Source organism: Opisthocomus hoazin, chromosome 7 (assembly GCF_030867145.1).
Source record: "Opisthocomus hoazin isolate bOpiHoa1 chromosome 7, bOpiHoa1.hap1, whole genome shotgun sequence".
Lineage (NCBI taxonomy): Eukaryota > Metazoa > Chordata > Aves > Opisthocomiformes > Opisthocomidae > Opisthocomus > Opisthocomus hoazin.
In genome coordinates, this window is record NC_134420.1 from 56,735,548 (window position 1) to 56,960,204 (window position 224,657).

General features: G+C 45.0%; 2 protein-coding genes across 3 annotated transcripts; one reads left to right on the forward strand and one right to left on the reverse strand.

Annotated features, from left to right (window-relative positions):
- The first annotated feature begins 35,871 nt into the window (after positions 1 to 35,871).
- CHGA (chromogranin A) lies at positions 35,872 to 50,036 on the forward strand. Its single transcript, XM_075427302.1, has 8 exons — positions 35,872 to 36,053; positions 36,699 to 36,745; positions 40,774 to 40,867; positions 41,289 to 41,357; positions 43,485 to 43,583; positions 45,164 to 45,661; positions 46,109 to 46,572; positions 49,549 to 50,036. The coding sequence occupies exons 1-8, from the start codon at positions 36,008 to 36,010 to the stop codon at positions 49,630 to 49,632; spliced, it is 1,401 nt and encodes a 466-aa protein (XP_075283417.1). The 5' UTR covers positions 35,872 to 36,007; the 3' UTR covers positions 49,633 to 50,036.
- Positions 50,037 to 56,197: 6,161 nt separating this feature from the next.
- ITPK1 (inositol-tetrakisphosphate 1-kinase) lies at positions 56,198 to 210,261 on the reverse strand. Of its 2 annotated transcripts, XM_075426234.1 has the most exons (11): positions 210,246 to 210,261; positions 209,893 to 210,093; positions 171,708 to 171,732; positions 129,218 to 129,343; positions 116,466 to 116,583; positions 74,746 to 74,844; positions 73,054 to 73,094; positions 68,146 to 68,311; positions 66,063 to 66,130; positions 64,410 to 64,572; positions 56,198 to 58,792 (listed from the first exon to the last, which is right to left on the reverse strand). In XM_075426234.1, exons 2-11 carry the CDS (start codon positions 209,985 to 209,987, stop codon positions 58,470 to 58,472), a joined length of 1,224 nt encoding a protein of 407 aa, XP_075282349.1. In that variant the 5' UTR covers positions 209,988 to 210,093; positions 210,246 to 210,261; the 3' UTR covers positions 56,198 to 58,469. The 2 variants fall into 2 exon arrangements, with proteins under 2 accessions (XP_075282349.1, XP_075282348.1); XM_075426233.1 differs by lacking the exons at positions 171,708 to 171,732; positions 209,893 to 210,093; positions 210,246 to 210,261 and adding an exon at positions 137,135 to 137,275.
- Positions 210,262 to 224,657: the final 14,396 nt, after the last annotated feature.

Genomic DNA, 224,657 nt, shown 5'->3' on the forward strand with positions numbered 1-224,657 from the left:
GCACCTGCCCCTCGTGTGTCTGTGACAGCTCTGCCAGTGGGATATCCACCGCTACCGCAGAGACACAGGTACTGGTAAAAGCAGCTTTGTGCCAGCCACTCGTATTTTCATCTAAATAAATGAAATAGAAAGGAGTTGTTCAGTTGATACCAACCACTCATCGCCTTTGAAAGCTGATCTTCTGGCATCGATTGCAGTGACAGGTAAAGAGAGGGACACGTCTGCGAGAGGAGGTTTGCACAGACTTCGCCGTGATGCTGAGCTCAAGCAGTGGCTGTGACTGAACAGCAACCACATACATGTTGCCAAACGCCTTCATCCTCTAGCCATGATCTGCTGCAAAATGTGCCGCCCATGTGCTCGTACTGACTGGGTGACTCACGGCCTCCCCCGTCCTGGCTCACCAGGCAGCCCTGTGAACACGGGAAAACAGGGAGTCACACTCCCACCCCGGCTCTGCCTGCTGCAGGGCTCTGAGCACCCACAGCTCCTCACAGCCACTGGTTTCGGCACCTCAGTGTGTATGGCACTCTGGGTTCAGACCCTTGTAATGGAGAAAAAATAGAGAGGGTAGCACTTGGGTTACTTGTGGAAGCAAACAGGGTGAGTGGCAGGGATGTTAGCAGTCACACGCTGTTGTGGAGCAGTGCGAAGGTGCAGAGCAGCAGGGAACTGCCAGTCTGAATGTGTTACATGGCTCAAGCCATGCATGTGGAGAAAGCATCTTGGACCTTACAAATCTAGGAGAGCAAGAGGAGAGCTGTGACTCAGAGAGCCACCGCAGTCTCTCCTGGCCATGTGATAATCACGCTGTACTTCCATGAGTTGGTGGGTGAAGAAGCTGGCGGCAGCAAATCGCTGTTGGATGCAGTTCGTGGTGCTGAAGCCACTGGCAGAATGTATGTGGAGGCATTCACACGAGCCCCCACAGCAGGTGGTGAAGCAGCCCTGCCCCAGGATGGAGCTGCAGCAGGGTGTCCAGCACTCAGGTCTTGCAGGAAGAGGCCAGCATTCTTCGGGGACCTTCTGGTTTTTCCAGGATGTTAGGGAGCACTGTAGGGCTGATGTGGGAACATGGAAATTCAAAGGGACACTTTTTCACAAACCTAAAGGCTTGACAAAAAGGTGGAGCAGTTGGTGGTGAGCCATGGTTGTAATGGCTAAAGTCACACAGTCACCTGTCCACACGATAGCTCATAGCTGTGGCCTGTGACCAGCAGTTTACCACCTTACTGCTGTATCAGCTCCGCAAAAGGCTTGGCCTCTGAGACCGAGGCATCAAACAGCTGCGATCAGGCTGGAAGCTCCTCCGCCCCAAAGCCAGCAGACAGAATGACTGAAGAAACAAGCCCCGAACTCAGAGCAGGGGCCTGTCCCCTCCCTGTGCATCCCTGTGCATTCACCATCATCTCTTCACAAGCCAGATCAAGAGGACAGCAGGTTGAGGGAGATTCTCCTCCCCATCCATTCTACCCTAGTGAGGCCCCATCTGGAGTATTGTGTCCAGTTCTGGGCTCCCCAGTTCAAGAAAGATGAGGAGCTACTGGAGAGAGTCCAGCGGAGGGCTAAGAAGATGATTAGGGGACCGGAGCATCTCTCATATGAGGAAAGGCTGAGGGAGCTGGGCTTGTTCAGCCTGAAGAAGAGAAGGCTGAGAGGGGACCTAATAAATGCTTATAAATATCTCAAGGGTGGGTGTCAGGAGAATGGGGCCAGACTCTTTTCAGTGGTGCGCAGCGACAGGACAAGGGGCAACGGGCACAAACTGAAGCAGAGGAAGTTCTGCCTGAACACGAGGAAGAACTTCTCCACTCTGAGGGTAACGGAGCACTGGAACAGGCTGCCCAGGGAGTTTGTGGAGTCTCCTTCTCTGGAGATGTTCATGACCCGCCTGGACGGGTTCCTGTGCAGCCTGCTGTAGGTGACCCTGCTTCGGCAGGACGGTTGGACTAGATGACCCACAGAGGTGCCTTCCAACCTCGAACATTCTGTGATTCTGTGATTCTGTGGCAGTCTGCCCAGCCACGGGTGGAACAGGTTGTGTAGATGCGCACAGCCGAAGAGCCCCGGGGCTGCCTGCCACTCACTGCTCCCTACCAGTCTCCTGCCTCCCACTCTGCCCACAAGGCAGATGCAGCTGTGGAGCCACTTGGCAGGCTCCCACATGGCTGCATCACCCGTCATCCAGCAGCAGCAATCTGCCTGCTTTCGACATGGCCGGTTGAACTTGCTGCCTTGTGGCCTCCTAGAATGAAAGGGTGCAGCACATCACCACTGGCAGAGGTGAGAAGTGCTCTGCTCCCTTCCCTGTTTGCCATGCCCCGGTGTCAGAGTATTACCATGCTGTTCCATCCCTTACCCCACGTATTCCAACAAATATCTGCTTCTGGCAGACCTTAGGAAGCTGTTGCACAGCAGGGGGGAGGGGTGTTTGTGGAGAAGGTAGCAGGGTGTTGGCGAAGGGTACAGGCATCAGGCTGCCCTCTCAGGGGACCGTAAAACTAATGCATTGCTTTATATGGCTGGGGATCGGCTTTTGACCTTAAGGAGTAGGAACTGGAATGCTAAAGCAAAGAAGAAAACTCACCACCATAACCATGAGCTCATTAGTAGCTTACTGGTAGTAGCTCGGCCACATTCGGGGCAGAGGGCAGTGACCTTAGCATGGCTTTGAAGGGACCTGAGTGATTGGCAGCTCATCCGAAACACTCAAATTCCTGACATTAACCAGCACTCCAGGTCTGTAGTGCATCAGGTCCCATGCTCGCCCAACGAAGTCACCTCACCAAATTAACACAGCTGCGGAGATGAATAAAAATGTGGACCTTGACATGCTTGCAGGCTTGGTCAGGCCTTGGAAATGGCACTCTGGCTAATGTGCCAGCAGCAACCCCCAGAAGGTCAGAGATCTGGATGCGAGCAGTTATGACTGTAGCTTAGCCATTTCCTGGGCATTTTAAACAACTGTTCCCTTCTTAGCTGCTGGAACTCACAGGAAAAACACCCCAATGCAATTCCTCTTCTGCAGCAGCATCTCCAAGATAAGAGCGGAGACACTCGTTGCCCATGTTCTTGGGGAAAACAGGAAAAGACAATTTGCAGAGCCACGCTGGGTGCTGCGCCCATGCAGCCTCTCAGCACAGGTCGCAGTCCTGTTTTCCCTGACAATCTCCTGCCACAAAAGAAATATGCTAACTTGCAACCTGTGCCTCATTGTTTTAACTTGGATATAGGTTAAATAAGTAAATACAAAAATACTCAACCAGTTAATCACAAAAGGGGAAAATACTCGCTTCTCCTCCCTCCTAAAAGCTATTTCCTCTACCCTTCATTCATTTACTTGTTATTATATTAAGGATCAGTTAGATATATTAAGAATCAGTTAGATAAACCCTGAAGTGGATTTCTCAATAATCTCTGTTTGTGTGGTACAGAGAGCAGCTGGAGTTGGAGACCAGGAGGGAAAAAGCTGGTTTCACCTCCCTATCAACGTGAGATGTTCATCATTAAAGAGCAGAAATTAAGATCTGGCCTGACAGAGCTGGCAGAAGGGTCACACCTTGGCAGGGATGTCACCCAGCCTGTAGGACTGGCCTGTAACTGATAATCTCCTGATAGTATTACAGTATTACATTATGACTGTCAACTTTAATTAAGCACACTCCCATTTGCTGTGTCCTTCTAAACATTGCTCCAGGGCCACGGCTAATTCAGCATGCAGCCAAGTTTCATCAGAAGGCGTTTTTGCCTTGTTGATATCAGGTTTTTATCAGCCACCGGTGGGGTTAGCTCAGCATTTTTGTGCCTGCGGTGAGAAGGCCCTTTGCAACGCAGCAGGGGACTGTGGTGGGAGTGCGTCATCCACCTTCTGCCTTCCCCCAAACTTTCAGCCGTTGCCGGCGCTGGTCCTGGGGCTCCCAGCTCTCGTGGGGACTCAGAGGCAGAGCCCCCTCCCCACCTCCACCCCATGCAAAGGGGTGCTGGGCATCCTTCAGCAGCTGAGCTGTGGGGACATGGCCACCGCAAAGCCCCTTCACATTAAACCTTCAACAAAGTCTTCAGCATTTGGCGTCTTTCAGCCCCTGCTTCAGTTTATTGTGCAAATGTGAATTAAGCATTAAGAGACCTCTGTTCTCGCAAGGACACTGAGCACTGATACAGCCCCGTGTTTTATTCATTATAAAGAAATGAATCCCATTACATTAAAAATTCAAATATTAAACTGTATTATATGTACATGTAGGGGATATATGTCTGTGTATTTATTCATAGGTTCTGTAGGGTCCTAGATATAGGTACAAATATAGCAAAATTAAATTACTCACCCAGTCTCATACAGTAAATTGGTAGCTGAGTCAGGAGAAGCACTCAGGAGATGTTATTATTCTCTGTTGGTTACACGGGGAAGCTAAAAGGCTCCATCCAAGGGTCAGTTTATATTTGCAATTTATAACTGCTTTCCTGAGGTGAGGTTTTTCTGGCACTTTGAGAAGTCCCTCGTCAGCTGCTGAGAGAAAGCTGTAATGGCTTCTTTTTTATTCTTTCACACAGTTCTTTTTTAAAGTCATCGAATGATTTGTCCTGCTCTTCTTAGCATATGAGCTTATGTGACCTTTCTGAAGCTAGGCTTGGTCCTGCTTGAATGGGTGTCTGGCCCCTGCTAGCACAAAGAGCATGGCTGGAAAGACAGACGGCGGCTGGCAGGAGAGCGGGGTGCAGGGTCTGGCCCCCCTCACTTCTTGCTGCAAGGAGCAGGAGCCAATTCGTGCTCTTACAGACCCTCTCCCCTGGTGTGAGGTGCAGCCAGGGACACCTTGCCTCTCCAGCCCTGTGAGAGCCGAGATGCGCCGGGCTGCCCAGAGAAACCCCAGGTGTGCTCTGTGCACATCTAACCCATGCTCTTGGGAGGGCTGAACAAGGTAGTGTCTGCTCTTCTAAAGCATCAAGGAATCAGGCAGACAACACTGCTTACTTAAAAATTTACCTTCCCACATCCTGAAGATAGGCTCCTGCCCTTCCCCATCCTGAGTGTGACTTTTTATTTGTGCCACAGACTCCTCCATCTCTGGCTCCATCCAAAGTTATGCTAGGAAATTTACCCTCAGTATTGGCCTGACAGAGCTGCTTTCTAGAGCAACATTCTCTGACTGGAAGATTGCTATTGGTGCTATATTATCCCTTAGCTAACTGTTCCTAAAGAGCAATCCTGGCAGTGATCTTATCTCACCCGGACACTCAAGCGTATATTTGTGGAAAATACCCGGAGTCTAGATGCAGGCCATCACTGTCCACAGCACTTAGTTATGGAGAAATGGTTATAAGGGCAGTAAACAATAAGTCCTTTACAGGGCTAAAGGCTTCAGAAGTTTCACACATCTGTGAAAGGGAATGGCAGGGAGAACATGGACTTTATAGGAAAATATGAGCTGGACTAGCAGTGTAGTCTTCTCTTAGTCGAGATCAGCCCCGGTGAGCTTTTGAAGGACCAAGTACAGCATATATCTAAAGGCCATTCAGATGGTGCATTGACAACAACTCCTTGTCCTTTGCACTGTTCTTGTCATTCTGACTGTTGAAACTGGACATGCTTTTTTTGGGGAGAACACCTAGCTAAAAAATGTATATCCAAATACACTGAAGCTAGTAAGAAAAGGGAAGGCACGTAAAGGACCCTCCAGTGCAATACTGAATTTGGCAATTTAATAGGCTGTCCTTGGGGCAGCATAGATGGGATGGTATGGGTTTTGTCCTCCAAAGGCATCTCTAAGAAAGTATGGTGTAATTGCAGCCCAGGCGTCTGAGGATCCCCTTGTTTAGCCCACTTTTTTTTTAATGCCACTCGCATTTAGCCAATAGAGTGGCTAACAACTGGTGTATCTGAATGTAGAAATAAGGTCAATGGAGGCCCAGTTTGGATGGAAACTCTTTTCTGTTTCTCCAGCCATGAGATGAGAACTGAAGTATAAGCTCTTTGTTTCACGCGGAGCTTGTGCAAACTGCTCAGTTGTGTGAAAGTTCGAAGGCCTAAGTACTGTTGCATGACACCTTTGACGTGTGAGAACATGTTACATTTCAGAAAGCACCCAGGAGACAAATGGGCATTTCAAATTTTAAAGAAATTAGAAAGGGCACTTTCAGAATAATAAATTTAAAATATGACCTAAATCTCTCATGGATGCGTCACGTGCAGCAAGAGCTCATTCTGTGTTGCTCAAGAAAGAGGGTTTCCTGCAGTGCAGGGATCAGCACATTGAGATAATCTTGAAGATTAAGCAGTGATTGGTTTTTTAGTCCTGCATTTGTAGTCGTGACATTGTGGCTCGGGTGAAGTATCCAGGCAACGAGCAGTATAATACCTGGCTAAACAAATATTTCATGCACACAGATCTAATGAAGCTGGTGCTAGGGAAAATGAGCATCAAAAAGTTAATTAGGATATGGTTTTTGAAATGCGCTCTTCCTTATTGCTGCTGGTGTATCACCTGCAACGCCCAGAATGGTTCAGAGAAGGCTGTAGCCAGATATAGTTACAGAACATCTGCTGCAGAACAAAGTGTGAGTGTCCTCTGTAGAGCAGTTGCACCACGCTGAAAGGAGATTTGATGCAATAGCAACAGCCCTGGCTATACCCTCACATGCAGCACATCTTGCATAAGAGTGTGGAGGTCAGTGCAGTGTATCACAGGATCTGAGGGCAGCTCTGATCATCTAAACTTCTCAGGGTCAAATAAATTTAATCGTGGGTAGCCCTATTTTAACCCCTTGTCTGAAAGGCACATGGAGGAACACAATTTGTCTCGCAGAGCACAGTTTTGGTGTTGGCACACCTCCAACCATGACACCCACACCTGCATGGGAGCCAGGAGGCACAAGCGTTCCCAGGCACTAGCTTGTTTAAAACATTAGCAGACCTTCCCCTCTGTTTGCTTGCCACCCTGGAAGGAGCTTCACAGCAATACACTGCAAAAACACTGTTGTAATAGGCTTTGGTTGTGGTAAATAATGTTTGATCAAACATGGGTTGGGATATGTGCATCAGACTAGTTACTCATCAAGGTGATTGTTGCCCTAGTTTCTCAAAACGATTTTGTGTGTTTGCTTGACCATAAGTGTATGGTAACCATTGAATCTGAAAGGCTCGTTGGGCAAACATGCTCTGATAGAGTCTGTACAAACTGCAAAAGGTGGATTAAATCAAGCGACTTTGCTTTTGGAAACCAACAAATTTCCTACATATTCTATGCACTCCACCAATTAATTTTGCAGATACTCATAAAGTAAAAGATTTAATTAGATAGTCCCTTTAGTTAGCTGATACTTGCTGTATATACAATGAAAAAATAATGAAAGTGGATGTATACTGAAAAGACCCTGCTCCCAGTATCTTACTAGAAACAAAGCTCCTAGGCTGAATTTATTGCTGGTGTAGTTGTGTTTAATTCCATGAGGTTATAACAAGTCTGCACCTGAATCATGGAGCCTGAAAGTTCTTAATGCTTAAACTTTGCAGCAAAGGAAGTGATTGGGATGCAAGTTTCAGAAGCTGTTTCTACAATTGTTTGGATGATTTTGTATGAACAAAGGCTTTTGGTACAGTTTTCACATATATGCATCAGAAAGGTTGCTAACATGCTTGCCCAGTTCCCTGCTTTCCCCCCAAGAGTTTCATCCAGCTTTGTGATCAGAGGCATGGGGTCTGGATAAAAGAGACCTTCCTGCAGTAAAGACTCGATGTGGGTTTCCTAATGAGGAGCATTTTTAGTTTTAGCTGGAGTGTTTCGAAGCAGGGAGAGGTCTTTAGCTATGAATGCTAAGTAGGGTTAGAAACCCCAGTCAAATCTGAATTTCGTGACTCTCTACCAAATGGTTTCAAAATCCTAGCATGAAGCGTGGAGACAGAGCATGCCCAGAGCTGAGCCCTGCCCCTCCACACCTGCTCCTCGTCCCAGGGAACTGCTGCTGAGCCTCTGCCCAGGAGCCACAGCAGCTCCCACAGGGAGCTGATGTGGATGTGCTCAGGAGCCAGGCTGTGGGACCCGGGGAGAGTGCGTCTGTTGTACTCACATGCTTAAACTGGTCTCGTTACTCCCACAGAAGTAACGCGCCTTGCTGTCACAGTAGGCAAGCTGAAAGGCAAAGGAGTATTAAAAGCTGCACGGGAAGGTGAAAGCCTCCATCACAATCCGAAACAAGGTTACCAGAGGGTTATGTGAACCAGCACACTGCAGTGTCAGATGGGGTAATATGATCAGATATAAAATCAAGTTTCCTTTTTGCCTGTCACGAAGCGACCTTGAGGCATCTCAGCTGCAGGACCTGGAGAAATGACTTACCTGATCAGTTCTTCTTCCCAGAGTGATTTTTCCTGGACATTTGTGCACCTATACTCTTACTTCCCACAGAGTGGTGAAGGGCAGCAGACCCCTCTATCTCCTCTCCTTGTTTTTAAATCCAGCTCCTGCTGCCTTCCCAATTCAAATGTCATACATGGAGCCTTTGTCCCTCTGCAGGATTGTCTCTCAATTAATACACCCACCCCATTCCCCCATGAGCAAATTCCTTCAAACTTATGTTTGAAGGAATTTTTTCAAACCTGCCTGCTAAACCAAACATCTTTGTAACTGGCAATGTTTTCCAAGCCCTAAGACGTATTCACTGTACTTATATCCACTCCACAACCCAGTTTCCAGGTTGCTATTGATGCTCCAGAGGGCCCATACCTGACAAACAAGTACTATAGATGACACGCTTGGCATGAAGGCAGCTCAAGCCACCTCTTCTTGTCTCCTTCCCCTCCAATCTACACACATGCACGCACACTTGCACATTATCCAGTTCTCAGGGTTCCTCAAGGCACTTTTGGACCCAAATTGTCTCATATTTTTTATCTTCCTCAATTCACCCATATATACACGTACTCATGTATTTGCTTTTCTCCCCCTTTAATTTCACCATACAGTACAATAAAACAAGTAAAGCGTAAAATCAACTTCCCTGCATTAAATAAACTCTGCGGTGTTTTTTCTGCAAAGAAATCATCGCCAAACCGTCTGGTGTCATACCATGCATGAGAGACAGCTCAGATGTAGGCATTAGACCTGAATGAGGCCTGGAGGTGGCTTCTATTTGACTCTTAAGTACTTGAGGAATTGCAGCTCCTGATTTAGGCGTCTGAGACTGGCACCTTTCTCAAATTGGTGAAATCCAAAACCAGCACACTCAGGAGCCAGGTTCAGAGGATCCACCCATCCTCTGTGTCACAGCTTGACGCAGCCACATTCACGTTCACAAGCTAAGAAGCGTCAAGCTCACTTCTTCCATCCCTGCCCCAAAGAGTAGACTAAGAGTACATTCTCCCCTGCACTCACTTACTCAGGCTCCAATTGTATAAGTGACTGCTCAGGGAAAGGTGAGGCTGGAGTGTCCCTGGCCTCTTGTGTCCAGGAGACTCTCAAGAGGGTAGGAGTCATGGCTTTGAAATTTATCAAACTATGGGAAGAATTAAAACACAGCTTTCCTTTTTTTTTTGGAGGGGGAAGTGTTCTAAATACTGTTCTGGTAGGAAAGAGGCACTGCACTACAACTAGCTTGCAGGCTCCTGTTTTTAATTGTGATTCTTGCTCAGTCCTTTCCACAAGTAGGTACCTTCCTGGAGGAGATGATACAGGATCTGAGATCCAGGCAGGTAGAGGGTCCTCCTTGTCATGAGTCAGGTACCCAAGCGGACTCAGGAATGAGTCTTGAGAAAGCTTTATGTCCCTGCCTTAGACACCTAACCCCTACCCCATGCATTACAACAGGAGCCTACCTTTATCTTCTGGGCTTCATTCTAGGGCCAGTGTATAACACAAAAGTATATAACCAGTGTATATGGCCAGTGCATAACCAGGCTATGCACCTCGCCTAAATCGTGTCTACATAGCGATCTGAGCCTATGAACAGGGAGATGAGGTGCATTAGCCGGCATAGGCCCTCAGATTTTTTGGCTTTTCCTGAACCATGTGTGTTAATAAAATAATAAGATTTCTGTCACATGGCATTAACATCACACTTTTCTTAAGTCCTGAGAGGAGATCTGAGGAAGCCATAGAAAAGGGTTAATGGCACCACAGTCTGCAAAGAAAAAGAAGGTTGTGTTTTGGAGAGGTAATGATCCAGCAGAGGCTGAAACATCCATTGTCATTTTCTGTTTAAAACTTCCTAAAAAGGTTGATTATAACCAGATGTTGAACACAATTGAAACATATAACAATAGGACTGTAGCCATGGATCGGAATAAGGAAAGGAGAGCTTAAAGAATATTTATATTATGTGTGTTCCAGCCTGCAGAACCAGACAAAATTCATCTGCAAGGGATTAAGAACCCATCCAAAGCCATTTCTGAGCTATTAGCAATTGCTTTTGAGTAGCTGGGGAATAAGAGGGACAGGAGAGGAGTAACAGGGGAGCACTTAGTACCTGCCTTTCAGGTAAAGCCTAGGAATTTTAATCAATCTGCCTAACTTTAATTCTTGGAAAAATTGCCGGAACAAATAATGAAACCCTCAATTTATAATCAGCCACAGGTTAGTCCGTTGATAAGAAACACACTGCAGGGATTTGTCAAGAGTAAACTGTGTCAGACTGTTTCTTTTTTTCCTCTTTGGTCTAGTGCTTAAAGGAAACGGACTTAACTCTAAAAAGGGTTTGGACACTTTCCTACAGAATATGTTCAGGTGTGCACCAGGGAAACATGGTCTAGACTTCATTATGAGAAAAGGGCCCAGCTACCTGATAAACAGCAAGAGTAAAAGATGGGCCAAAGCACTGCAAAACCCAGTGAGTGTGTGCTCAGACTGTGTCTGACCAGCGTGTGAAAGAACAGTCTGGATGATGGGGAGCAGAGTTCAGAGTTCAGGTGTAAGATGTCTGACTAAAGCCAAGCTGTTAGAGCTTGCAAGACATTTGGAAGATGGGCTCATAATTCGAAACAATCTTGATGACTAAGAAAAGTGCTCTGAAATCCTGAACATGAAATTGAGCAAGCAGAAGAGCAAAGTACTGCAAGCAGAAAAGGGAAGTCAACGCACAGCTACATAGGGATCCACAAAGAAGGCTGGATGTTGTGCAGCTATTGGAAAAAATAAATAAATAAATGGGTTTAAACTACCTGTGAAAACACTTGGGTTGGAAGTCAGAAGAATATCTGTATCAGAGCATGAAATTCTACAACGGCTTCCTAATAGGTATGAATAGGTCAGGAAATCCTTACTGAGTTCAAGATGGAAATGAGCAATTTCTGGCAGGGATTTATTAGAGGTGGCTGCAAAAGCACAGGCCCAGGTTGGGTGAGCCAGGAGCTTCCTTGCTAATGTCTTTGATTTCACTCCAATCTTCAAAAAGGGCAAGAAAGAGGACCCAGGGATCTACAGGCCGGTCGGCATCACCTCCATCCCGGGAAAGGTGATGGAGCAGCTCATCCTGGAGGTCATCATGAAGCAAGTGGAAAAAAAGAAGGTTGTTATCAGGAGTAGTCAGCATGGATTCACCAAGGGGAAATCATGCCTGACCAATCTGATAGCTTTCTACGATGAGAGGACTGGCTGGGTAGACGAAGGGAGAGCCGTGGATGTTGTCTACCTTGACTTCGGCAAGGCTTTTGACACTGTCTCCCATAACAGCCTCCTAGGGAAGCTGAGGAAGTGTGGGCTGGATGAGTGGTCGGTGAAGTGGATTGAGAACTGGCTGAATGGCAGAACTCAGAGGGTTGTCATCAGCGGCGCTGAGTCTAGTTGGAGGCTGGTAACTAGTGGTGTCCCCCAGGGGTCAGTACTGGGCCCAGTCTTGTTTAACTTCTTCATCAACCACCTGGATGAAGAGTTAGAATGTACCCTCAGCAAGTTTGCTGATGACACCAAACTGGGAGGTGTGGTAGATACACCGGAAGGCTGTGCTGCCATTCAGCGTGACCTGGACAGACTGGAAAGTTGGGCGGAGAGGAACCTCATGAGGTTCAACAAGGGCAAGTGCAGGGTCCTGCACCTGGGGAGGAACAACCTCATGCACCAGTACAGGCTTGGGGCGGACCTGCTGGAGAGCAGCTCTGTGGAGAGGGACCTGGGAGTGCTGGTGGACAACAGGTTGAGCATGAGCCAGCAGTGTGCCCTGGCTGCCAAGAGGGCCAATAGTATCCTGGGGTGCATTAGGAGGAGTGTGGCCAGCAGGTCGAGGGAGGTTCTCCTCCCCCTCTACACTGCCCTAGTGAGGCCCCATCTGGAGTACTGTGTCCAGTTCTGGGCTCCCCCATTCAAGAAAGACGAGGAGCTACTGGAGGGAGTCCAGCGGAGGGCTACGAGGATGATGAGGGGACTGGAGCATCTCTCCTACGAGGAAAGGCTGAGGGAGCTGGGCTTGTTTAGCCTTAAGAAGAGAAGGCTGTGAGGGGACCTAATAAATGCCTACAAATATCTGAAGGGTGGGTGTCAGGAGGATGGGGCCAAGCTCTTTTCAGTGGTGCCCAGTGACAGGACAAGGGGCAATGGGCACAAACTGAAGCATAGGAAGTTCCATCTGAACATGAGGAAGAACTTCTTCCCTCTGAAGGTGACGGAGCACTGGAACAGGTTGCCCAGGGAGGTGTGGAGTCTCCTTCTCTGGAGATATTCAAGACCCGCCTGGACGGGTTCCTCTACAGCCTACTGTAGGTGACCCTGCTTCAGCAAGAGGGTTGGACTAGATGATCCCCAGAGGTCCCTTCCAACCCCTACCATTCTGTGATTCTGTGATTCTGTGATTCTGTGATTCTGTGATTCTGTGATTTGTTTCGCTGTAAGACATAGGGGTAGTTATGCTGCTGTTGTAAGGCTTTGGCTGGAGCTGCTGTCTTCAGTCTTGGGAACACCATTTTGTGGAAGACAGAGGAGATGGGAAAGACCCAGGACACAGCAACGCAAATGAGAAGTTTGAAAAATACATGAGTGTGAGGAGAGGCTTGGTTAATTTAGAACGGAGAAGGCTGGGGAGCAGGCTGGAGAAATGGGATAGCACTACAGCTGCACAGGATAGCTGCAGAGCGGGCAGCAGTTTTCCATATGCCACGCTGGACAACCTCATCTGAAGATAAACAGAAATTAGGAGAAAATTGTAGAATTCAACTTTAAAAATACAAGGATAGCTAAACATTCAGATGAGCTCCTTTGAGTGTAAGGTCCTGCTGAGTGGGAGAGTTCATGTGTCCATTAACCACGCAGCTGTCAAGGGTGGCTGGGGTACCTCCTCTGGCAGGAAGGTCCTGCAGTACCTAATCCACCCTGAAATCATGGACAGGTTCAATGGTCTTTGAGAGATCCCTTCAGCCTGATGCTTCTGTGAGTTAGTCTTGTTTGAAATCAGGGTGAAGTTGTGATACATACCTGAAACCATGATGGTGCCAATAGCAGAGATCTCAGTGGATTTGGAGTGAATCTTTCACCTTTCTCTGATCCTCACAGCTGCATCAGGTGGTATTTTCTCAGAATTTTCTCACAAACCAGAGGAGCATAAGCAGTAAAAATCCAACATGCTCTCAGTCCTTGGCTGCAAGAATTGTTGTATTAGAAATCATTTTCAGAACCACACCAACCATAGTCCTGCCCCGTACCTCAGGGTGTCTTTTTAGTTTGCAGTCCTGAAACAAACTCTTCTGGAAGGGTAATAATTGGCACTGAAATGAGAGGGAAAAGGTGATGGGTGCAAGGAAGAGGACACAGCAGGTGTGCCCATGGTCAGAGCGCCCTGCCACTGCCCCCGATAAATTCCCGCGCAAAGACTAAATCTTGGAGGGAGGATGAGGTACCCAGGATTTAACAGTAAATGACTGTCAAGGGAAAACAATTGTTCTGCTGTTTGCAATACTGAAACCACGGTGGGTGTTAACACCAGATTTCAGAGTGTAATGATCTCTGTTCACTCTCCTAATAAAAAATTTTCTTCACAGAATCACAGAATCACAGAATCACAGAATAATAGGGGTTGGAAGGGACCTCTGTGGGTCATCTAGTCCAACCCCCCTGCCGAAGCAGGGTCACCTACAGTAGGCTGCACAGGACCTTGTCCAGGCGGGTCTTGAATATCTCCAGAGAAGGAGACTCCACAACCTCCCTGGGCAGCCTGTTCCAGTGCTCCGTCACCCTCAGAGGGAAGAAGTTCTTCCTCATGTTCAGACGGAACTTCCTGTGCCTCAGTTTGTGCCCATTGCCCCTTGTCCTGTCACTGGGAACCACTGAAAAGAGCTTGGCCCCATCCTCCTGACACCCACCCTTCAGATATTTGTAGGCATTTATAAGGTCCCCTCGCAGCCTTCTCTTCTTCAGGCTGAACAAGCCCAGTTCCCTCAACCTCTACTCATAGGGGAGATGCTCCAGTCCCCTCACCATCCTCGTAGCCCTCCGCTGGACTCTCTCCAGTAGCTCTTCATCTTTCTTGAACTGGGGAGCCCAGAACTGGACACAGTACTCCAGATGAGGCCTCACCAGGGCAGTGTAGAGGGGAAGGAGAACCTCCCTCGACCTGCTGGCCACACTCTTCTTGATGCACCCCAGGATACCATTGGCTTTCTTGGCAGCCAGGGCACACTGCTGGCTCATGGTTAACCTGTCGTCCACCAGGACACCCAGGTCCCTCTCCGCAGAGCTGCTCTCCAGCAGGTCCACCCCAAGCCTGTACTGGTGCATGAGGTTGTTCCTCCCCAGGTGCAGGACCCTGCACTTGCCCTTGTTGAACCTCATCAGGTTCCTCTCTGCCCAGCTTTCCAGCCTATCCAGGTCACGCTGAATGGCAGCACAGCCTTCTGGTGTATCTACCACACCTCCCAGTTTGGTGTCGTCAGCAAACTTGCTGAGGGTACATTCTAACTCTTCATCCAGGTCGTTGATGAAGAAGTTAAACAAGACTGGGCCCAGTACTGACCCCTGAGGGAGACACCACTTGTCACCAGCCTCCAACTAGACTCAGCGCCGCTGATGACAACCCTCTGAGTTCTGCCATTCAGCCAGTTCTGAATCCACTTCACCGACCACTCATCCAGCCCACACTTCCTCAGCTTCCCTAGGAGGCTGTTATGGGAGACAGTGTCAAAAGCCTTGCCGAAGTCAAGGTAGACAACATCCACGGCTCTCCCTTCGTCTACCCAGCCAGTCATCTCATCGTAGAAAGCTATCAGATTGGTCAGGCATGATTTCCCCTTGGTGAATCCATGCTGACTACTCCTGATAACCCTCTTTTCTTCACTTGCTTCATGATGGCCTCCAGGATGAGCTGCTCCATCACCTTTCCCGGGATGGAGGTGAGGCTGACCGACCTGTAGATCCCTGGGTCCTCCTTCTTGCCCTTTTTGAAGATTGGAGTGACACTGGCCTTTCTCCAGTCCTCGGGCACCTCTCCTGTCCTCCAGGACCTCTCAAAGATGATGGAGAGTGGCTCAGCAATGACATCCGCCAGCTCCCTCAGCACTCGTGGGTGCATTCCATCGGGGCCCATGGATTTGTGGACATCCAGATCACTTAAGCGATCCCTCACACAGTCCTCCTCGACCAAGGGAAAGTCGTCCTCTTTGTAGGCTTCTTCTCTTACCTCCGGGGCCTGGGATTCCTGAGGGCCAGTCTTAGCACTGAAGACTGAAGCAAAGAAGGCATTCATTAGCTCTGCTTTCTCTGCATCCTCCGTCACCAGGACACCCGCCTCATTCAGCAGCGGCCCCACGTTGTCCCTAGCCTTCCTTTTGCTGCTGATGTAGTTGAAGAAGCCCTTCTTGTTGTTTTTGACATCCCTTGCCAGCTTCAATTCCAGGTGAGCCTTGGCCTTCCTTGTCGCATCCCTGCATGCTCTCACCACGTTTCTGTACTCTTCCCAAGTGGCCTGTCCCTCTTTCCACATTCCATGGACCTTTCTCTTCTGCCTGATCTCCGCTAGAAGCTCCTTCAGTTAGCCTGCCCTGTGAAACGGCTCTGACTTGTTCTCCTGGCTTAATGACTGTCCGTAACCTTGCTGCTCCCTCAGCCAGTTGTTCATCACTGCCTGTTTTTCACCCCTCCAGCAGGTTGTTGATTTGACAGTCAGGGGCACTGCTACTGGAGCATTTCTAAAAAGATTATTCTGCTAATTATTCAAAGGTCATTAATTGTAAGGTGAAGCAGGCACTGGGTCTCCACTTTGAGCTCCCTGATACTACAAGAATGTTCCTGTTACACAAAAAGCGTATTTTTTTCTTCCACAGCACTTAATCTTCTTGCAGCCTTTGAAGTAAGGTTTCAGCCCCAGCAGATGTGCTTTGCTTGTAAGAAATGGAAGTTTTCTCCCTTTTAATCAAGGGTATGTTCAATAATCACAGCAAGCTGTAGGCACTTCTGCCTTTTCCCACAATAGGCTGTGTCATGAGAGGGAAAAAGCAAAAGCAGCTGCCCAGATGATCCCAAATGGGCAAGTCAGCAGCATTCACCAGCAGACACTGCCTACCCACTCAAATACAGGAAGCTTTTGCCTGAAAAATCGTGGACTCTGAACATGCCCCCCTGGTTGTGCTCTCACTCAGAGCTCACCACTTTGTGGAGAACAGGGCAAACTCCCTGCAGTGCAGGGCTCTTCTGGAGCCGCTCAGCTTCCCTCACTGGTTTTGTTTTGCCCAGGTGTACAGAGCTGCATGGCGAGCAGCTGCAAGAATATTGTTAGAGTTGATGATAAAAGGCTGAAACAAGACCCCAAAAGATGTGCATGTAGGTATGACAGAAGGTGTAACAACCATGGGTTGCAGACCAGGTCTGCAGGTGATTATTAAGCTGTTTTGGGTAGTCAAACATCATGCCAATGGCAGGGAACTTCAGAGGGACCTCACAGAGCTGGTGAATGGACCAGAAGGTGGCAAATGAGCTTCAGTGGATATAAAGAGGGTAATGCAGCTAGGGGAAAAATAATCTAACCCATGACAAGCACCTGAAATGATCAGTGGGACAGCGCAGCTGAGAGAGGCAGGAGGAGAAGCACAAAGGTTGGGACACTTGTTTAGAGAAAAGAAGGCTACAAGTGAGATTCACAAAACCATGAAGGTGGAGGATAGGGTGAATGCAGAGCTGATATTCACCAAACCCTGTAGCACTAGAAGCTGAGGGTGTCTGGGCAACCAGTGGGAGACTGCATTAAAGCCAGGAAGGTAGTTCTCTGCATAGCAGGCTGTGAACTCTTGAGCTTGCTGCCATGGGAGCTGGCAGAGGTGGACAGGACCAGCAGGGTCAAAAAGGGACTGGGTAAACCCAGGGACAGCAGGATACAGATACTGGCATGGCAAAAAGAGAAGGTAACATTAGGGATGTGCCATCTGCCATCCCTAATCACTCAGCTGAAGATGCTGTGGGAGCATAAAGGCACTGCAGACAACAGCTGCTTTTCCTGAATAAAGTCTGCTACCACTGTGGTTTTGGGGTTGCTTTTAAGTTACCAGGGAGCAAGAGCTCAGCCTCCCTCTGTCACAGCCTCTGCAGTCGAAAGTCCCACAGCAGGGTCAGTGCAACCCGAGCGCCAGGGCTGAGACCCACGAGAGGGGAAAATCACCTCCCTTGTGGCTCACTCTGCCAGGCAGGATGGAGGCAGGGGGCTTGGCCAGAGGAGCCTTTTGCTTGAGTGGTAGGGCGTTTCTTAGAGTTTTCTTATGACAAAACTCCCTCCTTTTAGTGAACTGTTAAATTTTTGGTCTCTAGGCAGAGCAGCCTGGGGAAAGTCCAGCTGAAATAGCTGCAACAGTCAGATGTGAGTGCCCCCCCCCCCCCCCTTCACCACACACAGGTCTTCTGCTTGCCATGATGGGAATTAACAAGTGGAGAATCCTCAGGAAGAGATTTTCAGAGTGACAGAAAGTTCTGGACATCTGTACAGGGGGAGAGAAGTCTGCTCCAAACTCCAGGATTTAGCCCTGTAGCGCTTTTGCTTAACACTGCTATTGGCTAACTTTATCGTCTGCTGAATTTACAAAGAAACTCAAAAGCTAAATCCCTTTGGTTAAAGAGCAGTCCATCTTTTCCTCCTTATTTTGAAACGTAAATGACTTCAAATATGTATTGCTGGATAAACTCAAACACATAATGCTGACTAAAGGAAACCTATGTTTATTTAATAACAGAAGAAGTAGTTGCCTGCAAGAAATTAATTACAGAAGAGACAGGGACTCTTGGTAATAAAGGCAGGAGTACAGCAGATACTGTGGGTTTTCTGATGCTGTGAGCTGTCTTACCAAGGAAATACTGGATTAGACGTGCCAACACGGGCTCCCACGGAGTCTGGGGGCTGTTTGTCCCCAGACTGTTCGTCCCCAGACTGACTCTGGCAGTGCTGGTTGAAAGCACTGACTAGAATTCAGTTTGCAGTGGGGTTATACTGAGAAAAGCTGCATGCCTGGCTGCACCAACTGTGCAAGGCTCAGGTGAAAACCAGCAAGTTTTACTCCAGCAGAAGTTTCAGTTCAAGACTGAAACCACAGTTCCCACAAAAGGCAACTTTAGAAAACTCAGCTAGGGAGATCTCCAGCACCAGGGTGTCAGCCAGCATGCTTCTGAGTCTCCGTCGGCTATGGCAGCCCAGGGGCAAGCCAGCAGTCGGTGCCTGCGGAGGGCTGGCTCTTGCAGCGCACGGGTGCTGCACGGGCTCGAGCAGTGGCAGTGGCTGTAGAAGCATTTGGACTGCTCGCATCGTCAGTGATAAAAACTCTGGAGTGAAGACCGTGTGGTGGGGCTGTGGGAGGGGACTAGAAAACCCCAGGCTTCGTTAACTCCTGCTCATAGAACAATTTGTTCAATCACAATGTGCAGCAGGCAGCGAGTCCCTCTGGAGAGGCACAGAGGAAGGTGTGTGACAGTTGTCCTTATCAGCACATCTCTTGCTGTCTGATCTGAGCCTGACAAGACCCATCACTCTTTAAATCATGCTGTTTGTCACTAATTCTGTTTCCAGCCCCGTAATTGCTAAATATCAGTTCATGCACATATTTATTTGCTCCACAGTTACTACCAGTCCAACAACCATTAGTTGCCCAAACGGCATTTTCCCAGTCTCTGGACCACAGCCTTGAAAATTCATCAGCAAAATTTGCAATTAAAGAATGTAAGTTAAAAAACTATCAACCTCAGTAATAGAAAGAGAAAAGCGAGTTATGGCTCCCTGAGCGCTTGCAGCGTGCTCCGGCTTAGGTGGCTGCGACTCCCTTGTTTGCTAATGGAGACAAGGGCCAGGATTGCAAACATACTGCCTCTGACATGGGAGAAAGGCTGTGCCGTGGTGCCGGTGTTTCGTGGTGAAAACCAGGCCTCCCAGAAGCCAAGCGCCTGGGGAAAGATAGGATCAGCTGCGCTTTACATTTTCCAGACGCTTCAGCTGATGTTATTGTTTGCAACACTCAGAGGATTTGGAAAATAACTAAGCTGTGTTTAAAAAAAGCCTGAAGAACATAGCCAAAGTAAGAAGGTAAGCAGCAGCATGCCAAGGAGTGAAGAGTTTCTATTTCATTCGTGCTTTGGCTGTCTGTCAACAAACAGCTGTGCAGAGGGACATGGCCACAGTTCCCAAGCACACAGAAATCCCTCTGCCCCTTGTGCTCCATGAAAGCGAGAGGCGAGGTTATATCACAGACTGTGCCGTGAAGTTTTAGCCTGGCGGAATTGAAATCCATATTCCCATTTCCTGTGCCAGCTTTTCCCCCTGCAAACATTCCTTTAAAAAAAACCAGGAAAATATATCTCAGAAGAAATCGGTCTTCTCTCTTGTCCCAGTGACGGTGCAGCATAGCTGGTATGCTTCCCTCCAGCCTCTGGTTCATTTGTACCATGCATTTTATTGCATTGCACCTTCATCTATTTTATAAGCAGATTTGGTGTCAAATGCACTACTGCATTTATAAACAAACACATAGTTTGCCTTCCCTCCTCTGGGGCTGCAGTGCTCAGCTTCTCCACTCTCCTCTACCTTTAGATGCCATCAGTCACATTCGCTAACTGCTGTGGCTGCTTTTTGCCCCATGCCACTCCTGTCCCTGCTAAGAGAACAAGCAAATGAAATCCCATGTTGCTATAATCTGGATTTCCTGGTAAGTCTCACCCCCGCTGTGACTGCCACCCCTCACCATGATCACAGCCATGCCTCTGGTCTCCTTTGCTCCTGTGTCTCTGTGCTGCTCCCTCCTGATGCCCTCACGATGCCCCCCGCAAGGTCTGGAGGCACCAGTGGGCTTTTTGTGCCATGTGGGTCAGCACCATAGTCCAGCAGCAGGGACCCAAGGTGCTCCAACTCTCACTCTTGCTTAGGACTTTTCCCAGAGGTTTCTTTTGCTTTGGTGAGCTCCTGAATCCCCTGGTTCATCTGTCCTGATATCGCTGCTGCATTATAGGCACCCTGGCTCAGCGCTGGTGCTTATTCATACCTGCCTGTCCACAGCAGCAGAACCAGAGGTCCCAGGCAACCTCCAGGTCTAGAGCCCTTGAGACTAACCTACCCCTTGTGCCTAAGTTTTCCCTTCCCAGTAGAGAGGAGAGGCATTTTTCAGGGGTGCAGAGTAGAAATTTGGGTTGTACCTTCTCATACTGAGTCTGTCCCAACCAGGGACTTCGGTGTTTTGAACTGACATCTTTCACAAGCACTAATTCACTTCCTCAGCCCCAGGGACTTCTCACCACCAAGAATCCCCACTTTTTCAGCACCTTCACTGCTGCCATTGACATTATTGATCCCTTTTGTAGAGCAGTGGGAAAGGTCAGTCCCTCCCTCTGCACAGCAAACCCCCTCACTTACTTGGAGGGCCTGCTTAGCAAGGCATTATGGAAACTGGCTGCAGACCAACCCGTGGCACTGTTACTCACAACCTGGAAAGAAAGCTGTGACAGGGGAGCAGCTCTGGTTGGTCCCTCAAACAACGGGCTGGAGGTTGGCCATGGCCCCCCAAACCATGAGAAGAGAGGGTTGGAGCCACTGGTGAGGTGCTGGCCACATCATGTCTTCACTAGGAAAAGCTGATGCCGTTTGAGGCACCCAAGAAAGGCATAGACTGGCTGTTAGTGTCTCAGGGTTAATTTGGAAGAGCCTTTCCACTGCCCCACAGGCAAGCTAGGCATGATCCCGGAGCATAGACTGCAGGGGACTTTCTTCTTTCTGCTGTCTGGGTGAAAGGGGATGCTGACAGTCCCTGGAGACCCACCAACCACCCTGGTTTGGAGACTACTGCGGCCTTGTCTTGTGGTAGCCTCTGCCAACAGTCCCCACTGCATTTCATTCAGATTCCTTTCCCCAGACACAGGAGCTGCACATCTAGACAGGAGGGTGCTGAGATCCTGGGACTCCTAGGAGAGGTTTTTATACCAAGAAAGAATCCCGATCTGCAACAGGGATTCCCACCCAATAAGCAAATCACGCTGTGCCCTGGCTGGTGGCACCACAGGAGGCCCTTCCTGCCACTGCAGCCCAGCTTTGAACTCACTGGGGAAACCCAGAGAGACATGCATGAAGCACTGTGCACTTAAACGATACCATGGGGGTAACTGGTGCAGGCAGCAGCTCAAGCCTCATCTCTGCCATGGAGATCCCATGCCAAGCAGAGATAACAGAGAGACCAGCAGCCTTGGCATCACCTTTTTCCTCCCTGCCCTTCAGAGAATCCGGCTGTGATGAGAAGCATCACAGAAGCATCAGACAAGCTCTTCGTCTTTTCAGAGTGGCCGTGCTAACGCGAAGCAGCACTGCCATACTGGTACAGCATCTCGTTGCTCCCCCCTCCAGCCAAACAGGATTTACACTTGGTCTGCAGCATCTGCCTCCAAACTCCCCAGGCCACTGTGTTGCTGGGGGGGACTTGGGCCCCTCAGCACCCCCAGCCCTTGCAGACGGGCTCCCAAAGCTTCAGTTCATCACTTCAGGGTTCACTCTTGCCCCAAGGAGCTGATTAGCAATTCTGCAGCAGTGAAACTGCACTGCCGCATAAGCCAGGTTTAGATGGTGATCCCTTTAAATAGGAATGATGTCTGTCAGAACAGCTTTCTTAAATCCTGAGATAGATGCTGCTACTTGCACTAAATTGTTTTTCTGTGTATTAGCTATTTAGTGGCATTAGCGTAATATGCGCTCCCATTTACAGAGGAAGCCTTTATCTATGTGGTTTCATGAAAAAAGTGGGTTTGATTAATTAAAAAAGGAGGACGGATGGGATTGCTGTGAGGATTTGAATGTAAATGCACTAGCAGATGCTTCCTGATCCTCCCAGCAGAGTACATCATTTTTAATAAACTCAGAACAGATGGCTGACTGCGGTGGCAAAGATGATATGTATCAAAGTGCTCTGCATTCCCCTCCCAGCCAACTCTGTCCTCAAGCTTCAAAATGCAGAGGGGTGAATTCTCACCTGCAGTCCTCTGGCAAAGCTCCCTCCACCTCAGGAGGGCTGTGCTTACTCATTGCAGCTGAGGAGCCCTCCTGGAGGTGTGCAGGGTTTCTGCTTCACGAGTCCAGTGGAAACGCGATAGAGCCTCTTGCTGGAATGCAGAGCCCATAGTTAGATTAACTAGACTGCACAAGAGGCAGCAAGAGACAGAGTACAGCTAGTTAAATGTTTAGGTGTTCCTCTTCTTTCTTCTCCATGGGAGCTGGGTCCTGCTGATTACAAGCAGGAAAAGCTGCTCTCAGTTCAAAAAGGTGTTGGCTTGAGCCAAGCCTGCAGGACTGAAGCCACTTGTCCCTGAAAAAAAATTTTTGTTGTGCCAAAATTGCCACTGAGATGTTTATGTGTTCACCTGATCTCTTGATCAAAAGAGAGGATGAGCCATCCATTTAAAATAGGAAAATTATAGAAAATGACTAATGAAGGCTTTCTTGCGTTTTTCATTCCTAGGTCCCAGAGCCCTCTCCAAAGACATTGCGTATCACTGGGATTTAGTCTAAGGAGTAAATTGAGGCACAGAGCAGTTAAATATGGGTCATGTGGGATAGGAAATAGCAAAGCTGAGCACAGAAGCCAGGTCCCCAAGCTCTTACTGTGAGCTGAAATATTTCCCCAAATTAAGCATGTCCATTACCTGACTCATCACCAGCTTGGTTAGTGCTGGTTCAATCCAAACTATGTGATGAGTCGCCTGGCTCCTTCACACCTATTTGCTGCCCGCTGCCACTGCCGCCTGGTCTGGCTACTGGCAGCAATTGTAGGAGCCACCGGCTGGCAGGTGAACAGTGACAAAGTCTGTTAGTCTGCTGGAAAGGAAAAATGAGCTGTATGATTCACTAGAAAATAGAAGGCAATTTTCTGACAATGGGGAGATGAGTTAAGTAGGTCTTTCCCCGGACTGTTACTTAGAAGAGGGAATATTTGTCTTGAGGGACTGCACAGCTCTAGTGTTGCTAGCAGCTATTTCAAAGGCCATAGAGGGAATTAGGTTAGCAGGCTGACTTCTAGGTATCTTTACCATCTGCAGCTCACACAGTGTAACCAGAGGCAAATGCAGACCTAATTCCATAAATGAGTTAGGTCTCATGAACAGGGCTGGGGATGGGGAACATCTGGGATCTAGTGAGAAAAATTTCCAACGTGAAATCCTTATGAAGAAAAGGGGTGGCACGGGAAGCTGTGCCCTGCTTTCACAGTAAGAAATCTGGCCTCTGTGCAGCCTAGCAGGAAGGCATAGGGGGATGAAATACTAAGCAGAAAACAAAGACCTGTGCTGAGATTGCTATTTAAACATCCCCTTTTCAGCCAAAGCACAACAGAAAAGCACGTGGATATCCAGCAGAAGGGATGGCAGACTGGCAGTGGAGTCCAGGGGAGCCTCCTGGAGAGCGTGATGAGTCTGGAGCTCATGAAATCATTATCTGGGTCCCTGTTTACACTGCAGATCTCCTACAAAGGCTTGGATGAGCCTTACAGGGTCTTTGCACCCATCCTTCTGTAGGTTAGAGAGGATACCTATAGCAAGCAAGCGTGTAAAGCTGAACATCTGAAGTTGCACACTAAAGCAAATGAAACCTCTCTGGTGTTGGTGAGGATGGTGTAGGGAGAATATGTTCAGAGTAAATGCAGGAAGCAGTTAAGCCCTTTGTAATTAAAATCAACGAACTGCACTAGTGGTTTTAAAGAAAAGTGTATGGATGGTAGGGAAGAGGCAAATAAAATGTCAGGTAGGATATTCTGAAGAGGAGGAAAGAAAGCATAGACAATCGGCATTATTGAAAGGAACAGAGAGGTTTGGATGGTCTCGCCCAGCATCTCAGGGTGTGTGGATGACATGCTCCTTGGCCAGCACAATCCCTGGGCATTGCACAAGCTCCCATAGTGCTGAGCATAACCATCAGCCAGTCCTTTGTGTTGCCCACTTCAACAGGCATGTCCTATAAAGCCCTGTGCCCTCGCATTTCTTGTTCAGAAGTGAAATATTATATATTGGAGGTATGAAATTAAGAGAACTGCAATGTGATTGATACTGGGGGGCTAAAAATACTTCCTAAAACTTAGTCTCTGTTGGTAAAATGGACGGTTTGCTGTTGGATGAATGCCTGTCTTGGGAAGTTCTTCATTTTAAGCATCCATTTATCACTGTAGCAGGGACCATTGGCTGCAAGCATTCGGTGACTGCAAAATGAACTTTCCCTCGAGTACAAACTCATCATTCAGCTATAATGATCCAAAGAAAAGTTACAAACTAATCCATACAGGAGAAACAGCAGTGTCATCCTGGGATGTTAATGGGAATAGAAACACCATGCAAGGTCACCCTGGTAATATGGAGGAGCCCCGTATTTTCTTGAAGCACCTAATATGTATCTAAGGGTTTTGAAGCAAAGTCCATCACTCCTGTCAAAGCAAAGGGCCTGTTTCTGAATCATTCCAAAGTCCACGTTACTCCTAGTGAACTCAGGAGTGGGTGTGAGGGTTACAGTTTAACAAAAAACAAGGTTAAATGAGAAGTTAAGCTTCTTGTTATTCACCTGATGATCTTGCCACCATGCTAGTAAACATATTCCAAGGTCACTTCTGGTGGTAAGGGGATACTTCTAACACAGAAGATGCAAATGAAAATATCAATACTTCTCAAAACTGGGGAAGCACCTTCTCTTGGTGGGCACGGCTGAGTGAGGCACAGGATGGGTGTCAGCCTCTGGGCTGGGTGAACAGAGCAGCTGGCAGAGCTGAGCCGAGACTCCTGCTCACTGTTACTCACTGCCACCACTGCCTTGTTTTGTGGTGGTTTTATTTTACCCCTGAGGGTCTGACTTCTCTAATTAGCTTTTTTTGTTACATTGGAGTGATACATAAAGATTTCCTTTTCTCATCTCTGGCTAAACAGAGGATAATAGCTTCATTAGACAATTGAGTGCTCTTCCAATCAAACAGCAATATGTTGTCCCCTGGGAGCTTTCTTTAACTACAGAACACAAGCAGCTGCTCTAATTGCGCTGTGCTTGAGGCCCACTGCAAGAGCAACCAGGGCCCCTGCTTTTTCTGATAGCATCTTCGGAGCAGAGCAGGAGGGAGTTTTGCATTTGGTGTCCCTATTACGCCGTGAATGGCCAGTGCGCCCCTCTGCGTCCTCACCTCTTCCAATTAATGAAGCTGCTCTCAGATTATGAAATGAATTTTGCTTTGCTTAAGTCAATGAATAAACCCCAGAAGGCTGATGATTTGAAGCACTCAGATGTAAAATTTTACAACAAAATTAAATGAAATAAAACTGGAGCGTTTGTGATACCCAGGTGTGTGTGAACAGAGGTGGGAAGGTCAGGGCAGAACACCTGATTCCTCCTTGTGGCTATGGTACAGTGTGTACCTGCTCTTTATAAAGGGTTAACACATCATCAATAGATGTAATAAGCATGTTAAAAACATGAGTAGCCTGTGATCTAATTGGGTATAAACATGCCAGTTGATGGTGGTAGAAATGGTTTTCAGCACAGTTAAAAACAGAGCTGATCAAAATATGGAAAAGTGTTTCTGCAAAATATTTCAATGAATCAAAGTTGTTTTCAGTTCAAAGGGTTTGAAATAAGTGTTCTTATAGTTAAAAAAATTGTTTGACAAAAATATCCATTTCACTTCGGCTTTTGTTTGTTAAAAATATAATCAAAATAGATATGGACACTTTGTCCAGTGAATCTTCAAGGAGGGAGCTGAGATGCTTTCTGAGGCGCTGGTCCTGCAGAGAGCTTCTACACAAAGATTTGGGGCATCTTGCCATTGTTAGGTTTACAGCTGTTTCTCCACATTTCACAAGAAATTTAAAGCAAGTCAGATCTGCATCTACATATATTGTTGTTCCTGTTTTTATGACACCTAAAATACCAGGTTTTAGTCTGTAGCATCACCTGTTGGCTATTTCATAGCTTCAAAGCCAAAGAGGCATACGTTTTTGTCAGGCTGGAGCTACTGAAATGGACAATGAGCACCATCTCCATGTCTGGTAGCAAAGGAAAGAGAAACTGGCCAACACATACATCGACAGCAGTGTTAAGCCAAAATAAATATTTGAAATCATGGAAGCGTTCCCAGGCAGAGGTGATGACTTCTTATGGTTCCTTTCAATGAGGAGGTTCCTGTTAAGGTTTTGCCGGAGAACTTGAGCTGCAGCAGATGCCATTTGTGTATGGACTGGAGTGAAAGTGAGGAATGGTATGTCTGCAACTGTGCTGGGGCTGAGGAAGGATGCTCAGGTCCTTCACACGGGCTTGCCGCTTCCACGTCTGGAAAAGATGGAGAAAGCTGTAGCTGTCATAAAATGTAGCTTAGGTTTATGTTATTTCAGAAGGACCCGTATCACACAAAGAAAACAGTGGGAGGCAGGAAATCTCCTTTCTCGTGAAAACTGCTGAGAGGTTTCCCCCTTCCATGGAAGGACAAAATTGATGGCAGAAGGGCCCTACCTCAAAAGTAAAAGGACACTTGGGAAGAGCATGATCTTCCAGCTCCCAGGTGAACATAGTAGCAGTATTTGTCAGCAACAAAGTTTATTTGTTGACAATGATGCACATAATCCCTTGTGCTAGATCCCACAGAGGCAGCTGTGTGGAGGCGTGGCCCTCTGAGCCTCTGCTCTACTCTCTGTCTACAGGGTTTCTACGCAGGTAGTCCTGAGCCCATGGACAACCTGGGAGTGACCCATGTAAGCAACAAATGTCCTTCTCAGTTGCTGTGTGGCTGAGGGAGCAGTGGGGACTACTCTTCTAGTGGCATTTGCAACCAGCCTGAGACAATGAACCCTTTGACCAGAACTTTTTATACACAGCGGGTCTGCAGATCTTTGACTGACCTCTGCCGTATGTGAACCCTAGTCACACGGAAACCTGCTTCAAACCAGAAACAATTTCATTTCTTCATGAAATACCACTTTAGATGAGCTGTGTTTCTTAGCTGCCTGTTGGCCTTGCATTGTTGGACCTCTAAGACCACAGGGAACATCTGTATGGCTTGGCACCAAGTAAAGCAGGTTGAAATGGAGCAGGCAGTTCCTGAAAGCCAAAGAGCTCACACATCCTTGCAGGGAGGGCCAGTAGTACTTACCTTAAGCAGACAGCTCTTGCAGCAGCTGAGAAGAGCACCGATACGTGGCTCTCCCCATCCTGGCACAAGGCAGAAGTTAAGGCCGCACTGAAACTGCTAAGGATAGAGATGACGTGAAGTATCTGTACTGTCTTGGTTTCATCTGGGATAGAACTAATTTTTTTCCTGGTAGCTGGTGTAGCGCTGTGTTTTGTATTTGGGCTGAAAATAATGTTGATAGCATACTGATGATTTTAGTTGTTGCTAGGCAGTCAAGATCTTTTCTGCTTCTCACGCTGGTCTGGCCATTCCATGCCATTCGACATCATGCTCAGCATAGAAAGCTGGGGGAAGAAGAAGGAAGGGGGTAACTTTCAGAGTGATGGTGTTTGTCTTCCCAAGTAACCGTTACTCATGATGGAGCCCTGCTTTCCTGGAGATGGCTGAACACTTGCCTGCCGAAGGGAAGCAGTGAATGAATTCCTTGTTTTGCTTTGCTTGCCTGTGCAGCTTTGCTTTACCTATTAAACTGTCTTTATCTCAACCCATGAGTTCTCTCATGAGTCTCTTCCCAATCCCACTGGCGGGGCATGAGCGAATGGCTGTCTGGTACTGAGCTGCTGGCTGGGGTTAAACCATGACATAAACCTACTAGGAGTTTGCTCCTGTACCATTCAAATTCAAGCTCCCATTGGCATGACTGCATGAAGGTCAAACCCTGAAGCCATCTTCTCATGAGCCTCCCAGACCACGAAGGGCCAGACCACGCTCCCAAGACCCATATGTGGGCTGTCTAGTGCTTGCATCCTTCTACGGAAGAGTACGGGAAACCTGGAGTAAGGATCTAATCAGATTTCTTGCAGACATTGCCAAGAGGTGGGTCAAGTAGTCTGCTCACGGATGAGGCATGACCAGGCTTAATAAGCAGTGGCTGACATGGCCAGCATTTCCCCTCCAGGTGACCCAAGAGAAGTGACCCTTCTCAGCCACCACGAGATGCAGCTTCAATAATTAGGAGCTTGCTTCTGCTCAGGATTTGTTTGGGCAATCAGGAGACTTTCTGGAGTCTTTCACTCTCCAAGATATTTATATTATTGCAAGTTTAGTTCTACAAAAATCTCCAGATGAACCAAGCAAACCTGATCAGTCTTTGGTGGCTCTAAATTGATATTCAGAGGGAATAAATTGTTAAGTCTGCTATTAGACATACAGAATTCAAACTTCTTTCCAATCTTTATTTTTGGTGATGAATAACATTGACTGATATTTCTTTTTTTTTTTTAAGACTCCCTCTGAACAGCAGTTATTCCCCCTTGTACCTGACATCCTCCCTATTACGTTTACTCCTTGCCTGAGTACACTTAAATCATATTATCACCTCTGGGAAATGCATCCCAAACTCATGGAAAGCGGGCAGGTCAAGGGCTGAAACCAAAACTCACTGGAAAGGGTAAGAGTCTTTTTATTGGCCGGAGTATGTTTAAGTTCAGGCTCTTAATGAACAATTTGTTTAGAAATGCAAACAACAAATTTGCTCCTTACACTTCCAGTTTCTCATTACTTGAATCTATGTCAAGCAAAACAGCTGCAAAGTTCTCCTTGGTACAGAAAGTCACTTACTCAGTGCAGCTTTAAATACAAAGTGAATATAGTACCCATTTATCTTGTCTGCCGGGGGGAAACCGTTCCATTTCTGCTCCCCTGGGGTTACACGTGACAGCAATTGCCTCTTACACGTACAAGGATTTCACTGTGTTTGTGGTTGTCTAGCTGCCTCTGTAAAACAAAAAGCTGTTGAGAGCTAGCAGACATTGTTTCAGTAAAAAGCCTAAAAAAACAGAGAGAGAAGCATGGTCAGGCTTTTCTTCCTTTTTTTTTTATAATCCCCAGCAAGTAGAAAGCATGGTTTGTCCTGAAACATTCCCACAAGCAGTCAGTAGAGGAGTCTGAACTCAGCTGAGTACAAATGGAGGGAAGATCTCTGCAAGGTAAGTGGTAGAGGCCCAAATCCATCCCCACACACAGAACAAACAGAGGTTTTTCAGATGCCCAGTTTTTCTTTGGGCTCATCCTGCAAAGCAGAGGAACCTGTCTGGACCATTTTGTCTGCAGAGCATGTGGATGGGGCAGGCTCAGCAGAGGCTCTGCAACGTTTGAAGGTGCCTTGTGCTGCTGTCCCTTGCTCTGCAGAAGGTAATTGCTGCTGCCCAAGGACAGGCACTGCAGCCCCTGCTCTCCTGGGAAGAAAAAGCATTGGTCAGGAAAGAAATCTGAGCTCCTGTGGAGTGAGGAAAAGCCCAGTAACAGTAATTTAAGATTCTGTGGCTGTTCCTCAAGCTGCTCTGTGTTGATGCTCTCAGGCCATTTAACACCTGAAAAGCTACCTCCTCCTCTTCTCTGCTTAGTATAAAAGGAAGAGGCTTGCTATGCCTGTAAAGAGAACATTCATTAACTGGCATTAACATGCAATTTGGTGTTCAAAAACTGCCTTATCAACAGAACATCTGAGGTTAGAGCCATCTGCACTGCAAAGGCTCCCTGCAGCTCTGCTCGGGCTGTGCGGAGAATAACCTGACCCAAATCAGGATGCGGAGAACAGCCTGACTCAAAGCAGGGTGAATGGATGGAGGGAAGGGACCAACGTGCCAACTGAGATCAATGAAACCACAGTGGGAGTCTTTTTCCTTGCCTCTTCCAGGCTGTCAGATTGCATAATACAGGCTGAGACAGCTCTCTACTACTGACTTACTGCTAGAGCATGCCTAAGACCTCTAGACATCCCCTGTCTTCCACGATATCTTTATATGAGGGAATAAATAGATCTGGAAGGATACTGATTCCTGAGACATCTGTGTGTGGTCATTGCTAAAATGAAAAACAGGTATTTCAGGTATCCCCAGAAAGTTTCTGGGACACTAGTAAGTGAAGACTAAAGAAGTCCTATTGAGAGCAGGATACCCCTGCATCTTTTTGCACTATGCTATATGTAATTATATGCTATAGGTAATTGGGCTGTGGGACTCCCTGACTACCAGCCAGGTTTAGAGGAGCTGTATGAGAACTAGATGATTGGGATTGTTTCTCTTGGAAAGGAGATGAGTAAGGGAGAAATGTAAATATCCAGGAGATACTTACTCGTCTAGGGAAGACAGAAGAATTTTTTTCCAGCTATTAGCATCAGGATATGAAGCAATTTAAAAACAACAGATGAAAGATTTTTGCACTGTTTAAGTGAGCTGTGGCACTTACTGCTATAAGAAGTCCTTGGGCTGAGAAAGTACCAAGTTTGAAGAGAGACTGCTCAGAGCGCCACGCAAACTAGCTACTTCTAATTAGCACTAAAACATTGTTGAGCACTGTTAAATGTCAGGGCTGATGCCCAGTATTGGGGAGGTTTGGAAGCTGAGATTCAGCCTGGCACAAGGGCCGGAAGAGGCCCTGTCCCCACCCCAGCCCCTGCCCCTGCCTCTGGGGGAGGCTCGAGGGTCTCTGGCTGGATCCTGGCTCCCTGCTCCAACCCAGAATAGCAATTGCTGTGTCCTTACGCTCTGTATCTCCAAGTAATGGGTTCCAGTGATGTGTTATTGCCACTGTTCAGAGAAGAATATTCTCGGGGGACAGCAATGCCCTGGTAGTCCTTATGTCTGGCTTTTGTGGCTAGCATTTTTGGGGGTCAGAGGGGTGTAGGAAGCAGATGGCCAAATGACTGTTCCTCACCCCTTTCCTCCCTCCCTCCCTTCTTCTGCAACAGTGGCAGGGAAGCAGACTGTGTTCAGTCTTCTTTTCATCTCTTAAATTGAGCTATTTCCAATGTGAGCCAAAGAGATCAAAGAAAACATCTAGAATGGAAAGTGCTTATGTGTTTCACGACAGTAAACACTGCCATTAGAAAAAATGTCCTTTTAATTGTAATTGGTTTTTTAATTAGGGATTTTGTCACTTCATCTTCATGAATTGGGAAAGTTAACACAAGTGCATCTAACTTAGATCTCAAAAAAAACCCCTACCATGCTCATAGATTTTGATCGATATACATACTTCGGCCATATGGGCATTCCAGGAGACCTGCATACCCCTGTGCCTCACTTGGTGCTCAGTGACCATCTGGCCTGGAGTGGACAAACAGCTTGGGACACTTCAGGAGTGAAGGAGCAGGTGTTCAAATGCAGAAGATGAGGAATAAGATTAATCTGTCCAAAATATACCGGGCAGTCATCTAATGTACTGAGTCTGGGATGATGCTGATGCAGACTGAGGGTCCATGTGTTAGCTATGAGCTGCAGGCAGTGTGGAGGTAGTCTGGTGAGCTTACGGACCCCCAGGAGAGAAGTGCTGGTCCAAAGACCTGAGTCACTCTTGTCATTATTTTTTTTCTTGACTCTCATGGACCCTGTTAGTGTCTGTAGGGCATTTTGTCTCTCACATTGGAGCTAAGTAAACAATAGCAATGGTCTTCTTGTTAACTTGTTTTAGACTATTCTAGAACTTGGAAAATTGTTTTGTGTTACTTAATATGTACATTAGCATGGCACAGACTTTGTTGTCAGAAGTCAAATAAAACCATAGCTGTGGGAATAATTAGTAATTTCCTGAGGATGCTGTTGAGATCACTCTAGCTGGGGCGAATCTCCATGCCCGCATGATTTCTTACTGATTCAGTCGGGCTCACAGGCATCAGCTAGAGGTTTTTGTAAGTGCTAGGTAAACTGACCAAGGCATTGGAGGGGTATGACATTTTCCAGATTGGTGTTTGAATAACATTTAGAAAAATTATATTGAGCTCCAAGCTATTTGTAAGGGTGTGCAGATGGTATGCTGTGATTGCTACAGAGAAGTCTCTCCTCTCAGCAGAGAACATACTCCATCTGCCCCAGTGAGAGCTGTGCTTGCCAGGCAAGGATGGAAATGGATAGGCAGAGCAGTAGCTACTGTCACAATCAGATGCAATGTTGGGCATTTTTATGGGGTACGAGTAAACCTTTGAATGGGAAAATCAATTAATTTCAGGTTGGTGCAAGCACAGTCTAGACTAAGAAAATCAAAGCAAGTCAACATCAATTTGCCTCCGACCTGAAAAAAAGAGAGCGGACTGCCTTTTAACAGTGTAGATGGATATTCACAACAGCAGTCTAAACTTTGAAGCTCATTTCTATTTACAGGCAGACAAGCAAGGCTTGTATGAGGGAACTGAGAGGCGAGTGTGATTGATATGCTGGAAAGAAGAAAAGGTGTGATGTGGGGGTTTTAATAGACCTTGCCACTAATTTGGCAGTGCACTTACATTCAGGTTTTCAGTCAATAAGTTATCAATCAATTTCATATGCAAGAAGATAATAATTGCCTATTTTTTGCTTAGTGGTGTTTTTGGTTAAGGTGTGGGTAATAGCTGTGCCTTGGCTTCAAGACTTTTTGATATGTTTATGAAAATGACACTTTTCCTCTTTCTGTGCCTCAGTTCCCAGATCTGTAAAATCACAGCAGTCTGAAATGCAGTGCCAGTGTTTCCAAGCACAGGAAAAGGGTGAATTCTTAGCCCAGTTTCAGCCAAGAAATTAGAGGACAAAAGCTCTCGAAGTAGCTCAGAGCCATACGCCAGATACTTTGTTTTTAGTTCCTAAATTTTGAAATGAAAAAATATTTTTCTTATGTTGATTGAGAATAGCACTTCAGCCACATGATCTCTTGAGCAAATGACCTTATGCATAGGAATATGTTCAGATACCAATATGGCTTTCAGGCTGGCCCTCTTGTTCGCTCAGCTCAGAGCATGGGTAATGCAGCTGTGCTGGGTGTCTACTTTCCAGCCAGCCAGCCATTGCCATCTTCTCAAATCACCTTTCAGGCTAGGAAGGCAAATATCCTTTTCCCACCACAATAACTCATCTCCCTGTCCGCCTGCACATGTTATGTTAGTGACCACAGGCAGTTAATGGTATATGGCTCTCCACGTTCTCGCCACACTTCAATGCACTAGAAATTGGGCAGCTATAAGGAAAAACGGAATTGCTCTCTACAGACATAAATGGCTTTTTTGTAAGACTGGAACTGGTCAGAGATGTCCATCATCACCACTTTGTCACCCACTAAAGATCTACTCCTGTTCTCCATGTACTAAAACACAAATTACTTCAGAGACTCACAGACCTGTTTTTCCCTTGAAGTCTGCTTCTGGCATTTTCTTTCTCTGAGTGGCAGAATACCTTCCACTTTTTTATTTGATCACTTTTGCACTTTGACATAAATCTTTCCCTGACATGCTTTACCTTGGCAGTTCCTAATATATCTGTGCCTAATGAGACAAATTCCAATAGCAGAAGTACTGATTGCTGGATTAACAGTTTCATATATTTTTTCCTAGAGCAAGAAGTAGAAAAATTCATCATCCATTATATGCTACTACAGTGGGAGAATTCATGCCATACCTGGAAAACATTTAGTTTCTCCTTTGCAATGAACTTAATGGATGCAAGACCACAACTTGAGAAAGAGAGAAAAAAATATAGTCATCGGCACTACATATCCTGTTACATTTCTCATAAAGGGGCCCCAGGGAAGAAATGGGCTTCATGTAAGAAACTAGATTAGAACTAGAGATAATTTATTATTTATTGTCTTAATAAGATCAACATTTACATGTTAGGATAAGTAAATATTGACTAGGTAGACATAGCCTGATAAGCAGATCAATCTGTTTATCTCTTAGGAATACATAGGAATTAACAAGCTTAATATTGTTCAGTATCTGAGACTCAGAGACTAAAATGCTCTGGTGTATTCTGAAGGAGTAAAAGGCCATTGTATACAACACCCCACCACACACCTTCCAATAAATAATTCACCACCACACACACACACGCAAAAAAGCCCCAACACTGCAACCAGAAAGAAAAGATATCTATTATTCCTAGAGGATGCATCTTCCCCATGCAACAAGAACTGTCATGGGTGTTCATTTCATGGTCTTATAGACATTTAACCATCAATCAATTCATCCACAAAGCACTGTTCAGAGGATCAATTTATTTCCAGCTTTTCTCTGCTATTAAATGGAAAATGCAACACACAAGGGGAACTTTGATTTTGTATGAGTGGGCTTTTACAATCCAAATGTCCCTTTTGAAGCATGCATTTAAATCAGATAGATATTAGAGGACATTTGGGAGTATACATTTGGGAGCACATTTCTGTATGCATATGGAAAGAGAAGGTGGAAACTTATAGTGCAGACTGTACTCCCTGATCTCACAGAAAAGTTCTTGTCATCTTAGAACAAATATGTTTTCTGTAGCTCCTTGGGTGCAGGACTCCCCAGTGAGCAGAATAAGGTAGGGTGGGGAAGGACGACAGTGTATTTTTCTGAATTTGGTTTTCTAGTATAAGTGCCTGGTGTTTTTTGATCTCTGAAATTGCTTGAGGGATAGCATGGAATAGCAGAGGTGCAGTTCCTAAAGAAGCATTGTCCTACAGAAGCACTGGAGTCACTTTCAAAAGAGAATCCAGCTGTCTGACCTGGCAGACACTCCATCCAAACAGCGGACAGCCATTTTGTCAAGAGCACGGAAATGCTTGTGACTTAGAGAGTGGTACAGTTTGTTACTTCCTCTCTTTCCCTTGTCAATGGAAACTAGTGACCAGGTAATCTTGGTTACTTCAACTTTGGAGTGCCTAGCAGTGAGGGTGTAGGGTGATGCTATAGGTTGTTCTGAACCACTGAACAAAGGATAGCAACCTAGTAAAATTTTCTCGCAGACTCACAATAGCTGAGCAACAGACCCACAAGCCATTGCTATTTACCCCAAATGATATCTTACTACTTAAAAATCTTTCATAAAATAGCTGGGACTTATCATCTCTTGACCAGTCTTACAGGCACTCCTATCCTCTGTGGAGGTGCTGAACAGGCATCTAAAAACTTCAGCATCTGCTCTAAGGTATTTGCTTAGGTACCTTCTGTGGTCAGTGGAAGACAAGGGCATCCCTAGAGGGCACGTCCACCCACTGGTGGCTACGCTGGCCGGGACACGTGAGGTGGCTCTGGCTGTTGACTGCTGGTACATACAGAGAGAGTACACACACAGAGTTGATTGTAGATAGCTGGTGTTGGGCGAGGTGCTGGAAAAGTGATATCCTGGAAACACACACCCTTCCTGCACCTGCTGAGCGTGAGAAGATGGAGGGACTGGAGCCTGACACCTTGCTGCTGGAATCCTTTTCCCAGGCAGCCGGGAGGGTCGGGGGATCCTGCGTGCGGCCGCTCCTCCAGCCTCCGCGAGCCGTGTAGGCTGATGGGATGTCTGTGTGCGAGGGGAGGGGGGAGACAGGAGGAGGTGGCTTCCTCCTGACGTCATTTCCGAGGGGCTGAGATATATAAATGAGCCGGTTGCTGCAGTGCCTCGTCTGGGATCTTCAGCCAAGGCACCGGCGTAGGCACCGGCACCCCGCCTGGAGCCCCCGCGCCAGGGACAGGCTCACCCTGTGCCCCTGCCTCTCTCCCTCCGTCCCACCAGCACCATGAGCCGCCCAGGACTGCTAGCCGCCCTGCTCCTGGCCGTGCCGGGTGAGTGGGGCTGGGCTGGGGTCCGTGTTCCCCCCCGTTGCCGGCGCCCTCAGCCCGGCGGGCAGGGCTGCCCCCGCCCGGCTCCGCTCCCGCAGCGGCCCCTTCAGCACCGCGGACAGGGACCGCCCCGACCCCTTCAGCACCGCGGACAGCGGCCGCCGCAAGGTCACTGCCCCACGCACTGCCAGGCTGCGGACTCCTTCCCTTCCCTTCCCTTCCCTTCCCTTCCCTTCCCTTCCCTTCCCTTCCCTTCCCTTCCCTTCCCTTCCCTTCCCTTCCCTTCCCTTCCCTTCCCTTCCCTTCCCTTCCCTTCCCTTCCCTTCCCTTCCCTTCCCTTCCCTTCCCTTCCCTTCCCTTCCCTTCCCTTCCCTTCCCTTCCCTTCCCTTCCCTTCCCTTCCCTTCCCTTCCCTTCCCTTCCCTTCCCTTCCCTTCCCTTCCCTTCCCTTCCCTTCCCTTCCCTTCCCCGGGAAAGGCTGAGGGGGGCACAATGCACACATCTAGCTGCTGCACCCAAGGACCACTTCCACCAGAGCGAGATGCCCCTCTTCTTCACTCTCATCTTTATCAGGAAAGGATTTCTCTGCTTGTCTCCCAGTAGAGGTGAATAACAAGCTCCCTTTTTTTGCCCTCCCCTCATTTTATAGCAATCTCCCTTCCTGTGACAAACGACATGAAGAAACGGGACACTAAGGTAAGGATGGGCCTGTGGTGGAAGGGGCGAGTGAAGTTGAGGGATGTGATGTTTAACCTCCACCTATCTGGCTGGCTTTTGGCTGCCCCTGCTGAAAATCCCTGGAGGAAGTGCCAGAGATTTGTATGAGATTCGTACAGAAGGATCCGTCTGCCCCCACTCCCTCCCTACCAGCATTTACCCACTATGAATCCACTTCTGCACACCTGGGCAGGAGAGAATTCCCTCAGGATGTACCAGAGGGACTAAACAAGCTTGTCTGGAGAATGGTGATGCTGGGGATGGAGGTTGGGTATAACCCTCCCCAGTCCTCCTACTTTCAACTTTTCAAAGCTCCCAACAGGAGGTGACTCAGGGGAGAGCAGGGGGAGATGTGATTCAGGAAAGGGGATTGCTGGAACGGTGTGTGTTTGGGGGTGTGTATACATCTGTGTTTGTATGTGTGTGATGTGTTACTTAAATATGCATGTTCCTGAAAAACAGGCAACGGGCTATATCTCAGACTGCTAATCTGTCCTCAGCTCCCGCTGAGCCTGTCTGGATGTCTACAAGTGGTGTGGGTCTTGGCTGCCCTCTCCAGCCTTCTTTCATAAGCTTCTGTGCATACATCTGTCATACCTCTCTGACATTCATAGCTGCACTTTGCAAATGTGTGCGCTCCCAACAGGCTTTTGGCACCTTTGGATACATGTATTTGCCTGCGTAGATCTGTGACAGACCTCTCCTTCCTGATATTCTAACGCCTACAGTCTTTCAGATGAGCTGATCTCTCAGCTGCCCAGATTAAGACTTCTGCAGAAATTAAGGTCCAGAAAGGAAACACCATCCTTTCCCCTCCTACTTTTTGAACATCTTTGTTACCTGAAATTTTCTAGCCACATAATGTTTTCCCCCAGGCAGCAGTAGGGGAGGGCACATTCGTGTCACACAGCCACAGGCTCCATTGCGCAATGTCTCCACTCGTTGTTACCTACAGTGCAAGCGCCATGAGGCACGCCTCCCTCTCTCCTGTCAGATGTGCCAGGGCATGGAGACCTGTTGCTTTGTTAAGACCTTTAGCCTGCTTAGCCCTCGCTGGGGCTGAGCCATGAGCTGTGAGGCACTGGGTGCCTGCTTCGGGCTGTGTGCTGCTGACCGAGAAAAGGGACTCAGGGTGGGCACCTGCCCCTTCAGCTGGACATGTCAGAGTGGGATGCTCATTGGGCATCTGGTGGGACAGTCCATTAATTTCACAATTATCCATGTGAGATCTATTCCTCAATATATTCTACGTGTAAAATATGGCACTTCCCAGCATGCCACATTCAGATTTTGTGGAAGCTGGTGCAAGTCCAGGGAAATACTTGCCCCAAGGAAGGATTGTGTCCCAAGCCTGTCCCCTCCCTGGGTACTGCACTGACACAGGCTCTAGCTGAGAGAAAAATCAGACCACCTTTCTTCCGATTTTTGCTGCAAGTGGAAGGAGCCTTTAGGGCCTTTCCACCTTCACTGCCCTTTGAGACACAGCATTTCAGTGAAGGATGTCATGGTCTCACGGGACAGATCAGGGCAGGGATAACATTACATGGGTACTGCAGTGAGCACCGCAGCTCTGCCTGCACACCATGCTGCTCTCAACGTGCTCTGTGTCACCAGCATTTGTGGGTGGCCTGGGGCTCCGAAATGGGTAGTCAGCATCTGCAGGCTTTTCCTGGGCAGCTCATCAGACTTCCCTTACATGAAGGGCTTTCCATGGGTAGCTGAACACAACCAAAGCATTTACAATATCTCTGTGTTTGCCCACTCTTGTGCTCGAAGGACACTATTTCCCACTAACAAGCACACATTTCAGAAGGGCCTGAGCACAGCCGAGCTCAAAAGTGGTGAAGTCTGTCCTTGTAAGGACATGGTCCTTTGGAGATTTCTCTGCAGGAACAGCATGAGCAGCTCTTAAGGATCTAGTTACATGCTTACAGTTAGAGGATAGCTATGGTAGAATTCCAGTCTGAGTTTCTGCACTGGATTAATTACATTCATTTGGAAAGGATCTCCTTCATTTCCCGATGCAGGCTGTTATTTCATGACCTTGTGAAGTCTCACTCTGCAAGACTTACTCTTACAAAAAGTCAGTGAGAGTGTTGTGGAATGACTGCACTCTTCATTTCATTATGTCACAGTTTCTCCACAGAGCTGGTCGTATTGCTATGGTGACTGACGTGTTTGTGTTCAGACAAAGACCATACATCAGCTTCGAAGTCTTCAAAAAGCTTGTATACAGTGTTTCATTGGACGAGGTTCTTATTTCTCATGCTGAGAAAGACCTCACTTCTGAAGATGCATTGAGTACTGCGGCAATAAGTGGCTCCAGAGGTTAGGAAATGTGGGAGGGAAGTATCAGAATATGGAGTTTGTTCCATTTAACAGTAGACTGAAGTGATTCAAAGTCATCTAGAATCAATATTAATGGCTTGCTTGTGGTGTAGGAGAATGATATCAGGGAAATTTCCCTGCTTTCTTTTTGTTAGATCTGTCCTGTAACATTTTTAATCCAGCAGGCAATCCCCTCAAACTGTGTAAATAGTTAAGAGTTCAGCATTTTAGGGCTGTGATCTGCAAAAGCAGAATTCTATCCTTACACAGGATGAAAATTTGCCCATCCAGCTGGTCAATGAATATATCTGATTGCTTGAATGAGTAACATTGTAGATGACTGGGAACTGATGACTTGTGTTTAATTTCTACTGCAGCCACAGTGCTTTGCTCTCCTGAGAATGCTACCTTGTGAGGGAGGTCAGGACTCTTAGGGCTGCCTACAGAAATCATCAGAAGAAAGAGGTTTAGTGAGTGAATCTTTGGCCCCCAAGGCTTACTTGTATCCTTTTTTTTTTCAATTTAACCTCTTTTTTTTCCTCAGGCATTTGTGAGCCCTGCATACTTTCTGGGCTGCTTCACAAATAATCATCCTTTTGAACTAAACAGCCTGATTCCTGCACTGGACTGTAGTGAATGCTGCTTTCTTTCCTGTGCAACCATTTGGGTCTACCACGACCACACAGCAGGGCTCCTGGTGGTGTCTTTCAGTGTGGCGAGGATGCCTTCACCCCTGCCAGTGGTGCCACCTTGCCTTTGCACCTCTGGCTTTCATCCTCCTACCACACATAAAGCACTGGGTGATCCCAGTGGTGCTGCAGCTGCATGGGTGAAGAGATAGGTCTGCAACCTCAGTACAAGTGACAAACTAGATAAATAATGCTTATCATTTTACACCGAAGAAAAGGGCTACTGGAAAGGGCAGGCCCAGAGTTCATCCTGTTTGGGAAGCTGCCGCAGGCAGTTGCAAATTCTTTGGAGGAAAGTGAGGGAACTTCCTTGCTTTCAGATGACCTGCCTCAGCGTACAGCTCTTCCAGTCTATAACAGATGGCTTGAACACTCAAGCACAAGGTCAAACACTTCTCCAGTGTCTTGTCCTTCTCTAGGGCTTGAGAGCAGTATTTCTTATCTGTATTTGAAAGCACAATTTGCCTTACCTTGCCCTCCATGCTTGGCTGCAGTCTAACTAGGATGCCCTTCTCAGGGCTCGAATAGCTCGCGAGATTTCAAGGTCACCTGTGACAACTAGTTGCTGTCTATGACCTCCCACTGAGGCCTTTTAGGAGAGGCAGGTTGAGACTTCTGTATATATCTATGGGTGTGTGTATGCATATATCTATACATATATCTATGTATATATCCCTGTATCTGTGTATAATGCCCTGATGTACCCAGCCGCTGGGGTGGGCTGGAGTTGTGAGGCCCTCAGATGAAGCATGCGTCACGTTGAAGAAGCACTTACCATTGCTCTGTGTCATTTGCTCACTTCTCAGTTTCAGGAGGTACCTTCTGTTCCTGTGGGAGGTAAAACAGAAGCCGAACATTCAGTTCTGGCTCAACCAGAAAAGTAAGATGATCGGCGCCATCATCTGCTGTGTTTTAGCCTTCATAACAAATAGATTTAGGAAAAAAACACAAAAAAGCTGTGCTTTAATTTTTACTTTTGTCTCTTTCTAGGTGATGAAGTGCATTGTAGAGGTCATCTCTGATACCTTATCAAAGCCAAACCCCCTGCCGATCAGCGAGGAATGCCTAGAAACACTCAGAGGAGGTACAGGCTCAGATTTAATGCTGGGTATCAGCAAGAGCAGATCTGGCAAGGAGGGGTTTGTTCTGCTCTGACACATGCTCTAGCACCTGACAAGTGGTCCCCAACACACTCACCTTCCTCGCGGTCACCCCACCGGGCTGCACCAGGCCCCAGAAACATGGACGGAGCTGCTGCTGGGCACAGACCATGCATCATGATGGCACCATGGCCAGGGGAGTGCTGGGTGACATGAAGCTGCCTGATTTTCATGGGACCTTCCTGTCATCTTAACCACCTGATTAAGAGATGTGGCAGCAAATCAGGCTGGGGAGAGTAAAGAGTAAATAAAGAGGGAGGTGGAATCTGGGGTTCTTTTTCATTTTCTAGGGGTGGGGGGAGGTTGTCTTTGCCCACCTTGTGTACTAAGTCTCCCCTATTGCAGATGAACGGATCATTTCTATCCTTCGCCACCAAAATTTATTGAAGGAACTTCAGGAAATTGCTGCTCAAGGTACAGTGTCACTGTGGTTATTTGGGAAGAGGGGTTTCATCTGTTGTAGCCCCTTTCATAGTGTTTTCATTTGGTTGGTTTAATTTACATTAATTTGACATCATATAAATGTGCCCTAGGAAATCTAGTTCCAGGACCTCCAGTAGGGACTGTGTGAGCGGGGACAGGAATTTTGCTTGTAGTAACTCCAATATGCATCTGATGATTTAAATGACTGTCAGTGTAACTAGGTGGTGATGTAGAATATAGGCATTTTGGGGTCGGAGAACTCTAAAAGGAAATTACTATAATTTAATTCAGTAAATAACCACAAGCCCCCAAAGTAGAATCAAAGACAAGATAACCTTCACTGTGCAGTCTAGCACTAAATCCAAGTGTGGCAGAAGGGAAGCCTCACTGAGCATTGAGCAGGACTTGCACCTCAAAGACCCCAACAAAAGCATCTTTGAGCTAATGGGGATTTTCCTGTTGGCTTCTTTAGGCTGAATGCAAGTTCCTTTGGTTTTGAGAGATGTGGGCTGCTCACCACTTGTCGATGTGGGAGCAGCAGCAGCACAGAGCTGAACAAAGAGGTGTGCAAGGGGGAAAGGAGCTATTTGCTACTTCAAAGCCAGTGCAGGTCACTCTGCCTGGGCGGTCTGCTTGAGGTTGCCACAGGACTCTCCCCAGGCTGCAAGGAGAGGAGCTCCTGGCTTTACCTCCTCCTTCTCGCTGGGGTTACCCAGCTGGCAGCCCTCACTTGCCAGGGCATCCCTGTGGCCTGCTCCTGTGTGGCACGGCTGCCAGGGCCGGCTGGGAGACAGTGCCACCAGACTGCTTTCAGAGCAGGGAAGCCACAGAGGCAACAGGGAGAAGGGAGAGGGAAAACTCAGGAAGTCAAGATTAGAAGAGAGCTCCATGCAGCTCCCAAAGCTGTGGTTTGGTCACTACCCAGCTGCCACTGGTGGAGAGGCCAGCCAGACAGTGATCCCAGATAGGGTCCATGGATGCTCTGATGATCCAGAAGAAAGAAACCTGGGCCTCCTCAGTGCACTGGAATGTTACTGCCTGGGAACACCAGGGTTGTGAGGGGGAGCACTCAGCTATCAGACACAGAGCAAGGAGTGCACGTGAAGGGACTTGTTTCACAGAGGTGCATCTTGTTCCACACTTGCCTTGGCTTGACCCATCACACTGTTTTGTCCTGGGGTAATGCGAGCTCTAATCTACAGATCACAGTGACCGAGGATGGAAGGTCTTGTAGCCCAAGGGAAAAGCAAAGGTGTTTGTCTTGGTCTCCTCTGTGCTGGCTGCAGCTGATCCTGCTCAGGCTGGAGAGCGCAGCTCACTCAGCTCTGCCCAGTGTTGGGCTAGAGAGGGCTGGGCAGGCAGTGTTGGCTCTTGCCTTTGCATTAAGGCATAGAAGCAGGGTGTGAGCTGGGTTAAGACAGGGCTTGCCTGGCTTGCAGATCCCGTTGGGATGGGGTGGCCTGGGGAGTGCTGATTGCCAGGACAGCTGTGTCCTGGCCTCCAGCAAGCACTGCCTTCAGACATCTTCCTTCAGACACCGCTTTCTCCAGGGTGTTGCTGTTGTCGAGCTGGCTCCATAATCCCAGAGGCTAAGGTGTGGAGACCTGGGGCCCCGGACTACCCCCAGAGGGGGAATGAATGCTGCTTCTCCCTCCCAGCGCGCCGGGGATAGGGACAGGGACCCCGCGACAGGCGGAGACCATGGGGCCTCTCAGTGCTCACCTCAACAGAGGTACATGGGCAGCATCTGGCAGGAGGCAATTTTTATCCCTCAATACTCCAATGCTTAAGTCTTTTGTTGGCCTCAATGCGCCGCAGTTCAGTGTCTCTTATTCCCTAGCTCTCCATCAATATTAGTTTTCTTAGCAACCCTGCTCCTCTGTTTGCTTAGAGACTTTTTTCTTTCCTGCAGATGATGTTTTTGATGGTGGCTTTGTTACTGCAGTTGATTCACTTCTCCTCTAGTCTCACTTCACCTCACAGCCCCCCTTTGCCAGATTTGTGCATGGTAGAAAATACGCATAGAACTATAAAGGGCACAGAACTATTTTCCTACCTCTGCTTTCTGAAACACAGGATGGGCTGTTGCCTTTCCCTACTTTTTGTTACTTGACGCAGGTGCCAGTGAAAGAACTCATCAGCAGAAGAAAAACAGTGGCTTCGAAGATGAACTTTCCGAAGTCCTTGAAAGCCAGAACGACAAGAACAAGCAGAGAGGTCAGTGTCAGCTCTCCCCCCCCCCCAGGAAATCCAGGTCAGACCGTAAACAAGGATGTTCTTTCTAGCAGCCTTGATAAGTCCATCTGCTTCTCGTTTAGCCATCTTTGATGCTGCAGCTGACACACACAAGCAACCTGGTGTTTGCTTTGTTCTTATTTACCAGCTTAAACGACATGTCATTTCTGAGCTATAGCTATGGTGATGGTCAAGTTACCAAGCTGATACTGATCTCTTCCATGCACTGCCAACAGCCAGCACTCACTCCTAATGCTTAAAATGAGTCACAGCCAGGGAAACCCTGTCCTGAGAGACTCAGTGATATAGGCAAGCGTGATCTGGGTCTGCTCCTGCCACCCTTTTTTCCAGGCATCAGAGATACTAGGTTATGGGTCTCTGAGGGGAAAATTGAACTTGGGATATACACAGCACACACACCCACAAAAAACACCTGGAAAGACCACGTTCAGCTGGGATTTCCCCTTGTCACTAGGTTTCTATGGCCTGGCTAGAGACAGGCAATGTAGCGGAAAGGAGGGTTCGGCCCCTTCCCTCTTCCACGTCAGGAAGAGACGATGCCAATGTGAGGTGAGATGGTTTCTTGTCCAGCAGCAGCGAAACCCCTACAGAAGGTCTTGAGTGGGCTCTGGGCCGTGTGGCTGAGCCACGGCTATGCAGTCAGCCCAAAGCTTCCCCCGGGGGCTGCTGCTGCAGCCAGCACAGCCAAAAGCCAGTGGAGAGGAGGGGTGGCTCTGGCTGTCCCTCCTACCAGGGCAGACCCGAACCTCCTGCTGCAGCAGTGTGGAGACTGCACGAGGATGAAGCATGGTGTGTCGGGCCATCCAGGCCCGCAGGCAGCCCAGTGACACCAGCACGGTGTCACTGCTTGTCACCAGCCCTGTGTGTCCAGCTCTGCACCCCCTCACCCCTGACTGGGGCTGCACCCGCCTTTCCACACCCATCTGGCTTTTCCCACTGCTCTTTAGCCTGCCTCTCTCCATCTTTTCTTTTGCAAAGTGATTTCTATGGCTGACTGATTGTGTTAAAAGAGGCCAGTCTGTGACATGAGGAAGAGCAAATACCCAGCCCACATTAAGCTCTTGCTGAGTGGTTGTTTTGCAGACGCAGAGCTGGCCCCAGCTTCCTCCAGCTGTGCTGACTCCCTCTTCAACCCAGTGGGAGACATGAGGATGCGATGTCAGCACAGCACCCAGAGCAGGGAGAGCTGTGCAAGTGCCTTATTACACTCCTAAATCCTTTCATTTTATGGGCGATATGGTTTCATGCGGGGCAAGTTTGTCACTGGCATCTCAAGAGATGGTGATGAGGACTGTGCCGCAGCAAAGCACTGCAGCATATGTTTGAGTTCAGCCTTGTGATTCTCTCCAGGAGAGCAGGCACCAGTGAGAGCATCGGCTTGCTTGAACACAAGCATATGTGGAAGTGACTTACGAAAGGATCCATGGGTTGGTTAAGCAGATTGCTGAGCGGGGCTGAAGCTCCCTGAGCAATGCATGGGCTTCGCTGTTTGTGAAATGAGCTCTCAGGAGAGGTGTTGCTTCTTGCTCCTCCCTCTGCAGATGCGGCAGGCGAGCGCCCTGAAGGGGAGCAGCCCGTGGGGTCTCTGGCAGCACAGAAAACCCAGCAAAATGAAGATTCAAGAGAGGAGGGAAAAAACAGCCTAGAGGAGAGGGAGCCCAGGCCACGAGATGCTGACCCTGGAGAGAAGGAGGATCAGAAAGAAGTGGAGAGCAACGAGATTGAGGGTGCAGAGGATGCCCAGAGAACCGAAACTTTGGACAACCACATCAGCAAAGACTTCAGCGAGGACGAGCAGCAGCAGCAAGCGGATGAAGAGGAGCAGCCCAGAGGCCCCAGGGACAGCCTGGAGCTCGAGGATGAGGGAGAGCAGCCATCCAGGCAGGGCCAGGAGGAGAGCAAGGAGGCGGCAGGGGACCGTGTGGAGCGGGAGGATGATGGAGGAGATGATACTGCAGAGGAGGACCCTACAGAAGCAGAGAGGTCATTTGGTTTGGCTGAGGAGGACGAGGAGGCTGAGGAGATGCAGGGAGACGACAGTACGTATCCCAGCCAACTGCACTGATTCCTACCTGGGGTGAGCTGAGAGCACCGAGACAGACAGATAAGAGGCTTTAAAGCCTAAAAGTTCAGGCAGGTGCTTACCGGGTTTACAGAAATACCCGTGCCGACAGCCACCCAGATCCCCCCTCAAAAGCACCTGACTGTGTGGGCCCACGCACAGGCTGCCTCACTGCCTGCTGCTCAGTTTTCGTAGCACCTGGGGACAACTAATTTCTTTTTCTTGAACTTCCTATGTAGTTTTTGACTGCTGCCTCCAAGCCCTGTTACTGACATGGCAATGTGAGAGTGTCTGTTTCCAGAATCCTGGGAAAATGGGCTGAAGTCAGGAAACCCACATTGCATCACCCCTGAAGGCTTGGTTCAAAGGTAGAGTGAAACCAGGTAAACACTTGTGCTCACTGTTGTGTTTAATGCTTTTTCAGATAATGATGATGCTCTGGGATTTGGCAAAGACGAGCGGAGCTCTGAGGAGGACGAGGAGGAAGAGCAGCCCCGGGCACTGAGAGGAGGAAGGCACCGCATGGAGGATGAGGGGATGCAAGGGGAGGAGGACACCTTCCAGCCCAGGGATGCAAAAAGCGAGGAGATGGAGGAGGAGTCCTCCAGGGAGTGGGAAGACTCCAAGAGGTGGAACAAAATGGATGAGCTGGCCAAGCAGCTGACATCTAAGAAGCGCATGGAGGAAAACAATAGTGAGGAAGACCCAGACAGGTCCATGAAAATAGCATTCAGGTCCCGCAAATATGACTTCAGTAGTCCAGAGGAAGATATGAGAAGGTCATGGAAGCGTCACTCAAAGGAGGACAGCAGTGAAGGTGGCTTCCCGCTTGCTCCCATGCCTGAAGAAAAAAAGGATGAGGAAGGCAGCGCTAATAGGAGAACGGAGGTTGGTGTACATAGGCTTAAGAATACATTCCACATGGTTATTGCTTGGGAATCCAAACTATGCTTGGAGATTTGGATGGTACTTTGGCATCATGCAGCCAGCTTTGGTTCTCTGTGACAGTAAGGAGATGTTTGGTGACCTTTTAGTCTTTCAGCCCTAGGTATTACTGAGATTTTCACCTGGCTGTGCCTTTGGTTTTCTTCCTTGTTTTAGTGACTAGTGCAAAAACATTCCCTGCCCCAGAGACCCTTAAAAACGAGACGGAACTTTCATGCTGGTCTGTGCTGGACATGGTAACCAGAGCTGTCTCTGAAGCCTGGGGTTGGGTCTTGTGTCCCAAAGCCCCTCCAAATCCAAGGGAAGGCTTTCCTTGGCTCAGGGATGGAGTGAGTAGTGTCAGACCTCCTACAGAGGCAAACCGGGGTGCAGCTGTGGTGAGAGAGCTGGGGTGTTGGAGAGGAAATGACAGATCCATGAACACATCTGAGCCAGGCTTCCATAATCAGAGACCTCCTTCCCTGATGCTTCGCATGGTACTGTGCCGTAGCTCAGCATCTCCCCCGGCAGCCAGGAGTGGTGGTTTTGCCTTTGTGCTGAGGCCCAGCTCCAGGCACTGATGTTTATCTGGGATGGATCAGGGGGCTGCATGGCAGGGCCGGGCACGGGGTCTGCAGGTGTTTGCCCTGGGACAAGCCACGATTCGGTGCCCAGGAACATACTGGGACAGTGGGTGAGGGAAGCCATTTTGCTGCAGCCCTTTTGCCCCCAAAACACCCTCTCTGCCCTTAGTCGTGCACCAAAACATTGCCTAAAGGTTGCCCATCAGCATCCCCTGCTGAGGGGGCACCTCCAGTTGTGCTGGTGCAAAGCAAAGCCAAGCGTCTCGGCTCCGAGCAGGGGTGCAGCAGGTCCCTGCTGAGGAGGTGGACACCCACCCCATCTGTCCCCTTGCCACCATCTGCTCACGTCCCAGGTCTCTCCCCCAAGGAGGCTGCTCCCCACCCATCCCTGCCAGCGGCTCTGGGGTGCACCTTGTCTGCAAGGTAGTGGGCTCAGCCTCCGAAGGGGAACAGGGAGGGAGGTTGTTGAGGCTGCAAAATGGCTATGTTTACAGTTGAGACAAGACTTTCTGGTGGGGCCTAGATTGAGGCGTCAGACAGCCACTGAGGGAAGGGAAGGAACAGGCTCTGGCTCTGCCAGAGCAGTTGCCACCCTGTCCTCCCTCCTGGCTTTTGGGCCACAGGGCTGCGTGGCTTGGCCGGTGAGACCAGCGTGGGCACAGCCGGGGGCTGCCAGTGCTGTCCCCTGCACTCACTGGGGCTCAGCCCGCAGGGCTGGGCAGGAGCGAGCTGGGGCACGTGGGCACAGTGCGGGGCACTGGCTTGGAGCTGGCCTCTCCTCTCTCCAGGCACTGCGAAAGATCTCAGCACTATTTTGCTGCTTTCTGGGGGCTCCAGCTGCAGCTGAGGCTCCCCTCCAGCAAGGTGAGCTTCAGCTGGCTGCTCCTGGGCTGCTTCAAACCAAACGCACTGAAACAGACGCTCGGGCTCGGTCTGGCTCCCTGGGCGCCGGCGGGCACCCTGGGCTGCCAGCACATTGCTGTAGCCGGAGCCTCCCCAGAGGCCGAGCCAAGGGCCCTGTGGAGAGGCAGGGCGACTTCTTCCCTGTTTAGGAAAACAGCTCAGGGACGAGAAAATTGAAGATTTTTTTTACATACTTAATTTTTTTCACACTGGCCACATGCAGTACAGGCCAGCGGCTCAGCGTTGGCCCATGCTTGGCGGCTGCTGCAGGCAGCAGCACGGCTTTGCTCCCTGCACATGGGAGAGGGGCCGTTGCCTCAGCTCTGCCGGCAGGAAAAGGCAATTTTAGCACCGATGGCCCTAAATTTGCTCCCACAGAGCCTGCCGCTGCGCTGGGTGGGCAACGATCTGCCCCGAGCCCCGGGTGACACAGCTGTGAGGGACAGGCAGGGCCACGTCTGGCAGTGAGACAGGGCTGGCTGTGCATGACCAGAGCTCAGGAAAAGCCACACAGCCTTGAGTTTGGGTACCAGCACTAAATAAAATGGCTTCAGGTGACAGCATAGATACACAAGAGCCACTGTAGAAAGGCCACCAAGCAACGGGCAGCTTGAGCCTTTCAACAGATGGCTTAGTCACTGTTTTCCCACTTCTTCCAGTACTGGAGGCGCATGGGGACACCCAACGCAGCGTGGGGAGAGGGGACACTGCTGTCCCCTCCATGAACGGGGCACATGCTGCACTTGCTGCAGGTGACAGGCACCCTGATTCCAGCGTGGGTCCCCCTCGGGGTCACAAGCCCTGCCAGCAAACCTGCTCTGGTGTGGGCTCCTCTCTCCACGGGTCCACAGGTCCTAGCATGAGCCTGCTCCAGCATGGGGCTCCTCACGGGGTCACAGCTTCCTATGGGGCATCCACCTGCTCCGGTGTGGGGTCAATTCCATGGGCTACAGGTGGATATGTGCTCCACCATGGACCTCCATGGGCTGCAGGAGCACAGCCTGCCTCACCGTGATCTGCTCCATGGGCTGCAGAGGAATCTCTGTTGTGGCAGCTGGAGCACCTCCTCCCCCTCCTTCTTCACTGACCTTGGTGTCTGCAGAGTTGTTTCTCTGATGTATTCTTACTCCTGTCTCCTGCTGCAGTTGCACAGGATTTTTTCTCCCCCCTTCTTAAACATGTTATCCCAGAGGCGCTACCATCATCACTGATGGGCTCCGCCTTGGCCAGCAGTGTCTTGGAGCCAGCTGGCACTGGCTCTATCAGACATGGGGGAAGCTTCTGGCAGCTTCTCATGGAAGCCACCCCTGTAGTCACCAGCTACCAAAACCTTGCCACGCAAACTCCATGCACCACCAACAACAACTAGCCCCAGGCAAGGCTTTCTGTAGCTCTGGGGGTGAGGGCAGCCTGTGGCCATGAGGTTGACACGTGTCTTGGGCTCTCGTTGCAGGACCAGGAGCTGGAGAGCCTGGCCGCCATCGAGGCTGAGCTGGAGCGCGTCGCCCACAAGCTGCACGAGCTGCGGCGAGGCTGAGGGCCCCAGCCCTCCCCACGCAGGCGAAAGCCGCCCTCCTCCTCACCACCGCGTTTCCATTTCCCGATTTAAAAGCAACTAAGCCGGAGCAGAAGCATCGTGCCTAGGAAGCTGACCTCGCTAGCGCCCAGGCCTGCCTCCCTCGCCGTAGTGTTGTGCCCATCGCCGCTTCTTCACCTCACGCTCCCCTGTCCACACGGATGACCACCCGCCCAGCTGGGCGCCGGTGGGCGCGAAGCGCGACCCACAAGTGTATTTTCTGTCTGGGTGGGGGTTTTTTCCCTCTTTTTTTTAAAAGACAAGACAGCTTTCTAGAAAGTTCTCCTTCCACCGGTAGTTTCACTGGATAAAAAACTGCAATAACTTGTTATCTTTTGATTAAAAGCTGAGAACTCTGACTGTAATATATTCTATATAAAAAATTTATCTAAGGAAAAATAAAAATGCAGTGGGTTCCTTCCTTTATTCCGGCAGCTTCAGTCGCAGTTGTCAGCACGCTGCAGGGCTGCACGGTCCTGGCGGAGGGTTGGTGGGGGGAATGGCGGCCTGTCCTCACCTCAGACATGTCGTGGTGGCGTCTCCCTCCCGACTGGACTCCAGCGCTGCTGCCTGCCAAGGCCCGGCACCGAGGACGCCTGCCCGAGGCCCCGAGCCCTGTGGGGCTCTCCCTGCCCGCCCCGGTGCTGGGTGTCCTGGGTGCTTCACTGAGACGCGGTCACATCCACAGTTCATCGATCAACATGGGGTTGACCAGAGGGAAACCAGTTTAGAAATTTAAACACTGGGGCAACACTTGACCGAGTAAAGCTATCTGGACAATGCACAAGTGGGCTAAAGACCAAAAAAAGTACCAGATCGGCTCGTCGTGAGGGAAACTACCGGTCTGTGTTCCCTCAGAGGTGAAGCGCGGTTCTGAGAGGACGTCCCTCCTGTGCAGGAGCCGTGGTGGCCTGCCGGCACAGCACTATCAGAGTAACCTTCCCCATGCTCTGGGCTTCAGGCTGCACGCCAGCCGGAGCACCGTGTGGTGCTAGGACGGGGGAAGCTGGCCTCAAAAGTCTCTGAACACCGACCATAAGGTTTTAGACCTTCTATGTGTATCAGCAGGAGAGGGAAAGAGCTCCCCGCTGCCAGGGCTGTATCCCTCTCCCCAGCCCGAAGCTCAGCTGTCTCCCATCGCCTGCAGAGCAGCCAAGATGCTCAGGGAGCGGCTGCCAGGCTTTGAACTCCACACACTCCTTTATTCTGCAGAAAACATCAGCGCTGCTGGCCCGCGGAGTGAATTGCCATGGGGGCGGGCATGCGGGGTCCCCTTGTGCGGGGGGTGGTGGGTGTCCAGAGCCGGCCTCCTCCGGCCCCCGGCGAGCTTCCCCAGGGGGGCAGGGGGCTGCAGAGCGGGCAGGGTCCCCTCGCCTCCAGCCCCGGCCGCCGCACGGCGCTGGGAGGAGGCGGCGAGGCCAAGGCACAGCCCAGAAGTGGCCCCGGCACAGGGCAGGAGCTGGGGCGAGGCGCAAGTCTGCCAACCCCATCCCGAGGAGATCACACCCTCACCAACCTCAGGGAACCAAAGCTGCTCCATGGAAACAGTACTCAAACGCCAGTGATTAGGGAGTTAACGCAGCTGTAAAAGTCACATTTTACATACTTCATTTAAATTTTAATTTGAATATTGTACTTAGTTCCTCTTTTTTTTTTGCCGCAGCATCTCGGCCAGTAGCATCACCCATACAACCGCTTGCAAACTCAGATCTGCATGTCACAACAAATTCACAGAAACCCTCAGCCACCCACCCCACCCTCGCCAATATGAAAATACCCCCCAAACCAAGAGACCAAACCAACCCCAAGGAACCAAACAACCCACCACAGAAACACAGCCATCTCCCACAGAGTTAGACCCAAGTTTTTCCACGCAGGATGGCGGCAGCAGGCAGAACTTGTCCATTGCTGCTACAAAACCAACACGAGGGAAAACCGCATTACTTGATGGAGCTGCTACAAACGCCGCCTTAACTGGGTAATGCAGTAATCACAAACATTTGGGACCCAAGCACTTTCTTCAAAGGAAAGTCGGAGCTCGAGGCCCGGGCCCGGGGCCTGGCAGGCTGCCTCACCAGCTCGTCGATGCCAGCCCTCAGACCGGCTGCGGCTCCGCGCTGCAGTGTCCCTCACCTCACCCTGATTACAAACCCTGCTAGGGTTGGAGCGATCAAGAATTCCCTACGGGGAAAGAGGAAGGAAGAATCAGTCCACAAGCCTATGCCAGGAATCAATTCTTCAGCACAGCAGTAGCCTGAATCCCAGCGATGTTTAGCTGTGTTATGTGGTAGCACAAAAACAGCCGACATCCCACCAGTGTTGGAAGGGAAACCAAATCAAATCTTGCTGGTACAAGGAGGTCTAAACTAAACGCAAACAACTGCACTGAGGAAGGATGTGAAAACCAAATCCTCATCAAAACGGGCTCCCCACAATGAGCTGCTCACCTCGCTGCCCTATCTGCTCATAAAGAGAAAGCAAAGTAGAATTTGTTATAAGGCATTTATTTTCATTACGTGTTGGAAAGGGACAATTCTGTCTTCAAAAGAATTACACAGATAATGCCACAATACCTACTGCATATTGCTTTACTGTCGAAACCAAAACATCGTCCAAAACAGGTGCCTGCCAAATGAAAAGAAAATGAATATATTACCACTGAAATCAATGCTGCTAGATGAAAGCACCCATCTTCACTGTCAGATCTGATCAGTCATGCAATTGAAGTAAGACACCAAATAGCAAGTGTTTTTGGTTTTTACAGTAAGCCGTGATCTTTTAAGGGTTCATATGACTCTATACAAATTTAAGTACAAAATGGGAATTATGTTTCAGAAATCATAGTAAACCAGGCTGAAGCGCATCACCAGACACACTTGTTAACACTGTACAGCTGGATCTGAACACAGGTATCGATGAGCTTGCAAAACTTAGCACATACACAAAGTGGTCCCCAAGGTTCAGCCATGCTTAGGTGGGGAGCGACGCTGGAGAGTGAGGGACGATATTCAACACTATTCACACCCGGAGGCCCAGTTTTTTCAGCACTGTTGGGATCCCAAGGAATTGTTGTTACTCCATTTTAAAAATGACTGCATTTTAGTGTGTGGTTCTCACAAAGTATACACAAGCTGTATCGAATACTGAATCAGAAATAAATAATAAAAGATACATCTAATACATCTTTTATTTTTAATATTTTTTTACAGCACTGACTTTACAAGAGGATAAACAATTCATTTTTAGGGGCTGCTAACATCTGAAACAAAGAAGTCACTATTTTATACTCAACATATACTCAACCTCTTAATAACTTCATATATGTATATATGACTTTTCACACAAAAAACTGTTAAAATAATTTATATCTAAAAACTACTGTGTAAAGAATGAAGGAGAAACAGAATGTGGATTTCTTTAAAAAGGATGGAGGAGGAAGACCTGATTTTCATGAACTCCATTTGCTATTTCAGCTGTTTCTGGAGTTTCCAGGAGACTTCCAGGCCATCAACAAAAACTTCTGAACACATCGGAAGCTCTCTGCAAACTCATGGCATGCTGGGCAAGGCCACCCACTAATGGGCTCTTGTGGCCCACCGGCATCTGCTGGCGTCCCCCCAGTGGACTCAGGGTGAGAAGGGCGGAGAGAAAGAGAAAATATCTCCCCAGACTGCTGTTAAAAATGGGGGAGTGAAATCCTGGCGCACTGGCAGCACGACGGCCACTGCCAGGATTTTACTCTCAAGCCCTAGCTCTCCTCACCCCCCTTCTGCATCAGATACAGGATGTTTTCTTACAGTGGATTTTTTTCTTCCACAGGAAAACTGCCCCAGCAGCAGGGGTGGACCAGACCCCAACAGCCACCTCCACATGCATAGCGAGAACGATTCCCTTTGCTTGCTACGGATGCTATTGTGCTTGTGTTGCCAGGGAATCGCTCTAACCTCTCCATTTATACCTGGATCCTCTCAAGAGTCAACAATCTTTAATAAATCCTGTGGCCATGTAAACAAGACAGAATCCAAGGAGGATCTGAAACCCATCTGGTCAAAAGCTCAAGGGCTGATGGTCTGGATCCACACATAGTGAACAGGGAAAGGAAAGGCAGTGAAGATGTGGAAAGTACTTTTCTGGAGGTTACATTCCTCTGAAATAGGTATTAAAGCAATATTACAAATAAAATCAGCAACGTGATCTGCAACAGTGTGTCTGTTCACCTATGAAAGCGAGAGATTATATTAAAGTAAATATTTTAATCTACACAAAGCATTTTCACATACTCCTAATTACAAAACATACAGTTGCAACACCATAAAGTAATTGTATACTGAATACAGAAATCAATACTTCTCCTACTCAAAAGGAGAGAGGAAAAGAAAACTAGCAGGGTAACACAAGTGAACTCCTGCAAGCGTGCACATGGGGAGACTGCTACAAACCCAAATTAGACTCTAGTCACTAAAAAACCAAAATCGAAGATTTTCTGCACAGCTGTGGAAGGCAAGGCTGCAAGCTGGTGTGAAAAAGCCTGACTCACTTGTCACTGCTGCCACGCAGAGACTCTGGGAAACCAGTGCTAGTCTAAGAACTGGTAAGCCTGGATTTTTTTGTATTGGATAGAAAGTACAGAAGCACTTTTCCTTTGTTTCCCTCCTTTTTGACAGACAATTCAAACACCTCTGGCCCCACTTTTTCTGTTGCCTTTGGACTGTATCCTGCCCCTGTTACCTACCCACTACTCCTCCCGGTTCTTCCTCGGCTGGATACAGCCCACGGTTAATCTGGAGGATTTATCTTGAGCAATTCTCATTACCTTGTGAAGCCTCAGGGTTGGGTTCTTGATTTGTACTCATCTATAACGAAAACAAATCAAACTGGTGGTTTTCCATCTGAGCAACCTGCTGCGGGCCTCCTCTGCACAAACATTCACATGCTGAGGTTGGGAATCTTTAAGCAGCCTTCTCACTCCAACAGTCTGAACAGTATTAATAAAAACAGCGCATCCTAACTACTGACCAGCCCAGTCAACTGGCTCCTGCAGCAGAGGTTGAACAGCCAGACGTGTGGGTAACCAAAGGCAAATCAGCAACGGCCCCGTGGCAGTTCTGCGTTACGCAAACCACAAGTGTTGGCCCTGATGCCCCAGTCAGGCTGCACTTCTGTAGCTGGTTTTCACGTAATGACGGGGATGTTCTGGGACAAACAGACAGGTCCTTGCAAACCCAAGCATAACGTGGCAAAGTCAGCTAGAGGGGGAGGAGGATGGTGATGGCTTTACATCGCAGGCAGTAATAATACCACTGTAGTTCTCTTCAACAGGGAAAAATCTTTACCTGCTGAAGCAGATGACACACTTACAGTGAAAACCAGAGTCCCATCTCCTCCATCACGCTGACACAAAACCTAGAGAAATTCCAGTCAAGTTGATGGTGTTCTTGTGGATTTCTAACAGTGAAGCAGAACAGAAACAGATCTCTAAGAAGCTAACTGGTGATCATGTAATTTTAATATAATATAATTGCTCCCATCAGCACAGCAAGAAAACACAGCACGACCTTTTCTAACCCACAGTAAAAGAATTAACAGAATTCAAACACACATTATGGAAAATCTCCCTCAGATTGTCTGCAATTTTAAGAGCAAGGGCATTCTGGTATGGTCTAATATTACTAGACTCCTCTACATTTATAACAGAAAAAGACAAGACTACAGAATATTAACCAACGTACTGTGAAGCTTATCTTAAATCAAAACTATCCTGAACTTCTCAAACAAGGCAGCAACTCAGAAAAGCACTTTAGCACAGGCTTAATAACATACGCATGCTCGAATGTTTTGCAATAATGTAATTGTATGTCTGGATACTTGGTAATTTACAGTTTTGGCTTTTAAAAGTTGGTCTCCCAATTTGCCCCTGTGATTTAGCAACATTCTAGTATATGAGCCATAACAATATTTTTTGCAAGAAAATATGGTAGTACAGCAATTGCATGGTAATTTATGTGAAAACTCTATTGTAATGCCACATCACAACAGGTACCTGCATATCTGCACCTGGTAAATTAAAGTGATACCGACACATTTGATAAATAAAAAATAAATTACAGACTATGGGAAAAATGTCACTGATCACACCAATGACCTAAACTTGTTTTTTAGTTACTGCCAAGGTCTGGAGTAATATTTAAATATAGTATTTCTGCAAGCCTTCAGAGAATTACAAAATAAACTTCTAACAATCATTTGTAAACAAGTTTAAAATGCACAATTATATTTCAGTAGTTTATTTTGGAGAAATAAAGCAGTGCAAAATAGGCCAACCAAAATTCAGAAGGCAGCCAGGAAAATAAAATTCTTATTTGATGTTCTAACTAGGAAACAGCATACAGACATTTCCATTGGATCCAACACTCAGATTCATGTAAACATACTTAGTTTGAAAGGTCTCGAGTTACTAACCCAGTTCTAACATCATTGCTTCTTCCCCACCACCCAATAAAAAAAACCAGAAATCCCCCCCCCCCCCCAAAAAAAAATCCCAAGCCATTGTAATAAAGGGAGCAAAAGACAAGTCTACAAACACTCCACCAGCTGGTTACAAGAAAGTACCGTACAAAAATATGCACTGGCAAGTTCCTTCCTGAGGGTATCTTTTGTTACACACGTAACATAAAAACATTTTTTATTTTAAACAAACAAAAACAACCCCAAACTGTAGATGTCAATTTTATTTCAGTCATGGCTTTACGAAAGGTTTGGTCTATCATGAATACTTTTATAAACCCTTACCTATGTACACCTGACCTGCTCACATCATGACCACCCAAGACGTGTGAGCTGCAGACGTGGGATCCAGCCGCCTCAAAGCACCCAAGGGTTGCGAAGCGTGCCCAGCTCAGAACTGATCTGCAATAGTCTACGAAGTTGGCTGCATTTATGTGCACCCTGCCATTTGACAGATACCATGCTCATCAGGTCCTTCCAGTCCCTACAGAAATATCTTGAAGTAAGCCATCGAGAGGTGGAATAATCTCTTCTTTACTCATCCTCAAAAGCCCAATCCTGGCTACAGTAAATTCCCAATAGCATTTTGGGAACAAACACAGTCTCTTCTAAGGCAAAATCATTGTTTACACAGATGAACTGCTACACAACACTCTTCAAAACTTTTTCCCCTCCAGGACTGGTACCATCAGGTAGGGTGGTGACATCTTTTACAGAGTTTAGTCCTCTCTCCACAGTCTACCTGGGCTTTAAGCTCTAGATCCTTTCCTTTTCAGTAGGTATCTAACACATGATACTAAACAAACTGGTATTAAATGTTGCAGTGATGGATGCTTTACAAATACCTGCTATAGAAATACAGAAATTCCCGTATCTGCAAGCTAGGAGCTTAACTAAGGAAATTTTCTTAACACCACCCCTCTTAATGTATTTTAGGGCTTACATGGGGAAGGGAAGGCCACTCTGTCTACCAAAATAGTGTCTCCGTTCTCAGTGCTGACAGACTTGGTTATTTCCAGTTTAGTGTTCAGAATTGGCAAAAGTTTCAGGAATTCTCGACAGCAGAAGATGCTCCCATGCTAGAAGACGCGACAGAGGGTGAATGCTGTAGTTTATTGGTATCTCAACAGATACAATTTGGCTGTGCTATAGTCTACAAATAGTATAAAGCACTATTGCAAATTACCGCACAGCCTCATCTGACAGTTTGCAACAAAATAATGTGGTCTCTAAGCTGGAGCTGTCATCTACTTCTACCTCATACAAAGGTTACGCAATTCTGCTTATATTTAATTTGCACACAAAAAACAAAACGCACAGCAGCATGGATCTGTGGAAGGCAGCAACTGTGTCACCCCTTAGCATCAGCACATCGGTTGCACAGCTCCAAGAAAAACGAGTGGCTCTGTTTACCAGCCTTTCTGCAGAGCTGTCCCAGAGTCCTCACAAGTGCAATGGAGGGAGAATTAAATTCTCTGCTAAGAGATGAGCCGCTTTCATTAACTCTTTCAGGATTTCACCACTAGCAGATGACTGAAAGGATGCTATTTAATCTACTAAATCACTCAACCTAACTATCAGCACCCTGCCTGGATAAAACACGTGTCGCTGTTGCCAAGCATGGTTAGAAGCTGCTTTCGACAATGAGGCCTGGGGGAAGAACTGCAAAGCTGGAACCAGGGTGGCCACCTCGGTTCTGCGCCCTGAACAACCAGTTTGCTCTGCCCCACTCAGAGTGCCACAGCTTCACCTGTCAACATCTTGACTCGTCAATGTTTCAAGAGATTTGGTTTGGTGATACTGAAGTTGTCGTAACTTTCTTTTGCAATGGCCTACCTGGAAAAAGGGAACAGGGAATATTTTAAGCAAAAATCTCTAGCACTGTTACATTCAGACACTGCATTCCAACATTATCATCTTCCTGATACCATGAGGTCCGATTTTAAAATGTTGGTCACCAGTGATTACAAAGAACAACAGAAATGAAAGAGCAACCCTCCCACAACGAAAGGACTAGTGTTAAAACCCACGTGTGTGTAAACTCACTACAGATTTGCAACTGGAATCTGATGAAATGGATCTGCATCACTTTCTTGCCCTCCACCTTCCAGTCCATTTCATCAGTAAATCACGTATAATCAAATGGAAAGGTTTTTTCTTTTGCTTTTTTGTGTTGTGTTTTGTGTTGTTTTTTTTTTTTCCTTTTTTTGCAAATGTATTTTTACAGCCTGATCTGGTTCTGGGACCACAAATTGTATCCCTGTGGCTTTTTCTCAGTCCACGGCGTTGGCAAGTTATTGAGAAGAAGCTTTTGTTGCCAACGTAGCAACGCAGTGCTGCTGGAAGCTGGGGGACACTGCCGAGTTGCAGCCTAGTCTCTGGTGTTGCAGTTTTACTGAGCTGTTGGTCTCGCTTTCCACAAGCCAGGAGGAGTCTTTTCCCATGACGCTGAGACAGCCTGTGCTGGCACAGCATATCCGCTCGTCCATGATCCCGCTGGTCTGCTCTGCCAGGAGCTTGCTGCGGTTTAGCTGGGTCACCTCAGGTGCCTGACCCTGCAGGACAGCAGCTATGTGGTTCAGGAGATCTGTGAAAAATTCGGAAACACCCTCATAACCTGAAAAAAGGAAAAATGAAAGAGAGAAAAAAAGGCAATTAAGTCATTTTCATAAGTTCGTTGAAAGGCTTCTTCTACCAGTTTATTTCTTGGGCTGTCCTTGCCCTCCAAGTGATAATAAAAAGGCTTCTTTTCCATGACATCATTTTGAGTGACTGCACGAGCAGATCAGCATAAAGAGGAACAAAGACCATTGCTACAAAAATACTTTTTTTCAATGAGAAAAACTGTCACCTTTCAGATTTTCGGCTTCTTCTTCCTCCCAAGTGTGTACGTGTATACATAATTTCAGGTATATTCTATCCTTTGTGGCCAAGTCCAGGTTTTTTCCTAAGTTACAAACTCTGTGGTATAACGTTGATCTTTGCCATTCTGTTTTCAGGTTTACTACTGAAACGAGCTCTAATGCAGTTTCCTTGAGGGTCTGGACCCTCTCTAGAATTTGTCGAACAATCCCCTTGGTCAGGGAAACCTCAGAAGACAGCTGGGCTGGCTCTATATCCTACAGAAAAGGCAGCTTTCCACTGTGTAAGAAGGAATGGGATGCTTGTCTAACCTAACCTAACCTGGTACTTCAAACCTGTTCCCCACTATGAGCAATGTCTGAAAAAACACTCGAGGGACAGTAAAGACGTATCAATGACACAGTATTTGGTAGAAATATCAATTTTTTATTTCAGTACTGAAACCAACTTTCTGCATGTTCTGTTAATTGATTCCAGACAATTTACAATGCAGAGCTAACAACAAGCTTCCTGGTTAAAACAGTTGCTTGAATACCAGGAGACAAAGCATTTTTGGTGACACAAAGGGTGGCAGAAGGTGTACAGAGCTTCTGGCTTTATTTTAAACACTCTGGTACAGGTACAGTTTTATCACTGCATTCAATTTAAAATTGAGCCAGACATGCAATGTATTGGTGCAACATCTTGAAATAGATCTTAACTGCTACTGAATTACCTAAAATTGTTATTGATTTGATTTTGTATTTAGACGTAACATATGACATTCAGTGTAATTAATGGGCTAGGCTCATTGTTTTAAAATGTCTATGAAAGTATTCTGAAGGTGACCTGGTATTAACACAGGAGGCCGAAGGAATAAATAGCAGTTTAAAAGTCCCATGTGAATGGCACACATGCACACAGCAGCACATGAGCAGAATCAGAGCCCACAAAGTAAACGCACACTTTAAAACGCTTTTAATGATGTGATCACAGGGCAGAAGAGTTCCTCAGATCCATAAATAATTCAACTTTAATCTCCATTCCCCTGTAAAGACCCAACTTCCTTCAGCAATAAAACCCCAACTTCCTGAAAAATATGAGGCAAGAGGATAATTTCACCTTAAGATAAATGCAGTGACTGGTGTATTTATAACCCATACGTTAACCAATTAACTCTCATTCAGGCTGCTGCATTGCCTTGGATTTTGTTGCACTCAGTAACAATCCTCCTAGGTACTTAGCAGGTCACGCAAAACACTCGTGATGTGAGACAACAGCTCCCAGTTTTCCCTTCTCAAAGGCCCTTAAACAGATTCACCAAGCAAACTGGCTATTTCAAAATGTGAAGTTTCCCAGCGACCCACACAATAATCCATCGGTCGGCAGGCAGCAACTAGGACTCTTACGGCTGGTCATGGGAGCCACAACAAGATCTCCACCTCTTTGACAGAGGTGCTCGTTATGCTTTCTTGCTTATGTAAAAGCCATGGGATTAGCCTTCAAATCTACTCAGAGTGCTTCAAACACCCCGGGAATAAGCCATCTCCATAGTAACAGCTTTAATATTCAGAGAGGAGATCCATAGTACCCTAGAGCGTTTTGTGTCTGCTCAGTGAAAACAAACCAGCCTTGTTTGAGGGCACCTGGCAAACTCACAAAGAAGTTGCTTTAAATATTTAATGGGACTAAGATGGCCAGTTAATCAGTCCTGAAATCAGCAGATGTTACAGTGTAACGAAGCTGTATGTATCAGGCAGGTTTCCTCTTTGTAAGCTCTCTGCACAGTGGGTGGAAAGGCCCAAATAATTCTGCCTGATTGCTCAGAAGAAACTTCACACATTTGTGAAAAAGATATACAAGGAAGGGAGGAAGACAATAAGGGTCTCTCAACTCTTGAGCCAGCGGATGCCTGGGGAAGGCTGCAAACTCTGTGGATATTGCCTTGCTCTGTTCACTGGCTGCTGCTGCAGACCTCTCAAAAAAGGCAACTGTAGGACATCACCGTGCGGTGATGATAAGGAAATCAAAAAGGGCAGATTAAATTACACCTTTGGAAACTATTGGCAATGAAATTGGGGTTCATGTCACACGAGGAATCGGTGGGAGGACAGAAGTTTTGTGTGCTTCAGAGCACAAGCTGCAGGAACCGTGCTCCAGCAGGTACCATCCTAGCACTGTCCACTGAAACCATTTTGCAAATGTCTGTCTACAAGAGGCCTGAATTCTGCTATGTTGAAAACAGTCTCCAGAGTCCTCTGGCTGCACACGGATAGGAAGGAAGTCCACCCAGCAACACATCTAAAGGCAAGTACCTGCTCCCCTGAGCTTTGTGGAGTCAAGAAATGCCTATGAGCATTTTAAAGCTGGCATTAAGAGATGCTACCTGCCTGATTTTTAGGAGACTCGCCCTGATCCGGCACACTCTCTGCTTTTCTGCATCATCCCTTCGATAGAGAGAAATGGATAGCCCATGTCCTGCATCTGTGGCAGCATATTTACACACACAAAGTGCATGTTCACATCTGATGCTCCCAGCTGCCACAGATCTGCACAAAGAACCAGCAGTTCACCTGCACTGGTGACAGGCTGCAGAACGTGCGCAGAAGCTGCTGCTTGGGTGGGGTGAGCTCAGCCACAGCCACAGGACAGCAGGCTATGCAGAGCCTTTTTGCAGTTATCTGAAGTCACACAAACATAAAACCCACATGCTACGTGACTGTGCCTACAGTTAAATATCTCAGCTGGTAACCACAGCTAAATATAGTCCTGGTGGTTTCCCATAGAACAGGAGACACAATAGGCCTTTTAGACATTTATTTTTAAAGTCTTTTCAAACAGTTACTGGTGTTAATGGAGCAGATAACAGATGGCATCCTCCTACAGGTACTCTGCTCTCAATTCTGATGTTAAACTAATCTCAGGATGACATCCATGGAGTGGCAGGTTCAAATGAGCTTCAAGCCTGGTAAACACAAAAGACAGCAGATAGGGAAGCCCAGCCTCTGGGTCATTGGACAAAGCTTTGGTCAGGCCTGGCCCCAAGCTGTAGCTTGAGCTCCATGAAAGAGGCTGTGAACGCTCCTTAAAGGGAACCTCTTCCCCTCCCTTCCCCAAAAGAGTGTTGCAGAGATAAAGTAGCAGGTCCCTGAAGCGTCTAACTTGGCTCCAGTTTGGTTCTACTGCAACCCTTGCAGGACAGGATGGCTTGAGGAAGAGGAGGAAGAGAAAGCCCCTTCCTGTGAATGCACCGAGACAGCAACAGTGAGATCCCACTGCTGATGCAGCCCATCAGTGACTCTTCTGAGCAGGACTGAATTTGAACTTCTCATTAGCAAGGTGCTGACTCCATCAATGGAACCAGCCCTTGAACCTGCTCAGCCTTTAATCATACTGGCCCTCAGAGTGAAATGCAGCTGCCAGAGCCGAATATACTTTTGGGCAACAGAGTATTCTCTGTTGAGACGTAACTTTTCTTTTGTTATATTTTACCCCACTGCTTCTTCTCCAACCTCAGCAGCCCTTGAGAGCAGCTCATCTCTCTCAGTTCTGCTACCTTTTACAAATTTGAAGGCTGTTTTGTCTATCCTCAGCCTTCTCTCTTCCATATCTCTGGTCCCTGCTGCTATCCTCTAGACTTTCTTCAACTCGTCTTCAACCTATCCCATGGTGATGAAGCCAGCAGCTACCTTCACTACCCACACGTTCAGCACCAAAAATTCCTGTGTGAGACACAATGTAGACCTGTGCACAAGAAGATTCCCTGTGCTCTCACGTCTCTTGTAAGGACTAAAACATCCTACTGATCGTCTCTTTGAAGACCAGTTACTGTGCAGATTGAAACACAGGACTTGGGCTGAATATCAAAACCTACTGCCTTAGAGCAGATGTACAGCAGAACACGAGCCTGAAGACAGTTCTGCAGACTTCTGCCACAAGAAGACATTACTCCTCTTTAAACAGTTAAGTTTGCCACTAATTGTTCCCCAGTCTGGACTTCTCAACATTTCAAGAAAAGGTTAATTTCAGTCTGCGCTAAGTACCAAATCCAAAACGATACTTGAAAAAACAAAGAGCCCAAAACACCAAACCAAAATGCAGCATGCAGGATTGTAAAAGAACATCCTGCATCACTGACTTCAAGACCCAATGTTTGAAATATAATCCCATTCATAAACCTGATTTGGCTCCATCCGACACCCAATTTAGGTTGTTTCATTGCTCTTGGCAGAAGACTGTTTTATAGGTGTGCAGATTGTGTCGACAACGTATGGCAGAACCAAGTTGCAAAGTGACCTGAGAATAGCAGGGCTGGAATGTTAAAAGGAAACCAGTCACTGTGGACATAGACAGGCAAGGCGCCACAGGGCAGCAGTGGGATTGAGGACCTAGACTGAAAGATTAAGAAGACTGGTGGCTCAGGGCAAGATCTAGAGATGTAAAGATACCCCAGCCATATTGAGAACTCAAAGTCTTCAATGACAGGTTAAACAAACTGTAACAGCCTGTGCATGTCTCTGGAAACAAACATCACTATTCAGGTAATGAGAGGCGATTCTCAAAGAGAAAATCCTGATGCAAAACAGCATCAAAGGAGATGATGTATTCTCTTCCTGTGTTAGGCTATGGAATTTCGCACAAGTGACAGACCATTATCGCCTCCCTTTACACACACTTAGAACTCTTTTTAACAATCCCAGTGTTAAAGGAGCTTTAGTTGTTTCCAAGACATGTGTTGCACTAAAAAAACCGGACATGCTCTAGTCTATTGTTTTAGTTCAGGATCCACTTATGAGAAACCGCAAGTATATTTAACCCTTTACAGCAACTTCTGTGCACCTACAATTTTAACATATTCTTCAGATTCTTGGTGTTGTTGCTTCTGTGCACAAAATGTCTTTTCATGGGGAATCAATTTGCACAGGAAGAGATTTTTCAAGGGAACAGTTTGCTGCTTCCACCCCCTCAACACTTTTAATGGCACAGAAACTAAAAAAAAAGATATCTTAAAAGGCTCTTCTAAAATAGAACTTCTTCTTCTTCTTTTCATCTTCAGAATTGGGGACAGGCCCAGAAAGACCAGGCCCCAGCACACAGTCCCATGCTTCAGCTCCTGGCATCCCTTTGCAGGGAAGAGCATAACTGCCATGTTACAGCTGGCCACTAAAAGTTGACAGTATCTCCTATGAGCTAATATTCCAGCAGCACATTCAGTATCTAGATTAGGGTTCTGCCCTTCCCAGATTAAACAGTATCTGTTCTCAGAACAATTTGGCTGCCGCTCTCCTGTCCCCCACCTGGGAAGCAATGATGTGAGACAGCAGTAGTAAAACTTCACACTAAGCAGGCACTGCAGGGTTTCCACCAAGCATGAGTGGAAAGGCCTTTCTCACCTGGGAATGCATTTATATCAATGACCGCATGCTGACCAGTCTGATTGTTAATGATGATATCAATTCCAAAGAGGGAAACTCCCAGAGCTTGCCGCAGCGCCTTGGAGATTTCCCGGATGACGTCGTCATTTGGCCGCTCATATACTCCTTCGATTTTATCCAGCTGTAGCAGAAAAAGACACATTACTAAGGGACTCTAAAACAGTCATTTTAGTGGAAAGATTAATTTTCAGAGGTTTCCAGGTGCATATCCACCAAATCTAATTGCAGAGAACCGGTGGCATGAAACAGAAAAAGACACCAAAGAGAAACTGCTTTCATAATTCAGAATCCTACCTATATTGGGAGTTCACCTGCTCTAAAGCACCTAGTTCTTCCTCTTCATACTGGTGTAGATCGTCAAGAGACACAGCAGTATAGGAATGAATGGAGAATCAGACTCACTATTTTATGTACTAGATCTACACCTTAAAAAACCAAATATAGCTGGCACGTTTAAGCCTATGCTGCAAATATTCTGGATATCATTCTGCTACTTCAATGTAGATTAAGGCCTATGTTACAGGATTGGTAAACCACACTCCTGCTCTTAGTTTCCTTTGAGCCATACAACACAACTCAGCTGGTATCTTCAGGGCAGAGGCTAATTCAAATGGGATACTTTTTACACAAGTTTTCATGTATAAGTTATTCTACAAACATTAATCAGTATGAAAAACTCAGGTTATTTATGACTGGGGCATGTAATTTTTTTCACTTTTTAAACAACAGGTTAAGCATCAGAAGTATGCTGTTCTGTCTACAGAAGTATGGAGTACATGTGTATGAGAGATGGCAGGTAAACCACAGAAGCATATACTCTCTCAAAGTCTGAAAGTAAATTTGGCCATAAAGAGATTTACGACTAGCACAATTACAGCTTTAATATTTAGCATGCCCATCAGTGTTGCACACAAATTTAATCACTGCTGACCATGAAACTACTCCCCAGCAGAGCTTGTGAAACAGAAAGGAATCTGGAGACTCAAAGATTGAAAGGACCCAGTCCTGTAAAGCGACTTTCACAGCAGCTGAGTGCCTGAGAACTTTACTTGGTTTTCATACGTGCAAAGCTTATCAAAAAGGACTGGTAAGGCAAGCATGGAACTGTGCAGCGTGCTGGCACTGCTGGACTCGGAAGACACCCAGAAATGGTCCCGTGGTCACAGCTCGGGTGTGCCCGCACCGCAGACAGCTACTGGCCCTCTGTGGCCCTCCCAACACAAAAATTTCTCTGCTTGAATTTTCACTGTTTGTCTTTCCTCACAGAACTGAGTCCTAGAAAGATGATTTATGCTTATTAAGCTCTCTGGACAGGAAAAGGCCAGGTATTTGCATTCAGAACCTCCTTCTTCCCTTTGCTTAGATTACGTCTGGGAAGCTTAGGCCTGGCAAGCAGCACAGCCCTGCTGCATCAGTGCTTCCTCACCGGAGCTCGGTAAGGAAAACCAGAGGGGGACACAGTCATGCTGGCTCGTTGTACCAAACAGACCTCAGCCTGCAACACAGAAGCAGACAACTTGTGAAGGAGAGTCACTAGCTACTAACACTTCGACAAGAAAGGACTAATAGTTTTCCAGCCGCGCCAGAGGAGAAAAGACCAAGTGTACTTACTGCTGTTAAGACAGACGAGGATTCTGGCTTTGAAACATTGTGGCTGTTGAAAAATATTGATTCTCTGTCTGGAATTAAAAGCAGGTTGTAAATAACTTTATAGCAGATTTTAATTTCCACAGGATTAGCGCACGGAACAGCAGGCAGCACTGCAGCCCAGGAACCCAGCCCAGACCCCCATTAGGCCGTCCCCCCGGCAGGGACCCGCGGCCTGGTCACCCGTGGGCTCTGGACCTTCACCAGAGCCAACGCACTGAGTTCAGTAACATCATTAAGTTAATTGCTACTGATTTGCTGTATTCGAAGTGACGGTTGCAACGAAGGGAGAAGTGGCATTCACTGCAGAGTGAAAGCACCAAGATCGCCTGAACCTGGGGAGGGCAAGGGCACCGTCACCGCGGGGGAATGCAGCAAACGTCGTGGCCAGGACCTGCCCTCCCTTTGGAGGCATCCCGGAACACGGGAGACACCCTGAGGTGACAGCAGCCACTGACCTATGGCAATAGAAACCATGGGGAGCATGGTACCAGCACCCCCTGCTCCCTCTGTGCTGCAGGGCTTCTGTGGGGACAAACCCACCGCCACAAGTCTTCCCGCGAGATTCCCTCCACAACAGACCGACGGCATGGTGCAGACAGCCCACATGGGAACACCCAGACCAAAGTCTCAGCATGCAGGCGGCACCAGCAATAGCATATTTCTGCTGTGCTGGTCTCCCTGTGAGGACACTCAAGAGCAGCCACAGGGCCACGCACGATAAAGATGGGGGAGCTGTGAAAAGCACACCCAAATGCACTCCTCAGTCTGACACCGCCATATACTCTTCTTGCCTTCCCTCGTCACATCTGCCCGGCCAGGTGCCTGTAGCACGGCCCCCTTAAACTCTCCCGATGAGGGTAAGCAAGCCAGATGCTTATCACAATCTGCTCACAAAAATTGTTTTTCCATGGGCTTTCAGACAGCTTTCCAGTCTTACACCAATGGATGAGACAGTAGCTTGGGCACTTTTTGGAAATGCCTTAAAACATTCTCTTCACCAAAAGCACAGACCGATTGTCCTAATAGTTTATATGAAGACGGATTCTGGCCTACTTAATTTGATCAGGACATACAGCAGACCTAAATGTAAATGCAGGCACACATACCTACAGACAAGGACTTTTATCACGATTTCACTACACATACACTAACAAAATATATATTTGTGTGCAGTATGCAATGGTGAGCACACATGGACATACTAAGATCAGCAGAAACCACTAAGTTAAGTGACAAGAAACTGGCACTTGTTAATTCACCTCCTGTAGTTTGATACCTGCTCCCCTCCCACCCCCACCTCCTGGATTTGTCCAGCTGCAGGCAGATCATGCTCCCATCCATGCCCTGCTAATTCCTTCTTGCTTCTAAAGGCTCACAGAATGAAGTTCTTGGGAAACCAGCTTTTTTTCCATAAAGGAAATCTTAGTGATCTTTAATGAAAACCGTTCAGGTGCTGCTGTTCCGTGACATACAGGAGGATTACTGTCCTCGCTGACAAATCCACTCCTCCCTCCCCTCAACACAGCTGGTATCTACAAACCAAAGGACTCTTCCCACCAAGCTTGACAACACTGAGCCTCACATGAACAGAGAGGCTCGCTTAGCGGAGAACACAAGCCATCTTTAATTTAAACACACATACATAATCAAGGTAAAAATAGGGAGAGGAAGCTCTGAAACGATGGAATCCAGGAAATTCTCTCCAAGGCACATTTATAAACAAACTCCGGAACAAATGACACATGACCTTACTGTGAAATCAGAGAATTTCTCTCCCTCTGCCCCTTTCCACATGACATAAAACACTAACAGGTAAGATTCAGGTTATCGTTGCGTAAATATTTACTATATGAATGTCATTCATATGTATTCTAGAGCAGATGAGTTATCTCCCTTCCTATTGAAATAATACAGCAGAGGAAACACAGTATGTAAGAACCAGCTGCCCTCACTCTGGCAGCCTTTTCAAAGGTATTTTTCTTTTGAGTTGTTTGCTGCCAAGGCTCTGAGAACTGACATGTCCTTTTAAATCAGTACAACGTACCTGAGATTCCCGCAGAGAAGTTCTTTAAAGATGGTCTTTTCACCACCGTGTAGGATTCCCCGACCACGAAGACTTTATACAGCACAGCATTGTGGTTGATGAAGCTCTGAATAACGCAAGGGGGGCGGATAGCTTTCAGGCCCTCCTGGTTGAAGATGATCGCCATCTGGAAACATGCACACAGAGTTGTGCACAAGTCTTTCAATAATTTCACTTATCCACCCGACTAGCAGTGAGGGGGAACATCTACTGGTGGATATATATTGACCACGTTTGAATTCCTTCTCAGTAGCTAGACCTATTTCATTACATTTCATTTCACTGACACACAACTCTCCAAACACTACTGGCAATGCAGCTTTCGTTTTCAACCAACATTTTCTTCTCAGCTCATTGCAACTTCATTTACTGCTTTTAGTTGGGAAGCTACTGCAGGTACAGCAGAAGGGTAAAACATTTGACCAACACAGATGACAAAGTTTGTACTGAATACAAGCATGTTTCATGGGAACAGCAAAAGGAACTGGTCTACGTACTAACTGTAAGAGTTCTACTTCCTGTGGTTTGGTTCAGTCCCACTGCAACGGCCTAAACACCAGGGTTTCTGAAGTTTTTTCAGACTCTAGTAGTTCTTACTGCTAGCAAATGCCAGTCTAATGATTTTCCTGGCTTGGTTTCACCCTGTTACTCCAAATGGATAGTCCTCTTCAAGTGACTGGAACAAATATGTCAAAAATGAAGTAATTTATAGGGCCTGAATGACAAACAACAGCTGCCTCAAACAGTACAGAAGCGATGCTGGTAGGTGCAGAGAAGTACTTTGATGAGCCAGAACATATTCAGAACATGCTGCGCTGCTCTTTGCATCGATCCATCCATGACTGTGCTTACATGCAGATATAATTATCATAGCTGCGGTGCCCCATTTTGCAGGTTTGTTGATGGAGTATAGATGCTGCCATGGCTCCTACGCAGAAGCGGCAGCAAGCACCATTCTGGCACAGGTGATGAAATTACTTTATACCAGTGTGCCCCTACACAGCAGTGAGGATGAACTTAGGTTTGCTCTCCATCCTCAAAGCCCTGAAAAACCTATGCTCTAGTTATCTGAATATTGACCTCTCTTCATCACTCCAGTGATGCTGGGCGTTGTTCTCCACGGTGGCAGAAGCACATGTTGGGAGTCAGGTGAACACGAGTAAGGACTGTCCAAGGCCAGAGAACCTGACACATGTTTTATCTTCCTTTCCTCTGGGCAAAACTCCCTCCCACAGGCAGGGATGCTTTGGCTAGAGCACCTTCCCCCTCCGAAGAGCCTTGAAGACTACAGCTAACCATCCAAGTCTTCAGCCTGCCACCTACTTCAGCCAGTACAGGACGCACAACACTTGCCAGAAAAGCTCCTAAGCTCTGAAACACAAATTTTTTCTTATGCCTGTTAATATTTTCTCACTGGCCTGCTTGGCCCTAGTGTTTTACTTGGGATGCAAAACAGTCCAAGGAGGCTAAGAGAATTCCTGTGGGTCCCACAGTGACTCCACAGCAGTACACAGAATAAAACCAGGGCTTCCTGCCTCAGCATGGTGCAGACGAATTATACCGCTTGCTCGCTCTTTCCATATGCTTCCTGCCAGTTTTCGTGCTTTTTGAGATTAGCTGTATCTTAGTGAAGTCAGGGTCACTGGAAGGATCTTACAAAGAAACTTTACCACTGTGTGCTCTCTCTCATATATTATATATGATCAGCTGCTCATTTGATGTACACTATACTTTCAGATTGAGTTTTTGCGAACCTCTTAGTTTGTTCCTGTAGTAAAAATAGTAAATATAAGAGGTTTCGTCATTCAAAAACATAGCCGTGGTAAATGATGTAGTGATTACATATTCATAGTTAGAAGTCTGAACACATTTTTGTCCCTATTCCTCCTTATCTGGTAGACTACATTAAATCACATAATTGTCTGCATGCATGTACAATGACTCAGTTAACATTTTCTGAGTTCAAGTCAATGCCTGCATTCAGTACCTACTTGCAGCTGATATTCTTTGTCTGTCTCTATTATACCAGATGCTATCTATCTGACAGCACAGGGTGAATTTGTGAGCGGTAACAACCTGTGCAAGAAACCTACATTAACCAGCAGAATCGTCCATCAAGATGATTCACAGCAACAACAACATCATATCTCATTTGTCTCTCACTGATGTCAAGAAACACTGCTCTCTTCCTCCTCCTGTGTAGACTTGGCATTACAGTATCTACAACATCATACTGGCAAGAACAGTGCTGTTCCTACCGTGTTCTCTTCAAATGTCAGTTAATTAATCCCCCACAAACCACTCCTTCACAAGATGAGCATGAGATGAGGTACTTCTCATCCTATTTTAGAAGTGTGGAAACCCAGAGAGTTTATCTTCTTGGCACTGAACTGACCCAGGCTACTGAAAAACATGTGAAACTTCTCTTCTGCAAAGATCTGTGCCAGCAGCCCCATGGACTAGCACACAACCCATATAACTCCCATGGTGTTGCATTATGCTGGCTCACTGCGATGTCTCATGGTTTTTAGCATGCATGAATACAGCTCCAAGAATTCGCTTGCAGGGTACACTTGCTCTTGGTCATCTAGCACAGACCTGCCGCGTCTGGCAGTAACATGGGAACAATACTTTGTATCATAATTTCCAAATAGCATTTCTCATTATAAATGCAGAGCTCTTTTGAAGGCAAAACAAAACATTTGGCACCAAGAATTTTTACTGACAATGTCCTTAAGGAATTCAGTCTTGAAAAACACAGTGATGCTCTGCCTTGTCATTCCTGTCCACTCGACACTCAGAAAGAGAGTCATTCTGGATACGTTTCTTCAGGTTATGGGTCTCAGTGATGTCTCACGGCAGCTTTACCAGAGGTCAGTTTTGTTCTGACCTGCTGGCAGCCAGGAAGGACAACCTTCAGGCATCATCCCTGTTCAAGTCTAACAAATGGTGCTGGCAAAGTGGGGCTGAAGTGCTGAGCTGGCCAATGTGACTTCTAGCACGGAGGCCAAGCAGAACTGTGGGATACCACAAGAAAACTAACTAACAGCACCTTGGCTTCACTAGCTTGTGTTTTCACAACAAAATGTGGAGTCTGCCAGCCTCGGCTGGCACCAAACCCAAACTCAAGCCTGCACCATCAGCTGTCCATGTTAGCCAGTACTTGAACTTTGTGAATAGTCATCTTATGAAGAAAAGCAGGTTTCTGGTCAGGCTGTGTTCTAGTTCCAGTGTCAGCTCTGCAGTGGGAATGTCTCTACAGAAAATGAAGCGATTTATCAAAAGCCAAAGAAGGAGTCATTAATAAAACAGGCAATGATTTCTTGTTTCTAGACCTATGCTCCATCTTTTAGACAGTTTGCACTGTAAGCAGACTATTTATTCTACGCTTCCCTTGTCATTATTGACCATGAAATAGCAATTACAAGACAGTTTCCTTCTGAACAGAAATACACTTTTGGATCACTCCTGAGAACTCAGCAGCTCCAAAGTGACTACTACTACTAACTATGTAAAGTACCACGCAAAACATCAGGCTTTTTTCCAGGGGTCCTCCTAGGTTCTCTTCACAAGTTCCTGTGATAAAGTGCAGCCTACAATTGTATTTTATTCTAATTTTTGCGCAGAAAATGGAATTCTGGAAGGAGCCTGAGGTATGTCTGCAGTGTATGAAAGAAGAGCAAAGACAGATTCAGCAGGGAAATGAAGCCCAAGCCTGACTGGACAAGCACTGAAAGGTTCATGCATTTCAGGCTGCAGTCACAGAGGAACCTTCTACAGAAAAATTAATAGGGAAGCTGAGTCTTAAATTAATTCACACCCCAGTCCCCAAGTGTTCTCACGAACGATAAGCAAAAATTTCTAGCGGCTCCTCCAGCAAACTAACAGGACTGTCTGTCATGTTTGTAAAATGATCCAAGCTAAGGCCTGCATGAAAAATCTAGATGCACTGTAAAAGCGCTGGTCACTCAAGATTTCAGGTGTAGGCATTCTGCTCATCCAGATTTACATTTTACTTCAAGGCTTTCACCTCTCAGAGATGCTGCAGCAACATACCGCACGTTTCAGGAGCAGCTGGGAAACCTGAACCGACAACCACGTTGTTAACAAAGGAAGCCAGGCGTTAAGAGAGCCAGCAGCAAGTGCTGGATTCTCGAAACTGAGCTGCGGTTAAGCAGGAAGGCAGGAAGCACAAATGGATAAGAATTAAAACAGGACTCAGCTCGCCTAAATTTAGAGGAAGCTAGGCTCATAGGGAATGCACTCCTTCCAGGAATACAGAATCATTTTAACTGCAACTGCCTTACGGGAAGGAGGGAAAGCAGATAGTTCTGCCAGCCCTGTTCTTCCTACAGCTCCAGCCGTGTTATTACAACTGAACGTGCCTAGAAACCATCTCTGTTTGCCATTCCCTTCCCCTCAAGGAGAGGAACCAGCTGGCCTTCACTCCTACTTCTGCTTCTTCTTCAGCACAAAACCATTTCTCACCTGCACTGCATACACGCTGGAAGAGACTAATGGTGGGCTGGAAACCTGACTCAGTGTGACCTCCCACCAAAGGAGAAGCTGAAAGAGATTCCTTGCAGACAGAGCTGACTGGAGACCACAAACTGCTAGAAGCAACTAGAAGATAGAAGCTAGAAACTGCTAGAAAGAACTTCCATACCAAGAGGTTAAAGTCATATTTAACTTCATTTCAGATAAATCTGAAAAAACAATAGTGCAATTACATGCAAGGGAGAGGCGGTAGAAGGGAAGATGTTTGGGCACAGCCCTCATTCTGCCTACTACAGGACTGGGAAGGCACCAGCCCAACCACCATGGAGGGACTGGAAGCAGAGGAGTAACACTGAAAGGTTTTTAACTCACCTCATGAGAGTTGGTTCCATGGGCCACTCTGGTTTTACAAACTGGATAAATAAAAAAGAAAAAAAGATGCACTACTCGAACAGGACACAAACCCCTTATAAATCTGTTCCCACCCACACATGCAGACCAAGGCACTGACTGTACCAGATACCAGTGACACTTCTTGCTTGAACAGTGCCCTCAATCACTGCAAAGCTTGGCTTGCTCCACGCTACTCTCTCAATTCCTCCCTGTAACCAAGGTGCAAGCAGAGGTCACTATCAGGACTGGACAGAGGTGTAAAGCATCAGCTGACAAGTTAGTACCAGTACTGGTATTGCCATCCTGCCTGCTCAGAGCGCATCTTCACAAGTAAGTGATTTTGCCTGAGGCTGGAGCTACTTTACAGGTACCACAAAACACCACTGTCCTGAAAACAAGAGACACAGTGGAAACCAACTCTTCCTACCTCCCTGTTTTTGGGGAAGAGGAGGAAACCAAATGGGCTGAACCAAACTAAGATACAACATATTTTTCGCAGGCAACCATAAAGGGGGATTAAAAAAGTAGAAAGAGCCCAGCAGTTCTTTCTCATTCATATTCCCTATCTGCTCTGTATATCGTGGTTCTCACCTCCATCGTAAAACCAGTAAGAGAAAAGGAACAACATGCTCCTGTTATTATGACACCAGAGAAGAGCTGAAGACCCTGGGATCCACATGATGACTAGAGCTGATTTTATTTATACGTTAAGCAGAGGAGAGCAAAACTTGCAAGTAGTGAGGGGGTGGATAGAATAAAACTTCTTTGGGGATTGTTGGAAGAGTCAAACTGCCAGGCAAAAGGACAGGCAGCTATGAAAGGCAGATAGCCTGCATCAGAGTCCAAAATAAGTTGATAACTTGAAATTTTGGAAAGTGGTGTACGATGTCTCACAGATACAGGAAGGGGGTCAAAGCCATTCAGTGGGCTTTACATTACTGCTTCACAATCTAGCTTCAGGAGACCTGCCACGTTTGGAAGAGCAATGGCAGGGAGGGAAGAACATGCTTTTTCCACATGACTTTACCTCTGAACTTTACAAGTGAGGCAAGCACCAAGGGAACAAACACCGACTAACCAATTCTGCTCACTTTACACTGCAAGGAATCAAATAAAGGAACGAATTAAAGCACAAGCCCCCCAGCGAAACTCGCTACAAAGCACTAACAGTTCATAGCAGCTGTTTGAGGCTGTGGGCCCTTGGAAACTGCTAGCTACAGTCATTTTTACACTTTTTCTTCTACCCTCTAAGATTATATTTGTAGCCTGGACCAGGGGAAGGGAGGGTTGGGTGAAAAACGTGGCAGTCAGCAAGGCAGTGATATTCTCCAGAAAAATAATGAACACAGCTGGCATAAGAAACTTCCTGCGCAAGTTTAGGGCAAGAGGCAAAGTTTGTTAGAACTATTAGCATTTCCCAGGAACGCATCTTTACTGTAGCAAGATGTTCTAAGTAAGGAACATAATAAAAAGCAAAATAAAACCTGACAGGAGGGGTTTTGCTCCACATTCCAAGCAGACTGCTTCAGAGCATTTGTTTCAGGAAGGTTTTAACATCCCTGGCACTTTGGCAATGAAACACACGCTCCTGCAGTGTTGGCTGTGTCTTGGGGGTGCACGTGCAATATTCAGAATCTACTACAAGCACCAAGGAAAAGCTCATGTACATACTGAATGGGAATGCCAGTCCATTCTTCTCTATAAGCTGCAAGGTATCTTCTCCACAGGCACTTGTCAGCTCCATAAAGGGTGGTGAACAGATCCTTTCATCTGCAAGACAAAAAGACAGACCCAAATGGAGGCGAGTGGTTTAGCTTCTCAGTTTCGTCATTACCAGCTGTCTCCATACTAACTACTTCTTGACAGTCAGCTTTACTTTAACTGCTGATATTAAAGCACTGGAAAGACTATCAGCCAGGCCTGAATTTGCTTTTCTGGAAACATTTCAGAAAACGAAAGGCCCAATTTTCAGGTAATCTGAATGGAAAGATAAAGCCCATATTTTCACAGTTAGGCAGCAAAAAAGATCACCTGCTTAGGAATATGTAGCTGCAGAAGACCTAGCCAGTGAGGTGGAAAGCAATTGGGATCTTAGCTCTTAATGTTATGCCTTCAAGCACAATTTCCTAAAGCATTTTACAAAAATCTGTAAATCAGTCAGCAAGTGTGGCTGCAGTGTGGCAGTCTCACAAAGCCATCATTACTGTAGGGCCCCTCAGGTGGCAGATTCCAGTGTAGATTTACTTTAGTCAAGGTGCCAGCCATGTAACACACCCACTGTCCATCGGTGCCTCTCTGCCACACGAAAGCAGTGCTCATTCAGTCTGGCAAAGCCCGTTGGAGCACCACTGAGACACCTTGACAAGACTGCTCAGTGGACTTCGGTTACAGAGAAAAGACCACAGAAACCACGGTAAAATTTAACACAGTCAGTCTGCTCCAGGGTGTTTCTGCCGACATTGTGCTTGTTCACACAGGGTTGCAGGAAGGCTGGAGTCAAACGCCAGCCCTCTTAGTGACTCAGGAGGTTGAACTACTCTAGGATTCACGTCCTGTTCACTGTTGGAGAACTTTGGTTCCCCTAGGAATGCAGCAGTAAAGGGGGAAAGCACTGTAGGACTCAAAGTACTTGAGCACGGATTTCCACTGCTCGAGAAGACTGGCTTGCAATTTCCAGTGCAAAGAGAACCTTGGCTTCAGCCACTGTTCTGGGACAGGTCAGTGGGCCCAAAGGCTTTCAGACAAAAGCTGTGGACACATTGACAAAGTCAAAACAAGAATATCACCCAAGTAAGCAGCTATCCAACCTAACTCCTCAGTGAGCACAGTTTTAAAAGTACTGCCTCCATGGAGTTCTAGCTATGGCCAGGTTAACTTTGGAGTCACAAATGAGTTACAATTTGAGTTAGCTGCACAGTACCGAACTGCAATTCAGAATGGGCCTGCCAAAACTCACTTCTAAGACTTGTTTCAAGAAAAACAGCATGACACCTTCCTCCAAGCAGCAACAGGAGACCAGCATAAATGATGGAAGCAACTGTATCAGGCAAACTCAAGTCACAGATTTGTATCAACCAGCAACTTGTCTTAAAAATAAGCAAAATGTGACTGTTGTTACTATCCACATATATCCCAGAGAGCACAGAGAAGCCAAACAGGTGGAGGCTATGCTGTGCAGATGGTACAGAAACTGAAAAGTCGTGTAAACTAAAACCCCAGCAAAACGAACTATACCGTTTTACATCAGCATGGAACTACACAATGCAACAAGAGCCATGCATTCAGAAACCACTTTAAATTAATGCTTTTTGCTTCATTGTAAGTATACGTTCATGTGTGTTCCCTCACACAGAAGAGAAAATCGAATCACCGAAAATAAGAGAGACACAAAACGCTCTCTATTTTGGTATACATATCTCAGTACACGCTTCAGCATTCCGAGAATATCTGAGAACTCTGGCCATTAGCAATACTGTTGCTACAAAAAGTTTTCTGCGAAAAGAAAAGACTATTTTCATGCATCCTAAAAAGAGCAGAAAGATTGATGCTTTGAGGTCAACCTCTACAAAGTTAAACAAAACATCGCAGACTTCAAAGCTTTCAGTTTGCTGCTATGAAAACAGAAAGTGGCATCCAAAAGTGACAGGTACTGTAATATTTACAAGCTTTTGCCAGAGCGAAAGTTCCTTAGTTGGATGAATTTAAGGAATCAGATTTAGTTTACAGATAGTCGGGAACAACTTTGGCTTGGCAGCCCTCCCACCCACATGCTTAAGGCTCACAAATAACTTTGCCTTCAGAGTGCAGATGCAAGGGGACGGATGGTTCCATCTCACTTCCCTCTGTTTCTCTCCCATGCAAACAGGAATGGGAGACAGGGAGGATACATGCCACTTGCATGGGGAGATAAAAGAAGGGGCAAACAGTAATTTCTTTGTACTTAGAAAACACCACCTGGATCAACAAAAATTAGCAGAGAAGACTCTCAGCATCTCAAAGTGCTCCTGCTGACTTTGCACAGCACTGGCATTTTCTCCACCAAGAAAGTAATTCTAGCCCACCGAAGCCTCTCAACCAGACCATTCACTGCCAGACCCGAGGACAAACTAACCCTTGCTCCACACAAGATTTCAGTATGGTCTACAGCTGCTCTGAGTTTAATTGTACACACTGCAATTCTGAAGGTAGCTGTAGGTTTAAAAAAAAGTCCTCCAGCTGCCAGTGATGATCCTCTCCTTCCCAGGGTGGCAAACACGTGCTGAAGCTTTCTCTCATCACCAAGCTCCTGCTATCAGTGACAGCAGTCTCCGCACACCTGTTCTGCACTGAGGTCCAGGATAGACCTAATTCAGTGGTTGGGCGTCAATCTCAATACTGCTTTACATCAGTGTGGAACACCACCATACAATCCACAAAGTGCAAGCGAACTTCCAGTGGGACACCAAACCCTCCCCTTCCCTCCCCTCCCGCTGAGTTAAACCGCTTTAGCAGGATCTTACTGAGTTGTGGTCAGGCACTGGACCCTTGGCCATTGTTACTGCTTCTTCGCAAATCGATAGTGACCAGTCACCACGGGAAACCATTGCCAAAAAGGACAACAACAAATATACAAACAAATAAACATAACAGTCCGTAGATGAGAATGGGCGACATGAGTCTGGCCCCACTGCTGACCCTTCCTATTGACACTATAACCTAACTCTCCAGCCTAAAACCAAGCAATAGTCTCATTTTCATCAGAGAGTTCTGGTGAGGATGAAGCACTCTGATGTAAAAGCAGTCTGAGAACTACTAAAGTATGAGGCCACAGCTATGGCATGCCTCCCATGGAGCTGCATTAGCCGTGCAATGCCAGCAGAAGTAACTCTGTGTGTGTGTCAGGACACAGACCTGATACAGCCCGGAACCCACACAAGGAGCCAACGCTGTCACTCTTCTACCACCAGCACTCAGCTCCGAGCTGTGCGTTGGGATGCTGCTGACTGGAAGAGACTTGTAAAACAGGAAGTTTGGAAAAGACTCTACCTCATCTTCCATCCTTGGCTATGCACAAGTGCCCTCAGCTCCCAAGAGATTATTCCAAATGCAATTTCTATGCTTTCCTGCCTTGCTTTTGGTACACACACTGAACCACATGAACAGATACCCATAATTACTAACCTTATCTTCATGCAGCCTTTACTGAACCAAAGACATTAGCAGGAAAAATCTCTCCGCAAGTCAAAGGACTGCTGTGATATAAGAGGCTGCACATTTTATAGGGCACACTTAGAGAGTAGTATTTCTTTCTTTTAAGTGCCTGGTGGTCTCTCAGAGACCTGCCTTTGAAATATGGCCAGGATGCCAGGTGGACCATGTCAGGTCCAGCACTGCCAACTTAACAGCAACAAGGAAAGACTCTTCAGATCAGAAGAGGGTTCAGCTGTCACTTCAGACAACTTCCAAAAGCATCAGTAGCATTTTTGTTGTTATAAAAAACACATCATAATTAAATCTAAAAGTCAAAACGCCGTCACTGTGTTCCTCCCCCGTCTTTGTCCTCATTTTTATTGTATGCCTTGGCACAAAATTTGTGGTGTCTGCTTTTTATATTTTCCTTAAATTACTCTCCCTTTTATTCAAGATTATCTGATCTCATAGGGAGCTCCTTCTCGTCTCTTCTTACTTTCTGCATTTTTTTCTCTTCCCCATACCCATTTCTTCTCTATGCTGGTCTTTTTTTCAGCTGTCATTTCCGTTCTTCTACCGCTACCTACACTTTATCCCTCCTTCACCCTTGAACAGAGATCAGGGCTGGGATCGTGCTCACGGACAGCAGGGGAGCTGGCACTAACAGGCTGCGGGTTCAGGCAGCCATCGCCTGCCCCCGTACAGCATCAGGGCAGTCAGCTCTGGCATGTCTCAGGTGAGCCTTGTCAGAACACTGATCCATTCCCATGGAGCAACAACGTTCTTATCAAAGTGGAAAACATGACTGATGAAGTCCAGTTTACAGGATGAGTAACACAGCTAACCAACAAGAGAGAGGTGAAAGAGTACTCAAACCACGGTTTTGGTGCCAAGGAGGGGATTATTCTGGATGAAGTTCAACAACAGGGACAGGAGCAATGGGATGTGAAGAAGGGGAAGATGCAGACTAAATACTGGCTGAGGCAAAAAAGTTTTCTGGCAGTGAGAATTGGCGGAAATCTTCATGCTTGGGATTTGCTTTAGTAAGAGATGTTGCACAGTGCTCCTCTATTCAGTGCCTGTGCGCCACTGGTGGCCTGCAGACAGACTGCCAAACAGTTACAGGATACCCAAACCCCTGAAAAGAAGGCACAAGAAACCCAACACTGAACACACAGTCCTGCACAGCAGGTAGACAAAACAGAGAGAGGACAAACGAGTAATAAACGACTCTGCCCAGCTGAACCAAATCTTATGTGATAATAAATGGAAACCACTGTGACAAGGCTGCAGAAGCCAGTTCCTGAATGGTGTTCAGTGAGGGCAAGTGGTGCTTGCACTGTAAGAGGTACTGACACAGTGGGCAGCTCTGGATCACTGTGGGAAAAAAATAAACCGTGAGAACAGATGAACCATAAAATAGTTCCCCATTCAGATTTCTTTGGTCCTTATGATTTTGGAGAGAGAAGACAACAAATTATAAATTGCAGACCAAATGCTCTGCATTCATGGATCAACAAACTGCATTACTTTGTCTTCAGAAAAGAAGTTTAAAAACAGAGCTCACGGTCAGAGATTTTCTGTGAGGACAGCTCAAACCCTGTGGCTAGGGGAAAAAGCCCTGAGGTGGCCACTGCCTATTAAACTTCACATTCACAGTCAAAATATATCTCCCTGCCTAGTAATTCACCATCCTTCACTACCTAATCTGGGGATTAGAAAGCAGAGCAGAGAGACTGAAGAACAAGTACTTATTCCCAGCACCACCAACCTCTTGCCATGAGACCATGACCAAACCACCAAACACATCCTACCTCCACATTCCCACTGGAAAAGTGGGGAGGAGGCTTTGCCTCCCCTTGGCGAGGAGGGGCTTTATGGAGCTGGTTTAAGGAGGGTTTCAGGAAAAAGACTTCTTGATGCTACTGGGGTCATTACAAGAGCCGAGCAAACTACCTGTTTGAAGCTTCAGTCTGAGCATCAGCAACCAAAATCCTGAGAGCGTTATTGGAAAAACATAAAACTAAAGGTGTATTTACTCAAGAATACCCTATCTTCTGACCAGGCTCAGCACTGTCTCGCTAGCAGCATCATCTTCTCTGTTACACACAGAAGGTCACAGGAGCACCAAATGAGGGGCATGCTGAGAAGAATGGAAAATGAAGCTGGTACAGTGAACTTCTGGAACAGGTGGAGCGAGGACGCAGTTTGTCAAAGGGGCACAAGAGGAGGCCTTGAGTCCCTTGGTGCGCAACAGACTTGGCCCAAAGCACGTGAATGTGTGATCCTCTAATTCTACTTAGCAATTACAAATGGAGCACAGCTTGTGCCTAAGCTGCTCTCTGTGGCTGGAAAGGCTGCCAGGGTTATTTCTGAAGAAACAGGGTGCATGACCTCCATATTGCATAATGCTCTATGCAGAGAAGCGACAAAGCTGGTCCTGAAAAGTGCTGGTCTTGCTGTAAACACTCATTAAGATAAGGAGAAAAACATCCAGGACTGGCTCAGGTCAGTCATCATCCTGCGCTTGTGGAGTAAATGTTCAGCCTTAAGCTATCTCAAAGATTTACAGCAGATCGTCTTAAACTCTGAACTTCCTACTTCGTTGAGAAAAGCCACTTTTTAATAGAACAGTTGGCTCTATGATTTGAAAAAGCTTAAGCCCCTTTAAAAATAAATATATTTTCAGTAACCTGCCTCCACCAGCTCATGCTGCTGCACTCTGCTCTTGGGGGGACAGAGAGGATGCACACCCAGGGCAACGTCTTTTTCTCCTAATACAGTAAGGGGAGGAAATCTGAATTTCCAGCTCACCCCTGCCTCCTAAGTTCATTTTCAACCAAAAAACCCAACCAACCACACAGAGAAGCTGGCTAGTTTTTTTTTTAATATGCAGCTGAACCTTATCTTGAAGGTATCTTCATTTAAATCATTACATGACTGGGTTTTTTTCCCCTTCAGAATCCCTTTAATCACTGTAAACATATCACAGTTTCGGACTGTCACTTCTGCTCAGGTCAAAAGTCAAGGAGTCAGCCAAGCTAGGCCAACCCACAACTTCACAGCAGCCCAGTCTCTATCACCTGGAAGAAACCCTTCCTCACTCCTTCCTTTAGCAGATAATTTTTCAGTTGAAGCTTCATAAATCCCACAACTTTATTTATAAAAACCACAACTCTACAGAGTGTTCAGTCAGGTTTATTCTAGCATTTGTGAGCTGTATGTAAAATACTCTCAAGTTGTTCTCCCTTTCCCTCAGATGTGTGTGCGTGAGGAATATTGGCAGAATAGATTTAGTTCAAATGTATGTCAATCTGTATTCATCATGGAAAAATCAATCCATAACTGAATAGCCATGCGTTTGCATCTTACTTTTAAGTTGGGGGGGGGGGGGACAGACAGGGGGACGACGGGACTGGGGATGAGGGACGGAGGGGGAGGATGGGGGACACAGACTTCCAGTTCTTATGATAAAGCAGCTGTATTTGGGGACCATTTGGCAGCACATTCCAAAGACACAAGAGGGCAGAGCAGACTCAGCTTTGGACGCACGATTTTAACCTTACCCTAGCTTGACATACAAAGAATCAGGCACTAAATATCTATGTTAAATGAAATACCTGCAGAGCAATAGTCTTCAATTCTAATAAAGTACTGATTTTGAAGCCTTTGGGCAGCAAGTGAGGAAATCTCACAATTGAATATAAACAAAATCTATGTGAAAAATTCTCAAGAACTCGCCGTTTCCATGCAATTTAGGAGTACTAATTATAGGTTTTGAACACGATGAATTCAGCTTAGATTGGAGAGAAATGACAGAAGATAAAGAATAAATAAAGGCAAAAGTCAACATAAAGCCAGCTTGACAGGGTTTTTTCCCCCAGTTGAATTCTTCTTCAGAGACAACCATTTCACAAAGCTACGGTCTGTATAGGACCCTCCCTTACCTTTTAGATCTAGACTTTCGTCTTAGGCCCACTTTCCTCAGCGAGCAGGATGCTCCTTTCTGATTCCCAAGAAGGGAATTCACCTCATCTCTTGGGTGCTCTGGTTCAAACAGGAAGGTTTTGCAAGCAAAGCATTCAGCTTACTCATGGTGATGGAGCCTCACAGGCACCTGGCAGCAGAGGAGTACAGCTACAGACATGCCTCCAGCTAAAACAGACCTGTGGTGAAACACGTTCATTTACACATCCTGATAAAGCGAGCTCATGGCAATGTAGCAAGAGGTGAAAGATTATGTCCTTCAGGTGTCAGAGTAAAGGCTGGGAGGTCTTTTCCAAACTATGATTCTATGCGTGTTCATCATCAAAGAGCCTTATTTTTCAATAGGTAAAAGCAGTTATCCACCACTTTGCAAATGCAAGGGATGGGAAGCTTTGCAGTTGAATTTAAAATAACAACTCCAATTATTAAAACACATGACTTCAGGTGTTCGAAAAATGCGGCACTTTGGCAATGTTTATACACTTGCTCTACACAAAACCTAAGCCTATTTCCTGCAGTTCAACAGGATTACCCAGGAGACTGGACTATCTACCAACCCTAATGCATCCTCCTCCACTGCTTTTCAGGTTTCTCAGTAGCATCACATGCAAAGGCTCTTCAGGAGGCACTCTGGCCCATCTGACCATAGAAAAAGGAGGCAAATGGACCAACTTTCCAGGAGAAGGAAATAAATCTTCTGGTGCTTCTTAGACTCTGAATAAAGAAGAATCTTAGGCAAAACTCTCTGATAAGTAATGACGAAGGGTGGAGAAAACCTGCTAGAACAGCTTTTGTTGAAATAGTAACATTTTTTCCTCAGAGCACTGAAGCTGTACCAAAACTTTGGGAATCATTTTACAGGCTGGAGTGTTTCCAGCATTATAGGAAGAATGAAAACCATTTAGCTCATGAAGGAAAAAAATGAAAGGGATTGTTTGCCAAACTCAAAGAATATTCTTTCTGCATTTTCACCCCAATAACGTTCTACTCAGAACCCTGGCATTGAAAGTATTGATATTTGTGAAACCCAAAGGCATTTCCAGAAGAGACAATGCAAAATCTGCTCCGCATGGCTGCTCTGTATTAAAATGCAAATGCCAGGTTCAGTGTGAATACCTGAACTCTGTTTAACGTCAACTCAGCTGTCTTTAAACAGTCATTTGTATCTGCTGTTTCACACACTTACCCATATCTGTTGGATACAGTAATGATACTTAGAATTGCCATTCTGAAGCAGAAGTCTGATTTTAGCACTCTTAGCAACATGGGTTACCCTAGTACACAGAATGATAAATGAGTCTCAGAACTAAGAGCCAGTTTCCAAATACGACTCCTTCCTCTGATATACAAAAGGTATCTAATGGTCCAAGTGCAGCTTATTTCATGTTGCCTCTCCCAAATACTGAGCTAAGAAACTACTTAGATGAGAACAAAACAATTTCCAAGCTAAATTCCCATCTGCAAACTCCACACCTCCAGAACAGGAGCTGGTGGGATGCCGGTTTGGGTCCCCTGGCCTAGACGGTGGGTGAGACTAACAGCTAGTGGTCTGCACTTCCCTGTAAAAACACACACAGCCTGAAAATGGCCAGGGAGCACCAGATTTGGTGCAAATATATTGTTATACACTATGTGTTGGAGCTTGAAGGGAAGGTGTGAGCACCAGGGCCCTCCTGTATTGGAACAGACAATGTAGCACCAAGGTTCCTCATAACCAACTGAGGCACAGGAGAAATTCACAGCAGAGCACCATTTTGCTCCACGCAGCGGGATGCTAATCATACCTGGGAATCTAAGGTGAGCCTTGAAGGCCCAGTGCCGAATGCCTTACTGATTTTATTTGCATGTAACTCCACTGACTTAGGTGAGTTACTTCCTCTTGGTTTAAGAGTCAGTCTCTCCGTATCTTACACAGAGTACGGTGTCTAATAGAAAAGACCACCACCAGTGAGTATATTTATGGCAGGGGGCATGATGGCAGAGATGACGCAGGCAGCTTTTTCTTGTCCGTGACAGAGTTCATTTGCAGACATCCGAGTACCCAGAAGAGTAGACTCCACTGAAGCTCTTTATAGCTCTAATCTAAGAGGGTTGATGGCCCTTAACCAGATCAGTTTAATGAGCTTTTGGAAGCTAAATCCTGGGAGAGACTATACAATGCATATCCAATGCTTTCAGTAAATACCGTTTTCAATCTATATGTGCTGGGTCAGAGGCAAAGCAGCCGTCCACCAGGAGTATGAAATAGTGACAAAACTCCCTCCAAGATAGAGAAGTGACTCAGGGGCATGCTGGAAGGGACTCTGACAGTATCAGTCGATGCCCAGATCAACCCTCCTCAGCACAGCAAGACTCCTGCAGCAGCTGTGCCCCAGCTCGAGCCAGGGAGGAGCAGGACGGACTTTCAGCTTCTCTTCCAGACCATGTTACCGACGAAAATATGAATAACTACCTGCCTTTTACTACTTTACCAACTCACACGTATGTGAACACAAAGTGAAGTGCAAGAAATAACAGGCAGATCTATAAAACAGAGCAAGATCTTGAGATAACACGGAGCAGTAGGAGAGGTGTATCGCTGCCACTGCACCGCTGAGCAGGGCTGACAGCAAGCCCCGTGGCTCAGCATCTCCAGTCAGCTATGTTGTGGGTCCACCTCTGCTGCGAGGTCAAAAGGATTTTCCAGAGACTTGGTGACCGTTGGTTTAATTTGAGTTTCATTACGTAAAGCATGTTCCCAGAACACAACTATTCAACAGCAATGCACTTCTTCCTGCATCAAGGAGGAAACATAAGAACATGGTATTTCAGTAACAACAGTGGAAAGAACTGTTTAGTCTGAAACAAATATATATTTACACAAGGATAGAGAAACCTAAGCACAGACTTAAACAGCAACTCCACAACATATGCAAATCACCATCGGCCCCAAGTTTACATGTACATGGGGAACAAGAAGGTAACACCCTGCCCTAGCACTGTCTTTGAGTAAGTTAGCAAACTTCTCTAACAATGGAGGACTTTTGCCTTCTGCCCTGCTCATTGTTCAGAGCTTGCACTTTGTGCTGTGGAAGAAACAGTGACAAATGAACAGGTTTGTTAAGAAACATTTTGTATTTTCAAAGAAGATCTTGAAGTAGATTTGTAGACAATCCTGAAACACTTAGGAAAAATGTAACTGTGAAACACTGGTTCTGTCCTTGCAGGATTCTGCTCTGCACTTGTTTGTGATGGCTTAACTGGAGTATGGCGCACCAAGGCCGCTGCCCACTACAGGGACTGGTGCGACTTGGTGATTTTTCCGAAGTGGGGTGGATAGGGCCCACTCCAAAATCAATGAGAAGAATTAACTTCTGAGACAAACATGCTACATGTATTTTAAACATCAGAAAGAAAAAGAGCAAAAATCTATCTACGTGGGAAAGCTTTGTCGGTGTATGTTTTTCTGTTATAACTATGTTAGTATAATTATAATAATAATATAATAATAGCAAGGGAATGCACACACACCACTTTGTTTACATTGGATTAGTTTCTTCCGTTAAAAAGTCTTCAGACAGCCCTGTACATTTTTTTTCTAAATAACTGCAAAACACTGGGTAGATATTGCAGGGAACAGCATTCCCACGCCGGATCCCAGACGATCAAAACACTGTGCAAAACCTGTGAGAAGCTGTTGCAAGGCAAGGACCAGAAGTCCTTACTCACTACTACCCCAATCAGTGTTGTTTTAGGGAGTTGACACTATTTCCACACTGCTGATGGTCTGCAAGGAGGAAATCCTGTGCACCAGGATTCTGGCTGGCACAATGAAGCAAAGGCAGTGGCCACTGAATTGGAAGGGGCATGTGTCCAAGCTTGGCATTTCTGTGGATATCATGTGCTAAGATGCCACCCTCTAGCAGTATCCAGAACAAAGTGGTTTCTATTTCTATCTTCTCTTGTGCCGTGGCGCTGCGTCTTTGGCCCCATCTTTGGTGCAATCAATGCCCGAGTCCCTGGTTTGATGCTGGGCATGTCAAGCAGCTGGCAGCAGCCAGAAGCCTCTTATTCCCTGAAAACCTCAATGCTTCAGAGCAGCAAGTCCTAAAGCTTGGGCAGGAGGGAGACGGCAATCAAAAGGCAGCGGAAAGAACGGCAGCTCCACCAGCGCAGAGCCCCTGACCGACATGCCATCACACACGGCAGCACCGGGCACCTTGCAGCAGCAGCCTCCTCAGTGTGGCTGCAAGCTCCCAGAAGCCACATGCTGACATAAAACCGTGACAGAGGGGAAATTCATCTCACCTAACTCCAGCCAACTTGTGTATGCGAGCTGTCTGTGTACCAGCATAGCCAGTGGAAACGGGCACATCTGGATGGTCATTTACCTTATATATTCAACAGTGTAAGATTAACAACTTCTGGACATATCTACCTCTGCCCACTGATTGCAGAGAAACGTAGACTCCTAGTACTGAATACACATGCAACTTCTAGCTAGACAGTGTCAGGTGCAATGAACTGTCCTTCGTTGCCAGACAGCTACCTTCACAGAACTGTTGCTGCAACGTAATCTTCCTGTTTTCCCGAAATGTGCATTCCTGTCTTACAGGAAACAATGCTGACCTGTATAGCCAGAATATACAAAGAAAGACATATCATTTTCTGGCTTCAGATACTACACTGACTCCTAATTCATGAACCAGCTACCATCTCCTGCCAAAGAAGTGCGACAGCAAGGGTGAAGGAGATGTCCACGTGCAGAAATGCCCTGAAGGAAAGCCCAAGAAGGACAGAAAGCTCATGGCCAATTTCCTCAGTTTATATCTAGCAGCACTGGCCCGGACAAATAGTCTCCTGAATCATATTCTCCACTTCGGCAAAGATTAGCTCCCAAATAAACTTACTAGTATAATTTTACTTGTTTAAAAGGGAGTGCAAATATTACCCTAGTCCAGCTGACTCTAAACGTGTCTCTGGTTTCGTCTTGGGCTCCTCAGCACAGGCTTGCTGCTGCTTAATGAATCTTTTGCTTGTAACAATATATTAGCCCTGGATTACACCTCCTGCTCTTGCCTAACTGGACTCACACAGTGAGGGGAATCTTATTTTCTGTGTATCTCTCTGTACCGCATTGGGCTGGAGCAGTTGTACCGACCTCTGCAAGTAGTTCCCATCTGCTGACAGAAGGACCAAATGTACTGAGGTACACTTTTTTTTTCACTGGCTTATCCATTTAAGACTTGATATAACAGCTATCTTTGTGATGCTTAAAAACCAGTTAGTCATGATTTAAGGTGTGTGTGAGATGCTTCCCCTAAAATGTAAACATTTTATAAACTGCTATGCTTTCTACATATAATGGCCACTTCTTCATTTATCTCTTTTTATCCCCTCCCTTTTATGAATGAAGCAAAATATTCACTGTCTAGGTCCTCTCATCCTGTGGATCCTTTAGCTAAAGGACTATCTCCAGGTCTTCTCACACATTGCTGGTTGTCCTTTTAGTCCACCCCAGAGTCCCACCTGCTCTTCTAACTGATGACTCAGCCCTGTTGCCATCTCTAACCTTCCCCTTCCCACCTACACTGCCATCTCGTCAAAAGCTCTCTCAAGAATGAAATCCTTCTGTGACACTTCTAAAACCAGGTCCTTCCTCCTCCCCCTTTGCCAAAATTCAACCACTTTTTTTCTTTCCCTGGGTGGCTGGATCCTTTTTACATCTCTCCTTGTCAATATATCCAACAAATTGAAAGTTATAAAGAAATGTCTCACATTTATTAGTCTTGTCAATTTAGTATCTACGAAAAAGCCAAGTAATACCTCAAGAGGAGGAAGCCTCAAATATCATGAAGGAATTGAAGACAACTGAGCTACAGCATAGCCGCAGGCTGGATGGACACTGAGGGGGTGCAGGGAGCTGCGTAGCAAGCGCTTCGAACTGCTGGTCAACTGTCCACCACTCCCCAGAGATACTGCACCTATGCCAAGAAATACAGGGGACGCAGACTCCTAGGAGGCCAGACTACATCATATCCACCCTGTAGCTACTCAGCACAAAGTGGGCTGGGAGCCCTTTGAGATGGTCATGAAGTAACAAGGGCTTGCCCTTTCATGACAGCGAGTGACAGCACGCACGATGGCGACTGAGAGATGGACCCTCTGGAAGATGCCTGGAGCCACACAGACACATCCATTTAGAAAGCATCATCATACTTTGCGTCTCAGAGTATTTGATCAGAGGAAAGTTCCCCTTCTGTTCAGTGTCAATTCCCAGTTTTCATCAGATCCTTTCCCAAAGGAAAAGGAACATCCTGTGTCTTCAGGAAATGCACTTCTTTGAGAAGTAAATAGCTGCAAAGACTTAAGAGTCTTCACCTTCATTTGCACCTGCTGACTGCCTGCCAGCCCACTTTTTGGTGGGCAACAATGCTGCAAAGGCACGTAGAAAACCTACGCTCTACATACAACACGTCCTGCACAAAAGAATTTAAAAGTTACTAACGGGGTAAGTAAAATCACAGGCTAAAGTCTACTCTTCATTATGTTGTAATCAAAGAAGCATTAGACTACCCAGTCAGAAGAATGCTGGGTTCATACCATACCAGTTGTAGGATATGAACTCTGCTGTGTAGGTGGATTAGAAAGTTATGGAAAGAGCTAAATTCTTGGCTAATTTTCAAGGAGAGAAACATTGCTAAGCTCAACAAGCTAGACAGCTCTCAGCATGATCCATCATGGTTTGTATAAAACATCTTTGATTTAGTAGACATGCTATTTCCTTTTTGTCTGATCTATTTAATGACCTTTTTCCAGGCTTCAGGAATCCGGGTACTCTCTTTTCGACAGAAGGAAAATACTGTAACAAAGTCAGGGCGACAGAACACATTCAGAGAAAAAGCATTTCCAAAAGGAGGAATGTATCCATAGGTCTGGGAAAGCTAAATGCTTCAAGGGCAATTAGTAGGTTTCTGAGACATACAGTCACGTCCTTACTAATCTGCATCCTAGTAGATGAAAAGAAATAGCTTGTATTCGCAATGATTAAAAAAACCACAGAATAAATACTAAGATTAAACTTTTCAACTAGCTAAAATGCAGACGAAAGAAAGCCCACAGAAAATCCAGGTTTCTGTCACTGATGTATATTTCATTTACACAAACTTTTCCAAATACACAAAGTTTCACATGCATCAAGGGTTCTTCCAGCATCCCTGGGCTATCCAATGGGGCTTTCATTTTACTGCCAGGAAAGCTGAAGCAGACCCTCAGTGAACCAACCAAAGCAACGATGGTTTCAGCAGCAGGTGCTGGCTCAGGATGTACCGGCAATTCTCCCAGACTCTCAACCAGCACTCCTCATTTGGAGATCTCTCCCTTTGCACAAACGCAGCGCTCATCACCACTCCATTTTACAGACAAGAGACAAAACCCTAGAAGGACTCCCCAAGAGACAGCCTGTGGACAGGCATGGGAAACCTCATCTTTCATGCCTCCTCCATCTGAACCAAGAACTTACCAGTTCCTGGGTCTGTCCTGAGTCACCAGCCCCTCGCAGTGCAACAGCTGAATGATGCTTATTGAGGCATTTAAATATAGAGAAAGGAAACAAATACTGCAGTGCAAAAGTGCAGTGGAAAAGTTTATAAAATTATGACCATCACATACAGTATAAGCCTTCTAGTTTATTCCAAGAATGTAGAACATGATCCTAAATAATGTTAGGATTTGCAAAGATACATAACACAGACACAGGGCTCAAGCTTTATATGAGTTTTCCTCTTGCATCTGAAAGCTCAAATCCTTGTCCATTTGCTTGGTTTTAACTTTATGTTGTTGCATTGTTGTGATTACTAGAGGTTGTTTTTTTGGCCTTTGTGCGCACGGATGACCTAATGTAATTTTAGCTGTGCCACCAGCACCACATAGGTATCCAGACGTGCTCAGTTCTGTAGAGCCTCTCAAACACAAGGACCTGCATGTCAGCACTCTAAGCACTTCAGAAACAAGCATGACACGTGCTGTACAAACACACCGGTTCTCTGGGGCGGGGAGCTGCTGTTGCTGACTGGAACTTGTATTTGGAAAAGATGAGATTATGCAAACAGAGGACTTCTGAAATCAGCGCTTTGCCCTGACAAGAACATTTTAGCTTTCCTTCCTCTTCCCTGAGGCCAGCACTGGTGCCATTCTTTGGCAGAAACCAAAGCGCTACGTGTTAAGCAGCAGAGTACATACAGATTTTTCTGGGTAATTTCTTCACACTACCAGAGAAAAGAGCAAGAGAGCACATGAGGCCACTGTGGACAGGGTGCTGTAAAACTCAACACCATGCTAAAAAGCAGGAGAGATGTACCTTCTGTCTCACAGGGAACCAACCACTTTCAAAACCTGACTTCAGCAGCTTCTCTCTGAGATGCAATGTGGGAAAGAATGCTGCTGCTTCTCAGTGCTGCTGAATTCAGCTCAGCAAGCAGAAAAGATCCGGGAAGGAATGCTATGTATGCCAAACAAGGACGCATTAGCACCCTACCAGGACACCAACCTGGGGAGTACCAGCATTTGTTTTGTTCCAGAAAGTCTGACTATTAGTCACATTTATACACCGACTGCAGCAGCCAAATGCTGTAGTTAGACATATGAGACTTGTACAGGCAATTCCAGAAACTCATTCATCCCATGCCAAAATACAACGTGCCGCCAGTTACAGAGCAGGATTCTCACTCCAAGAGTAGGGGCGATGTTTTGTTTCCAAAAATGTACTAGGAGTCAGAGGTGACACGGGACCTGAGAAGAGGCAAGAGCGTACCACGGCTCAGCCTGACAACATGCTTGCCTTCGGGAAACCCTTAGCTTTAGCAGAACAAGAGGAGGAAATACCCTGAGCACTCCTCACAACGTCTCCACAGGAAGAGGAGTTGACTGTACTGTTAAACTGAGACAGCGAAGGAGAAAAATAAAATATCTGTGCTCAGAACTAGAGAATCACAGCAGGTGCCAATATTTTCCAATCTTCAGGCATGTAACATCAACACTTCAAGGTTCTCTGTCAAGTGTTTAATAACTGTCTCTAAGTTCCTCAGGAATTGTCTGCACAGCGCACAGCAGAGCACAAAGGCAGGAAACCGTCGGGGGATTTGGTGCTTTACTAAAAGGGAGAGCAGAGAACATGCCAACTTTCTTGTGAAAAAAAGATGATCGCACGTTGGATAATGCTGCAAAGGCCATGGCTGTGATCCTGACAGTGGTTAGGCTGTCACAGCTTTTGAAAGTGCCCAAGAGCCCCAACCAAGACGACGGGGTACCAACAAAGGGCATGCGGCAGCAAGCCTACCTCGTGCATGCAAAAACCTGTCACTATTGCTACTTGATTTTGCAGATCACTTTCATAGCAACACACAGAGGAGGGAAGCATTCTGTGTACTTCGTTCATCTGAGAGCAACAGTTCCTGCTTCCAGGTAGGAACAGGGAGTTAGGAACAGAAAGAAGACAAAGTTTAACAGGACTCATACCCTGCTCCTCCTAAATGAGAGATCAAGGACATGATCTTGGTTCAGAGCACTTAATACAGTCATTACTTGACTTCTGGTGCTGCATCAACTAAACGCACCCTATAGAACTAAACTCTATCATTGCCTTCCGTTAGCCCTGTTCGGGGCACAAGGACACGGGCTTTACGCTCCAGCAGACTCATAGAAAGTAAGTATTAGCTCCAAGACTGACTGATGACGAAACCACAAAACCAGAAAGGCCCCTTCCTTCCCAGTGAGCCCTCAATTCACTTGCATTTTTCTGGTGTGAGGCTGGGGAAGAAGGCAAGCATCCACCCAGAGTTCAGGTGAGGACAGGACACATGTTACATTCACACTTACTTCAACCATAAGCTATCCACGGCCTTTAGTCATAACACATCCGTGGCCAGCAGGTTGAGGGAGGTGATTCTGCCCCTCTGCTCCGGTGAGACCCCACCTGGAGTCCTGCATCCAGCTCTGGAGCCCTCAGCACAGAAAAGACATGGAGCTGTTGGAGCAGGTCCAGAGAAGAGCACAGAAATGATCAGAGGGCTGGAACCCGTCTCCTGTGAGGAAATGCTGAGAGAGTTGGGGCTGTTCAGCCTTGGAGAAGAGAAAGCTCCAGGGAGACCTTACAGCAGCCTTTCAGTACATGAAAATGGCCTACAAGAAAGCTGGAGAAGGATTTTTTACCACGCCATGGAGTGGTAGGACAAGGGGGAACAGCTTTAAACTGAAAGAGGGTAGATTTAGATTAGATAGAAGAAAGAAATTTTTTACTGCAAGGGTGGTGAGGCACTGGAACAGTTGCCCAGGGAAGTTGTGGCTGTCCCCTCCCTGGCAGTGTTCAAGGCCAGGTTGGACAGAGCTTTGAGCAACCTGGTCTAGTGGAAGATGTCCCTGCCCATGGTGGGGGGGTGTTGGAACTAGATGATCTTTAAGTCCCTTCCAACCTAAACCATTCTATGATCTATGACAGTACAGCAATTAGCGTTCGGATGTGCCACTGGAACAACCAGTGGGAAACCAATGCAGCCACCTTGCTGGAGGCGCCAGGGGCTTAATCCCCCTGTGGTGTCAGGACTGAATCTTACTGCAAAGGAAAGCAGCAGTAGGCGGCTTCCTAGATCAATGCAACCTCACGGCCAGAGAAGGCAAATAAAGTGAGATCCTGAGGAGGACGGCACTGCCACAGCTTCTGCTGGCTACAACAAACAGGAAGACATATCTAAGCCAGGGCACGCTCAGGGCACACAGATGGTATCTCAGCATCTTTTGAAACTGTAACTCTTCTACATTATGTGCTTTATTCAGTTTGTACTCTTCCCCCGTGAGGCTGAGCCAGATGCTTATTTGAATTTGCTTTTTAATCTGTGGATGACCCCTGCTCTGTATACCACGAAACAGAAATTATGTTCATTTTGGCATGGATATTGGTCTGTTATTGAAATGAATACCCTGTCCTCTTCCTCTATGCCAGTTTCTTAAGTCTGCCTGAACAAGAGAGTATTTTATAAATATACCCCTGTCAGCTAGCCAACACACTCATGATATTTTCCATAATATTGGTGTAGTTTTATAGCTCTTTCTCTATAAATACTTTGCAAGTCTACCTCAGACAAGAAGAAATTCATTTTCTGTATGAAAGGCAAATAGTAGGACAGATGTTCATGTAGCACAGTGGAAAATGAAGCACTGCAAACATTACTGCCAACTGGGCAATTGTTGTTTATTCACATGCAAGAGGTTGAAAGCTAGGTATGAATGAAGTTACCTCTCCCCTTTCTGTTTATTCTACTAAGCAGGAAATCCCAGAGAAGCCTCAGAGCCCACATTTAAAAATGTATCTTTCTAAGAACCAACTTGAGATTTTTAAAGGATTTTCATTTATTACAGGTCATGATGACTTCCGCACAGCCCTGTACTCATTTCACTTTGGCTTCCCTCAAAAAATACCCAAGGATTTTAATTTTAATTTATTTTTAACCTTTGCATCCCATTTCAAAAGCACTTATATTCTGCAGCATGAGTCTAGTCATTATGTTCTGCCTCACATAAAGCTGCCAAAATCCAGGGTTAAACTTCAGTCAGCCAAATTTCAGACCGCTTCTTTGGGAGAACACAGCCCAGGAGTCATTCAAAACCTCCTTCTCAGCACAAGGCGGGCTCCTCACAGGCAGCATCCCACCTCAGCCAGCAGCTACAACCTGCAGGCACCGGCACCAACATCTTTAAAGTAACTTCACATGCATTTCATTTCAGATTCTCATCCGAGAAGACTAAAAAGATGTCAGCTGGCTTTTTATTTCAATATCCATCTGACTACAGTATGACCAATAGGAGTAAAAAGAGGGGACGGGACATAGACACACCCTGTGAACCAGCTTATGGGTTTCTAGTCTTCGTTATGGTTTAGGCTTATCCTAGACCACCAGAGAAGAGTGGTCTCTCTAAGAGACCAAAAAGATTAATCTAACCAGGAAGGTGTTTTTCGTTCCCCAGGATGAGGCTCATCCTTTGCATTCCAGGTTTGCGGAGCCCTGTGATGTTTCCAAAGGATAGAAACTCAGACACGCATTTGTAGTGATGGGGTACGTGTCCACACTCTCCCGTGGAAACTGTTCCCTAGTATTCACTTTGTTTCTCTGTACCTTTTTTCCTTTAGGTTCCCCACTTCCTTTTCTCCTTCCTCTTTGCCAGGAAGGTCTTCAGCATCCCTTGCTCATTTGTTTTGCTTTTGAGTTTTTTTCCAGCATCAGGACAACACCTGATCGTAACAGAACAAATCAGCAGAGACAAAGGCTAATGGCACATGTCTAGGGAAGAGTATAAAGCCACAGAAAGCTTACACTGTCCACGTGACACCCCACTGCAGCAGCCATTTAGGGACTTCTTCAAGAAAGTAAAGGGTTTATCCGTTCTCAATAGTTTTTTCTGTCGTCAATCTAATTGCTTTTTCAAACTCACACAAATTGGCATTCACAGCTTCCTATGGCATTGAGTTTCCTTGTTTAGCTATGCAGTATAGGATAGTGAAAATAGTTTTTTTTTAAGTTTACCACCTACTACTTTCATATTTACCAGAAGAAACGACAAATTTCTGTTCCCCTGCATCAGCAGCATGCTGCCCCTGATTCACACAGGCCTCCATTGTGCTGCCCTCTCAGCTGCTTCAAGAAGTTCTGAGTTCTGTATTTCAGCTCAATCAAATCCTTTGCCAGTGAAGCTACTGTACTGGGGACAGAAAACATAGGGCCTGGCCGCTGTAGCAAAGCATTTCGGTAACACAGTGCAAGCTTCTGTCAGAAAATTTTTGATTTTGCCTTCAAAGACTTATGTTGAGTCTTTAGTAGAGACTCTTAACAGCACAGGCAACCAGATGATCTTGTATATATTGCACAAGACCTTGGAGAAAAAGTCACAATTCTCAATATTGCTTTGGGGCTTTAGGCTACTTAGGTTGTGTTTCAATGTACCGGGTTATTATGTTGCCCTTCTAAGGCTAGAACAGTCACTTTCTGAAAGAAAACAAGACATTTGGTTGGAAGAAACTGGAGAAATGCAAGAGAATACTACACTCACAGATGCAGGTCAGATTTTGAACATGGTCTCCTACATGAAATCCCTACCTCTCATACTGAAGTGCACTAAACCAACAAGCCTGGTTATTAAGAAGTAGAAACCGCTCTAAAAAGATCACGAAACAATAGTTAGCTCTTTGTTTAAATTTTCTAAGTTCGGAAGGGAGCACGTTTCAGCAGAGTTATAACTCTGGTTGTAAATCCTCTCACCCTTGTGTTCAGAAGAACAGGCGAGATTCCTGCTTCAAAGCAAGCACTGCAGGCCCAACTCACAATTTGGTAGTGCTTGTCAGACTCTGACTTTCATCCACAACTGTGTCTAGATGTGATTTTTCAAAGACTAGCATGAAGGTAGGCAAGGAACAACGTTCAGGTGTGATGCCTGCAGGGAATCCACTCGCTTAACACCCCCCACTGTCCAAATACACCACGTCCACACCCCAAAAAACCCCACTTGCCTCATTTAAAACAAAAACTGCCATACTATATATGTTCTGCTCATCAATTCCAACTAAGACGACAGGCAACAGCATATAGCTGGAATTAAGCTTTAACTTTAGGTTAACTTTAAATCAAGAATCAGATTTTGTAGTTGGATTTTTTTTTTTTTTTTTTTTTTTTTTTGTATTTGCTTTGTAGCAGCAGACGTGTCTGATTTGGGGCTCAGAAAGCTGCTCAGATGCTGGTTTTGAATCCTGGAGAAACTCCATACAACGCTATCGCTCTCCCCCCTCCCAGAGCAGATGTGCTCAGCTGATTACACAGGCATCCCTAGTCCACTGTAGCATGAAAGGAACCAGATCTCCGTGACTCCCTTCCGTAACCCATCTTCTTCCTTTTACTTTGAAAAGGAGCTATAAATTCAGAGGCTTCTGTGCTAATACATGCCTGGCAATGAGAACTACCCCTTTACTGGGAAAAAGATACAGCCTGGAAGTAAAGCACGCTTCTCCTGCATCACACACTGCTCATGGCTAGATGCAACCGTGACCGTGATCATCACACTAAATTATCATTAATTTTAATTACCATTCTATCTCAACTCTGGACATGTTGCTCAACCCTAAAGATATGTTTTGCTTCAAACAACAAAGCAGTATCTCTCTCTTCTGGACTGTTTTTAAAAGCCATGACATTTATTTAACCCTAATGACAGTCAGTATAAAGGAGAAAGCTAAATCATACCACTGAAACTGTAAACACCAAGTTCCCAGTGGTGTTAATCTTTCTCTGATCCCTTCTTCCAAGAGGCTGCTCCATGCAATCTGATCAAACTTGAAAGCCCACAAGTACTTTTGGAGATTAGCTGGTGAAGCAGAAAAGAGGAGAGTGAGTTAAGGTGGACAGCAAGCGTAAGAAAAGTGTTTAATTGTGCAAATTCCTTCACGTTGGATCCCCAGGGTTGTTCTTATTAAACATGTTTTATATTGCTTGAATGACAACCTGTACTAAATTTCTGTAACCCTTCTTCTGTCAACAGTCAACAAAGCCCGGCACTGACACTGGCCTTAATTTACCACTGAGAAAGCAAAAGAAGATGGAGGACGACAGGTAGCCAGAGGTCCCATCGAGTCTGTTGTACCCCTTATGTCTCTCAAAACACTTGATTTTTTAACTTGGGTTTAGGCAAACTGAACAGAGAAGGGCTTGAGAGAAAATAATGTGACACTACAATTTTGGAGACGTTGACAGATGAGGATGGGGAAAAAAAACCCACTGCTTTAGGTTTTGGCTACTTTTAGGGACATTGCGATCTGAAGTCTCTTCTCATTGTTCTTGCTTGCCACAAGTATTCTGCAGTAGTGAGACAACCATCACCGTCTGAATGGCTAAAAACCAAAAGACTAGGCATTAGACTCTGTGCTTAATCCAGTGCTACCAATGAAGTACAGATCTACTGCTGGTATGGAAGGACACCTGCATATGGTGTCGTTAACTCAGATTATAGTCTTATCCCAGATAACCTGAACACAGTAATCTGTGGCTAGGTTCGGAGGTACTTTAATTCAGGCATGGGTTAAATTGGGAACCCACTTTCACTCCAACCGCTTCATAAACTTCCTGGTCAGATGCAAATTAAAACTAACCCTAAAATTTTATTAAACACTGTCAGTCCATCAAGGTTGGTGCTACAATCCTCCTGGTCCTTCTATAAACACACTTCCTCATTGACAAGAGTCACTGAAAAATTTATATTGTGCCCTGGAACTGCACAGTCTCGGGCCACATCCCATGCAGACAGGTGACTGCAGCAATGGGACGCAGTGGATGGGGCACAGGGGATGTTCAGTGGGAAGACCTCACATGAGTACAGCCCTAGTGGTCAAGCGGCCAGCGCTCACAAGAGCCTAGAGAAGCAACCCCGCTGCCACCAGTATACTTGTCTTTATAGAGAGAGCTTGCATTAAGAGAACATAAACTGCGCTCACTCCTCCTTCCCCAGCTTGGTGGGAAAAGTGGCTATTACCAGGAATTCAAGCTCATTGTGGAATGAACTTACAATATTTTAAACTGGCAAATACCAGGCAGGTCAGAAATCCTCCCCAAGTGGGAGCCCTGGCACAACCAAGAGTTAATAAAATGGGAAGGGAGAAACGTGCACACATTTCCAGACGCTCAGAAGACGGTGTCTGTCAAGCTCTGCACCCAGACTTAGCCTGTAGGCAAGGCATCTGTGTTTACATATTGGCACATTTCGTCTGGGTTTTTTTTTTAGGAATAGGCACTCTCCACTGGAATTCATGCTCTAGTCTTGTACACGTGTGCAACCTAGAACTAGGTGGCCTCAGGTTCTCTTACAAATAACCTTGTTTGATGCTTGCATCTACTGAACTAGAGCAGATGTTCTCAAATCATGTTTTTCTTCTCACTAGCGTGAGAAGAGAGCTGCAGTATGAGAAGAGCTGCTTCCAGCACTGGTGACACCTGAAATTGAGGGTAAGCAATCAAAAACTGCTTCATTTGCTCTTAGTATCCTCTTTTAGCATGTTACTTGATATGGACAGAGAAAAAAGATGAATTTTCTTTTTTTTAAATCTTTTTCACTGTTTATTCTCCTGAAAGTCTAACTGCTATGGTCATGTCCTGACAGGAAAATTCTGACGTTTGAATATCTGTTCTCTCACTACTTTGTAATAACTGGCATTAAGGTCTATCAAATAATTTGTTGAGTAATTAGGTTTTAAATAGCTGCACAAAACCCCCAAACTGCTTAAAATTTAATCACTGACTTCTTTTGCAACATTCCTTTCAAAAAACAGTGCAAGGACTAGCAGTTTATTTTCATGATTATTAATACAACCCCACTACACAGCCTCAGTTTCCTATGCCTCTGAATCTGCCTTCTCTCACTCCTGTTCCCTGCCTCCTTTTTAAGGGAAACAGACGAATAGCCTCCTGTAAGGGATCCCTGCTCAATCTTACATTCACAGATTATGTAGTCAGAACGAAAAAGAGAAGGCAGAGAAATAACACAACAACAAAAGGTCAGAAAACTGAAATTCTTCCACAACATCATTTTACATCAAGAGGCAGTGAACTCGCAGATCTGACCCACAAATGTTAGAATCAAACTAGCTGGATGAGAAGTGCTGGAGGTAAACCAGCATGCCCTGCCTGATTCCATTCACCTTCCATTTGCCTTTTGTAAAACAACTACCCCTACTGCACCCAGACCAGGGGTAACTCAAAGCAGAGCTATGCACCACAATTCTCACCATGTGTAGCACAGAAGTGAGATCTGGGACTCACAAAGAAAATGGCATACTTTAAAATAAGCACTGCAATCCTTCTGCTTCTTAAAATCAATCTATGTTCCCTCCCGCTCCAGTGCTCTGGCATAACGAAGGCTCTGCAGGGGTCCCAGGGAGCAGGCAGGCTGGCCTGTCCGAGCACAGAAGGAGCTGGGCACCAGAACCCCACCACCCTTCCTGGGAGACAGGTCTCACTCCTCCAGAGCTGTCTGAGCATTCCTGCCTTGCTGTTCTGCACACTGTAATTTTCTTCATTCTGAAGGTTTATTTTAAGGTCCGAATTAGGTGCTACAGAGTATGGCTGCTAGTAGTAGGTCTAACAAGCAGCAGGTTTGGCTCTTTGCAGAAACAAAATTCACAGCAGTTCCCGGTACAATGAATTTACAGTCTTGTTTTTCAACTTGAAGCAGGGTGTGCAGGAACAAACTCAGAGACACGAAGGCAATCAATTCGTCTGAGGGACTGGTGGATGGGGCACCAATGACATCCATCACTTGACAGAAGAACCTAAGGCAAAACTGGGATTCACGCAAGTAGGGATTGCTCATTTCTGAGAATTAAGCCAAAACATTCGCTTCCTAATTAAATCATTCCTGAGATCCCAGGAAGAGTTTCTGGCATATGCTTGCTACTTATGCTCTTTCAGAGCTCAGCTGCACCACTCACTCCCATCTCACTGACTTCACTTCACTTTGCTTAGTACAAGCTTGCACCTACACTAATCTTTGCATCTGTGCCTTGCTATACTGATACCTGCAAGTTATGTGTGATATCCTAGGAGTTATTGTTCATAACTGCCCACTGTCCAGATAACCCCCCTTCAGCACCAATCTTTTTCTTTTCTTTGTTTCTTTTTAAGGTCAAATGCACTTGGACTTCTCTGTGACCAGAATATTTCAGTCCAGAAAGAGAATTGTGGGGGGTTTTTTGTTTAGTCAAGATACCTGGATTCAGGTATGATTGACTACAGCACAGATCTCACAAGCCTGAAGAACTCTGCCCCACATACCAACAGTTCATCTATGCTTTTTTCCCTCCCAGTTACAAAATACACCTTCTCCCAGTAACTACACAACAACCAGGACTTTCACACTACTCTGTGTTTCAGTTTTACAGTCTCAAGCATTTCTACAAAACGGCTGTGAAATCCAAACTGTAAAAGAATGAAACATTCAACTCCATGCTTATGCTCATAGCACAATGACAGACTATTAAGACATTTAGCTTTAACCTTTTTAAGGCATGCAACTGTAAACGTGCAGTACCAACCCTTCGCATTTCACAGCTTACTGAAGAATTAAGGAGGATTCACCTCAGCCCTCTTCAGATTTGTCTAGATATTGGAGAAATGACAAACTAAGCCATGAAATGATTGAAATTATGCTATTAAAGCAGGATCTAAATAGGTCTAGGAACTCTCATTCTAATATGTGTTCTTCTACTCAATTTTGGTTTGCTCTGAGAAAATCCCTTATGAACTGCATGCCAAGACATTTCTATAATGATCGAGTGAACAAGCATTATTTATGGCAAGATTTATATAACTACCTACACGTGGGAAGCTCAGCACAGTGTATTTTTAGCATCAGATACTGCAGGCTTCAAAATAATGACGAAACTTGAATGTTTAAAGAAACAAGGTCATAGCTCAGAATTCGGCTTTCACTAAACGTTGTTTCACAGTGTTTCCTCTGCATACAGTTACAATTAGAAGCTATTTGGACACCGTGGAAGACTTACTGTTTTCCCCTAACATGATAGGATCATTTGTATTACAGGTGCATCAGAAGGTGAATATTTTGAGCACTGTGCAAAACACACGATAAGAGGTAGTGTCTCCATCAGAGAAGTTTCAAACCAAACAAATAGGACTGACGAAGGACTGAGGTGTGAAATGAAGAAACAAGGGGCTGGAGAGATTAATACCCACCCAGGCACCACTGTCAAGACTTGGCACAGGCTCAAGTCTTTGAAGCCCCAACACAGTGGAGTTCTTCTACAGGTTTGTCTTTAACAACTTCAAATCTCTTTCTGTACCTTCCTGGCTGACACTACACCCTTGCTCTAACGGAGATAATGATGGTGTAGTTCCTAGATTAATACTTTGTGCCCTACAGCCACAAAAACCACACATCAACACCTTAATCTTTAGAAGTTGCAGTACATGATGTATACAGCGGGGAAAAAAATCACAACAAAGCACAAACCAGAAAACACTTTGAAAAGATCAGTTGTTTTTTGAAAGTCAAGAAAGAAGAGAAGAGGAAGCTACTTACATTTAGGTTTCAAGGAAAACAAACTTTCCTATAAGCCTGAACTAACATTCAGTGCATGTGGATCTACCTTTACAAAAAGAAAAATGGATTTTCCTATAACGGCTAACCAAGTATGGAAAGTTATTGGACAAAATAAAATTAAAAACAAAGACCACATGAGAGTGCAAGAAGAAAAATGGATCAAAACCAGCTGCATACACACTAAATTCAGTATGAACTGCATTTGCTTTACCCTTTGGTGCCAGGCAGGCTTTTACTTCAACCGCAACTAAACAAACACTAACGATTTGATGCAATTTACTAACTTTTACTGTTAAAAATATACCTAAAATTTGGTATATTTCAACTTAGGAAAAAAATTTTGTTTCCAGATTGTTTCCTGTCCCTAAAACAGAAGGGGAAAAAACCCAGTGATTGTAGGACTGGATAGAGAACTACGACTTTTTTTTCCTAAAGATAAAACTCTTGTAGTAAATCAGAGACATAGATAGGGAAGATAAGACAAGTACTGCCAGTTTCAGAGAGGTGTGTGCATGTCTAGATGTGCTTCTCCTCCAGTAAATGACTATTATGCTCTGAATCCTAGTCCTGTCTCCATATGAGCTGGTTTTGTTTGTGCCAACATTCAGGCTCCAGTAAAAGGTGAAACAGCCAATGCAGACAGAAATCTGTGTTGTTAGAAGAAGATGGTACTTCTTCTTGTGGGTAAACCTGATTGTGAATCAATTTGGTCTAGAAATCAGAAGGGATTCTCAACTATTTAAGTCTCCAGACTTTTAAGCCACCTGTCAGCTGGAATAAGGTGGGGAGAAGAGGAAAGCCTGACTGCTCTTCCCACTGGTTCACCCTTGGTTTCTGGAATGGGCTGGATGATGAAGTGCCTACAACAGCCAGGCTAGGACTTGATAAGCCTGGCTATGTTGTGTACGTTGATAAGCCTGGATACTGAACTAACACAGAAAGTCTAACTTCCTCCTAGGAATAAAAAAAAAAAAGGAGGATTTGGTGCACGTGACTGGTCTGTCTGTCTTGCTCTCTCTTTTTTCTGCTTTTTGGGGAAATAGGGAGCCTCACAGGCATGTACAGATCACTTGTTCAAGCTGTTAAGCTATTTCCTATCTTTTCCTTCAGCATCTCTGGTGTTTCTGTGATTTCTCCCAGGCTGGGTTTTAACACGATGAAGGGTTCAGCAGCAATTCTGCTTTTGTTTGTTCTTCCAGCCCATACCCCACAAACACACACTCCTGCCTGCTTGTTTCTGCTTTCAAGCCCTGGCGTGCTGCCCCTGACTTGTACTGGTATCAGCATTTGCGGAGCCATGCCAGAAAACACACCGGGGAACCAACCTGGAGTGAAAATAAAATAATGACCGGGGGGGTGGGGGGGCAGGTCTTAAAAGATGGATTAGTTCTCTGATCCAGTTCACTAGATGAACAAGGGCGGGGGGGCAGGACAAATGGAACACATTAAAAACAGCTTAGATGGCTACTGCTGCTGCATACGGTGCATGAAAGCAGTCCCAGGCAGACAAACCTTTACAAACCAACCACGTAAGGTCCTCCACCCAACTGACCTGTCTCGCGACAGCAACATGTGCCTGTATTTGGCACAGACAGCACTATTGTTTCAGCTATTCAGTTACACAATTTTGAAAGCTTATCCAACCACTTCAGCGGTGACACCAGTTACACATCTTCAGCCTGCTTCACAAAGGATTTGTCCTAAATCACAACAATGTCTTTGAAAATACTCACTCCAAGGAGTAAGGCAAGAGGGAAGAGGCAAAGTACTGCGTGATCCTGGCTCAGGACAGGCATGCACTTGCAAAGAGCTGCATCCACGGAGCAGCTCCTGCCTGAGGTGCAATTACCACCTGGAATGGTTACCCTGGCCCAACACCTGCACAGATGTAGTTACCCAGCCCATAAGGGTGCTTTTTTCTGGTACAGTTCATCTCTCCTCCCACGCAGAAAGTTGTGTAAGAGCATTCACATTAGAGCTGTCATTCACTGGAAGGAATGAAAAGCAACACACCTAACGCAGACAAGCCCTTAGACCCTCCTAGATGGGACTCTCCTAAACCTCCAGACCCACACCAGCATGAGTACAGTTTGTGTTTTACTTTTGTATATAACTAGTTTACAGCTATAGTAAGTCCCTAATGTTAAGTTCAAAACAAGTGGGCAAGCCAAACTGCTCATGCTTTCATCACAGGTGTGAAGCAAGATGCTTTTCAGTGAAGCATAAAGCAAAGCTCCTTCACTCTCACCTCATATAGGTGTCCAAAAGAACAAGTCACCTTTCTCCCAGGGACTCTTGGGCCAGCAAACTACGGAGTAAGAGTGGGAGAGGAAGGGGAGGAGAAGAGGAGATACCTTCCTCTCTTCTCCAAATTCTGAAATCTCAAAAATACTGACTCTCTCCACCGCCCCTTTTAGGTTCATTATAAATGATCATTTCTTCAGTGAAAATAAAACAGGTATTTTCTGATCTGTTCTAACATTATTTTCTTTCCAAACACTGGAAAACAAAAGCAATTCCAATCAGCTCTAGCATCTAGGACATTTACTTTCCCACAGCACAGGACCTTGAGGGGAAGCATCACACTTACAGAATTGTCTGTATTTTATAAACAGCTCATAAAATGGGAAGGCACACAAACATTGTGGGGTGGTGTTGGAAGACAAAACTCTCAGAATTCCAAAACCTAGTAAATGTAGAGCTCTGCACTCTCCTAAGCACTTCTGCTATCTATGTAAACACATTTCAAGGTTTAGCAGTTTAACTAACTGGCAGCCTAACAACTGATTAGAAAACTCAGTGTCAAAATTCATAACTGCAACAGAACGTCAGCATAGATTTTACCTCCAAAACTCATACCAGACTCCAGATTGCAAAGGCAGCAAAAATCAACCAAGCAAAAACCCATCTGCAACCTGGTGTACCTGTATGACCACCTAGAACAGACCTATGTAACGCCAAAGAATTTATGGTAGAATTCATTTCCCTGCAGCAAAACACAATGAAAATGCATTTGAACTGGGTACCTTTCTTGGTCGAAGCACCCCTTCCGAACAGCATATGCACTCCTGCCAAAACTATGAAGTTTTTTAAAAACATTTTCTTAAATAGGAACTAAAAAACTGTCCCCCAAGAGTAATAATAGCATCAGGGAATTACACAGTACGAAAAAATGAGTTGGTGTGATACACTTGTCTCCTTCTAGAAAACCAACACTAATTGCCCAGTACTGAAGTAACTGCAGTTTATCTCCGAGCAAATGCTTGTGAGGATTCCCAAAGCAGCAATTAGCATCTGTCCCATTGTGCTCCTCTGCCTAATATCTTATGCAAATTATACGATTTATAGCTTTAGATTTAATGTGTGGTTGCCTAACTCACGCCGCAGGGCAAGAGCAGCCTGCTGATTCAGGAACGCATTGCTCAACTGCCTCACCCTTGTGAAGCACGTAACAAACTCATTCCACAGATGTCTCCACCAGTGAAGAAGTATTTGCTCCTGCTGTGCCACATCCAGATGAACAGGTGCAGCCAGCCCACAGCTCCTCTCTCGACATCCCCAAAAAACAGAGTGAAGCCAGCTTCAGCCCAGAAGTCACATAGCCAGAGTCACATGTGTGACGGTGCCCAGCTAAAACATACTGCTTTTTTAGGGGAGCACAGCCTAACACACTAAGATCTGGCTGCACTGACCCATCGAGACTTTGCACCAGTGGGAGCCCAAGACTACTGGACTGCTTGCTCTTACGCCAGCATAGGCAAGGTATCTACTAACATTTCAACATGACTCCGTTAAGCTCCCTGGCTCAAGCTGTCGGCAGTTCACGCTTTTCATTCCGAAGGGCAATCAACAACAGGAAATACTGGTCTGGAGAGGACCTTACCAGATACCTACCCCCCCCCCCCCCCCCCCGCCCCTTGCATTCAGGCAAGACGAAATGCTAATGCCAATACTGACAGGTGTTTATCTAATTTCTTCCTAAAACCTCCAGTGCAGGAGGTTCATAACTACTCTGTTAGTTTGCCCCAGCACTATAGTAGCCTTGCAACTAAAAATCTTGCCGTATTTCTCCTCCCAGTGTTCAACCAGCACACTCACAGGCTTCCCAAGTGCTGATGACCCCTCAAAAGGTTCTCCTGGTGAAGCAGGGAAGTTTGGCTGGTGGTGTAGAGATCAAGAGCGTAAGCAGGGCTGTCGTCAATGCCCTGAATCTCAACAACAGTGATCAAAAATGCCTGGTTCCTGGCCCTGCGGCTCTATGTGCTGCATTTCTTCAGAAACATCAGGTAAGGGAAGCAGACTATCTGAAAAACTTCAGTATACCTGCAGATTTGGCTGCAGTGTAACTACACTGGCACTACAGAACCTAAAATCTCAGTGCCATATTCTGGCAGAGTTCAGAAACTCCCCAACACATGCCTTCCCTGCAGTGCTGCATGTTGACTAATGGTATGACACAGGAACTAGAACTTCGCACAGGATGGGGCTCACATTCAGTGTCTCGATTACTCACCCGGATGGGTATCTTATTCTATCACACCAGCTTACTTAGTTCCCGGTGTGCTGACAAGCTCTCAGTTTTAAGTGAAGAAATTGCTTCAGTGAAGTTGAACCTTCCCACAGGACCAAGATCTTAGTGGACCTTCAAACACTAATATAACACAAATCAAAAAGGACAAAGCTCTTCCTGAACAGTAACACCTTCCATCACCTTCATAATACGTTTAGCATCTCTTAGTCAAGAGAAGGACCTCATTCAGAGCATTCGTATACCCTTTGTCAGTAAAGACACGTGGTGGCTAGATGTCTGCAAGACTGACACTTTGCATCTCCGCAAGACAGATTTCACTGCTGGCTGCTCGCTGGCACTCAGAGACAGAGCAAACGCCTCCACAGCATCCTCAAGCTGGTTAAGAAGGACCTGGAATGTGAACACTCCCTCATGCAGGAATCCCAATGCCGCATCTAAAGTTAGCACGCCCGGTAACAGCTGAGTGCTCCCTTCCCTCCTTGCCCTGGCAGATGCTAAGGCATCTGAGCTGCAGCAAGGGGGAAAAGCTGCAGCGATTCTCACCATGGAGCAGGCTTGTTAGGGTGGGCAGGAGGGCAAGACCTGCTAAGTACTATCTGTTCAATCATTTTTGTATTTATGTGGGAAATAAATTTCGCAATCAGTCAGTCTTGCTCATGATTTTGACAGGCAGCAAGGGAGGAAATGAAACAAAAAGTGCCAGAAGTTGACTAGTCCCAGTGTGCTAAGTAACATTCTGTTCCAGACAACGCACCAGCGTGATGCGGAGAATGCAAGAGCTAACACACAATCTCCTTCAGCGGTGTTCAGTACCATTAAGTCACTCCCGTGTATTACGAGTGCCTGCCCCACGGTGCCACAGTTCTCTCCCCTCGCACACCCCCCCTTGCCTTGCTCCCTAGGGTTGTCTGTGGGTTTTAACACAGCGGAAAAGAGAGCTATCAAATTAAAACCACTCATAATCACATCATCCAGCTATATTTCTGAAAGAATAACAGCTTTAACATCTCAGGCTGTATCTGAAGTTCTTATTTAACATGCAGAGTGCTCACGATAGTTAATGGAAAATTCCAAGACTTTATTCACAACACAGTAAGAGTGCCAAAATGTTACTACTTGTACCAGGTTTAAACTTTATGTAGCACTAGGAAACGCTTTAAATCATCACTGCGCTTTCTGGCATTCCTGCTTCCCAGGTAATGAGAACTGAACACAGGAATTACTAAACCAAATGAGACCGCAGATCAGCTGATAGTTGTCTCTATTTCTGCTACTTGGCAGTGGATTTCAAATCAGAGGAAATGAAATGCATAATGTCCCCCAACATAGTCCAAGTCCTGCAGTTCATAAATGGAGCTTCTTTCTAATACTCACCAGTCGGTACCATACATCCCAAAGCATGATGGTTTGTAAACCTCTTAAACCTAATGGTGAATGCTTCCTACCCTTTTCAGCCCAGCTATGACCCTTGTTGATATTTTATGGCAACTGCACAGATATTCAGTGGAACTCTACTCTGACATGGCAGAAGAGAAAAAGGAGAGTGTTCCTCCATTTATTCATCTTTTGTTTGCTCAGGTTTTGTTTCATCTCTGCTACCCCCAGGTTGATTTCGCTCTCCCCTTGTGTGGCCGTCTCTTGGCACTGACCACGTCCTTTTTCTCCAGGTTTCCTCTCATTTCTAATGTATATTTTTAAATTCATGAAAGCAGAACTGAAAACAGTCTTCTGGGGAAAGCAAGGGCTTTATTTCCATAACTGCATGCTCAGTATCTTCAATGCTATTTTTGGCCACCATAATCTTTTTGTTTGGTTCTGTTGGCATATTCTCTTTTGACTACTGAGGCAGAGGGGGCAGAAATTTCCAGTGAGCTACCCACTGTGACGCCGAGGTCTTTCCTGAGCAGTGAGTCAATGCAGAGTTTAACAATGCATGAGCTGTCCATATTATTTCTTTATGGGCCCAAGAGACTGCAATGAACTTGGATCTATCATCATGCTGACTCTTCACTGACTTTTGGTAGAACCATCTGATATTGCTGTCTCCCATTGCCTGGAAAAAACTAAACAATTTGCCATCCTCTATGCATCTGCCTTTTCCAGAGTTATTAATAAACGTCCTGGAACACCACCAGTATGGGATATTTGACTTGCCACACTGAAAGCAGTTTGTTTATCTCTGTCTTTGGTCTCTATCTCACACTTTCTGATGTTTAAGTTTCCTTAGCAGCTGCCCTCAAAGGAGAGACTTTTCCTTTTTTTTTTTTTTTTTTTTTTAAACTTATTTCAGTGTGCTGACTTGTGTCCAGCTACCCAATCTTTAGCTGACAGCTTCAAAGAACTCTAATAGGCCACAAGGCTGTAAGGCAACCAAAGCACCATGGCCACACAGTGCCGTCTGAGACACACACATTTTCTACCGTTCAGATTATTTTAACCTGATTTAACAAGCGCTGGTTCACTCTCAGTGTACAGAACTAAACAAGTTGCACATTCCCCTACAAACGTCATGAGTTCTGAAACATGCTCCATGTACAACTTGTCCACCAAACAGGGTGCAACAGGATGCAACGTATGCGTGTAACACTACTACTCTTTCTTCTCAGTGTAGCACTTTTCCGTTTTCATGGAGCTATGCCATATCCCACAGAATCAGTTTTCTTTCCTTTACACAAATGCAGTGTAGTGACCTGAACCGTGACTACTGACATTCCAGAAGAGCTGACTGTCTCCATACAGCCATACCAGCCTATGGATGCATTTCGATATCTCCATTTCTACACCACACACAGCGTTTACACATCAGAAAAACAAAAAACCAGCACTTTCCAACCACTGCTGTAAGAAGAGTACCACAAACAGGAAGAAAAGCAAGATGTTAGCAGCGTATCCAATGACAATGACCAGTCAAATGACCGTGTCTAGGAAGACTATCAAGCAACTGCCCGCCGAGGCTTGGTTCCACACAATCATAAACTACACAAGATGTTCAGATTATCTCAAGTCTCAAGTCCCTCCCATCAAACTTTACGCTTGCAGCCTCTTCCACTCTAACTTCAGAAAGTCATTTGGAGAATTCATGAAACAGAACCTTTATGTTCCATCATGGAACATAAAGGCACTCAAGCTTTCATTATTTTATTTGTTGATAAACTTAAATGTTGTAACAGCTGCACAAAGCCAGCAGATACATGAAACAGGAACCAGCAGTGCTTTTGGACTGGATGTTAGTATCCCTGGAATGGGAAAGCATCCTCTTCATGGATCTCTCAAGTACTGTTATCATCAGCTGACACCATGCTGCTCTGATGAAGCCTTAAGGTCCTACTGGAGCCTTCATCAGGAGAGATTAGAATCTAACCAGGGGTCACACACATTGGCTAGGTCCTTGTCTGAGGAAATGCGAGGGATTCGGCTTTTCTTGTCCATACTAGACTACTGTATCACATCTTATAATAAACTGCTTTTTCAACAGTAAAAGTGACATGAACACATCATACCAGAACTGGAATAATGTTCTACCAGCTGGGTCCTGGCTTCTAATTCAGATGAAAGGTCCTATTTTTCCAAACCTATTTCTTGACATCTGATCTTATGACAATACGAGCAGAAACATCAAAGAAAAAGACACTTGCTGCAACAAGTATTCCCAGTAAAGTTTTACACTGATACTGTGATCAATTTATCTTTTGTTGTCCCTTCTTTACTCTTTCTAGCACTCAGATACTTGGGAAAGCTATTTGCTCTTGTTGGATGCCAGCCAAGGAAACTTCTGCTCAAGAATATCAGAGAAACTTGAAACATATAGAATCACAGAATGGTTTGGGTTGGAAATGACATTTAAAGGTCATCAAGTCCAATGCCCCGCAATGAGCAGGGACATCTTCAACTAGATCAGGTTGCTCAAAGCCACACACACATCTGTGCTGGAATTTAAAACATCCAGTTTATTCAATGAAGACTTCCTCATGACAAGAATCCTCGCTCCTCCTTTCCTAATTCTAGCTAGAGAATAATCCTCAAGAATTAACCCATGTTCTGTTCTTAAAGCCCAAAGTGGAGACGTCTTAGGAAATCCCCATGACAATAGAGTGCAGTCATGGCTTTTATCTCTACCCATAAAAGCAGATGCAGTCATTCTTCAGATCCACCCAAGCCCAAACACAAAATTCATAGAAACTTGTGCTTAAAATTGCTGTAAACTTTTCCATGGTTTCAGCTTTATCAAATGCACAAATGTTTTTAAATGATGGTAAAAGATACAAAGCAGAAGTTTCCAACACTGGTATGCAATAAACGGATAAAAGGTCCAGCCTTGTTTATTTTTAGATTCAGATAATCAAAGGAGACTGAAAGTGAGATGCAGATTCCATGTATCTGGCCAGAAAAGCACACAAGATTTAAAGATTAAACCTAAATGCACCCAAAAGTAACATCTGACAGGCTTATTTTGAAAGTTCAGTGACCATCAAGACTACTGGGATCGAAGACGAAGATTGTTTGTTGGTTCAAGGAGTTCTGGCTGGCACACTGTGAGACAAAACGATAAAAACACTTTCTATTTTATTCTCTGGCTTTGTGTCTGTTGGAATGTAAGGTCAGCTTGAACATTACCAAGCTGATGTATCTTAGCGGGCCAGAAGCAGCACGTCAGCAGACTGCTGCTCCTGGCTGGGAGAATAGGGACTGTGGCTGTCACTTCCACAAGGGCCTCCAGCTCTCACGAGCTGTCCCTTCTATCCACATTGGGACAAAGCTGACAGCTTGAAATCATGAAAATTTGGGAACGGGGAGGCAGGTCAAGAAGGGAAAGGAGAGTCAGTTCGTATTTTCTGCTTACGAAATTATGTAACTTTCAGCATTCTTACCTTAGAAAATCCTTTCGTAAACTACCTTAACAAGAACAAGCAATGGTACAAGTGAGGAGATTTCAGGTTCCCTTTGAGGCTTCCTGCTTTCTTTTCCTGCCACCTCTCTCGGGACAGGATTAGTCCTTTGGAAGCAGCTCTCTACTTTAAATTTCAAAGCCAGGACTTGCTTATCATAACACCAACATGTCTGTGGCCCTCTGTCAATCCCCTCCTAGATGAATGAATGAGCTTTTATGAGAAAGACGTCAGGTGACACCTCCGTGGGTCAAAAGTCCCAGAGTCTTTCCAGTTCGACAGAGCAGGGCTGAAACCTACCAAGTGCTGACAGCCGGCGTACAGAGCACCGCCACGTGCAACACTGCTGTATGCTGATGCTCTTTGGACAAAGTCCTCCCAGCCACAGAGAGTATTAATTCCATTCCAGTTACTTCCCTTGATGCTTGTACTCTAGTTTACAGACAGAAATTAAAATGCAGTGAGTGAACACGCACCACACTTAAGAGTGAGGTAATGAGACATCTGTTTGCATACGTTCATGGTGGAAAGCGAGCATACAACCAACAAGGGAGACTTTTGCATCCAAAAACTGGTGCGGATACTTGCAGTAGCTAACATCAGCCCTCTAACTTAGATGCTTTATTGATATGTCCCTGCATAAACAAGTGAGCCTCAGGTGGGTGATTCAGAGGCCCTAAATTAAAACCAGTTTTTTCCTTTCCTTTTTTAACAGGAGCTTCAAATGCAGATACAGGTGCCTGAAGTTGACCTGTGTGACTATTCTTCTCCCTCCCCTCTGACCAAAACTGCCGTGAAAATTAGGTCACAGAGAGTAGCGGCCACAGTTTCAAAAGGTGAATGCCTAGAGCTATGTATATACAGCTATTTTCAGGCACTTTTAACTGGGTGGCCTGATTTTGAGAAGTTCTGAGTATGCACTGCTCCAGCAATGTACATGCTCCAAAACTTCCAAAAATAAAACCAGATTACCAACTTTGGTGTTGAATTGTAAATACCCAGGTTTCTTACTCAACAACAGATCTACAATTTCTGTTAAAACAACACCTACACAAATTGCTTGGCATCAGAGACTCACTATTTTAGAGTATGTGTATACAGATCTGGAAAAGAGGTTCCTGCCCAGAAAAACCTGGCATCTAAAGGAAAGAGACAGGCAGGTGAGAGTCAAGAGAGGAAAGAGACACACAGGAGTGACATGCTGTGCCCAAGGTCACGCAGCAAGTCAGAACCAGCGCCAAGCAGAAAACCCAAAGCCCCAAATCAAATGCCTTACCCATTACATCATGCTGAGCCTCTCTCCTAGTCACCAAAGATACATGCAGCTGTTCAAGGAGTATTTCTAAGACAGACAGAATCCAATAAAAAGAAATCCAGAGAAAAGAGAAGGGTGCCATGATCTGTTCCACAATACCCCACAAAATCAGAAAGCAGCACACACAACAGCAACAGCATCTCATACAATAGTAAGCAATCAATCACAAATGACTTCGATTACATGCTGGGATACAAATATCACAACTAGAGGGTTTTACACTGCTTAAGAGTGTCCCGAGGGAATAGTTCCTGTAGGTCAAAAAAGACTGTTAGGAGAGAAAGCAATTCAGGAGTTGCAGCTTGGCTCATGCAGGAGTTCTCTCTTGTAGAGGAACCCTGCAAAGACCAGTTTCTGCAGAAATTTTAGATCTGGAGTTAAATTTAAGAATGTAAGAACAACAAGATTTTATAGTCATGGAAAAAAGCCAGGTGGAAGTGGTTAAAGAAAGGAACTCCAAGGTCTCCAATATCTGAGGTTCAAACATTACTGAAGAAACCTGTAAGTCATTTGAGACAGCAAAATTAGTTGTAGATGCGTTTGCTAACTGGGTAGAGCACCGAGTAGCATGTTTACCTCACTTGTGTTTTAAATTCCTTCAGTTTAGATTATTACTTGTAAGATACGTAGAGAATATGAAAAGCTTTTAATTTTCCAACTAAAAATGAAATGTGAAAAGGTTAGTTAGTGCCTAGTCACAGTGATTATCTATTACCATCTCAAGCATAATTTAAAGTCAGATCTTGAATTCCAAGGCCGTATGATCACAGATTTTCAATAAGGTATCAGAGAATTTAGTTATTTTTCATGAGGTTAAAGATTAAAAAAGGCTGACACAGCTCCAACCATACAGTACTCTGCTAAAAATGAAACTTCATTTAAATAATGCTCCTAATCTTTCACCAAACATTACAGAACCTGATCTAGAGCGCTTTTATATCAGAAGCAATTCTTCACAGATAAGTAAACAAAACAATACAGTTGCTGAGGGAACTCAGCTGCCATACTGAAAAAATCTATTTATTGATTTATTTCAAGATAGACCTGCCAGCTATGTAGGACACAAGTTGGGAATGCAAACTTTATTTTTCTAGTCTTTTTAAAGACAACTCAGAAGTGAAGGTTTCAAAATGACTAGCTCTTTTAGAACTTGCACTCAGAATAACAGAGAACAGGAAAAAGAGGAAGTCACAGCCCTGACCAGACTATTGCTTCTAAAAAAGCATCCACTAAACTCAATACTAAAACATCTCTTCAAACTTTTTTTTTTTTTTTTTTAGAACAGAGTCCCATTTCCTTACAAGGGAGATATCACTATCTACACAGAAGAATAAAACCTCTGCAAGTCACCTCAGCAACTTCTACTTGCATGCTAGCACACCAGGTTCAAGGTGACTCCAGGAGCTGGTTGCCCAGAGAGGTCGTGCAGTCCCCATCCATTGAGATACACAAAACCCAACACGACACGGACCTGGGGAACCTCCTCTAGAGGATCCTGCTCTATAGTTGGACTATATGATCTCAAGAAGTCTCTTCCAACCTCAATGATTCTGCAGACCTGTGAACCTCGTATTTCCACAAGGTCTGAGTAGTTACACTGTCAGCCTAGGACATGCAAAGTCCAGGTTGAACTCCACGCTTTCCCCCAGACTGCATGTACACCTCTTGCCTAGTTACTAGTTCTGCTCCACCTCAGTTCTTTTAGTGGGCACAGACTGTAGTAGCAGAGACAAAGGCTGTGCCACAAAGTGTCTTCCCAAGCCATTCTCATGAGGCTGGATCAAACTACTTATCACTCAAGACACTTGACTGAATAGAGAGCAAGCAACAGGACTTCCAGAAAGCCTAACGATGTCCAGATGCTCAGTTTTTGACACTTCAAATAGGCATTCCCTTTTTCAGGAAGCATGGAGAATTCACTGTCAAAAGGACAAGCAACACACTAACTTGGAAATCTGAAAGATAATTACATTTTAAATCAAGGTGTTTATAGAACTTGGGGCCCTACTGCTGCAGAATGTAGTCACCTTATCAACATCTGCCATTTTCAAAGATGCAGGCAACACAGAGGGAGGAGGATTCTGTACTGTAAAAACCAGAGTCAGCAGAACATGTGGTCATCCTCCCTTTAACCCCACTGGTTCAAATCTTTACTTATACAGTTCTTGTAAGGTCTACAGGGATGAAATGAAGTATAAACTGAAGATCATAAATAAAGAATATACCTCATTTATAGATACTTCAAACCAGAATTCAAACATAGGTAATGATCACCTGAATGCAAAACTGGTCTGTAAACGAACACTAAATTTTCTTTTGAAAGACTTTCAAAAGCAGAAGATTTCTCCTTACACACATACTCAACCCTCCAGAGTTTATGGCATTCCTTTGGAAGAGATAATCCCTTGCACTGAACTTAACCCATCAAATCAGTTTTGTATCCTGTGATAAACTGGGCTCTCTAGTTACAGCTAAAGACTAGGATATTATTTTCTTGGCAGTGACATCCATTTTGAAATTCCAGAACAAAAAAGATGTGGCTCTTAAGACCTCATGCTATTCACAGATGTATCTCTTCTTGTTCGAGTTTTGTAAGTGCTCATGGCCTTGGGGTATGACATGACAGCTGCAAAGCAGAAAACACAATTTAGCAGGTGAAAACAAGGAGGAGGAAAAAAACCCACCACACTGTCTGGAGGGATGCAACTTCTTTGGTCTCTTGAAATTCTCACTGTGGATCACTACGTGCGGGAATAGAAAGGCTGATCTACTTACGCCAGAATAAGCAGTTAGCCAATTACTCAGCTCTCCTGAGATTTCCCTGCTAAATAAAAAGTTGGTTCAAGGTCTCTGTCATGATATTTCTGATGATGAGAAAGAAATAAGATGAGATGGTGGGGAAGCATGAGGAGACACAGGGACAGGGGAAGTATGGTTACCTAACACTGCAGTGGCCAGTGAGAACAGGCGAAGCTTTTCCTTACCTCATTCCTCAACTTTATTAACAGCTTCTCTTTAAAGTGTCAGTTTTAACTGAATACAAACCTACTTTTTTCTTTTTCCTCCTTAAGCATTTATTCCTTTTTCTCTTCAGTTTGACCAGAGAAGGCCGAAATATGCACAAGACAAACTACTTGCAAAAACTGGATGCGCTCCCAACCATTGTTCTCATAGAGATAACAATAACAACACCAATAGAAATTTAAAAATAAAAACAACAAAAAACAACCCTACTGAATCTCAGCACTGGTAGAACAAAATCCCAATCATTTCCTCAGAGTACATGTTTTCCTCAGTACCTCTCTCCCTCTCTCTCCCTCACAAACAGCAATAAACACTCCAAACCAAAATCCTTTTAAACTAATTGAACATTTTCTCCTAAAGAGACTACAAACAACAAGGGAGAGTGCTGCGAATCATTAGTCTTATTTTTACACAGACACTGTCAATGGGGCCAGGCGGGTCAGATGCAAACAGTATGTCTATAAATCCACAACTACAAAAACACAAACGGATGAGCTTCTTACCTGCCCATCAAGACAGCGACTAGACAATCACAATGGTAATTCCAGTACTGCCCCATTAGAGCATAGTTCAGCAACTCAACTTCCCCCAAATATAGTCATCTAACATACAAAACCGTTCTTTCAAGAGCTGCTCTAGATTTAAACTCAAAAGCCAAATGTTTCAAGAATATGACAGTAACAGAAGTAGAATGGGAATGAAAGACTGACTTAACCCAACAGTTACAATGGTTAAAACGATACGATATTAGAATTACTCAGGTTGAAAAATGCATGACTTCTAAACATGGGAATACAACTCAAATGATGCCAATTGAAGTCAACAGCCTGTGTCAGGTAACTAGTCAACACCAGAAGCTCATTTATGTTCCTTCTAGCAATTAAATTATGCAATAGGCTTCCAGTGCTTCTCAAAGATCTCAGCACTATTAAATTCCTTTCAGTCCTTTCCAAACCCAGTTTTTCTTCTTCCATAAATCTCCCCCAAATACAGGCCTCAGGATTCTTATGACAAGCTGCTAAGTTTGTACAGTCATTTCAATTTACCAGCACGCGATGTTTTCCAGAAGATTTCTGGGAGCACTCACTGCAGTAAATATGCTCCCCATTAAACCCACATCATATTTTTAACCAGACGCAAACCTCCTTTGTATACACGGAAAAAGAAGAGCACGGGATTCCAGAGGGCAATCCTGTGACACAGGGATGCTTTAGTGTTTGTACTCCCATGGAAAGACAGAACGCAAGAGGCCCCAAACCACTACTTCAGACCTCACATCTAGCCTCCAGAAGCTAGCTGCTTCCTTCTCTCGGGTCACAGTAAAAGCCTTCAGGGAGAGCAGGTATTGGCCTACCTTGCATGTATGCCTCTATTTGCCGAATTAGCTCATAAGACTTGGATCGGTCCAGAAGCGTACGAATAGCCGGGAGGGGGTCCAGGATAATGGTTTCTGGGTGAGCATCAATATACTCCTGCAAAACAAATATGAAGAAAAAAAAAAAAGGCATTAGGTTGGCTGAAGAGTGTGGAAAAGTAATGAGATGGGGAAGAGAACAGACAATGTTAAAAACCTCAGTGTCCAGCTGCTCTTTAAGGGGAGGCAAATGGGCACTGGCAATGCAGGAAGTCACCAGTCTAGACACCGACATTTGAAACAAACACTAACATGACAGCTGCCTGTTTTAGGACAGCAAATTGCTCCTGTGGACTAACCAGTGAAACCTGTGCTGCAACCACATCAGCTCAGCAGGGAGATAGTGGCAAAGTGCCACAGTAACAGCTGTGAGCAGGGCTGAGAAAAGCAATTAAGAGAAGAAAGATGACACACTGCTATCTTGAGGTCAGCCCTGCATTGAATTACTGCACATGAACATCACAGCTGTCTGAACTAAGCTCAGAACTACATCTGGGTTCCTTAATGTTGTTATTATTGCTGTCCTCTAGCTGGGCTTGAAGACAGTGTTAAGAGCTGGATGATAAGGGCTGGAATTTTTTTTGGCAGAGCTGAAGAGATTGCTGCTTCACTGTGTCTTCACTGAATTTTGAAAGCATATGTCATGCTACTTCTCCAAGCTCATACTCTCCCAACTACAAGAATGAAGCAAAGTTAACGTTCTCATGGATCCTCATCTTGGGAACTCAATTCCCCATTCCCTGAGGTCATGACTGCACTACTTGGCCATGAACACAGACATCTGCCAGGTATTGCCCTTGCAAACACAACAGAACTTAATTCTGTTTCTCAGAACAGAAGCTGAGCTCCTTCATGTAGACGACCCTGGTTTGGCAGGGGGGTTGGACTAGATGACCCACAGAGGTCCCTTCCAACCCCGAATATTCTGTGATTCTGTGATTCATCACTGCCCCAATCTGGCCCCATAAAATCAACGGGACAAACAAGCATGCATCTCCTCCTACTTCCTTAGGTTGGTTACTTTGGAGAACAAAACATACTCCAAAAGATACTAAGGAGTATAATGAGGTGGCCTCAGGAGACACACTTTGCTGAATACTGAGCTGGAGAGAACAGAATGGCATCATCTGTTCTCAGCAAGTGATACAGCTCCAGACACTAACTGGGAAGCAGACTTCCTCCCCACACTCCTCCTAGCACTGGCAAACTGTTGCTTTCTGCTGAATAGACAGTCTGAACTAATGGCTTGCTAATAGGAGATTATTCTTTTGAGGCTAAGAGGATCCACACTGGGGTTTAGCAAACCCACTGCATTACCCACAGCACACAAGCAGCTTTCCGTCACAGGGCATGAGTGGCAATACCTGTGTCTGACGTATTTCATAATCCCTGCAGAATACCAAGAGTGAATTCCCCAAAGACAAGCTCAACCTTGCTGAAGCTTGGGAAAAGTAACGGACAGAGCCTTTCGCACAATCAGTTGTCAGGACTGTCAGACCCAGCCGTTGTCTCACCCTTGCAGCGTAGCCTGGATAAAAAGCCTCTTCAGCTCACTGGAGCAGAAGCTGGGTTCATTTCAAGTCATTCATACCCAGAAAATAAAGAGAACTATTTTCACGAGTCTCCTGCCCCCAGTATTTCAGGAGTCTCAAGCACAGCAGTCAGCTTTCAAATATAGAACAGAGAGAGTAACTTACCTAATGTCTCTTAAACACCTACCTGTGTCTATGCATACGTGCCCTTTTATGCAGCACCAGAAGACACTTTGTGAAGCTAGGATGATCCAGTGATTAGGGCATTAGTTAAACTTGCTGGTCATGAAACTGTACTCCAGTATCTTAACATATCTAAAGCATGACATGACAGCTCTGTTAGTCCCTCTGTGCCTCAGCTTAAAAGACAAGGAGCTACCACGGTGTGCATGTTCACCAGCACGTTACGGACAGCCAGTACCCCAGTGGGGCGGTGGGTCAGTACGCACGGTAACCAGACCGAGCAAGCCACAGCTTCGAAACGCGACCTCAGCAGCGACCTGACAGGAAACAACCTGCGGTGTTTCTAATGCGTGCACTAGCTCCTCCTTTCACACTGTGATCTGAAAGGACTGAGACCTGAAGTAAGTGTCTCTAGAGCTAATTTGAGGACAGGCTACAGATCTCTCATTTTAACTGAATCCAGAAATGGCCTCTCCTTTAAAGCCACGGAGCCTGTCAATGTAGAATAAGGTCAATGTACTTGTATAGAGCATCTCTATTTGAACACAGCTAGTGGTTAACTGCTCAAGCTACTCGGGTGCCAGGAGCATCAATATGCACTCAAGTTCTTATAACTCTGCATCTCAGAGTATGGTGTATTGCTTGGATTTCCATCACAAAGCACTAACTCTGCATTCAAAAACAGAACCATCAAGTTGCAGCTGGATCCCCAAAGCAAATCACCCAGCCTTCCCTTGGGCATATACGGCTGCCAACACTTTCCCAGTCTCCCACACCTCACACCAGTACATCATCAGCACGTGCAAAAGAAAGAGTTCCAATATCTATGAGCAGAAAACTATTTAAAATAAATAAATAATTTTAAAATCCAAATTTTCACACCAATTCCCCACAACGTGAAATTACAAGAAGAAAAATCAATTTTGTTAGCTTCACAGGAACAATTACAGTAGCCAACATGAAATCTTTCATAAGCTTTGATTCTTTACTAGGAACTGCTGCACACTCAGGCATTACGTGTTACTGAATATGTAACTGTGAAGATCACTTAACAGACTGGAAAACTCTTGATGTAGCCTAAGTAGCCGCACTCTTCCCATGGCACAGAATGGCTCCACTACCAAAAATACAAATCTGGATGAACATCAAGGGCTTGTGTCTAAGAATTTTGATAGCAGATGAGCTACTATAGATATGAACTTGAAAATGGAGCAGTTGCAGAAGGAAAAGAGAAACACTGAAGGCAAGAGATAGCTTTCAGTACAGCACAACCTTTCAACTTTCAATGTTCAGATCTTCGCTGGTCATTCCAACAAAACAACTCTGCACTCTCCTTTGGTGGATTTACCAAAGACTGATATCCAACAGCAGACTCCAACAACCCAGGCAACAATCTGGAGGATATTTAGGCTTCCCAACAATATTTTGAAAGGGCTCTGCCCTTGGGATGCCGTTCAGCTTGACCCAGACAAAGTGCATGTTTTCCGCTTTCTAATCTTTGACATAATAAAAGCAAACAAGAAGAAACAAGGACTTTTAGCAGATCCTCCTTTGTTTGTATTCCAGGCCTGGCCTTCAGTAATGCTGTGTACCAGCCCTGTTACTGGCAGAAGGACAGCAGTGAAACTTGAAATCAAAGAGAGACCAAGTATTTCATGTTCTCTACTAAACACCTCTGGATATAACCCAGAGATTTAAAAAAAAAAAAAAAAAATTTCTTGAGAAGCCTATGTATAGATGAGAATAGTTATTGGTCATCTTACCCAAAAAGGTAGCTAACTTTTTTTTTTTTTAATATTTTAACAGAAAGTTGATACAGTATCTACTGCAAATATTAGGTCATTAGATGATAAGAGCAACCCACTGACTCATTGACTTGATTTTATTACTAAGTAATAAAACTTCTATAATCTTATGTTTAATATTAAGCAACAGTTCCATATTAAAAAAAAATGTTAGCAACAAAAACAGTAACAGCATTTGAATTTGTGTCTTCCTATGTACAGAAACATGAAGCTGACCGCTTGTAACAACAGACTGACATTTTCCAAGGGGGAAACAAACGTAAAGACAGACCTAAACCTAAGAGAAATTCCTGCAGTGGTTGGGAGGGATGAGGGCAGGGGGAAGTGGGGACAGATCTTCTCTGCCACATTTCTGTTCACTGTACATCTCAGCAAATTTCTGAGTACTCAGCTTCCTTCCTTTGCCTTCAAAACGTCCACCACTGCTTCATCTTGCAAATACCTACCCACAGGAAACTATCCTATTCGTTAGCACTTGAACGACAAACTTTTAGGTAATTTTGCCTGCTTATGAAGCTCTTCCAACAAATGTAAGAGAGAATTATTTTTCAAATGGTAAAAACACAGGTATTGGCCTGTGAATTCAGGTGAAAACAGACCATCTTAACTTTGTGGTCTCATCCTGTCCCCCCAGGAAGAAAAAAAAATTAATAAGAGTCGATAGTTTCCTTTGATTTTTCACCTGCCTTTTCTCAGCAGAGCATGTGAAAAGATACTTGAAACGTGTAAGTATTTTCAGAGTACAAAGCTGAAAACTAGCAACACAATGCGCTAGTATCTTTAAAAACAAAACAAACCAAAAAAGGCAGCATTAAAAATCCACTGGCACAATCTCCATGTGTACACAGTCAAATCACCTTCTCGCAGCTGAGACTGCTGCAGAAAGCAATCAGTGCAGCAGGAACAAAGCACTGCTCCCCTTCCAAGCAAGAGCAACCCCCTAACTCCTTCCCTTCCAAAATATCTCCCTAATTTTCCTTCCTCTCTGTCCCAAACCCTTCTAAGGAAGCTTTTGAATCGAGAATAGAAGAGCCCTTCCTGGACAATTTCAGAGTGGGAAAGTCAACAGTTGGAGGCCGGGGGGGGGAAGAAAACACTTTACATTTTCATCAACCTGATAGCAGAAGCCTAAGCACAAAAATTGCTTCTGATCTATCTTTTTAAGAAGGCTAATGCAAAGAGAACCTGTTCAGAAATAGCTCTGAAACATAAATTAATAATCCTATTGATTTTCCATCACTTGAGCCATTATTTTGAATAGAAGAGACTCGTACAGAGCTGCAATGAAGCAAGCTACTCAAGCCCTGTACAGCTATGACATGCAGCTGCTCGAAGAGTATTTTGCTCTCATCGGAGCATAACAAAGATTCCCCAGTCAACGTCTTACACAGGCCAAAATATACTCACTTTCCAAAGTCATAAACTTCACCTACAAGGCAAGAACTGGGGTAGTTTGGTTCTCTTTCTTACCAAGACGACACGAATCAGAGCATCAGCAAGTGAAAGGGACCCTTAGGGACTACGCCTCTCCCCACCTGACCTCCCTCCATGTTCCTCTGGTCAAGAAGGAGCCACCAAAGACTCTAACAGTTTTTTACTAGACAAAAAATAAACTACATTCAATCAGGCCAGCCTAGTATTATACTGGGCAGGAAGGGAGACTGATCATCATCTCTACAAATAATCATCACCCCCAAAATAAGGAACTAAATGTCCCATGAAGCAAGACTGGAAAAATTTCCAATCCAATCCAAACATGGAAAAATTTCTCTACGTTGCACTTCACGCACTACATTGGGTGCAGAAGTAGCTCTCTTGCAAGGTGGTCACACTTTCTAAGTTGCTCCCTGATTTTAGTTTAAAAAAATCCCAAACAACCACACCACACACTTTATACAAATGGATCCTTACAATTTATTTTTTCTAAGGAATATACTTCTCTTAATTTCTAATAGTTCTCAATATCTTAAACAAAAATAATACAGGTCAGATGGAGACAGGCAGCAATATCATGCTAGTTTCTGCCCTGTATACAAAATTACTTGCGAGTATACCCTTTAAACACACTTCGGCATGTAATTCAACGCTGGCAGAGCTCTCCTCTGCTCTGCTGGTTCCTGGGTGCATGTTTTACTACAATGAAAGCTTCCCGCATGTAAGTGATGTGCTGCACCTCAGTCACACGTGCAGAACCAGAAGCCCATGGCCTTGGTGTGTCAGAGAGAGGAAATCATTCAGAAATCTGCTCACAGGTGTCACTTCCCTCTATCTCATTCACTAGAAAAAGAGCCTCTCCCAGTTTGGAAGGCACTGGGAGAGGAACTTTTTCTAATGAGTGAGTTTTGAAGATACTGAGAGATTATAATTCCATACCCACAGTCAGAAATATGTGTAGTCCAGTCACAAAAACCTAGATTCTAGTTCAATTACATGACTGTGGACAAATCATCCACTGGGCTATGTTAAAGAACACTCTATCTGTAAAGACAGATCCTCAGACATCAGTATGACTGCTGTAGCTTGGTCTGGAAATCAGATGTCATCATAGCTACTACAAATTCATACCACAGCTCTAACAGATTCCCAAGTCCTTACGACAGCCATTGTGAGTTGACCTAAAGGGTCTCTCAAAAGAGAGTTAATACCATTTCCTTTAATTTGCAGCTTGCAAAACAAAAACTTAGGGATGCAAACGGGATGGTCGAAATCACATGAGACTGTAGAAATGCATGTGACTGACCCCACATTCCAGAATTCCCTTTTAATTCTTTAGGCATTACATTGCACTTCTTTGCAGGAAGATGGCATCCTCAAAAAGAATAGATATATTAGATAACACAGTGTTTACTGAACAACCAAAACTAATGACAGGGAGAGAAGAAAGAACACGAAGTTCTCCTCTAATGTTCTTGGCTATTTTATTATTTTCCTTTGCAGTTAAATTTAATATTCCTAAAAATGAACGCCTTGAAGGCACCAGCCAGCTGGGTCCAAGGATTTCCCAAGAAGAATTAAGCAAGTTTCTTAGCACAGGGCTGAAACAGCCTTCCCAGGCCTGGACAAAGCTTGCTGTTTGTGAACACAGCAATGCTAAACTGGAATTAGGCAGAGCGTTCAAACAAGACTAAAATGACCATCACCAGGGCCATGAAATGAAGATGAAAATGTAGAGAAGTCCTCAAGCACGAGTAGAATTCACCACCATCCTCTGCACAGAAGACACTGGTATAAGACAATGCTCTGTATCCACAGGGTGCTTTTCACCCAATTTATTTCTTCCTTATACAGTTCATACTGTTAATAGAACAAGTTCACCTGTATTTACCAATCAAGTCAGGGAACTATTTCTTCTCTATCTGACCTGCTCAGAAACTTATCCTCCTTTCCATCTGTCTCTACTACTTGAGCTCTGGAGAAATACGTACGGAGCATGCATTACTGTAGAGAGAGGTTTTCTAATGATACACCTGATTATTGATTAACAGACCTACTGACAATTGAAGGGTGCTGACTTACAGGCCGCATATGCCCCAGGTGTGTGAACAATACCTTTGCTTTCTCAACACTTGGCACACAATCCAAATTTCCAGTATTATCAAAATAAAAAATGTTTAGACTTCCCATCAGCCTACTGCAAATTACCTTCATAAGAAGGTAATTTGAAGAACCACAGTATCATTTTTGCTCGAATACTGATATTTACAGGAAAATTACAAAGTCCATTATTAAGAAATAAAGACCAATTTGTGAAAGTGAGGTGGTAAGCTAAGGCATAGAAAGATGTAAGAGTTCTACTGCAACAAAACAGCAGCAATGGTAACAGAAGACTGTTTTGGTTTCGGCTGCGGCCGGCAACAAAAGCGCCACGCGGCCGCCCCTCCCCCCGCCGGCGTGCGGAGGAGAATGGAAAGAAAGAGGCAGAAACCGGTGGGTCGGGATAAGGGCAGTTTAACAGAACAGCAAACAGAGGGAAAACAGGAACAACAACGATACAAATAAGGAGAAAACACAACCACGAACCGTACAACAGCCGCTCTCCCGCAACCGGACCGGCGCTGCGCCCGCCCAAGCCGCGAGTGCGTTCCCGCCGCACCGCCCCCCCCCCCCCCCCCGGAACCCAGCGTGACGTCACATGGTATGGAATACCGGGCTCTGTTTGGCCAGGTGGGGTCAGCCCCCACCCCCCAGCTGTGCCCCTTCCTGGAGTCCGGTGAAAATTAACCCTGTCCTGGCCAAACCCAGGACAAGACTGAATTTCAACCCTATTATCTAGTCTCTAGATTACAGTTATTTCTGTTTTACCTTACTGTTACCCAAACCTGTTCTAGCCCAACTTATTTCCCCTTTTGTTCTCCGTTATCCTTAGAATGCAGCAAAGCAAAAACATCTAATGTAACTGAATGCTTTTGTGCTGTGCAGATACTTAATTAATCACTATGCAAATCCTACAGAAAGAATTTGACATGCTGTATTAAATACCTCTGTCAGTACTCTCCATGACTCCCTGGGATCAACGACTGTTCTCACCTCTCCGTATTAGTTAGTGTGTCGCAAGAAGCATATCCCCAGTCCAAATCAATGACCCGAGAGCTCACCCATCACTGTACATGCTGTATCAGACTAAGGCCACCCTGCCAACAAAGAACTCGGGCACATGGGAGGTGATGTTAACATAAATGAACTTGGCAGTATGGGACAGAAGAGCTGGGTCAGGAAACACAGAGAGCAGTAGGATTTGTTTGCCCCAAATCTGAAGGGAAGGTTTCTTACTGGTTTTCTTCAGAGGCTTCTAAAAAGAAAGCTCTGTGATTTCCAAGATTAACAAAGATAGCAAGAGCTGCATCACAGTCCTAAGAAACAACACAGCACAAGGACACTATTACACAGCTTCATTTAACAGAGGATCACCTTGAATATAGTGACACTCTTGATTTATTACTTCTAATGGGATGGAGAGGCATGGCTGAATTGTTGAAATTGCACAAAAGGCTATACCCAAATAGATAAAGCAGGATTTTAGGGCAATGTGAGTTTGGTTGTTTAGCTTTTATTAAGGCTACAATTTAAAACTGTTTGCAACAAGTTGGTCCACAGTTAAGCAGGAGTTAACCAGCCTGAGGGATGTGGGAATGCTTCAGTAAATTCACTGTAGCATATGGACAATCACATCTTGGAAACCAGCAACTGCAGTGAAACAGAAGCACAACGCACTGCCTCCAAACCTTGCTCAAGGGTACGGCCTGACAGGTGAGCCATACAGGAACAACAAGGAGGGACGTGCACTTACAGGTGGCAGCTGCCAATAACCGGTGGGGTGCCAGTGCCACGCACCATGGTATGCAGGGTTTGAAGACAACTATTTCTCAGCTGCACTGAAATAAGGCAGCTCAAGCAAGATTTGGCAGCACTAGCAAATGTTATAATATTGTCCCAGTAAGAATATCCCTGTAAATTGGGGGTCTGCAGCCCTTTCTGATGTGTGTATCTCTAAAAAATTCCACCAGGAGCGTGGACTGCCACACAGAGGAGGTAAGCCTCCTGGGAGTATACCTGGTTTTCTCGTTAGTTTGGCTGATGCCTTCACAGCAGTCAACAGACTCCTTCCCACCTGCCCAGCTCCCCCCTACATCCCAATCTCCTCATGGTTGAGGGCTCAAGAAGTCTGAGAGCCAACAGCCATGGAAATACACACTTCAACCAAATCCACCCTGGATTCAGGCTCACAGCCTGACACGCTGCAGGAGAGTGCTTCTCTAACTGCAGTCAGCTCTTGAGGGCCATGAGGACAGCCCTAAGTACACAGCTTGGACTTTGCCTCTAGGGTGAAGAAACAGCACCAGGTGAGGAACTGGCAGAACTGAAGTACTGGAGAAAGCATAAATAGCATGACCAAAAGGTCTAGGTGGTAAAATCAATGCCATCGTGCAAGACAGTAGGACACAGATTCAGTAAGCCTGACACAAATGTACAATTTCGTCAAGTTTTGCAAAGCTTTTGCGTATGATTTCCTGTTCCTGCCCCTGCCACCATGTACACTTTGAAGAAAGATGTGGAAATTTGAGATATCTGCAGTAGGCAATTCTGTATTGAAACTGAATTCTATCTTGATTTCTGAAAAAAATCCAAGCTGCACTATATAAAACACCGTCTTGCTGATAAAAGCTTAGAATGTGGAAATAACATCCCCACATACGTTTCTAATTTTTATGCTGTATTAACTATTACATGCAAACTAATTACTTGTAATTTCTAAAAGTTTAAATTGGTAATTTAAATTCAAATAGTCTGTGGTTAAAAAAAAGATATTGCTGTATTTGATATTATTGTTTGAAAGAAAGTAAGTTCTGTAAGTCCTGTAAGATCAGTGAGTGATTTAGGAGTGGTAGATACACCAGAAGGCTGTGCTGCCATTCAGCATGACCTGGACAGGCTGGAAAGTTGGACAGAGAGGAACCTGATGAGGTTCAACAAGGGCAAGTGCAGGGTCCTGCACCTGGGGAGGAACAACCCCATGCATCAGTACAGGCTTGGGGCGGACCTGCTGGAGAGCAGCTCTGTGGAGAGGGACCTGGGAGTGCTGGTGGACAACAGGTTAACCATGAGCCAGCAGTGTGCCCTGGCTGCCAAGAAAGCTAATGGGATCCTGGGATGTATTAGGAGGAGTGTGGCCAGCAGGTCAAGGGAGGTTCTCTTTCCCCTCTACCCTGCCCTAGTGAGACCCCATCTGGAGTACTGTGTCCAGTTCTGGGCTCCCCACTTCAAGAAAGATGAAGAGCTACTAGAGAGAGTCCAGCAAAGGGCTACGAGGATGATGAGGGGACTGGAGCATCTCTCATATGAGGAAAGGCTGACTGAGCTGGGCTTGTTCAGCCTGAAGAAGAGAAGGCTGAGAGGGGACCTAATAAATGCTTGCAAATATCTGAAGGGTGGGTGTCAGGAGGATGGGGCCAAACTCTTTTCAGTGGTGCCCAGCGACAGGACCAGGGGCAATGGGCACAAATTGAGGCACAGGAAGTTCCGTCTGAACATGAGGAAGAACTTCTTCCCTCTGAGGGTGACGGAGCACTGGAACAGGCTGCCCAGGGAGGTTGTGGAGTCTCCCTCTCTGGAGATATTCAAGACCCGCCTGGATGCGGTCCTGTGCAGCCTGCTGTAGGTGACCCTGCTTCGGCAGGAGGGTTGGACTAGATGACCCACAGAGGTCCCTTCCAACCCCTACCATTCTGTGATTCTGTGTGATTCTGTGATACATTTAAACTTACATAGCTCTGCAGAATTTAAGAATTTTAGGAGACACTTTGGGTGGGGGGAACTGGGTTTCTGGTTTGTAGTTGCAGTTTGGACTGGGTTTTCATTTTTTTCATAAGTGGATGTTTCTGTTGTTGTTTTTAGGCCACTGCATCTCTGTTCAGGTGATTTTATTCTTTTCCAAGTGCTATCAAAAAAAAGATACAAAGAGCAAGTCCCTGAACCAAAGAATAAATGGATATTTATCCATAAGTATATATGGATAATATATCCATATATACTGCTTCTCTCTCACCATTCTCAGAATCTATCCTGCAAATTCACTGCATAAAAATCATACTTTCCCTGAGATTTTCTAACTTAAATATCTCTAAAGACAAAGCTTCAATATTTAACCCATACAAAAACAATGGATTAAATTATTTGAGCAGTAACAAAGTAAGCTGACTAGCTGTAGTTCTTATTAAAAATACTCTGTATCCATTGAAAAGTTCTTGCTCCAGAACAAAAGAAAGGTGTTTTAGATATTAACTGTACTGCTGCACATCAACTGTTGTTCTACAGCTGCTTGCACAAGTTCCCCACTAGCATGTTCTCCAGGCACAAGAGAGGTGCCACAGTATTACACAGAGCCACCCACTTTGTGCCTTATAAAGCCTGCCCTTCAGGAACGCATGCCGCAACGTAAGAATTGGGAATGAGGCATCTCATGAGTCTTAATCAGCTGCCAGCAACTTAACACATATCCCCTTTTGCCTCTTTGATCATCAGTTTTTCCCATCGATAGGATGGGTATATTGTGAAGGCAAACGAGTAAACATGTGAAACAGGGAAAGATTGCGAGCTGAAAGCCCCTGAAGTCCATCTCTCCTTAGGCATCTTTGGACATCCACAAGTTTCCAGTGCTGTGGGAAGTGGATGCCTGCACTACTTAGTGATGAAGAGTCATCAGCTATTCAGAGAACTGATGCCAGAGGGCGAGACCCACAAGTCAAACCTTTTCGTCTCCTATGTGTGTCTCTGAGTAATACACAGATGGGAGAAAACAGAAAAGCTTTATTACTAGAGCAAAAAGAGTATTGACTCCATTAAGTAAAATACTTCCTGCATTACTTGTTTTAGAACCTTAAGTAGAGCAAAGAGAACATCACTTCCCAAGAAAGCAAAGTTGTCAAAATTACAGAGGTTGTCTCAGCTGTTTTTCCACCAGACATAAGCATATTCCATAAAATTCTGGAAATACCTTTTTTAATTTTCCTTCTCTTTCAAATAGAATAAAAGAATTTACCTTTGATCAAAGACATCCACCAGAAGCAACACCTTTTAAGATAATAAAGGTGTTGCGCTATCCTTTTCATTGGCATTCAGACTACTGATAGGAATTCTTTGGGAAAACAGTTCTCTGCACTACTATGCACTACATATTTCTGACCTTCAATACAAACCTGAGAAAGAAAAATTAATAGAACAGGATTCTCAGCACTAGAGGACAGAATCACACACAGTAACCTTGATGTTACAGAAATTAGCATTCCAGGAACTGGGAAGACTAGACAGAACTGGGCCAAATTAATTTAGTGGCTCCTGTCGTGGAGAGATGCATGTAAAGGACTCCGCAAACACCTGTTCCTCTTTGGGAACAGCACTCATGTTCTTGGAATGACATTAGGATAACATTTGGTGAGAAATCAGTTCTTACTAACCTTACCAATACAACAGAAAACCTACTGAAAGGTGTAAGTCCATTTTAGACTGACAGAACTATTTTTACCGGGCTGTCAACAGCAGGGTAGCAGTATGCCAGGGAGCTCAGGGAACTCTTTCCACAAAACGCTACCAACTGCACAGGAAACAAGATTGGATTTGCTGCACCAAGACCATCCTCCTGCTTGAAATGCAGAAGGACTATGACAGAACCACTTACCTGGAACCTGTGAACCAATTCCAGTGACTGGCTGTCATTCTGGTCTGCTTCAAGGATGACATCTGTCAGTTTATGTATGATCACATCCAAAGGGCCTTGATCTTCAATGGGTTTCGTGAGGTCAAGCTGCAGAAACCAGAGAGAAACCTTTTATTAATATATGGAGGATGTGAGGTTCTTGTCCCCGCCATCGTCCAAGGTGTTGCTGCCACACAGAAGGCATTTACTTCACACGCTGCCTTTATTTTGGTATGTTACCCAAATCCCTGAGAATTCACATTTCACTGAACGTCAGAAAGCTTTACTCAGACATTTATTTCTCAGCAGCGTAGATCTAATTCCATGAAAAAGCAGCGAAGTCGTGGGCAAGCACCCTTCATCCAAACGCCTTCCTGGGCTTCGCCACCCTGAGCCAACACCTCTCTCTTCAGCTCTCTTTCCCAGTACTTGCACCACAGTGCAAAATGAATGAGCCAACAAAGATTATCACCACTAATAAAAGGAACGCCTGCCGTGCCCTTTGCCCTTTGGGATTGCACAAAACAGCACCCAGGACAGTAACACCAGTAACACAAAAGCAACTGACTCAGGATCTTCGCAAATTCATCTCCTGCAGGAACAGCTATTTAGCTGGTAAGGAGGAGTGCAGATCCCAGAGCACTCTCACTAGCAGACCTTGGCATTTAGCTGGCTAGAGGGCAAAGATTTGGGGTGGGGTGTGCAGAAACTATGCTCCAGATAGCATGGGAAGGCACAAAAGTGGTGGTGATGTGTCACAGGGCTTGGTCCCAGGTACCAAGACAGGGTTCAAGGAGCAGAGGAATCACCCGTACTGGAAAATGATTGAGTTAGGGATCTCCTGAGGAAATCTTAATGTAAAGAAGGCTACTGGACCTGATGGGATGCATGTGAGGGTTCTAAGCGAACTGGCCAATGTCATTGTGAGGGCTTAGATTTATCAGGACATAAATCAAAACTGTGGAGATTCCAACTAAATCAGGAAAAAAATCCCACCACAATGACAGTTCGGTTGCAGCACAAAATCTCACAGAGGCTTTAGGATCTCCATCCTTCAAGGTTTTCAAGACCTGACTGGACAAAGCCTTAAGCAACTCAGTCTGAATTTAATGTTGAATCTGCTTTGATCAAGACAATGTATTACAGACCCCTAAGGTCCCTCACAAACTTAGTGATTCCATGAAGCTACTTACCAGATCTGAACATTTGTACAGTGTAAGTACCAGAACTGTCTCATGTTCTAGCCAACACACTGGACTGCCCACAGCACAAAAGCTGCTGCATTATCAAGTGCTGCCCTTCAACCAATTGCGAGATCTACTGGATCAGGGGCAACTTAACCTTGTAAACGTGGAACTGGGAAAATCTTTGAACTGACAGACAGATGTGTGCTCACTAAACTAAAGTTAGTGTCCGATTTTGCAGTTGTATGCACGCTCCTTCTCATTGCTGCTATCTCTTTTATTCAACTCTGGCAGAAAATAGCATTGAGGAGGGCTGGGCACAACAGGCTGCTGATGCTCTGTTTCGATATGATTCGAAGATCCGGTAAGAAAAACCTAACAGTACAATGTATACTGTTAAGCAGGTATTCTTTATTGCGGCGCCGGGCACACGGGGGATTTCTCCTCCAAACGTGCGCGCCAGACACCCTGTTGCTTCAGGTTAAATACAATCACACAGGTAATTATTCATTATATTTCTAGGAACTAATTAGCATATGTAAATATCTTTCACGCATGTCTGTTAGTATCTTTGGGTGGTCTTCGGGGGTCCCAAGATGAAGGCCCATCCTCTTCATCACGCTGTTCACTGATTGACATTTGTTTCTGTGCAAACTCAGTTCTAGCATCACGTATATCATGTCCTTCAGGTTGTTTTGCTCCAGTCTTGTTGCTCTCTTGGTGCCTCCTTATCTCTGTAGCTCAGCGCATTTGCCCTCCCAAGGCTGAGCTGTCTGGAGTAGAGTTATTTAGGAGTCTCTTTTATCCCACAATTATCCCAATTATTTGCTGAGAATCAAGACCACTTTTGTTTCACTTAATTATTTTGTCTAACGACTAAGTGATAGCTTGTGCCCATGTCCTTCCACTACATTCCTTAATGAGAAAACAGGGATTAGTGTAACAGTTATATTGTTAGATCACTATGCACGCAGAAATACAAGTTACAGTACTAAAGACTACTAAAAACTAGAAAATATTAAGGCTTTTTGTTACAGTTTCACATTTCTTACAATCCCCTCTATCAGATAGAAGCCTGGTCTTCCCTGTCTCATTAGCTTGAGTTTTGTCTTAATAAAATTTCCCACCCTACGGAAAGGGCCTTGCTTTGAACTAGGGAGTGCCCTAAGGAAGGTAATGATAAGACAGGATGGCTGGAGCTCAAGGACAAATAAAACTAAACCAGCAGAGATCTAGCAGCCTTACAATAATTTGCTAGTTGTTAACCTAACTGATCCATGTAGCCAAATTGCTTTTCTTGCGTAGGCACTCTTATCTGGGCTAGGCTTACTTGATCAGAATAACTGAAGTTACCTATGGCACAAAAGCAAACTAAAAGACTGCCGATTCTTCCCAAAAGAGACAACCTTCGCTGGCCCGTTGCTATGTGCTCCTACTAACAGTTGCAGGCTGAGGCTCTAGTACTATCTTTGAAGTACTTACGTAGATTCTAGTACAACCGGAACACATATTGTGCGTCTGTTGTCCAAGACGACTAACAGAGGCACTGTTCACAGGTGGGCAGCAGACTCTCTGCATGCAAAGATTATGCCATGGTAAAGACAAACAAGACAGATTTAATGTGAATGATCGGTGATCGGTAAGCTGTGGCTGGGTGAGGCAGTCCACACATTTTTATTCCCACAAGTAGTGCAGCACAAAGGCTAAGGGCAAATTTAAATGTCTGCAAAATCAAGGCAAAATGAAGCAAATTGCAGCTTGGCTAAGGATGTGGCAGGAGATGATCTGCTTCTGCAACCAAGTTCCAGAAAAATCAGCTCATATCCTTAAAAGAAATCTCAGATGACCACACTGCTGTTCCTGAGGTTTTTTCATCTCCCTATCACATCTGGAAGGAAACAGCAAAACAAAGGGTCCATTTAACTGGGTCAGAAAGTTCCCAGTTGCCACGGTACAAAAATGTGAAGTAATCCATTTTCAGGACTTCCAGTTTGAAAAACAGTGAGAAGCAAGTAAGCATTTGAGATTGGTTACCCTTCTATTCTTCCTGCACTTGCAGCTCAATCTGCACAGAAACATTCAGAAAACAAGAAGACAGTCCTCCCTTTCAGCCTTGACCCAAGAACAGAAATAAGCCTTCAAGGCATATCCAGGCATCTTCAGCACAGTGTTTTCCAGAAGCATAAGACATCCGGGCAAGATAACTTCTTCTCAACAGTTATGCCAGCTAAAAGCAACTGGCATATTTTGAGAACAAAACCAAAATGCACCAACTTTGCATGTCGGAAAGTGTTAAAAAGGGTCCCTCTAAGAGCGCTCGGCTTCCCCTTCACCGGGAAAGCAATACTAGAAATGACAGCACGCTAAGGCAGCTCCTCTGGTAGGAAGTTCATGACCACTTCAGCTGGCTCAACGAGGACAACAGGTACTTTTCAACCACACAAATCTTCAAACTTTGATCCAGTATTTTGTGAATTGGACAATTAAATTGTTTGCAAGAATAAGTCCTCTCTGTTCTGGGCCACGCTGCAGAAAGCAAATATTCCTGGGCTATGTGGAATTTGGAAGAGATCCACCTTCCTTTTCAATACCAAGAAGAAACAAAGAAGTGAAAGGAGAAGAAAAAGAAGGAAAAAAAGATTTGAGTTGCAAAAAAGAAGCCGTTTCTAGTAGAGTATCAGACCCTAGTAGAAGTCAGTGAAAGTAGAGTGCAAACTTTCTGATGGCCCTCTGCTGAGACAAACACTGATTCATTGTTTGTCATCAGATGGAATTCAAGGCCTCCTACTTCCCTTCTCTTTCAGCATCTCTCTCTCCAAACAGTCTTTGCATTTGACATGATCACCCAAAGGTTTGTTTTTGCACAGAACTAACACCATAGCAACACAAGTGAGAGAAAAGATTTATCAGCACCAGCTTGAAAAAACATCGAGATATGGCTATGGTGCCCTTTCTTCTGAATTAGGCTATAGCCTACTCTGCTTGCCCTTTTTTATACTAAAAAAACCCCCAGAAACAACCAGGTATTGGGCTCACAGCATTGTCACTTACCACCAAAACTCAGCAAAACTCAGGTGAATGACAGTATGAAAGCTGCACACACAAAACGCCAGACACCAGGCATATGCCTTTCCAGGTTTTACAAATCCATATATGGAAGAAAACAACTGCTCGATAAATGCTCTTATCATAGCTGGCTGCAGCTAGCCTGCTCACCTTCTAACAGAAAGAGTTGGAGTTAAAAAGTGGCTGGAGTTAAAAGGTGCTCCAAGCTTAGAAATGTCATAGTCTGCCCCGTAGCCTTTCCAGTGCATCCACTGGAGAGTTAGTGACGGGCATACAGAGCTCCATCTCTGCACTCCTCTCCCCTTCCCCCTTCCTCTGTCCTCCAGAAACACACAGCCAGCGCATTATCCAAATCATTACACAGGAGGGCAAAAAAAGTTTATTTCCATTAAGCACAATTTGTTTAAAGTTTTGGGGTTGTTTTTCTCCAGAATGCTGGCAATCCATCTGTATTGCAGGGACAGGGCGAGCGCCTGGCAGAGTGCCACGGCTCTCCGCTGGTCCCAACTGCAATCCCACACGCATGCATTTCTGAAAGCCGTGTTTAAAAATAAAACTATGTCCAAGTGAAAAAAATCTGGATTCGTTCACTCAGGGAAAAAAAAACCCAAACAACTGCAAATGTTGGATTTAGCAAAAAGAATTACCATTTATCTAAATGATTAAAAATAGGTTTGTATTTTTTGTTTTATTTAGGGTTTCCAGTCCATGCTATAATCAATTGTATTTCAGAATCTGGCTGAGCAGGATTTGTGTTTTTTTAAAAGCTCCTCTTCAGAAATAGTTTTTAGATTATCATTCACATGAAATGACGATTTAATACCAACCTGACCCGTTTGCTGAACTGAAGACAGATCATAAAACAGTTTGGGTTGGAAGGGACCTTTAAAGGCCATCTGGTCCAACCCCCCCTGCAGTGAGCAGGGACATCTCCAAGTAGATCAGGGTGCTCAGAGCCCCGTCCAACCCGACCTTGAATGTTTCCAGGGGTGGGGCATCTACCACCTCTCTGGGCAACCTGTGCCAGTGCTTCACCACCCTCATCGTGAAATAATGTCTTTCTCCTGTCTAGTCTAGCTCTACCCTCTTTTAGTTTAAAACAGTTACCTCTTGTCCTATCGCAACAGGCCCTGCTGTCCAGATCTGTCTACTGCTATACCCCTGAGGAATTTAGAACACATTTCTATTTATCCTCACTTTTCTCTTAAAATACTTCCATTAGAAAAAAAACCACCAAAAAGACTCATAAATCTATTTTTAAGCATACTGCTCCCAGTCTCCAATCAGCTAATAGACTCCACTCACCAGTATGCTGCACTAAGTTCTTGCTATATTTCAGTTTTTATTTGATGTGCTGCTTACGAGCAACAGAATGGGAGTGCATGTCTCTCCACAGCAGCCTGTCTTGCTGCAGGTGAAAAAAGCTCATGAAACTTTCACCCAAAGGATGTGAATGAAGACAAGGAGAAAATCACCAGAGATGACAGGTTTGCTCTGAGCCTTTTCACTAGGTAGATACCACCAAATAATCAGATGTTATCATCTTGAGTGCTAGAAAGCTTAATAAAATGCCCAGTGTTCCAGCAGAGACCTGTCAATGCTCCGCTACGCATTTTCACAAGTCACAGTCCAAAAGACCCTTTGTGGTAATTTAACCCTTCTTCTCCCTGTGAACCAGACATACAGCACCAGCCTGACCTGGCCTCTCTGCTCCCTGACTCCTGAGGCTGTATATGCAATTTTCTACACAAACTTACTGTAGCCTATTATTCAGATATTCAGTGAAGGCTGCACTGACCCCAAAACATGTAGAGTTTATTTCAGTCTTAATACAGCTTCTTAAACTCCACTGTACATAGACATTCTGGTTATTTGTCATCATCTTCCCTCTCCTGGGGTTGTCTTCTACCCTGTATCTTCATTGCATGCATTTGTATCAAAAGGCTTGTAAAACAAAGCCTTTGAAATTCTGTCCTTCCTCCCCCAACCCCAGTCCCAGTGTTTGCTGCGCTTCAATGCTGAGCAAGCCATAATGAAAAAACACCATGAGCTTTGGGGTGGAAAACCAAGTCTTCAAGAAGCTGAATCTTGACAGCTGATGTATTGGTGGATGCTGTTCTTTCCCCAAAACGCTCAGAGATGAAAGCCTCTAAAAATATCTTAAGCACTCTGGAGAGGAAAGGGAAGCAGCAAAAATCAATAGTGCCAGGTTCAATGTTTCACTCCTTCGTAAAACGTAAAAAATAAAATACATGGGATAGTCTAATTACAGGAGAGAACGTGTTTGCATTTGAAAGGAAGAGGGGCAGAAATCAGAAAAATGGTTGTGCACATCCGTCCATACCTGTGAGACCTACTCGCACAGAAAAACAGAGACAGAACAGAGTGGCGCAGAAGTCTGCCTGCTCTTCTGGTAAATCACAGGACCAAACAAGACCAGTACGTCCTCCTTTCCCAAACTAAATCCTGCAGAAGCAACCCAGTCCTGTCGCTCCACCGGCATGACACACCCGCAAACCCTGCTGCCAGGTCTACGCAAGCACAAAACGGACACGAGTGACTCTGTGCCAAAGCCCCACAGAAGGTGACAAGCACACATCAACACATCATGAAGGAAGACACTGTTATCTGGCAGATGAAAACCAGGTATTTTTCACTGATATACAGGCTCTTCACAGCTCCTAAGACATGCCTAAAGGTGAGGAGCAGCACAGCATAAGCTATGAAGCCCTGCTGCATTCCCATTTTCTCAGATACTGAAACTTTAACACCAGAGAAGATCCTGGATTTAAGAGATGGTTTCTTTGTGTTTTCTTGTGCTGGCGCCAGAGCGGATTACTTCGGATTCTGTTTGACACAAACTGCCAGAGAGTGTGCGTGAGCACTTTGTACGTTTTCAAGAGTCACACACTGCCACTCCCCTGGAAGCTAGGTATGATCTCTGAAAAGTCTGGGAAGTTCTCACTTCTAGCTGTATTCTAGATAAAATGAGGTAAAAGGAATCTCATAGCTTCTGCTGCACTACATGTACTAACATACACGGACACCATTTATGGATCACTTCCCCAGTTACTACGTAAAACGACTAGCTTTTGCACACCCGAGGCTTGTCCTGCAGTCAGGAAATCCCCCAGCAACCCGGCGAGCATCGCGTGCTCACGGCCTCCCCTGCACACTCCCACAGCAGTGAGCAGCGAGCCAGCACTGCCAGCGCCGGCGCAGTGACAGACAGTGACTCGGGACTCCTACTCTGTGTGCAGAATAGCACTGGGACAAGTTACTGCATCTCAGTTACTCAGACCTCTCCCACTGCCTCCCTCTCCTCCCTCCTTGGTTCCTCTGACCCTGGCATATAAACCTCCACTGGGCATTACCCTTCTGTTCACATCAAATTTTGCCTCCATCACTTCTTTAAAAGCAAAACAAGAAATCCTACCTTCAGGCTATGGCTAAAGCTCTTCACAGAAATTATTTTCTTTTCAGTAGAGATTTTTTACCCAAGACTGGAACTTTGTTACTATTTTTTTTTTGGCTTACAGCCAAATGCAAAAAAACATTTCTAGAAATTAAAGTATAACTCAGCTCAGCTTATCTCCTTATCTCCTGTAGAATATTTTGGCAGCTGCAGAAAGTTCTTTCCAGAACTTACAAATATGCAGGAACAGCTGTTTCTCAGCACGATATGAAATGGAGAGCTCATGTCCCACTAAGGCTGGACTGCAGCAAGCAGGTTTTGGTAGGCAAGCGTTTAGGCAGTTCAGTCTTGTTCAGCGACCATCTGAACGGCAATTGCTGATTTTCAGCACTGCAGGAGGAATAATTGATGTTGCTCAAATCCAAAAAGGCCTCTTGCCAAGGGTGTCCCCTGAGGTCACCAATGCTCCTGTGGATCAGGAAAGGCAGCAGAACAAATCCAGAGATTAGCAGAGGAGAAAAGTTGAACAGAAAATGTGTGACATGGGAGGATTAGGGGTCCAACGAAGGAAAGCAAGTTACAGAAAAACAAGAACCCAGGAGAATGAGCAGTAACGTGCTGCTGAGACTGCCTTGCTTTATTTTCTGTAACTGTCAAAAAGATAGTGTTCATGTACATTAGGTTAAAAGGCTATACAGGTAATCCCAGTAGCGGAAGGTATGGGAAAATTACAGAGCGGTTCACAAAATTTCTGGCCAATTTAAAGCTTTGGAATGGACAGATCAGATCCAGAAAGACTTTACAAGGAAGATTTTTAAAGTTTCTTTGACCGAACTGTGCCAGCTCCAGCCCAGTTATTGAACTGACAGCTCAATCAATCTTGTAGAAGAACAGACATTAAGGGAAGAGTGGAATGGGGAAGCCATCCATGGAGAACACTCCAGTTAACCCAGAACACAGAAATACTGCAGCACTACAGCCAGTACAATCTGAGTAAGCAAAGGGAGGCGGGCGAGAGGGGTGCAATTCACTTCCCTGACGCTTTCAGTGCTTAATTATAACAGCATATAAACATTCAAAATATCAAGATCTAACAGTACTACAAATATTTCTTTTTTTTAATAACTACTGGACACAGAGAAAGTTAAGATGAAGGAAATGTTCTTCTGAAAGTTTCTCTCAGAGCCACGTAAACATGTACTGCATTACCTCCCTCCCTTTGGCTGTGGGATTAGAGAAGTAGAAATGCTGATATATAAGAAACATCCCCCAGAAAGTCTGGCTGCCACCCTTTATCCTAAGGGCCAAGGAAGCTCAGCTCTGGACTTGCACCGGACTTCTCAGGCTCAGTTTAAGGATAATTCTTCAGCAGCACCCGTCCAACACCAAGAGGCACCGGTGCTCCTGTGTGTGTGGCTGCGCTTCCCAAGAGATCGCCGACGTCTCGCTGCTGTAACTCTCCCTTTAACAAAGCCGGCGAGCAGAGGTATAGGCAGGTTGGTGGCACCCCCTTCACTTCTGTTAGCAACCAGACCCAGCAGAGCTGGATTTCTAGGTGCATTTCCCTTGCTGAAGAGGGTCTGGATGATGCAGAATTGTAAGTAAATACAGGTAGCACTGGAAGTATGTATAATCCAGTCTCCTCATCACTTCGCTGAATTTATGTGGTCTTTATTGTGTACTAGGGAGTTTAAATACACGTGGAGAGAGCAATAGCTGTCAGGGTAGAAAGTTTTTATGCTCTTTATTCGCCCCCTGCTTAAACTAATTAGGATTCCTTCTGAAAAATGAAACAAAATTGAAACATACTTAACAAAAGATCCTTCTTCATTCAAACATACTCTTACAGTGTTGCTCATGGATATCTGGTAGCCTGTAATGTTGTGCAACTGTGAGAGACAGATAAGGAGGAGGGAGAAGTACACTGGAATATGACAGGGAAGAAACACAAAGGCTTTAGAAGACTTCATCAGCCTACAGGGGAAACAAAAATGGGTAAGGCTGCTTTTAAATAAAGAGCAGGCCACACTCAGACTGATCTATATCACATCCCCATGCTGCATGAGCATAAATCGGAAGAGGGACCGTGAAGAGACAGAAGACATTGTGGCATTCCCTTCCATCCTGTTCCAGCAAGTGTTATTTATGGGAGAATGAAGTTGCCTTTTAGTTACAAAGCACTGCTTCAGCTTGAAACCACTGCTCCCAGGGAGATAAAATGATGAAACTGTTCCTTCCAAGGATGAATTCACAGGCATTTGAAATGGTCTAAAATGAACACGGCCACAAAGATAAAAGAGTTAGCCCATGGTTTCTCGAACTGAGGAAGAAGGGCATGGGTGAAGATCACAACCACCGTGGACCACATCTTCAAGTGCTGCACTGATAGAAGGTATTGGCAGAAGGAGCAGAAAGTGAAGCCAGGAGAAGGTGGCTGGGATACAGGCAAGGCTCTACCATGAACTCTGACTCATTGTTTTAGCGAACACCCAGGCACAGAGAACGTGATCACAAATGCTAGGACTGAGGTTATAGTCCAGCTATTCTGAAGCAGGAAAACTAACATAAAATTTAGTAATACAAAGAACACTACATCTAGCTGGGTTACTTTAAATTACAGGATAAAATGGTGTACAGCTCAAGCATTTTATTCTGATCTCAGGATGACAAATTGATAAATTAAAGGAAGTAATTAGTAAAGACTGCTGAGCTGTGAAAAGCTCAAGAATTCGAACATAAAGGATACTTGGCATTTCCTGTAGGCATGCCAAATAGTGAAATGTATTTCAGGAATACATAAAAACCAAGAAAAATCAGGATCTCTGTGCAGCAAGTGAATGTTTAATATTAATTAAATATTGATTATATTAAACTAATTAATGATCAATTGCATTAATTAATATTAATATAGGAATGGCCCCAAACATTACACAGATATTTGGCCTCCATTTTCAGCAAGAATAAAGATGCTGACCATGGAGTAAAGAAAGGTGGTAACGAAAGACGGGTACAGACGTATCAGTGGGTACCAGCAGTCAAAGTCAAAACTCATGAAGTGAGATTAACTTCATCTCATTTTAAGGAGTTGATAACTACACTGTAATTTCAGACCTCCCCTTGCAGTCAGAGAGAAATGAATATATACCTTGATGATGAAAACAAATGCTTAAGAATTCAACGAAATTTTCTAAGTTCTAGGCTCAAGAGCCTAGAAAATCCCTTCCACACTTACATCCCATGGTCACGGGTCCTTGAAAACTATGAATAGGAAGGAGCACTTGGGCCAATGCAGATTCTTAGTGTGTTACTCACTTTCTGGCAAGAAGCAGCTTACCATAATCATAAATACTGCTGCTGCAGTTGAGTACTGCTTTAATTTATGCTATAAATCTGCATTCTGGGGTGCGCAGTAGAAAGAGAGATCTGCTACCCAGAAACACATACGGTCCAAGAGTTCCCTAACTATTCTTTTAGAAACAAAAGAACTAGGAGGGGCAGCAATGGAGATCAAGTAGAAAAATCTCTGGTTTCAAATTACTCGAAGTCACATTTCACTTCCATCATAAACAGAGTGCTAAGTGAGCAGTACACCGGCGAGACTAAAAAAAGACCATCAGAACATCACTCAGGAAGAAGCGGGCAAAGCAGCACTTTGTCATCAAACTGTAAATCAAGTCTGGCACACCCCCTAATTCTGGGCTCTTTCCTCACCCACCCTGACTGATGAGTCTTCCTTACCAGATGGAGAAGGAAGCTGTAGCTCCTTCCTTGGCAAGGCACCTGAGCCTCGCCGGACTTCTGCAAGGATTCTGCAGATGCCTTGTCTGACCAAGATGGCTGCGCTGACTTAAAGGAATATCAGCCACACGAAATCAGGTCAGAACTTCATTTTAATTGGTTAATAATAGTTTCAGGTGCTACCTCCCAAGCCTACCATCTGACTGTTGGGGCTTTAAAATGACATTACCCACCCCCTCGCTATTCATTTTCTTTTCCCTTTCACTGTTTGAAAGGCTCAAGTGAACAGGAAAATGACTTCCTATTCAGGGAAGACTGTGAATGCAGCGGTAATTAAATGAGCTAGAAAAAGAACAGCTAAAATTGTAGTTCTTATTCCTCATTCAACCCTGTTTACAGGAACCTCAAGCATTCCTGTCACAGCAACAGGTAAAACACCCTCAGAAAACAGAGTCTATAAATTGGTGGTATGCCTTCCACAGACACCAAATCCCATCCTTAGTATTCATACTCATTCTAACAGGTAAAGATAGGAAGAGAAGAAACCAGTTAAAATGTAAGAACACAGCTAGAGTGTGAAACACTTGTCTGTGTAGCTTATAACCTCATGAAAGAGAAAAATAGATAAACTCCTAGAAGGTCTCATGTGATAACCTATTTTTCAAAGTATGTTTGCATGGTGCACTCTCTCCCTGAGCTCTGATACCAAGGCATTTGTCTTGACTGTCACTCAGCTGTCTGTCAGGACACCCTAACAACTTCCTACCTCTCTCCCCTGCTTCTCATCTATTAGCACAGATGATGCTTCATTTACTCTCACTTTCTTTCCTTCTCTGCATTCTTGCACTGGCGTGGGTCCAAACTCCTTTCCAAAATCACCTTGGCATCTCTTCTGCACTGGTTTCACCTGGGTAAGACCCACCCTGCCAAGTGACACTGAGGGCTGATCCCACCTCCTGTCTCCCCCTAGCCCCCCACTCTACCAGGCATCCCCAGCAGCCTCTCCTCTGACACTGCTCTTTCTTCCCTCAGTTCCGCTTCTCATTGTAACTAAACCTCAAGCTCATAATGCTACTTTCTGCTTTTCTGCCTTTGGCTCCTCCCTCAACCTCTGCTCTTGCTCCTGTCCCAGTTAGCTCCCTGAGCTCCCCCCTTTTCGTCAGTCTCCATGAACAGCATCATCATCGAGCCACCAGCCCACTGTTTAGAAGACACCGTCAGTTCTCTCAAGCTCTCCCCTCTTGCAATCCAGACCTTCCAGATTCCTTGTACCCCTCACCACATGCCCCTCCTTTTGGATCAGAGGGAAGCCCTCCCCTGTTCACCTTCAAAATTCTTGAGCTTATTCTCTCCCAGGTCGAACCCACCCACAAAGCCAACTTCCACTGCCCACTTCAAAAATCCAACCAGTGCCTTTGCACCTGCGTCCACTTCAGAGAAGCTTGCCATAAACATTTACAAAGCTTCGTCATTGCTAGACTTCACATCTCTTTTTCCAATTCCTGTTTTGCTGGAGGGACATGAATTCACTTCTAAAACAGCCAAACCCCCCAAATTCTCCTGCCTTTTCTCCAAAAAATTAACCTAAATTAACACAGCTACACAGCTTCCAGATGGTCAGCAAGGACAAACTAAACTGCTAAGGGCAGAATAACATCCACAGAGACAGCTGAGCAGAGGCATCTCAGCTGAAGTTAGAGCCTTGGCCAGTAAGAAAGTTTTTCATAAAAAATGAAAAGCATAACACACAAACACATTATATCCATTTTTTTTTACATATATATATATTCCTACCTCTCCAACAGCTCTTAGTGAATAGGATATACACGTGTTTTCTTCCTCTCCTTCCCTTCTGAACTCGTTAACTTTCACTTCGGATATGGCACAGAAGAAACCTCCATGTGCTGCCACTCTAAGCCACCTTCTGAAACTGAGAACCTCTGTTGAGCTTCTACGCATTTCCCCATCGCCAATTCTTGATGCAATAGTATGTAAATGCCTACATTCTGGGGAAGAAAGGGGGCTTGAAACCTTAACTGATGCCCTTAGCTGACATCATGTCCTAATTGGAAGTACTCTCCGACACCAACTGTTTGAGCCATGACATGAACACTAACTTTTTCCCTTACCTGTCCCACACTCAGGAGCCAAGCATCTCATCATAGTCAGTCACCTCTGAGTTGTCTGAGCAGGAAAAACTGAAATCACGTATCATTGCTGGCATAGCTTTTACACTCAAAAGTTTTCACGTACAATTGAAAGAAAGAGCCTGTTTGATGGCAAAACCCCTTTCACACGCTTCCTGACTGTTTGGTCTTCACTCTTAGACTAAGCAAAACATCTTAAAACGTTTCGGTCACAAGCACACTTAAAAATTTCAGGACAAATCTCAACTTCCATATGAAAAACCCTTTCCTTACTGAAAGCAAAAGATGTGAACAAACTTCCCATTTTCATTTGTGGCAACAGTCACATTAAGAATCAGCTGCGTAAAACTTCAGGGAAAATCTCTATTTAATGCAGATTTTAATGGACCACGCTGAAAAAACAGAGCGGAATTTGCCCCCTTCGCATCCCCTGACTTACTGTACCTGCTCAATCCACTAGCACAGAAAAGCTGACTTAAAAACCACAGGCAACTGGCAAAAAGAGTTCCTGCAGATGAAGTTTACCCTGTGCATCACAGCAGTGTAAAAAAGCTAACTGCTTCCCAGCAGGAGCTGGAAAGGCAACTGCCAGAGGCTGCTTCCTCTAAGCAGTGCTGCAACGTGAGCACAGCCACGTTCAGCCAGGGACTCCCACCCGAAGGCAGCCGATCCAGAACTGATTCTCACCTGACCAGAGAGACTAAAAAGAGCGTTTCAAGTTTTCCGAGCATGACTTCCCTCCCAGTTCGCACGGCCACAACTCCCTGCCGGCAGCCCGCGGGCCATCCCTTGCTGCTGTTTACAGGCAGGAAAGACGGAGGTGTGTGACCCAGCTGGCCCCTATTAAAGATAATGTTATCACAGCTCAAACGGTTCCTGTCTACATCTGCTGGTGGGAGGAAACAATCGACTTGTCTGAGCTGGAACAGGGGATGTTAGAGAACTATGAATCAGCAACCTGCTTGTGTCAGGAAACTTTGGCCACATGATGCATTAATAAAGATTTTTTTTTTCCATAGCTGTGCTAATAAACAGCAACTTACCATTATTTCTCACTATCTCTTCCTATTTGCATGGAAGCAAGAGGTATGGTGTGGGGGAGGTCGTGTGGGGAAAGGCAGATACCTACAGGCAAAACCAGAGGTAAACCTTCCCCGTGCCTTGTACGCAACTGCAGCCATACACAGTATTTACCACTTACAAGACCTACGCTGCAGTGAAGACGTAACTGCTAGCAAACAGGGAGCACTGCAGGATCTACATGCATGTCCTGAAGTGCTGAACTCTATGCCAAGTCCTCAGAAAAACACACAGACTGAAAAACAATGGAGGTGTCCTCCATACTGGCTTCCTACTGACTTAGAGCAGGGCCTGCTGTGGGGTCAGTTCGGCTCTGGTTGCACGTGCTGCGAGTGCCCTTCTGTGCCGAACTTCAAGGATTTTTATTCTACAGAGCAGCCTTTCAGAGGAAAAATACTAGGATTATAACTGCTCGAGTTGCAGTGTTTTAACTAAAATACAATAAATTGTGCTCATGGTATCATACTCAGCTTGAGAAGGCTTGGTTTCTGCCCCACTACTACCAGCATTACCTTAATTAGCTTTAGCAGACTGGCTTCCTTTAAGCTGCAGTGCTTGCTGTGCTCTCATATCTGGAAATTCACCATCCCGGTGGTCATTTAAGCCCTTCCAAGTTATTTCCTCCGCCATACATTTTTATCATTAACTCATTTTACTTGGTGTTTGCATACCGTATCAGGACATCAGGGAGATACTAAGGAAGCTACAGCAGCTGTGAGTCTTACCAGAACAAAGGTGACACGCAGGCTCTTTTATTATGCCTGAACTCTTTGAGATTTTTCAGGTCTCTGGACCATAGCCAAACTCCAGGATCCTGCAGGTTGTTACAGTGGTGTGTTTAGCACAAGGTGTTTACCCCACTTTAGCAGCTAGCAAAGTCTCTTACTACTTCCCAACTGCATGGCAACAGTGTAAGCCAACTCGCCCCCCTGCGGTTTATTAGAAGTGCAAAACCATCTCTCAACACCAGCTATCTGCTAACTATAATATCCAACTGATCTATACAATATCCCGTTTCACTTCTTGACAACTTCATTGTTTTCTCCAACAAGAAACAAGCCATGGGACTAGATGACTCTGTAGCGCAACTTTTTGCAGTGGAAGTTTTCAAAGAGAGGGAGAAAACGCCATCCATCCTGCAGTCCCCACGCTTTGACCAGCTCCCCAAGAATGCTGAAGGCTTTGGAGTTGCTTCCCTGTGATGAAGCTCCACATTGTTAAGTGCAGCTACCAAATATTCCTTCTTCAGCAAGCCAGTGGGAACCGATCTCTGAAAACGCAGGCTGTTTAGGGTAGTGACTGGTAGCACCGGGTTTGGCAGGGACAAAGTTAATTTTCTCCACAGCAGTCTGTATGGCACTGTGTTTTAAACTGGTGACAAACCCAGCGTTGGTAACTCACCCGTGTCACAGCCATTGCTCAGCAGCGCTTGCGCAGCGCCCAGGCCTTCCCTGCCCCGCGGCCGGCCCGGCAGCCCGGAGGGGGCACGGCCGGGATGCCCAGCTGAGCCGGCCAGCCATGGGCTGGGGGCTCAGCGCCAGTGGGGCCAACCCACCGCGACAGCCTGCAGAGTGTCTCCCAAATTTGAACTCAAGTTGCTGCTACACACAGATTTTAAATCGGGTTAAAATTTGAGCGAGAAATGTGTTTTAAAACATCTGGCTGGCATCGGCCAGGTATTTCTGTTGTTTGGGTAAACATCAGAGTTCTTTTTGAAACTCCCCTTCCCATCTCTACACAGCCATAAGTAGACATCCTTCCAAGATGGAAAGACATGGAGACAGAAAACTTACAGCTGCATTTAGCATATTTATAGCAATGTGACATTTTCAGTTGTGCAATGTGAAAGAAGAAAACTCATCCCACTGTCGACAGATCTTGAGTTTTAAAAATCATTTTTTTTATTCCTATTCAATTTTTTTCTTCCAGCTATTTCAGCTGTTCAAAGATTTTCACATCCTTCAAGAAATATTTAAAATATGCTGACCGAATATGCCCTTTCCAATGCTGGCACAGAAACAATTTCCCTAATTTATGGCTAAGAAGATGGCCAAGAGACAATCCCAATTTTCTAAGAAAATGAGTGGCCTATCTGCTATCACACCCTTAGCGAGGCCACGTCATTGCTTATGGCTATGGCTGTGAAACGAGGCCCGGCTAAAGAGCAGACAGGAGCATGCTTGGCTTCAGCGAGAGTGACTTGCGGAAACCCTTTGCCCATGGGGCTCGTGTCACCGCTGTGGTGGCCCGGGCTCTCAAAGGAAGGGGGTTACACAAGTGGGGAGGGATAAGCAACCTTCAGCAGCGAGGGGAACAGTCCTGTAGAGTCAGCTGTTGTTCGCAGCAGTAACAGAGGGACCACAGCCGAAGCCTTGTTTGCATCGTCAAAGGAAGCGAGCACCGCAGACACAGGTTTAGGGTGGACAGAAAAAACAGAGAAGTCATTTGATTTTGATGAGGGTGCCTTTGCTCTGAAACAAATATTGAAAGACATACAGAAAAGTGTGGCTGAGCTGCTTATTCACATTCTCTTAAGTGAAATTTGAGTGAAACATTTTGCTCAAAATCAGTGAAAATTTCTCTTCTGAACCAGTTAGTTTAACTAAGACAAAAATAATCTCAGAAATTTGTATGAAAGCCTAGACATTCTCCTCACAATTATTAAAAAAACACAAACATGAGGAAGGAAAAATAGCCCAAAGTATATTATTCTCAGGTTACTAAAGAGCCCATCGGGCTGGGCTGTCTCTCTTTAGTAAGTCCAGGTCTCTATACAAAAAATCAACAGGGGAGAGGGGGGAGATGGAGAAGGAAAGGCTCAAAATAAACCAGTGTTATTAAAACACTGCTTGATCCTAAATAAAACACAACAATACTGACCAAGCAGAGACACAGAAGACCTGGCATGGCTCCAGAACACAATAACCATTTGTCTTCTTTGCCAGAGGCAAGCAGCAGCTGGGGATGCCACTCCGGGGGATAAAATAGCACCACGCTACAGCTGGAGGATTACTCCCAGGAGCAGCGCAATACATAAGAATAAAAGATGACAAGTTAGATGAATGCCCTTTGAGAACCTTTTCAGAAAGGACTAAGTGTTCTTTAGGAGAAGCAGGAAAATTAAAGACGCAAAAAAATGCCAACATAGTTTTGCCAAATTCACTTGAGAGTGCAAATGAATCGACATGCAAAAGGCTTCATCTGAATCGGCCTGAAGTCCTGCAAGGAAACCCTGGCAGGCAGATCCCAAAACAAGGGAGATGCCCAAACGGTATTTTGTGAAAACAGAGTATTTTCCTAAGAGTGAATTGGAACCCTTTGAAACAGTCCCCAGAGTTTGCAGGATGATTACACACACCGCAATGGGAACTTCTGAGTGGCAGAAAACGTCTTGAGCATTTCATAACATCACACGAGAAAGCAGCAGAAAACCAGCAAGTGGTTGGTATTTATTTATTAATTAATAAAACCTGCTTTAACATTAATGTTGTAATACTACCTGTAAACCTGCTCCAAAGCAAAATCAACCTTTTGGGGAGAGGTGTAAGACTGGAATCAAAATTTAAAATCCTTCACAACGTTACGTGCTCTGTAACGTAACAAACACCGTTGCGTTTCCTACCCAAGTTCACTCCCCACGTGGCTGCTTCAATATGAATATACCAAGTGAAAGCAGAAGTGTAGGTGCCTCAGAAATATACCCTTGTGGTAATATAATCAAACATGCAAAAAGGACCAGACCAGCAATGCAGGAAACTTTTCTACTGCGGGGTGCGGGAGTTAAACTGGGAGAGTCTTCTCAAGTGCAAATGGGAGGGAAGGGAGAAAAAGGAGAACAAACTTGTATGACATCAAGCTTTACATAAAGTAAATTACAGCCCTTTGTAAAACACCATTAAGTCAATATACGATATCCTTGCTAATGACATGGAATGGAAACAATTCCTTTTCTGCACCTTTCAAGGCTGCCAGGAAAAAAAAGCAGTACTACACTGGAAGGAACGTGGTGACCAGCAACAAAAAACAGGCAAAAGGGCTCCATTTCCACCAAGAAAGCTAAACATAGCTAAGATATCCAAGGCAACATAAGGATTCAGGTTCCCAGGTCACAGCTAAATTTACTTCAATACCTAAATCTCCTAGGTGGTTAATCTGAAACTCTTAGGTTACAACTAAGCAAACGAGTTACTGTAAGTTACCATGTCGTGGATTTACAGCTCATCAACAACGCTGAAGCCAGGCAGCTGTGGAGCAACCCTACTTTCAGCCAAGGTGAATGGGTGGTAGCACAAAAAGAGTATCAGCATATGAAAGGTGCTTTGCCCTAGAAGACAGGCAGCGCTTAAGATGAGCGGGATGCTCAGAAGGTTAACTAGGACTGATAGGATGAAAAGAAGGAAAAGTATGGGCTGACTATCAGAAAGACTTCCCAGCAGACAAACGTGTTAGACCATGGAGCGATCTCCCAGAGGACCTGGTGAAAGCCCAACTGGTTGGAGCCTCTTGGAGAAATTTATACCAAACAACAGACAAAACATAGGAAAGAATCCTGCGCCCAGGGAAACTAAGCATAGGTAATTCTTTATCTACAGAGCCCCCTCCCCAACTCAACCAACCAGAAAAGCTTTACACAGGTCTTTTTATAACTGCATCATTTCTTTGCCGCAGCAGCTTTGCTCCCAGCCATCGTGCGGGGGAATCAGGTCTGTCCCTCTCCCTAAGGCAGCACCAGCTCCGCCACCGCAGGCTGCCCAGCTCCCATCTCAGTGCTGCCTGCTGGCAGCTCGGGACCATGCCAGTCTGCAAGACGTGAAACTAAGACCAAGCCAAAGTACCTCCTGCATTTGAAAATGACTCAATCCACTCTGTAGTGATTTCACACGTTTGCCATGTCCGTAACCGATGCAGGCTTGCAGAGTCAGTGTTCTGGGATATTAATATATTGCTTACTACAGACATGTGTCATTCAAGCTTTAACTAGAGCTTTCCTAATAAATCTGCTCTGAGATTTAACACACCCTTATACAGCTCAGCTCTGTGGCATGCACAATGCAGTAGACAGGAGTACATCTGAATACGCTAAGAATACACAAAGACCCATCATAGTTAAGAGTTCAGCCCATTAGCTCTCCTGCAGCAATACAAGGCTGAGTAACTGCCACTTTATGAGCTGTGACCTATAGCTATTTAAACGAGACATACCAATGTAAATGTATTTTGGTAAGTGCTATGTGCTGTAATGTGCTCTGCGGTTCCAGGCACTTCCCTGTATCAACTACCAACAACCAGGATTTTTAAAAGGCCAGTTCATTTCACAAAAGGACAAGAACCTCTCCCTTCACACAGAAACTTAAAGAAGTACTGTTTTTAATATTTGGCAAGTTCATAGTCTCTACAGCATGTGCACTTTGACACCAAACAGGCTACTACCAGTGCAGCTAGGAAACACCCTATGCAAACGTAATTGATTTTATTTACTGTCCGATAAGAGCTTTCAGCAGCACCGTTGGCTCACCAGCAGCTAGGCTGCCAAGACTACGGAACGTGCACTTCCACAGCACGTCCTGAGTCAGGTGCTTCAACCCTGTGGGCATCTACATCTGATAAAGATGCTGTAAGAGGCAAGGGCAGGTCATGAAAAGGATGCCCTGTCATATTTATTACCTCAGGACTAACTGACAATAAGACTTCAAGGCTCATCATCCTTTCTCACTGAAATTTATCATCTTTCTTCCCCCTCCTCCCTTTACACACCCTAGAACCCAGGATGACCCCAGAAAGTGCAAGCACCAGCCAATTCCTCTCCAGACGATTACTATGCTGTGGGCAAGCTCACCTTTGGTCTTCTTGCTAACACTGGCAATTTCTATTTTAAATATTTTATTTCCTATAGACATAAGCAAAATGGAAGAGTAGGTGAAACATGCTAAGTACCATTAAATTTACCAAGATAATATGCAGCAGGAATTATTTCTATGATTAAAACCAACAAAATATATGTACATAAATAAGATACCTCTTTTTTTTTCTTTAATGTAGCAGATCCTATAATATACAAGCAAATAGGAGAACAGGATTATCCAGAAAAGTTCAAAAAGTTACTTATGCTTATTTTGGATTCACCTTATTTACACTTGCCACAGTTAGTGGCACAGCAAGAAAATAAAAAGGCAGAACCACCCCAGAGCAAAAACTAACCACTGCCTGTAGCACCCGCACCAGGGTGCCACATGTGAGAAAACTCCCCAGGCAGCTACAAGGGCAAGAGTATATTCTTAAAATATACTAATTTTGCATGAAATCTCACAGAGCTGGTGTTGCAAAACTAAAAAAAAAAACAAGAAAAGAAAAGGAGAACGCAACAGCTGGAACCATCAAGGCCGGTACAACAGCAAACCAGGTGCTCTCCTGCAGAAGGGCAGTCGGCACTGGTGGAGCCAAGGCACAATCTCGCTGTATTACCACTGCAGCGGAGCGCTTTGTCAACAGCCGCCGAAGTGTACGAGCTCTGCTTGAAGGCAGTGGCAAAGAGAGGAGGAAAGTGGCTCCTCCGTCCGTTGCCTGGCACTTGCCAGGCCACACTGCACAGAGCACCAATGGTACTAGCTGTGCCTGCAGAATGAAAGAGAGCAATTCCACAACACGGATTTTTAAGACAAAAAAACCCCAGATGACCCTTAGCCCCATGCACCATTGCAGCTTTCCTCCGCAGTAGATCACTTCCCTCTGTCCTCTTTTCGTAGCCCCTTCTAGTCACCTCTCTGTGCCATGGTCACTAACAGAGCAGTGCCCATGATGCAGTAAATCTGTCCTTACCAAAGCAACTGGGTGACAATTGGCGATAAGGCGAATTAACTAGGGAAAACAGGCTCTTCTCATGCAAAGGTGCATGCCAAGCAACAGAGGGTAAATATAAAAATCAAACTATGCAGTAATTCTGCTGGGAAAAGTGTTACACTACTGCTCAGAGGATCTTAAAACCTCTTCAACCAGTTAAAGACTTCTATATCCCTGATGAGGTTCAGACCAATACTGCTAATGGACCAAATTAAGCCCAAGAAAAATTATCCTGTCTCCAATGTGGGAACGAGAACAGGTATTTTAACTGCTTGGAACACCCACCACAAACTGCTTTAAGACATGTGTGGTTAGGGTTTCGTTTCGCTTCCTCTAGCCGGCCATCTCCCCAGGGAACAACAAAATCCGCAGATGAGCCAGCCAGCCTGAGTGCTCCAGAAACCTCCTGCATCCCTCCCTGCGCAGACAGACCAGCTTTCCCAGGCGTTCACTTCTCCCACCCGTTTCTCCCTTCTGCTCCAGCCGGATGCAAGTCACTGCAGGGGGCACCTCCGCTCCAAATCCTGCGCTTGCCGGCTAAGAAACTAAAGCTTATAAAAGGCAACTTGCCAAATCACAGATTGTTCGGGGTTGGAAGGGACCTCTGGGATCATCTGGTCCAACCCCCGTGCCGAAGCAGGGTCAGCTACAGCAGGCTGCACAGGACCGCGTCCAGGCGGGTCTTGAATATCTCCTTCTCTGGAGACTCCACAACCACCTGGGCAACCTGTTCCAGTGCTCCATCAATGCTTGAGCTAATGTCCTCCCGGTTAACTTCAACCATGACTGTGGCAATGTGTTTGGGATCCATAGGCAAGAAGTGTCAAAAAGGAGTTACAGCACGTTTTGCCTCCTCCTCCTGGTAAAGCCTCCAAATTCTCACTCTCCAGGAGACAAGTGGGAGCAGGAGGCAGAAATGCAGACGGATCCTGTCAAGGAGAAAAAAAAAAAACCACCACCACGGAGATTCACCCTGCAGTAGAGACTAAGAATATATACGGGGGAATTCAGCTGTTTTCTTCTCTGCCAAAAATAAATGTCTCAAGTAAGTGCTTCAAGTAACTTTTAAGTATTAAAAATAGTTTATGAAAAACGGGTGCCTTTCAAGCTGTCTCCTTCTAGGGAAAAGTTCTCAGCAAGCACGATTATGAGATATAACTAAGACCTAAGAGCAATTAACTTCCAGCTCATCCAATAAATTGCCTTCTATCATTTTATTTATATCTCAGATTGACAAAAGATAGGTAGACATACACTAACAACTTACCACACAAAGATGACAGCAGCAGAGTAACAATTTATTGGACTTATTCTGAGCTCTTTGATTTGGTTGGATTTTACTTTAGGAACCAACAGCAAGGGAATTATTTTTACCAGGGAATATAAAGTTTCTTCTTTTCATCCTGTGCCTGCAGAAGGGATGACCTTTGTTTTCTTGGTAATAAAACTTCTCTTTCCCAGACTTTCTTTATGTTAGACACACCAAGTTCATGACATTTGTCTACTATTTCAGAATCAGAACGTTGTTCAGAGTTCTTGAGAAAACGGGTGGCATTCTCAAAAACATGTCTGAGACTGCTCTGTCTACAACACGTGGTATTTTAAAATGCCATGGGAGATTCAGCTGTGGCACAGTCACACACCTGTGTTAGCCTGAATCCTCCCAGGAAAATGAGCAAAGGAGGACACAGTGGCATTGACTTTAGTCCAGATTAGCAACATAACTACATATTTCATGCTCTTCAACAGATCCACCAGCCCACGTGGAAAAGATGCCACTGTCGCTACCCGTAATGGCTAATCCTGCCACCCCACTTTCCAGGCTACGCAGCAGGATCACTCCCATCACTTCAGCCCAGAGCTGCCTCTGCTGCCCACAAGACGTACCAGACTACAGAAAAGGTTTTTAACCTGCAGCGATCTTGGCACTGTAAACCTAGTCTTGTTTACGCGACTGGCCCAGTCCCCTCCAGCAAAACCAAACTAAGCAACAACCCACGTCAGCCATGGATAAGTTAAAATGTTAAACCTGACTATGCAATGAGAACAGCCTTCAGATCTTTCCTATTAATTTTCTTATGCCCTGGTGTAGACTCACCAAACATCCTGCTGAAACCCTGTTGCAAAGAACTACTGAGGCAAAAGCTCTCTCTTGTACGACTGGAAAGAGCACTGTGTCACCACCTCACCCCCTTAAACAAGCATATTGAAACTGTGCCAATAAACTGCCAGTGGTTACTTTTTTTCTTTATAGGGGCAGAAGTTCTGCAAGTCGCCATGCTACTTGGCTTCTATATTTATGTCTGCTAAATTTGACCGGTTCCCACAGAATCAAAGTCCCTTACCGAATACTGAAAGTATCTCATCTTGTGGGGAAAACCTTTCAGTTTAAAAAAAAAAAGTTTACATCCTGAAATCTGTATTACTCGTCTTCTTTTCCCATCATGTAATAGCATGCGTGTGGAGTAGGCATATTCCTTTTGCATATGGTGGTATTTCGTTAACTGCAAAAGAAAGAGTGTAATCACAGAAGAACTAACAGAAATTTCTCGTTCCGTGAAGCTACTAGGAAATAAAAGGTTAAAAGCCCGTAATTTCAGCTTTCTTCTACTGCATTGCCAATAAGTAGTGGATTTACAAATGTAGTATTCATTTAATAGAGCCATGAGAAACCCAAATACCAAAATTATGCTACTGTGTAAAGTATAACTATGATAATCTCATTGAGACTGGAATTCTGCTGTTGCATGTGGGATTTTGTATATTTTGCTCTAAAGTTAGAAAAGTGCCTCAAAAGTCACCAAAAAAATACTGCAATTTCTAGAAATGTTCATAGAGGGAAGAACACAAATGGATTAGCTTCAGCACAGAGGCTCTGCCTTCCTGTGCCCCGAAACTAGAAGTCACCCATGCATGTTTACATCATTAAGTAATGACAGAGGTCTAGAACAACCCAAATACAAGCAGTGTAACAGTAAAGATGGTCAGAAAATGTGGCAGCATTCGTTAATGGAACTCATTCAGAAAAATTTCTCAGCTAAGATTTTGGGGGGAGGGGGGCAGACAGATGGAACGTCACACACAAAAGTTTAAGCAGAGTGGGCTGCTGTGTTCATATTTACACTCAGAGGAAACAGCTAGAGCATTTGGCATTTTCTATGAGCCTTAATAGCAGCTGCTCAGCACCTTTGCAAAGCAGGCTCACGACTTAGCAACTTATCCTCAGATTTCAGATACGAGAAGGCCCAATATGGTCATCTAACTTGTCCTATGGTTCAAGCCACAGAATTTCCCCTCACCATGACCTCCTTCATAACTGACAGCTTGCCAAAATACTTAACTTTGTGAAAATAATAAAATCATGATTTTAAACAGTTTCAACTAGCTGTGAAGCTAATTTGATACCTAGTAGTATCTGTTAATGATTATTTCCCCTTGACTAGAGTACCTTATTTCCATTGCAACGCTTGCAAATTTCATGTTCCAGCTACACTTTCTACACCATGAAAAAAAAAAAATCACCTTTCAAAATGTGGAGAAACACATGAAATTTAGTGCTGCCAACATTAGTTCTGCCACATTTTTCTTTCAGAACATTACAGCTGGTCTCTGACTGTAATTCAGCATTCAGCAGTGGCCCTGTCAGCAGGACTCCACACTGAGGTTGGCTGTGGGACATCACCATACATGTTCAAACATTTGGCTAACAGCTAGCACCCATAGCTTACAACCCAGGATGCACTGCAGGTAACACGTGAGGTGCAAAGCACTCTTCTGCCCGTACACAGCTGGTACACAGCCAGCAAAGCGCAGTTCAGACAGGACTGCCCCAACAGTTTGCCATGCTGCAGGAGGCTTCCCATCATCAGCGCTCTCTCTACATAAACAGTCATTCAACTGCTATACTCGCATGGCTTAACAGATTTTGGGTAGGTCTGTGGGCACATACAGGCAGAGACATGCACAATCTGCCTCCTCTTTGCACAGCCAGAACAGACATAACTTGGCTCTGCCAGGTGCTGCCATTCAGCGTGACCTGGACAGGCTGGAAAGTTGGGCAGAGAGGAACCTGATGAAATTCAACAAGGGCAAGTGCAGGGTCCTGCACCTGGGGAGGAACAACCTCATGCACCAGTACAGGTTTGGGACAGACCTCCTGGAGTGCAGCTCTGTGGAGAGGGACCTGGGAGTGCTGGTGGACGACAGGTTAACCATGAGCCAGCAGTGTGCCCTGGCTCCCAAGAAAGCTAATGGGATCCTGGGATGTATTAGGAGGAGTGTGGCCAGCAGGTCAAGGGAGGTTCTCTTTCCCCTCTACCCTGCCCTAGTGAGACCCCATCTGGAGTACTGTGTCCAGTTCTGGGCTCCCCACTTCAAGAAAGATGAAGAGCTACTGGAGAGAGTCCAGCAGAGGGCTACAAGGATGATGAGGGGACTGGAACATCTCCCCTACGAGGAGAGGCTGAGGGAGCTGGGCTTGTTCAGCCTGAAGAAGAGAAGGCTGCGAGGGGACCTAATAAATGCTTACAAATATCTCAAGGGTGGGTGTCAGGAGGATGGGGCCAAACTCTTTTCAGCGGTGCCCAGCGACAGGACAAGGGGCAATGGGCACAAACTGAGGCACAGGAAGTTCTGTCTGAACATGAGGAAGAACTTCTTCCCTCTGAGGGTGACGGAGCACTGGAACAGGCTGCCCAGGGAGGTTGTGGAGTCTCCTTCTCTGGAGATATTCAAGACCCGCCTGGATGCGGTCCTGTGCAGCCTGCTGTAGGTGACCCTGCTTCGGCAGGGGGGCTGGACCAGATGACCCACAGAGGTCCCTTCCAACCCCGAATATTCTGTGATTCTGTGGATGCTGCCTGGCCTCGCTGATGTGGCACAGGGCTCAGCCGGCTAGTAAGTCCCATGGAGAAACAAAGCCAGTCCTCTGCCACGCTAGCACAATTTTGCAACCTCAAAATGAAGAGCTGGCTTGCCTCCAGCCAACTTCAAGTACAAGCCAGTGCGAAGAGTGGCTTGAAGTTTGAAATTTGCTCTTCAAAGGCTCTGTTCTTCAGATTTAACCTGCTTATGCTAACCGCAGAAATATCCAGCTCAAAAAGAAGTCCCATATGCAGAGTTTAAACAAATGAGCCAGTAAAACTCTATAAAATAAGGGACAAAATGCAAATGACCACCACGTTGTATGCATCCTTGCACAGATACACGCTTTCAGCATGGAAATGAAGTGCCTTAAACTTTTTTTTTTTTATTCTTTTACCTGTTTATTCTTGGTCAAATGCACAGGTTTTGAAACAGATGAAATAACAAACACGTGAGGCAATGGATATTCAAGTAGATAGTTGTCCACTGTTTTGCCCAGAAGTCAGACAGGAGAGAAAAGTCTGCTGCATAGTTCCAAAAATCAGAGTAAAATGACAGGAAACACTGTATGTACTTCTAAATGCAAACGAGTACAATGAGGGCACTTAACTGAAAGAGTTAGCCACAACTAATGGTTTCTCATTCCCATCAAATGTAAGTTCTTCAAATCCCTGACTGCTGCAAGCATCTGCAGAAAGCACAGCACGCCCCTAGATAATCTCTTTATGCCATGCACAGAACAAGACAACCAAGATAGGTTTGGTTTGACCTACCCCATCAGGTTAAACAAACTGCGCGATAACTCTGCCCAAAACAGACTGCATGTGTAAAGGCATAACTTTGCCCTACCTCCTTATAGCTGGTTCATCTTAGATAAACCCATGACCTTGACAACACAGTGAAGTAGGATTTTCAACATCCATAGTGTTACAAACGAAGTAAGCATACAGGATGACAACCTTCAAGCCAGTGAAGTATGCTACACCAAAAGATCTCAGCCCCTTAGTGTTAAAATAAATTATAGACACAGTTCTGTTTTTGCAAACTGAGAGAGATAATCCATCAGACTGTTGTCTTGATGAACTGTTCCAATTTACACATTTGTTGTATGGCAGAGTAAGTTAGCAATTGAGGAAAGACTTGAGGTCTTCACTAAGTCAACCTCTCCATTTTAGCAGAGAACACCACTGCTCATGCTCAGCACTGTATCTTCATACCTTCATTACTATGAGAGTGTATTTTACATGGGATATTTTCCAAGCAAAATAATAACGTTCCCTGTTGTCTCCTCCTTGAAGACACCAGATTCTAAGCTCAGGGGACTAAGAATTTGAAGTGCCTGCAGGAATAGCAGCAGCAACAAACTGTATGCCACCAAAAACTAACCTATTGCATTAAAACTTACATTCCTACCCAAACCCTTTTAAAACTCGGTTAACACTGGACCTAAATGCAAATACTGGTTTGTTTTCTTCTTGAAAAGCTGAAGAAATGGTAGAATTTCTTCAGCCCACATCCCAAAATCAGAAAGAATAGTCAAAATAAAGCATTGCCTTTCAACACTCAACATTTCCCCCACATACCATGCACCCCTTGAACCAGTAAGATCCATAAACACAATGTCAGCTATGTTCCTGTTAAGTTACTGTTGCCTGCCAAACGCAGATGTGGGGCATTTCCCTTGTATTTACTGTCCATATCTCAGACCCTGAGGACAGTTTTTCAAAAAAGAGTATGTTTTCTGATTGCATTCAGCTTTCACTTCCACTGTAAGCTAAGTCATTTAAGTCAAGGAAGTTATTGGTATCAATATACAATAGTAAACGGCCTGGAATATGCAGACATTAGATTTGAATTTATAATCCCTCTTAATCTCAAAAAAACTCAACCCTAAACAAGATAAAAAACCCCACCACTCTCAGGAAAAGAAATGTTGATTATTAGAAACAGCAGAGTCTCACAGAAATAGCACAGAGCTGTGAAGCTGAAATACCAGTCTAGATCCCAGACCCCTCCAGGGAACTTTTATTCCTAGAATCACAGAATCATAGAATGCTTTGGGTCAGAAGGGACCTTTAGAGGTCATCAAGCCTAATCCCCCTGCAATGAGCAGGGACATCTTCCACTAGACCAGGTTGCTCAGAGCCCCGTCCAAGGTGGCCTTGAATGTTTCCAGGAATGGGGCCTCCACCACCTCTCTGGGCAACCTGTGCCAGTGTTTCACCACCCTCATGGTAAAAAATTTCTTCCTTATATCCAGCCAAAATGTACCCTTTCTTAGTTTAAAATCATTGCTCCTTGTCCTATCGCAACAAGCCCTGCTGAAAATATTTTCCCCATCTTTCCTACAGGCCCCAGTCAGGTACTAAAAGGCTGCTCTAAGGTCTCCCTGGAGCCTTCTTTTCTCCAGGCTGACCAGCCCCAACTCTCTCAGCCCTTCCTCATAGCAGAGGTGCTCCAGCCCTCAGATCATCTTTGTGGCCCTCCTCTGGACCCGCTCCAACAGCTCCATCTCCTTCTTGTGCTGGGGGCTCCAGAGCTGGATGCAGGACTTCATGTGGGGTCTCACCAGAGCGGAGCAGAGGGGCAGAATCCCCTCCCTCGATCTGCTGGCCACGGTGCTTTTGATGCAGCCCAGGATATGGTTGGCCTTCTGGGCTGTGAGTGCACATTGGTGGCTCATGTCCAGCTTTTCATCCACCAGTACCCCCAAGTCCTTCTCGGCAGGGCTGCTCTCAATCCCTTCATCCCCCAGCCTGTATTGACAGCAGGGGTTGCCCCGACCCAGATGCAGGACCTTGCACTTGGCCGCCTTGAACCTCATGAGATGCACACAGGCCTACGTCTAAGGCTTGTCGATGTCCCTCTGGATGGCATCCCATCCTTCGGGTGTGTCAACTGCACCACTCAGCATGGTGTCATCTGCAAACTTGCTGAGGGTGCAACTTGATATTGCTAAGTCATTGATGAAAATGTTAAACAGCACTGGTCCCAGTACGGACCCCTGAGAGATACAGCTTGTCACCAGCATCCATTTGGACATCGAGCCATTGACCACTACCCTCTGGCTGCGACCTTCCAACCAATTCCTTAGCCACCGAACAGTCCACCCATCATATCCATATTTCTCCAATTTAGAGAGAAGGGTGTTGTGAGGGACTGTGTCAAAGACTTCACTGCAATCCAGATAGATCACTTCCATAGCTCTTCCCTTGTCCACTGATCTAGTCATGCCATCATAGAAAGCTACTAGGTTGGTCAGGCCTTGGTGAAGCCAAGCTGGCTGTCTCAAATCACCTCCCTGTCCTCCATGTGCCTTAGCATAGCTTCTAGGAGGATGTTTGACTATCCTCCCAGGCACAGAGGTGAGGCTGACAGGTCGGTAGTTCCCAGGGTCCTCCTTCCTATCCTTTTTAAAAATGGGCACAATGTTTCCCTTCCTCCAGTCACCAGGAACTTCACCTGACTGTCATGACCTTTCAAATATGACAGAGAGTGGCTTGGCAATGACATCAGCTAATTCCCTCAGGACTCTGCGATGTATCTCGTCAAGCCCCATTGACTTATGTATGTTCAGGTTCCTCAGGTAGTCCCGAACGTGGTCTTCCCTTGCAGTGGGAGGGGCTTGCCCCTCTGGTCCCCATCTTGCAGTCCATCAACTGGGGACGGGCGGGGAGAGAAGTTGCCAGTGAAGACTGCGGCGAAAAAGCTGTTGAGTACCTCAGCCTTCTCCTCATCTGTTGATAAGAGGTTGCCATTCTTTCTCATCGGGGGGGGGGGGGGGGTACGCTTTCTTTAACTTTCCTTTTCTGTCTTCCACACCTGTAGAAGCCAGCCAATTCTACCTGTAGAATTCCTTAGCTATTATTTGGTGAAGCACTAATTAAGAAGATATAACAGCCTAAAGTGTGAGCCTTAATATCAAATAGTTGTTTCTATTTTAAATACTCAGGAGGTGCTCCATTACAACAGCTGCAGACATCCCATGAACATCTACTGAAGCAGAGTGTATCATTAAATCAGGATAATAAACATTTAAGTAAAGACTGAAAAGAATTTTACAAGCAGTGCCCCCCAGAAACATGGAACTCTTCAGTAAGTGAGCTGCTTTGTTTTACTTTAAATTTCTATTTACTTGGTGTTTCTGGGTGTTTCCTCATTGTTCTATGGTTCATCACACTAGCGTGAGCAAGTCATAGGCAACCTCACTTTGCCATAGGCTGTTGCTAAGCAATCCTCTGCAAACACACAAAGTTCTTGAGACAAAATCATAAACAATCCTAACAGATTCAATACATAAAGTTGTAGCACATAAACCTTAAGAAAATTTATAAGAAATTAAAATTCACAATCATCAGCAACTATGCTTGGTACTCCTGTCTACTAAAGATGAAGTAAATTCTGTTAGCTCTTCTTTTAAACATTAACTTGATGGTATTACTGCACCAAAACTTGGCTACAGACAGACATATCTGGGCAGTAATAAAGATGACCTTCAAGACAGCGTTTCCATGGACAGATTATTTTTCATGGATGATTACGCAGCACTTACACTGCAATTCCTTACACAAAGCAAAAAAGACAGCATAGTGTTACTTGCAAATCACTTCTGCTGTAAGCAGAGCTAAGCTGCACCCACTCCAGGAGTGTCTTGGACAATAGTTATAAAAAACAATCCTCAAAACCTGGGGATTTTCAGCGCTAAAGAAAAGGCAAAAGCAGTCAGATTCATCGACTTGCAAAAGACACACCAAAAGAGTCACAGAGCCAAGAGCTATAAAAACACACAACGGACTCCTTTCTGGTGGTTAAGAAAGCACAGGACACTCCACAATAGCCTCAGCTGATTTGGGACTACCACAACTCCTGGGATGCGACCATGGCTTAGCAGCTGCAGGAGAACAGCTTTCAAGTCCCAGGAGGCTCAAGGGCGGTGGGCTGGCCACACCTGTCTTCTGGAAGCACCTTTAGTTTGAGCTCAGTCCCTCCAAACTACTCTCCCACTGCAAGGCTGCAAGCATGGTGCTTCCAGCTGGTTCCCCGGAGTGTGCCTGGAGCAAGCTCCAGGAGGGCACTCCCCCTCCATTCCTGTCTGGAGAGGCCCTCTTTGCACACAAGAGTGTACATCGGCTGGCAGAGCAGGGACTGAGTAACCGAAGCCCGGAGTGTGATGCAAGCAGACCTGCTGCAGACATCATTTAAACCTTCTTGGTGTCTAAGTCAGCACTTTGCCATTTAAGAAAAAATGAACTCGACAATGCAGAAGTTGAAGAGATGGCTGGGAAAATGCATTTCCACTTGCTGTCTAACTTTCCACAATGCAAACTATCCACCCACTGACCATCAGGGTGTGTTGCTATCCTCTTTCCTTCACTGTGCTATACTGAAGTTGGACCTACTCTACACTAATACAGATGTAAATAGAAGCCACCAAGCTGCTATACAAAAGGCTGACTGCCCTAAATTAGTAAAAAGACATGACACCAACCAACCCTCAAAAGGCACTGCAAGGCCCAGACTGTGCTGGATAGACTGAACATGCTCTAGCCCTAGCAGCTGCGGTACCAGCCCTGGCACAGCACTATCACATCTATGCTGCACACAGCTTTCGTGTGCATCCAATTCGACAGGCTCACTGGGAAAGATCCACATTTTAGGAAGCACAGAAAGAATCAGAGATGCACCCATCTAATCACAGAAGCAGGCTGAAGAACCTGAGAAGAGACCCAGCAGACAGTAACATGCAAGACAAGCAATCACAGAGTTTATGAAAAAAAGCAGAGAACTTGAGTGTTCTACACACCTGTTAGACAAGACTCACAACTGGGGTGGTCTCCCCATCCATCAGGAACTGAAAACAGCGTGAGGATGGTGCACTTACTTTACTGGAAGAAAAAGGTCCTCTGGTCAATGCAGGAGAGTCACTGTCAGAAACCCACCAGCAACTCTAACTTGCCCTTTCTGGCTCAGAGGTGGAAAAAAAAAAAATCAGCAGCAGGGACAGGTGGGAGGATCTGTCACCAGCAGGGAGTAAGTGCTATCTCTACCTCCTTTTTAGTCACTTAGTTCACTGATAACCAGCCATTAAGGCCTTCAGTGGTATGCAAGTCATCACAGGGGGCTCATGGACACCTAATCTGCTTTGACTCCATTTCAAACTGCTTTGTACTTGGTTATAAAGTTCCGTTTCACCCTCTATAGCTGCCATTCTTTTTTCAGCCACTTAAGGATGTTATCATAAAGGAAAGGGTATTACAAGATAAGCTCATCAAAGTCACAGGAAAGAACATTTTCCAAGCTAACCTGAAATACAAATGATCTCTCTGCAGTCAACATAAATTCTCTATAGACTGCAGTTAGCTTGTCCTCTAATCTTTGCCACCAGTAAGCCAATGAGCAATTTTAACAGAGTAACTCTATGCTGCTGACATTACAGGACAGCGGAGTTGTGCAGTGAAGCTTCTTGTACATGAAAACATTGTCAGATGCACTTAGACCTTTGAGTAAAGGAAGCTCTGGGCTCCAATCAACAATCTACTACAAAAACAAAGCTAAAAAGCTTTTCTCCGTTTGCAGTGGGCCAAAAATTCCTCAACAACAGTTGTTTCCCTTACATTTCAGTCTCTTACAGTATTAGCTCAGTCCCAATGGCATCTTTTCTGTCCTGTCTTCAGATGATTCTGTCAAAACACTGTAAATAACTTGTTTGCACTTTGGCAAGGTACCAGGAGGAATTTACTTTTTTTAAAAAAAAGTCTTCTCTAACTGCTGAATACCTACCTGATAACAAATACTCAAATGAGGACACAATATACATAGAAGTTAACATGTATAGCAACTTAAAATTAGACACAAACCCCCTTTTACTCAGGCAAGCACATCAGTTGGGAAATTAAATGAGGCAAATATAATTTACTGAAGCAACCTCAGGCTGAAAAAATGATTAGTGAACTCAGGTAATACACGGAACTACCCTGGATCCTAAAACAACAGCCAAAGAACAGTACAAGGTAACTCCATTCCTTAACAATGACAGCAGCAGTCTATGGTTTGTATAGAGGTGTAGTTTCTGATCTCCTGCTCATAACCTCTGTTGTACTATTTTTCAAAGACAAAGGAGCAACACCCACAGTTTGATTTAGGTTTTTTTATTGTAACTTAAAATGTCTGGTATCTTAATGACTGGTTAAGTGACAGCATTGCCTTAGGATCCTACAGGTCAAAAAGCAAACTTTCAGCAAAACTACAGAGGATGAGTTCTCCTGACATGCTTTTGTTCATCTGTACTATGAGCAACCATACATTCTTTCGACTCTTTCACGAAAATAACATTAGAAGAGAACAGTTAAAATAAAATGCACTACGGCATCACCGTTTCAGTAACGAATCTATGCTGTATACCAAAGGCAGGCTTGGGTTTCCATTGTTTTTAACGCGCAGCTGAGTCACAGAGAGCGCACCTGGATCCGGAGCCTGCCAGGAGCAAAGCGGCAGCCTCTACGGATGGGTGAGCAGGCAGGCAAGCAGCCGAGCGCAGGCTGTGGCTACTGTGAATGAAACTGCCCCACAGCACTGCATGGACAAAGCTCGGTGGCTTCTGCGGTTCCTCTGGCTTTGAGATACATACAGACTTATTACTATGTCAGCAGTACACTCTCTTTAAATATACTAACGGTATCACCCCCAGTATAAATCTGAGCAACAGAGACATATTCACAATAACCTGCTGGAGGAGGCTTGTCTCCAGGCTCCCCTCCAGCTCTTTGGAAAGAGCTTTCCAAACAGTGGGACTCTATTTCCACCACTTGCTAAGAGACTGCTTAGGGCAGATCATACCCTTAGGTATCCAGTGACTATTTTGATCCATTTATTAACTGTGGTTGGCCCACCCACGCTCCTGGCACAGCCAGCGGAGAACCACACTAATCTCATCTATGAAGTTGGAGCAGCAGCAGTCTCCTTTTTGACAACTCATGTGAGGGAAGAGGGATGAAAAAATAAAAATAAAATTAACATACCACAGCTCTCAAATTTTCTATAAATGTGACCTTAGTTGAAGAAACACACAGTTTGGATAACCAACTTCTGCCTCACTTTGCAGAAACTATGCTTGTAATCATCTAAATTTCTCCCGGCTGTTTTCTTTCCTCATCGGACTGAAATCCTACATTCAGCAATTCCCACACTAAGCTATTAATTGCACTTATTTTGGTACCAGTGCAAAATTATCTTTAGCAGTAAATACTGTCAAAAAACAAACACAGTGATTAAAAATTAACTGTCAAAAAGTCCACTAGTGTTTTCTATCAATATAACAGGTCAATATGAGAGATACTGCAAAATAATAACCAAAGGCATAGAAAACATCTACACCACATGCAGAAACCCCTTCTGCCTGATCTGCCTACCTTCAGATATACAGCAAAGAGGTCTACACTGTTGCCAAAGAAAAGCAAAAACATATATATTCTTTTCACCAGAAATGCAGAGTTAAAGCGAATGAGAAATATTCCTTCTAGCAAAAGACATAATTCTTAAAGCACAGTGCCTCATGGAGGGGAAAAAAAAGGGGGGTGGAGGGAAGAAGTTCAGCTGTTCTGATTAAGTTGAAGTCACTCTGCTTTCTTCTGCTATAATTCCATGAAGGCAATCAGGCTCAGGAAAACACTTCCAGGTTTCAGTGGGTTTGAATAATCCTATGGTTTAATGCAGCCCTGTTTTATATAGGTGCAGCTGAAGCACATGTGCTAAGAGTTTCTCTAACTTAAGGCTAAAGACCAAATACAAGAAAGTCTAAGAAACTTTAGGGCCTGATGTCTTTAAGCACCAGGTTTTACTGGAACCCCATTCAACCTTGTGACATGAATAGGTTTCTCTCATTTAATTGTGAAGTGCCAGAAGAGCAAACAAGCATGCAATCATCTCCAGATACAATGATCTCAGGTCACAGCTATGATCAAAGGAGTAACTTTTGCATAAGCTGGAGAAAGGAAGAGTCAACAGCATACACTAAAAAGACTTCCCAATCTCCATTGATCTTCTGCAGAGTCATCTGGAAGTTCAGACCTACCCGCACCCTCACTGAGGAAGGCAGGCATACAAACAGTCTCCCCTATTGTTCTGATGATGTCCTCTCTGTAAAGCTTTGGTTCGAAGCAAGAAACTCTGAGCTATGGTGGATACCAGTCATTGCCACCAAAGGAACATTGTTGTCCTTGTGGAACAAAACCCCAGGACTGAAGACAAGGTTACAACTGCTGTCACAGGATCGAGCTTGAAGCTCTGCCTGAGGAGAATTGCATGATTTCACCCACAAGAGAGACAAAGGATGGGGCATTCGGCTAGGAGAGGACACCTTGGTACTACGGTCAGAGGTACAGTCACCCTTGGCACTGTATCAAATTAAGCCCCCATCCTTCCTACTCTAAGAAAAGGTCAAAAGAGCTACGTGCACATTTGTACTTCAATACAGACTGCAGTTTCAGCAAACCGCAAATACGACAGGTTGGTTTTAAAATAAGGCATTTCTTGAGTTTTGTGTCTCCACACACACTCCATTTGGCCTGCTTTGATACCACATCACAACACCTGCATCCAGCGAGACAAATAATCCTATGGTTTAATGCAGCCCAAAATTAAAGTCTGGTCTTTGTTGGCCCATAGGCACCACTGCAGTAATCGTGATTAATAAAAGCAATGTCTAGCTGTCATTTTGTACAAAGAGTGGGACTGTATGCTGCAAAATATTCCCAGCCAAAAGGAGGCAAATACAGAGTTTTATTCCCTAGCATTTCTGTCAGGGTTTTATTTTTATCCATGCTCTTGAGGGATTTATAAAGCTCTGCAGTTCAAAGAAGCATCTGGGAAGACACTTACATGCTAATAGCTGAGAGAGTATTATATACAGCAATTTTCAGCCATTACCAGCTTCCATTAATAGTCCTGTTTTCCTTTACGCACTCATCCTACTCTACATCTCCACCATTCAGATATCTCAAACAACTTAAATGGCATTGCACTACAAGGAATATTACCTTCATCAGGAAACAGAGGCAGAATTTGTAAGGGAGCTGCCCACAGTGCCTGAGACAAGCGATAAAGCGAGGCAACTCCCCACTGCAATCTCAGTCCTATTACAGTCACCAAAATCTTTGGCAGAGTCCCCACGGGGACTGGATTTCCACCCAGGACATCCCAACTCCCAGCCTCCAGCACTGTTAGGAACCACTGCCTCATCAGTACATACCAAGGAGTCGGGAGAAGACGAAGTGGCTGGGCAGAGCCGGCTCCACGGGCCAAAGCAGTACAAGCTCAAACCTGACAGCCACTCATTACACATCGGTGACAGATCTCTAAATCTTTGTAATGTTTTCACTCACCCAGGTGACTTCTGCAAGTGACTGCAGAGCCCACTGGGATTCAAAGTCAAAAGCAAGCAGTCAAACCAGTCAACAAAAGACTCTCTCCGAGCCGCAAAAATTTCTTCATAGTTCTCTCATTCACTCACCAAGAGTGAAAATGAATCGGATCTAAATGCATTTTGATTTATTTGGCTTACTCTAATTTTTAAGAATAAGTGCTTATTTATTTAATCTGCTTAATCCACATGGTGGACATGTTCTGTAGTTCTCTCTTCCTTCCCCGCCCCAACAGATGTGTATTTAATTCTTCTTCCCCACTGGACCAGAAAGGGCCACGCTGTACCTAACTGACCAGTCTGATGATGCAATACATAGCAGCATGCCAAAACCACCTCTCCCCGCACTGGAACCTGTGCTTCACCCCGATGGACAATGCTGCTTCTTAGATACCAAGGAGGTCTCACACACAGCATCTCCCATAACGAAAAGGACCAGAGAGAGGGCTCTGCCTGGGACCTGTTCCTGCAGTCCTGCTATTTCTGGGGCTGAAGCTGATATTATTAACAGGTTTTTTTGGAAGATCCCACTTTCTGTGTAACACCAAACCTAAGAAGTACCAGGATCTTCTCAGGATTTTAACCAGCAACACCCAGCTTCAAGCATGCGCAAAGTACCTAACACAATCCAGACTGGGGAGGGCTGGAGGGCTTCTGCAGCACCATTTCTCAAAACACATTCAAGGCAAAGCTAACTGCCATCCTCATGAGAACATGCACTTTACTGAGGGGCTGGCACGCATGTGAAAATAAACTTTCTTCTCCCTGTACTAGAGAGCCAACTCACCAACATCTCAACAACCCTGCTTGCTTTGGAAGCTTTCCAGTCACATCTTTCTGTATAAGCTATCGGATATATATTTTATAAGCTCCTTTTCTCAATTAGAACACTGCTATTCCAAGCTTATTAATACTTCACGTGAAAATAAACCTCTCCACATTCCAAGAAAACAGCAGTTCCCTGGCAACAATTAGTGGAAACTGTTGTCACTGGTATTTTACTTTGATTGAAAAATTAAAAGGGGGGGGGAGGAGACCCTCAATTCTCTTTCACAGCCTTCAGTAAACCCACAGCTCAAAGAACAGTTTTTTTCTCCAGAGTAAAAGATTTCAAATATCTCAATTCCCAGGGAGTTGGGGGGGAAAGGAAAAACAAATCAGCAGTTCAGACCATTGTAACTACTACAATCAGCTGTTCCACACTGAAAAACATGTTGTCCTCCACATCCCACTGCTATTAAAAAATGTGCAGCTTGAAATACAATGACTAATCCCACTTTTATAGCCAACTGACTAGAACATCTTTCTAAGATATAAAAAAGCATTAGTGTTCATTTGAACCAAAAACATACCCACCAAAAATAGTAAGTCTTTGCTATTTTAAAATAAAAAAATGTGAGAGCTCTAGGAAAGCTTGGGCATGTAAGTGCTTGAAATGGCTTTGAAGTTGCGAGAAATACGAAGGCTCCAAACTTTGTCACACAAAGACCAAACTGGCAATTTGTCAGAAGCCAAAGGGCTGCAGCTAATTATTCTGGATTTGCATAGCTTGTAAAACACAAATAAATGCATGTCCTCATCAGAGGTACTTGTGATGAATTCCACTTCACTGCACATGTTTTCAATCTTACATTCTTCGAATTAAGCCAAACAGATTTTTCCTGAAAAACAAGGTAGATGGAGATGTTCTCACTTTCCCTCGCCAGCGTACAAAGTCATAAGAAACTAGATACTCTACTGGCTAAAGAAGAACCATCAACTTGCAGTTTTAAATTTGGCCCTATGCTAATTTAGGGGATGGAGGGGTGAAATGCAACAAAACCAAGCTTTTATTAAAAAAGATCAGAAACAGCTTTATCTTTTCAGAACTACCCAAGTCCCTTTCTTACTAGATTCTATTATAGAAAATAGGGTTCTTTTAATAGCAAATGCCTCATCAGACAACCACTGCATAACTTCAGAGGCAGCCTTGAAACAGTGATGAAAGAAATTATTAAGAAATGCTTCGATTTAAGCATTTACTGGCAAGTCACCCCAATGCCAGCGCAAGAGCTGCTCTGCCCCAGCCTTGCCAGCTCCTGCCTGCCCAGTAACTGCCTGCAGGCCATGGCAGATGGGCTTTGGTCATGTTTGTCACCTGTTCAGAGCATCTCCTCTGGCCACCAGCTGAAGCCACTCCAGCTGAGCAGGCAGCTGCGAGGGGTGGGAAGAGCTGGCAAGAAAGGAGAGGTGTGTAACTGCCACAGGAACCACAAAAGCATCACAATCAGAATACTTTAAATGCAGCCTTAAGATTAAATGCAGCTGAACTAATGCGGTCTTTCACCAGAAGAAAGGCAGCAACACCAGGTCTGCTGACCACCCTCCATCGCTCTTTTCCTTCCCCCCACGCCCCATACAACAGCATGGGGAAGTCCCCACTCCCAGCAGCACCGGGCCAGGTTCCCCGCAGGAGCTTGGACACATCCTTCAGCCTTCCCTCCCCCAAAACTGCAACAAGAGCGTTGCCCTACCTCACTGGGTACAAATGAGTAAGCACCCCAACTCAAAAAGCACACTGACACTGGAGTGATGCCTACTTAAAAAAATTAAGCAACTGACCTGCCACAAGGTAAGAGATAAAGCACAGTATTCTGTTAAGAGCCTGTATTTAAAAGCCAGGACATTTATTTTTTTCTTCTAATAAAACACTGGTTTGTAGCTGCCACAACTGACTTGGATTTAAGCTACAGAAACCAAATCTATATCCAAAACATTACCAGATCTTAAAGATGCTGCTACTCAGAGTTCTGTCACTGCCCACTGGAACAACAGCAATGAGCTAACCCATTCATGCTCCTAAGTGTTTGCCTGCAGGCTCAGACTCCTACTGTCTTTGAAAAGTTCATAGCCTTGAAAGCTTTTTATTTATCTACTGTACTATCTTTTAAGCCAGATAGCTTGATGGATGTTGATCAATTGTACTAGATAATGTCACACATTTCAGCTCCTTTGCATGGAGTTCACAATGAATTCTCCTTAGAATTTAATCAGTATTTCTAAAAAAAAAAACCCAAACCAATTACTCATCACGATGCAAGTTGAGAGGTTCTTTGTTTCCAATGTGATGCTTGAATAATGTCTTACTGCTGGATAAGGGAACATGCCTGCTCAGCATCCCCGTACCAGTCCTATTCTTCCATTATTTCTCTTTGGAGGATGCGCATGTTTCCGCACTCCATAAAAACAGAAAGCTGAAACCACTCTTTCTGCTGGAACTGAAAGTCTGAGAAAAGACAAAACACAGAACTTGAACACATGTCACAGAAATGTTAACTGCTGTCTACTAGCAGCTCGCTGATAATCTGTACAGCACATTAGCCTTAAGAAAGCAAAGTAAGAGGATTTCATTGGTGTAGGTAAAGAATAGAGGACCATTCTAATTCCTCACTGCAAAAAGGAAACAGAAGTCACACAGGTGCTTATCTGAAAACTCTGAAGACTTCCCTTTAGTAGCAGGAAAATCTTTCCTGCTCCTGTGAAACATCTTTGGAAGAGAATTATCTGACGTCTCTTCACAGAAGTCAGCACATGCCAGTCCACCTTGCTTTGCTATCTGGAAGCCAGTAACTGAACCTTACCTTCCAACTCACTACTTATTACCAGAAAGCACATCTACATTCAGAAAATTTCTGAATTTATGTAAAGAACAAAATAGATAAACAGCCCATGTATTTTTGTGTTTTGAGTTATAAGTTGTTTACCGGAGGAGAAGAGGAACCAAATCAAAGAAATGCTTCTGCTTAACATAGGAAAATAATATTCCCTCCGTCAAAAAAAACTTTGGCCAGCAGATCGGCACCAAGACATACTTCATCAAGCAGGGCTAGAGGGATCGATCATGTGAGGTGACTCAAGCAAAGCTTTCTAGTAATGCTGGATGGAGAAAGAGCCCATTTCTGATACACCCCCTGCGGGCTACAAGTACGTGCATCAGGATACATGAAGCAACACACAAGTGACAGGCAAGAGGTGATCAAGCCATTCAGACTGCTCTAACATCAGTATTCGAGGTATGCCTTTGAGGCACAAATTCCCCAAATAGGTTAGTCTGACATCTCAACTCTGCTGTGAAATTTGAGACCATGAAGTACTTTTACACAAAGTCCGGTCTAGTTCTGTCCAAATCTTTCCCAAAATGCTCTTCCATTAAAGAAATCCTTTCCAATCATTTTGTGCCTATCTGATGACTTGCCATTAAGTTCCACAAACATCAGAAGGCCAACAGGTAACCTGTGGAAGGACAGCAAGATTAATCCACAAGATAAAATGGAATTTGCCCTCTGCTCAGCTAGTCAGTGCATCATTGATTTAATCTCATAGGAGCACCTTGACGCTTAAATGTACAGTGCAGGTGCAAGGCATGTATAACAAATGCAGATGTTAGATTGTAATACACTGGGGTATTACTAAAATTATAGTGTTCCCTAGACAGTGACACAAATACAGGCAGGCTAGCTTTCTCCCTGTGCTGCTTGTGAAGCTGTGCCTTGCAAATGCTCGTTTGTATTTATCAATCTGGAGCTATTATCATAACTCCAGGAAGAAGCTGCTCCTCAGCTCTGAGCAACAAGAGGTACAAGTAAGGAAGATGATGCTGTAGTGGTGAAAGGTTAAATACAGCTGGTAAAGTATATGTCCTTTTTCCTTTTAATATCATGTAGTTCTCAGACAACCACACATACCTGAAAGACATATTCTCCAGTTTAACTAGCAATGAGAATTTTTTTAAGCCTTTTCTGATAGTGGATTCTTTAAAATAACATGGTCTTATTTTTAATTTTTTTTTCCTAAAGTGCTTTTCTCCTACTCCTTGCTGGTGTTGAGAAGCACCTTTCACAAGGACTTAAGAGCAGCCTCAGCTATCAGTGGCTAATACCTCATTTTCAACCCCTCTCCCCTGCCCTCTCTACTGAGGCAGCTTCATCTCTATTACTGAGATATGAGAAAACAAGTGTGAGGAACACACTGACCACCTTAATGCACGAAATGAGCACTAGCAAGGTAGGTAAGCACTAGGTAAGCATTAGCAAGAGTGAAACCTATAGCACACAGCTCTTCTTAGTACACTAAATAAACCAGAAGGAAAGAGCATGCTTCCCCTTTGATCTTTTAGGGCTATAGTGCCCTATGTTACAGCTGTCACGGTAACATAATTCCTTTCCCAAGTTGCCATCATCCTTTCAGTAACATCTTGTGTGACATATGACCATTCACACTCGGGAAAGAACAAATGTAGCCAACACCTGAACTTATCTGTGGATGGGCTACAACTCAAAGGCACTTCAGTATCTTTTCTCTGCTCACTGGGTTGCAAGAACATTCCTTCTCCATAGTTTTTTTCAAAAGCCAGCTCCTGTTTCTGTTAAGCCCAATTGTCCATCAATGCAATAAACACGGAGTAACATCACCTAATCAACTATCAGATCTTATTAATTAACAGACACAAGAAAAGCCTAACTGCATTCCCACTTTCACCAGGGCACCTGTTGAGTTGACTAGATGGGCTCAACACATGCTTCACAAAAGGGGGATCCTCTTTTTTCAAAAACAGTACCCATAGCAGAGAATTGAATCAAGAAGAAAGAAAAATAATTAAGCTCAGGTCATGCTGACATTTGAAATCAGTAAACCTTCTTTACAAGAAAATAGATGGGGGAAATAATCAAATACAGTTTTTACTCACCTGTACTACTTCTACTCCTCTTTTCCTGGAAAAGAAAAGAACAAAAAAGCAATGGTTAATGTTGGAAACGTGGGGAAAATGTAAAAACAAACACTGATGGAAAAGGGTTGCTTCACACTAGAATGCAAACAATAAAAAACTGCACTGATGAACCTGATTCAAATTCAGGAAAGCACTTGTTCAACTCCATTCCCTGCTTAGGAAGCACTTCAGCAGCTTCTGAATCATGGCCTCAGAGGTGACCCAAGATGCATACTAAGCAGCTGCACAGCTGCGACCGATACAGCTGCCAGGTGAGCAGGGGTAGGAAGTGGGTGACGTTAGGGAGGGAGAATCTCAATTTTAGTCAGTTCTACTTTGCTCTTCATTTCTCATCTGCCCTCAGAGTGTGTGAATTGCACCACAGCACACTCCACATGTTTGACAGATCTTTGATTTTGATCCAGAGATACATGTCTAAATGCCAGGGAGAATGAACATAGCACCTTGCAGCCATTTATCCTCTTACATACAGCCTCATTCTACCCCTGTCATCTTGGTACACAGAACGCTTCCCAGAGCTACACAGGCGCAGTGACTTGCATCAGTTGTGGTCTGCTTGAAACCCTTGCCAAGAAACTTCTAAGCTGTCCCCTGGCTTGTCTTCATCACAAGCACAAAGACACCCAGGCTGGCTCCACAGACTAGCCCGGCAAACAGAGTAAGGAAGGGGACAAAGGAAGAGTACAGGTACAGGTCAGGTCCAGAACAGAGACACTGCCCTGCAGCTGGAGCACCCTGCCCAGATGTGTCATCCTGCTACAACTCCGTTGCAGATACATCCCCATAGATCCACTGCTCAAGACAGACGATCCATTCTGGAAGCAGTGCCTCAAAACCACAACGATTTAAAACCCCAGCTGGTGATCCGTACTGCACTGTGTCAGATGGAACTAGCTGTGCTGACCTCAGCAGAGGCAACAAGCCCTACATCATCTAGCTGTGCCCAAAGAAAATGACACCAGCAGCCATGCAAGCAAACACGTACAGATTCAGCCCCGTAAAGCGAGAATGCTCCATTGTCCCAGCCCAAGCAAGCACCAAGCTACGGGCTGGGATGGGACTCTGTGCATGCATCAGCCCCCAGTGCTGTGGTTTCCTCTGGGAACCCAGTGCGAGACTGGGGAGATGGACACAGCATCCAGTGATGCCCTGTTCTTCATGGCGGGCAGTCTGGATGTGGGTACACCAGAGAGTGCAATGCCCTGTGGTTTAGACACATCCTTGGACTTCAGTTCAAAGACTGGCAGTCAGGCTACCTCGTGCAAGAGCAGGGGTGAAATACTTGGGGTTTGTCAGAAGGGCCCAAGCCTCTGAACGCTGCTTTGGCCATAGTGGGAATACTTCTAATGATCCTGAAACGCCAGGGATAAGAGACTGGAGTGGCCTACTAATTTTACACCAAAATGTTGAGAACTGAAATTGGTAGAGCCAATTTAGGCAGATCCATAGAGATGGTCTTCTACTCTGCTGGTACGAGAACTGAGATTCAGGTACATGCAGCCAGCCAGTGCTCAGTCACTGCATTTGACAAGTTATCAGGCAAAACAAACCATTTCTGCTCTAGTCTTGAGAGCAGAACTGAATCCCTGGCACAAAGCCCAGCCATGCCTGCTCCATGCCACCCTCCCAACATACACAGGCTATTTAAATACATTAGAACCCCCTGCTGACTTCGAAGACTTAGGAAATTTAAATTAAAATTCAAAAGTCTCAGGAAGCATAAGACAGGAATCTCTCTTTCTCATTCCCACTAACCCCATATGTGAAAACGAAAGACCCTTTTTGGGGAGGTCATGGAGCAGGATTGCCTAACTCTGCCCTCAATGCTTTTCTATCTAAGACCATCTGTCTTGTTGTCCACAGTCGCAACTGCTGCACACTGCTGAATACACAATGGCTCCTCCAGTTTTCCGCCCGATACAGTAAGTCTTTCTTTTGGGAGGCCATCATAAAGAAGCCCAAAGGGACAAGAGATCAGTCAGCATCTATGACACAAATTGCTCCCTTCTTCCACTTCTGGAGTTTCTCTGGCCTAGAAGCAGCACACACTGCACAGCTACACAAGAGAGCGTGTCGTTGCTCAGCAAGGAAATTAAAAAGGAAATGAAACCAAGCGCCGCTTGCAGAGAATTTCAAAGCCCTCTTGCAGATAACAGTAGCCTGTAAGTGGTGGGTGATTAATACACTGTCATTATGGTGTGGGAAGCATTGCTGCAGACCATAACCCGAGGCAGGCCAGATGCATTTCAACTGTGTTTTGAGAAGAAAATATGAATCTCATAGAGAAAGAGTTAATAGCCAAACTGTTGAAACTACAATTTTCACACAGCTAAGCAAGATAAATGAGAAATATTAGGTGGGGAATGCTTTTTTTTGTAAATTAGGGCAGCAGCCTGCTCAGAAGCATTCGAAGTATAGTAAGTTAAAACTTAAAATAATGAAACTAGCTACATTTTTGCTGTGTCTGCCCTGGAGTAAACAGAACAACTCAAAACTGCCATTGAAATACACCAGGCTTCAGACAGGACTGCTCCAGAGCCCCTGGAAGAATAGAGGCTGATGGCAAAGGCTGCATTTCTTGCCATGCCTGCATACACACTGAATAAGCTTTGTTCTGCTTTGAAGAAGAAAAATACTTGCAAGCTGGTTGCCAACCCACTGGATAAAGAGTCAGTCCAAAGGTTTTCTACAATCCCCCCAGAATGGACTTTGCAAATTTACTGGGACTTACTGAAACTGGTTGCACTGCCCCAGCAGAGGGAAGCAGCCAGACCAGCACACGAGCAGGGAGACAAGGGGTGCCTGCTGGTGGGTATGATGTCACACGTGCTTAAAAAGCAACGGGAAGGAGGAAGCAATTACTAGATTACTAAAGCTGGCTTGTAGCACCAGGTCTTCCCCTTTTTCAGAAGCAGGGGGCAGGGCTCCCTTTGGTTACCTGAAACATGAGAACTTTTTATACTTAAGCCCAGGGGACCAGAAACCATAGAAGAATGCCATATCTTAAGGATTAGGTAATTTAGGAAAAAACTACAGAAATAGCTTGTTTTGAAAATAAGTTATTCTAAAAACAAAAGGTATCCAAACAGCCAGGATGTCAAGCAACCACGCAGCTCAGTTCTGGCGTTAGCTGATTCTCCGCCTCAAAGATTTCCTGCGTCAGTGACTCCAGGCTTTTCAGCCAAGCAGGTCACAGCTGCCGGCTCAGGGCAGCAAGACACCCCTTATGCAACCAAGCACGCAACACCACCTAACCCCACTAACTGCCTCACGTCACATGTGGAAGGGCTTAGAGCCAGACACAGAAAGAAAGCTGTTCCTACACATAAGAAACCCTAGGACGCTCAAAAAATAAGCAAACAGAGAGAACAGCACAGGCTGAGGGCCACAAGCAATTCCTCAACAAGGGGCTGTCTGTGCAGGACACTCAATGGAGACAAGACGGTTGCTGAATTAACTGCTCTGGGAGTCCGACAGAGCCATGGACCAGCCACCACTTCTTCCTATGCTGCTTACAAAGCTGGTAAGAAAAATACATCCTACAGCCTTGGTGTACATTCTCTCAGGCTGTTTCTTTAGCAAAGGACAGGCTTTCCATCAGCTATGCTGAGACGTGCACCGCAGATGCACTTAACATCCAAGATACTACAACCAACTCCTCTCCCAACACAAACCACAGATGCTTGCATGGGTACAGGACTGTGGCTCAGGCACAAGCAGCAAACTGCAAATTCTGCAGAGAAGCTAGACAGTTAAGAAAAATTGAGTGAGGGATACAAGAACCTGTCCAGGCTAGGCAGAATGCTTCCAGAGGTACCAATGCCTGTGTCAAAGGTGCTGTCTCCCAGGGGGACTATTTCACTTGGAGCACTGACCACTACTCTTGTGTCCCTCCTGGTGTTGTCCATGACCCTTCTTTCTTCCCACATAGCCTGAAACTGAGCCACAGCCTACTAGAGGAAGGGCTCCCATTCCCAGCTGGCCTGGCTCCTGATATTGGCAACAGGCTATACAAAACCCACAGCAAGTCTCTTTTTCTGAGGGGAAAAGAAAGGTCATTATTAGTTGTATTTCCCTTCTCCCTCCAAACAGGCAACACAACGGGGCTAAAGAGACGCTGCGCCTGCCTGCTTTCATTGAGCAAATGTTTGAAAAATGGTCAGTTCTAAACTACATTCCCAGAGGTCACTATTTTTAAAATACGTTTCATTCCAAAGATCACCTAGATAGGGATCTTGTACTCCAATCATCAGGCCAGGAAAAAATAAAACAATTATTAGCAAACGTTAGCAATCTTCTGGGAGAAAAGAGAAGGGGAAAAAGCATTTGACAGTGATAAAACTAAACACCTAATTTACAGCAAAGCTTCAATGTCTTCAACTGGCACAGTATGCCTAAAGCTATGGAAACCTGTTCAGATGCAGCACAAATTACCGACTAGTGCTTTGCATGTTCCCTTGCTTCAGCACACAGCTCTGCTGAATCACACACTGCAACATTTAAAGGAAAACCAGAAACATTTAAGTAACCCCTGCATTAACCTGCAATACCGAATAAATCCCAGAAGCTTGTTATGATTTACTAGTTCTATACCTGAAACCAGTGAACAAGTCTACTGGACAATGCAAACCTCACCATATGCAATAGCGATTAAAATAATTACCATGCAAGCGGCCTTCATGCTTAAGTTAGAATGATGTATGCATTTAGAGAAGAATTCAATATCACGTTACTAAAAGCACATTAATCAGTGTTTTGGAATTGATGTTTTACCACAGCCTCTAACTATGTAGAATAGTTGGCTTTTGGGGTTGGGTTTGTTTTTTTCTCCAACATCTAAAGTAAACAGTTCGGACTAACTCCTCATAGCACCTAGGACCTGAACATTACAGTGAACAACAGTTAAAAGAGAAAATGACTATGAGGTCGTATATTACAGCCATGGTTAAATTAAGTAACATATTTTTCCTCTCTGGTCTGAGTGATAGATTGAAAAATGCCAGACAGAATTTACAATTTCAAAAGTAAAAGGCAATTTTTGTATCTGTTTTAACAGCCTAAGAAGTTATTAGTGCACGGAGTGAAGTTCATTTTCTCAGACAGGAGAATGTTTCACCTCAAACATTTCCCATGTAAAAAAGTGGCAAATAATAATAATGTATTGCTTTGATATAAAAAATACAAGGATTTTGCCAGAAAAGCAATATATTTGCACCAAAGGGAGTTGTATAAATATTAATGCATGAGAGCGAAAACCTGCAGCCACAAAGACTTTGCACCACACTGAAATTATCAGACATGGAAGAAGGCACCGGGCAAGCAACACCAAAGCAAAGCATGAAAACCAGCCAACGCTGCCCATCCACAACCCTGCGGACAGCCCCTTTCTCCCCCAGGCACAAAGGCAAGCTCAGCTCATTTGCCTTAGTTTTTCCATCAGCAGAATATCCCACATCTTTGTCATCAAATATTTGTGAGGATCCTTGCTTTTACTGTTTTTCACCACTGATGGACTCCACCTTATTGTCTGTCAGGGAAGCAACCAAGTGGCAACCCCAGCACAGGGGGCTCGCTGTCCGGGAGCCCTGGCTTGCAGCCACAGCCACCGGTGCACACAGAAATTAACCGAGGGCATTTGAAACACGGCAAGACTCAGCTGTAATGTGGGCATTTTTTGTGGTTTGTTTTTTTTGCTCACAGACTATCAAGCAGACAATTAATCAGAGGTAATTTTATCAGTTTATAGCCAACTATTCTTATCTTTCAGCAAGCTTTTCCCCTTCAGTAATCAGCACTTTTGAAAGATTTATGACTGAAACGGATCAAAAATTGGCATATGGGGGAGGGAGTCCTCAATTTTCTCAGTCTGTAAAGCATCATAGATCCAAAGAAGAAGGGAAATAGAGTGCATCTTTATAATCCAGTAGGAACAGATAATTTAGTATGGGGCAGAAAAGGTGTCACTTAAAACTCTAAGTGCTGTTCAGATGGGCTGAAAAAAACTAGACTTTGGGCTGTCACAGAGGACATTTAAGTACAAAAAAACCCAGAGGGTAGCCACATTTGCACATTTCTTCCTTGTTGTCTAAACAGGGTATGATCTGAGCAATAGTAGCCCTCATACATCAGACACTACAGCACCATAAGAAATTTTCACACCACCCATTCACACATGACATTTGGTAGAACCATCTGATCTTCTCCACATCTTCAAAGCATTATCTAACCCCATTAACAGCTATAACAGTGCTTCTCAAGAATGCTGTATCAGAACTAAGCTCCCTGAAAGGGACTAAAAAGTAAGAGAGGATCTTGGTAGGGCAGCTGCAGCATCACTCCGGAACTCACTCGCAGCACCACAGTGCTTCCACGTGCCACAAATTCCCACCACAACACACACAAGCATTCACCAGCACCTCACAGCAAAGATCCAGCTAGAAACCCACTAACCCCTTATCCTGCAAGAGCAATGACAAAGTGAGGCACCCAACAGCACGACTTCAGAGGTTCAAGAAGCAAGGAAGAAAAAGCCATGAAAGCAAGAAACCAGACACTGTAAGCAGTAACTAGAGGAAATAAGCTGCCTTAAATCACTAAATATTAAGACAAAGTTTCAGGAATGGTTTATAGAATCATAGAATCATAGAAAGTTTTGGGTCCGAAGGGACCCCTAGAGGTCATCTAGTCCAACCCCCCTGCAGCGAGCAGGGACACCGCTAACTAGATCAGGTTGTTCACAGGGCTACTAATTTCAGCATTAAAAAACAGGTATTGCAGAAATAAAATTTGTACCTTTAAAGTCATAAAAGCAATACAGTCAGTAAATACAAACTCTATAGGATCTGTTTTCTTGTGAAACTAGGCATTTAAGCTGGATCAGTGCTGCTGAGCTCTGTCAGACTCTTTTCTTGGAACTAGTGAGCCCAGGTTCTGTAAGCCCATACTCACTGTTTTCCCAGCAGTGTTTAACCACTGCCTTTTGAGAAAAAAACCTGAAGAGCCATCACTGGGAAGAAGGAATGATTAACAGCTGCTGCACAGAAAAATTATTAAAGGCAATGAATTATCCTACCAGACATTCAGAGACATACTTAGCACCCGATGACAATTATAAGCAATTGGGCAGGGTTCAGCCTTCAGCCATAGGCTTACACCACCAGACACTATCAGATCCAGTTCCCAGCTACGGCAGGCAGCCACACCCTGTGATCTCTTTATGAACTTACTAAAAACCATCTTCAAAATAAGCTGGTTTGGCACTGTATCTTCCATTACAAGACATTAATCTCCCAAAGGTCAGAGTCCTTCAAATTTGCAGGATAAATTATTCCAGCATCGTTCTCTGGCTTCAATAAACTGCTTGCTTCCTTCAGCACTGCAAAGAGCACTTATGTCCTCTCTGCTCTCAGCTCTCTGTCTCCCCACAACCCCAGTCACCCCAGTGTTAATATGACCTCTGCAAAAAGCAAACACATGACCCCTCCCTTACAAAAGTCTTTCTAAGGTCATGAGGCACCGGTGATGACTGAAAGAGACCTGAGAATAGGCAGCAGAATCACGAGGCACAAGACAGTATCCCTTTGGGGCACAGATACGGTTTATATCTTTTTTACATACACATTAAACTCCTACTGAAGAAGCTACTAAGAGGCTTCTAGAAACACATAAACATATCTACATTTTACAAACAAAATCAGCAGTAACCTCACATTAACAAGTTTATAATCTGAAGGATGCTTAGTACTGCACCCTTGCTCTCCAGTGCCATGGTATGTTCAATTAGCTATCACACTGAGGCAGAAGTGTTCTGCACATGTTGATATAACTTCTTAGGACTATAACCACAAAACACTTAAATATTCTATTCTCTGAAATCAAACTTCTAACAATTTAGGTTTTCTATTATTCTTAGCAACTCTCCTCCCGTATTAATTTAAGCCACCAGTTACAAATTATTAGCGTCTTATTATCTTAAATCGCAGAATAAGTCATGAGTCAGCAAAAAAGATTCTCAGAGCTTCCATTTTACATTGCCAGTGGTGCCCTAGAAATCAGGTACGCAGATTTTCTTCTTCATCAAACGAATCTTCATGCAACTTGGGGAAGAAGGGCAATCCCCTATTCACTAAAAGGTACATCAGTTAGCAGATTGGTATTTTGTTTACTTCTGACTTTCCAGGTATTGCCAAATTGCAGGAAAAAATATATCTCACTTCTTAACATCTATTACACTGAAGCAGGAAGACACATATTAGTCTCTCCTCAACTTCTCCAGTACTAAAATGGAATGTAAGGTAAATAAAACTATACTGAAAGACTTGCCTTGAAAAGGCTACCTACACCGAAGCTGAAAGGACAACTGGCGCTGACTCAATGGATGCAGATTTCATCAGTGCCATTTCTGGATAACGCTGCTACAACTGCTCCAGCCTGAAAGCTAATGGGAAATGTGTATTTCCACGCCTCCCCTGCACCAACAGTGGATCCAATAAGCAGACTGAATTTTCAGTTTTCCAGATGACACGAGTCATCACCTTTTTCATTTCAGACAACACCCTATGCGCTCAAAATGCACAATGCAATGGTGAGCAACTGTGCATAACGGCATTAGAAGGGGCTGCCAGAACAATGCCATTTTAAGAAAGTTAACAGCAAATTAGGATGGTCAGTCACAAACAGTCACAAGAAACAAAGAGCAGTAAACGTAAAGAAACACTCAGCAACCTTGCTGGCAGTTAACCGGTGGTATTTACTGTCAGGGAATTCCCTGAAGCTCCTGTGGCTACAGCCAAGAGATTTCTTGTGCCGAAGCTCCTAAGAGGACTTCCAGATAAGGGCACGCTCAACTACAAAAGTGCTGCAACCTGAAAGTCCAGGGCTGCAGGTTCAGTTCAGGCTTAAAGTTTCTCCCTTACAAACCATCACCGTTTTGGGAATCTCCTTGTCATAGTAGAGCGAGCTGGCACCACACAAATCGTGCAATGACAGACTGATACAGCTTTACCTTGCAGCAGCTTCTTGATGCCCTTCAGTAAGCTTTTTCCAGTGACAGGCAGAATTCCTACCTTTGCATGGGTCTTTCTAATGTTATGCTCAGACAGTTCTCAAACCAAACCAACTAACAGTGTTAGTCAAATGCCTGTTCTCTTAGACTGAGATATCATGGCATCTAAAGTCAGTTGCAGTACCGCTCCTCTGAACTGGAGCCTCACCTAGCTTTAAACTCCTCTGCTCAGGTACCAAGAGCTCTTTTACTGTGGCAGCGCACAACTTATTGCAGACTGCAGTACTCACCTGAGGATACAGCCAGCTTCCGTGTTTTGCAGTCACTCAAAAAAACCCCTGAACTGGTTTGTTTAGAGCTATCTCATTGGTATCTTCTTGTACTACAGTCAAAGCTAGACTGAACTGTAGGCCCACTCTAACTGCACAAGAAAAAAGGGATGAGAAGGGCAGAGCAGGGGTAAGAAAATAATAGATCTTTTTGTTCCAGCATAGGCAAGGCTGTCAAGACAAGTGGGGAAAAAACTGGTCCACCCCACATCTGTACTGGAAGGCCAACAAAATCTGGTTGCTCTTACAGATATCCATCCAGGAGGAGAGCAGCTCTCAGAAATAAAAGATTTAAAGCAGACACAAGCCAGACTTGGTTTATTCTGGGGCCTCCTCTAGACTCCTGCTTCATTGTTCATTGTGAGCCTCACTGACCCAACATAAAGTTACTTACTGTTCAATATGTTTTAATTTTTAACTTATGTACACCGAAGCTAGTAAAACCTGCATAAGTATTTTATAGATAGTTTTCTCTCAGAGTTGTAACAACTGCCAATGTCCCCTTATTAAAACAGCAAGGTTTCTGGGCTTTTATAAGGCACGATGAGGTTTACATAGCATTGTGGTTTAACCCAGCAGCTGGCAACTAAGCACCAGACAGCCATCCGCTCACCCCTCCCCTTCCCCCCCAGCAGGATAGGGAGGAGAAATGGACAAAAGGTAAACCCCAGCTGAAACCAGGTCACATAGGGATAGCATACATTTTTCCCATTATTTGAACAATATAGAATCGCGATGTACATCAAGACACCCAGAAAGCTGTTTCATTAGTGGTTTGAGACTTAAGCATTATCAATCAGATTTAGGCATCAAATGATTCTTCTCTATTATTGCACATAAGCTGTCCAAATCACAAATATTGGTTTGCTAGTATTAATGCAAATGGCATACCGTTATCAACTACCAAGCAAAGTTAAAGAAACAATACAAGGATTTCAGTTGATAATATAAATCTAGCTATATTTACCTATCTATATATCTCACTATATCTATCTATCTAGAGAGCGAGATGGATCTTCAGATTAAATAAATTTACGTCCTGTCCTACATATAAGCCTTCCCAACACCTCCCTGCTCTATCTGGACAGGGAGGATTCAGATTGAAGAAGTAAGTGCAACACATCTGGCAAGCTAACCTACGACATGCATAACTCTACTGACAGCAATTGTCTTTTTTTACGGAAGAGGAAAGCAAAAGAACAGAAGAGAAAAGACACAAAAGGTGAACTGGTTTGGTCTCTCAAGCTCACATAAGAATTTTGAATGCCAAACCTATCTTAGCCTACAGTAAGCAGATTTTCTGAAAGTGCCTGGCAATTCCCTCTGAGAACCTGTCCCCATCAGGACTTCTCTTAGTTTTAGGTATCTGCCATAGTCACTTTTAACAACCTCGTTGGAGCTTGCACACAGCTATGTGACAAAAGAAACTGTATTAGAAACAATCATTCACCAGAACCATTATCCACAGTTTGTCTTAACTAGACTGTAATCCCTCTAGGCACTGCATTTGTACAGCATCGCACGCCATCGACCTAGAGACTTACTACAGCACTCTGGGGTTCTGGCCATGCAAATCAGCTCTGACAACAAAAAATGGTTCAAGAGAACAGTGTGTGTTCTACAAGTCTCTGGAAGGTTTGCAGAGAGTTTGTGGGTCTCCTACCAAGTTTATGCTCAGCATACTAAGACCAGTTTGAGGCTTTTGTTGTAACAGCACAGAGGCTCCAAAGAAGAAATTTTGTCATAATCCTTGAAATTCCAAGAATGAATTAAGAGTATGCAGGGGATGACCTCCTTCCCACAAATGCCTTTCTACGAAGGGCACAGGGTAAGGCAAGCCAACCTAAAAAGCCCTCCATCGCTTCTAGATTCTCACATACTAACCAAAGCTCAGAATTCAGTTTCCTAAACAAAATAATTTTTAAAAAAAAAGGTACTTAGCATAGACTTGTGCACAGGCGAGAAGGTGCCGCTTGCACACGATTCCACTTCCTCCCCATCACCTCCCTCCGGCATGCCACAGGTGCTGCATTCACGTTCAGAAGTCTTGTCTGGATTCCTCCCTTTTAGCCAAATAAAAGCACTCTAGTGGCTTGCCTTGATGTTCTGAGAAGGAGCTTCCGCTGCCCTCACCTTCAACACACGCATGCTGCACAAAGACCATCAGTCCAGCGTGGCCAGAGACAAGGCTCTGCCAGGCCCCAGGCTGATTCTGCAGGTCTCCTGTACACCGCGAGGGAGAACGAACACACACCTCCGCTCTGCCAAAACCAAGGGCTACAGAGAGAAGAGCACGTCTGCCAAGCTAGCTAACATCTAGAAATGTCTTTTACTCCACTAACCCTGAAACCAAATGCTGTACATTCACTGGAGCTTTCCAAGACTTTGGCAAACAGCCTTGAATAAACCTTTGGGGAGTTTTTATAGAGGCCAGACACCCACTGAGACACGCATGAGAAATGTGTAATACACAAATTTTTTTTCACTTCTTGGATCTCTAAAAGAGATTGGGCATTTTTTTGGCAGAAATTAGAGACGTATTTAAGTTCTGCAACTTGCCATGCAAAAATGAGTTTATTCATCTCCAGCCAGGCTTCAAGCAAGATATATAGGTGTCTGGGGCTTTTTCCTTCATTCAAAGCTCCATTGTACAAACAAGAGAAAGTTAATGCAAGAAAGCTAACATGTCTGCTCACTGAATAAACCTGATTGCAACTGTTTTTCCCCCTCCATAAGGCATGGCCCTAATGTTTTGGCACTGTACAATCAGACACCAAGTCTCCCTCAAGTTCCATTAGCTCTGAGAGAACTTGTGATTTCTTGTCTCCTACACTCACCAAGTGACCACTGTTTTCACATACAAGGAACAAATTCTCGTCTTCTTTTATGGAACCAGAGTCAGTCATAGATCCATAGACATAAGTGACAACAAAAGTCTATGCCGAGAAGTTACTGTGAACAGCTATACACACTGCCACAGATACCAATCCAGTGTTTCACCAGGTTAAAAGCACATCCATGGAAAGGTTTAGCACAAAATAATTCAGAAAGAGATGTTCCTAGAATCTTTTCTCCTCAAACTCTGCAACAGTTTAGGCTCATATAACTCACCAGTCAGTTCCTCTGTTTTGTTTGCTCCCTTTGAGATGCATCTCAAGCTTCAGCCTTTAGTCTGGGGCACTAATGAATGCAGGTGTTAAAGACGACTGGCTGGTTACGTGCCAAATGAAAAGTTGGCTAAAAGCAGTCCCGGTATCATTTGAAACTGAGTTTCACCTTCATTTCGCTAAGCAGCTCCCTGCAAACACTGTAGGAACCATGTCAATAGAAAAAAGAAAAGCACTTGGAATCTGCAAAATGCACTTCTGCAGCCTAGTATCCTATTTGAGAAGAAAGAGTTGTTCAGCAGAAAATATATGGTGCAAATTAAAGAAATGTGAACTGGATTGCTTTTCTCCATTTGAACAGATTCAGATGCCAATATCAATAATGGGAATTTCCTTCCCCTGCAGCTGACTCTTCTGCTTGAGTTTACGTCAACACAGATCAAAGAAAACTGATTTTACTTTATTTGGAAGCCTAACTAGAGAGGGTTGCAATAAAACGAAAGCTTGGCTTCCAACAAGTGATGATCACACTGTTTGAAAATATTCCATTTATTGACATGTGGCCAATTTCCCTGAGAAGCAACGGGATAGTGTGTTTGACAGTGCTGCACTGAATCATCTTGGTGATCTGCACAAATGACACGATCCTGGAATTCCAATCAAATGTCTGCAACATGCAATATTTGAGTATGGTCCTACTTACAAGAAAAAAAGGACCTAAATGGAGAGATAGCAAATTAACAAATGTTTTTTATTCTACAGAATAGTATTAATAGATGATGGGGGGAGGACAAAAAAAACCAACACCCACAACACACACCCTGGGCAAAAACCTTACCAAAAAGTTCAGATAAGAGAACAGAGTTTTCCATTGGTCTTGTTGGATAGGACTGCAGTTTGAGGAGTCGGAAATACAACACATGGAACAAGGTACTGTCGCCAACCTTTTAATATCAAGGCAGTGTAGGTCATGAAGATTCACAGAAATACACCAAAAGCTTTGGGCAGGGATAGACATAGGATCGTCACGGACAGCATCAGCCAAGGTCAGAAAGAGGAAACTTGAAGCTGGGGCAGAGATTTAGATGGCGAGACAAGTCTCCATCACTCATGACAGTTTCTGCACCTGAAGAGGGCAAAACAGTATCTCCGAGAAATCTCCAGCCCAGCTGGTGAAAATTCCCTGTCCTGGTGTCCAGACCACTTCGGAGAAGTGCATCTATGCATGTGTTACAGACGTATCTATTTTATCAGGCATTTTATCTGCTTTACATTACACTGAATTTTGCTGTAAAAGCAGGATTAAAATTCTCCCTATTTCTTCCAGTCCACAAGCTTCTTGCTCTAAGCAGTAGTATATGTATAGGTCTGCCAGAACACCCATTTTCTTGTTTCCTTTAGTGGATTATTTACAGTACAGTAAGAGGGAGGGGAAAAACCCCACCAAACTCTTTTATACTTCATAAAACACAACTACTGCCATTTTTTATCCAAGTTGATAGCCAAAATGCACACCCCTCCATAAGGTGAAGCGAATGACAAAGACAGAAGTTCTTCAACGTAAAACCTGTCTGCTTACGAGAAATTTAGATAATCCCATCTCTCTGAACCAAACTGTTTCTTCTGATCAGCTTCAGCCCTTCCGCAGGCACCACTCTTCCCCAAAGGCCACCTTCAGAGCTCTGCCTTGGGCCAACACCCACAGCACGTGCCTTGCTGTCTCCCACCCCCCCGACCTTCCACCACACGTCTTGCCACCCATCTCTCTCACACAAGACACACTGGGGTACACACACTCAGGGTGCTCTAATTAATCCTGCCCTTGGTTTTTTCACAATTTTTCCTAGACAGCAGCTGTTAGACCCATCATTTCCACCAGTGACTGAGCATGTGTGTTTTATTACTACAACTTTCCCAAATTTGGCCAGAGCATGCAGGAGCCGACATACAACCCCCAAAATTACATTTTCTAACCAGACTCTGTCGTAGCCCAGATTCGGATTGCTGGGAGGTCTACTACACTGTGTAACTGGAAGAACTGGACAATTTCTTGGTCCTCCTCAGATTTTCTGGAAGCTGCCTCGACAAGCTAAATCATACCATCACACCGGAGCTCTGTTTCTCATACCCTCATTCTCCCTCTCAGAAAAAAGCCTAAGGGCAACAGTTCAGCTGCATCTTTTGCATTTGTTTCCCTTTATGGATTTACCTAGAATCTCTGGTACCTGCCCCTCCCCATTACAACACTGGTATGATCATAACATGCTGATGAGTTTACAAGATAACCTAAATCCCTCTTAAAGGGAAAAATAAAAAGCTAATTTTTTCTTCTAATCTACCAAATTACCACTGTCCTTATCATTGCTAAGGAGGCGGATGTATAAACAGCTGATCCAGCTTTTGAGTAGGAGCTGGAAAGGCAGAAACAAAGGCACAGTAGCAGCTAGCTGTTTTCCTCTGGGTTATTTTTGTCCCGCTCCACCCTGAAACTCATTCTTCAATCCCAATAATTGGCAACAACTAATTAGAAGGAAAAATGCAAGAAGTTTATTAAATGTTTAATTAAATGTTGATTACATGTTTGATTACACATGATCACAGAACAAATCTCCCTTGGACAAGCGCACCCATTTTCTCTTGCTAACTTCTTTTGCTTGTAGACATAAGAGAAGAACTGCGGAGATGATGCTATACCACACACTGGGATTTCAAGCCTATAGGTGATGGCATAACGCAAGGCAAGGAGCAGGTGACAATTCCTCTGCTGTCTCAGGTTGCTTTCTGCATTGCCCATTATTGGATGCACACTGCCAACTCCCCATGTTCTCTCTTTAGGGCTTTCATATTTGCTGGGGGGGGTGTCATATGCAGGATCAACTCAAAGATACTGCCAGAATTATACCACAGGTTAACTGCAGATACAATCAGTACAAAAGCAAGGGACTTGTAGAAAGGTTACAACTTTCAAATTGCTGTAAATGTGAAATATGGACAAGGACTTGACATAGGAAAGACTCAGTGTTAAATAACAGCTTGAAATGATGTTGAAAATTCTGGATGTCTTAGACTGATCCTTGAACTACATCTGCTGAGGAAAGTGATTTTTGTTCATTCCATTCGCTGTCACTTAAGACTACAGATATCAAGTACCAGTTAATGAAAATGACTGAACCATGTAATACTATTAGAATTTTACACACAGAGAAACATACACATTTACCTCTCAATCTCTCAGTAAATAAAAATAACATTTCCTCAGAATATTTCCAGGAATTCCTGTTTGTGAAGGCAAAAGAAGATCCTTGACCAAGTGCCTGCTTTTACACCCCACAAGCACATCTATCTGCAACAGCAGGATTTCTTATCCCAAGAAGTCTTTTTCCCAAGCAGCATGTTTTCACAGCTCTTTGCACATCAGATCCCTGCAGTCAGCCGTGTTTCATACAGAAGGAGGCTGCTCCACACCCACCTTTACGTAACCCCCTTGCACATAGTTGCTCAGCCTCACTGACTTCACTCTCGCACTGGGTGGGTATTATCTGCCTACTCGGACTTGCAGGGTTTCATGCTTGGTCAGCACACAGTCCAAGGTGCCACAGCAAGCTGCTAAATACACAGGCATCACCTTCAGGGCAGAAGCTATTCCAATTTAGCAAAAACACTGCTCTTCAAAATCTTCCCAGTCATCAGGAACAATAAAGTTGTGATGGTTATAAAGCGATAATCAAAAACCTTGAGAAAGCTGCACTCCGAGAGGCCATAAACGGTCATTATCTTTTTTGGACTACACCCTTACATCTCAAAGAAACACTACATCACCCCTAATTATTTTCTCCAATTACTTTCCAGACAAAAGTAAAAACTTGCCAGGATAAAAAAAATTTTTTTTTTCAAGATTAATTTGAACACCTACATTTTTTCCTCCAGCTGAATTCTAGCATCACCACCCACAACATGTAAAAGAAGTCTTCCTGCAGCCTGGCCTGCACACCTCCGTACCACCACCCCACGGCAGACCCCAGACAAACATCATCCCAGCCCCACGGGCAGGTCTCGAACCTCCAAGGCCGCAGACCACCCTGCACCCCGCACCCCTGCAAGGCACAGGCAGCCAACAGCCCAACAGCATCGCTCTAGCAGTACTCGAGGCCGGCCTTCACTCTGCAGCAGAATTCTTTCACAAGGCCTGGCTTCTAAGTAAGACCATATTCAGTGTAAAGTACTAAAGTGCAAATTTTTTGAACCAACAAAAAGCACTGGCCTGTACGCTGGTCAGACATTACACTTACAGTTCCTATTACTAATTTCAGGTGGAGTTTATAACAGCAGCTATGTGCCCCAGGGCACTTCTAAACCACAGACCCTGCTTACAGACGTACACTACATACAGCTTTCTTTATATCCTTGTCTTACTTCAGGATATTCAATCAGAAGTGATGCTGGAAAGATAACACAGACCATTTAATTGTGATTTCATTTCACTGTTTTCACATTGTGGTGTTCTCCTTAGAAAAATGCTAGCAAGTTCATGACTAGACTTTTCCAGAAAGACTTTCCCGGGTGAAGAATAACTACTCTACTTGCATACCTAGCGAAAAAAAAAGCCTACAGACAAATAATTAGGAAATGAAAGGAGAAAAATCTAACACTGCATTTTTGGCCATTTAAGGCAATGAAATGAGAAAGAATGAACAAGCCCTCGTGTGAAAACAGAACAAAATCTTAACTTTGCTAAAAGAAGGAAGTTTTCTGTTTGAAGTATTTGTCTGTGAAATATTTCAGTGTAACTAAGACCCTAACCCACGAAGTCTTGCATCCTACCTAACAAAAAACTGCTTACAGGTGCTTCTAAAGGTAACCTGCATACTAAACCTGCCATTAAACTCCTCCCTCTGCCCATACATGAGAGAGAACTACAGAGAACATAATATCAAAGATCGAGTTTCTTTCCATTTCTTCCTCAAATTTTACCACTGTCTTGGTGCTAGGACTGCTCAAGATGCATTATCTAATGTCTCTACACACCTACACCCATACAGTTCTTGTGCTGTAATTTAATGGCACCAAGCCAAACATCACAGACCTTGGACCTTTCCAGTAGTGTTAGTAGTAGGCATGGCATGCTTACACTGTTGAGTACCAAACGCCTACAACGACGATGAACATGCTAGGAGAATACGGGCAACAGAAGCTGTGGATGAAGCTTGCCATTACAGACACTTCACACAGCACTACTGTTTCTTACCTCCTATTTGGGTTTTGCAGAGATGCTGCATGAGCTTTTCTATGTAAGGTGCTGCCCCTTGAGATGTAAGGCGTGGGTCCACTGTCACACCAGACAGCTGCAAGATTAATAATGCAGGCTTCTGTCCTAGAACCAAACAGCTTTTACGCAAACCACTTTCACGAGGCAGAACTATACACTAAATCCTCTGATTTTTGTCATCTCTCATTGTAGGTGCTTATCAAAATAGCCAGTCACGCAAAAGCATTAGGGTGACATGCTGCTTTACCTCGGGTGACAGCAATCTTTGTTGTTGATTCCATGACACTAAAAGCAAAGTCACTGTAAGTCATTTAATACTTGTACAGAGAGATTAACTGGACTTGTCTGGAAATGAGCCTTATGTGGGAAACTACTCCTCCCACATGCACACATTAGGATCATATGAACAGCTGTATTCTATACATCAACTCTTCCACTTGCTACACACCTTGTACATAAATATGCAACACATGGCAGTTAATTCCTACTAATTAAGCCACTGAGAAGATTTCCAAGGTGTTCTTGAATAACGAGCTTAGCAGATTTTCCAAGAACTGACACCATGACATAACTGAAGCTACAGAGCACTACTCTAAAGTAGTCAAGCTGTTCCTCTGGAAGCTCTTCTTTAGAGCAGAAGTTTGTATTTGTTCCATAAGCCCAGATACACAGGTGTTTCTAAAGAGCTAAAGTTAGAATTCAGTTTTTCAATGTAGAGGTTTCATACTAAACAGGTTTCAGAACTGATAACCTCTGAGGAGGACGTACTGAGTCCCATCAATGCCTCAATCAGAACATGTCCCAGGGATGGGAGACAAGGACTAAAACCTCTGCCTCTCATGCTGGCCTTCAGTATTTCAGCTGATGCTCTTTACCCTCCCACCCACATCACTGCTATCGCACTTAAATACTCCTTGGAGCAGTGAGGCTTCCACTGGCTGCATCCCACAGGCTCAGGCTCAACAGTTATCCTGGCCACTGCTGCATCTTGCTCCAAAAGGCCCATCTATCCTACACTCCTTTTGTGTAGGAAGAACTTCTCCAGTCCTATATTCACCCTGCAGTACCCACTGCCTTAATCTGCTTTTATTAGAAACCTTGAACATGACATTTGCTCATTCTGGGACACAAAGACAGTGGACTAAAGAATCCGCAGCCTTCCCAGCCCCTGCCTGGGAGGGTGCTGCACCCACCTGAGTCACTCTCTCACTCCACTGATATAAGACAAGGTGGCAGCTGTGGTCCTACCCTTTCTATCCTCCACAGCAGGGCAGTCTGGGAGGAAAGAGATAAGCACCTGCTAGGGACCATCGTATCCTTCATACCCAAGCAACTGTTAGTGAGTTTTTGGATGCCAGTGACAATGTGGGACATTGTCTGGCACAAACTGGCACCTGCATAGCAACCACAATCCTGAATTTCATAGCTTCTGTGCTTATGCTCAAGACAACAGTTGGATTAGCCATCCTGGCTAGTACCATCACCAAGTACTCCATTCGGAATGGCAACTACTGCGACAGCCCTTTACCACTTACCACATACCTGCCTAACGGAAAAAGCAGTCACAGCTTTGCTTAATGCTATTTCTTCAACACAAGTGGGACCATACGGAAATCCTTCCAAAGGATTTCTAAAGCCAAAAGGAAAAGACCACATTAAAGACTCCTTCCATTGGAATAAAAAAACAAACAACACACCCACACAAACCACAGCACAAAACACACCAACAAACAAACAATGCTGGAAAACCACACCTTAGAGAGGCAAGACAGAGCAGAAAGGCAACCTCCAACAGGTCAAGAGCATAGGAAATCCGTGGGACACTGTCAGTCTGAGCATAAAATATGAACAACCGTAGTAAGGATCTCATGAAACCATACGCATTACAACAGAGCAAGAAGCCATTACTAGGCCATAAGTAATCCAAGAATTCATGGTAAAAAGAAAATAGTCTTTCTCACTGCAGGACAATTCAACAACACGAACTTCCTTGAGAAGGAGTAGGAAGAGCACCCCAACTTAAGCACATGCACAACCCTTGCCTCAGATCAGGAAGGGTGCTTGCACCAGCTCAGAGCATCGCGCAGCAGGCAGCCTGCTCCAATCACCACATCCGTCTTCCTCCTAGATGTGGCCCACAGCTGTCCATCTGAAAAGCAGCCAGGAAAGGAGCTACAGAGCCTTGTCGTCTAAAAAGCCTTCATTCTGCTTTGGGCACTTCTTCTCTCCCGTAAGCGAGATCACTCCTTGAAACTTTCTCGTATAAAGCAAGATGAACCGAACACGCTATGTTCTGCAGACATACTGTATTTCAGCCCTGTAGATGAGACAACCACCAGAAACAGAGCCTGCCTTAAAATACCAAGCTTCAGCTAAAGCAAATTAACTGCCCCCCTTGTTTTCACTTGGGAGTGTTTAGATTACACTCCTCAATTTTCACCGCTAGGATGTGATCCAGTGAGTGGTTCACGGCTACATCCTCACCTGTAAAGGAAGACCAAAACACTGCCTGTGCTGCTTGTCAATCACTTGAAAGAAGTATTCCGCTGTTTCACAAGCATCATTTCAGCAGACACATCAAATTATTCTATTTTTCAGAAAGTAAATATGCAGTCTTAAAATCTCCTAGGAGATCCAGGGCCTCATTTAGAAGAGAAAAAAACAGTTTCTTGGTACAATGTTGAACAGCAGCTCCCTTTTGAAAAAAGGCTGCAGAGCGTATCTGGTCTTTTAATTTTTAAATAAGCATGACAAAACCAAGCTGCTACCCACTTCTGATACAACCCTCAGCCAGCCAATCATTCAAGTCTTTCAGACATTTATCACAAGTAAAATTGCGTATCATAAACACAAAGGAGTAAAGACTTCCTGAAGAGTCAGTCCCAGTAAACAACCTGCAGATGTGAAAAAAAATTAATCACTTCTGAGAAGCAATTTTTTTTTGTTTAAGTTCACAGCTAGGTGAGTAAGTTAGCGCAGCTTATCTGAGAAAGTGCTATGTAAGAAGAATAAAAGACTCCTACTTTTTGAGAGGTTTTTTTTCCAAAGTTCCTGTGTTAGGTAAACTGGTTTATCACTAAAAATAACTTCCCATTAGCCTCAGCAGGATTCAGCTCAAGTTCAAATTTAATTCTAGCTTCCAGAGTTTTCATTTTCCTGTGATTCATCAGGTTTTGTGTTCGCTTGGAAAATGGCAACTACTTGCTCTATCCACAGGGTTACAAGGGCCTTCTTGGAACTCAAGCACCCACACAAGTAGCAGAGAAAAACATTAGCAACAAAACAACCATTATCACTATCACTGTCTCTTCTGGACTGGATTGTTACACAGCCTCCTGGCTCCTTCTCTCCTCTTTGCTTTTTAAACTATAGCTTCATTTTCACCACAAATTAAAATGACTAAGTTAGGAAGGCCAATGCAAGAAGACAAAATCTGAACTTGGCAAAAGCTGAGTAATCACTTACTCTGTGTATGATAAACAAAAAACATTTACCTAGTTAAACAGGTCTGAGAGAGAACAGCAGTTAAGAGATAGCTAGAATTCTTAAAACATGTTTGGGTCCTCAACAACTGGGTTAAATGATTTCTTTTATAGAAATCATCAATAAGGAGCAAATACATTCTAACAACTTGAATTTTTAATTTTGAACCATGCCTTGCAGTAGACAGATGTGAATTAAGAGCTGCTGACAAACATCAAGATAAAGTAATAAACACTTCGGCTCTCCTTTGAGATCCAGTGATACACGAGCAATTGGCAGTCAGTTCAGCCGCACAACAGCATTGTGACGGGTTTCTATTATTTCTGCATTTGACAGGTCGAATAAGTGTTATATGGGGAAATTCACTTATTTGCTTAAGTTACAATGAAGCCTACTACAGAGCCAAAAGCCAATCTTATTTTGTCTGCCAGGCCAACGCCTGATTCAAGAGACTTTTTTCTATTCTCTCTCTTGGATCAGAGAGTATTCCTCGATTTGGAAACTCCCTGTACAACTCCCACCCCAGTGAACATACCGGAGACACCAAGATATAAACACATTTCAATTGTTTGCAGCTCATCTACGTACATCTAAGACATGACCTGTATTTCAAAGCTGTCTGGGCAGCATGCCTCAAAAACCCTTTATAGTCAACTACGCATTTACAGTACAGCAGGAAAGAGCCACCTCGCAGGTTTTTGGGGGCTGGTCTTGCAGGAATGCCTCTGAGTTCCTGAGCTAGTGTAGGCATCCAATATTGACACCAGACACGTTGAATAAACAATTTAACTTCCTGAAGTGTTGTGGGGGTAGGGGGGAAAGCTAGGGAAAGAGTTTTCACATTCACAAACATACAGAGAATGGTGAAAAAAGTTAACCCTTCAATAGTTTTTATTTCATCAAAAGGAGGTCAAGTTTTACTAAAAGAGAATCCTCATCACTGTTCTTATAGAAGGCTCCAACAATTACCCCCTCGAAACCAAAGTGGCTGCTGAAAATGCCCCCACACTGACATTACTGTTTTAAAAAACAAAAGATATTTAATGAAAAACATTTTCCAGCACAAGCCTTCCTTTAGTGTAATATTAGCAGCACTGCTAGGCTGCTCCATTCCGCCTGGATCAGCCTCAAACAACTGGCAATCTACTTTGATTTAATGGGAGAGGGAACGGGGAGATTTTACATTGACCGCATGTATTTTCCAGAAACAAACATTTTGTGTTTCAGGTTTCACTACCAGCAGCAGCAAGTGTGCTAAAAATCTATTCTTACAGGGAGCTTTCACACCCACGGATCAGTCAACATAAGAAAAGGTGGCAGCAGCACTAACAAGTAACAGGAAACTCAAATGCTATACTTGGTGCTACAAAAACACTTCAAATTACACTACCGGATACTTCCCTGCGCCAAACAGGCATTCAGAGTACTTTCAATGGCATCGTGGTTGCATGTTTTAATTACTGCCTACCACGCTTTTGATTCTTGGCCATCAGTCGTTGTTATCAAGCCATTACATCTTTTAAGTGCCTGCTTTCAGTAGTTATGGTGCAACAAAGCAAGAACAAAACAGCAAAAGAAGTCCATGTGTTGATCCCAGGCTTGCCACCAAAATTGTGGCCCTGTCAACATATTCAATTTCCATCCGTCTCTCAGGCTTTCCATTTAAAAAAAAAATAAATAAAAAAAAATCTGAACACCAGGTATATCCAGTTCCCAAGGAATTCAACTACAGAGATTTCCAACAGCTTCAGAGGGAGCTGGATTAGGCCAAGGTCTGCAAACGTGTTCAGCTCTCACCAAGGTCAAGAAAACTCAGCACCTTAACAAGTAGAAGATTTTAAGAATCTCAGCCTAATTCATATGCAAGGATTACTATTTTCAGAATAAGCACTAGAGCAAAGAACTTGATCCCCACCTAACATGTCTACAGAACAACAAGTTTAGAGATCTTGAAACAGCTTTGTCCCAGAAGAAATCTGTAGTAAAGCTGCTGTAGAACAATTTACTTTGTTTTCAAATTCTTTGCCCAATCTACAAACGAAGCATTTTAATTAAGGTCTCCTAATGGCAGTTAGTGTAATCTGGGGTAGGGGGCAGGGAGGAAACATGCTTTTCCACAGTCCACTGGTACCAAAGCTGACAAAGAAAGGAAAGCAACTTCGAAAATACATGTTAGCTGTAGTAAATGCTCTACCTGTGTTCTGGGGTTTCAGAAACACACTTTCCTGTTTGAAGAAAGCTCTCCCGTCTGGTTCTACAGACCCTTTTCACAATCGGTGAACACTGGAACAAGGGGAAATCAGGGCAGCTATTTGTTAACATATGAACATTCTGTGAACAGCCACAGCACGTCAGACTGAAGGTCTAACCTATTTCGCCTCTAGTGTAGCTGTTCTTTCCGTTCTATAGCCAAAGACACAAAAGAAACACTCCAAAATACTGTTTTTCTTTAGTGATCTCTTGCAATCACAGCCACGCTGTTTCATTACCACTGCAACAATACTAGAGGAAAACCTGCCAAAACAGAATGCAATTAAGCATTACATTTTAATAGATTTTTCAAGATAAATGAGAGATCAAATCACAGCACAAAAATACTGTGCCAGCCCCCACCCAAACAATACCTATTGTGAGCCAAGATGCAGCACTATTCTGATCAGGAAACTGCTTAACACAGTAGCACAAAAATGAGAAAAAAGTTTTACTAGAAAAGCTGGTAGTCGGCACAGCACAGACAGAAGCAATAGTCTGCTGCAACCGTAATTCTGCACCTGAGTTTACCTAGAGAAAAAAGACAAGACTCCCAAATGACTCTATGACTTTCTCATTCAATCACTTTAACTCTTTCCAGCATAATTTTGGGCTCCAAATGTCAGGCTTCTAGTTGACTCAAATGAGCACTTACATCCCACCTGTCTCTCGGAAACATTCACAATTAAAACACAGCAGCTGACCAGCATCAATCAGGTAAAGTCTTCTCTAATCTCCAGACCCTTCTCAGGGAGACATGAGCTTATACGCTGAAGATTCATGTGGTTTGACTATAATAGCCAGAAACAGCAATAACCTGTTATTTACTTTAAGGAAAAGGTAGCCAAGAGAGGCTTTAAATTACATTTAGACCAGACAATAGCAAGACCCACTCTTTCTATTGCAAAAGAGTAAGTTCTGATCCACAAGAAAGCTCTACCTTGAGGTGCAATGCTGTTTGAGAAAAGGCAATCCATCACTAGTAAACAACAAAAGTGAAGAAGATCAATGCCCTATAGCATACATAAAGAGTAAAGCTACGATCACACTGCACTAACAAAGGAATCAGAAGGGAAACTAGCTAGAGAGCTCTTGAAACAAAGTTAGGTCCAAACAAGAGCAATTTAAACTTCGGGATGTCTATGATCGAAGAGTTTTTACTCTACTGAATTGTGAAAAAAAAACAAAATTCAAAGCACAAATTCTCCCAGACGCTGAGAACCAAGGGCCTAAAATAGCATCAGAAAGAGAAAGAAAAAGAAAACAGAGCTTCAGCCTCCTATCTAGCAGCTAGCCTGTACTTTCTATTCCTCAAAGCATGCTAAAATTTTGGTTCTATAAAGGCCAGGAAAAAGGTCAAAAAAACTTACTCTCTTCAAAATTCATGTCAGCCTTGATAGAATCCCTGGACTTTGATCTGCTCCTTGAGACAGAAGAAAAGGTTACACCAAAATGTCAAGCCCCAGCTCCCACTTGCAGTCCATGGGACCAGGAACAGAGGCAGAGCTAATGAATGCCTTCTTTGCTTCAGTCTTCAGTGCTAAGGCCGGCCCTCAGGAATCCCAGGCCCCGGAGGTAAGAGAAGAAGCCTACAAAGAGGACGACTTTCCCTTGGTCGAGGAGGACTGTGGGAGGGATCGCTTAAGTGATCTGGATGTCCACAAATCCATGGGCCCCGATGGAATGCACCCACGAGTGCTGAGGGAGCTGGCGGATGTCATCGCTGAGCCACTCTCCATCATCTTTGAGAGGTCCTGGAGGACAGGAGAGGTGCCCGAGGACTGGAGAAAGGCCAATGTCACTCCAATCTTCAAAAAGGGCAAGAAGGAGGACCCAGGGAACTACAGGCCGGTCAGCCTCACCTCCATCCCGGGAAAGGTGATGGAGCAGCTTATCCTGGAGGCCATCATGAAGCAAGTGGAAGAAAAGAAGGTTATCAGGAGTAGTCAGCATGGATTCACCAAGGGGAAATCATGCCTGACAAATCTGATAGCTTTCTACAATGACATGACTGGCTGGGTAGATGAAGGGAGAGCCGTGGATGTTATCTACCTTGACTTCAGCAAGGCTTTCGACACAGTCTCCCATGATATCCTCCTAGGGAAGCTGAGGAAGTGTGGGCTGGATGAGTGGTCGGTGAAGTGGATAGAGAACTGGCTGAATGGCAGAACTCAGAGGGTTGTCATCAGCGGCACTGAGTCTAGTTGGAGGCTGGTGACAAGTGGTGTCCCTCAGGGGTCAGTACTGGGCCCAGTCTTGTTTAACTTCTTCATCAACGACCTGGATGAAGAGTTAGAATGTACCCTCAGCAAGTTTGCTGACGACACCAAACTGGGAGGTGTGGTAGATACACCAGAAGGCTGTGCTGCCATTCAGCGTGACCTGGATAGGCTGGAAAGCTGGGCAGAGAGGAACCTGATGAGGTTCAACAAGGGCAAGTGCAGGGTCCTGCACCTGGGGAGGAACAACCTCATGCACCAGTACAGGCTTGGGGTGGACCTGCTGGAGAACAGCTCTGCGGAGAGGGACCTGGGTGTCCTGGTGGACGACAGGTTAACCATGAGCCAGCAGTGTGCCCTGGCTGCCAAGAAAGCCAATGGGATCCTGGGGTGCATCAAGAAGAGTGTGGCCAGTAGGACGAGGGAGGTTCTCCTTCCCCTCTACACTGCCCTGGTGAGGCCTCATCTGGAGTACTGTGTCCAGTTCTGGGCTCCCCAGTTCAAGAAAGATGAAGAGCTACTGGAGAGAGTCCAGCGGAGGGCTACAAGGATGGTGAGGGGACTGGAGCATCTCCCCTACGAGGAGAGGTTGAGGGAACTGGGCTTGTTCAGCCTGAAGAAGAGAAGGCTGCGAGGGGACCTTATAAATGCCTACAAATATCTGAAGGGTGGGTGTCAGGAGGATGGGGCCAAGCTCTTTTCAGTGGTGCCCAGTGACAGGACAAGGGGCAATGGGCACAAACTGAGGCACAGGAAGTTCCGTCTGAACATGAGGAAGAACTTCTTCCCTCTGAGGGTGACGGAGCACTGGAACAGGCTGCCCAGGGAGGTTGTGGAGTCTCCTTCTCTGGAGATATTCAAGACCCGCCTGGACAAGATCCTGTGCAGCCTACTGTAGGTGACCCTGCTTCGGCAGGGGGGTTGGACTAGATGACCCACAGAGGTCCCTTCCAACCCCTACTATTCTGTGATTCTGTGATTCTGTAACAGCTAAAGGCGTAGCACAAACCATTTCCTCTCCATAGATTAAACCAGCTTTAAAATGTGGCAGTTTTGAAAAGGAAAACTTCTACTGAGTGACAAAGGGTGCTGCTCAATTTTATCATCATGTACTCTTTGCACAGCACATGGTGCTCATACCCAATGTGCCAGTGACAATACTTCTCCCCTTTTACTCTTATGCTTTCCCCTTTCCTGCCAGATGCGGGGCGCAGGTCAGCAACTACAAGTACTATTTTTTTTTCCACCACCAGCCTTTCATAAAAATAGTAGACTTGCTTAGTTTCTTTTTCTCCTTCCTCCCTTACATACACTTACACACACTTTTACAGGAGTTTTCTTTCAATGCTTGAAAACTACCAGATTGACAGCTCCAGTGAATTAAGCTCCCTCTTTGTCGGCTAAACAAGAGCAGCACCGCAGGCAACCTCAGAACAAGCTCCCTCTATCCCCCTCTTCCCACCCCTCCAACCAGCAAGCGTATCCGAATGCTGAGCTTCGCACACAGCCCTATCATACCAGAGGGCCCTGCAGAGAGTCTCCGATAACGTGGTTTACCCAGACTATCTCACAGGACACTAATGTTAAAACCACACATGATGGAAACATGGTGAGTCTCACACATTATCGGCACGCACCTGTGCCAGCCAGCACAGTAACTCTAAACCCATGAGGCGAGTCCCAGTGTGTGCAAGTCGTGCTTAAAGACTTCAGCATACCCAAGACTGACTGGCAAAGCAAATCTATTTTAGATATCAGTGTGAAAGAATGCTGAGTTGAAGCAACTCTTAAAGCCATACTTAAAACTACAGAAAGGCAATATTAACTGAAAACCAAGATAAAGACCAGAAAAATTCAATGCTCTCAATATCAAACAAAAGACGGGTGCAGATTTTATTTGAAAATGAATTGCACATTTAGCATAAATGTTACAGAGACAGGGCTTCTGTTACTACTGCAGTACTAATATTGTACTTCCCTTTTGGAGAGTGCTCCTCTGCTACGTTACCACTCGACTTGGGCCAGCAGCAAATGTGGAGGTGGACACTCTCCTCTCTTCAATTACAAAGGGGTTTTAGGTTCCACAAAACCCTTCGTTGCTGGTTGCAAGTTACAGATTAGCATGCACTAGATGAAGTTAGGAGATGGGTCCTAAGCTGTAACCAGCTTTTAGTTCCTCCTCCTCCCTCTTTTGCAAGCTTTTCTATTTTTAGCAGGAAAGTCTTTTCTCTTTGAGGAAGAACTTCTGACGTCTGAACTTCTTATAACAGCTTGACTGAAATGATTTTTTTTTTTTAATTCGTCAAGAGCCAGGACATTTTAGTAGAATGAACATGTATACATACACTTAAAAATAAGTATTGCCTATTCCATTACAGATTTAAAAAAACAAAACAAAATATTCCACAACATAGCAGAAGCAACTTTATTTTTGCTCATGTTTTACTCGCAGCAAAACTAGAGAATAGTCAACAGGTGCTGATAGCCCCCTTACATTCCTGTGATGTCAGGAATGAAAGCGAGTTCAAAAACGCATTAAAAGGTTTATGTGGAGCAGATCCATCTGTGGCTATTAAACATGGTGCCATGGACACAACTGCTGCCACTGGAGTCTGTAAACCAGTGACTGACAGAAGGCAAGAGGGTCTGCCACAGAGAAGGTGAGTGCATTCGCTCTGTGGCTCGCACTCTCTCTAAGCATTTGCTACAACCGCCATTCAGGTCTTGGCTGGTCGGGTTCAGGTCTATTTGGCTGGCCTCACACTCTTCAGCTGGCCTGTGAACCAAAACACCTCCGAGCAGTTAGGGCCTCTGCTATGAAACAAAACATACCAATGAACTTATGCGGGAGTGACCTCGCCATTACCCCGTGCCACCCTCTCATCCTCCACACGGCAGCAAGGAGAGCCCATGCTGGCTGCACCGGTACCAGACTCCAGTGACAGCAGGCAGGGAGGGCTGGATCCTCAGCCTGTAAAATCTCCCAAACTGAGACGAGTTTTCGTAATATAAAGGAACAGCATGTTCCTGAACAAAGCAGCATCTACACGCAGCTGTATGGCATGCAGATAGAGCTAAAGAGCAACAATTATCAGTATTTACACTCATCCCTGTGGTCTGCATTTTAACTACAGGGAAATAACCAAGATTCTCATTGAAACACACTTTTTGTTGTAAGTGGTCACTGCTGGACTCACTAAAACATAGCATATTGCTGAAACAGGCAGTGGTTTGTAGCCCACCTCTACAAATGATGACACTTTTCATCCTTGTAGTGAAACCAGGCTGACAAGATAAGGAATAAGCTGAGTCATTACACCAATTCTTTTCACCAGGAAAGTCATTTTGGAGTGGCAGGGAGAAGGGACTGCATGGCTGTGGCTGATGATGGGGCAGGCGTGGCACCTTTATGATATCATTTCCTTCCAGCGCCATTAATCACCCCAGACATCAGTTGTTCTATCCGCTATTAACCAGTTGCCCCAACATGCAGATAACTTTATCAAGGTTAGGCAGTGAGTCATTACTAAGCACTACAACATGCAGTGCCAAAGGCCTTCTTCACAAAGAATCCTCAGAACTATTTCCCTCTGCTGTAAGAAAACACATTACACTTCTACGTGTACTCCTCCATACCTAAGACCAGAGGGAAAATTAGAGAAAGTAGAAAGAGCCACCAGCACTTCAAAACACACAGTTTCAGAAAAGGACAACTGTGTTGCTTATGGCTAAAACATTCAACTCAAACCAGATCTCTTAAAGCACCTATTTTTAGCCCGTTAGCACTCTTCAAGGGGGAGAGACTTCCTCAACCTGCACACAGGTTTGTGGTGTGGTCTGACAGGACAAACATGGGGCTTCAGAACAACTGCCAGGAGCATCCCAGGTTCACAACTCAAGATTTTAGTATTTTGAGTTTTGCTACAGACATGTCTCATTCACTTACTTCTCCCTCCTTTGCCAAGGGCACCATGGAGAATTCAGTTTCACGAGGCAATGCCTCAGGACACAGACCGAACATGCGGAACCAACGCCTTACAGACAGAAAGGACCAAAGATGGCTTGTTCACAAGGAGGAAGAAAAGCCTGTGAGGACTGTGATGAAAAGCAAAAATAAACCTGTTTTCTTGGGGAGGCAGGACCGACTTCAAATTCTTCCAAGCAAGCAAGCATGAGTTGGCAGTATGTAACAAGAAAAAATGAGACATGTTATAAATCTTGACTAACTGGCATCCAAGGGGAGACAATTAAACAGCTCAACATGAACTGAACCTGCTTCCAAGTTCCAGGCCTGGGTCTGCCAATTACTTTCCTAAAAGTGCCACTAGATCTAGAAACCTGACTTTCTCCACTCTCCAGATCAGATCCCTGGGAGCCCTCAGAGTGACCTCAATGAGCGCACACCTTCCTGCCTGCACAAGTAGTGGCCTGGCTGTGGGAAAAAGCAGACTTCTGCTTTGGTTCCCAATTCACAGGAATTATTTGACAGAATTTGTACAAGCGGCGATCACACCCCAGCCAAAATAGCCCAAGCACTGCAGCTGAGAGGAAAGAGAACTACAAGTAAGGACGTTTTGCTTGGAAGTAAAGGACATGCCCCCACCTCTATGCAACTCCATTTGAAAGCCATTCGTAAAGTACGTGGTTGTACTTGTCTCTGCAGAGAGAGAGAGAGAATACTAACAAGTATTTGTGTAGTATTTGGACAGTATAGAAATATCAGCAGTTTCCTCCTTGGTCATATAAAGGCCCTAATTCCTTCTGAGGATAGTTAAATTCCATCAGTACAGAACAAACCATTGTTTCCAGGACTGAACACTGAACTCAAAAATGAGAAAAAGAAGATAACCAGACAGAAGAGGGTTTGTTCCACTGCACTATGGCACAGATGTGCCCAGCACAGGTGCTTATTTTATCTATTATCACACTTATTTTGGTGTGTTTCACATGCTCTGCTTCCTTGCTTCCTTGGAAAATGTTCAAGAAAGTCACCTCACCAGAAAGTGTTAACTGTTGAGATGAATACAGCACATTATCTGGCCTTTATGAGGAGATACACTCTGAATCAGTGCTTCCCAGGCGCAATACATTAAGGCAGAGCAAACATTTTCTGTCCTGTCTGACATCCCTGTCAGGTTGACCCTATACATTCAAAAAAGCCGCAAACATCTAGACTGTGCGGCTAGACTTCCCAAGTCACGACTCCTGACTTAGCAAAGGGACTTGAAACTACTCAATGTACACAAAGAACTGTTTCTCAAGCACCTTCTGTGCTATTACAGATTGGACCAAACCAGGGACAGCGGTGACCTCAGGAGAGCTCAACACCTCTGCCTTGAGACCGCAGCACAGACGCATGTCACTCCCAGCGTGTTTGTCCAAGATGGTCTTAGAAGTCTCAAGCAACGAATCCCACTGCCTACCTAGACAACCACACTATCTCTTCCACTTACCCATCATCCGTCCTTCTTGGCACAGCTGAAGCCCACTACTTTTTGTTCTACATATAATGGAACTGGGGAATACTCGGGGGGGGAAGAGGTTGTTTTTGTCTTTTTTTTTTTTCCTACGACAGCTTTTTTCACTGTCCGAAGATCCATCTCCAGCCTCCTCTTCTTTATGTTAAATAACACAGTACAATACACTGTATTTTCAAGACCTCTGATCCTTCTCACTGCTCTCTTCTGGGCCCCTTCCAGCTGATCTGCCTTTTCCTTGAAACGCCGTGCCACAAACCAAAGGCAGTAGGTGAGGCTACTGCAGCAGCAGCCTTATCAGAGTGGTGCAGAATGGAGGCATTACTTCATGCGCCTTGCGGGCTCTGTTCCAACTTATGTACCCCACGAAGACACTCGCTTTTTTTTTTTTTTTTAGGCAACACTGTCAATTTGTGTGCAGCCTGCGATCTGCAAAAGAATGTAGATCTTTCTCTGAAGAGCTGCCACCTGACCAAGCTCATTATTGTTCCTTGCTGCCTATCAGTTCAAACAGGTTGTGGTAAAGGGATGTACCATAAGGAGGACGCAAACTTCCTGAACCTGAGGCAAACGATTACTAGATCGCGAAACAGAGTCGCTATGAAAGGGTGATTGTTACAGTCACTTCTGTTGCCGAGCGGCTGTGCTCCATGTTCCCATGAAATAAATGGTTCTGCAAGCATAACGCAGTAAGATTTTTGTGAGAAGGATGCCTACCAATAAGCGCTCTCAGAGATTAAGAAAACACACATATATCCAGTTCTTCTGGGATATAAAGTCTTCTCTACAGACTGCTTGGAAAACAGAGCAGGAACCCAGAAATACAGTGAACTTATCCTGCAAGAAAATACATGGGGTTTTTTGCTACTACCTTCAACATTTTTTCATGGTTTGGTATAATTTCTACCATTAGGCTAGTTGTAAGTCTTTGTCAGAGCTGACGTCAAAGAAACTTACCCACCCAATCGGCCCCCGGTTACTTCTCATGATATATAGTATTTCAGACTAACACAAGCAACAATGGGAGCTATTGATCAACACACATACGTTTTATTTTTATGGCTTTTAAGGCTGTAAAAGCTAACTGGCACAAGCCAGACACTTAACAAAAGTAGTATTTAGGGGTTTTTGTGGGGAACTGGGGTTAAAGAAAATCCCCCGAGTTCTTCCTGGAAAAAATATGCAATATACTTCATGGACTGCTATATAAAGAAACAGATTAATCTAATACCCTCAAACCAGCATGATTCTTAAATCTATCTTAAAACTTATGTTTAGGTTCTTGTGCACAGGCCATGGCACACAAAAGAGCACAAATAAAGTTTAGAAGAGAAAAAGAGAGCCATACAGATCTACAGCACTGACAACAGTGTTTACCGTTTATGGTAGATTTACTAAACAGAATACCTTCTCATACATGCTAAAAGCAGCCTTAACTATCTAAAGGAAATGGACAGAAGTTGAAGAATCAATTTAGCTTAAAGAAAAGAAACAAATTCGGGTCACACAGAAATTTAAATTAGACATACTAATACTTTAGCAGGAAAAAAATCATTGGTTGCTACGTTCAGCAATCGATCTGGTATCAGCATCAAAATAGCTTCATCATAACACAATCAAAAAAACCAGAAACCAACCCACCACAGTGACCTGTCATACCCAAATGGTCTTCAGCACAGGTGACGTATGCTTTAACAGGAGCTACATACCCAAAGAAAAGTACATCCCCTTGCACAAAACCAAAACTAAGACCTGCTGAACCGATGCAGATAGCAATTCAAGAACATGGTCTAAAGTTTCAGAACAGTCTTCAGCAGCGGGTAGCACCTGGGAATTCAAACCAGACCAAGAAGCCTCATCTTCCTGCGTGTCAATGAATACTATCAGTTTGTCATAGATGATCTCCCAAGGAGGGAAGCAGACAATTCAGCTTGCTCACTAAAAATCAAGACAACCGGGCTTTACTAGAAGGCATTCTCAATTACCTCACTTCCATTTTCTTTTGTGGGCAGAATTTGTTTTTCTCAGAATTTCTATAATTTCCTGAGAACATTTTCCTCCCAGACGCTCATGCTGCTTTTACAAAAAAAACCACAGCACCATAAAATCTGACCATAAATAATCTGGACACTAGGACGTACAAGCACAGTTCTTCTGCCTGTCAAACTGCAGGATTTATCATGACATGGATTACATCTTCAGGCAACTCATCAACTCCTTTTCTATTCATTTTCTACACGCTATAAAGAAGAAATTCTGACTCATTATGTATATAGCTACACAGAAAAGCTACCACATTACCATGCAAACTTATGAGTTGTACATGTGAATGCTTTTGCCCAGAATAACTGAGAAGTAGCCTACTATTCAGAGTGGGGTGACTTTATCTCTTGTTGGATGAAGCGTATTTCACTTCACCTCGTATCACTGTAACTTATTCTCGTTGCCATCACCCTACTGCCTCGCATCTCCGTGGCTCCCAGAAGGGACTGTATTAACAGATGACATGCCGAACAACTACCAAGGAAATGGAGGCTTTTATAGAGTGAACAGCAATTTGTAAATGGCTGCACCTCACTAATCTGAACTGGTGCCAAACACAAACAGCTCATTTTCTGTTCAGATATATGCATTTTTCTGTACTACCACCACCACTCCTTATATGGCATGAACAGGAGTCATTTTATTCACAACATCCAGAGAAATCTGGCAGTATATTTATGCATATTTTACAAAAGGATAACATGGGTATCCAAGAGCCTTTACCACTATCTGCAATTCACACCACAGCTCTGTCATCTCTGTAATGGAATGGGGCATCCCCATTTCCCTAACCTTGTATTAGTGCTCGTGTACCTGCACAGTGACAACCACTCCAAGGTAAATGTGGTGAGCACGGAACTAATTGGATTGAGAATCTTTGCCAACCACATAACCACTAAACCCAGCCTGAGACAGAGGACGAAACCAAGCAGCTAGAGGAAGCAGGAACTGTTCATTTCAGCAGTGGCAGGGACACACGACAACATCAGAACTACATGCTTACATCACAGGCTCCTAAATGCTCAGTTAGGAGTCCCTATAAACCTTGTCTTACTTTTTAACAGGCTGGAGCTGAACATAAAGGCTCTCAGGAAAGTCTACTTGAGATGCACAAAGCAGACATTTGCACGCTGCAGTCCCGTAAGAGGCCCCAGTGAGGGAACTGCAGCCGCAGCATATATGCTACCATGCAGATAATACCGAGTTCAACACAAAGCATGATGACCTAGCAGCTCCACTCAAAAGCACAGGACATCTTGGCAGTAGTAGCTTCTTAAATTGCCTCCTGACTAATGAATTCACCAAGGAGATAAGAAGCCTGTACCAAATGCCCTGTTCCATACAGGAGAGCTCAGTCCCACATCACAACTCAAACAGGAATGCCCTCCGATCAACCAGGCTGAGACAGAGACTCTGTTCTCCCCACTGAAACTGTACTGATGCACAGAAAGGAACACACAAGTCTCGCTCCACCGACAGCTTACGTACCAAGGAGTTGCCACGTGGAACCGAAAACCACTGTGGGAAGCAGAGACCAGAACCGCAGATACACTCCATCCCAAAGGAATGCCCCCGCCATGGTGCTACAGACGTGGCACAGAAAGTGGCTATCCTGGCACTGGGGAGGGAGGTCACGTTCCTCTCTATACACGGTGGCAGGCTCCACCAGAGGATCAGCGCGAGGCTGGCCCATCCTCAGGTTCAGTCTCCCTCGAGAGACACCAGCTGCAGGCTTGAAACCAGGCTTCCCACTTGCCAGGCAGGTTCTCTATCCTCCAGGTCGACAGCTCTCAAGGTGCTATCCAGGGACCACTGGTCCTCTGCAACAGGCCTGTGAAACCACACTGCCTTTTTACTCACCACACCATTCAGAAGCCTGAAAGAGATGTAGAAGCATTAAGGGCTGCAGTGGGCTGTAACCCAACAATTTGGTCTGGGCTATAAACATGGAGGTAGGTATTACCACAGGCACCGCTTTCATCTCCTTGGGCTGCACCCGGAAGGCACAGCCATGGCTGTTACGCTCCACAAAGAACACAGCTCAGACAGGACATACCTAGTGCGCCACAGACCGGACCGAACGTGCAGGTGAGCTCAAAGGCCTTTGATACAAGGAAGATTACCTTGTGGATACAAAGCTCAGGCAAAAGTCCCAAGAAACCACGTTCAGACAGGACAGCTGCCGTGTCAGCCACATGTGTTACCAGAACTTTACACAACTAAGTGAAAATTTTAAGAAAAGAAGGCAGGTGTCTCTAAATTCTCCAGTAACAAAACTGGAAGAATTCAGATGCCAAAATTTAACAGGGAAACCTACTAAAACCCAGCAGCCTAAGCTGCACTTTAGCGACGGATACAAACACGAGGAAAGTATTTCAGGGACTTGCCCAGTCTTCGTGGAGCAGCACTCGCTCATGTCCCACTTCAGCTAGGACAACACAACAACATTTCAGCTTACAAGTGCTGCTGGAGACAAAATATGGAACTACTCTCAAGAATCCAGTTCAGTACTTGGACTGTCTCTCAGAGGACGGTTCAAAAAGATTTTGAAATGTCTGTCCGTGATCCGTTGAGGGACGTGTTCTGCATCTGAGATGCACTGAGATGCAGTGTTCTGCACTAGAAGTGGCTCCACTGGCGGACTGCAAAGAAACAACGATTTTTTTCATCCTAACAATACTCCTGATTTAAGCCCAGCATGCTTCAGGAGTTCATCAGGAGGCTTCTCTTACTTTCCTGGATTATACAACTGCTTCATTGCAAACCCTTACAAACAAAACTGAACTTTGTAGTCATCCGGAAAGTATATCCCTAGGCAACAGGGAAATAAATTCCATGTAACAGCCACCATAAAGTACATAGAGTAGACAGACAGACGCACAGTCCACTCTAATGCATGAATCACTGTACAGGAATGAGTACGCTTGCCTTCTTTCCTACCATACACAATATTTCTGGTAAGACGTACGTTGAGCTTGGCACCGCTTTTCTACAGCACCAAAAGCTTACGAACACTCAAGTAATCAAATAGATATCATGCACAAAAAACTTGAAATCCCTGCCTAAATGAACGCAACTTCCCACTGGCGTCAGTGGAAGTTACCGGGAGGGAAAACAGTGCAACTTGCTCCAGTGACTGTACTGCGCTTAACTCCGCTTCTACAGAAAGGCTGATATTAAATGCTTCTAAAAACACCAAAGCATGACCGAACAGACATATCTATCCGACATCTCTAAATGCTATACGAAGTGACCTTAGCCTGCATGAGACAGCCTAATTTTCATCAAGAAATTACTGGAGTGTAGCAAGAGAGACACTTCGGGGTCAATTTTCACAGCACTGCGAGGACCTAAAACTATTAATAAATTTGTACAGTACACAGAGAAATTGTAGACCCATGTTATGTAACACAAGTGCAAGGAATTTCTGAAGAAGAGAAAACTGAAGCAAAGAACCTAGTCAAAAAGAGAAACAAGGCCAGTGGGGGGCAGAAAGTCGGTTTGGAGATTCCTAAACATCAGAACATACAGCACATAATACCAAGAACGAAAGACAAATTACTACAAAAACATTTTCATGTATTTTCTGAGATTCCCCTTAGTTTCTCGGCATGAAAACCAGCCTATACCAAAACTCAAGGCCACGAAAACGACGTTTTTCTTACGCTTATTAGAGGTTGAAGTGTATTTTTAAGCGTCACAGAAACTAAATGAAAATCTCTTAGACAAGGTCAACGCTTAGCACTACTCATCCAGAAGCGTTTTGTTTGAAGAATCACATGAGATTTAAAAAGACATTAAACCAGAACCTGTGGCCTTTTCCGTGCTTTAAAAAACTCTGGTAAGTTTTGCTGAAGTTTGACAAGAGAGGATACAGAATGCCAAGAACACAAGCTGATGCAAAAGCTTCTGTCACTTTCTCGAAATAGTTGTCTGTTTCTTCCGCCTCCTTCATCTCCACAGAAAGGAGCGAGCGCTGCCAACGGAAATTTCACAGGGATTGGTGTCTTTAGCATAACACACTTTAATAAACTGTATTTTAAGTCTTTTAAAATATATTCCGCAAAGTTTGAACAGACTTCACAGAAACCAGAACATGGGTTACTTAGAATATTTTCATTTATCAAAATTAATTTCATATACTTGCTATAAACTTGCTGTTAGAATTAAAGAATAATGAAAAGCTGTTATTCGATATCAGGAGCTCTAATGCATGTGACACAAGACCTTGGACCCACATGGAGTTTACATTTCCAATCAAATAATAAAACTGTGTAATATACTGCATATATCATCCGCTGAGCTATTCAGATAAAGTCTGATTACAGCTTATCAAACCAACCTTTACCTCCAGGAGTGCCGAAAACACTTGGAGTCATCCTACCTTCAGACGTCTCATTCATGTCTCAGGTGAACACAAGCTCACTCGGGGGTTCATATGCCCTAATTCTATGTGTTTTCGTACGACACGAAGGAAAGTTATTCCCAGCCATTTGACTCTTCCTAATAACAACTCGGCTTCATCTCCAGATCTCAGCAAGGTCCGCAGAGCGCCCAAACGAGACCATTTCGCCGGGAACACCAGAGGCCGCTCAGGAAGCGGCAGAGAGATCTACCCAGCCGGGCAGTGTCCGCGGCTGAGCCGGGCCCTCACACACACACAGACAGACAGACACAGACAGACAGACACAGACACGCTGCGGACCGCCCCGGGCCGGGCGGCGGCCGCCCAGGTGAGCGGGAGGCGGGCAGCAGCCTCCAGCCGCGGGCACCGGCCGGCCTTGCCTCTCCCCCCGCCCGGTCCCGGCGGGCAGAGCCGGCTGAGGGGGATCACGCACCGAGCACAAAACGCCCCAAGGCCGGCGCGGGGCCCGGCCCCGGCCCCGGCCCCGGCCCCATCCCGGGGCCGCCGCCCGCCCAGCCACCCCGGCGCTCCCCGCGGCGCGGCGAGGGCCGCCCCCTTACCGGCACAGCTCGGCGAAGGCCTGGAAATTCAGCTTCCTGATCTTCTTCTCGCTCAGCCAGTAGCCCACCCGCTTCCCTTTCAGGAAGGTCTGCATGGTGCCGGCCCGGAGAGGCGGCGGCCGCCCCGCGAGCAGGGGGATCAGCCCGGGGCGGCGGGGGCAGCCCGGCCACCGCTCGCACTCGGCGCCTGCGAAGCAGCGGCTTTAAGAGAAGAAGAGAAAGGAAAATCAGCCGGCTCCCCGCGGAGGACGCCGCCGCTGCCCCCCGCCCCGCGCCGCTGAGCCGAGCCAGCCGCAGCCTCCGGCACCGAGCGGCCCCCGGCGGGCCTTGCCCCGCACCGGCAGGCAGCTCACCGAGGCGGGCGGAGAAGGTGCCTCTGCCGGCGGGGAAGCCACCGCCACCCCGCCCGCTGGCCCGCCGCCACCCCCGGAGCAGCCAGCCGAGCAGGCGTGCCGCCGCTGCCCGCCGACCGGCACCCGCCGCCCCTCTCCCGGGCCGCTGCCGCCCGCACGGACCCCGCCGCCGGCTCGCCTCCGCGCCCGCCCGCCGCCGCCGCTACTGCTGCTGCGGGGCCGCGGTGCTGCCGCAGCCGCTCAGCTCCCCATTCGCCCGCTATCCGCAGCCGCCTCCGTTTCCTCCTCCTCCTCCGGCCCGGCCCCCCCGCTCCCAGCCCACAGCACGGGGGCGGGCGCGGGGGTGGGCGGCCGCCGGCAGGACACACCCGCCGCGCCGCTCTCGCCCAGGGCCGCGCCCGCCCCGCGCCGCGGGCACGGCGCCCGCCCACCGCCAGCAGGGGGCGGCCGGGGCCGCGCCGCCGCCTTAAAGAGACAGCGCCCCTGCTCCAGGTGGGCTCTGCTCAGCCAGGGCATCGCGTTCGGGTCAGTGTCTGCGTCGCTCCGCCCGCTGCTGCCGACACCCTCCGGCCCCTGGGGAAACCGCTACCGGGCGGAGGGCTGCGGGCCTGCTCGGCGAAGGGAGCCCAGCCGCGCCCCGCTGAGGGAGGGCCCGCGCTGCCCCGCTGCCCTGCCCAGGAGGCGGCGGCATTAAAACCGGGGGAAACGCTGTGCCCGGGTTGGTGTTTAACCGGTTCCGAGCGCCTCGGGGGGAACGGCTGGGCCTGGGCCGTGTCTCCACGGGCAAGCCCCCGGCCCGGTTCGCCGGGTGGACGCCGGCGCAGCCCCGTCGGGGCCGGGAGCGGGGCCCGTTGGTGAGCCGTAGGATTCCGGCTTCTAGGGGAAGGACGTTTACACGGCTCCTTGTTTTCCTATACGAGCTACTAAACCCGGTTATTCGGCATAGAGCTGTGCACCTCTCACAGAAAAATGACTCCCGGAAATAGGAGTGTTCACTGCAAACCCCAGCATCTTCCTCCTGCCAGCGTTGGGCTGTGAGGATTTAACACAAGTCTCGGTAACAGCTAGTTGGTACGTCCCGTTTTCTCGCAGGACGCAATCGCCAGCACCAGCTGGCACTCTGACCTCCGGGCTGCGTGCTCCTCCGCACCCAGGCAGCTCCGCCATGCTTCGCGTCAGAGGAAGAACCTTTCGGTCTGAATTACTGCGGTATCTCACAGCACAACTTTCCCGTCTTCCTCTGAAGTGAGTGTCACCTGGCCTGAACGCTTCTCTGTCTCGCTGCGAACAGAAAGCGTGGCTTCTGTAGTAACTCCGTCTTCACAGCGTGGCCGGCAGGACCTGCGGTCCTGACCTGGGCTGCAGGCGATGCTCCTGCCATGCTGCTGCCCGTGAAGCCGGCGTGTGGCCCTGCACAGCTGAAACCGCTCGGCGAGCTCTGCCGACTCACCGTGCCACGGCGAAACGCGGCCTAATAACTTGGACACAGTGTCGGAAAGGTGGCAGAAGCATCAGTCGGAGGAAAGAGCGAGGAGAGCCAGGGTAGCCTCAAGGAACACGAAAGGGGCCGCTGACCTAGGGAGCTGGTAGAGACCGTGTTACGCTCCTGTTGTTATTTACGTGAACAGTGAAGTCATCCTAAACCACGAGGGTATTAGAAAACAGGCGGGAAGAGAAATCACCTGCAAACAGCTCATACCAATGTTTTTTGAAAAATGTATGTAATAGTAATTTTTCTCCATTTGTGGTGGCTTTGACAAATAAATATGTTTATTTTTCTCTTTCATCTTCAATTATTTGCTACTTACATATTATAACCTTTATTTTTCAGAGCACTTTTAAACACATTCACATACTTTTGCAGAGCTCATTAATTAATGTAATTAGAATTAGTAAATGTTATGTTGATAGCATGATTCCTGCTGCAGAATGTTTCACTGACATTTAAACATTTCAGGGAAGCGTGGTAACTTCAGGGAAATTTGTAAGTCGGGTCCAAATACAAGACTTCATCGAACATTATCAAAATTAAGTAAGAATCCTGAAGCAAACCGATTTGGGTTTCCCACTTTGAAGTGTTTCATTTTGCTAATATCAGTGCTTTATTTCAGCTACCATTTCACTGGACTTATTTTAGACTTTATGAAAATTAGCATCAATATATTAAGCTCAAAATTTATATTTGTATCAGAATGGAATATGAATGTATTGAAACATGGGATTATTGAAGACATCTTCCTAAATGAGTTCTTTCTGAATGATTTTTCTTGAAGATTGGTCTGAAACTGTGAAATATCTAAAACACAGTCTGCAGAGACAGAAAGATTTATGAACTTCTTTCCAGATATGGGAGAGCAGGTTTTCAGAGGTGTTGAGCATTCTTGGCTCCTGGGGAAATAAAGCACAGGAGCTACACAGGAGGAATTTGCTTTGCTCCAATACAAACTTGAATGAGATGTATCAGAGACTAGATAGAATCTTAGGAAGGAGGAAGCTGGTAAATTCCTTCATTTTAAACTGCTTTTTTTTGAATCTTAACCCTTGAACAATTTCAGATGTGGGAAATATGTTTTGTCTGGTGTGCTACTGTACTGCATTTTGCTGCACAATGTTGCTAATAAATTACAATCCTCTGTTGATATTGCAGAGTCAATTCAGGCAATGCCAAACCTGTAACCACACGAAGCCCCAGGGGTAATGTTTACCCAATTCCTGATCAGGAGCAACCTGTCTATTCCTGAGACTTTCTGTGGCCCAGTGCTGTAAGCTGCAACTCATGAGCTGCTTCATGCTAATTAAAGGGGTAAGGGCTGATTAAGATCTTGAGCCCTCCGGCAATCAGAACTATCTTCCTCTTCATCTATGCTTCAGCTACAGGTCAAAGCAGGTTTCCCTTGTTTAGCTGGAACCTCTCACACCTTGTCTTCTAACCCTTGCAACAAATACAGGGGCTCTGACGAGGCTGGATACTTGCAATGTGGCACAAGTTAGTGAAATTCCATGGGAGTTCATTTTAGAATCAAATGAGGCTTCTCAATTCACTTCATTAGTTATTGAAGTATTTTTTCTGAATGAATGATTAAGAGCAATTTTCTCAGCACCTGGCAAAAGTCATGATACGATTTTTTGCAATGAATGGAAAGAAGGTGGTGAAGTGATTTTCGCTGCCTGTAGTTTATGGTTTTGCATTTTATTTTTTACTGTTCCAGGACTGACATTACTCTGCTGCAGATAGGCAGGGGGAAGGGCTGAGCCTTCCACATCAGGACCGGTCTCCCTTTTTCTCCAGTTGGTCAAACTGCCAATTCAGATCACGTGCTAACATGACACTGCTGGAATGAGGCTGTGGGCAGGAGGGAGCATGAAAAGCCCCTGCACGTGCTGCGCTGCAGCTTCTTCTTGGCTTTGAGAGACTCGGAGAAGAGTCCTGGTGCTGCACAGCATCTGGGCCAGGTTATCAACAGTGAGGCAGCTAGTGAGAAATGCATGCGAAACATGGTGGGCTACCATTTCCTCAGGTCTCTGCTGTATCTACAACGGATTCATTACTGCAAGATTCATAGAAAGGCCGGACAAGACTTCTTTTGACAGTGGTTCACTAGAGGATGCGCGTGAGTGAAGCCGAGCTTCTCCAGTTTATGGTTGTCTTTTGCCTAACTTCTGGCAAAGCATATTATAATCTCAGCTATTGTCTGGAAACTTTTCCAAATGTACTCTGGATCAGCAGCTTTTTAAATGATAAACCAGTGAAAGTTAGTACTCGGGGATGAAAGCTCATTTCTGATTGTTGTTTTCAAAATCACAAACTCGCCCCAGCCGCCGCAGGGCTCGTGGGAGGGAGGCCCCTCTAGTGGCTGATTTCAGCCCAGCTTCGTTCCTCTGAATGACCCGTTGCCCACAGAGACGGCGCAGGAGGACTGACCTCACTAGCTGGAAATCAAACTCATTTTACAGTCAATTAAATCAGGCGTTTCTGTTCAGAGAAGCAGTCTCCCCCAAAAATGCCACTTGTTCTCACCTCCTGCCATGCCCTCCCTTACAACAGCCCAAGTGCTCATGTGGTGGTGCGTGAACAGGGAGCTAGGAACTGAGCTGGACTCACAAACTCAGCAAGTTGACAACGGATTTTAGTCCTAATCCAGAGCAATTCCTCAGTCTGGATCACGCTTGTTCTTCCTACCTGTTTATAGTGGCACAAGGCAGAAAGCAGTGAAGAGGCTGGAAGGAGGAGGCCAGGCAGAGAAAGTACTAAGCTGCCTCTTCCGGTGGCAACCCCATTTTACAGCAGCAGCAGAGGATGGTGCAAGCATGATGTTCACCCGTGTGACTACTCCCTTACTTACCTAACAACCTATGCAGTTTATACTGCGGTATTTTGATCGTACCAAGAAAAGGATTAGTGAGGACTGGCTAAGACTCATTAGTGTTTCTGAGATCTTGCAGAGAGCAGAAGAGGGAATTCAGCCAGGAGGGCTCAAAACCCTTCCAAAAGAGGGTAACCATGCTGCCTTGCAGACGACCAGATCTGTGTGGGCCAATGCAGTGCCGTTCGGGGCTCAGTAACCCTCACCGGCCCCAGTGGAGCTACTTAGATTGCTACCTGTTACACTGGTAGCACAGCAAGCTCTTATGTTCCAGTCATAAAAACAGCATAACTATGGCGCTTTTTGAAACTGCAAGGAAACCATCATTATGAGAAGGTATATCTTACTTTATGTACAGCTCAGAAGTTCGGCTGTTCCGAGCTCTGATGAATGTACACAGAATCATTAAGGTAGGAAAAGACCTCTAAGATCATCTTGTCCAACCGCCAACATGCTGCAGGAAAGTAAGAAAGGGTCTGGCTGCCACGTTTGCTCGCTTGGCTTGTAGCACTTCGGGTACAGACTCTGTATGAGCTCATAAACCAAGCAAAGCATATCATCAGTGAACAAAGAATTTAAAACCACAAAAAACATGTGGCCGAGATGCAAAAGATGGAGAAGTCCTGTGCCAGTATAATTATCTTGGTAGATTTTTTAAAGTGAATTACGTTTGTTAGTCAAATCCCAAGCGTAGATACAGACTGCACTGCTATACGTTGCTGTAGCTCTCTTGCTTTCTATTATGGGAATAAGCTACACGGAAATAATGCTTACGCAAACTCTTTCATTACAGGCACATGGGGAGATTTACTTACCTGATTGCTTCAGCATAGTTAAAATTATTCAAACTATGCGTGCAAGTAAGTCCTGAAAGACTGTTCTCTGAAGAATTTGGGTGACCTGACAGTGCATGAGGTTTGGATCAAGAGTTGGATAAGGATTAGGCGGGACTGAGGTTTGTTCTACCTACAGCTTCATGCTAACAGAGTTACTCAGGTTATAGTTCAGGTTTTTTTTTTTATATTAGTCAGGTAGTTTTAAGTCCCTGTGACAATTCTGGGATCATGCTTCCAGCAAAGTGAGCCATCCTTCCACAAAAAAAATCAATCATATATGTTTTGTATTGCTAGAATTTATTATTTTTTAAAACAATATAACTAGTTCTAAAACGATGAATGTAAATAAGACTGACACGGACATGTAAGTCTTACATATAAAGTAACCTGGACATATATGAGTCCTACCACTATTATCCAGTATTTTGCTGGTTTACATCTATCTGCCTCTTGTGTTAAGAACACATTGTTCCAGATGACCTAAAGCACACGTCCTCATTCCAGTGGTCCTCCACTTCCACGAGTTGTTTGTGGCTACGGTTGAACCTTTTAAACTGTTAGAACTGAGAAAATAGGAAAGATAAAAGTCTGATGTGACCCGCAGTGCTACATCATCACTTGCACTTTCTTCTCATGCTTATGCCTCCAAAGATTGAGGACCCTTTTCCTGTTTTGTTTAAATGCTTCCTTAGAGTTCACTAAAAGTTCACAGGCCACAAGTCTCAGAAAACCATTGTGCTTTCTAATTCTGCATGGTCACATCAGGAGACGTTGGCTTTTCTGCTGTCTGGGAAGGGCAGCAATTTTCATCTTTTCAGAAGCTACCACAAAGTGTAGACTTAGAAGTGCAAAAAGAACAGATGCAGAAATGCATTTCCAAAGCCCATGCCAGCACTATTGCCAAACCAACTAACTGTAGCATATTAAAGAAAAAACCCTAACCTAATCCAGCTGATAGTATCTCCAGCATATAAACATGCTGTAGGATGACAGACCTCATTTTTGCCAGAGATGCACTCACAGAACGAACTCATGCTTCATCAGCAAGGTTTAGAAAGGTTTTTTTAAATGACCGTAATCCTAACCAACAGGAGCTTCCCCTGGACAGCCAAAGTTCTTTAAGACATGCCAGAGGTATCCTGAAGTTAACTAAGGATGCTACCAGGAGATAATCTAGACACAGCTGGGAAAGCCCTGCTATGAGTTAGGTGCTGCTCCTTTTGTGCTTGTAAACCCTTCATACCTCAGAAGCAGTGGTGTACTGGCTTGACTCCTACTTACTGCTGTACTGGAGGCAGGAATAGTACCTGTCTTGCTCTACCACTCACCCCTGGCCTTGGCTTTTCCCCACTCATAGTGCATTTTGAAATGTTATCCAATCTCAGTACTCAATGACAAAAAGGTTTTTTTTCTTCTTGCTAAAATACAAATCTCATATCCAAAGATTAAACTATGCACATACATCTCCTCTGCATTACCAACGTTCTCTGTCCTGTAACATCCCATTTCTACCTCCTACTAAATGCAGCCATTCTGAAGGAAGAGGAAGGTCATGTAGAGAAGAACTGGCAATTCAGTGGACAAGCAAGTTACAGAAAACAGGAGATACTCAGCTGTAGCATAAAAAGGAAAAAAAAGAAGCTGGAATAATTGGAATAATCAACTGAGGCCACAATTTGGTTATAGCTCTGAGCTTTTACTTGATGCTCAGGCTTGTTAAGTGAGATATATAGCTCATTTAAGATCACAAACTTCCAGACATTTTAAATTGCCTAGATCCTGTAAGACACTTGCAGCTGCATGGATGATAAATTCCGTTAATACTTGATTGTTTTACTACCATGCCACTAAACTTGCTATCTCACACACTCAGTGCCTCTGAGGCAACAAGAACATCAGAATGTGGGACCTATTATAATGCCATAGCATCATTATGGTGCTGCCTGGGCAGGCAGTGCTTCCCAACCATTTTTCTGACAGCTGAAGGGATGCTTCCCCAGACAGGATCACTGCAAATATTCCTAGTGGTTCTGTGCGTCTCTGAACAGCCCACTTCTGTGCCTCGTGTTAATACACCTCATATACAAGAGCAGACTTTAGAGCTGAACATACAATTCCTATGCTGCCCTTTGGGATTTTCCCTTTTCTCAGAGCTTCCTGGGGGAAAAAAAAGGCAAAAAAACCCCTGTTAGTGGCTGAACCAATGAAGCCTGCTTGCCTTGTGCCTTAGTTTTCTGGTGTGACCTCTGAAGAAAGCTTTTCACATTGATGGAAAGTTTGTAATAACCTATGCTATGAAGATTCCCACTGTTTGAAAAGAGGTGGGCTCACATTGCACCTTTTCCCTCCATGGGGACGCAATTTCCATTACCTGACTGGCAACTGTCCCAACACATACAAGAGTTCAGTGTCTTAAAGAGGTCTAGCCTTCTATGTAATTTTTTTGAAATTGTGCAACAAATCTACGTATGTACACACTCGCTTGGGAAAATGTTATGGTTTGGCTGCGGCCGGCAACAGAAGTGCCACACGGCCGCCCCTCCCCCTGCCGGGGTGCGGAGGAGAATGGAAAGAAACAGGCAGAAACTGGTGGGTTGGGATAAGGGCAATTTAACAGAACAGCAAACAGAGGGAAAACAGGAACAACAACGATACAGATAAGGGGAATACACAAAACAAAACAGACCACACAACAGAGCCGCTCTCCCGAACCGCTGCCGCTGCGCGCTCCCAAGCCACGAACGAGTTCCCGCCGCCCAGCTCCCCCCCACCGGAACCCAGCCTGACGGCACATGGTATGGAATACCGGGCTCTGTTTGGCCAGGTGGGGTCAGCCCCCACCCCCCGGCTGTGCCCCTTCCTGGAGTCCGGTGAAAATTAACCCTGTCCTGGCCAAACCCAGGACAGAAAACAATCTAAACAAATCCCCTGGAGGGCAGGTTAGAAGAGTGCCCTTCTTTAAGGCTCAGCACTTCGTGTAGTGGTTACTTCTGCACCATTTGCATCAAGCCTGTGAAGTGGGATTCTTGTTCAACGTGGAGGCCTGACAGGAGAAAACAGAGAAGGACAGAAACACCCTAAAACAGAGGAAAGAACTCATGCCACCATTTAGACAGAAGAGGCCTCAGGATGTGCCAAGGAGCTGTCACAAAAGTGTTTCAACAACTAGGCAAAGAAAGGGTAGCAAGGTGCTGAGGCAAACTCTCCAAAGAATACAGCTGCTCTGTGTTCACATTCCATGTTCTAGCTAAAGCCTGCCTTGTACTGTCTTTTGGTATTGTCAGATCAATAACGGTTTTGTAGTGCTTGAAAGAGGCACTCTTGAAAAGATATTCTGTTGGGCACAATTCTCCCTAATAGCATAATAATCCTAATAACATAAATTCTTAAATGCATATGTCTTTTACGTCATGGGGCTTATTTAAATTACTGTTGTTCACTGGGTAACATAGCTTCCTGCCCCACAATCCTGCTCTGCAACCCTGGATCCCTGAGCAACAGGAAATTTTAGTACAGGCAGGCATCTTGTCTGTCAAAAATGGCAAAGTAACTTGAAAGTCTTTCCTGGCTCTGTTCCCCAGCCTTCACTAAAATGCTCTTCCTTATTTTCACATACAAAGTGCAAAGCACAGCAACATTTCTAACACACAGTAAATCTTCCTCAGAAGCCTCTATACTTGTTATCATGCCTCCACCATTGTTTTAATCTCACAAACACATATGCTGGAGTCATTTTACTGCTACTTGGACTAAAGAGTTCTCTCTATAAAGTGGTTTCATAAGCCAGAGAAGTCGAAGCTAGCCCACATATCTTGAGGGTAAAATTGATAGTGGTTTCAGGTGAAATTTTGGCTACTCTGCAATAAAGCAAGAAGCTGCCAGAGGGATTGACTGCAATTTGCTGGATCTCTTCTCAAGATGATGAGGCCTGGATCAGGGTGGGGGAGAATGAGATATAATAGGCATATGTGTCTTGTCAAAGGATCTCACCTACGCAATTTTGACAGAATTCAAAGCTGAATTCTTCTTTGTTAATAATCTCCACTTGCTATCAATGCCAATAGCCCCGAAGGACTGGTTTACCATCACTCCGTTGCTCTCCACACAGCCAGGGAAAGGAGAGCTTCTAAGTGTGTGCTGGTTTTGGCTGGGATAGAGTTAATTTTCTTCATAGTAGCTCGTATGAGGCAATGTTTTGGATCTGTGCTGAAAACAGTGTGGATAATACAGGATGTTTTAGTTATTGCTGGGCAGTGCTTACACAGACTCAAGGCCTTTTCTGCCTCTCACATCACCACCGAGTAGGCTGGGGGTGCGTGAGAAGTTGGGAGGGGACACAGCCAGGACAGCTGACCCCACCTGACCAAAATGTCATGGACTTTTCTACAGTGACAAAGCTCTCGTGTTCTGGCTAACACTGGTGCTTTGGCGGGCACATTTGTGCAGATGACCAGAGAAGTGGCATCTACACCTTATGTTCTGCTGTCCTTTCTGATTCTCCCAGGTTAGGGTGGCTGTTCTCACTGACCAGTCCAGTGCTGGCTGACCAAATCTTTAATTTAAATTTTCACTGTGTGAAGCCACTCCAGAAAAAATCAGGTTACCTGATTTTACTTTCGTCCCCGACCTCTATGATGGTCATCAAGCTAGAGATTTTCCACTGCTTGGGAGGCTGTTTTGCCAGAGCACTTATCAGTAGCACTCTGAAAATGTGCAACAGCCTGAGAATTGTCACTGTCTGGCTAGGGAAAAGGAGATAAGTGACAGAATAGAAGATGAAAAAACTTGAAATTGTAACCTCTGCTTCAACATCCAAATTACGATAGGTTTTAGTTTGTATCACAATCCATTGCAACAACATCACTAACGCACTGAATTTGCTGGTGAAACACTTCAGCTGGTGACAGCCAGAACACTATGAATGTATTGCAAACAAGCTCTGCACTATGTAGAGTTATCATTTTGGGAGGGAGGTATACTGTAAGTCCTATTACACAAAGCAGTGTAGAAACACACATTCATTGAGACATTAATTGAGGCTAGATACTTTTTCATGTGGAGAAGGTATTGCTTTGGATGCAATTAAACTTGTTATAGTCTCCTACCAGCATATTTCTTTACCTTCTAAGTACCTTCATATTATCATGATTATATTTACATTCTGTTGGTGAAAGGCAAACAGAACATACATTTTTGTGGAAAAGCGGACATATCACCTCTGTAGGAATGCCAGCAAATGTGTAATAAGTGTGCTAAGATGGAGACATATAAATATTCACCTGGAACTTTCTGACAGAGCATGATGTAGGCATTACTGCCTGAAATTTCACTTCATGTAGGTATGATAAGAGCAGCAGCTTACAAACTCTGCACAGTAAGGAACAAACACGTAACACCTTTTGTTTTAAAGATTTGCAAATACTGCTTAATGTGCTTTGGTTACATGAAATGCAAATTCTCACCTACTAATAAATTAATTAAATTCTCCCTTTGAGAGTAACCATCAACTACTGTTAACATCTCCATTCAAATGCCTGAGTCATTCTGGGTCTCTGTGCTGTCTTCTGCTACAAGCCTCTAGCATGTGCTTCAGAAAAAGTCAAATTCAGGTAAAGGGCTAGATGAGTACTTAAAAGCTTCACCGCTACAGTGAACTGGCTTTTACCTTCCCCTAAACTCTGTAACAACAGGAGACCTCCATGCAGAAGAGGACTGAAAATTTGCTTCCAGTTGACGAAACCTGTATGAAAGCCCCCCCCCAGATGCTGGCCTTTCAGTTGAGCTCTCAGTGTGCCCTTGAAGGAGTGCTCTCCAGGTCTGACGTTAGGATTAACCATCAGGTGCTTTTGTCATTCAGCCTACCTCTGACACTGACTTTCCATTGCCTCAGACAAGTCTGTTACTCATCCAGGCTTAGATTTTCCTTCTGCAGGCACTATGAAGGAATACTGAAGAGACCAAATAAGAGAACCGGAAGGGATACCTGCTGTATTAGGCAGGCTGAACAGGCAACTGAAACATGGAGTTTATTACTAGAAGAGCATAAGCTACTAGTTTTGGTTAGACTAAATAAATACTGTCAATAAATGGGACTGACTGTGTGACATTTTGAGGCACCAGTCACGTTCAAATGCCCAGCACAATCCTTTCCATTATTTACATGCAAAACCTAAATTGTGAGGTTCAAGAATAAGCAAAGAATATGCAGAACAGTTTTGAAAATAAAAACACATAAGATTATGGTTGAGAGACAAACCAGTGCACAAAATCTTCAAGTCATAAAATGTTATGAAGTGGCTAAATGCTAGGTGATTGAAGTCTTCTAGAGAATGAGAAATAATAAAGCTTTGAAGACCAGAATGAATTTAAGTGAAAAAAAGGAAGATATTGATACTTCTGTAGGAAAGCAGGAGTTCTCTTTTTTTGTAATGTATGCAAACATTTCTGTGACTAAGAACCTGTCAATCCTCACATTATATGGATGGATGTCTTATATGTATGTCTATTGCCATACATTTTAGAAGTTGGTAACTATGTGCTCATTCCTGCTCTAGCAGGACACAAGGAAGAGCTTCCGAAAAGAAGACAGACACACACGTACACGAATGCTTTTTTTTTTTTTAAAATGAAAGCTTAGATTCAGCAAATCTCAAACAACATCCTCACCACCACCCCTAAACTTCCATTTTGATTGATGCAAAAAAGCTGGGATCGTTTGAATGTGGGAAAAGGCCTAATCTGAACTGTGTTTTTTCAGTGTTTGTTTAGTAAAACAAAGTTATGCCTCAGGAAAGTCTAAATATAGACCCTCCCTGCTGCACAGAGTTCCCAGTCTAAGCAAGACAGGCCCAGCCTGGGAACTGGGAATCTCAAGAAGAGACAATAACTAAATCTCTTTAAAGTCATTCTATTGCATTACTGAATTGCTTCACAAAGGCACCAACAAAGGAAAGATAATTAGTGGAAATTAAAAAAAAAAAAAAGGCAAGAGTGTCATTGCAACCTCCCCCCATGAGGATGGAGCTGTCACTCCCTCAGGTGGGCAGATGTTTCTCATGGAACATGTATACGGAGGGAAGGAGGGACAGTGTGTATATCTAATTAGTGACCTTCAGTGAGGATTTTTTTTTTTTTTTACTATTTACTTTTCAACCATCAGCAGAAAAAAAATATTTTTAGGTCAACTAAAAGAAGCCAGCATTTTTAGCCTGCAGACCCCTGGTTGTGAGTCTGTTTTTCTTTTTAACATCGGTGACTTTTCAGTTAACTTGTTTACATGAACAAACGTGTTGGCAGCAGCAAACTCAGCATGGAAATTCAATAACTGTTCCTTTCTGGCAGTATGAGCAGACTTTAGCTGAAATAATGGAAAAACAGATTTCTCAGAAGTTTAATGGCAGCTTTGGAAGTGATTTTTTTGTTGTATATTATTTGTGGAGATTTAGTTAAAATCAATAAACTGTAATGAAAAATGCTTTTGCTGAAATGCAGTTTATAACTGAAAACTGTTTTGACCAAAATTCTGCAGGCTAGGTCTCTTTCCTTCTAGATCGGTACAATGCTGGGTCACATTGCTGGAGCTGTGAGATCAATACCTGCATTGCTTCTGCATAAATTGTATTTGTCCTCTGTTTAAATAAATGCCATGGAGAGAAATACTCAGTCACCAACCATCTCTGCTCGTATCCTTTTAGTATGTTTTGTCAGTTCTTGCTAAACTTTGAAGCCACTTTGTAACTGGCTGAAAACTGAAGGTAAAAGCAAAGATTTTATCTCTTTCCTGCCAGAATTATTTTGACCACAGACAACGCAGACTTGAAACACCTTACCACCTATATTCAGTGGTAACTAATGAACAGGGAGTATCACTGTAATGAAGTCTAGAATTTCAGTTTAAAAGGCCAAGGCCCTTCTTGATAAAAGACTCAGTTCTTCAGAGGCACTCTGACAAAGGGTAATAGTGTGTAATTCTGCCTTTGGCAGATGTTTACTGTGGATGTTTGGGAGAATGAGGTAGCTATTCTATTTGTAAATATCAAAAAGTTTGTTGGAAAAGTGGTAAATATTTCTAGAACCGAGAACAAAGTATGGCTTGTATTCAGAGAACCTGGATAACACAATTGCCTAAAGCTTAACTCAGATGTGGCTGCTGGTAAGAAATAAAGGCTAGAGCCGAATTTCAGCAGCAGAGAATTCAAGATCGAGGTAATTTAAGGTCCCAACATTTCAAAGTATAAGAAGCAAGTCAAAGGAGGAAAAGATCACCACGGATTACACGCAGCTCACTGAATATCTCTGCTTCATGTGGTTAATGTAGCCAAAATAAGCAAACATAATATTTGAATTCAAAATGAGAAGAAATATAAAAATACAACATATGGAAAAGTGTCTTACATGCTCCCAAAATACTGAATGTTCTACCTCCCTGTAAGAAAACAGATTTTTCCAACAGAGAAGTTCAAGGAAAGACAACAGTAAAAGCAAAATAACGACCCAAGAAAAAAAAGGGTTTCAGAAGACTGCAGCCTTACTTTCAGAAGAAACAAAAGCTATAAAGTACAAAATAAGGATTCATAAAACATGAAATAAAACATATGAAATTGAAGCTCAGGGAAACTGTTTCTGAATCCCAGCAAATGACAATATAAGAAACTGATCAAAACAAATCATTGCACCACAACAGGATACTATGAAATTCACTGCAACTACATGTAATAAACCTGCTACGAGCTCCAAAAACACTGAGCATTCATTCTTCGCTGATAAAAATTCACACGAGCACTGTAAACACTGTTCTGGAGTTAAAAAAAAAAAGGCATTCGCTTTTACCAATATGCCTCCTCAGTTTTTCGGGTGTGTTACACAAGATTTACTGAAAAACCTTTCCGTTCTATATTTGTTTATAAACACGGTACTAACGCTTCTTGTAACACATAGGGGAGTTTGCCCATCTGGAGCTGAGGGCAGACGCCACGTGAGGCTTGGTTTTCCACGTGTATTTTCTTTCTCCAATAAAAGCAGTGGTTCTTCCTTTTGGTCTTCTGTGCGTTACATTTTGAGTACAAGGAAGAGATAGAAGCCTATTAGGGTCTGAAGAAAGTCCTCCTTTCTGTCAGCTGTCCTCCTCCTCCATAAGCCAGCAAGTCAGCATTTTCAAGGAGCTCTGTGACTTATAGCTCACTGCTCAGAAGCTTAGCCCTGCCCTAAAACTA

Coding starts and splice junctions, on each gene's coding strand:
- CHGA (XM_075427302.1), top strand. CDS start 36,008: ATGAGCCGCCCAGGACTGCTAGCCGCCCTGCTCCTGGCCGTGCCGG. Junction 41,358..43,484: donor TCAGGAAATTGCTGCTCAAG/GTACAGTGTCAC, acceptor TACTTGACGCAG/GTGCCAGTGAAAGAACTCAT. Junction 45,662..46,108: donor GGAGATGCAGGGAGACGACA/GTACGTATCCCA, acceptor ATGCTTTTTCAG/ATAATGATGATGCTCTGGGA.
- ITPK1 (XM_075426234.1), bottom strand. CDS start 209,987: ATGCAGACCTTCCTGAAAGGGAAGCGGGTGGGCTACTGGCTGAGCGAG. Junction 129,344..171,707: donor GAGGAGTAGAAGTAGTACAG/GTGAGTAAAAAC, acceptor TGGTTTCTGCAG/CTTGACCTCACGAAACCCAT. Junction 64,573..66,062: donor CCTCGTCTGTCTTAACAGCA/GTAAGTACACTT, acceptor TTTCTGCTACAG/CTGGATAAAATCGAAGGAGT.